Below are 288,358 nucleotides of genomic sequence, written 5' to 3'. Positions count from 1 at the left end.
TACAGTGCCATTTTACTCAAAATATTTCATTCAGGGATTCATATATAATTACCACCTAATAAAAGGAGCTATTAGGCTGTAAAGATCCTATCCCTTCCATGCTCTTTTAAAATTATGACCTACTCAAGCTTGAAATCAAAGGCAGGGCTGAAAGGAATAATTCAGCTGAAACTCTCTTATTGGGTTTTCAAGTTGCCTAACTGATAAATATGCAAACTGGCTCCCTTTTGGCGATTCAGCTGCATAAATGGAGTAACTCCAAATGCAGCTTCAAATTCAAAAACTAAAAGGGTGCACACAAAATCTTTTTAATTTCACCTAGTTGCAAGCTGTAGATAAACACGGCAGTAGGAGTTTAAGATTCTATGTCACAATGAAGATGCAGTTTTAAAGAGTATCCACTGGGTCTAGGACGTGTCACAAGTGTCAAGTGATGGCTTCCCCTCTGCTGCTCTCTGACTCTGGGCAGGCATGGTGCAGAAGGTTTCCTTGACAACAAAGCTTGGTGGTTGTCACCTACCAACACGGCCTGCTGTAAGTCAGTGAGGACTCTGCTGGTGGAAGTGACATCACTCAAGAGGAAGGTACTGTTTGAAACTGCCTTCCATTTTCCTTCCCTCCCTCGTGATGGCTCTGCCATTTCCACAGAGGGTTTCAGAAAGGTGGGTCAGGAGGCCAAGGGATGTGTGGAGACAGCCACCTGGCCAGGGCTGGTTGCCAAGGGGAACTCAGGGAGGGATGGGGTGGAGTCTAGCCAGACTCCTGAGGGAGATGGACTTGGTGAAGCTTTGAAATATCATCACAGTGTGGTATGGCATGAGAGCCACCCAAATTAAAGTTTCCTATTACAAGCTTAAGCACGTAATTATCGTGTGTCTGAAAAGACTGCATATTGTGTCCTCTTTTAGGAAATGGACTGGTTGCTGGCAGGATGCCACTAGTTGCAGATTTCTAAATGTTCCTGTTCTCCAGACATCAATGTTAACCAAGAGTGGATTTACCAACACTTGCTGAAATGGGTGAATTTTACAGCCACTTGCTGAATTCCACCACCTGTGCAAGAACGACTTGAGTTACAAAACGTAAGCATTTGCCGCCTTTTGTTTACTTGTTTACTTTTTTGTGCTGTCAGAAAAACATCCAGTCCTTTGGTGCTATGTGGTGAGAAAATTCCCATGGGTGCTTTGTACCTTAAATTTGAAAATAAAATAGTGAGCTTGCGCTGATTTGCCATGGCAGGGTACAGGCTTCAATAATGCACTTGCATTTTGTAAGACTAGACCTACACATAGAAGAAAATGACAGGCCCTGATGAAGGAAAACGTAAGCGTCATGACACTGTGGTCACTGCAGTGGCAGAGGCCCAGGACTATTCTAGCAGCTTCAGCTCTGACACTGCAGTGAAGATGTATCTTTGCTTTTGTTAAGGGACCCCAGAGTCATCATTTGGAAACTCCTGATGCCTATGAAAGAAGGGATGCTTATTCCTTCTGAACTGCTTCAGGATCTTCCAGAACTCAGTGGTCCTGATGGTTAACCTGTACACTGGATAGAGTTCTTGGACACAGGTGTGCTGTTTGTGGGTAATTGGTAATGCTGCAAAGGTCCCGGAAGATTCACCTCATCAATTCGGCAATGTGTGTTAAAAGGCCGAGCCTGTGATAGCGTTAAGTTGCTTCATTAGCCCTTCCAAACTTGCCATTTGTTCGCTCAAATCGTCCTGTTCGTACACCTACAGAGAGAATGAGAGCAAAGAATGAGTACAGGTGGATATCGGCGCACTCCTGTTGTTAAGGCAGGGCCACGTCTAATGGATTCACCGTATTCTCATGCGTGGCGCGGTGGCCCATAGCCAGGGGCTGTGGACTCAGCGTATCATCATTGAAGGAAGATGCTGGTAATAAAAGAGGCAGTGATGAATGATTGTCTGCTATTTCCCTGTGTTCATCCTTGCGATGAGGCAAAGGCTTTAGTGGCAGAAAAAATCTTGTTTCAAATCAAGTTCTACCAAACTGTGTGATCTTGGACAAGTTAGTAAACCTCTCTGACGTGTAGTTCTCAGATGTAAAATGAAGATGATGGTATCTATTTCATCAGCATCCTGTGACATGTTTAGTGCTTATCAGTGTTCAGCACATGGTACATAGTCAACATGTTCCTTTTCCTTTCCATTAGGATATGAACAGGATTTACATCACCGGGTCTCCTTACTTTGTAACACCACACAGGTACTTTTTTATGTGTAGGAACTTGACCTGACCAGTGAAAAGTCTGAGGATGATGACCTTAGTTTGTGTGTGAAAACAGAATTCTCACCCCAAACCAGAACTGCCTCTGTGCGTGGTTGTAGAGGTGACCTTATGACACGGTTTGATTGGTGGATAAAATGGAAAGCCTGAACTGCAGAATCTTAGTGACCATACTGTCTGTAACTCTCCCTTACTGTGAGCCACTAGAATCGTGTCATTAATAATACCTTGCTATTAGTGAGCACAGACCCCCTGGTCACTAGCCTCGGGGATTTGGATTCAGTAGGTCAAGGAAAGGTTAGAATCTCTTCCTTTTATAAAGCTTCCCAGCTAATTCTGATGGTCAGCCAGTGGGGAAAACAAGGCTGTGGTGTTGATTTGAATCCCAGTTCTTCTATAGACTTGACCTTTTGAGTCTGTCTCCTTATTTGTCAAATGGGAATAGCAAGCTTACCTCACTGGGTGGCTGGGAGGCTTCACCAGGTCAGTTTGGTGAGTGCTAAGTGTTCAATAAATGTTAGTATCTTTTTTCTTTTCCTTTCTCAAAATACCCTTTGTTTTGACGTATACATACCGACTCTACCTGGTTATTCTTGGTTAGCTTCATCATTCATTTGATGAAATTATTGAACCAAATTGAGGCCTGAGGCATGATGTTTTGCTCTGTGGAGGCCAGGAGGCATTACTCAGTACTATGGTCAGAATGTATATAAAGTCCTGCCAAATAAACACCCTGGATGCCATGAGAACACTGGTGGAGAAGAAACAACTTGTGGTATTAAACAGTTTGGAAATGGTACCTTCTTATGGGAATCTCAGCCTGCCAGTGGAATGATTTGGTCATGTAATGTGTAATCTTCAGAGTTTAACAGGGATTGAAAGATGTAGCCAGTTTGGCCCAAAAGACTGACCTATGTATGAGGAGGGATGCTGAAGTGAACTGATTAATTTGATAACTCCTTTCCCAAAATGATGTCATAGTTATCTGTGTTGTTTTCTCAAATTATTTAGATCTTGTCCAATACAGCAACATCAAACCACATGTAGGAGCTACTGGATTTTCAAAATGTGGATAGCCTGAACAGAGATGCATTGTACACATGAAATACACATCATATTATGAGCACTTAGTACAAAAAAAGTAAAATATCTTAATGATAAATTTTTATATTTATTGCATGTTGAAATGATAATATTTTGGAAGTATTGGGTTAGATGAAATATATCATTAAAAGTAATCTCACCTGTTCATTTTTACATCTTTTCATGTGGCTCCTAGAAAGTTTTAAACTACACATGTGACTCACATTATGTTTTTATAGAATAGTGATGATCTAGATTATTTGTCCCATTTCTATATTTCCTTTAACATATTATATAATCTTATTGCTGTTCATATTATACTTTTGGCTGTCACTCCTTAGAGTCACTATATCTTTTTAATCAAACTTTTAAAACAGTTTATTTTTTTATTTTTATTTTTTTGGCTGCATTGGGTCTTATTTGCAGTACGCGGGGTTGCAGTGCATGGGCTTCTCTCTAGTTGTGGAGTCCAGGTTTTCTCTTCTCTAGTTGTGGTGCACAGGTTCCAGAGTGCATGGGCTCTGTAGTTCGCAGCACACAGGCTTTCTAGTAGGCACGTGTGCTCAGTAGTTGTGGTGCACAGGCTTAGTTGCCCCGTGGCATGTAGGATCTTAGTTCCCTGACCAGGGATCAAATCCACATTCCCCGCATTGTAAGGCGGATTCTTTACCACTGCACCACCAGGGAAGTCCCTTACAGTCAATCTTAAGTGCAAAAACTGGGCCACCTGACATGATTCCTTATGAGATGAGATATATAAATTTAGGAATTTGATCTGAATTAAGATATGGCTAACAACTGTGACACTAAACTACTGCAATACGAAACAGCTATATCCTGACAGAGCAGTGCATTAGATTCTTGTAAATTTGAATCTTTTAAGTATGAAAGTATGTTAATTATATAACATACTTCTGCAAACATTCACACACATACACATATCCAGATTGTCTGATCTCCAAGTGTTAAAATATTTTATTATTTGTAGTACTGAAAACAATAAAATCAAGAAAAAATTTATGTTAATTCAAATGAGATGATTCTAATCTGGGTTTTTTTTGCATCTTTTTTTCCCCGTCCAGTCCTCTAATTTTTCAAGGTATCATATGCGTTAGTACCTTAGCCTTCTTTTAAATGTTTTCTCTTGAATTATATTCAGAAACACTCCAGAGTTTTCTAAATTGCTGCCCTCAGGCAACGTCTTTTTAAATCTCCCTCAAAATGCATTGTTGGGGGAATTGTTTGCTTTCTCAAAATTTCGATCTTTTTTGGTCCCCATGGAGTTTTTTCAGAGTTTTCTAATTTGATCACTTTTTAGCTGCCTCCCTTAGTTGGCAAACTTTTCTCTCATTAAATAACTAAACTTTCCCCTCTAAATGTATCAGTTCCTTCTTTTTTTTTTTTTCTTCCTAAATTCCTTCCTTCATTTCTTCATTTTGTGTTTTCCTCTTCTCAATTCTGTATTTCTAGGCTATTTTATGATTTTATAAGTGACACGTATAACTTCAGAAAGCTCCTCAGAGTATAGCTTTATTACTATTTTTCTATTTTAAAGAATAATTATATAGTTATATTTCCAGGTATGCCAAGGTGTTTCATCTCATTGATGAAAATGTGTGTGTGTGTATAATTTTTTTTTTACATCTTTTAATGTGGCTCTTTGAAAATTTTAAATTACACGTGGTTCACATTATAGGATTGTGATGATAGTGTATATCTATGTTTATATACACACACACACACGTGTATATTCATATATATACACGTGTGTATATATACATATATGTATGTAAAGTCACTCATTCTGTTGCTATCTGCTTGTATTTATAAGATTGGCTTTAAGTGCCAACGATTTTTTAATATAACTAAATCCCTGATATAACGTTTTTCCCTAAAGTTTCTTCTCTTCATATGTAAGTGCAGGAAAACAGAGCTAAACAAACAATAAGAACACCAGGGGCTTGGGGTTAATGGAGAGTGCTGGTTGCCTTAGACTGCATTGCACAGCAGTGCTTCCCTTAATGGGGCATGAAGTTCAAGGATGGTCTTACACTGGCTGGATCCTCTGTTGGTTTGTGACTCTCCTCAGACACTTCAGGGGCTGTTGGCACAGATACAGGAAGCAAAGGAGATCTTGCCTTTCCAGCCAACCCAAGAGAGGCTGTTTTGACATGAGTCTTGGGAAGAGTAGGCCCTAAAAGGAAAACACAATGATGAAAGTACACACCCTGGAGCAAACTCTCAAGCATGTAAGCCGAATCCAGTGGGTTGGCATTGATTTTAGGTTATTGTTCATTCTGTAGTCTAGAGATGGATTCTGACACAACGAACAGGCTTATTTTATTTCTACTGAATCGAAAACAATCCCGAGTAGGCCTCTCCAGGTGAAGCTCCACCAGTCATATGTAATTTCAAGTGAATTTCAAATCTCCCTGTGAAAGTTTGCCTGGGAGTTGCAGACTGTTCATCCCACCTTCTAAAGTGTCAGCCCAGCTCATTTTGGGCCAGCCTCAGCTTTGAGCCAGAAAGCCCTGTGCTAAACCACCTATGTAAGCCATAAACTCTGAGTGCCAAGGAATATTTGTGCAGTTAAAAGAGATGGTTGCTCTGATCTGGAAATGAGTGTTAGATGTTACGGTACAAAACAGTCCTTTATGGCTAACCTGATTGAATATCATTATTGATTTTCTTTCGGAAAAGAAAAAAGATGATTCTGTCCTGATGTGTATTAGTTTCTCTCAATGAAATACATTCTAATCCTCATGAAAATCATTTGAGTAACTGCTGAGTTTCTCCCAAAGGATATTTCAGTCTGCTATAAACAATGGCTACCTTTTCTTTTTGGGTCTAAAATTTGCCTTGTAAATTCTGCTTAGATTATAGCAGTAATATAACAACTTTGTCCCTATAGTCTAAAACAAAAATTTCATAAAGGCATATAGAATCAGCTAGTATACCTCACATATCTAAGGACTTGTGTCATTCTTAATACTATAACCAAGACCTCAGCATAGAAGGTACTGAAGTCATCAAAAGAAGTTTGCCTCAGTTATCTTCTATCATCAGTGACATTTAAGTTCTAATGATCCCAATGGCGTACTATATATTTTTGGGGAAAAAAGTTATTTTGACCATACTTTCAAAAACATAATTCTAGTTAATAAAACTCAAAAGTTATTCTACTATCAGAGAAATAAGGGGTATTTTCTTACTGGGAGAGAAAGAATGCAAACCATCTAGGAGGCTAGCAATTTGCTAAATGCTAAATCCCAACAAAAGCACATTTTTTCATACCGTGGCCTAGCATTTAATTCCTTCATATTTATATTCTTTCACTCTTTTTCTTAAACCAAGGCTCAAAGTCTGCAGTTAGAATCATTTATCACTAGAGGGTGATCTGAGGTTTTTGGTAACTTATATGAGAAGAGATATAGAGACAGGAGAAACAAGAATAATTTTCCTAAGGAAGGAATATTTATGGAGTTCCTACTAAGCTCTAGACTTATGCTAAGCATTTTAGTTTATTTTAGGCAAAATAACATAGTGCAGAAGAATTTGCTACTTACCAACGCAATCTGAATTCAGATCCTATAAAGCCTAACTACGTACTACATATGTAATTCCTTGTTCAACTAATTTCTCTTGCCTGTTTCTTCATCTATAAAATAGAAATAATAATTTGTGAGGATTGATAAGATTAAAGTGGCTGCTTTCCTGTAACTTGTTCGAAGAGAGCTAGCTATTATTAATATTTAATTGCCAAAACAAGCCTGCTAAGTATTCTATCTCCAGTTCATGTATGAGGATGCTAAAATGAAGAGAAATGGATTAACTTGCTTAAGTTCATACATTTCAGAAGGGCAGACAGAGCAAGGATTTGCAACTGAGCAAATTAAGGTTTTATCATTGATATTTTGATCTAGTTCATCCAATTTAAATGAGGTTTTCAAAGAAGCAATGTAAAAGAATATGAAATCTAGTTCAAGACTATAAGTAACCTGAGGGTAGAAACTATTTATTGTATTACAGTTTCTTGTAGTTAAATTATGTTTGAATTTAAAGGGGAAACAATGAACTTAGCATTAATTTAAGCTACTTTTATTACAATGTTGTTTAAATCTATACAAGCATAAAACTTGGCATAACCTTTATAAACTTGTAGTTCTAATACTATGCTATAAAACCAAAACATGTTTAAAATTAAATAGCAAAGTCCTATACACACACGTTTGGTACTCACTGCTGTGCCACAAGTGATTTTGGGTTTGTCTCACATGATCAGTTTTCACTCTCAGTTTTTTTCTCTTTGAACAATAGGCAAACCTTCATTCTTCCAGAGAAAGTAATGCCAGCTGGTTTTCGTTAGATCTGAAGAAATCGTTTATATAGTAAGTCTGCCTCTGACTATAAACACAGTGTTCCTAGAGCCAACTTAGTTGTAACCCCAAATACAAAGGCAGGCATTTAAAAACCCTGGCAGAACGATGCTATAAAATGGCCCTCTACATACTCCACCTTGTGTAATTCACATTAATCTTATAGATGATCACCTAAGGGAAAGCACAAAGTTTAACGAGGAATTTTCATACAGTACTGGTGAACGTTGAGAATGTTATCTGTTGAACTCCCACTTTGAATTTCATTTTCTGAATTCTGTTTATAATCCCTTCGAGAATGTTCACAATATTCTGATGAAAGCCGAACGTAGCTTTATTGCCATGGAAAGTTGTTCCTCCTATAGGTCACATTCTGTGAGTCACCTCTTCCTTCCCTACATTTAGTAGAACAGAGTAGCGGCATTTCAACAATTAACACTTTATGTATATATCTTTTATATGTTCTGTTACAATTTTGACTTTGATTTCCTTGATGGTGTATGGTGAAATCTAATTGTTATTGAATTTTAAATTTTAGGTTTTTTTTAAAAATTGAAGCATAGTTGATGTACAATGCTGTGTTAGTTTCAGGTGTACAGCAAAGTGATTCAAATATATATATTCTTTTTCAGATTCTTCTCCACTATAGGTTATTACAAGATACTGAATATAGTTCCATGTGCTGCTATATGGTAGGTGCTTGTTGGTTATTTTATATATAGTAGTTTGTATCTGTTAATCTCAACTCCTAATTTATCCCTCCCCTCCATCCTTTTCCACTCTGGTAACCATAAGCTTGTTTTCTATGTCTGTGTGTCTGTGTCTGGTCTGTAAATATGTTCATGTGTATCATTTTTTAGATTTCACATGTAAGTGATATCATGTGATATTTGTCTTGGTCTGACTTCACTTATTATGATAATCTCTGAGTCCATCCATGTTGCTGCAAATGTCATTATTTCATTCTTTTTTATGGCTGAGTAATATTTTGTGTGTATATATAATATGTGTGTGTGTGTGTATATATATATGTATCTATATATATATATCTCACATCTTCTTTATTCCTCTGTTGATGGACACTTAGGTTGCTTCCACGTCTTGGCTATTGTAAATAGTGAACATTGGGGTGCATGTATCTTTTCAAATTAGAGTTTTCTCCAGATATATGCCCAGGAGTGGGAATCGCTGGATCATATGGTAACTATATTTTTCCTTTTTTTTTTTTTTGCGGTACGCAGGCCTCTCACTGTTGTGGCCTCTCCCGTTGCGGAGCACAGGCTCTGGACGCGCAGGCTCAGTGGCCATGGCTAACGGGCCTAGCCGCTCCGCGGCATGTGGGATCCTCCCGGACCGGGGCACGAACCTGTGTCCCCTGCATCAGCAGGTGGACTCTCAACCACTGCACCACCAGGGAAGCCCTATTTTTACTTCTTTAAGGAATCTCCATACGAATCTCCATACTGTTCTCCATAGTGGCTGTACCAATTTACATTCACACCGACAGTGCAGGAGGGTTCCCTTTTCTCCACACCCTCTCCAGCATTTATTGTTTGTAGATTTTTTTGATGATGGCCATTCTGACTGGTGTGAGGTGCTACCTCACTGTAGTTTTGATTTGCATTTCTCTAATAATTAGCAATGTTGAGCATCTTCTCATGTGCCTATTGGCCATCTGTGTATGTCTTTTGGAGAAAGGTCTATTTAGGTCTCCTGCCCATTTTTTGATCAGGTGGTTTATTTTTTTTGAATATTGAGCTGTATGAGCTGCTTGTATATTTTGGAGATGGATCTCCTCTGCCGCAGCATTTGCAAGTATTTTCTTGTATTCTGTGAGTTGTCTTTTCATTTTGTTTATGATTTTCCTTGTTGTGCAAAAACTTATGTTTGATTAGGTCCCATTTGTTTATATTTGCTTTTATTTCTATTGCCTTGGGAGACTAAGAAAGTACTGACGTAAGAAAGTATTGCTAGGATTTATATAAGAGAATGTTTTGCCTATGTTCTCTTCTAGGAGTTTTAAGGGGTCATGTCTTATATTTAAGTCTTTAAGCCATTTTGAGCTTTTTTGTGTGTATGGTGTGAGGGTTTGTTCTAACTTAATTGATTTACATGCAGCTGTCCAACTCTACCAACACCACTTGCTGAAGAAATTATCTTTTCCCCATTGTATAATCTTGGCTCCTCTGTTAAAGATTAATTGACCATAGGTGTATGGGTTTCTTTATGGGATCTCTGTTCTGTTCCAGTGATCCATATGTCTGTTTTTGTGCCAGTGCCATGCTGTTTTGATTACTGTAGATTTGTAGTACTGTCTGAAGTCTGTGCGGATTTTACCTCCTGCTTTATTCTTTTTCCTTAGGATTGTTTTGGCAATTCTGGGTCTTTTATGGTTCCATATAGGATTATATGTTCTAGTTCTGTGTAAAAAGTCATGGGTAATTTGATAGGGATGACATTAAACCTGTAGATTGCTCTGGTTAGTATGGCCATTTTAATAATATTAATTTTTCCAACCCAAGAGCATGGAATATATTTTAACATTTCTTTAAATAGTCTTCAATTTCCTTTATCAATGTTTTATAGTTCTCAGCATGTAAGTCTTTCACCTCCTTGGTCAGGTTTATTCCTAAGTATTTTATTTTTTTGAGGAAATTTTAAAAGGGATTTTATTTTTAACTTTCCCTTTCTGATATTTCATTGTTAGTGTAAAAAATGCAACTGATTTATGTATGTTAATCTTGTATCCTGCTACCTTGCTATATTTGTTTATCAGTTCTACTAGTTTTTGTGTGGAGGCTTTAGGGTTTTCAACACATAGTGTCTTGTCATCTAAATATAATGACAATTTTAGTTCTTCCCTTCCAATTTGGATACATTTAATTCTTATTCTTATCTGATTTCTGTGGCTAGGACTTCATATACTATGTTGAATAGAAGTGGTGAGAGTACGCGTTCTTGTCTTGTTCCAGATTTTAGCAAGAAGGCTTTCAGCTTTTCACCATTGAGAATTATGTTGACTGTGGGTTTGTCATAAATAGCTTTCATTATGTTGAGATATAGTCCCTCTATTTCCACTTTGGTGAGTGTTTTTAACATGAATGGATGCTGCATTTTATCAAATGTTTTTTTCTGCATCTGTTAAGATGATCATGTGTTTTTTGTCTTTTGTTGATGTGATTGATGTATCACGTTGATTGATTTGCCTATGTTTAACTATGCTTGTGACCCTGGCATGAATCCAGCTTGACCATGGTGTATGATCCACTTCATGTGTTGTTGGATTTGGTTTGCTGATATTTTATTGAGGATTTTTGCATCTATATTCATCAAAGATATTGGCCTGTAATTTTATTTTTTGGTAGTGTCTTTGTCTGGTTTTGGTGTCAGGGTGATGGTGGCTTCATAGAACGATTTTGGGAGTGTTCCCTTTTCTTCAAACTTTTAGAAGAGTTTGAGAAGGATCGGTATAAGTTCTTTAAATTTTTGGTAGAATTCCCTAATGAAGCCATCCAGTCCTGGACTTTTGTTTGCATGAAGTTTTAAAATTATAGGTTCTATTTCACTTCTAGTGATCAGTCTGTTCAAATTATCTACTTCTTCTTAATTCCGTTTTAGTGGGCTGTACGTTTCTAGAAACTGTCTATTTCGTCTAGGTTGTCCAATTTGTTGGCGCATAATTGTTCATAGTAATCTCTAATGATTTTTTTTTTTTGTATTTCTGTGGTATCAGTTGTCATTTCTCCTCTTTCATTTCTTATTTTGTTTATTTATTTTGTTTATTTGGGTCTTCTCTCTTTTCTTCTTGGTGAGCCTGGCCAAAGGTTTGTTTATTCTGTCAACAAAACCAGCTTTTGGTTTTATTAATTTTTTCTGTCTTTATTTTATTTATTTCCTCTCTGATATTTATTATTTCCTTCCTTCTGCCGACTTTAGGTTTTGTTTGTTCTTTTTCTAATTCTTTTAGGTGGTAGGTCAGGTTGTTTTTCTTGTTTTTTGAGGAAGGCCTGTATGCTATAAACTTTCCCCTTAGGACTGCATTTGCTACATTCCATAGATTTTGTATGGTTGTGTTTTTATTGTCATTTGTCTTGAGGGATTTTTAAAATTTCCTCTTTGATTTCATTCTTGACCCATTGGTTTCTTAGTAGCATGTTGTTTAGTCTCCATGTAAATTTCTCTTCCTGTGGCTGATTTCTAATTTCATGCCATTGTGGTCAGGGAAGATGCTTAAAATAATTTCTGTCCTCTTTAATTTGTTGAGACTTGTTCTGTGTCCTAATATGTGGTCTATCCTTGAGAACATTCCATGGGTGCTTGGGAAGAATGTGTATTCTGTTTCTTCCAGATTTAATGTTCTGAAGATATCAATTATGTATAACTGTTCTAGTGTGTCATTTAGGATCTCTGTTGCCCTATTGATTTTCTTTCTGGAATCTGTCCACTGATGTCAGTGGGGTGTTAAAGTCTCCTACTATTATTGTATTCCCATTAGTTTCTCCATTTATGTCTGTTAGTATTTGTTTTATGTATTTAGGTGCTCCTATATATATTGGGTGCATATGTGTTGAGTGTGATATTGTCTTCTTGCGTTGATCCTTTTATCAGTATATAGTGTCCTTTATCTTTTTTTATGGACTTTGTTTTAAAGTCTATTTTGTCTGATATGAGTATTGCTACCCCTGGTTTCTTGTCATTTCTATTTGAATGAAATATCTTTTTTGCTCCCCTCACTTTCAATATAGGTGTGTCCTCCACTCTAAAGTGGGTCTCTTGTAGGCAGCATATTGTAGGTTCTTGTTTTATTGTCCAAATGCCACTCTGTCCTGTGATCAGAGCATTTAGTCTATTGACATTTAAGGTAATTATTTATAGCTATGTATTTATTGCCACTTTAAATCTTGTTTACCAGTTGATTTTGTATTTCTTCTTTGTCCTTTATCTTTTGGTTTTTCCTTTTGTGGTTTGATGGTTTTCTTTTGTATTGTGCTTGAGTTCTTTTCAGTTTTGTGACTCCATTATATGTTTTTGATTTGTGGTTACCCTGGATTGCAAGTATGTTAACCCATTACTGTATCTACTTGCTTGAGACTGGTAGTCATATAAGCTCAAACACAGTCTAAAAAAATTATATTTTCTTACTCCCCTCCCTGACACTTTGATTTCCTATTTTACATCTTCATGTTTATCCTTTTGCTGTTCACTGTGTAGTTAAAATCACTTTCACAAATTTTTTTTTGATTTTTAAAAAATCTATGTACTGGCTTATTTAAGTGATCTACAATGCTTTTATGTATTTGCTTCTCCTATTGTGATTTTTCCCTTTCTCATAGATTCTTGCTTCTTTTCTATTTAGAGAACACATTTCAATATTTCTTTCAGAGTAGGTTCAGTACTGATGTATTCTTTTGGTTTTTGCTTGTCTGAGAAATTCTTTCTCTCTCCTTCCGTTCTAAATGCTAATTTTGCTGGCTAGAGTATCCTAGGTTGCAGGTTTTTCCCATTCAGGACTTTGAATATATCTTGCCACTCCTTTCTGGCCTATAAAGTTTCTGTGGATAAATCAGATGATATCCTTATGGGGGGGGTTCACTTGTAACTATTTGTTTTTCTCTTGCTGCCTTTAGAATACTCATTTAACTTTTGCTATTTCAATTATGTCTTACTGTGGGTCTGGTCAGGTTCATCTTGTTTGGGACCCTCTGTTCTTACTGTACCTGGATATCTTTTTCCTTCTGGGATCCCTATTATGCATAAATTGGCACACTTTATATTACCCCATAGATCTCATGTGTTACTTTGTCTTTATGTCTGGTTGTGTAATTAATTTCTGTTATTCTGTCTTCGAGATCATCATTCTTCTCCATTAGGTTGCTATTTTATTGCCTGTTACTTGGTTTTCATCTTGGCAATTGAGTTGTCTAATTTTGAATCTCTCCTCTATAGTTTCTTGTTACAGTGATCTGCATTTCCATTGATAGTCTTCCTTAACTCCTTCAGTATTTTTATTACCTCCTTTTTGAACTCAGAGTCTGGTAGACTGGAGAGGTATTTCATTGTTTAAAACAAACAGGGGATTTCTCATTTTTTAATTGGGAGTGGTTCCTCTGCTTTTTCATTTTACTTAGAAACAGTTAGTTATCTACTGTGGCTTTGAAGGGCTGTTTTTATGTGGGAGTGACCCTGTGTGAGGCCAATATTTTTGGTGCAAGAGGGCCATTTTTTTGGTATGGATGCTTGCCACCTCTTTCCTCAGGTTGTGCTGGCCCTTGTCCTGAGATAAAGGGTGTGTTTGGTGGTGTTGTGACCAGAGCCTTCAGTGGATGTGGGGTGAGGCCTCCTCTTTGTCCCACAGTTGTCACAGCCCTTTCAGGGGCAGGGTCTGCTCCCCAGTTGTTGGAGTGGAAGCCCCCAGATCCAGTTTTAAGCTGTGGTGTGAGTAGGTGGCACTAGAGTCCTCCCCAGGAGCTGTCCACCAGGACAGGCACTGTGACGTTGCCTGCCACCTATGGTGGGCACCCACAAAGTACACTGTTGTAGGCTCTGCCCTGGGATCAGTCTCTGTTGTGGGAATGCCAGTGTTCAGCTCGAATGTCCCCCAAGCACTGCACTCACAAAGCTGCTGGTGTGAACTTGCTGAAGTCACATACCAGCACCCACTGTGGGACCACAAGGAATTGGCTCACATTTCTGCCCCACATCCATGTGTTGGCAACCCGCCTGTGCGTTCCCAGAGCTCGTAGCAGTGCCCACTGTGAGCACACTGAGATGAGACTGCTATGGTGGGTCCACAACCTCCCTTTGGGCACATGTTGACAGTGGGCCTCCTATGGCAGACCCAGCCTCCATCCTGTGCACATTCCCAGTTGTGGACTCGACCACACTCCAGGGCCTTCAGGCTGTCTCTCTGTAGCTAAACCAAGTCCTCTCTCTAGGTCTGACTGCTCAAGTTTGAGTTTGAGTTTCAGAACCCAGGCACTGCGCACGGCAGCAGACATGCGTCTCAGGCTGGAAAGTGCAGTGCGGTGGCAAGGACTGTCTGTGCTGCCTGCTGCTACCCAGTTGCTGCACTTTCCTCTGAGGTTCCCTATCTGTCCCTGCTGACCTCCCAGGTTCCCCGGGTGAGGGAACATTTCCTGTTTCATAACTCCCTGCCAGACATGCAGGTCCCATCTCAATTCCTTTTTTCCGCCCCTTTCATCCTACCCAGTTATGTGGTGATCTTTCTTGCAGCTTTGGTTGTATGAGATCTTCTGACAGCATTCAGTAAGTATTCTGTGAGAAACGTTCCACATGTAGATGTATTTTTGATGTATTTGTAGGAAGAGGTGAGCTTCCACATCCTTCTAGTCTCCCATCTTGATCTCTGCCTAAATTTTAGTTTTTAATCTATTTCTGAAAAATTTAGATTTTTAACCCTTTACTAAACACAGGCAAATATGTCTAACACATATTCACAAATTAACACAAATCAATTCACTTTAGCATAGATATATATATAGCAATACAAAGAGTAACACGAGAAAAAGTAAATGGTATGGGCTTAGCCTACTATGCAGGAAATTAAAACAGGCCTGTTGTACAACAACAACTTGTAAGAATAAAGATTCTTTTATAACTTATCAGACGTCTAGTTTTGCAGAGAAATTAAAATACACTCTAATGGAATATTTGCTGCCTCAGATCCTAATGACTTGGGCAGATCCACAGTGTATTATACTGCATCTGAAATACTTGTATTATTACAATAAGATGCACATATGCCTGAAGAGTACCATAGCCCAAACCCATTAGAAAGAAGATAACTGATTGTCTGGGCAACAGTTAGAACCTACTGAGTGTTGAATACATGCAAGATGCTGTGCATTTTACAAAAGGCATTAAAGACATTGTCTCAGCTCAAAGACCATGCAGTGTTTGAACCTCATGTTACTGCCTTCTCTCAAGTAAGTAATATTCACAGATTCAAATAAATTTAGAATGCTGGAACCCTGACGGCCCTTGAAGTTCATCTAGTGACCCTCCCTTTATTTTGCTGGAGACAATACTGAGGTCCCTGAAGATCAAGGTTCAATAACATTCCCAGACAGGAGAAGAATTTTGAAGAGTCTCTTAGAGTTCAGTATTAGCAGGGTGTTACATTTTTTTTTCATCTTCCTGAATGGGAAATTTAAGGGAAATTTTCCAGGAGAGATTTATCACAGCCAATAAGACAACTTTGGTCTTGAAACTGGTAAAGTCTGGGATGGTCCTTACAAGGTCACCAGTTTTTTCTTCACTTATGTACTTGCAGTTCACTATGTATTACTGGCTCCTGTTTTGATTTTCTAAGTCTGCATCTTTTATTCTTCTTCTGAACTACGAGACATGCCTTTACTTCATGTCTGAGACCTCACTAGTGGCTCTTCCAAAAGGCTACATTCTGAATCTATTTTCTCTACATCATTCAAACCAAGCAAACATCTTCCTAAAAAATAGCCAGTCTAATGGCATAGACTGTGTTCAAGTGAGAAAGTAGTGTTGGCATCTGGATTAGTAAGTGATGTCTAAGAGCTCAGTCCAATCTGCAGAGGACTCACTCATCTTGCTGCCTCTCACCTGCTGATGGATTGCTACTGTTGGCAGGTGATTTATCCTGAGTCCATTCATCATTGTCTTCTGTATTTTTAAAAATCGAAATATAGTTGATTTACAATGTTATAGCCATTTCAGGTACTCAACATAGTCATTTAAACCTTCCTGGATTTAGTCATTTAAACCTTCCTGGATTGCAGTTGCAAATGGGCTTTGTCACCCTTTCACCCTTCCTTTGTTGCTGTCTGGCTTTTTCTACACTGCCCTGATATGCCAGCTTTAATCCCCCATTCTTGTGTGCTCCTTCTCCATGATGGGTTATTTGAAGGCATGATAGCCTTTGCCTTGCCTGATGGTGTTCTGATAGCCTTTGCCTTGCCTGATGGTGTTCTGACAGCCTGAAAGACAGCCATAATCCTACCCTCCCAAAGAACTAGTGAAATCAGTAGCAATTAGAAAAAGCATTTACTTCAGGGTATTACACTCCTATTCTTCAATGTCAAGAAATGATGGAATTTTTGACAGCTTTTCCTATTTTTATAGATCTAGGGAGCAGCTTCTAGAGAAGACTTTGCTTCATATTTATTTCTTCACCTTGGAGAACTGCACTATGCTAATTGGTTTAACATAAATAATTTTAATAAAACTTCTCTTAATTTCAGTGACATTTCTGAGTTTTATCAGAGTAATACAGCAAAGGAAAAGAAAATGGGAGAGCGGCCAGATGGTGGAGTAGGAAGACCCTGAGCTCACCTCCTCTCATGAGCACACCAAAATCACAATTATCTGCAGAACCATGGATATAAAAGATAAGAACCTACAAGAAAAGATTTTTTTACAACTCTGCATAAAGAAGGGGCCACAACGAGACAGGTAGGAGGGGTAGACTTATGATATTATCAAATCCTATAACCCTCAGGCAGGCAACGCACAAATTGGAGAATTATGTTGCAGAGGTTCTCCCACAGTAGTGAGAATTCTGAGCCCCTTGTTGGGCTCCCCAGCCTGGAAGTCCTGTACAGAGAAGACAAGCCCCCCCAGAGTATTTGACTTTGAAGGCCAGCAAGGCTTCATTTCAGGCGCCCCACAGGACGGAAATACAGACTTCACTCTTAAAGGATACACACAAAATCTGATGCATGCCAGGACCCAGGGCAAAAAGTGATTTGATAGGTGCCTGCGCCAGACCTACCTACTGCTTGGAGAGTCTCCTGGAGACGTGAGGTGTGGCTGTCACTCACCCTCAGTATGTAGATACTGGTGACAGCCATATTTGGGAAAATTCTACCATGTGAACCCTGCTCCTGGCATCTTGGCTCATCAGCCCCACCCTAAAGCCTGTAGATGCCAGTGCTGAGACATCTCAAGCCAAACAAACAACTGACTAACTGGGTGGGAACACAGTCCCACCCATCAGCAGACAGGATGCCTAAAGCCTAAAACCTTCCTGAGCCCACAGACACCTCGTGACACACCCCTGCCCAACCGAGGGCCAAGACCCAGCTCCACCCTCAGTGGGCAGGCACCAGACCTGCCCTCCAAAAAGCCTGCACAAGCTTCTAGACATGCCCCATCCACCAGACAAAGCAAGAAAAGTACCACCCTGCAGCCTGAGAATCCAGCCCACCCACAGCAGGCCAGACCTTATCCTGGGACCAGGTAGGCCCTGTCCGCAAGCAGGCCAATGCTAGCTGAAAAATTCCCTAACTTGAGAAAGGAAGTCACCCAAGTCCAGGAAGCACAGAAAGTCCCATATAGGATTAACTCACTCAAAGAGGAACACACCAAGACAGACACACTACTTAAAATGACAAAAACTAAAGAGAGAATATTAAAAGCAGCAAATGAAAAGCAACAATAAATAGGGAACTCCCATAAGGCTATCAGCTGATTTTTCAGCAGAACTCTGTAGGTGAGAAGGGTATAGCACAATCTAAGAGAAAAACCTACAACCAGGAGTTCAGCACCAGTAAACTAGCTTTATGACAAATTTTAAAGGGACTTCTCTAGGTGAAAAATGAAAAGGCCATCACTAGAAATAAGAACATTATGAAATAAAAAAGCTCACTAGTAAAGGTAGGAAATTATCCACACACAAAGCTACTGGAGAGGTTAAGTAGAAAAATCATCTAGATCCACAACAAGCAGTTAAAACAATTTGATTTAAAATATGATATAAAAAACACTAATCATGAGGGGGGGAGGAGATTACACATAAGCAGGGTTTCTAAAATGCATTTTGAAATTAAGAGATCAATCAACTTAAAACAATTATCTATATAGATATACACTATACAAAAACCTCATGGTATCCCCAAACCAAAGATTTATAATAGATATACATACACACAAAAAAGGAATCCACCAAACACAACACTAAAGATAGTTATCAAATCATAAGAGAAGAAAGGGAATAAAAAAGACCTACAAAAACAAATCCAAAACAACAAAATGGCAATAAGAACATACATATTGATAATTACCTTAAATGTAAATGATCTGAATGGATACGAAAACAAGACCCCATATATATGCTGCTTACAAGACACTCACTTCAGATCTAGGGACATATACACACTGAGGGGATGGAAAAAGGTATTCCACACAAATGGAAATCAAAGAGTAGCAATATTCATATCAGACAAAATAGATTTTAAGATAAAGACTGTTAAAGAGCGAAAAAACACACTACATAATAATCAAGGAATCAATCCAAGATGATGATGTAACAATTGTAAATACATACACACCCAACATAGGAGCATCAAAATACATAAGGCAAATATTAATAGACATAAAAGGATTGTTACAATAATAGTAGGGGACTTTAACATCCCACTTACATCAATGGACAGATCATCCACACAGAAAATCAACAAGGAAACACCGGCCTTAAATAACACATTAGACCCAATGGACTTAATTGATATTTATAGAGTATTCCATCCCCAAACAGTAGAATTACACATTCTTTTCAACTGCAAGTAGAACATCTGCAGGATAGATCACATGCTAGAACACAAAACAAGTCTCAGTAAATTTAAGAAAATGGAAATCACATCAAGCATCTTTTCCAACCACAATGCTATGAGACTAGAAATCAACTTCAAGGAAAAACTGCCAAAAACGCAAACACGTGGAGGCCAAATAATATGTTACTAAACAACCAGTGGATCACTGAAGAAACTGAAGAAATGAAAAATAGCTAGAGACAAATGAAAATGAAAACACAACAATTCAAAACCTATGGAACACAGCAAAAGCAGCAAAAGAGGGAAGTTTATACTGATAAAAGAATACCTCAGGAAACAAGAAAAGTCTCAAATAAACAAGCTAACCTTACACCTAAAGGAAGTAGGGAAAGAAGAACAAACAAAACCCAAAGTTAGCAGAAAAGAAGAAGTCATAAAGATCAGAACAGAAATAAGTGGAGACTTAAAACACAAAGATCAATGAAACTAAAAGTTGGTTCTTTGAAAGAATAAACAAAATCAATAAACCTTTAGCTAGACTCATCAAGAAAAAATGTATGACAACAGTAGCAAAGTGTGGAAGGGAAGAACTGGAAATTTGTTGTAAGATCCTCACACTACACATGAAGTAGTATAATAATAATATTATTATTTTTACATCTTTATTGGAGTATAACTGCTTTACAATGGTGTGTTAGTTTCTGCTTTATAACAAAGTGAATCGGTTATACATATACATATGTTCCCATATCTCCTCCCTCTTGCGTCTCCCTCCCTCGCCCTCCATCCCACCCCTCTAGGTGGTCACAAAGCACCAAGCTGATCTCCCTGTGCTATGTGGCTGCTTCCCACTAGCCTCCATAGTGGCTGTACCAATTCACATCCCCACCAGCAGTGCAACAAGAGTGTTCCCTTTTCTCCACACCCTCTCCAGCATTTATTGTTTCTAGATTTTTTGATCACGGCCATTCTGACTGGTGTGAGATGATATCTCATTGTAGTTTTGATTTGCATTTCTCTAATGATTAATGATGGTGAGCATTCTTTCATGTGTTTGTTGGCAGTCTGTATATCTTCTTTGGAGAAAGTGGTATAATATTATTTGAAGATAGGCTAATTAAAGATGATTTTAAACCCTAGAACAACACTAAAAATTTTTTTAGAGGTATAAGTAATAAATCAATAGTGGAAATAAAATGGAATCATTAAAAAAAAATCCCTATTAATGCAAGAAAAAGAGGAAAAAAGAAAAATTTGGACCAAAAAGAAAAGAGCTGGCAAAGTGGTAGATTTTAATCCAATCAATAATCACATTAAATGTGAATAATCGAAACATACCAATTAAAAAGAGACTGTAAGTTTAGATAAAAAGGCAAAACCCAACTAGATGCTGCCTACAGACAAAGATGACAGTGAAGTTTTAAAGGGGGTGTGCATATCTGGGGTTTTGGGGGTTACTGATTTGGGTGGTAGTTGTACAAAGTACTTCCTTTGTAATTGCTTGCTAAACTCCATTTTATATACTTGATATGTATATTCCCAATAAAGTTAACTGGCAATCAAATGTCAAAATAAAAAAAAGTAAAAAGGGAGATGGCCCAAATCAATAAAATTAGAAATGAAAAAGGAGAAGCTGCAACTGACACCACAGAAATACAAAGGATCTTGAGACTAGTACAAACAACTATACGCCAATAAAATGGACAACCCAGAAGAAATGGACAAATTCTTAGAAAGGTACAATCTCACAAGACTGAACCAGGAAGAAATAGGAAATATGAACAGACCAACTACAAGTACTAAAATTGAATCAGTAATTTAAAAACTCCCAACAAACAACAGTCCAGGACCAGATGGCTTCACAGGTGAATTCTACCAAAAATTTAGAGAAGAGTTGTCACCAATCCTTCTGAAACTATTTCAAAAAATTGCAGAGAGAGCAACACTTCCAAACTTATTCTGTGAAGCCAGCATCACCCTGATACCAAAACTAGGAAATATATCACAGAAAAGGAAGTTACAGGCCAATATCACTGATGAACATAGATGCAAAAATCCTCAACAAAATATTAGCAAGTTGAATCCAACAATATAGTAAAAGGATCATACACCAGGCTCAGGTGGGATTTATCCCAGGAATGCAAGGATTTTTCAGTATCTGTAAATCAGTGTGATACACTGCATTAACAAATTGAAGAATAAAAATCATATGATCATCTCAACAGATGCAGAAAAAGTTTTTGAAAAAGTTCAGCATCCATTTATGATAAACTCTCCAGAAAGAGGGGATAGAGGGAGCATACCTCAACATAATAAAGGTTATATATGGCAAACATACAGCTAAAATCATCTTAATGGTGAAAAGCTGAATGCATTTCCTCTAAGATCAGGAACAAGACAAGGATGTCCACTCTCACCACTCTTACTTAACATAGTTTTGGAAGTCCAAGCACAGCAATCAGAAAATAAAAAGAAGTAAAAGGAATCCAAATTGCAAAGGAAGAAGTAAAACTATCACTGTTTGCAGATGACATGATATTATACATAGAAAATCCTAGACACCAACAGAAAACTACTAGAGCTCATCAATGAATTCAGTAAACTGGCAGGATACAAAATTAGTATACAAAAATCTGTTGCATTTCTATACACTAACAATGAAGTATCAGAAATAGAAATAAAAGAAACAATCCCACTTACCATTGCATCCAAAAGAATAAAATACCTAGGAATAAACCTACCTAAGGAAACAAAAGACCTGTATGCAGAAAACTATAAGACACTGATGAAAGAAATTGAAAACAACATAATCAGATGGGAAGATAAACCATTTTCTTGGATTAGAAGAATCTAGCTTGTTAAAATGACTATACTTCCCAAAGCAGTCTACAGATTCAGTGCAATCCCTGTCAAACTGCCAACTGCATTTTTCACAAAGCCAGAACAAATAATTTTAAAATTTGTATGGAAACACAAAGGACTCCAAATAGCCAAAACAATTTTGAAAAAGAAGAATAGTGCTGGAAGAATCAGACTCCCTGACTTCAGACTATATTAGAAAGCCACAGTCATCAAAACAGTATGGTACTGGCACAAAAACAGACATAGATCGATGGAACAGGACAGAGAGCCCAGAAATAAACCCACTCACTTATGGTCAGTTAAACTACAACAAAATAGGCAATGGAGAAAAGACAGTCTCTTCAATAAGTGGTGCTGGGAAAACAGGACAGCTACACGTAAAAGAATGAAATTAGGACATTCTCTAACACCATATACAAAAATAAACTCAAAATGGATTAAATACGTAAAATGTTAAGAATGCACACCATAAAACTCCTAGAGGAAAACATAGGCAGAACACTCTTTGACATAAATTACAGCAATATGTTTTTGATCTGTCTCCTAAATCAAAGGAAATAAAAGCAAAAATAAACAAATGGGACCTAAATAAACTTAAAAGCTTTTGCACAGTAAAGGAAACCATCCACAAAATGAAAAGTCAGTGTATTGAATGGAAGAAAATATTTGTAAATGATATGACCAGAAAGGGATTAATATCCAACATATATGAACAGCTCATACAACTCAATATCACAAAAACAGCCTGATTAAAAAATGGGCAGAAGAACTGAATAGACATTTTTCCAAAAAGGATATGCAGATGGGCAACAGACACGTGCAAAGATGCTCAATACTGCTAATCATCAGGGAAATGCAAATGCAATAAAAATCAAATAAAAATCAAAATCAAAAATAAAAATCAAATAAAAATAAAAATCAAAACCACAATAAAATATCACCTCAATAAAACCACAATAATAAAATATCACCTCAAACCTGTCAGAATGGCTATCATCAAGAATAATACAAATAACAAATGGTGGCAAGAACATGGAGAAAAGGGAACTCTTGTAAGAACATGGAGAAAAGGGAATTCTTGTACATTGTTGGTGGGTATGTAGGGTGGTGCAGTCACTGTGGAAAACGGTATGAGAGGTTCCTCAAAAAACTAAAAATAGAACCACTATGTGACAGCAATTCCATTCCATTCCTGGGTATATATCAGAGAAAACCAAAAACACTAATTCTGAAAGATACATACACCCCAATGTTCATAGCAGCATTATATACAATTGCCAAGGAATGGAAGCAACCTAAGTGTTCGTCAACAGATGAATGGATGAAGAAGACGTGATATATATCTACAGTGGAATCCTACTCAGCCATAAAAAAGAACGAAAATTTACAGCAACATGGATGGACTTGGAGGGCTAATATTATGCTAAGTGAAATAAGTCAGACAAAGAAAGATAAATACTGTTTGATATCACTTATATGTGGAATATAAAAATTCCACCAAACTAGTGAATACAACAAAAAAGAAGCAGACTCACAGATATAGAGAACAAAGTAGTGGTTACCAGTGGGGAGAGGTGGGGAGGGGCAATATGGGGTAGAGGTATGGGAGATACAATCTACTGGGTATAAGTTAGGTTCAAGGATGTATTCTACAACATGGGGAATATTGCCAATATTCTATTAAAACTGCAAATGGAAAGTAACATTTAAATATTGTATAAAAATGAAAAAAAAATTTTTTTAAAGAGAAAAAGAAAGAAAAATTAAAAGAATCCTTTTCATGGCTCCCAGCTGCTAATTTCTCATCTTAGCCTGGCAGTCATGATCCTCTGTGACCACTCCCCCAAATGAAGAATGATTTTGAGAATGTGATAAAGAAAGCCCACGTCCCTTTCAGAGCTGGAGCAAAGCTGAGTGTGGCAGCAATGAGAGGAAGGCCAACACTAGGATTCTGAGACACTGGAAAGCTTCCCTTTTCTTTGTGGGCAGGCTTGAGTGATGAGGGATTCCCAGTCCTGAAGACCAGAACAGAACAAAAGGTTTCTGATTTCTTGTATTTACTTTTCTTCCCCCCACGGTAGTAAAATGTGTGTTAACTACACAAGGAATTCCAACCGCAGAATGATTGCTCAAGTACATATCCAAATACAAGGAAGAATCCTAACCTGAGACTTAGGAGATCAGTCTTTTCTTCATTTTGTGACTTTGGCCACATAGCCTAATTTCTTTGGTCTTGGGTTTTTTTTTCTATCTATAAAGGTTAAACAATTTTATCTTTAAGCTATTAGCTATAAAAATCATACAAGGAAAAAGAATATAGCTATTCTACCTATACTTAACCTTACTAGGAATTATAAGTATTCTACCTATACTTCATTTTTCTGGATTTGGGGGGCTCTCCTTAAGATTTAGGAAGCATAGTTAATCCACTGGTAAAAATGAATCTAAAGAAATCTCCAGCAAATGAATCTTTAACTCATAAGCTATGATAATTGGATTTTAAATTGGTTCTTCCTATTAAAAAAAAAGTTCTATCATTTTCTCTTAAAATTATTAATGAAAAACCGTAACAATTATGGTTGTTTTGCTTTGTTATTTCACACTAACATCAGACAGTTTGGCCTAAAATAAGCAGTATTAAATTACTGTGAGTTTAAGTGATCCATGATTAACTGAAAATTTTAAACTTACACATGCTCAGCCTGAAATTGCTATAGGTTTCCCCGTACCCAGGGTGCATGTTGGAGAAGTGTTTCAGGCGACCTTTAGGTGAAACACATGATGTTGATATGCTAAATAAATGGGTTTACACCGATATACAACTAATTAAGTGAGCATGGCTTTGGTTTTAATGCTACTCTCCCCAGCAGGACCCACTAAGGGGAGAAAATACAAATGATGCTGGAGCTTTGAGATGGGCCAGCCGTGCACATCAGGTGCAGATGAGCCGCCTCAGCAGGAATTTACTGTTTTAAGTTTTATTTTCACAGTACAGTAATTAAACATTTCATTTGCTCATCAGGTACATAATGTGTGACTGCCAGGTGCAGACTCCTGCTAGCATCTCCCTGCAGAGGGCTCTCCCAAGTAAAATAGTTCTTGGTGAGAGATGTTACATTAAGCTGTAGCAGGAATGAAGTACACAGATTCAGCTGGGTTGAAGCAGAGGCCAATGTGTAGCATGATTTTGATTTCACAATTAATTTTTATATCCTTGTCTACTTTCTTCTCTTTCCTATCTCATTTTCCACTCCTTCACCCTTACGAGTAAAGTTAAAATGGGTACCTTTGAAGAGGCCTGGGTTCTCATCTCCACTTTGACTTATTCTGTGATGCTAGACACACAAAAAAGCCTCTCCTGGTCTAGTTTCCATGTGAACCGTAATATTATTATAACGTGTTTATTAATAAGTAGCTACTCTGTGCTCAGATTGTTTGGGGGACTATAGAAGTGTCATATAGACGAGTACACTTCTCACATGCAAGGAGCTTTTGAGACTTTGGAAGAAATAAGAAATATGTACATGGAAAACTGTGTAATACTCTATCTTTTCATGTTCACAAAATATTGATCAAAAAGAGAGTAGCTGTATTTACATAGATGCAGTAGCATCAGGCATACTTCATAAGTGATAACATTTCAAACGTATAAGTTTTGGCATTAATCTTAAAGCATTTGGTCTACTATGTGTATTACACTCGAAGGGTGATACACATTTAAATGCCACTTCTGGGAATAGAAGCTTTGTGTTCTTCTAACCTTCCTGTTTTTCCTCTAAAATAAAGAACACATTGAGGCTGTGTTAATGAGGGGCTTCTGCCCACCTCTCTACCCTTCTCTACTTCCCATTAAGGTATAAGGAGGAACTGCTCTGAGTGACAAGGGGATTTTCATTGGGCCACAGCTCTGTGAAAGGTGGGAGGGTAGAATTAATGAACTAATGGTCACTATTCAAGTTCTTAAACCTGCCTGTGCTGTGTGACACAGAGGACCCCAAACTCTCTGTCCCTGAATTTTCCAAAGGCTGCATTTGTTAAGCAAACAAGGCACAGTCTGACTCTAGCAGGGCAGGCAGATTTCCATCCGCTCTAGCTCACCACTGGTGATCCCAATAGTCCTATAGTGAAGGAGGAAGAGGCTTCCCAGCTACTCCCACCCAGTTATTCCAGAGGGTCAGGATTCTCCAGTATCCTTGATTCCCATTTGGCTATCAGCGTTTTTTTCTCTATTATTTTTTCCATGAACTGGAACTCAGAGAGAAAAAGGATAAAACTTAGGTATTCTCTCTCTCTCTCTCCCATAAACACACAAATTACAATAAAATATCTTTGCCATCACTGTCTTATATGCTCTTTAAAATAAACCTTTTAAGACATATCTTACTGCTCATGTCTTGAAGATAGAAAATCAAAGTTCAAAGAAGATAAGGGATTTTCTCAAAGCTATTTAGCTGGTAAGTGGGGTCTGACTATTGTTTTTTAAAGTATGTGTTCTATCTTATACAAAAACAAATAAAAATCTGCGAAGTAGGCTTTGATGGAAAACAAGACATTTTTAGCTCTACCAGAGGGACAAGAATGAGCTCTACCCACCAGTGGGCAGGCACAGGCCCCGCCCTTCTAGACCAGCTTCACCCACCAGGGGGCAGACACCAGAAGCAAGAAATCTACAATCTGGAAGCTGATAAAACTGAGTCTGCAAATGAAGGTCAGAACCTACCCTGGGACAAACTGGTCCCTGGCCCTTGGGTGACAAGAGGGGAGTGTACTGCTGGGACACAGGACATCCCCTACAGAGGGCTACTTCTCCAAGGTTGAGAAAGATAACTAACCTCCACATACAAAAAAATACAAGTAGACATTTAGATAAAATGAGATGGCAGAGAAATATGTTCCAGATGAAGGAAGAAGATAAAACTCCAGAAGAAAAACTAAGTGATGTGGAGATAGGCAATCTACCTGAGAAAGAATTCAGAGTAATGATTGTAAAGATAATCCAAAAACTTGGGCAAAGAATGGATGCACAGAATGAGAAGTTACAAAAAGTTAATAAAGAGTTAGAAAATATAAAGAACAACCAACACAGTTAAAGAATACAATAACTGGGGCTTCCCTGGTGGCACAGTGGTTGAGAATCTGCCTGCTAATGCAGGGGACACGGGTTCAAGCCCTGGTCTGGGAGGATCCCACATGCCATGGAGCAACTGGGCCCGTGAGCCACAACTACTGAGCCTGCACGTCTGGAGCCTGTGCTCCGCAACAGGAGAGGCCGCGATAGTGAGAGGTCTGCGCACAGCGATGAAGAGTGGCCCCCGCTTGCCACAACTAGAGAAAGCCCTTGCACAGAAACGAAGACCCAACACAGCAAAAATAAATTAATTAATTAATAAAATCCTACCCCCAACATTAAAAAAATAATAAAAAAGAATACAATAACTGAAATGAAAAAGTGGATCAGTGAGTTGGAGGACAGAGTGGTGGAAATAACTGCCGTGAAACAGAAGAAAAGAATGAAAAGAATGAGGACAGTTTAAGAGACCTCTGGAACAACATCAAAGACAGTAACATTTGTATTATAGGGGTCTCAGAAGGAGAAGAGAGAGAGAAAGGGCCTGAGAAAATATTTGAAGAGATAATAGCTGAAAGCTTCCCTGACATGGAAAAGGAAAGTGTCACGCAAGGAGGAACACGCTGAGAGACCTATTAATCAAATTGACCAAAATTAAAGTTAAAGAGAAAATATTAAAAGCAATAAGGAAAAAGCAACAAATAACATACAGGGGAATCCCATAAAGTAATCAGCTGATTTTTCAGTAGATTCTGTGCAGGCCAGAAGGGATTGGCATCATATATTTTATATGAAGAAAGGGGAAAAAAGTACAACCAAGAATACTTTACTCAGAAAGGGTCTTGTTCAGATTTGACAGAGAAATCAAAAGCTTTACAGTCAAGCTAAAGCTAAAAGAATTCAGCACCACCAAACCAGCTTTACAGCAAGTACTTAAGGAACTTCTCTAGGTGGAAAAGAAAAGGCTACAACTAGAAACAAGAAAATAACGAAATGGGAAAGCTTACTGCTAAAGGGAAACATACAGTAAAAGTAGGAAATCATCCACATACGAATATAATATCTAAACTGGTAGTCGTGAGAGGAGTAAAGTACAAATTCAGGATATTTGAAATGCTTTTGAAATTAAGAGACAGCAACTTAAAACAATAATGTGTGTGTGTGTGTGTGTGTGTGTGTATATATGTGTGTGTATGTGTGTGTGTTTACATATATATATACATACACACACACACACAGACTGCTACATCAAAACCTCATGGTAACCGCAAACCAAAGATTACAGATATACCCACAAAAAAGAAAAAGGAATCCAAACACAACACTAAAGATAGTTATCAAATCATAAGAGAAGAGAACAAAAGAGGAAAGGAAGAAAATGACCTACAAAAACAAACCCAAGGCTTCCCTGGTGGTGCAGTGGTTGAGAGTCTGCCTGCCGATGCAGGGGACACAGGTTCATGCCCTGGTCTGGGAAGATCCCACATGCCGCAGAGCGGCTGGGCCCGTGAGCCATGGCCGCTGAGCCTGAGCGTCCGGAGCCTGTGCTCTGCAATGGGAGAGGCCACAACAGTGATAGGCCCGCGTACCGCAACAAACAAACAAACAAAAAACCAAAACAAGTAACAAAATGGCAGTAAGAATATACATGTTGAAAATTACCTTAAATGTTAATGGATTAAATGCTCCAACCAAAAGACACAGACTGGCTGAATGGATACAAAAACAAGACCTGTATATATGCTGTCTACAAGAGACCCACTTCAGATCTAGAGACACATACAGACTAAAAATGAGGGAATGGAAAAAGGTATTCCATGCAAATGGAAATCAAAAGAAAGCTGGAGTAGCAATACTCATATCAGACAAAATAGACTTTAAAATAAAGACTCCTACAAGAGACAAAGACAGACCCTATCTAATGATCAAGGAATCAATCCAAAAAGAAGATATAACAATTGTTATATATATATAACATATATATATGTTATATATATATGTATATGTATATGTATATATGTATATATATATGTATATATATACATATATATATAACATATATATGCACCCAACAGAGGAGCACCTCACTATATAAGGCAAATGCTAACAGCCATAACAGGAGAAATTGACAGTAACACAATAATAGTGGGGGACTTTAACACTCCACTGACATCAATGGACAGATCATCCAGACAGAAAATCAGTAAGGAAACACAGGCCTTAAATGATACATTAGATCAGATTGACTTTATTGATATTTATAGAGCATTCCATCTGAAAGCAGCAGAATACACATTCTTTTCAAGTGCACATGGAATATTCTCTAGAATAGATCACATGCTGGGACACAAAAGCAAGCCTTGGTAAATTTTAAAATATAGAAATATCAAGCATCTTTTCTGACCACAACACTATGAGATTAGAAATTAACTACAAAAAAAAAAAAACTTCAAAAAACACAAACACGTGGAGGCTAAGCAATATGCTACTAAACGACCAATGGATCACTGAAGGAATCAAAGAGGAAATAAAAAACACCTAGAGACAAATGAAAATGAAAATATGATGAGACAAAACCTATGGGATGCAGCAAAAGCAGTTCTGAGAGGAACATTTATAGTGATACAAGCTTACCTCAGGAAACAAGAAACCTCGAATAAACAACCTAACCTTACACCTAAAGCAACTAGAGAAAGAAGAACAAACAAAACCCAAAGTTAGCAGAAGGAAAAAACCATAAAGATCATAGCTGAAATAATGAAATAGACACTAAGAAAACAATAGAAAAGAAATCGATGACACTAAAATCTGGTTCATGGAAATGATAAAATTGATAAACCTTTAGCCAGACTCATCAAGAAGAAAAGGGAGAGGGCCCAAATCAAGAAAATTAGAAATGAAAAAGGAGAAGTTGCAACCAAAACCACAGAGTAGAATAAATGGACAAATTCTTAGAAAGGTACAATTTCCAAGACTGAAGCAGGAAGAAATAGAAAATATGAACAAGCTGAAGTACTGAAACTGAATCTGTGATTAAAAAACTCCCAGTAAACAAAGTCCAGGACCAGATGGCTTCACAGGCGAATTCTATCAAATGTTTAGACAAGAGTTAACACCTACCATTCTGAAACTGTTCCAAAAAATTGCAGAGGAAGGAACACTCCCCAGCTCATTCTAGGAGGCCACCATCACCCTGATACCAAAACCAGACAAAGATGTCACGCAAAAAGAAAATTATAGCCCAGTATCACTGATGAACACAGACGCAAAAATTCTCAACAAAATATTAGCAAACAGAATCCAACAGCACATTAAAAGGATCACACACTATAATCGTCATTTATCCCAAGGATGCAAGGATTTTTCAATATTGGCAAATCAATCAGTGTGATACACCACATTAACAAACTGAAGAATAAAAACCATATGATCATCTCAATAAATGCAGAAAAAACTTTTAATATTCAACATCTGTTTATGATAAAAAAAACTCTCCAGAAATTGGGCATAGAGGGAAACTAAGTCAACATAATAAAGGCCATATACGACAATCCCACAGCTAACATCATACTCAATGGTGAAAAGCTGAAAGCATTTCCTCTAAGATCAGGAACAAGATTAAGATGCAACTCTTGCCACCTTTATTCTTTTGGAAGTCCTAGACACAGCAATCAGAGAAGAAAAAGAAAATGAATCCATAGTGGAAAAGAAAAAGTAAAACTGTCACTGTTTCACTATTTGCAGATGAGATTACTATACATAAAAAATCCTAAAGCTCGTCAATGAATTCAGTAAACTTGCAGGATATGAAATTAATACACAGAAATCTGTTGCATTTCTAAACACTAAGGACAAGAGATCAGAAAGAGAAATTAAGGAAACAATCCCATTTACCATTGCATTGAAAAGAAAAAAATACCTAGCAATAAACCTACCTGAGGAGGCAAAAGACCTATACTCAGAAAACTATGAGACACTGGTGAAAGAAATTAAAGGTGACACAATCAAATGGAAAGATATACCATATTCTTGGATTGGAAGAATCAATTTTGTTAAAATGACCATACAACCCAAGGCAATCTATAGATTCAATGCAACCCCTATCAAATTATTTATGGCATTTTTCACAGAACTAGAACAAATAATTTTAAAATTTGTATGGAAATACAAAAGACCCTGAATAGCAAAAACAATCTTGAGAAACAAAAATAGTACTGGAGAAATCACACTCCCTGACTTCAGACTATATTAGAAAGCTACAGTCATCAAAGCAGTATGATGCTGACACAGAGGTAAATGGAACAGTTTAGAGAGCCGAGAAATAAATCCACACCCTTACGGTCAATTAATCTACTCAAAGGAGGCAAGATTATAAAACAGAGAAAAGACAGTCTCTTCAATAAGTGGTGCTGGGAAAACAGGACAGCTATATGTAAAAGAATGAAATTAGAACATCCTCTAACAGCGTATACAAAAATAAACTCAAAATGGATTAAATACCTAAATGTAAGACCATATACCATAAAACTCCTAGAGGAAAACATAGGCAGAACACTCTTTGACATAAATCACAGCAATGTCTTTTTGGATCCGTCTCCTAGAGTAATGGAAATAAAAGCAAAAATAAACAAATGGGACCTAATTAAACTTAAAAACTTTGCACAGCAAAGGTAACCATACACCAAACAAAATGACAACCCACAGAATTGGAGAAAATTTTTGCAAACGATGTGACCATCAAGGAATTAATCTCCAAAATATACAAACAGCTTGTACAGCTCAATATCAAAAAAACAAACCAATCCAAAAAAATGGGCAGAAGATTTAAATAGAAATTTCTCTAAAGAAGACATACAGATGGCCATAAGGCACATGAAAAGAAGCTCAACATTGCTAATTATTAGAGAAATGCAAATCAAAACTACAATGAGGTACCACCTCACCCCAGTTAGAATGGTCGTCATCAAAAAGTCTACAAATAATAAATGCTAGAGACAGTATGGAGATAAAGGAACCCTCCTACACTGTTGGCAGGAATGTAAATTGGTACAGCCAGTATGGAGAACAGTATGGAGTTTGCTTAAAAAGCTAAAAATAGAGCTACCATATTATCCAGCAATCCCCCTTCTGGGCATATATCTGGAGAAAACCATAATTCAAAAAGATACATGCACCCCAATATTCATAGCAACACTATTTACAATAGCCAAGACATGGAAGCAACCTAAATGTCCATTGACAGATGAATGGATAAAGATGTGGTACATATATACAATGGAGTATTAGCCATAAAAAAGAATGAAATAATGCCATTTCAGCAACATGGGTGGATCCAGAGATTCTCATACTAAGTGAAGTAAGCCAGACAGAAAAAGACAAATTATCATTTATATGTGGAAACTAAAAAAAAAAAAATGATACAAATGAACTTATATACAAAACAGAAATATACCCAAAGACACAGAAGACAAACTTACTGAAGGGGAAAGGTAGGGCAGAGGGATAAAATAGGAGTTTGGGATTAACATATACACACCACTATATATAAAATGTAAAAGAGATAACCAACAAGGACCTACTGTATAGCACAGAGAGCTATACTCAATATTTTGTAACAACATATAAGGTAAAAGGTCTGAAATAGAATTTTATATTTTATGTATATATTTATATATATATACATATATAATATATATAAATATATAAAATATAATCACTCTATACCTGAAACTAACACAACATTTTAAATCAACTCTATCATTAATAAAATAAAGGAAAAAATATAGTACATGGTTTTGCAGTTTGCCTCTGTTTGAGCAATGCATAGTGTGAAAATTGTCTTCAAATATCTTTCCTCTTTTGTACTCTTACTCTTTGGGATACTTCTCCCCCATACTCTTCTTTCTGTGCACATCCAATATGAGATACCAGGAGCCATCATACAGCCCTACATCCTCCCACATGATAGAAAATGATCCAATAATTTAACTAGTGACAAATGTTAACAGATTATCATCTTTCCCTTGTCTTCGGTTTGTTTACATTTTAAAGATAAATGACAGAAAGGACCATATAAGGGATTCTTTTCTACTAACGAGTCTTCTGTCACCATTGCACCTGAGTAGGGGAGATGTTTGTGCTTCCTGGGACACCTCTCAAAACTGATATTGATATTTTTTCCATCTTCTTTCTCTAGGCTACAAGGCATCCACCTTACTGGCTTGAACAACTAAATAATAATCCAAAATTAATTCAATTCCTCCCTTGAGGAAACACCAAGGTCTAGTTGCTCCAATTACAAAGATATACCCTTTCGTAATTCTATACATTTCTGGTTTGTTGTACCTTCATACCTTTGCAAATTGGAATCTAAGTCCTAAATTCACTGGGCACGTCAGAACCTACCCAACTGTAATTAAAGAAAATAGCAAAGTTCTTAAAATACTGGAGGGAGAAAGTGACCAACTGTGTTAGAAAGACGAGTTAAATATTGTCCCAGATGGCTTTGAATCCATAAAAATTTTTAATACAGGAGAGTGTTTGTTTTTATAATTGATAAGGGAGAGCCTTAACAGAGGATTTAAAAGGAGCTGGAACTGATAATGAGTCATTCTATAAAGTTTGTGTTGAGAAATAAGGACTAAGCAAAGGATGGCTAAGAAGCCCTTAAGGACAAAAAAACTTGTCTAATATGTCTTTTTGTCTTTAGGACTTACATCAGTGCCTAATTCCTACAGAACAGAGCTCACATCATACTTTGTGGAATTCATTCCTGGAAACAAGGCTGAGGTGGACAAAGCAACCATAAGCAGATGAGGATGCAAAGACACTGCACTTATGGTTCTACTTGTTCCTGCTTCTTGATTTAGAAACCCTATAGAGTAAAAAAAGTTCCAGGAAAGTCATCAACGATTGTGAGAAATGAATTTACCAGAATAGTTATATCTCTCCCCTTTTCTCTTGATGCTTCTCTGAGGTTCCTAGGCCATAAATTAGCAAAACACCAAAACAAGATAAAAAACTACACACTTAAAACTGAACCTCTATGTTGTTTGTTGGCAAGCTCCCATAATTCAAGGTAAAAACGTTGATTCTACATGGCTTCCATTACTTTAAGAGGCCTACTTTGACTTCCTGTGTCCTTTTGCATACCATGTCAAATTCAAAAGGCTTCTCAGTGAATTTCATGGATATTCCATATCCTTTCTAGATAGTTTAGAACTTTGTATCTTCTGCCCAAATCTGTACTTTAATTTTCTAACTTTTTCTACCCAATTAGCCACAAGAAGCAACAAGTTTGAGCTCTCTATAATTACTGCAATTCAGCTGTTTTGCACCCCTAGGAAGAAAACTGTCAATTCTATTCTTCATGAAAAACAGACTTAAAAATCCCATTTCTGATGATATCCTAGTGATCAAACTTCTTCACAGAAACCACACTCTCAGTTCATAAGGAAACAAATGACACTGCATAAAGTTTCCATAGTATTTCATGAAAACATCAGAAAAATGTAGAAACGATGCAGAAATCCAGAATCAGTCTTGCACAAATTTTGAAATTATGTACTCTGTGTAGAATGTCATCACAACCCAAATTCATCCACATTAGTATGCCATAGATTACATTTCTGGTAAATATTTCATACGATATATAAGTATAATAATTTTCACCCTTCAAAAATCTATTTATTTTGTAAATATTGAAAATATTTTCCTTTATGAAGACAATTTGATTGCCACAGAGGATTCTGTTTTTAAGAGTAAAAACTTACTACTCCAAACCAGATTTCTTAATATCCTGAAATAATTGATTGTTTCAATCTGGTTTCATCTTTAATAGAAGTCATCAGATTATATGCACGTGTGTGCACGCACACACACACACACACGCGTGCGCACGCACACACACAGGCACACACATACACACAAATGGATATCATAATTATGGCCAGAAATATAACTTCCAGATTACATTCTGGGGTTAGTGCATAACCAGTGTAACCCAATATTTTCCAGCTTTTACATGTGTGCCTCTCCGACTGACCAGAACACAACATGATTAGTATTTTCAAGGCACAGAACATTTTAAAAGCTCAAAGAAAAGTACTTAGTCAATGGAGTATGGCCACATATTTTTAAAATATTTTCAAGTGTAAGAGTTAGACAGCATATCCACCCCAGAGACCATGTCTGCCATTGAGGACAACACCCTAGGTGAATATGGCCATTTTCTCCACAGAACAACTTCTTTCCTGCGTTTTGCTGCCATACTTATAGGGCTGGTCTACACTTGCACATCATCTGTTTATTTATTCCCCACAGCTCTCTGGTCACCTGACTTTTGCCCTCACCAATTTAGAGAAATGTCAGCTATAAAGGTCATAAATACTCTCATAATGTTTCAGCCTAATGAGTATGTGCGCTGTAAACCTTTCCATGGGATTTGTTAGTATTACATTTCCTCAGTTCTAAGATTCACAGCAATTTCCCTGAAATAAGAATGCTTCTTCCAAGTGATTCTGTACAATTATTATAGTTTTTATTTTTCTCCCTAAAATTATACAACTAAATCAGTGGTACACTCCATAGGCAACGGCCTCTTAAATACTTGTTGAAGTGTTGAGGGGTTAAGTGAACTAATGTCTGTGATTTCCTTTGAAATGCAAGAAAAATTAAGGTGGAGGGATAGAGAAATATGTGGCAAAGAAAATACAAAAAAAGTTAACTGTAGAATTTAGGTGGTGGAGAGATGGGAGTTCACAGTTTTCCTGGGCATTTGATACTTCTATAATAAAACATTAGAGGAAAAATAACTCTATGGCAACTTTGAATCAAAGAACTATTGTATTTAAAACTGCATTTTCCTTGAGATACACTCCCTTCCTGGCGTCTGAAAAATTATTCTATCATTGTTTTCCTATCTCTAGGACCTTTCCTTTATTCCCTTATAAAATATAGATTTACCTTAAGGTACAGCTTTCAAATTTTTCTTTCCTTCAAATTCATTCCCTGGGAGTTGTCATCTGAGTCTATCTACTATGTGCTAAAACTCTTACCTCTCAGAGAATGATTACCCAGCCTACTCCTCAATGTGACTTTCCCATTGAATTCTTAGCCCTTTGCCATATCCACCCACTACGTATTTCCACTTGGATGTCCCACTGCCCCTTTATGCTCAACATATTTCACTCTTTTTTAAAAATTGAAATATAGTTGATTTATAATATTGTGTTAGTTTCTACTATACAGCAAAGTAATTTAGTCACACATATGAATATGTTTTTTTATATATTTTTCCATTATGGTTTATCACAGGATATTGAATATAGTTCCCTGTGCTCTACAGTAGGACCTTGTTGTTTATCCATCCTATATATAATAGGTTGCACCTGCTAACCCCAAACTCTGAACATACTTCACTCTTTCCTACTCTTCCACTCCTTTCAAGGAGGAACCGCTCAGCTCACTTTCTTCTGTTTGTTTCTAACCACATTACCAAAGACAAAGAAGTAAAACAACAGAGTCATCTTGGACCTCATCTTTTCCTTCATCAGCTGTTTATTCTTTGGGATGATAACTCTTCCAACTGTTTGTTCCATCTATTCTCACTGCTGTCAGCCTACATCACACGCTTTCTGTCTCCATCTTGGTTTACCATTTGATCCTCCCAAAGCACTGTTCTGTTTTTGCTCACTGTACCTGCCCTTTTCCATGTTATTATCTCGTAACTGCACTAGGAATCATCCTCTAGCAAGATAGCCTTACCTACAGACTCTGAAAATATCTTGTACTTGTCCAACTCTGGGCCTTTCCTTACTCTGGTCTTTCTTCCTAGTACACTTTTGCAATTGGGGAAAGAAAATAAATATTACAGTCACACAGAAACAGACTTATATCCTATCCTTGCCCTGTATTAACTGTGACCTTGGAGATGTTATTCAGTTGTTCTGTACTCTGGGTTCATCCCATATAAATTCACATGGTGTACTTTAGAGAAGTGGTGTGGGATTTAAGGACAAAGCATGTGCAAAATGGCATTCTCCTCAGTCATAAGTTTACAGCTAACATATAATTGGCAACTGATAAACATTTATATGTTATAAAATGATTTCTATTTTACCCTGAGCTATCCAGAAATGCAATTTCCTGAGAACAGTCCATTCCCCAAATATACTAGTTAACTGAGATTTTATTCTTCTTTATTTGCAGTGGAACTAAATGTCAATGAAAAATTCTGACTAGTCCTTGTCATGCTGGGCCAAAAAGAAGTTCTCTTCAAGCCCATATATGGGAAAGTTTTTATGAGGAAAATATGTTTCTATGCAATGTTTCATAAATTATTCAATATTCAACATATTCTGCAGGAAGAAGTTTCTGAATATTTTATATCTATAAAACATCTGGAAGCTACTTCTGAACAATAGGTTGCAGGATATTTTGTACTGGGCTTAAAAATAAGCCCATATTATCTTCGGGTTTTTGACAACTACATAGGTAGCTGTTTTAGTCTTCCAATGAAAAATGAAACTTTTTCCAGTTGGATGTGTTCGGACAGTTCAAGTAGGAAAAAATGTAATCAGTACATATTTGTCAAGAAAACTGAAAAAGTGTGACAAAATAAAAACCTATGGAGGAGAGGAACCAAGATGGCAGAGTAGAAGGACTTGCTCTCACTCCCTCTTGTGAGAACACCAGAATCACAACTAGCTGCTGGACAATCATCTACAGGAAGACACTGGAACTCACCAAAAAAGATACCCTACATCCAAAGACAAAGGAGAAGCCACAATGAGACGGTAGGAGGGGCACAATCACAGTAAAATCAAATCCCATAATTGCTGGGTGGGTGACTCACAGACTGGAGAACACTTATACCACAGAAATCCACCCACTGGAGTGAAGGTTCTGAACCCCCCCCCCCACGTCAGGCTTCCCAACCTGGGGGTCCGGCAACGGGAGGAGGAATTCCTAGAGAATCAGATTTGAAGCCTAGTGGGATTTGATTGCAGGACTTCGACAGGACTGGGGGAAACAGAGACTCCACTCTTGGAGGGCACACACAAAGTAGTGTGCACATCGGGACCCAGGGGAAGGAGCAGTGACCCCAGGGGAGACTGAACCAGACCTACCTGCTAGTGTTAGGGGGTCTCCTGCAGAGGTGGGGGGTGGCTGTGGCTCACAGTGGGGACAAGGACACTGGCAGCAGAAGTTCTGAGAAGTACTCCTCAGCGTGAGTCCTCCCAGAGTCTGTCATTAACCCCACCAAAGAGCCCAGGTAGGCTCCAGTGTTGGGCTGCCTCAGGCCAAACAACCAACAGGGAGGGAACCCAGCCCCACCCATCGATAGTCAAACAGATTAACGTTTAACTGAGCTCTGCCCACCAGAGCAAGAGTCAGCTCTACCCACCACCAGTCCCTCCCATCAGGAAACTTGCACAAGCCTCTTAGATAGCCTCATCCACCAGAGGGCAGACAGCAGAAGCAAGAAGAACTACAATCCTGCAGCCTGTGGAACAAAAACCACATTCACTGAAAGACAAGATGAAAAGGCAGAGGGCTATGTACCAGATGAAGGAACTAGATAAAACCCCAGAAAAACAACTAAATGAAGTGGAGATAGGCAACCTTCCAGAAAAAGAATTCAGAATAATGATAGTGAAGATGATCCAGGACCTCAGAAAAACAATGGAGGCAAAGATCGAGAAGATGCAACAAATGATTAACAAAGACCTAGAAGAATTAAAGAACAAACAAACAGAGATAAACAATACAATAACTGAAATGAGACATACACTGGAAGGAATCAGAAGCAGAATAACTGAAGCAGAAGAATGGATAAGTGACCTGGAAGACAGAATGGTGGAATTCACTGCTGCGGAACAGAATAAAGAAAAAAGAATGAAAATAAATGAAGGCAGCCTAAGAGACCTCTAGGACAACATTAAATGCAACAATATTCTCATTATAGTGGTCCCAGAAGGAGAAGAGAGAGAGAAAGGACCAGAGAAAATATTTGAAGAGATTATAGTCGAAAACTTCCCTAACATGGGAAAGGAAATAGCCACCTTAGTCCAGGAAGCACAGTGAGTCCCATACAGGATAAACCCAAGGAGAAACATGCCGAAAAACATAGTATTCAAGTTGGCAAAAATTAAAGACAAAGAAAAATTATTGAAAGCAGCAAGGGAAAAATGACAAATAACATACAAGGGAACTCCCATAAGGCTAACAGCTGATTTCTCAGCAGAAACTCTACAAGCCAGAAGGGAGTGGCATGATATTCTTAAAGTGATGAAAGGGAAGAACCTACAACCAAGATTACTCTACACGGCAAGGATCTCATTCAGATTCCATGGAGAAATCAAAAGGTTTACAGACAAGCAAAAGCTAAGATAATTCAGCACCACCAAACCAGCTCTACAACAAATGCTAAAGGAACTTCTCTAAGTGGGAAACACAAGAGAAGAAAAGGACCTACAGAAACAAACCCAAAACAATTAAGAAAATGGTCATAGGAACATGCCTATCGATAATTACCTTAAACATGAATGGATTAAATGCTTCAATGAAAAGACACAGGATTGCTGAATGGATACAAAAACAAGACCCATATATATGCTGTCCACAGGAGACACACTTCAGACCTAGGGACACACACAGACTGAAAGCGAGGGGATGGAAAAAGGTATTCCATGCAAATGGAAATCAAAAAAAAGCTGGAGTAGCAATACTCATATCAGATAAAATAGACTTTAAAATAAAGAATGTTACAAGAGACAAGGAAGGACACTACATAATGATCAAGGGATCAATCCAAGAAGAACATATAACAAATATAAATATATATGCACCCAACACAGGAGCACATCAATACGTAAGGCAACTGCTAACAGCTATAAAAGAGGAAATCGACAGTAACACAATAATAGTGGGGGACATTAACACCTCACTTACACCAATGGACAGATTATCCAAAATGAAAATAAATAAGGAAACAGAAGCTTTAAATAACACAATAGACCAGATAGATTTAATTGATATTTATAGGACATTGCATCCAAAAACAGCAGATTACACTTTCTTCTCAAGTGTGCACAGAACATTCTCCAGGATAGATCATATCTTGGGTCACACATCAAGTCTCAGTAAATTTAAGAAAACTGAAATCATATCAAACATCTTTTCTGACTATAACGCTATGAGATTAGAAATGAATTACATGAAAAAAAAAGTAAAAAACACAAACACATGGAGGCTAAACAATACGTCACTAAATAACCAAGAAATCACTGAAGAAATCAAAGAGGAAATCAAAAGTACCTAGAGAAAAATGCCAATGAAAACATGACGATCCAAAACTTATGGGATGCAGTAAAAGCAGTTCTAAGAGGGAAGTTTATAGCTATACAAGCCTACCTCAAGAAACAAGAAAAATCTCAAACAATCTAACCTTACACCTAAAGAAACTAGAGCAAGAAGAACAAACAAAACCCAAAGTTAGCAGAAGGAAAGAAATCATAAAGATCAGGGCAGAAATAAATGAAATAGAAACAAAGAAAACAACAGCAAAGATCAATAAAACTAAAAGCTGGTTCTTTGAGAAGATAAACAAAATTGATAAACCATTAGTCAGACTAATCAAGAAAAAGAGGGAGAGGACTCACATCAATAAAATTAGAAATGAAAAAGGAGAAGTTACAACAGACACAGCAGAAATACAAAGCATCCTAAGAGACTACTACAAGCAACTCTATGCCAATAAAATGGACAACCTGGAAGAAATGGACAAATTCTTAGAAAGGGACAACCTTCCAAGAGTAAACCAGGAAAAAATAGAAAATATGAACAGACCAATCACAAGTAATGAAATTGAAACTGTGATTCAAAATCTGCCAACAAACAAAAGTCCAGGACCAAATGGCTTCACAAGTGAATTCTATTAAACATTTAGAGAAGAGCTAACATCCATCCTTTTCAAACTCTTGCAAAAAAATTCAGAGGAAGGAAAACTCCCAAACTCATTCTATGAGGCCACCATCACCGTGATACCAAAAGCAGACAAAGATACTACAAAAAAAGAAAATTACAGACCAATATCACTGATAAATATAGATGCAAAAATCCTCAACAAAATACTAGCAAACAGAATCCAACAACACAGTAAAAGGATCATGCACCATGATCGAGTGGGATTTATCTCAGGGATGCAAGGATTCTTCAATATACGCAAATCAAACAATGTGATAAACCATATTAAGAAATTGAAGAAAAAAAACCATACGATCATCTCAATAGATGCAGAAAAAGGTTTTCACAAAATTCAACACCCATTTATGATAAACACTCTCCAGAAAGTGGGCATAGAGGGAACCTACCTCAACGTAATAAAGGCCATATATGACAAACCCACAGCAAACATCATTCTCAATGGTGAAAAACTGAAAGCCTTTCCTTGAAGATCAGGAACAAGACAAGGATGTCCACTCTCACCTCTATTATTCAACATAGTTTTGGAAGTCCTAGCCATGGCAATCAGAGAAGAAAAAGAAATAAAAGGAATACAAATTGGAAAAGAAGTAAAACTGTGAGTGTTTGCAGATGACATGATACTATACATAGAGAATCCTAAAAATGCCACCAGAAAACTACTAGAGCTAATCAATGAATTTGGTAAAGTTGCAGGATACAAAATTAATGCACAGAAATCTCTTGCATTCCTATACACTAATGATGAAAAATCTGAAAAAGAAATTAAGGAAACATTCCCATTTACCATTGCAACAAAAAGAAGAAAATGCCTACGAATAAACCTACCTAGGGAGACAAAACAACTGCATGCAGAAAACTATAAGCCACTGATGAAAGAAATTAAAGATGATACCAACAGATGGAGAGATATACCATGTTCTTGGATTGGAAGAATCAATATTGTGAAAATGACTATACTACCCAAAGCAATCTACAGATTCAATGCAATCCCTATCAAATTACCAATGGCATTTTTTACTGAACTAGAAAAAAAAAAATCTTAAAATTTGTATGGAGACACAAAGAGACCCCAAATAGCTAAAGTAGTGTGAGGGGAAAAAAACGGAGCTAGAGGAATCAGACTCCCTGACTTCAGACTATACTACAAGGCTACAGTAATCAAGACAATATAGTACTGGCACAGAAACAGAAACACAGATCAATGGAACAAGATAGAAAGCCCAGAGATAAACCCAAGCACCTATGGTTAACTAATCTATGACAAAGGCGGCAAGGATATAAAATGGAGAAAAGACAGTCTCTTCAATAAGTAGTGCTGGGAAAAATGGAAAGCTACATGTAAAAGAATGAAATTAAAACACTCCCTAACACCATATACAAAAATAAACTCAAAATGGATTAGAGACCTAAACGTAATTCTGGATACTATAAAACCCTTAGAGGAAAACATAGGAAGAACACTCTTTGACATAAATCACAGAAAGATCTTTTCTGATCCACCTCCTAGAGTGATGGAAATAAAAACAAAACTAAACAAATGGGACCTAATGAAACTTCAAAGCTTTTGCACAGCAAAGGAAACCATAAACAAGGCAAAAAGACGACCCTCAGAATGGGAGAAAATATTTGCAAACGAATCGACGGACATAGGATTAATCTCCAAAATTTATAAACAGCTCATGCAGCTGAATATTAAAGAAACAAACAACCCAATCCAAAAATGGGCAGAAGACCTAAATAGACATTTCTGCAAAGAAGACATACAGATGGCCAGGAAGCACATGAAAATCTGCTCAACATCGCTAATTATTAGAGAAATGCAAAACAAAACTACAATGAGGCATCACCTCACACCAGTTAGAATGGGCATCATTAGAAAATCTACAAACAAGAAATGCTAGAGAGGGTGTGGAGAAAAGGGAACCCTCTTGCATTGCTGGTGGGAATGTAAATTGATACAGCCACTATAGAGAACAGTACGGAGGTTCCTTAAAAAACTAGAAATAGAATTACCATATGATCCAGCAATCCCACTACTGGGCATATACCCAGAGAAAACCATAATTCAAAAAGACACATGCACCCTAATGTTCACTGCAGGACTATTTACAATAGCCAGGTCATGGAAGCAACCTAAATGCCCGTCGACAGACGAATGGATAAAAAGATGTGGTACATACATACAATGGAATATTACTCCGCCTTAACAAGGAACAAAACTGAGTCATCTGTTGAGACGTGGATGGATCTAGAAACTGTCTTACAGAGTGAAGTAAGTCAGAAAGAGAAAAACAAATATCGTATATTAACGCATGTATGTGGAACCTAGAAAAATGGTACAGATGAACCGGTTTGCAGGGCAGAAGTTGAGACACAGTTGTAGAGAACAAACGTATGGCCACCAAGGGGGGAAAGCCATGGGGGTGGTGGGCATGGTGGTGTGATGAACTGGGAGATTATGTATACACTGATGTGTATAAAACTGATGACTAATAAAAACCTGCTGTATAAAAAAATAAAGTTCAAAATGAAAACCAGTGGAAATGTAAACAATATATAGAGAACACAGAAATAAAGTCTATGTTTTCTTTTCCTTTGTGAAAGCATAAGCTAGATTATTGTGTCAGGTATAAATATCATAGAAGAATACCAGAACCTCTGGATCGCAGTTTGTAAATTTACAGGTTAAGGGAGATGCCAAAATATAGGTTAAATGTTTATTATTTGTGATATTACTATTCACATAATCATTGCCCCTTTACATATATGCATTATAATACAGTTGTTCAGAAAAGTAGGGTTTGGTTTCAGAAAGTCCTAGGTTCAAACCCTTGTCCTGCCATTTAAATACAATGTGGCATTGAATGAATTATTTTATCCTTTCTGATTCCAAAATTTCTCATGTGTAAACTGGGAGAAATAATACATCACTGTGGGTGTTTTTGTCAAGATTAACTGAGACAGTAAAGTGACAGATAAGTGTTTACTGTTGGTAATTATCATTAATGAAGTTTGCAAACATCATCGTCATGGGTAGATCAGTTCACTTTTTCCTGAGGACCTACTGGGACTCAGCACGCATTCAGCTTTACTGTTACATTAAAGAATATTGAAAATGACAGTCTATCATGGTATTACATGTTGGTGTAAGAAGACAAGTCATGTAAGTGTGAACTATTTAATTAGAGTCATACTACAAACAGAACACATAGAGAAACTTTTTGAGCTTTATGAGCTTTTATGAGCTTTAACCCAGGAAAGAATTAGAGAAAGTACTGATTGTGTGGCATCTGGGAGACAAGGAAGTTGGAGGAAGAGAAGGTGGCGCCTTCGTGGTTGGATGGCCTCCCCCTGGCAGATGGGGGCTCCAGGTCACCTTCCAGGAACCGGATCCTGCACCATCTGTCTAACCCACAAACTCAAGGAAAGAGATCAAGATGAGGCCTCTGAGCTGAAAACTCAAACATTCGAAACATCAAGAGACCCAGGAAAGTTCCTTTTAATACACTTTTCTCCAAGGTATTTTCCAATGTTCTATCATTGTTCCTGTCTCTGGTCTGGGGTTTCTCAAATTCAAGTACTCATGTACTGGTAAGTGCTTACGGAGCACCTGTTTCCATTTAAATTCAGGAGCTCTGACCCAGAAAACAAACAAAAAACAAAAAGAGACAGACACAGTAGGATGGAGGGAGAGAGGGAGAGAGGTTTTAATTTCTCCAATATTGATTGGAGAAACAGGTTCTTTTTCTTTAAAAACCTTCCTCTCTCCTACCCCTTCTTTACCACCGAGCCTCCTCAGACACACATTTACTCCTTTGAATTAGTTTATAGGCAATAAATGATTTATGATGATATCTTTCAGGATATTATATAACTTAACTTCTTCACTCTTCAAATAAACATTCAATTACTTCCCATTAAAAATTATCTCTGTGATTTATACTACTGCTATTTAGAGGTTCGCCTACCCTCATGACCATGAGCAACGTTTTTAAAAATATGTTTTACAGATTTCAGATGTCAGTGTGACACTGGCTGAATCTGAAATTTACATCAAATGATGAGTCACTGTTTGGGGAAATGTGTACATAATCATTCAGTTTCTGCTGGAAGTGCTCTCCACTGTACATCAGAACACAGGTGCCAAGGATAGGTTATGATGACCCCCTTCAAGTGACAACACATCTCCATTTCCTGCAGGAGCTCATCTTCTGGAGAAAATTTATCCTAGAGAGTTGTGGACCTTCTCTATCAGTTTTCGTTTAGGCAACAAAAATAAAAGTTTCTGAAGTGGGACCACTTTTAAGACATTTATAAATACTAATCTAACTGATTCCCTCCTCAAGCATTGAAAAATGTGCACAAAGGCCTTGGTATTTCTACGAGAAAATGAATAAGTTAATTTTTTCACTGAGCGGGACAAGAGTGTTCCGCTCTTGGCCTTAGATTCTGGAAGGTTATCTCTGCAAAAGACATTTTGGAATTGGTCTTGCAAAACAAACAAACAAAACCAAGGCAAAAGAAAAAAAGACTTTGGTGTTTATGTTCCATAGCAGAGCCTAAATGCAGGGTGAATGACAAAAAGGCAGCTTAAGTGGTCCTTAACTTATTTACAAATAATGAACCATTTGAAACTCTAATGAAAGCTATGAACCCACTAAATAGAAAAAACAGACACACACACACACACACACACACACACAAATGTGAATTTAATTTCAAGAGTTCCTAAACCGACAAGTTCTTCCCTGAACTCCAGGTGAGGAACACATGATCTGTTTAAGAATCTCACTACTCAAAATGTGATCTACAGAAGGGCAAAATCAGCATCACCTGGATATCTTCTAGGAAACGCAGAATCTTAGGCCCTCTTTTGGGTCCACTGAATCAGAACCTGCATTTTAGTAAGCTCTGCAGGTGATTCCTAGGCATCTAAGATTTAAGAAGCTCTGCTTCCATAGTCATGTTAATGGAGAGTTTAGAATTAAAAATTTATATCTCAAATCACATTTGGAAATGAGCCATACTATAATATTCTTCATAGAACATATATACTATTTGTAAATGGATAAACAACAAGGTCCTACTGTATAGGATAAATATCCTGAGATAAACCATAATGGAAAAGAATATAACAAAGAATGTATATATATGTGTAACTGAATCACTTTGCTGTGCACTAGAAATAAACACAACATTGTAAATCAACTAGACCTCAATTAAAAATACTTAAAAAAGGACATATATTATTTGTAAATGAGAAGATGAAGGTGTCAGTAATATTTTACATGTGTTTGATGAGACATATCCTTTTTCCCACTTTCAGCAGCTCACTTCTGGGTCCTCACTTCTTACTCTGCTTTGCCCTGCTCTTCCCTCTGCAGGCTAAGCTGGAAGTGAGAGCTGGGACCTTGGAAATTCCAAAGGCTTAAGTCACCGTACATTGGTTCATCATGAGAAGCTATTCAGGAGATGCATCATTTATAAGTGAGAGGAAGTCAAGCACCATACCACCAAATCTATACATCTACTGGACATAAATCCTTAGTGGCTTGAGGAAAAGACATTCATAACAATGGGTGGAGAGACAGATTAAGAAATTGGAGGGGGAATGCTATCTAAAGCAGTTTGGTTATTTAAAGGGGCTGGTGGGAAATAGCCTCCCGGCTGCTGGATGGATTTATGATTTAAGGGCAAGACCTGTTTAAGTGAAAGAGGCTATGCTTCTCTCTAGACTTAAGAAATGATATTCAGACAGCTCTGAGCAGATGTTCTGAAATTCTCTGCTCAAGACCATTCTGTCTTCCAAGCAAGGGCCCGTTTCATTGGCTGCCCCTTCTCTGGTGCACATACTCGTGGTGCAATACAACCTTCAGGAGTTAGATCTTGTTTCACCAGCCATTGAACTATTAAAATGTACTTTTAAACCCCCTTCCACATGATGCCACTGTTTCTTATTATAGGGCACTGGAAACTTCACTGGGCCCAATTTATAAGGCAATGTGGTCTCCAGATTATATCAAATCAGAAGCTCCTGGATTCAGGGCTAACATCTTTAACTAGCATCATTCATGTTTACATGCTTTGATTCCCTTAGGAAAATGAAACTCTTTCCAGGCTAGATTTTATTCTCCCCATTTATAGTTGTGGAAAATGGAAGCACAGAGGTTAAATGACTTATTCAAGGCCAACCTACCCAATGAATAGGGGAGCTGAGTCCTAGTGGAGTTTTATTATTTTCCTCCTGTAAGTCCTCTTTCAGTCACACTTTGCTCCTGCCAAAGAGAACAGGAAGACTGGCCAAATTCTCATTACATGGTGCCTTCCTGCCTTTAGTCCTGCACCATGGCAGGCATCAGCTCAGACCTGTGTGCCCAAAACATTCTGTTTCTATTAACTAACTGTGGTACCACTCCAGGGAGGAGCCAAGAAGAAAACGAATAACTATAATTTTAAATGCAGCACCTACCAAACCTAAAGATTAAACCAATAATCTCAGACTTTAAAGGTACACTAGGTAAACACATTACTGTAGTCTGAAATATGCTGTTTCTACAAAAAATCATGACTCAGGTGACCACAGGAGTAGGAAGATACAAACAACTGGGTAAGAGGATGGGAAATGTGAAAGAAGGATATTTAAGAAGGGCAATTTGGAGTAGATGTGAAAAGGGCAGTTGCTATAAATACCATCAAATCAAATGGGCAAAACAGTGATGGTTGTTTTGCACCAAATTAAAAAACAACTTGTTGGAATCCCTTTTACCACAAAAGATAAAGGCATTCTCCTCTGAGAGCTTTGATATTATGGTAAATAAAGAGATTCTGGCAATAAGAACATCAACCCTCTGCAAGCCTAAGATGAAAGTCTACTCTAGGAAGATGTTTAACATGGCACTTGAATTTCCCATTAAGTCCCTGCCAATAAGATAAAAGTTATAAACATTCAGAAGAAGTAGGATCTTTAAGTGGTTTTTACACATTCTCTTAGATACTGCAGGTCATATCTTCAGAAATAGTTCACTGATGGTTAAATTCTCGCTTTTAATCACAGAGATTGTTTCAGTGTGTTAGATCTTTCACAACGCATTTTCAATAATCCATTAACACAGAGGTTTATGTGAACACTTTTTGTCTGTTTCAAAATTTCCCCCGTTCCCAAAGAAAGCAACTGGAATCTGACACACTGGTGAACCATAAGGAGGTCTGTCAAATGCTGAGAAGACTTGAGATGTACAGCGTGCAACTCAGAATCTGTACTCAAAGGAAAACCTTTCTCTTACTTATACTCTTTCACAAAGCAAAGAAGAAATACAGAGAGAACATCCACCCTTATTCATGCAGTAATTAAGATTGCTAGAATTTCACATTTTATTCCTTTTTGAGGAGGAAAGTTTACCTAATTCCACAGATTAGAATTAGTAGGATTCAGGGCAGCAGAATTCCATAACTGGCATAATGGAGGGAGTAGTCCTCAGGACTCTATTTGCACTGGGCCTCATTCCCTCTTTTTAGGAATAAAGGGGATGCTATTCTCCTCCAATGTACTATGATCCTCAAGATATTTCACAAGTAACAACATCTATATAGAAGTAATGAACCATGTGACCTAGCAGGTTCATAGGATATGTGGAAGGAATAATCACTGCCTTGCAAAAAACCTATTCCTCACCCTTTCATCATTCTCTGTCACCCACAAGGCCACCACTCCCCAGTATAATCCAAGGACATTCTTCTTAGATTATATGTTTCAAGTTATATAGTCTACTAGGTAACAAGGTTCTGAAAAAAGATTTGTTTCCATTCTCTCTATGATTATCTAGATAGCAATGCAATACTTTAACCCTAGAGTGTCTGTTTAAATTTGATAATTAGCCTCAATTTTTACATGATCTAGCAATTCTTGGTACAATATTTTCTCTTGTTTTAATTGCATAAAAATCTGATCAAAAGGACTCAAATTTTGACTCAGTGGTGCTCGTTCACCCCCTCTTCCCAATAGCTTTTTGCAGTTCTAAAAAGTATCAGCCATTCCTTTCTCACTCTTGTTGACCTTCACATGTTCTAAGCCACAATCTGAGTAATATTCTCATGTGTGTTAACTTTTATCTTTGTTTTACACTTCCTTCTGCTCATCTTAATTTTATTATTGGACTCCAAAGCCCTGGCCATCCATGGTGCATGGTGCTGAAAGCAACAGATGTCAGTTCCCTGGCTCCTTGCCCTCCTGTAGAGGGATCCGGCAGGTTGGACAGGTGAGTTTGATAGGAGTTATTCCAGAGCTCCTGTCTAGTTCCTATCTTGCTATAACTCCTTTCCTCTGTCTAGCCTACATAAAGGAATAAAACATTTACTCAGACACTAAGCTAAATAACTCAACCTCTCTGCTAGAAAACAATTCTTTCTGAGTGATATTTAATAACTAGAATCATCCTAGAAGCCTGCTTGTAGGGGAAAAGTCAATCTGAGAATACTCACAGCACAGAAAGCTAACTAAAATCCTTTATTTTTCCTCAGCGTTCTATTTCTCTGAATTCTTTCAACTAGGCCGTTAGCTCAACTGTTGACCTTGGGCAAGCTGCTTAACCTTTTCAGGTTTCAGTTTTGTCATTTATAAGTGAGGTACCAGTCACGTGGCTTACTCATAAAGTGTCCTCTAGAAATGGTTTCCCTCTCTTTGAGGCAGTTAGCAGAGATTTTTTTCTATTTAAATACTGGAACGCCATACTAAAGGAAATAGTATTTTATTAAAACACCAAGTAGGTTCCAGAGTCACAAATATTGGTGATGTATAAAGCAAACTTGACTTAATTACATTTACCAAGTAATCATTTAGAATGACTAGACCAAATCAAATCAAATTTCATCTATTAAAAAAATGATCTGTTGGGGATGAGGACAAGACAATTTCAAGGGGGTACCTACCAAAAAAAACCACAACAAAAAAACCAAAAACACACACAGAGATGAGCCTACACATGAGATCAAATGTGAAGGAGGCGATGTAATTTTCCACTCTGAAATTGATTGGTGGTACTGGCTCCAAAAACATCAAATCAACACATCCTTCTCACTTAACTGTGCCAGTGATTTATTTGATCTGACTGGCCTGAAAAGTGACCTCTGGTTCCACCTGCTAAAGGATGTCTGACCTCTGCCTGTGACTCATTTCAGCAGAATGGAATACTCAGGTGGAATCCTGATGAACACCCCCAACGGTAGACTACAGGTGACTCAGGGAAAGGAATTGTATTAATGTATCATAGTAATTTATTGGCAGTTTTGTGTGATAGTATATTTACTGAATGAGGCCTGCCAAAAAGATCAGGTTATAGCAGGAACACATGATTTTCCAACCAGCCATAAAATATAAATCAAATCCCTTTTCTGTCCACTGTCAGCCACCTCCACCCACTCCTTGTCCTCAGTTCTCAGACAAATTGAAGCACATGCCACAATCTGTAGAAGGAAAATCAAACTCAATTTCGCAGTACAATGAAGTGAGTTTTGGTCTTGTCATGTCCACTGACATATTGATCCCTAGAAGATTGAAAAGATCAGGATGTTCTAGGTTTTCGCTTTTATAAATAAAAACATGTAGAAATGCAATGTGTAAACGGAGGGCAATACAGCACGTATGCAGCTTTACAAAGATGCAAGAACTCCAGGGGGGCTAATGTTGTAAAACAGAGCTACGATAAAAAAGTCACTATTTAAGAGGTCACATTTTCTTTCCCTTTAGAATTACAGCCTCAGAAGACAAATGGTCTCCTAATCCAGGTTCATTTAAAGTGCAGCTGATCAGTTCACAGCTAAAAGGAATTTTAACTGGAGAAGAAAAACAAAAAAACAGCCTATCTTGGCCCTTTGTAGAATTTATGTCAGATCTATAATGCCATAAACCCAACACTCTTATCAAACATTTTCTATTTAATCTGAAAGGGGACTGAGCCAAATCACTTATATGTTCACATCTGTGATTTGCAAAGTGCAGTATGTGTAGCCTCCCTGATATGTGTAAAGACCACACAGAGATGAAGCATTAAGAAATGGAACCACTTTATCACGAGGTGCTGACGAAATTGTAAGAAATACCATAAAACACCCTAGAGTCTAGTAAGCTAAACTTCTAACTGTGGAAGGAAAAAATAAAGGAATGAACCTGTGTTTCCAGGTAGGTACAATGTCACTCGTTATGACAACAAGATGATTTTCTAATTACCATTTACTAGAGAAATACTGCAAAATTCTCTGCAACTCCATGGAAGTCATTACTGCGTATTATGTGGTGCCCTATACCTCACAGAAAACTGCTGCAAACATAGCTTCGCATGCCTTTTCGGAAGGCAAACTGAGGCACAGATCGATAATGTTGCCCAAGAAAAACCACACACAGGAATTTGAGGAGGGAAAGAACTTCTTCACTGATCCTAATTTAAATGGTTTCAAACCAGAAGGAACTTCTCGTTGGGCGTGATCTTTAAAAATTACAGCGATGCCTCACGTCACCATATTCTAAAGTGATTACTTGTGGTAAGTAAAGATAAATTCATTAGTAATTACACAGTCCTTTATTGTGAAACCCAGAGAAAAATTATTTGAGGTATCTTTTTAAGCCAACAAGAGGATGACTTTACTTCTTCTATCAGTTTGACTACAGTAATGATTTTCTTAGAATTAAAATTTGTCGAAAGCTCTAAATATTTCATCTTTTAGACTAAGAAGCAAGTAGTTAATGTCACAGCTAATTACATTTGTCAGTCTGCTAATTTTCTTTTTCTATTAGAATAGGTAAACATCAGCCCTTTCTTAAAAGCATACTATTTACCATGTGTCAGGAGCAATGCAGGGAGAACTTATTTGAAAATCATGAGGTAGGGCATTATGAAATGAACAGGAACCACAGGGAGACAATAAGAGAAACAAAAAAGGGAAAGGCATTTAATAATTCACAAGTGATGGTGGGGTGTGCTTCAGGTGAGTGGGGGAGGATGGTATTTACTATGAAAAAAATAAAATCAACCCCCAAAATGCAAGCCAGAGATATTGGAAAATCTGAAAGAAAAGATAGTTTGTAAGAAATAGTTCCACTACAAACAAAAACAACATTAAAACAAAAGAAGACTTATAAACGTGCAATGGAAATAAAAGAAAATGAGATCTTGTCCACATGACGTTAGAACAGAGAACGGTTCTTCAAATATGCTCGTTATTTGAGAGAATAGGTGTAGAGAGAGAAAAACAAACTCTCCTTTCCATCTTTTAAAGATATAATACACTCATTTATGCTACATTGTGCCAGATTTTGTTTAAGGCAGCTTCGGTTTTACCGTAACTAGAAGAAAACAATAACTAGTAAATAATACAGGTTAAGTGCTTTGTTCTGCCTATTATCAGATGTTCTTTCTAAAATTAGGATCACTGGGTCATTTTGGGGTCATTTTTTGTTATTATAGATCACTTGGAGCATGGGTTGATATCCAAACCTTGTGTTCCAAACCAAATATTACTGCCACAGCAAAATTTTCATTTAAAATGGACTTTTGCATATCATTTCCATCTTTTTTCTCTGTATTACATAGTTCCTCAAAAACAAGACCTTTACTTCCAAATAAAGAGAACAGTCAACAGTATAAAGTACTATAGCACTTTAGTTTCTTGGTTTTATAAAATTGGTATTCTCAGTATAAAATAGTTAAACATCTCTAGAAGAAATGGACAAATTCTCAGAAAGGTACAATCTCCCAAGACTGAACCAGGAAGAAATAGAAAATATGAGCAGACCAATTACAAGTACTGAAGTTGAATCAGTAATTTAAAAACTCTCAACAAGCAAAAGTCCAGGACCAGATGGCTTCACAAGTGAATTCTACCAAACATTTAGAGAAGAGTTAACACTTATCCTTCTGAAACTATTCCAAAAAAATTGCAGAGGAAGGAACACTTCCGAACTCACTCTATGAGGCCAGCATCACCCTGATACCAAAATCAGACAAAGATAACACACAAAAAAGAAAATTACAGGCCAATATCACTGATGAATATAGATGCAAAAATCCTCAACAAAATACTAGCAAATTGAATCTAACATTAAAAGGATCACACACCACGATCAAGTAGGATTTATCCCAGGGATGCAAGGATTTGTCATATCCACAAATCAATCAGTGTGATACACCACAGTAACAAACTGAAGAATAAAAACCATACAATCATCTCAGTAGGTGCAGAAAAAGCTTTTGACAAAATTCTCATCTTTCCTTATTAAAATTGAGGGAAGAAGCCTTGTGAGAAAATGGTATTCCCCAACTCAGAATTATTTCAGATGTTCCACATTTTTTTCTTTTTATCAGTTTTAGAATGAGTTAATTTAATAGGCTTTAAAAGATTATCTTTGTTTTTGTCATTAAATGAGTTAGACATAAACTAAGAGTTACAAATGAGTTCCTAAAAGTTCAGAACCCATGCTTTCTGCAGTTAAAGAAAGGTGGGAAAAGATGCACCACTCCCTAGCTGTGTAGACTTCAATATGCTACTTAGATGCTCTGTGTCACAATTTCCTTATCCATGAAATGGGGTTAAGAAAGTAGCAACCTCACCAAGTTTTGAGGATCATATGCCATACTACAAGTCTTCAGAAGCATGCAGGTCACACAGCACATGTTCAGTAAAGGTTAGTTAGTAGTAGTTGCAATTCACCTGCCATCTATCCTGAATATGTCTCCTCCAAGATCATTTCCTTTGGTTGGTATTTCAGCGGGAAACTGAGCGTAGCCAGAAATCACCAGGCAGCATGCTCTTGACACAGGAATTTCATGAAATAAATTTTCTTGCTTCAAATTGTCCCTGTTTCAACTAGTAAAGACCTCATAGCTTTGGGGCAATACCAAGTAGCAGATTCTCTTCATGATGTGTATGTGGGATATATACGTGGGGAGTGGGAGAAGGTCTTGGACAATATAGACTTGCTTTAAATCCTAGTGTGGGCTTCTTTTGGGCTAGAAGAGCTGTCTCCTGTGAAATGGAGTCATGACCTGCAGTCATGTGTCAGAGAAGCCTATGTGTCAGAGAAGACCCCATCCTGCCCAGGTGCAACATGTAGCGTGCGTCTCAAGGGATGGAGTCCCACATCCCTCCTGCAGCCGAGCATCCGTATGAGACACTACATGAACGGTGAGAACACCAGAGATGATTCACACAAATCGATTAATGTGATGCCAGGAACAAGATATAGTCTTAACGTTAATATAAATTTAAGATTCATAATTGCAGTCTTATTTTTCCTAGTTTAAGCATTCACTGTGAGGTTTACGTACTAATGCAGTGACTAAAATCGCTGTGGGTATGGATCTGAGTAACAGAAACTAACTCAAATGTATTTGTACAGTGGCCGATGGGTCCATCCAGCTGCCTGTGTCTATTAAGGGGGCATCTCTATGTACTTGGAACCATTGAACATTACTAGCTTATTCCTAATTTTGGAAGTGACATACCATCACTTCCATTGCATTCTTTGGTCACCAGACCAACCCTGGTGAAATGTGGCAGAGAACTCCTTATACCATCTACCTGAAGCCCCCATTCCCTTTTGCCTTAGAGGGCCAACATCACCAAAGATTTGCCTTCATGTTTTCCTTGCAACGCTGCACTTTAACCTAAGAATGATGCCAATATTCCAAATAATTTTGAGCACTATGTAGTTATCTATGTATCTACTTAACTAGCTACTGACCTATATTTCATCCTATCTATTTGTTCCTCCTCTCCTCCCCCTCTTCCTCCTCCTTCTCCTCCATCTTCTTCTTCCTTTGTCCCTCTCTGTGCCCCCTTCATCTCCCTAACCCCTAACAGAAACGAAAAGGAGCTCTGGTTCAGCCTCACTGGATACCAGCTAAGGTAATAAAATGAACACTGCACTGGGAATTAGGGACTCTGGTTCTCCTCTCTGCCATTTGACTTTCTTAGAAAGGAAACATAGAGATGTTACTTCCTATCTAAGTTGTGGTTTCTCTATTTCTAAAATTAGGAAGTTAGACGCTACATTGGTCTGATATGCCTTTCTGGCCTTGGAACTCTAAAATAAGAACCCCTGCAAGATGACTAATGAAAAGAACAAAGCAGAATTATGAGATTTACAGGCATTTCTCTAAAAAGTGATTTTGCAGACTTCTATACCTTTTACTCTAGTCTTGGAGTCTAGCTTTAAATCCTACAACTCATGTGTCAGACAGAAGAACTTTTCCAGTATTCTCTAGTGGGCATACCTATAGCACACATTAAAAGTACCAGACTGACATTCAGGATCAATGAACAACTTTCCAAAGGAATGAAAGGCGCCTACAACCAGCCAGTTGCTTATAAGGCAAATACTTAAAAGCTGCACCACAAACATCAGTGAAAGACACGAGCACACTGGGCTCATAATCAATGTCAAAAAGATACATTATGTCCAGGCCTTCTCGGAACCCTCATGTACTTACGGTGCAGCCACCAGGGATAACAAAGCTTTTAAGTGTAAACAAACGGGCACTTACCCGACTGAGACAAAAGCGGTGTATAAGGGATTTTCGGTTCTATTGCACTCATCGGTGGAGGTAGCAAAGGGTTGGCGAAGCTGCGGAGTGGATGAGTTGGTCGAACACAGGCTGTGGGGATGGTTCTGCTGGGTGCCTCCTCACCGCTGGGATGCTCAGGCTGTGCTGGGGGCAACATGGGCGGCTGTTGGGTGGCTGGTCCTTCGCTCACTGCTGCAAGGGAGACAAAAAAAGCCATTCATAATCTGTGACAAAGTGGGCTTTCCCTAAGTCACCCGAAGGGGCCCTGGAGCAGTTCAGAGAGTTATGCCAGGATCTGACTAATCCATTCTTCACGTTGAGAACATTCCATCCCTCTACCCTCATATATTTAAGGGATAGGATAACACTGCCCCTTTAAACAGTAGAAATAGACCCAGTAGGACAGGACTCTATCTTCCGGGGAGAGTAGTAAAATATACACGGCACTGACTGTATTGCCTGAATCGTCTGGGCCTTGCAATCATAAGTGAAAAAGCGAGAAAAAAAGAGTTATTTCTCCTTTCATAAGTAGCGATGTCAGTGACATTCAATGTACCAAACCCGGCCACGGCTGCATTATTATCTACCAGCCGATATGCCAATTTTTTTAAACATGCCATGTCAACTGTCAGACAAATCAGAGTTACCGGGTGCTCAAGGCATTGCTAATAAAATGATACGAATAATAACCATTATCATTATCTTCCATAACAAAATAGAAGCACATCCAGCTAAGAAGTTATAGGAGAGATGAATCTGCTGAAACAAGTTGCCTGAATGCAGAATTGCAATTTTTCCTCTTTGGTAGCAAACATTGTAATTTTCAGTCAGATTACTATGGTTAGAGAGGTTTCACACAGCCGTTTGTGACAAGCCTTTGGCTATCTGGACAGTTTTGCATGTGGAAACACACCTTTTCTCCAGAGAACACAGTTTAGTTTGACCAAAATACTGTTTACCATGCTAAGGATGCTGTGATTTGACTTTATTCATTCATATTCAGAGTCAACAGATCCCAGTTAAATTGAAAATGAACAGAGCTGCATAGCAGGTATAAGTGTGGATGAAAGAAGAGTATTTCTGATGACTTATTTCTTTAAAAAGTGCTACTGGGTAAAGTGGAAAAAATACAGTGATAGAAGATAATCTCTCACTTTTGAAAGAGAATTTCTATGCAGGAAATATTTCAAGATAATTAGTTTGTGAGATAATTTTGAGACACCTCTCTGGGAGGCTCAGTGAGGTCAGCAAAGGGCAGAGGAGATAGAAAATCTGATAATGCTGAAGGGGGTGGAGATTAAAGATACAAAAGATCAAGATACCATATTAAAGATATGCAAAAGTGAAATGCGCCTGCAGAGGGTATTTGATATTAAAACTCATTTGTCTATATTCACAAAGGGTTAGAGGTCCTCTGGGTCACTGAGCGGGCTTCAGGCTTACCCCATTCAAAGATGGAGATGAGGAGATACAGGGTTGGCCCAGGACAGATGCAGTCACTTAGCAAATGGAACTAGAAAATGGGCAAAGACTTGATTAAAGATTTCTTCAAATGTGGAAAGTGTAATCCAGCAAACTGGATAGAACTCTGAGGGCAAGAGCAGTTTGAAGAGAAGTACCTTATCTCTAGGCTAGGAAGTCCTATCAAAAATGGAGAGGAGAAACACATGCAGGTACAATCTCAAGGTTAAAGTATGGGGCTGCAAGGAAAACATTAAGGCGAATCTTTGGTGATGTTGGTTCTCTAAGGCAAAAGGGAATGCGGGCTTCAGGTAGGTGGTATAACGAGCTAAACTGCTTTTAAGAATGTAAAGGGAAAGAGGAACGTGTGTGTTCAATCAAGATGGTGTAATTAGGTGGTTGAGAGTATAGTTTTAGAAGCAAAGAAAATTATGAAGGTTTTACTCTAGACTCATATTTAGTCTAAAGGAACAAATGACCAACGGTCAGTTGTCCAAATAAAAATACAGTATCTCTCAGATCTAGATCAGAGAGAAGCAGCTGCAGGAACCTACAACAAGGTCCTTCTTTATTACCAAAGGGCTGGTTTTTATTAAATGGTCCATATCATCATATTAAAAATGCCTCTCCAAGAAAAGAAAGTTCACAATTTTCCTCAGAAATCTGCTGTAATTCTCTCTATTGAAGATGGACTGCAGTAAATCCAAATCATATTTTGAAAACTGCTTTAGTTATTACAGAAATAATAATGTTTTGTGATGTCTTTCTTTTCTTCATTCCTTCCTTCATATTTTCTTTTTCTATTCTTCTACATTTTTGAAATCAAATAGATCTAAGTTAAAATATTATTGTGATCATAGGTTTAATAAAACTTACATGCACTTTTTTTAGTCTTCTAAAATTTAGTTACTTTAAAACCTCAGGCTTCACATGAATTCTGTTGACTTCAGTGAATTTTAGGGGGGGAACTCCCATTTTTCTTCTCTTCAGCATATTTGAAAATAAAAATGCTGTGCATGCCTAGTCCTCCATTCCCAAGTTTTCAGTTGGCCACCATGATTCCCACTGGGAACATCACAATGTGGTTCTTGACTTTGAGAGAAGTAATGGTGGCTTGATATCAATGGACCAGCTCTTTAGCAAAATCAATACTTAGTACCACAGTGAAAAGGAACGTGCCTAATGCAATGTGCTAGGTGGAATGGGAGGGTCCAGCCTCAACACTGAATGTATCAGTAATGCATAAGGGACTGTTTTTGTTTTGTTCAAAACGTTAATTTTGCTTAATACCTAATACAATGGACAAGGTACAGGTTTTCCATAGACAATTCATAATGCTTATATTTTACATAGAGCAAAAAAAAAAAAAAACGCCTTTTAGAAATGGCTGACATCTAAGGCAGTGAAAAAATTCTCAGACAAACACAATAGCAACTGCTCCACTGGAAAAGCTCTCATTTCAGATGAGCCCGTTTGGCCAGTTCAGGTGCCAGCTTCAGGACACCTATGTGAAACAGATTTGCTCTGTGACATGATATTTAGCTGTACTAAGAGCTCTAAAAGCAAAGAAAACCTCCTTTCGCCCACGAAGTGCAGCTTCCCTGCAATTCAGACACTAAAGTGAGAAGCAAATATGTACTGGCAAGGCACTCCTTTTCCAATGATGAAATAGTAGGAATTCATTGTACAAATAGCATACAATTACACAGCAGAGTCAATTCTCAAGGCACTTTATAATAATTAATGTCAACACATAAATAATTGCTATGGAATAACTGGCAAAACTATTGCAAAAATGGAAATGAGGATTTTTTTTCCATCTAAAATTGCAATATTTGAAAGAAATACAGCACTCAAAACTCTAAGCAAAGACACTTCAAGACTCGAACATTTTTAGGAACCAAATTCACTCATTAATCTCAGAAGAACAAGATCGTGCAATAATCCTATGTAACCCCAATTCCTCACAGTTGGGATTTTTTTTAAAAGACCCGAGAGAAAAATTCATGAACTCTACTGTGCTGATCTTATTTAGGTCAAGTTCCATTTGTTAACTGATTTCCAATTTGGCGGAAAGGCGGGGCAGAAAAATAACATGGATAAAGTTGACCAGCTTTCTCACCAAGACCGTGCCGACACTGAAAATAGTGGAAATCATCTACTCTTCTCTAGTACCTGTTTCAAAAATGAGGAAGTGGGGGCACTGATTTTATACTGATTTGTAGAAATGAGGCCTCAAGATGATTATTTGAAGTTTTCAAAATACAGCACTTTTCCGTGTCCCCAAAGGCCAGTTACTTTGCCTATTGAGGCTAAGAGCAGAACTGCAGTGCATTAGTAGGAAGAGGAAAGATTTGTCCATCCTGACTGTATAAAGCTTTATCCATGGATCACCAAATATGTGTTATGCAAATGTACTTTAACCTAAATCTTTCCTTTCCTTATGGGAGGGGAGAAATTCAGCTTTATTTGTGTCTTCAGAAAGCAGCAGTCTTCGGGGGCAGAGTTTTAGTGATTCATCTCTCAAAGTCAAAGGTCTTTCTGATAACTTTTGAAGGAGAGTTGCCCCATTTCACACAGTCAAATGCTTCGTTTCCTGTGTGTGCCTTTCACTGTTTTTCAAGGTGACTAATAAGACATCTCCAGCCAGAGGCATGAAATGTTTTCTGCTTGAGAGAGAACAGGGATGTTTAGTGTTCTCCAAGGCATTTAGAAACTGATACTGAATGACTGGAAGTTAACTGTTTCTGACAGTGATTTAGAGAATATTTAGTTTCCTAGAAAAGAGGATGCGTTGTTTTTTTTCTTTTCTAAGCAAGCACTTAGAAACACATATTAGTTCCTATACCTTTTGCATTTCACATAGCTTTGGTCAAAAAATACTTGAAGAATGACTGAGTATATATTTTAAAAACATGTGAAATCTTGGCCAGGAGTAGAATGCCTATGCCTTTTAATTTTAGATGAGAGTCAAGAATTATTAAACTAAGAATTCTGTTAAGAATCTTTTATTTGCATAACTTTCTATAATAGTTATATTATCTATTTTATGTTTGTATTATATATTATATAATAGTTACATAATTAAATTTATTTAATAATCCTTACTTTTAAATAAATTAACAAAAAATCTACTAAGGAGACTAAATTTTTCTCCCTTCCTTCTTCCCTCCCTCTCTTCCTTCTCTCTCTCTCTTTTTTTTCTTTCTTTCTTTCTAATAGACCTTAATTTTTAGAGCAGTTTTTAGGTTCCTAGCAAAATTGAGTGGAACATACAGAGATTTACCCTCTGACCCCAGATATGCACAGCCTCCCCACAATCAAAATTTTGCACCAGAGTGGTCCATGAGACTAATCACAGGTATAAACAAATCTGCGGTCCTTAACCACAGATGAAAACAAATTTTATACTAGTTCATTTATTGTTTTTATTTTTTTCACTGAAATTTAACTTTTGGAATCAAAGAGTAAATGGGATGCTGGATTTTCCGAAGGAGATGATGCTTTTAAAAATGGAAAAGAATCTACAGGAACACCCATGAATAAAATAGCTAATTGCTAGTTTTAAACAAAGTAGTGAACTTTGGCTGTCTCAGTCTTGCTGGAATGAACTGATAAAAGCCATTCTCACACTTTCTTTTAAAGTTAGAGAATATAAATGAAATCAAAAGAAAGCAGTAAACAACAAACCAATGAGGAGAAAACCAAACTAAAACTATAAACCTCTCTTTTCTGTTGGGGACAGTTCATTTCAGAAGTTGAAGAAGGGACTTGTGGGTTCTGAATTCTTTGACTAGAATCATCGTCCTAGTTGTCTGGGGATTCGGAAATTTTGGGTTGTTGGACTTCTCACACCTTTCATATTTAAATTCCTTCAGTATGGTTTGGGGGGCTTTGTTCTTCGAGTTTCTGCACACAACTCTATTCTCTAGACATGACGTGCAGTGAGAAAAAGAAAAATAAATATAATTATCTCTTGGTAGATTCCTAATGCCTTTTAATTCTAACCTTGTTACATCTAGACGATTTATGGTTTCTTAGAGCTGTCCCTGTTGAGTTGGAAAAAATATAGCTACCCCACAAATATATTTTATTGCTGTTACCATCTTATCTATTATGAAATATCCTATCTCACAGGAGCTGCTGAGTCACCCGTTCGTAACAAGGAGAAGAATGCCATAAAATAGATTTTAAAATGCTGTGCTTGAAGAAAAAAAAAAAACCAAATGGCACAGGAAAAATCACCAGGGTATATATAATAGCTTGAGATTCTTTCTCCATTCCTACATTCCCTGAAACAAATGAAATACTACTCTCAGGATACAAAATCAATATACAAAAATCAGTTGCATTTTTATATGCTAACAGCAAACTATCAGAGAGAGAAATTAAGAAAACAATCTCATTTACAATAGCATCAAAAAGAACAAAATACTTAGGAATAAATTTAACCAAGGAGGCGAAAGAGCTCTACACTGAACACTACAAGACTTCGATGAAAGAAATTGAATAAGCTGCAAAAGATGTAAAGATAGACTGTGTTTATGGATTGGAAGAATTAATATTTGATGAAAGAAATTGATGAAAGAAGACTCTGATGAAAGACTTTGATGAAAGAAATTGAACAAGCTACAAAAGATGGAAAGATAGACTGTGTTCATGGATTGGAAGAATTAATATTGTTAAAATTACTACCCAAAGCCATCTATATATTCAACGCAATTCCTACTGTAATTCCAATGTCATTTTTACAGAAATAGAGAAAAAAATCCTAAAATTTGTATGAAATTCTGAATAGCTGAAAGCAATCCTAAGGACAAAGCTGGAGGCATCATAGTTCCTGATTTCAAGCTATCCCACAAAACTATAGCAATTAAAACAGTATAGTATTAGCATAAAACAGACACAGACCAATGGAACAGAATTGAGAGCCCAAATAAATCTCCACATATAAAAATCAACTAATATTTAACAAGGAATCCAATAATATATCATGGGGAAAGAAGAGTCTCTTCAATAAATGGTGGTGGGAAAACTGGATAGTCACATGTGAAAGAATAAAACTGAACCCCTATCTGGTACCATCCGCAAAAATAAACTCAAAATGGATTAAAGGCTTGAACATAAGACCTGGAACTGTAAAACTCCTGAAAGAAAACTTAGACATTGGTCTTGGCAATGATTTTTTTGATTGGACACCAAAAGCAAAGCTAACAAGAGCAAAAATAAGCAAGTGGAACTACATCAAATTAAACAGCTTCTACAAAAAAAGAAAATGAAAAGGTAAGGGGAGAAAATTCTTACAAATCAAACATCTGATAAGTGGTTAATATACAAAATATATAAAGAACACATACAACTCAATAGCAAAAAGACAATGTGATTAAAAAATGGGCAGAGGAACTGAATGGATATTATTCCGAAGAGGGAATATAAAAGACCAACAGATAGATGAAAAGGTGCTCAACATCACTGATCATTAGGGAAATGCAAATCAAAACCACAATGAGATACCACCTCACATCTATTAGAATGGCTAAAATAAAAAAAACAAGAGATAACAAGTCTTGGCAAGGATGTGCAGAAAGAGAGACACTTTTGCACTGTTAGTAGGAATATAAATGAGTGCAGCCACTATAGAAAACAGTATGGAAGTTCCTTAGGAAATTAAAAATTGAACAATCATATGATCCAGTCATCCCACTTCTGGGTGTAGCCAAAGGCAATCAGGATATCAAAGAGATATCTGCACTCCTGTGCTTTTTGCAGCATTATTCACAATAGCCAAAACAATGAAAAAGCTAAGTTTTTGTCCAGGATGAATGGGTAAAGAAGATGTGAGATATGTATCTATCTATATTTATATTTATATCTATATCTACATCTACATCTCTATCTATCTATCTATCTATCTATCTATCTTATTCAGCCATGAGAAAGAAGGACATCCAGCCATTTGCAACAACATAGATAGACCTTGAGGACATCATGCTGAATGAGATAAGTCAGAGAAAGACATACATTATATAACATCACTTATATGTGGAATCTAAAAAAGCCAAACTCGTAGAAATAGAAATTAGAATTATGTTCACCAGGGGCTGGGGGTTGAGAGAAGAAGGGAGATATTGGTCAGAGTACAAACTTCCACTTATAAGATGAATAAGTTCTGGGGATCTAATGTACAGCATAGTGATTATAGTTAATGATACTGTATTATACACTTGAAAGTTGCTAAGAGAGTAGCTCTTAAATATTTTTATTACAAAAAAGAAATGCTTATTATGTGACATGATGGGGATGTTGGCTAAGGTTATGGTGGTAATCATTTTGCAATACATAAGTGTATCAAATCAACATTTTGTACACCTTAAATTTATACAATGTTAAATGTCAATTATATCTCATTAAAACTGGAAAAATACATACATAAAAACAGATGAAATACCACTCTGCGAATTTTTCATTTCCAGCAACTATTTCTTAAAGATGAAAATGTATCGCTGAACTGATTTAATAAAGAGAGCTTTCATACAGTTATTGGTTATAAGGAAAATCAATGAGACATCTTTAGTTATAACCAACAGACACTTAAATAAGAATGTTGGAGGACAGTCACTTGCTTATTAACTTCCCAGCTAACAGAACAAATTAATTTCAAGCACCCATCACATCACTGTTTTACTGAAGCAGTTAATCTTTGTTTCCCCATGACTCCCCATACTGTCAGTGCAATGGACTATGGAAAGACTCCTAGAAAATCAGTCCAAAAGCATGTACATAGGGTCCAAAAAAACAGACGATGCTGGAAAAGAAAATTCTAGTACACAGGTCATAAGTATATCAATTTTTCCAAAGGATAAGAACACCAAAATGCTACACGCTTGACAAAACATCCTTGGTATTATTCATTTGTTCTTAGTAAAAAGAAAGGAAAATGCAATACACTAACTTTTTCCGGCTCCGAAACCTCGGTCCACTGACAGTGTAGGGAACGGCACAGGCCGGAGGGTGAACTGCGGGTGGGGGTAAGCACACGTGGGCGATGGAAGGATTCCTGGGTACTGGGCACTTTCTAGGGTTGGCACAGGGATGGCACTCACGACAGCTGCAAAACAAAGATGTTATCGTTAGTATGTATAATTCTATGTATGCACCTAACAAGCAAAAAGGAAATGGCTACATTTTCACATCTTCAAATCCATGCACGTCTTCACAGTACTATGTAGCTTCCTTTACTTACCTCTCTTTCCAGAAAGTCCCTTTCTTAGCTCAGAAGAGATAACTCACTCGTTAAGAATCTTACCAGGGAGCATTACCCTGAGGTTTAAAACTTTTCATGGTTTCAAACAAGGAAATGATTCATCAGCCATCATAAAGCCATCTTAAGGCTTCCTGGCTTTTATTTAGTTTAGTTTAGTTTTTGTTTTAGTCTTTCTCCTAGGCAAGAATGATGACATTAGAAATACTGTGTTGTTCAGAAATGGAATATATTATATAGAGTGGGCTAAGAAAATGGGAATATTCTATTAATTCCGTGAAACAATGTAATGCTTTGGAGATCTATAGTCTGGAGAGAGAATAGCAAGTTATAGTCTAAATAATCACACGAAGGATTTATATTTAAATAGAAAGAAAATACTTTCAAACAGCCAAAATAGTAGTACAACTTAGTGACACATTAATTTAAATGCAACTGAATGTTTTCTGTGAATACCAAACATGTTTTAAGTTATATTGACTTAAACCCACAGATGATATCTTACACAATATTTTCTAGGTTTAGTGAGCATTGTTCCATTCCATTATTCAAATATCTGTTCAATTATATCTTATTATGAAATATTTACTCTAAGTGTAGTCAATCTCCATGTTATAAAATGTTTAGTATTCCCTACCTCTCATTAACTAAAAATAAAAATTAAGCTAGCTACCGGTATGATCAATTTCAACAGTATATTTCTGTGTATAAAATTAATGAAGTTATTTCTGTTATATACTTGATTTTCTATTTAATTATACCCTAATGTCAATTGCTGGAGTTCAGCATGCACAGCAGTGTGCATTTACCAAAGGAAAATCTTTTTTTTTTAATCACATCCCTCTTATGAAAGTAATTTCATCATCAAGATACAGATTATCTTGCGCTATTGTTAGAAACAGATTTTAAAAACATTTTAACTTAAAAATGCAGATTAACTACATTAAATACATAACACTTTAAAATAAAAAGACTGCTTCTAGTAAACTAGCTCTTAAAACTGCATTCGAGAATTTATTTTTCAGTTTATTTATAACACTTCCTAAAGTGCCTATTAACATGTTTAATTGAAAAACGAAGTTGGGTTTTTTTCAGATAAAAAGTTTTGACTGACTGGTTTGACAATGAAGACTAACTCTTTTTTCAGTTGGTTAAGTAATGGTTGTTTTATCTGAATCGAATAAAAATACATATTAATTATTTAACGGGATAAAACATTTTTTCAAAAAATTATGTTAGTAAAGATATAAGTGATATTTCAATGTTTCCAATCCTGTCTTAGTATATTGTATTACACAAAGTACCTCTAAGTGAAAAAAATCTGCATATCTATTTTATAATTACTTTGTAAGTCTTAGTAAAGCTTTTTACTGTTGTATCTCCTAGAAAATTAGAAAGTAAGTAACTTGAATGAGTAATAAATACCTTTGAAATTTAGGTAGTTTCTAAAACTTTTACTTCCAGAAAAATTGAAGGAAGACATTATCTAGTTGTTTACTGAAATACTATTAAAAGTAACTTTGTATGAGAGTTCACAGAATAATTCTGGCATGTAATTTGGAAGGAGTTTGAATCTTTGAATAATTGCTATAAAAATCTCATTGTTATTGCACTTGCTCATACTTAATGCAAACAAGGTTTCTCAATGTTTAGATCAAAAAGAGAAAACATCGGAATAGAATTTATGCAGTAAGTAATGTTCATCCATGAATACATGCATTAGTTGTACAAAAGAAGCATCTTTCATGTCATTAAGTGATAGAATTCTAATACAATCTTATTTTATATACAATTGTGCAGAAATACTAATTGTAATGTTAACACACCGAGAAGAAAAATAATTAGCAGTTAAAAACTTGTGGTCACGTAAGTTTATAATATAAATCTAACATCTCAGTTTATAAAAATATTATGTTTCAAAGAAATAAGATAGATGATCGATCAAAGATAGTCATAAAAACAGATGACAACTGTATATTCTGTGGGGAAAGCGAATTGTAGGTGCTAGTTCAAGAAAAAATGAGTGATACAACTTTTCTCTGTAAAAGGGAGCTTCCTCATGTATTTTGTAAATGGATGATGTGGGTATCATATTGCTATGGTATTTTTATACTTTTGGCTTTATTTGAAAGAGTGGAATACCAGAAAAATTACATATTTCACAGATACTTAACTTATAATATTGTAAATGTTAAGTTAAAACTGTGTGTGGTGATACAAAGCTTTTCTAAATTATTTTTGGGAGGACTCGAATGAAAAACTGAGATTATTAAATGATATATAGCATCATAAATGAAGACGCTTTATAATCTATAAAATATTTTATAAAGAGTAAATTGTGGCTATACAAACATATGAACAGACTTTAGAAAAGGGAAAAGAAATAAAATGACAAGGAAACTTTTAAAAAGAATCAGAAATTCAAATCAGATACTAGCCAAAATAATTATAAATTCTCCAAAGGAAAAGGTTATAATTTTATAGTCTTTGTGTCTGTCAAAGTATGGTGCTGGAGATACTTCATATTTTTCAGGTGAGTTAATAAGAAAGATTATCTAGAAGTAATATTTAGAAATCTGTCATTTTAACCCATTGGAGATTTTTTACATGGTTTGATGTATTATTTAGTATCCTGATGTGTATAGTTACTATGTTACTATAGTAATAATAATGATAATAATAATAGATTTGAATACATTTGTAAATAAGAGTCATATAATAACGTAAAGTCTGTATTCATATAACTCAAAATCTCAGTCTCTGAAGCAGTTAATTTAATGAATTCACACATCTTACTGATCAAAATGAGATCACTGCATAGTCATTAAGGTTGACTGCCAAATTGCAAAGCCTTTCCTGTGTTGACAATTTTTACTCATAAATAAATGTGACAATGATAGTCACCTTTAGATGCGGAAGGCACCCACTTGAAAAATTGCGCACCTTTCTAATCAATACTGTTATGTGAATTTAACCAATCTTTTAGAATACATTTAGAAAAAAAATGTCATAAATATCTCCTGTTTCGAGCTGAATAAATTTGAATAGAGAAACATAAAATAATTTGGCAAGCCACAGATTCTGTATAAGTTAGAAAGCTGAGAGAACCCAAGAGACTAAATTTATATTCCAGCTCCAAGTCTTTCATTACTGAAGAAAAAAAATTTTACTTTTCATGAGTTTTGCATTTTGACTACTGACCTGGGTACAAAAGGTTTGCAAATAATAAAAGTTCTTTAAAAAATAATAAATCGGTTGTATGTCTCTGCACCTCAGAAATTCTCATTCTTCTATACCCTGACATGAAATAGTCAGTATTCCAAAGCTTTGGTTTTGAAGTATTTTGATGCGTGATTCATTTCTAAAACGGCACAGACATCTACCCTTACTTATAAAACTGTTGTTGTGAAACTAATCATTCAGAAATAAGTTGGATCCAACACTGTGTATTGAAGTGCATTTTGGTATTTTCCCTCTACATGTCAGTTTTGAGAGCCAGAAACACACACACGTACACACGCCCTCACACTACAATTCAAGGCATTCACTGCACTGCTCTGTTTATGTAAAACAGCTCAGAGAGCGATATCATCAAGCATTTTCAATAAATCTCTGCTTTGTGGCCGACTATGACTAGAAATCTGTTCTGACACAGCTTGCTGACAATTGAATTTATATGTCATACTGACACACAAAGATTTTTCAAGTGGAAATTCCCTCACCAAATTAGTTAGTGCCCTGAACAGGGCATGTTGATATTTAAAAACTTTTACAACATTTTAAAATGTTAGCACTAAACATGACTGATAGGAAATCTAAAGTAGAGATTTTATTTTTAAAGCTACAATTTTAAGAAATAAAGCTCTCTGTAGAGATTTCTCACCATGATACTTGACAGATTTGAGAGATTTGTTGAGGAGGAGAGGTGGACAAACAGAAGAGTAAAGATAATATTTTGAAGTGCAAAGAGTTTAAGTCAAATGATTTCTCATTCTGCTTCTCTTCAGCATCTCTTTATATTGGCAATGGCCTATATATACTCCGGACTATTTGGAAATGTAGTGTCCATAGCCCTTGATAAATATTCTAATTTCCTTCACATTTTCAGGTGTCCTTTAACAAGCAATTGTCACTGGATGGCTGCCACAAGTATCCACAACCTCCACCTTTAGGAAAATACTGAACATTTTTAAAAAATTTTTTTAACATCTTTATTAGAGTATAATTGCTTTACAATGGTGTGTCAGTATCTGCTCATAGTGGTAAAGAGCCCAAACTGAGGTCAAACTGCCTGGGTTCACTATCCAGTTCTGCCACTTGGTAGTGAATAAATGTCACAGCCAGTATCTAAGATATCTCCCACTGATTCTCTCCTCATGTCTTCACATCCCTATTGGAGTTTCCTGCCACATTTCACCAGGGTTGGTCTGGTGACCAAAGAATGCAACAGAAGTGATGGTATGTCACTTCCAAAATTAGGTTAAATGAGATTTCTCTCTATCTCTTTCTCTTTCTCTCTCTCTCTCTCTCTGATAATTCACTCTGGAGGAAGCCAGGAGTCACGTCTTGAGGCAGAGCTGCCTGGCTAAATCACTCCTGTATTCCTGACCCTCAGAAGCTGTTGAAAAAAATAAATGGCTGTTTTATGTTGTTACATTTTGGGGGTAATTTGTTATGCAGTAGTGGATAACTATACATTCACTTGAGAGGGTATATATGCTCTCTGTTTCTTGGTTTTCTCATCTGTAAAGTGGAGATGATCATGGTACCAACTTTATGGAGTGGTTCTGAAGATTAAAGAGATTATCCACATGGAAGTGCAGCAGGGTGAGGGGTCAGGAGTCAGCACTGTGGAAATATGGGTTATTTATATTAATCTGCTGGGTTCCTATAGATCTGCCCCAAGACTGAGCTGAATACCATTCAATAGGAAGTACTGTTAAAACAACCTTCTTATATGTCTATGACTTTGAGTATGGTGATGGTTTCATGGGTGTATGCATATATCTAAACTTAGTAGATTTGTATAAATTAAATACGTACAGTTTTATATGTATAGTTATATCTCAATAAAACTGTTTAAAAAATATGACCACTTAAAATATAAGCCAAACTTTTCCAAAGATACTGACAATTATTGCCATTATAGTTCTATTAAAATGCTAATTAGTTCTATTAAAAAATACCATCTTACATTTGAAAGAGGAGTACATTAAGTTAGAGGAAACTAAATAGTGTTTTTTTAACTCAAATTTGAACCTGAGGGAAGTATGACACTGTAAGATTTATGAGATTAGAAAGAAAAGTTCTTTCTCCAGAGGAAGAAAATAACTGGAATTATGATTATAAAATCAACCTGGTTCAAATCCTGGTTCTGTCATTTAGGAGCTAAGGGAAGGCTCTTAGTTTATCTAAATCTATCCAGCCAGCCCACTTTTCATGTGGTTTTCACACACTTTACAAGATGAGATACGATGTGGAAGTGACTGGACTAGTGACTGCCACAGGGCACCTATGAAAACGTCCTAAGAGCAAATGTGAGCAGGGAACCTTAAGACCCTTACAGCCTCCTGCAGCCTTCACTCACTTCTCAAATGAGATATGGCTCTGAAGTCCAGAAATGTGAAATAGTTGTGAACATCTGAGAGTACATTTTGACACCAAGGACATCAGACAGATGAGACTGCAGGAAAAGTAGACTCTGATCTGGGGCTAGAGGACTCCTTTGAGATGAGCTTGAGGCATCACACAGCTTCCTTCTCTGCAGACCAGTGACTTTCCCAGGACACTGTGAGCCCATCTGCTTTAATCTTTTATAAGTTACCCCAGACCGCCCAAAAGACTTGACTCAGATGAGAAAGATCCTGGAAGAAAAGATAGTGCATTTTGTTGTAGAAACCTCTAAGATGTTAGGAATTAATGAAGAATTGGGTGACATAAATCTGAAAAAGTGAGGAATCTTCTAGTCCATCCATGTCGCTGCAAATGGCAATATTTCATTTTTTTTATGGCTGACCTAGAGAACATTATACTTAGTGAAGTAAGTCAGACAGAAAAACACAAATACTACAAGATATCACTTATATGTGGAATCTCAAAATAATACAAATGAATCTATATACAGGACAGAAACAGACTCATAGACACAGAAAACAAACTTATAGTTACCGAAGGGGAGAGGGATGGAGGGACAGGTTAGAAGTGTGGGATTAACAGACACAAACTACTATACATAAAGTATGTAAGCAACAAGGATTTACTGTATAACACAGAGAATCATATTCAATATCTTGTAATAACCTATAATGGAAAATAATCTATAAAAAACTGAATCACTTTGCTATACACTTGAAACTAACACACTATTGTAAATCAACTATACTTTAAAAAAAAGCAACGGAGTTTTTATTTTTCATATTGCTCTAGGAAACCTTTCTAAAAGCTAGAGTACCTTTTGTACTCCATCATTCAAAATTCTTCCACCAACTCTTTGTCAGGTCCCTTCTGGATTATTCCTATATCTCTGATAATCAAGCTATTTTTTGCCTTGTAAAATCCTCCCTAAAAACACAATTCTGTATTCCTCATATGTACCATCTTGAACTTAAAGGCCATGTTTTGACCGTGTCTGCACAATCTTACTGACCTGCTGATTTGGATATCCAGTGGAATTAATCCAGTAATCCAGTGTAGTCCAGTGGAATTACTAATCAACAAACTTTACATAAAAATCATTTGCTGGCAGAACTATCAAGAAACAGCCTCTGTGCTTTCAACCCATATTTAGTAACAACTGTTATACAAAGTCATTTACACAGCACTGTGGGAATTATAGGGATACATAAAAAATAGTCCTTCTGCAGAAATTCACAGTAACAGAAGGAATGAAATATAACGTTCAAGACTCAAAGAATAAAAACTGATCTTAATAAAGTTATCAAATATTGGTTGGAAACATATACTAGGTAATGATATCATTTCTAATGGAAATTTAAATGAGCTCTGAACTTTCTGCACCTTGCCACTGCTCCCACAGTTCTGAAGAGCTGAAAATTTGTATGCACTTGTGTTTATGGTACTAAAAGAATTGTTTGCACTTATTACTCTTAAGGAAGCATTCTTCGTCAGATGCGGGAATCCACAAGGTGAAGGAATAAATGTTCCAGAAGCCCATTGAGCTGGGACCAGTCTTACGACACTGGCTTCTCACACCACGTATGTAACGGTCAGACAAAGATTCTGATTTGAAATCAAATATTTCAGAGGTTAGGAAACTGGCCTTTCATAGGCCAGTCTCTCCCAGTGTCCATCTGTGCACAAGAGAACCTCTGGTAATACAGCACCTCAAGCTAAGAGAATTCCAGTTTTTAAAATCTTGCTTTTTCCTCATGCGGCTTTATTTTACTTTTCAATAGCTTCTTTGTTTGAGTTTGAGTTCTGCAGTCAAGTGATTAAAGCAGAGAGTGGGAATGGGGAAAAAAAAGAGTTGACGCTCATAGTGAATGTTCTAGAAAGCCCCCAAACCAGTAGCCATAGCAGCATCCAAGCTATCCCCAAAGCAAAACTGTATGCTTTTCTTTGCCTCAGCCTTTTTAATAGCCTCTAGTTTAACTTTTTGAGATTTCTTTTTTTAAAAGGCGAATTTTACAGTTTTCCCTCAAATATTTACTAGGAAAGAAAAAACTGAAAAAAAAAAAAGGAATTCAAGAGGCTTTTACCCAGCAAAACTCTCATACAGTAAATTATTAAAACTGTACAACTGATGTGATCTTACAGGGTATCCGCTTCCGTCTACATATTTCCTAGTTCTGATTCCTCAGCTCTCCTGTATTTTACAGAAGAAGAAAACACAGGTTGAAAATGGAAAGGGAATCTTTCCAAGGCCAAACAAATAGTTAGGTTCCATCGAGTAATAAAATACTGAAACTGTAAGAAAATCTACATCTCTCCAGAACTGCTCTCAGCAGAGAAGTTGCTCACCCAAGGTTACACCTTACTTCCTAGGAGCAGCCTGCATCAAAGACTACAGAACAGCCCCTCCCCTCCCACCTCATTTGGGACAACACAGAGGACAATTCCAGCACCACAGCAACCTACAGGGTCAGCTGAGGCCTCCACCAAACTGCATCATCAGTTCAATATCTCCCTCCCAGCAATCCTGCATCCTTTACCCTCACAGGTGTTATTCCTGAGGCACTTGCTAATACATCTCCTGTTTTCCAATCTCTATTCAGTCTGATTCCTGGAAACCCAGCATATAACTCTTACTTATCTTTAAAAAATTAAGGAAAGTTATACCTGAAGCTTCTGATTTCTTGTAATTAATTTCATTTTTAGTAAGAAAAACATTTAAAATAATTCTTTGGCCATCGTAACAATACTCACTTTTTGCTACCATTTTGTAGGAAACAACACTCGACTGGGGAAATCAGAATATCCGGGGTCTTTTCCTGCCTATACTATCAGCTGGTATGCTTCTCATGGGCATCAGCTTACTTAGCTGTGAAGTGTGCTCAGGGGTAAGAAGTAGCATATGCCACATAATGTTTTCAACCATGAAGTATATTCTTAGACAAATAAACAGATTTTGTACTTCAATGAAATTAAATACCATTTCCTGTGGGTTTTAAGAACTAAAAAACATTTCAGGTAGTTTATATTTTATCTGGTAATTACCATTTCATAGAACATGGTGCTATAGATATAGCTAGTCGGAAGCAGCTGCATAGCACAGGGAGATCAGCTCGGTGCTTTGTGACCACCTAGAGGGGTGGGATAGGGAGGGTGGGAGGGAGGGAGACGCAAGAGGGAGGAGATATGGGGATATACGTATATGTATAACTGGTTCACTTTGTTATAAAGTAGAAACTAACACACAGTATAATTGTAAAGCAATTATACTCAAATAAAGATGTTAAAAAAATGAATATAAATAATATAAGGCATCTTTATCTTTAGAAAAGCAGTATACCATAGAGGCTCATAGGCTGCCCAGTTGTGTCCTGGAGTAAGTTTCTTAAACTGCTTGAGTCTCTGTTTCCCATCTGTAAAATCAGGATAATCTCACCACGTAAGAATATTGTGAGGATTAAATGAAATGATAATTAGCAAGGTAGTTAGCAAGTGAATAATATTTAGAAGTTCTCAATGCTTGTTAGATTTCATTTCATTCCTCTTTCTTTCTAATCACATTATTTCCTTTCTTGTCTAATGAAAACAATTTTAACTGCCCTTAGTATACCAGAAATTTTATTTTATTCTATCTATTACTGCTAAAAAAAAAAAGAGCCCTAAAACACTGGAGTGTTATAAACACGAGGCATTCTTTTTTTTTCACACACACACACACTGTATTTTATTTTTACAACAGATAAATAGACTGACACCAAGCATTGTAAATGGATGACCACAACAAAAGCAACAAGTATTGCAATTACCAAACACGAAACACCCTGATACTATGTCATAATATTGACATTCAGTCCAGTAATCCTCCACTGTAACAGCTCCTTTACTTTGCGGTGAGAATTGATTTGTATACACAAGGCAGTCTTATAATACATTTATTTATTCATCCAGTCATTCATTTGACAGATATTTATTTATTTAACTTTTTTTTTTTTTTTTTTTTTTTTTTACTATTTATTTATGTATTTGGCTGTGCCAGGTCTTAGCTGCAGCATTCAGGATCTAGTTCCCTGGATCAAACGCGGGCCCCCTGCATTGGGAGCGTGGAGTCTTGGCCAGTGGACCACCAGGGAAGTCCTGACAGATATTTGGCAAGTACCAATTTTGTGCTAGGTATTGAGTTATACAATGTGTGTCTATGAAGATTAATTAGACACATTCCCTCCCTATCACATGATACACGACCTCTTAGAGGAGAGAAAATTTGGACTTGAATACCTAAGCATATGAGGCAGTACCATGTGGAATTAATGCCTCACAAGTGTTAAAAAGAAAGGCCATTCAAACATGAGAAAGGAAGCCCTCATTTCTGGATGGAATAATCAGAGAGGAAAGAATTTATGAAAGCATCAATATCTCTCTGGTCTTTGAAAGATGCATAGAACTTTGTTAGAGATAGCTACCGAGTCATTCCTAAAGGAAAAAAGGTATCCAGAAGGAAAGTCAAATAAAGGGCAATGCATGTTTGTGGACTGGTGGTTAGTCTGGCTTGGCAAGCGTCTAACACAGCAATAGGAAACTAGAAATGTAGACTTAAATCTGGTATGCTGAGGGGTTTGTCGTTTTTTCTTACAAGGCAGTGAGGAGCCATTGGGAAAATTTACGGAGTGAAATACCATATTTAAGTTGTTTTAGGAAGAAATTTGGCAAGCAGGATACAAAGAAGTCTAGAAGACGCAACAGAGAGGAAGATTAATTTTAAAACTGTTTTGACAGTTCAGGTGTGAGGCCATAAAGAGGAGAATAAAAATAGGACTCTTGGGAATGGGAATAGAGCCAGGGATTCAAAAGATGTTGTGGAAGAAAAAAAAAAAAATCAATGGGATGTGGGAACTTATTAGATAAGGAAGTTATATATGGGAGAGAAAGGCCCACAAGGATTCTGAAACACAATGATCTTTAAGAAGAAAGCTACAGAAAATTGGCACAGATAGAACTTAGTTACAAGAGGAAAGTGACTGGAAGGAAAAAAAAAAATAGAAGCAGCTAAGTGTACAGTGTCTCTCTATGTGGTGAAAGGAATGAAAGAAAAAGGACAATAGCTTCACAGAGGACTGCAGCTGGGAGCATAATGATTAAGAGAGCAGAACTCTGAAGCCAGTCCTTCTGAGTCCAAATTCTGGCTCTGCCACTTACTTGCTGTGTGACTGCAAGCTAGGTACTTAAACTCCCAAGCCTCAGTTCTCTTATTAGTAAAACAGGCATAAGAATAGTATCTACCCCATGAGATGAACAGTTGGCATTTATTATAAATTCCATGTAAGGTTTTACATTTATTATAGTAAAATTGAGAGCTATACTGAAACACAGAGGAAACATGACATACAGTAGGTAGAAAGAAACAACCATTAGTTCGTTCATTTGTCTAAATTGTATCGAGTGAGTGCCTACCATGCGCCAACCTTTGTTCTGGGTGTTGAGGATATGAAGTGATGAAAGCAGGCAAAATCCCTGCCCTCATAGAGCTCACTAAAATACAGAGAACAAATAATAAACAAACAAACACAATAAAGCAAGTAGGATAGTGATATACATTAATTAAGAAAACTGAAGCAGAAATAAAAAGGGTTGAGAGCGACCAAGGATGATATTAGGCAATGGTCAGGGAAGGTCTATGTTCTTTCATGGTGGTGGCAGTTGAAAACAGACCTGAATAAAATGAGGGAAAAGCCAAGTAAACATCTACGAAAAGAGATTCCAGGCAAATAGGACAGTAACTGAAAAGTCCCTGAGTTGGAATGTGTGTTCTTGTCCAAGGAACAAAGAGGAGAGCTATGTGGCTGAAACAGATTATAGAGAAGAGTAGCAGGAGACGATGTGAGGGATATGCCAGAGGCTGGATCACTTGGTGCTTTATAGCACATGGTAAAATCACTGGATTTTGCTCTACATGTGATGGGAAGTCAAGAGAAATAAAATGATCTAATTCATATATTGAAAAGCTGCCGTGTAGATAACTTACTGGAGGGTCAAGAGCTAAAGAAAAGAGAACAGTTACAGGTTTACAGCTATAGTCTATAATCTATAAGAGATGGTAGTGGCTTGGATAAGGTCAGAACAGTGGAGATGGAAAGGAGTGGTCAGATTTGGGACAGGTTTTGAAAGCAAGAACTATAGGATTTTGGTGAAAGATTGAATTTGGGATGTGAGGAAATCAGAATAAAGAAGTATGAAACTAGAGTTTTTTAACAAGAGTAAATGGATGAACAGAAAATGGATGTATTGAATGGGAAAAATAATAGGAGGATCAAGTTTGAAGTTGGGGAGAGGGAATTATGGAAGGGCAAGATTTCCATTTGGAGCATACATGGCTTGCCTATTAGAGAGCCATTTGGAGAAGGTGAGTCAATATTTTATATGGATATTGATGTGGATTTCAGGAAGAGAGTAAACTAGGGATAAAATCTGGGATTTGTGAGCATTTAAGTGGCACATTGGTATTAGATGACAACATCTAAGAAGCTAGTGTAGATAGAAGACAGCAGCTTGAAGTCTGAGCCCTAGGGTACTCTCTGACTTTTAGAGATTGGGAAGAAAAGGAGGAATAAGTAAAGGACTTAAAGAGTCCTTAAAAGGAGCAGCCAGGGGAATAGGGAGAAAACCAGGAGCATTTAGAATACTATACCCAAGTGAAGAAAGCATTCCAGGAAAAAATAGTGAGAAGCTACGTCACATTTCGCTGAGCATTGGAGAATTGACCATTTGGTAAGAAAATGTGGAGATTATTGATAATCTTGGCAACCATGGTTTCAGTAGAGAGGGACTGTGGAAATTCATTAAAACTAATAAGGAAAACTAAAAGAGGAAAAAGTAAGTATAGACAACTTCTAAAAGAAATTTTCAGGAAAGGGGAGGAATGGGCTTCAGATGCAAGGGCAAGTGGTTCCAGGGAAGATGCTTTAACACAGGAGTTATGAGATAATGTTTATATGCTTATTGGAGTTATCAGTAGGAAGGAAAACTGATGATGCAAAAAAGGGAAGGGATAATTACAGAAGAGTCCCTAAGTGGGGACGAATGGATGTCCTCAAGGGAAAGAGCTGGCCTTACATAGGAGGAGAAACAGATCAACTCGGTTTGATGGGTAGATAAGGATGCCATTTTGAATCCTTCTCTTTTCTTGGTGATATAAGAAGCATGCTTATTAGCTGGGAGTGGAGAAAGGAGAGAGGTATCGGGAGTCAGAAAAGTAAGAATAGATGTAAGACATTCATCTTTTAAAGTGAGACAATGAATGATTAAGAGAAGTGAGTGGCATTTCCAAATAGATGACAGCTCACCTTGGATTTGTGGTCATAAATACCCAGTAAATAGGTTATGTGTTTTTCTCCAGATCAATTCAGCTGTTAGGGTACATGGTCAATGTTGGCAGAGGAGCTGACTTAATCAGGGTTGAGTTTTTTTAGGTGAGTGTGATAGGGAAGAAGAACCAAGGGAGATGAGGGTGTTTGCAAGGAACTGGAGGTAATAACTGATGATGGATGGGAGTTGAGTTTGGATGGAAGTAAAAACATGAGGAAGATGAGGGACAATGAGAAGGTTGCAGAGTTAATGGATTGGAGGTCCAAGTGGGATTGAAAAATTGTTGGCCAGGGGGCAATAAAATAAGTGGCAGAAAGTAATACAGTGCTAGAGAAAGGGATGATAGAAACTGACATTCTGCAGCGGGTGCAATTATTGGTTCAGTGTGTGACATGGAATTGATGGACTGAGGTGGGAGAGAGCTAATATTGCAGGGAATATAAAGGAACTACTATCACATGGATTATCTGCATGGATATTGTAATTACCAAGATTGATCATAGAGGTAATTGGAAAGGAAGTGATTCCCAGATACTAATATCTTCAGTGAATGTGGGAGTATGACAGAAAACTTTAACAAGAAGGAGGTAGTAAGTGATTATCTCAATATTTGTTTCAAGGGTACTAGGTTATTTAAGTCTGAAAATCCATGAAGGTGGTCATTAGAATAAGATGAATAATGACAAAAATTTCAACTCTTTTTGTATCAATTCATACTTCTTATACTTTCTTAAATATGTATCAAGTGATTGCCAATAGGCAGATCATTTGATTGCATACAACAAATACAACAATAACAGAGTGAAAGTTCTAACTTCCAAATATAAATGATATAATTTTACTACTTCTTCATCATGTCCATTTGCCCAGGAAGTTCAGGGAAAACTTAATTAGGTTTTGATAATTGATAGAGAAAAGATACAAACAGAAAGCACCTGACTGCTCCATTGTGGTACCAATTGTTACTCACCAGGATTGTTGGACTGGGCATCCATAGGAATCATGAGCTTGGCCCGGGTGGCTCGGCGTGCAGCCAATGACCTCTCCAGGGTAGACATGGAGCTCCCTGCTTCTTCTGTGTCTTGACCTAAAAGAACAACAATACTCTTGAGTATTAATGATGCAACACTTCATTTCTAGCCAGGAATGCCAATGCCTTTTTCATTTCATTGATGTTTTAAATAATAATATCTAGTTTTTTTTGTTACCCAATCAATATGTTCTCATTGTACAAACATTAATAAAATTTACCATAACCTCATTACCCAGAAAGAACCATTATTGTTTTATTTATAATTTGTGCATATGTATGTATATGTGAAAGCAAGAGAGTATATATTAATATATTTATTTCAAAAACGACATTATACTATACATACTGTTTTGTAGCCTTCTTTATAAAATAACATAAAAACCTTTCTCTGTCAATAAATAAGTCAGTAATATAATTGTTTTTTTTTTTTTTTCCAGTACGCGGGCCTCTCACTGCTGTGGCCTCTCCTGCTGCGGAGCGCAGGCTCTGGACGCGCAGGCCCAGCGGCCATTGCCCACGGGCCCAGCCGCTCCATGGCATGCGGGATCCTCCCGGCCCGGGGCACGAACCCGTGTCCCCCGCATCGGCAGGCAGACTCTCAACCACTGCGCCACCAGGGAAGGCCCCAGTAATATAATTTTTGTTTTTTCAGTAAGATAATTTTTAACAGCTCCATAATATTCAATTGTATGAATTTACCACAATCTTTGCAACTTGTACTTAAGCTCCAAAGACATTAAATCTTATTATAAAAACACAGGAAATAAACTACATTCTTCAAAAGTACAGCTAGGTGTCTCTATACAAATTTATTATAATTCTATAAAATGTCATATTAAAGAGTCATAAAAAATAATAAGAAAGAGTGATACATGCACTTTTATTTTATTAAAAATAAAAATTTTTAATTTTTATTAAAAATTTAATAAGAATCTGTTGAAAAATAAAACTGAAATTCTGAACACTATATATCACTAAAAAGTATATGATTCATTAACATGAAGTTTGGTCTTTTTTTTCCTTAAATGAAGTATAGTTGATTTACAATATTATATTAGTGTCAGGTGTACAGCATAGTAATTCAGTATTTTTATAGATTATACTACATTAAAAGTTATTCAAAATAATGGCTATAGTACACTGTGCTATACAATTTATCCTTGCTGCTTATCTATTCTATACATAGTAGTTTGTATCTCTTAATCCCATTCCCCTATTTTGCCCCTCCGCCCTTCCCTCTTCCCACTGATAACCACTAGTTTGTTTTCTATATCTGTGAGTCTGTTTCTGTTTTGCTATATACATTCATTTGTTTTATTTTTTTGATTCCACAAATGAGTGATATCATACACTATTTGTCTTTCTCTGTCTGACTCATTTCACTAAGCATAATATTCTCTAGGTCCATCCACATTGCTGCAAATGGCAGAATTCCATTCTTTTTTATGACTGAATAACATTCCATTGTATATGTATACCACATCTGTATCCATTCATCTGCTGATGGACATGTGGGTTGCTTCCATACCTTGGCTATTGTAAATAGTGCTGCTATGAACATTGGGTGCATGTATCTTTACAAATCAGTGTTTTTGTTTTTTCTGAATAAATAGCCAGGAGTAGAACTGCTGGATCACATGGCAGTTCTATTTTTAGTTTTCTGAGGAACCTCCAAGCTGTTTTCCACAGTGGCTGCATCAACTTACATTCCCACCTACAGTGTACAAGAGTTCCCTTTTCTTCACATTCTTTGTCAACATTTGTTATTTGTAAATTTTTGATGATAGCCATTCTGAAAAGTGTGAGGTGACATCTCATTGTGGTTTTGATTTGCATTTCTCTAGTAATTAGAAACGCTGAGCATCTTTTTGTGTGCCTATTGGCTACCTGTATGTCTTCTTTGGAAAAATGTCTATTCAGGTCTTCTGTCCATTTTTTGATTGGGTTGCTTGTTTGTTTGTTTGTCTTTTTGATATTGAACTGTATGAGCTGTTTATATATTTTGGATATTAACCCCTTGTTTGGTAATATTATTTGCAAATATATTCTTTCATTTGGTAGGTTGTCATTTCATTTTGTCAATTTGTTTGTTCATTTTTTTTTCTCTGAAAAAGCTCTTAAATTTATTTAGGTCCCATTTGTTGATTTTTGCTTTTATTTCTTTTGTCTTAGGAGACAGGTCCAAAAAAATACTGCTACCATCTATGTAAAAGAGTGCTCTGCCTATGTTCTCTTCCAGGAGTTTTATGGTTTCAGGTCTTACATTTAGGTCTTTAATCCATTTTGCATTTATTCTTGTACATGGTGTGAGGAAATGTAATTTCATTATTTTACATGTAGCTGTAAAGTTTTCCCAGGACCATTTATTGAAGAGACTGTCCCTTCTCCATTGTATATTCTTGCCTCTTTTGTCATAGATTAATTGACCATAGGTGTGTGGGTTTATTTCTGGGCTCTTTATTCTGGTCTATTGACCTATGTGTCTGTTTTTGTGCCAGTACCATGCTGTTTTGATTGCTGTAGCTTTGTAGTATAGTCTGAAGTCAGGGAGCCTGATACCTTCAGCTTTGTTCCTTTTTCTCAAGATTGTTTTGACAATTCAGGGTCTTTTGTGGTTCCATATAAATTTTAGGATTATTTGTTCTAGTTCTGTGAAAGATGTCATGGATATTTTGACAGGGATTGCATTAAATTTGTAGATTGTGTTAGGTAGTATGGCCATTTTAACAATATTAATTCTTCCAATCAGAGTTTTGTCCTTTTAACCACAATAGCACAGAGAATACTTCATGTATTGTCAAGTTTAACAAACAGGATTTCGAGTGCTACTTTCCCTGTTATTATAGAGTTGGCAAGTATGTTCTCAAATTAAAGACAAATAGGCACAAGTATCCTCTCATTCTGAAGAAAACAGCCATTATCTGGAGTTAAACTTTTCTCAAGACTTAGTAAGAGAGAACAAAACTTGTCTCGCTGACCCCAAATGTCATCTGAGCATATAAATGATAAGGGGAAAAATCAATAAGGAGGAATTCTAGAAATCATTAGCGAAACCTTCTGAGGGCTGAGAGACAATTTTATTTCCTCCAGTGAGAGGCAGAGGTGCTTCTCGCCTCCTGATGTCCAGTATGGAACAAAGCTACAAGAATGAACACCTATAGACTGTTGAGGTTCCTGCAAAAGAAGCTTTCATTCATTCTCTGGGTAGAAGCTTATTCAGGCTTGCTGGTCTACACTGTGTCTATTTAAACAGAGGAAGAGGTAATTGAAGAAAGCAAGGCTGAGAGAGGAACAGTGTGGATTACAAGCTCTCTCATCATTTGACCTGTCAAAGATACAGGAGTTTCCTCTGGGTCAAGTGGGTACTTGGAAAGTTGACCAGGCTTGAGGCCTCTTGTTGGAATTCACGTAAGTGCAGATGATCCACAGGAGGACCAGTGAGGCTGACAGGTAGAGCTGCTCCTGGTGGGAGAGGGTTAAGCCCTGACTTGATATCTCAGGTTATGGAATTGGCCAGAGGAGGCATCCCACAGGGTCTCATAAAGACTTCATACTTGTATTTCATAAGACACTGAGAATTTGGATGCCACATGAGGACAGCCCGTGTGCCCAGAAAGTGAGTGAAGAACTTCAAACTGTGCTTTCTTCCCTTCCACCTTGCCCTTCTACTCGCATCTTTTCTTTACCTTCCCTCTCCGTCCCCACACAAAACCAGAAAGAGCAGATAGGTAGGAAGAATGGGTAAAGGTGTTTCTGAAACAGAATATGCTCCTCCCTCCTGCTGTCCCACCCTACCACTCCATTTTCCTCCAAGGTGCTGGAGGATTTGAAAAAAACAAATTGTGACCCCCAGTGCTCAGAACTAGAAGCCTGACTGGCCATAAGGGGAAAAGAATCTTTAATTTAAATCTCATATTATAATTTTTAACGGAACTGGATTATAGTTTAATAATTGAAAGTGACAAAAGTTAGGGACACTGCTTGAGATATTATTTAAGGTCTAGAAAAGGAATATGCAACTCATGATCGAAAATTGGTAAAGTCCTTGTTTAAACAACTCTGCAAGAAAGTCTAATCAACCAGTTACACATTCAAACAATTAAAATATTTAATTTGGTTTAAAACAGCTACTCATTCTACAAACACACATCATGAGTAGACCAAGAGATTTTTTGATGAGAGTATTGGGTTGATTATTCAAATCCCCATAAGCATTTTGAAACTATAAGGACCCACATAAACCGAAATATCTTACACCCACTTTCTGGATTTCTCAGTTATTCCTAGACATGGATTGTTCTGCACCAAATCATTAAACAGCAGGCTTTTTTTCATCAGATCACTTTGTACACCAACAGAGCCTTCAGAGACTCCATTAGACTAGGCTAGTGATCATATAATGTGATTGCATGGGGATGACAGTTCATCTCCACCGTAATCAGGGCAAAGTAACAGAATAGTTGATATCTTCAGAGTTCAGGTGTCCCTGAAGTGATTTTTTTAAAGCAAGGAATTGACAGCAAATTTAAAATCAACTTTTCACAGACACAGAGAACTAAAATAGCTTCAAATTTTGCCTTGACAAAACTTTTGTTCAAGCTGTAACAAAAAGCAATCAGTTCATTTAGCCTTCACATTTCAGTATGTCCCAACGGCATCACCTCTTACTTCTTAGAAGTTTCAAGAAGCATTACAGTTATAAAAGGCAGTCAACACGATGATGGAATAGAAAGTAAACCTAGTTAATCAACCAAAACTGTTGGTAAATGATGTGCAAATTAGTGGAAAGGGTATATCCACAAAAGAGGGAGTCAAGAGCTCCTTTGTGGGGTTCAGAGTGGGATGTTTTTCCTGATGCCAGAGAGATGAAAGTTACCTGAATGAGATGTGCTTTTGCTCCCCAGTTGGGTCTCTGACTGGCTGTGACTGACTGGCGTGAGGTCTTGGCAACTCTGGATGGGGGAGTCCCTTCCTGCAGGGTCAGTGCCTGATGGCTTCTCAATATTTTTCATCTCCATTTCTTCATGATGGATCCAAAGATCAGGGGGCCGGAGGTCTTTCTGGCTGCCCTTCCTTTTGCCAACACTGTGGGTGGCCCGTTTCCTACGGAACAAAATTAGAAGGCAAATGTGAGTGCCTTTATTCAATGGCCCTTCCTCTTTTTTTCTCAGTCAATTCAAGTTAGAAGCAGGGAAGGAAACAAAAGCGCTCCCAGGAGAAAACTTGTGAAATCCAGGAATTGGCAGACTTGTCTTGGCTGCCTTTCCTCGTCTCCCCTGGAGCTTTACCACGTTACAGGAGATATGGTGCTGGATCCCCAGGGCCCCGGCTGCCTGCCAGAGAGCACCTTACTCCAGCTTCTCCTGCTGCAGATTTGAGCACGAGGTGACAATGGGTTAGATGGAGCCATATGCCAATCTTTGGAGCTAGGCATAAGGTACCCGACTGCAACATCTGTTTAGGAGATAAATGACAGAGTTGCTTCAAAAGGGCAAATAGAAATAAAACGCCCAGAATTTGTGCCAACCGCCAAGATTGGGGCTTAGAAGAGAGTCTACAGCTCAGCTATCCAATTTCATGTGCAATTGGGAAGCTGGCTGTTTGAAGACAAAAAGCTGCATGAGTGCATTCTTAGGAGAATAAAATACTTTCGTCTTGGAGTCACTAAGTGTCTGGATTCAGACACAGTAAGATCCATCCTCTGAAAAGAGAAGTCATGTTGGAAGTGTGCTTCAAATGTCTCTTATTTTCCTCAATAAGAATTTAGTAATCGTTAAGTTATTTTTCAGCAGTGGTATCCTCTTGGGGCTAGTGAGGTTCCAATGTTCCCTGCATGCTGAGTCAAAAGCATGATGCTCCTTTTGGCCGTTCTCTACGGCAGGGGTCAGTTAACTATGGCCTGAAGGCCAAATCCTCCACTGCTTATTTGTGTGTGTGTTTTTTGGTTGTTGTTGCTGTTGTTTTATTTTTTAAGATTTTACTTTTGTTTTAATTGATATTTTGCTCAAAACAGTGAACGTTTCAGTGCCGCAATGCTAGGGTTACAAGCAAAATCCTTAGGTCAAACAGTTACAGTATCCCACATCAGTTATTTCACATTAAGTGTGGGTTGTTAAAAAAAAAATGTATACAGAGGTTTCCCTGGTGACGCAGTGGTTGAGAGTCCGCCTGCCGATGCAGGGGACACGGGTTCATGCCCCGGTCTGGGAAGATCCCACATGCCGCGGAGCGGCTAGGCCCGTGAGCCATGGCCGCTGGGCCTGCGCATCCGGAGCCTGTGCTCCGCAATGGGAGAGGCCACAGCAGTGAGAGGCCCGCGTACCACAAAAAAAAAAAAAAAAAAAAAAAGTATACATATATATATATCAGTGCTTTGCTTGAATGGAGCACAAACGAGACAAGCATTTTAATTTAATAACAAAGTTAAGCCTAGCACCTTTAAAATAAAACAAACACAAAAAGTAAGCACAAAAGTATCCTTTCCATGGGGGGAAAATCCAGTTCACTAACAGTGCAAAGGAAAAGCAGCATTTTCAAAGCTGAAATTAAATGACACACCCACCCGCCACTCGGCCTTGTATGGTGAACATGCAATTCTATTGCACCCTCCCCACCCAGGGCTGAAAAGATTCCAGATGGGAAAAGCTGCCCTGACGTCTAGGCCACGGGCTGGGAAGACTTAAGCGCAGGACAAGGAGATCAACGTGTTTGAGCGGGACGAGTTCTTTTTCAGCCAGGCCAACTGCTAACACTTCCAGTCACCCCCAGAGCCTCCCAGCCCGAGGGTGCCCATGGCCAAAGGCCTACCTGGTGTGACCCCGACTTCGGTGCGGGCATCTGAGCACAGAGCTCTGAGCAGCGCGAGGAATGGCGGCCTACGTCCCCCACAGCTGATGCTGCTTTGCAAATGAAGTATCTAGGCCGACTTGGGATAATTAAAAACATTTGTGATTCTTAACCCATTGTGATCAATTACAAAGTAGCGAATGTCTACATGTTAGGTCTGCCTCGTCTTAATATTTTGAACCATTAATGATTAGTCCTTTCCAGTGTGGTTTTTACACCACTCACCAAGTAATGCTTTCTTTCTCATGAGCACTCCATCTTTACACTGAACCTTGGAGCTTCAGGTCTTACTTTCAACAAGTACAGCCACAAATACAAATATAAAAAGAAACACTGAGAAGCAGACTCCGTGGCCAAATACTTGCATTACAGGGTTAGGATAAGATAATGGCTAGATGTTTTTTCTAAATCATTCAGCATTTACCAACTGTCCAGACCAAAGATGATTTCCAAGCACTAAAGTTCTGATTCCAACTTCTCCACTAACCCATGTGTAACAGAACTTATTCTGTTCCCAAATGCTTGTGGAGGACTTGCTTGCTCTGCTGTCACTGGTGCCGAATGGGCTTGTAGACACAAAATGCCATAAGGGATTGCAATTTGTAAAAGGTGGGATGGAAGGGGTTTTTTGGTATGAACTCTTACCTACTATTTTGTTACACTGTTTTGGATAAAAATTTAGAAAGAATCCAAGTTAATGTAAAGTGCTTCTGAGAAATAGTGATCCATTTGCTCCAAAAAAAAAAAAAAAAAAAAATGCCATAAGGACTACGGTCACCAGCAAGATGATGAAAATGGTTCCCATCAACACCAGGTTCTACCCACACAGCACTGCATACAGCCGCTCTACTCAGGCAGCTCCACGGGGCTGGGGCCTCCAATGCCAATTTCTGTAAAGAACGTTTTACTGGAATCTTGCCAAGCTCATTCGTTTTCACATTGCATTGTTGAGGAGTTGCAACAAGGACCACCTGGCCCACAAAGCCGAAAATATTTACTATTGGGCCCTTTTCAGAAATGGTTTTCAACCTCTGCTCTACAGTTTTATAATTTTTAAAATCTCCACTTGCAGCTTCTGCTTCTTTTAAAACAATAATGTGTCTTCATAAGGCAGAATTTAGACAGTTAAAATTTAACCTTTGGTAGAAGCCCAGAGAAGTACCTCTTTCTCACTTTCCTCACTTGCAATGAATGGTTTATGAGGATAACTGCTTTCATGTTAGCTAAATGGTTCAAATAAACTACTCTCGGTGGAGACTCTGTAACCTGTGCAAGGCCACTGAGAATGGCTTTGGTGTCCCCATTACTGGATAAGATGCTTTGTACATATTAGGCAATTAATAAATGTTCAGTAGTGTGATTTGTTGAATTTTTCTTAACATTCTTTTTTCTTGTCTTTCCTGAAGCATACTGATGAGGAGAGAAACAAAGAACCTCAGACTTCATATCTGTTTAGTAGTTTAGTGGAGAAATAATGCCGGGTTTTCTGCTCTACTATTTCCTCAACAAGTACCTGCACTTCGCTGAATTCCTGGCAGCAGGCTCACACTGACTCTAGACAATGGTAATAACCCCTAGATCATTAACCCCTAGATCAGTTTCTTGTGTTTAAGATAATAACTCTCTTGCTAACCATTTATTCCCTGAATTCATTTCCTTACGCTTCACCTGCCCACAGGAAATGAGTCTGTAGCTCTTTATGTAATCCATCTCTGGTCACTTAGAAGAACTTAATGTCATCTTCAAACTTGGAGATTTCACCCCATTATCTTTCTTTCTAACAGACCAAAATGCTAAATAACTTAAACCCTGGTGCCTATATGACTGCATACAGAGACACAGCAGTTCCCAAATCCAGGACAAGATCGTCAGAACGTCCATGAGAACTCAATATTTAAATAGCTTGTGGTAAAGAAGTTTGTCAAATAATTTTTGAAACTAGAAGGAACAGATGAATTCTGGTTTCCCTTGCTTACATTCATGCCTTATTCATTCATTCATTCACCAGTCCCCATGACCTCAGTAACAAGCATCCCCAGGTGTATTCTATTAAAAAAAAAAATCTAAACCTGATTGAGGCAGAACCTTTTTAGTATGTTATGATTTACAACTTCCATCTGGAAAGAAATTAGTATTCCTGATAAAATTCATAGGCATTTTTCTGATGGATTTTAATCAGATCAAGACCGCTTCTGAGAAGCTGCTTATCTACCTAGCTGACAGTCATCAAGAATCTAAATATCCCCATTTTTTTAGATTCTTTTCCCACATAGGTCATTACAGAGTATTGAGTAGAGTTCTCTGTGCTACACAGTAGGCCCTTATTAGTTGTCTATTTTATATATAGTAGTGTGTACATGTCAATCCCCCCCCTTTGTAACCATAAGTTTGTTTTTTACATCTGTGACACTATTTCTGCTTTGCAAACACTCAATTCAATGACCTATATGGGAAGAGAATCTAAAACAGACTGGATATATGTAGAACTGATTCACCTTGCTGTACAGCAGATACTAACACAACATTGTAAATCAACTACACCCCAATACAAATAAAAAAAAAAGAATCTAAAGATCTCTAGCAGACTTTATTTCCTTTCTGTATATATTCTATGGAAGACCATCTAACCACTTCTGCTTTCTATAATGTCTCTTATCAAGAGAGAAAGTTTTGGCCTTGGAGAGCCCTCCTTCCCCTGCTGGTAGTAGCCCAGTGGTCCATATAGCAGGGCTGTAATAACACTGATATTTGCTCATAACTAAATTGTGTGAAATTTGTCCTAAAACCTGTAGGAATAGCTGTTACCCCAACCTTTTGTCCATCTGCTGGTTCCTTGACAGAATCACTGCTGTCCATTTTGGTCCACAGTTCCTCTATCTCACCATTTGGAATCTTCAAAATTTGTATGTAGGTGAACCCCATGCAATGGTTCCTAAAGTGTGGTCCCTGGACTGGCAGCATCGGCATTACCTGGGAACCTGTTAGAAATGCACATTCTCAGGCCCCACCCCATCAGAAACTGGGGAAGGGGGTCACGAGGCCCAGCAATCTGTGTTTTAACAGCCCTTGAGAGGAATATGATGCACCGAAACTTTGAGAAGCACTGTCTTAAGTGAATTATTTGGTTTTGCTTGTTTGTTTTTATTATAAAGCTGGTTTCTTCTATTCGATGTAGAATATGTCACGTTTATCCCTCACACACACACATCTTTTCTTACAGGTACCAGTAATCTTCTGGCTTCCAAAAATAGCTGCAGGATAGGAGGGTCTCTTCCCACCCATGTATTCTTGAATAAAGGCAAAGCAAGGAATCTTCCACGGCTCTCTTTGCCCTTTCTCATACTATGGCAAAGCTTCCAGAGTATAATCAAATTCTGGTGGGTTTTGTTCGTTAGTTTTATCTATCTATCTATCTCTGTATCCCTGTATCTATCTATCTATCCATCTATCTATCCATCCATCCACCTATCTGATCTTGCTTCTGCCCACAACGCCTTCACAGTACTCTTTACTTACAAACTACTTACCCTTTAAGATTCCCTTCAAGCCTGTTTTCTTTAGGAAACCTTCCTGACCACTTTAGGTCTGTGTAATCTTAGAATAGCTAAACCATTTCCCTGGTCTCCCTCTATACCACTCACCTTGCATTGATCACTGTTTGTCTTATTGGGCTGGCCAGATGCTCCGTGTGTGTGCTGGTTTCCTCCAGCGATACTGGAGCAAACTCTCTTTACTTCCTTTCTGTAACATCACCCATTGTTTTACAACATGTATCCACTTGTTTATTCAGTGAACATTTACGGAAGAGTAAATGTGTCAAGAAGTATGCTAAGGACTAGAAATGCAAAGATCAGTGAGACAGTGGGAGCTTAATAAATGAATGAAAAAAGGTATGGCTTCTGCGTTGTTGGAGCAAGGAGCATGCACTGGGGCATGGCAGGGAGGAAAGCTGAAAAAGTAGAGGGGACCAAATCATAACAGATACATTTAAACTATCAGTAAGTCAGTGGGAAACTGCAGAAAGGTTTTTAGCTCAAGAGTTAACATTCATCAGATTTGTTACTTTGTAGATCACACACCAAGCACATAGAAATCACTTGAATTGAATGATAAAAGCATGCCATTATTTGTTTTTAATTTTCTTCCATCCAAATCTTTCCCAAAGCTTTCCAGCCTCCTAATTATCTATACTGATTATTTTTACTCTACTGACTGCTACTAAAAATGAAACAAAAAACTTGTATTGGAAAGCCAGAGAAAATATGTCCTAGCTACTCAAATAAACCTGCCTTTTCCGAGATGGAACCAAGGTATATTGACGTCTTAAGTGGTTGTCAGTTAAAATCCTTGTGTGGTGAATACTGAAAACCAATGGAATGTTAAAATTTTGAAAATAGTGAAAGTGACCTATAGTAAAGTACAATAGATTTCATTTGAGTTGAAACATTTGATCCTCACTACTGAAGATAATTATTTTTGTTAAGATTTGAATGTGTGTAAGACTTGCTGTGTACACGTCAAATCAAAGAGGAGGCTTAGTTAACTGGTGATTTTACCATGTAAACCCTGAATTTTATTTACACATTTAAATTTAATGTATTCGGACAAGTTGTTGACCATCTACCCATGTGTTCATGTGATAACCATGTGTCCAGAATTTCCAGGATAGTCTCAATGTCAAATATTTTTTTCTTTAGTATCTGTAGATACCTTCTAACTTATCAAAATACACGTTCTACATTTTGCCCAGGAAAATATTATTACTCTGTTAAAAAGCACCAAAATCCCTCATCAATTTAAGCTTTATTAAAACACAAATTTTCAATACTATGATATTCTACTATAATCTCACTAATTCAGAATGTGTAAGGGAAGTCTCTTCAAAATGGTAAAAAATTTTTTAATTAATAGCTAAAAAGAAATGCAGTTATTTTTATTTCATGTGAATTTGAAGCTAAATGCTACCATGTGATTTTGTAATTTAGCAGTAGTCCGTGGAGAATTTTAGTGGTAGAGGGTTGACAGAAAAGCATTTAGTCCCATTTCTTATTTGAGGAAACTGGTATTTAGAGACTAGGTCTTCCCTTAGGTGTAATTAAATACTATTAATTTAATTAAAGAAGTGGTAGAATGAGAACTAGAACTTGGGTTCTAACTTCTGTTAGTTATTTTATAACAAAAAGAAAATCTTACCAACTAGAATGTGAGTCAATCAGATAAGCTAGCTCATTACCTCATTACATAAATCACAGAATAAAATGCGTAGACACTAACTTGAATGAAGTATTACTGATAGTACACAAAAATATGTTTCAAATCCATGGGGATGTAATTCAAGTCCCCCAGTAAAACACATAGACAATTTACACTCTCCAGCAGTCCTAAATAAAAAGAGATATTGAAGAAGCACACGGATATCTCCTACTTCACCTTATTAATTACATTAAACTCCCATTTCTGAGAACCCTGTAATGGACATTATTTCTGTTTCAAATTAGAATTGATTTTGCTTTCATCTGCATTATTTAGTTTGCTCTACAAGTGCAGTGGTGGTGCTATGGGGAGAGAAGGACCTCTCAATGAAATCAAGAAAAGCTAAACTAAAACTCAGAAATATCTTAAAGGAGAGATTTTCTTTTTTCCTTTTTGTCTGTTAACATATACAAACAAAGAGATCAGGATGAATGCCATTGGGCCTGTTACTGAAGAAAAATATATGAAGCTAAACTGTGAAAATATGCCAAGTAAATATTAAGAGACTTTGGGAGTGGGGTGAGGAAAAACCCAAGCGGCAGTAGCACAGGAGCTATAGATTCACTTTCTTTGGGTTTTCAGTCATTCGTGGAGTGATTTATTCTTTCAATCATTCCCTAATTTTATTTTATTTATTTATTTTTTTTGTGGTACGCGGGCCTCTCACTGTTGTGGCCTCTCCCGCTGCGGAGCACAGGCTCCAGAAGCACAGGCTCAGCGGCCATGGCTCACGGGCCCAGCCGCTCCGCGGCATGTGGGATCTTCCCGGACCAGGGCACGAACCCACGTCCCTTGCATCAGCAGGCGGACTCTCAACCACTGCGCCACCAGGGAAGCCCCATTCCCTAATTTTAAAAACAAGTGATACCCAGGGTTTAGCTTCTACTCTTTCTATATAAAACCTTCAAGCTTCTAACAAAGTATTTAGGGTGGAATTTAGGACAATTTGAGAGTTTCCCAAAATAGCACCACATCCCACTTTTGCACATGGAGAAGACTAGCATTTTCTCTGTGGAGAAACAACATAGGTCCAGGAGTTCAGTTCATCAAGTCAATATAACCCTCAAACATTCTTCTAACAATGAGGAAAATGATCAAAACAAAACAAAACACCTCACTACAGATGGTTTAGTTATTTCGATTCTTTTTGTGAACGCATCCATGTTTTTAAAACTGTCATGAAATAAGACCAGAAATTGCTGTCCTCCGTGCTTCCACTTCTGTGAATCTTTCTCAGCTCTGCCTCAGAGACCTGCAGCTTTGATTTTTCACCATTCTTTGTTTACAAGAGCCCCTTCCTGGGATTGCTAGACCAAGAGATTGTCCAACGACTTAATCACAGTGATTTTCCCCCAGAGCCTTACCAAGTGCCCAGCACTCTAGAAGCTCAGTGGGCGATTATGACTTTCCAGATGCTTACACAGGAGACCCACCTTGTTAATCCCATTCTGTCTGGTTCCCTGTTCGGAAACAATGGACCAGCACACCAGCTATCATCAGCTTCAAGACAGTCCAGTCAAATGAATGCAGCTGGATATAAAATTTGACCTGTCATCTAAACAAAGGAAATGCAAAGACTACATCTATACCTATGTTACTTTCTTCAGTATGTACATCTTCCTGTATCCTGTTACTAAATACCTTACTTCAAAATGCTGGAAGATACGCTAGAAATCAACAAATAGGATCACAGCATTTTTAAAAAGAGAGAAAGGCTGAGGTATTACCAGGGGAAGAGGGAAAATTATTTGCTAGAGAATCTTTCTCCAGCAATGTGTATGGTATACAGTTGTCAAACCAGCCACCTGTGGGCCCATGCCTCAGACTTGCAGAACACCATGCCTCAGGCCAAAAACAAACAAAAATTAAGGAAAGAGCCTATTGTAGCCAATCCAGTGAGAATAGCACAGCTGAAAAAGACATATCATGTTGGATTTGAAAAGTGCTAGAGAGGCAGAAAATAACCAGAAGGTTATTGCTGATTCCCACAACTGGCTGATACAAGGTTAATATGCTGTTTATGGGGTATCGTTGGGAGGGGATAAGCTCAGTTAAAACCCCTTTTCCATTCCAAACTTTGTACTTTGATATATCTTTCTCTGCATGTGCTATAACCTAGAGCTGCACGATATGAAAATATTTTTAAACCCCTCAAATTTTTAATTTCTGAAAATCCACCATAGCCAGGAAATATGAACCATTTTGAATTTCTGGAATCTCTCGCCTATCCTAACTACTCCCTCTAAACTAAACATTCCATAGTATTATAATTACGTTGAGTTTGGTAGTCTATACTGTCATTCATGCAACAAGCATTGATTAAATGCCTACAGGACTTCTTGCCAAAAGGGATACGTAAATACTTTTTTTTTTTTTTTTTGTGGTACGCGGGCCTCTCACTGCTATGGCCTCTCCCGTTGCGGAGCACAGGCTCCGGACGCGCAGGCTCAGCGGCCATGGCTCACAGGCCCAGCCGCTCCATGGCACGTGGGATCTTCCCGGACCGGGGCACGAACCCGCGTCCCCTGCATCGGCAGGAGGACTCTCAACCACTGCACCACCAGGGAAGCCCATGATACATAAATACTTTTAGAGGAATACACATCTCCAATGTTTTATACATAATTGCACAGAGGGCCATAAGTAGGGACATGGTGAAGTCCACTCTCTAAGTGTTACTTAAGGAATACCTGCTCTCGTTTGAAAGGAAGAATCTGCTCTCAAGAAGTAACATCAAACAGAAATGCAGAGTGAGTGTTCAGGTGGATTCTACTATTAATTCTGCAAGCCTAGTCCTCACCCTCTTAAGTTATGGGCCTGGAATGGACAAAGGCAAGATTTTGCCCAGCTCTGGAGAGGACATAAGGAACACGTAGTGAATTCTGGAAGCACACAGGAAGAGAGTCGTCAAAAATCTAACTCAAAAAGATGGTCTTCAGGTCAAGCAGTGACTTCTCATCTCTCGGGAACTAGCTGTTACCTACTTTCTCTGCTGGGCTGAAGAACGCCGGGTGCAAATCACGGCCACGATCACCACCACCAGCACTGTGATGACGCCAACGGTGACCACAATAATCACAAGCAGGTTGCTGTTCTTCTGTGGAGTGACGCTGCCATGTGGGGGGTGCATCTGGCCAATGGGTGGCTCTGGGAAAAGACAGGCAAATGAAGATCAGGTTTAGGGAGATGTGACAGCCAGGGCTTATCAAGCTCGGTTAAGAATGCAAAGAGTTCCTATTGTTCTGGGCATTCCTGAAGCTGGGGAAAAAAGCAATGAAAAAGGAGAGGAAAGATCGAATTATCTACCCAAGATAAATGAAACCAATGTTCCCATGGAAACTTACACAGGAATATTCACAGCAACGTTAATTCAGAATCACCAAAAGTGGGAAACCCCCAAAGCCATCAACTGATGAATGGATAAACAAGTGTGATATATACATACAATAGAATACCACCCAGTCATAAAAAGGAATGAAGTATTGATACATGCTACAAAATTCATGTACCTTGAAAATGATATACTAAGTGAAAGGAGCGAGACACAAAAGGCCACGTATTGTACAATTCTACTTCTATGACATATCCAGAATAGGCAAATCTACTGAGACAGAAAGTAGATTAGTGTTTGCCAGTGGATGTGGGGAGAAGTGAATGAGGAAAGACTGCTAATGGGTAGAGGGTTTCCCTTTGGGGTGATGAAAATATTCTAAAGCTAGATAGTGGCGATGGTGGCACAACCTTGTGAATATGCTAAAAACCACTGAATTGTGCACTTTCAAAGGGTAAATTTATGGTATGGGAATTATATCTCAATGGAAAAATATAATTAAGCTATGGTATTGAGTAGAAAGTGGGGAAGGCAGGAAGCATGCCACTTTGAACGATAAGAATTCCAGTATGACAAGAGTCAGAGAAGGCTGAGAAAATACTACTTATTTGATGCTGTGAAAGACAAACTATTTGACACCAATCACTCATACTTTCCGTTCCTTTTAAGAAGCTATCCATAAAGCACATTTAATTTTCAACCTGTCAAGGGTGTATGAATCCCATTTAAAAGCAGCCACAGGGTTGGAAAGAGTGTCATAAAGTCCTAAGATAAATTTTTCCTGTGCTGCAACTCTACCACATGGTAGACAATATTTAGGTGAAAATAGAATGATAATTTGCTTATGTAAGCAAGAATGACTAATGACCCTTTAAATAGCTTTCTTTAAACCCTCAGTGATTAATCAATTAGAAATATTCTGATTTATGTCATATTTACTATCACAAGCTACCAAATTCTAAAAAGTATATATTAGCATATAGTTTTATTTATAAATAATTTAAAAAGTAGCAGAAAGCAATGAATTTGGATGTTTTCCTAGATCTAAATTTGAATGAGTTTCTTCAACAACCCATATTAGCTTTCTATACCCCTTGAGCAAAATCTTTAGGCCTTTTGTACCTCAGTGCCTTTACCTATAAAATGCAAATAATAATATTTATCATATGTAGTTACTGTCAGAATTAGAAAAAATACAGACAAAGCAACCATCTGACACAGTGTAATTGCTTATAATATCATTATCCTACTGAAACATTAAATAAAATGTTGCCTAAATTAATAATCTACCATATCATTTGGGATATTTTTGGTGTGGACTTCCAAACTATTGATACAAACTTTTTAGAAATAATATTCAATGTGAAAGATAAATTAACTTGTTTGCATAAGTGAATATAATAACCCAGCACTTGCCTCAAAATTGAAACACTATCTTTTGACAAGTTATCTAAGAATCATTGGGTTTTTTTTTTTTTTTGAATAGACACCTAAATTTAAACAAATTATTGCTGATTCAATATGGTTGGGGAAAAAAATTAAGTGCTACCGATATAACTTGAATCTCAGGGGCGGTAACTCATCAAGTTTTTACACAGCACTTTCTGTTAAAAGATTCTGATTATAAATGAAAGAAATAAGGTTTCCTTGAAGTAAGTTTTTCATTTATTACAAAGGAATGAGGCAAGTAATGAAAGGTTAGAACTTCCTGTGTCATAGTTTTACTTACAATTTAAAAAGTCATGTTACAGTAGTATCTCAATATGCCCTTTCTGTTCTTAATAAATTAATCGATTGGAATAAATTAACCTTTTATGTGAAAGTGCACAATGGAGGCCGTTGGGGATCTCATGGATTTTATTAGCTTAACTTAAATTTAACAGTTCACCATTTCTGACAAACTTAGTTTGAGTCATACCCAGCAATAACACTGTATGAATATTTTTTAAAACCATGTAAATTGGAATTTTTCAAATTTTTGCTCTTCTTTCTTTCTTTCCACCTAGGAAGATATCATGCTCCAAATTAGAAAATAATGACTCTGGGTTCTGCTGAGCTTTAATTTTTTTTTTTTTTTTTTTTTCCAGCAAGCGGGCCTCTCACTGTTGTGGCCTCTCTGGTTGCGGAGCACAGGCTCCGGACGCACAGGCTCAGCGGCCATGGCTCATGGGCCCAGCTGCTCCGCGGCATGTGGGATCTTCCTGGACTGGGTCACGAACCTGTGTCCCCTGCATCGGCAGGCGGACTCTCAACCACTGCGCCACGAGGGAAGCCCATGAGCTTTAGATTAAGTGAGATATTGATGTCATTTGCCTCATAGAGTTGGGTTCATGAGGGCTCCCATTATAAATCTTTGATTCCAGGCCTTTATGACTTCCTCATAAAAGTTCCATCAGTTTAAAACTTGGTTTTCAACATCTTTCATTAATTTCCCAATCTCCATTCAAAGGCTGACTAATCAGAATATCTGACATTGAACAGGCAGTAAATAAAGTCAAGTGCAATGGTGTCTTTAGATGGAGTCGATCCTGGTTATTTGCAGTAGTTGTGTTCTATAAAGACATCACAAATACTAAATTAGGCAATACAAAGTATTGCTTCTAGAGGAAACACAGTGTCATGTTCCTGGGAGCCTACCTTTTTATCAACCAATCAAAGCACAACCTTGTTTCATGTGGGTTTCTGTTTAAAGGTGCCTTATTTAATATGTAATGTTGATTCATTAACATTGAACTCATAGCCAGCAGCGCTATAAATTCATGCCTGAGTGAAGCTTAATTAACACACATATTTTCTCCATCAGACACATCAGCCTTTAGTGTTTAGGAACACTAGAAAGCACTTCATCACCACATTTAGGGACAGCTTTAAACAGTGAAACCACCAACAAAACCCCACAAAAATGTGAAAAATTGGTACTAAATGTAGTGCCGAAAGGACACATCCATGGTATGAGAGCTGAACCATCAAGGCAGAACGCCACCTTGTTCCAGCTCAGCTGAGTTTGTGAGCACTGGGCTGCTCAAATTTCTGGCTGCTCTGCACATGTCCAAGGATTATCATAAAAGCACCATAATTATTGGTTTTGGGGGTTAGAAATAAAATTTTAGAGAGTAGGTAAATTCATGAATAGAGACCCTGCAAATAATGATGATCAACCATATATCTAAATATATTAAAAGAGTGCTCTAAATTAGGAAAAAATTTAGAACTCACAAATCTAGATTGTGTAGGTAAGAGTTCTGGGAGATAGCCTGACTCCAAAAGGGGCAAGGTGACCTTTGCCCCCTTTCGGAAGCTGAACGGTGTAGTTCAAAGGCTTACAGATCTCCTCCAGGGCACTGTGATTATTTCATGAGATAACGGATGCATCACACTGACCACACACCCTCGCACAGAGTTGGTGCTCAACAGATATGATGCGGCCCAATACATTTCATTCTATGTGATTTTTCCGAATTAAAGAAAAATACAGTATCCTAATTCATCTGTTCCTGGTGTTAGCCTAAGAGTGTGGGTATCCAATGTCTGAGTAATCGAGACCTAGATATGTTTCATTAAAATCAGTGAGAAGGGAGTCACAGTTTTTTAATATCACATGAGCATTCCATCCAACTTAATTTTCATGATATCTGATCACTGCCAATGATTTCATCCTTTTTATATGAAATTTAATAAAAGCAAACATAGATTTCATAATCTGTTGGGTCTAAAGTCTTAGTAATGATTAGAAAATTGGTTTAGTGTAACTACTAATAAGGTCTTTAATTTTTATGATACTTGGTAGGCTTTCAAAAATATTTTATGTGTCTTATCATATTTGCCCTCAAAAATTCTGCAGTAGGCTCATGGATAGACTGGTACTCTGAGTGCTTAACTATCACACAGAACACAAAGCCATGTATCGAATCCAGGAGTCCTGGCTCCCATGTTGAGAACCTGGTCTCATTGCCACAATGGCTGAGCCCTAATAGCTACACAATATCAATAGGCAGGTAAACAATGTGAACATAAGATTGACAAGTTCAGTTCTGGGGAGACAAACAGATCCAATGAAAGCTTCTAGTTGGGAAATTAACTTCCCTCCCATGATTGCAGTGTTCTCGGGTGACAGTTTTGTTATTAGAACACTTCCAGCTCAACATAAGTCTTCATAATTTCACAGGCCTTTGAATTTGAACAGACATTCATATGGTATTGAATATTTCAAAGCATTTCACCCTGAAATAAGGTACTATATAGTCAATCAGCTGGAAGAGATCTCACAGATATCTAGCCCAGTGTTCCCTAAAATGAAATATTAATCACCATTATGGGGGAAAAAGGTTCCTTGGTCAGTTAAGGTGGAAAACATATTTTTTCCCTCAAATATCAGAATTTTGAACATGCTAATGTGAACTATGTATTGCCAGGAGAGGTAGCACAGAAATGGCAGAGAATGTATTCAATTATTCCATAAATAAGATCCAATTGGGTGCTGTGGATATGATGTTGTGATCAAACTATGGGTAAGTGGTAATTATATGATATGATGCAGGTGTTAACTATGGTTGTCACCATTCTGGATTATTTAAGTGGATCAAATCAGCTCATTGTACACCTTAAACTTACACAATGTTATAGTCAATTATTTTCCAATAAAGCTGGAGGCAGGGGGAAAAGCCATGAGAGGATTCAAGTAGGCAAAAAGAGACAATATGAGATAAGACACATACACAGTTGTGAGATAGTCAGAGGCTTGCCCAACTAGTTGGGCCAGAGAAGAAAAACAATTCCTATATATTAAATGTTCTGTCTTCCATTCCTGAAACATGGACCCCATCTGGGTCACTGTGACATGAACAGAATGTCAGGTTACTTCTCACCTGAGATCAAGGCATAGCCAATAGAAGGGAGTTGTGAAAGCTCCATTTCTGAGCTATTTTTCTGGAAGGGTGGAGAAGGAAAATCAGCCAGGCTATGAAACCATTAGAATGTATTTATGGGGCCACATATATATCATTTCCTAATAATGTGTATGTCATGGTCTTCTTGTATATTGTGTAGTCTGAGAATAATTTCCAAATTAGCATATTGATTGCTCCCTACCAAAAAAGAGGGGGGTATAATTGTTGATCTCATGGAGCTTACAATTCACTGGACAAGACTTATATTAAACAAATCATGAAGCAAATAAATATAACATTACCACTATAGTTGGTGTTTTAAAGAAAAGTAGAGTTCATGTAGAAAGATGTAACATGAGGATGTGATACGAGGTCATTGACAGAGGAGGGAGGTCATGAAAGGCCTCATTATAGAAGCGACATTTAAGCTAAATTATGAAGTGTTGCTAGGAGTTAGTTCTTGTTCCTTTACAAGGGAACTGAGAGCAGACTGTGCGTGTGTCTGGAACATTGGGAGCAAAAAGGAAATGGCACAAAATGAGGCTGAAAAGAGAAACAGGAGCTTGTTCACATGAGCCCTGTAGATCACATTCAGTTATCCTCAGTAAAATCACAGATGGTTTAAGAGTTTTCAGCAACGTGACAGGCTTGATTTGTTCCAAGGAGACATCTCTTCCCTCTGCGTGGAGAGGGGTTGGTGGTGGAAAAATAGAGACCAGCTAAGAGGATATGGAATTCTCCAGGTGAGAGTTGATGATAGCTTCAACTGAGATGGTGGCAACTTCAGTCAAGCAAGGAGGACATGTACACAATATAGCTTGAAAGTAAATGAATAAAGCAGATTGCAGTTGGGGCAGGAAAGAAAGGAGGAGTCAGGTTCAGGCCTCAGCAATATCCTTATGTCTAGGATGAGGGAGAGGGTGAAAGGGCAGGTAGGCTCAGTGGGGCAAGAACAAAAGTTCAGTCTTGAATATGTCAGGGTTGAGATCTTATGATGAACTGTAAAGAGGCAGCTAGAAGGTCTGTGTTAGATATATAAATGAGGGAGCTGGCATATAGATGGAATTTGAAGCCTGGCAGTAGATGAGATCGCCAAACTCAAGGGTATAGAGTGAGCAGAGATGCTGTCAAGACTAATCCTCTAGTATTCAGGTAGAAGGCGAGGACCTGGCAAAAGGAAGTGAGTACCAAATGAGTTTCCCAATGATTACTTGACAATGGAACACTTTTTTTTCTCAGAGATTCTCATGGGACCCACGTACCCTGGACCAACTTTTCGGGAATGCTAACCAAGCTTAGTGGTTGTTAACTGGGGAGATTTTGCCCCCCAAGGGGAAATTTGGCAATGTCTAGAGACAGTTTTGGTTGTTACAACATGGTAGAGGGGAAACACTACTGGCATCTAGTGGATGAAGGCCAGGGATGTTGCTAAACATCCTACAGTGCACAGGATGAACCCAACGACAAAAAAATTATCCGGTCCCCCCAAAATTATCCAGTTCCAAATGGCAATAGTTTTTTAGTTAAGAAACCCTGATCTAGCTTAACACTTTCTATGTTCAGATGAAAAACTGAGATCCAGAGAGTTTAAGTGACTTGATTCACACATTTCTAATCCACGGCAAAGTCAGTTCTAGAACCTGGGGTTTGGGATTAGTCTGAGGGCCTTAACATCATTTCAGATAGATAATGTTTAGATAGTAGGTGGGCAGAGCCTCTCGTAGACTAGAGTTTGAGACCCCTGGGACACTCTAATTATCTTTACTTAAGGGAAATCAAAACTAGAGGGAAAATCATGGCTTTTTCTCCTAAACACAGAGTTTAAGTCATGTTTTACAGAACACCTAATACAATTCTAAATATACAAAAATTAATTAATAACATTAATTTTTAAATAATGCTTCACCGAAGTATCAACACCTATCAAACTTAAGTGTTCAAAGGTTGAAGTCAATATAACAACACTTTTGCAGGGTTTGTAGGTCTCTTTACCAAAATTACTAATTTTGAAAATTTTAGGAAAAGCTACCAACAAAAAGAAATTGGTGATTTATCTTCCCCAACGAAAAAAGGATTGAACTGAAGTAAATTTCACTGGTGTTATCCTTCATACAGAAATAAACTACTAAATCACATTTTCAGAAGTTGAAGATTTTCCTGCTTTAAGAATGTGGACCACAAGATTGAATGCATCATACAAGTAAAATACTAGCATATCACCACATATTAGCTTTGATTCTACCTGCCATCGGAAAATAATTTAGGAAGCCTCTTCAGTTTCCCCAATTCAATTAAGGGCTTCCAACTTCAAGAGTAAACATGAACTATAGCTTTGTTTTTCTTTATCTGAATTCCAAGAGTGCTTTTTTAAAACAGTGACACGTTGTAAGAGAAAGTAAATGATTAGCGAGGTCTAAATTTATTTGCAAGTGGCTTGAGTATCCTGACAATAAACCATTATTCTATTACAATTCTTTGAAGGGTGAATCAAGAAGTATAAGGAGAGATAGGAAACCTCTCTAATTCTGTCACTACATGAGGGGATGTATGAAATTTTCACTGTATATGAGGTTCAAAAACTCAAGAAATTTCAAGATTTTTTGCTCTTATTTATGCAGCCTACTTAGCAAAGGTGTGGTGGGGTTAGAGTTTTATCAGTCAATTTTTCACTTACATATATAATTTGAAAATATATCCCCTTCTTAAGGTATAAGACGTTAGTAGAATTTTAATTAGGAAGGTAGAGTTTTCAGATGCCTTTGCTGATTGGCTTGTAAAAGCCCAAGCTAAAGGCAAATTGCATATTTACTATCATTTACTGGATAGCGAAACAGAATAGGAAATAGATTAAGTATGCCCGCTACCATCCGTGCCTCTCTGAGGTTATCAAGTCAGCTCAATTAACCATGTAGCCTGTAATAATTAGTTATTCCAGTAGGGATTCTAGAAATGTTTCAGGTACTTTGTTCACCCCATTCATTTAACAGGAAATGCCTAAACCATCATTAAGTGTTGCAGAAAATTGAGAAGGGGTAATGCCAACAATCTATCTAAACTGGCTCGAAGTCACTGGATGCCATTCATCTATTTTATCTTCATGACTTCCTCCTGTGAGATAATGTAATCAGATCAAATTTAATTACAATTATATTTCTCACTAGGAATCTTAAATAGTATAAAAATAAAAAAGTGACATGCATTTCTCTCAATTACTGTCATTCTCTTCATCTGAAGTTTGACTCCTGTGAAAAGAAAAATCCTTATCTGTTAACTTATCTGTTAACATCAAATTTGGGCTGAGGTTTCTTTTCAATCAGAGAATTCATTTTCTTTTGAAGGGCAAGTTAAAATAGTCCATAGCAAACTTCTAAACTTGATCCAAAACTAGGACTGCCAGATTTAATAATTAAAAATAAAGGAGGTTCAGTTAAATTTGCATTATTTCTAGTTGCCTACGGATATGTACACTGAGATGCCTATGTACGTTGAGATGGTAACCCCTTGCGATATTTTTCTTTATCTCAGATTCATAGGCAATTAGAAAGGATTCAAATTTTACTGGGCCTCCTGTATTTTCAGTTGTTCCATTTGGCAATTCTATCCAAGATTAGTGTTCTTTAGGACACACAGTTTAAGAGAGTATACTGTTCTGTGTCTTTGGCTTACATTTGCTTCACCTGTACATATATAACCACTGCTCAGTAGTGGATGGAAACTGTGAGGAAATAATTATTCTTTCTCAATTGTCCATATTCCGATTGCCTCTTAATCTCCTGGCACTCTGACTCTTGAAAAAGTCCCACTAACTTCAGTTTATGAAAGTGAGTGGGTTTCAGTCACCTCTCTACAATAAAATTGTAGAAATATTTCAAATATATATAGTACTTCAAACCTAGACAGTTAAGGTTTGCATCAGACAGTTAAGCCAAGCATCATTTATAAAATTCTCTATGCTTGGACTTTTCTGACTGTTTTGCGTACTTGTCAACCCTCATCGGCATTGTCTCCTGGTGGAATATGCTCCAGGTTTGTTAATAACTTCACGTTCCTATTATTCCCACTAAAACCCTAAGTCTGGGGTTCTTGGCACTTGCAGTCAATAGAAAATTTGCCTCAGACACTCTAGAATTAACAATTTTAATTAATATAATGAATCCAATAGTACCTAATTTATATACTTACCATTGAGAGTGCTTCTATCAATCAAATTAGTATCAACTGGCCAATAACCTCCATCTCCATGGCGACCTGTTTATCCGGAAAATATACCAGAAAGTTAGTGGACCTGCAACATGAAAGCACAAATGAAACAAAATAGACAAAAACTAACAAATATTTAAAAATACACAAACAACTGAATAAGACTATTTTGTCCACTTCAAAGAAAGCCTGAAAAGAATGATACCATCATACTTTGCCAGAAAACGTTATTTTCTATGTGTGAGAAAAATCTGTCACAAAAATACTCTTTTAAACAAGCTAAGTTCAATTCCTCACTGAAAAGCTGACCCACCCCCCTTTTTTTCTCCAATACTCTTGTTAACGTGTCACCAAAAGGTACAGCACCAGTGTTAGTGTTGCTGTCTTGAACATCTCAGAACAGAAGGAGTGGTGGTGTTGGCTCCTAGCGTGACAGAGCCCACCTCCTTCGTGTTATAAGAGGTCCAGTAAACACTGTTGCCACTGGACATGACTTTGTGGCAAAGTATCATTATTACTGTACCAGGGGACAGTACTTTTTGCCTTATAACTGGGCTTTGAGTAGTCTTTGTATTATGTGCCAAATAGGTACCTGGGAATGAGCTACTGGGTATGGAATAAAGAGTAGGGAGCGTGTCACAGCCCACATGGTCTGAATATTTCTTATAAACACGCCAAGAAGGAAGGTTTCTCTAGTAGCACACGTTTGGAACCACTGCCTTCTATTAGGTGTTCAATAGTTGTAAAAGTAGTCTTTAAGAGAAATGAGCCAGAAATTAACCAGAAATAATTATACTATCATCCATATTTTAATTAATAGTTTTTCACTACAGGTAATCCTCTTTTCTATTGGTACATTTGTAGAACTGTGATTATTTGGTTAGATTTTGAGTTCTAGAATACCTATTCGAAAAAACATTTGGGAGTTGAATCTATATTCAAACACGTACAAGACTACAGCTAATTCTTTATACACTTCAGAGTGTTATTTGTGAAGGCAGTTATAATCACTGGGTGATGTCGAGGAAGCCAGCTGGGGCAGCCAGCTATGAAAACATTGGTTGTTTTTCTCACATGTATAGATTTTCTTTTTCTTTTTTAAGACTTCCAAGTCCTGCTCTTGTGACGTTCCTTTGCATACCAAACACTCTTCTTAATAAAGCTTTTCCAAGAGCTCATCATTTTATTTGCAAAAGAGTTGTGAAGAAACAACTTAAATCTTGTTACCAGACCACGCATTCACAATTTTAAAAAAATTCTTTCAATATTAAGTCAGAGCTGAACTAAGAGGGTTAAGCTTCCAACAAGCAATGATAAGTTAATTCAATCACATCATATTCTGCTTTCAGGGTAAACTGGTACATTTAAAATCTGCTGGCCAATGACTCTGGGTATATAAAGAAGTGGGAATTAGGATGGAGGCTCCAATGTGTGTGTGTGGGGGGGGGGTGATTGGGGAGGGGCAACTGAAATAAGCAGCAGTTGTGAACATTTTGGGGGGTTGACTGATAAGCCTAACCCTTTTCCCAAATACTTTGCTTGTGTGACTCTGACACATCTAGGGTTTCAATAAGTGGAGGATAAGCTTGGGCCACGGGACATTGCCAGATCAACGTTGGAAGAAATGAAGTGAGACAGAAGCTCTGTATGAATATTAAGATTACTTTTCTCACATCTGAAAGCAACTAGATTGCAAAGCCGTCAGCCAAAGAGATGCTAACAGCCCCATCACTTAGGCCACTAAAGCAATAAATATTAGAGGTGTTTAGTTAACTTGGTAAATTTCATAAGCACTGATTAAGGGAAATAGAGAACTAATTAGGCTCTGGAAGACGAAAAGTCAGTTAATGCAAAGATATAAACTACTATTGGATCCCAGAGGTCTTAAATTTTTAATGGAGCATAAAACTGATAGTAATTCATTCAAAATGTATTAAGTGCCTACTATATGCAAGGTACAGTCCTAGATCCTCAGGGAAAGGGTAGTATAAAAAGATTTATCAGATATGGAACCTGCCATGACAGATAGAGTTGGCTCACTGTATCCAAGTCCTATACAGGCCTATTTATGGCTAATATCAGCTAACTGCAGATAATTTTTAACTTATTCTGACTTTAAAGATTTAAGAATAAGTTAATTCTTACTATAAAATCACTATCACTGCATTGATTTACTATTACTATGAAATCACTATTAGATTGAATTGAAAATGTTTTTCATTTATATAGTATTAAAAGAACTACATGGAAATAAAAGATAATGCATTATTTTTAGTCTTACATTACACGTTGCACAATTAAATTTATCTTAAAATCCCTGAATTTCCTTTTTTGCTTATTATATTAAATCTCTAATACGTATATGTATAACTAATTCACTTTGTTATAAAGCAGAAACTAACACACCATTGTAAAGCAATTATACCCCAATAAAGATGTTAAAAAAAAAAACAAAACGTTTTTCAAAATTAAAAATTCCAAATAAGTAAATGAATACATGGATATCTAAATATGACATTTGTGGAAGTAATATAATACATTTCAATGTATATGCATTTTATTTTTAATTATTCAAATAGAGTTCAATGTAGTTCCAAAAACTGGGAATGGGTAGTTTCTTTTTTTTTTTATTATGGCATTAGTAATATGATTTTACATGAACTCAGGAATCAAAATGTACTATACGAATATACTAATATATCCTACAGAATATAAAGAAGAACTCTTTTGTTACTATGTACCCATATTTCCTTAATAATAGAAATGAGGGTGAGGAAAAGAATTAAGATGGTAAAGAGTAATGAATTTATGTATCACTTAACCACCCATGGATTTCATTCAGATAATTTCATCAAAAAATCACTCCTTCCAGAAAGTTTTGATAACTAAAGCAAATGTTTTCTACTTTTCAAAACGTTTTGAAACCAAAGAATGGTGGTTTCAGGAAGAAAAATAAAACAAAGAAAATGATCCCATGTCTGACTTTAAAAAGAGGAAGACTGCATCTTTTTAGAGTTATTCAAAATAGTTTAAATAGTTTTAAATTTATTTTATTTAGGTACCTCTAAGGAAGGTCCAAACCAAAGAATTCATGCTCCTCCCCTTGGTTTGCACTCCTAAAATATTATAAATGAAAGAGTCATTTAAAGAGTTACTTTTTCTATTTTATTTAAGGGATAGATCATCCTATTTTGGCAAGAGACATATACTCCCTTAAGCAAAAGCTAAAGTCTCCATGATTTCCCTGACAGTTACTCTCTGGATTGAGGGGAAAATGGGCAGAGGTAATATGAATTACTTAAGGAAGTGTGATTATTATATTTCTTGCTGCTTACCAAAGTGACATTTACACTCTGTTCTCAATACTTGATAAGTGACTAAACTGAATGAGAATACTTTGTAATGTGTTAATAATGTAAACACATTTGAAGTTACTACTATTATACACATTAATCTTTATGTTCTTGTTCTTACACTATCACCTAAAATATTGCTTCTGTATTTTTTTATTGTGGTGTGTGTGTGTGTGTGTAAAATTAAACAGTATAATGTTTACATTAAACTCCTACTTATAGCACACATAGGCAGATGAAGAATATTCCCCATGATAAAAAATTTTTAGCACCTAGAAAAGATTAATTCAACTGGAATTTCAGTTCTAGAGTGGTTTTTCTGAGTGGATGTTTATAAGTTCAGGGAGGAGTGAATGGAAAATTAATATGCAGAGGACATGGAGAAAGCTGAATGTGGTAGTTCTAATCTATTTTTAATCCATCCTCCCTGAATGGGGCTAACAGGGGGTCCTTCAGAATGGCACCCACACAATCAACCCCAAGATATGGACCATAATCTAAATCAAACGGACAGATTGGCTGTCTAACAAACATTCAATATATATCCTCCCAAGGATGCAGAGCACTGAGATATATTCTTGATCTTAGAATTGGTTCTCTGAAAATAATTCTGGTGATAATGAAGGAAAGTGCATTGATTTTATGTCTTGTATACCAGTGGGTAAAGATAATGCACTCATGCCACATGGATACAGTTTTACTGTCCAATACACAGATCATATTGAGACATATTTAAAGCAGATGACTCTTCAGAGGCTGAAAAATGTGGCTAAGGGAGCGATTTACCATACAGTTAATACTGCTGACTTTGAACAAAGGCATCAGGGCATCTAAAAACCAGAAAGCAAGATCATAACCTATGCCTACGATATTCCAAACATATATTAATAGGAAAAACTCATGAGCTCTTCTCACCCTCTCCTCAGGTTCAACACATTGTTTTCAAGTTAACATGAATGAAAGTTCATTGATTAAAAGAAAGTACAATGTTACTACTTCATATGTAAGGGCAGCTGACATGCCCGCCATATATTGAGGCCTGGTGCTCAACAAATACTGTGTCAAGTCTATGAGCAATAATTTTGGGGAATGCATTTGGTGACCTACTCTGAGTCAGACACAGTGCAAGAGAACCAGATACCCCATTGTCCATCTTCTCCTTGACCATGAGAGGCAGTTCTTTGGGAGTTCCAATTTCTGCCTTTCTGCCATAAAATATAAATAGAGTAGACTATGAGGAGAAGTAAATTCATTTTCTAAGAATCGTCAGAAAGCAATCTAAAATATAAGATTACAATTTCACATACGAATGTTATGAACAGTGACTGTGGAGCTATTATGAAAATCAAGGCACTTTAAGAGTGATAGAAGGTGCTATTATCAATTTTGCCTGGACCCAGGTATCAATTAGGACATTCTTGGACAAAATGGAAATTATATTTATCCTAGACATGAACAATTTAACAAATAAATCCTTAATTCCTGGCTCTTGGTTGACATCACAGTTTGACTCTGAGTCCTGATTTCCTGAGGCATATGTGTAATCTTTTGCAGAATGTGGCAAATGATGGGTAAAGAAAGTTGCCTGAGTGATGTTCTAAAGTAGAAAAAAAGTTTACAAACATTTCCCTCTTCTTCTTTTGCAAGCACCAAAATAAAGGCAGCACTAGGCCAGACCAACTGGTATCTGGATTTCTGAGCATGATGGCAGAGGTCAGCCAAAGAAAAGAGAAGAAAAGAACATATATATATATATATATATATATATATATATATATGAAATACATATATACACGTATACGTATTATGAAATATTTCAGAAGCACATTGGTTACTCTTATGAATGCTACTACCACTCATTTTCAACATCTTACAAGGGACAATGGACTCAAAAGGCAAATACCAGGAGACCAAAGTACCTGTCCAGATCAACAAGATCTGCTCACAGGAAAGAAGTTGGCCTCATTAAAGATTTCAGGTAAGGGGAGCCCATACATTCTTATCTATAGGACTTTAACTACAATTAGCCTGTGTCCATTTATCTGGTTGCAAATGAAAACTTGTCAACTGCTTCTGATCACACATGTCATAAGCTTCCACATATGAAAAGCTAAGTAAGTTTGTTAGTTATTGCTATTACTATTCACATAAGTTTAGAGTGAAACTTCTGTTAAAATTGAATTGTTAAGAGAATAAAAAACAAAGATGACTTAATAATATTACTGATATCTTGAAGCAGGATGGTCTCTGAACTGTCTCCGCTCACAAGAATCTCCTTGAATGCATTCTTTCTTGTAGTGTATCTGGAATAATGGCCAGCATATGGGTCTAAGAAATCACTTTTAGATGTAGCGCAGTCTTTATGAAAATCTAAAAAGCATACTGTTTCTCTAAACGTGGACACTTTCCTGGATGACTAGGTCTTCCCAAGAGCCAGTTCATTTACCAGATGCAACATGGAGGATGAGGCAGTCTTGTGCGCATGACAAAGGAGAACTGTTCTCAAAGGCCACTGATGATCCATGAAAGCCTGCCCCACCTGGATGGTCCACAAGCTTATCCCAAAAGCAGTGTGAGGTATGTTTGTGTTTCAGTGAAGCTGCCAAGTAGTACACGGAGAAGTAACAGAAGAGCATGAATGCTCTTTTCTTCTTCAAGTGACTGCATGTTGGGAAGTTGCAACTATAGTATGAAAACACTAGAATGTGAGCATCCTGATGGCTGCACTGCTAGTATGTGTAAATAATAACACTGTTGGAGCACAACATTTCTTCATTCATATATCTGCCCATGCTCCATCCATCTAGTCAACAAATGTGTTGAGTGGACCACTCGCTGTTCTAAGAATTAGGGATATAAAGTGACTATTGCAGAGGCTCCTAATTTAGTGAGGGGAAGATGTTAAGTGAATAATAATAATAGACTGGAATAGCCAAAAGTTAAAAAATTATAAGTCGGTGACACAATGGAAAAACAGAACGATTGACTATTTCTTCCTAGAAAAATGATGGAAGGTGATATCTGAGTTGAGAATTAAAGGATGAGTGGAAAGGTATCAGGTAGAAAAGAATGAACTGGATAAGTTTAGAAAAATAGGCAGAGATGAAATAATAAAACTGCTTATATGCTCTAACAAAGTGTCTGGAATTTTTCTTATTGGGGACAGAGATCCACTGAAGGTATTTTAAGCAGAAAAGTGACCCAATTAAATATGCATTTAGGAATATTATTCTAGCTGAGTGTGAAGAAAAAATTAATTAGGAGAGACCGTTGTAATAAATAGGGTGAGAATAATATTAATTATGAATCCATGGCATAGACATTATTAGCTCCATTTTATAGAAGAGTAAACTGTGGCTCAGAAAGACTAACTAATATACTCATTTTAAGTGGCTGAATCTGCCTGACTCAGATGATTTTATCCTTAGCGGGCAAATTAATAAATGAAAGACGAATGCGGAGTGAGTTGGACAGAAATTAGAGCACCTCCTAGAGTTTATGGTAGTGTGAGGGTTTAGTGGTGTGGGTGTGACTTGAGGTGGTGGCTCCACTCTCAATAGGGCACACAGAACACAACAGACTTTGGAAAAGAAACAACATAGTTCTGTTTGTCACCATTCAGAGCACTGGGATAAATGAAGGTGACCCTTCAGAAGAGGCATAACAGAAGTCGACAAATAAAGCTAGGAAAACTCTTTGAAGATGATGGATATTGAAGCCCTATTCCTATTCCAGATTTTTCTTTCCTCTCCCTGACCCACACTCGCACGACTCCTCCTCCTTGCAAGCAAGACGTGTTCAGCATTGGCACCCAAAAGTGAATGTGGTTTGCAGGGCTCTGGATCCAGGGGAGCACTGCTGGTCTTCATAGCCAGTGTAACAGTAGGTACTCAATGTACTGAAAAGTAAAAAAGCCTAAGAACTACAGTGTTGGAGCAGAGAGAAAAAGCAAAACCCGGTCACCAATTTATATCTTAACCGTAGTGCACCTCTCTGCACGGTGGCGTCCTAATTATGCCCTGAAGACATCCTGCAATCCTCACTAACTGAGAAGCTTCTTGGCTTCTTGATCTTCCCATTGTAGGATTTTTCTAAATAAAACTTCAAGTAATCTTTCCCTCTGTAGTTATCTGTGCTCACGCAAGTCCTACTCACATATTTAAAGTCCAGTCTTGTGTTTTCAGAAGTCTTTTCTGCTGCTACTCAGTGATTCCCATCTAAAACCCTATAACATTCATACTCAGACGGTACCACCTGCTTTAGCATTTCATACTTTTCATATTGGGCTGGGCGTCTTTATATCCTAACTATACTGCACGTCCTTGAAAATGAACCCATGGAACTGGACTTCTTTCTTATGTTTCACCACACCCAACACAGCGCTAGGTAAATAGTTATAAAGGAGTGGTCAAAAATGAGTCCAACTCTTTTCATACTGCCCATTTGGAATTTCAAAAACTCATCTGCACCCATTAGTTTGGATTCTCTCCTTTACATACTCAGAATTACAAGCAGCTGGTGAAAGGCAAGTGTAAAAATTTCCTGCTAACAAGAAATGACAGGAAGGGTGGTGGTAAAGAAAAGGACACGGAGGGTCAGAATCGTCTGCAAATGTGACCACCATTTCCTGAATCACAGAGAACTTGGTGTCTTTCTGTTTAGCTTTAATTTAATAGATGAATAGTAAAGGTACATTTTCCCTATTGGAAAAAATATTTTTGCATCTTTTTCATCTCTCCCAAGATCAATCACATATACAGTCATCCCTCAGTACCTGCAGGGATTGGGTCCAGGACTTGCCTCGGATGCCAAAGTCTGCAGATGCTCAAATCTCACAGATCACAGACATAGTACAGGATCCAACATTGGTTGAATCTGCAGGTTCGGAACAGGCAGATAGGGAGGACTGACTGTACAGTATCCACAGCCATGAGCACTATTACTTTGGGGCTCTCCAAACTCTACTCTGGATTAGATGGTAAAGTCTGTCTTTCCAGATTACTGTCTGTTTCCCAAAGATTTGTATCATAATTCAATTCAACAAATACTTATCTTGCAACTATAATATGAGAGATTCACAATTAGAGATTGGGGGGTGCTTGGAGGCAGGGATGACAATGTCAATGAGACTGGCCCTTTGCCATCAAAGAATTTACAACCTGGCCAAGAGGTTGGGAATCAAAATGGTAAACTATAAGAAACAGACAACATAGCAAGGACTAAATTGGGTGTTATGGACACACAGAAGAATAAGAGACCAGAAAGGTAAGTAAGGCTTTTTGGACAAAAGACAATTGAGAAGGAGTCTTAAAAGATGAGGGCCTCTCTCAGTAAAGAAAGGGAGAATGTACTGCTAAGACTAAGAGAACAGTACCAGTTAGAGCGTGGAGTTCTAAAAATACACTTTTCCAAGAGTGATTTGTGGATCTTTGCTAATAGACTGTGACATATGTGGAGGGATAAACTGGCCGTGAGGCTAGAAGGGGGAATTTGGGGTCAGACAGCCAGGACCTTGGGGTCAAAGAACTGACTTCATTCCATGAGAAACAGTGAACCACCTATGTTTCAGAAAGAAAACTGAGGAGGCAGAATCCAGGACTGATAGAAGTGGGCAGAAAATAAAGCTAGGAACTTGATATTTGGCTGATGTCTACAGCAAAGAAGGACATTCAGCAACATGGTGGGCCTTACAATAAGAACTTGTCTAAGGAACCATTTGGGACTCCCCTGGTGGTCCAGTGGTTAAGACTCCGCGATTCCAGTGCTGGGGCATGGGTATGATCTTTGGTCGGGGAACTAAGATCCCACATGCTGTGCAGCCAAAAAAAAAAAAAAAAAGAGAGAAAGATATCTTTTTGTATTCATGAAAATGTCTATCTTTCAGGTCTGAGAAGATTAAAATTATACCATGAATCATGTCAACTTCTGCAAGCACTGAGTCCTTTTTTTTTTTTCTTTCAAAGTCACCTATTAAAACATAAAAACTCCTGAGAGGTTGACTAGGCAGTTTCTTGAACTGCTTGCTGGGGCCAGGATAAGCATCTTCACATTTTATCAAAAGCACATTACTTGTTTTTTTTGCCTCTACTTTCTCATCATAGTCCTAATTTCCAGAATTGCAAAATTCTGGAGCTGAGAAAAACATGTGAGAATGTCTTTTTCAAGGGGCTGTAGCAAGCAGCTGAATAATAAAGTGAGTTGAAATTACACACCATAATAGGCTAAAAAGAGGTTTCATTTTCAATTAAATGACTCCCATCAAATGGTGCTACAGGTTTCAATTTTTCAAACAGCAGCCTGCTTGCTGTCATCCAAACCCTGCAAAATCTGGATTGCATGAACTAAATTCCAAGCTTGACTAGACTGCCTTGAAAACCTTATTTCCCTGAAATTGGAAACAATTAACATTCTGTTTATTCACGAGATTGAATCAGCTGAGGTGGAAAATGGCAGGTGCAGTGTTAAGCACTTGGCCTGCGTACCCTATTGAGGGGAGACAAAGACCTTTAAACTGGGTGAATTTATGGGAAGGATGTATAAATTTCATTATCTTGATAACAAAGTAGGAGTCGATTAACTCAGCGCATTTCCAGAAATTATACAATGGTATGAGCAGAGATTCTCAAGTTAGTTAGCCTGGGTATATATCTCAGCCTAACCACTTACACATACTGTGAGCGTTTGGGCAAGATTTAACCTCTTGGCGTTTTATTTTCTGCATCTGTAAGGATGTTGTCAGAACTAAATATGATAGAGCATGCACAGTGCACAGAAGAGTGATGGATGCACAGTGGGAGTGCTGAAATGTGAAGTGCTACCCTACACAAAGATGCTGTGCCGTGCTTAGGTTTTTTTAAATTTTAACACCAATCCTAAAATTTGATCATCTGAAAACTTAAAAGAAATCAAAGGTAATTCGGGCAAAAGTCATCATTTTACAGGTGAGGATGCTGAGAAGAGTTCAGTCCCATGCCCAAAGCCACACAGGTGCTCAGAGTCACAGCATGGTGCTAGAATATTGGGCATCTGATTCCATTCTGGTCCTCTTCCAGCACACACTGAATGATGCTGACGGGAAAGCCCAGAACATTACCAGCCATTACCACGATTCAGAGGAGAGTAATTCTCTCTCCATGGTGGGAGGGCCGTTCTCAGCGGGCTGCCTTCATCTGGATCTAAAAACTGGTCTGTGAATTTATGCCTCTTTTTCAGGCCTCCTGTTTTAGGTCACCCCTCTGCAGCCATGGAGGATTAAAGATACTTGATAGTGCTTGAAGCAAGCATTTTCTTCATGATTCGTATCATCGATGATACAGATCATTTCATGAAGATTCCTGCCCTCTTTATGGTATTATGTCATGGTCACAGCACCTACTCTATTGCCCCATTGGGCAGGCATAGAAACACACATGAAATTGAAAACATTTGTGTTCATGCTAAGAATTACCAGTTTTTACATTATAGACACCTCAAAGTGGAGAACAACATTTTGGGGTTAAATGGAATCTAAGGATGCAAAGACAATCCTTTAAGATTAAAATTTTGATCTAATCATCACTTTCGAGAATTGGTCATAGTTTATAGTTACTGTTAACCTCCACTGCAACCCCAAAACAAGAAGCTTTTATAAATGCTTCTGTGAGAAACTCTAAAAGGTTTAAGCTGATTGTTGAAAAACAAAAAGCCAATTATTTTGTAAGTACAGAAACAGTCTACAAAGGAAAGACTAGAGGTCAGAGATAAAGATGTTTGAATTCCAACTCTGCCTGCCACTATATTTGAGTGACCTTTTGTAAAACATTACCTTCTGCTTCCTCATTTGAAAATCTAGAAAGATAATCTGTAAAAGAGTGAAAGAACAGCTTGAGTCTTGAAAGTGGATGCTGTAAACTGAATTATGTCCTCTCCCACCCCCAAATTCATATGTTGAATTCCTAACACCCAGTGTGACTGTATTTGGAGATATGGGCCTTTATAGAAGTAACTGAGGTTAAATGAGGTCATAAGGGTGGGGCCCTGATCCGATAGGATTAGTGTCCTTATAAGAAGAGACGTGAGTGAGCTCATACTCTCTCCACCATGTGAGGACACAGCAAGAAGGCAGCTGTCTGCAAGCCAGGAAGAGAGCCCTCACCAGAAACCAACCCTGCCAGACTTTGATCTGAGACTTCCAGCCTCCAGAACTATGAGAAAATAAATGTGTTACTTAATGCACCCAATCTATGGTGTTTTGTCTTGGCAGCCCGAGCTGACCAAGACAGTGGAGTTAGCACCATCCCCATGTTTCCTGAGATAAAGAACTGTCAGTATCATATATTCAGTGCTGTGGCTTCCCACTTATAACATGACCCTGGATTGAGAACTGTTTGCTTTGTTCTCTAGAATATTCACAGAGCTGGGGAAAGAAAGGTTGATACTGGGAAAATATACGCCCACTTTAGATACAGAATATAGATATATGTCAAAAGTGTGTGTGTGTGGCCGTGTATGTATATACGTAGCATATAGTGATGGAGACACTTGGTGGTTCAAAACAGGTTTTGCAAGATGCTTGTCTGGGTTTGAATCATGGCCTTGCTACTTCCTAGCTGTGTGTCGACAGGCAAATCACTTAAACTCTCTGAGTTTCAGCTTCTGTATCACTAAAACAGAGACAATAATAGCAACTCTTTCACAGTACTGTTATGAGGATTAAATGAGTTAACACAAGTTAAGTTCTTAGAACAGCGACTGATGGTGAGAGCTCCATAAGGATTAATTTTACCATTACACACGCCCACCCAGACACAGACAAATTGACAGGGTTTTTACCAAAATATGGAAAATAAAAAAGGAGAAGTGTCTAAAGCAGAGGATTTCTCTATCTTTTCCACTCACTTCACATAACCCATACAATTTCCCTACCTTGCCTGAACCTCCAAAAGAGTAAATCTGTGGTTAATCTCTAAAATCCCATGACTACTTTAAAACTTATTGGCCGCTTGTGCCTACAAGAGACTAGAAAAATAATTAAGATGTGGAACAAGAGATAAGCAAATGCTAGATATAATCAATTTACACTTACGTAAAGGGGAAAAGGAGTCCTATATAAATCATCTATTATTTTCATACTAGTACTACTATTACTCAGAAGAAAATATTTTCCCCAAATCACACGTGATTCAAATATAATTGACTTTTTCTTTTCACATTTATGTTCTTCAGGGCAGATATCAGATTCTAACGAAAAGTAATTGTGACAAGAGACCACAGAGATACTTTTTAAAAACAATCAAAACTTTTCTCACTTCCTCTCATATAAGTCAAACTCCATCTCCTGCTTTTCTATTTAGGATTCATCTTTGCAAGGTTAACTCTAACCCAGGGTGCTAAATTTTCTCTCTGAGCAAATTTTCTCTCAACAGAAATTCAGTGCTTGCCATAAATGTAACAGTGGGACCATTCTGCGTGGGAAGGGGGTATATTGGTCTAACAGAGAGCACAATAATGCATATTCCACTGATTTGCTATGTGCTGACAGTAGGAACATTCAGAGCAGCCTTTTCCTACTATTTTCACCATTCTTAGAGAGATCTTTAAACGGTTATTTTTTGTGCACTTGGTCATCAACTCAGGTGAATGATTTTGTTTACAAAGAGTTTTTAACTGCCAACAAATTTTATACGCTTTCTTGTAAAAATGTAAAGATCTTACCTATAATCACTAAATTACATGTTGTCACTCCCTCTTAATTTTACAAGTAATTTGAGTTTGATGTAAAATTTAGAACCTATCAATTTGACCAACTCTATACCAGAGGTGATTGAATATGGGACCAAGTAGTATAACATGTGACAGGATCCTTTTAAGTAATGTTAGATGAAGGAAAAGAACAATTTCCCAAATATATTAACACACTCAGGCACTGGCAATAATTCTTGGGAATTCCTTTTGTTCCCAGTAATTGATCTGATTTCACTGTCAATATGAAAATCTGAGTAAAATCCATGGAGAGTGTGTGACTGGAGAGGCTGTACAAAATATATCTCTTGGTAGCTGAAAATATTATTAAGTAAAACAGTTAACTTAAAAAGTAATAGCAAAAAACAGTTAAAAGGAATCCAGAAACAACTGGAAACCCACTTATTGAGAAGCCTGGGCATGTTGTCACGCAAACGGCTAATAATGTAACTTTTTATCTGGTTCAGTTACTTAAAAAAAATGTTTGTGAGTTTTCTTTCTCTCTATGCATACTTTTTCTAAATACAATTTCAAAAATTGGGAGTTACCTGCCTGTGGAAATTCCAAATTCACTTCAGTTAAGGAAACTATGTGAGGTTGTTTTAATTATTTTTGAACTGAAATAATACATTCTGCTAATTAACTATTCCAGCTTGAATTTGTCTAGCACTAATATTTAATTTACCTAAGTGAATACACACTAACTGCCAATTATTTATCATTAGTCGTTTTACAAATATTACCGTTCAGTAGATATTGGCCTTACGAAAATATTTTAAGTATAAACAAGCAGGAACAGCTAGGTGATTAATGGAAACATGAACCCTGGGTGGACATTTCTGTGTATTGTATCATTTCTATTACTCCCTGTGTGACGCTCTAGCCATGTTCTCTTAAGCAGAGGGATGGTATGTGGACCCAGAAATAAACTTGAACACAGGATCATTAAAGATAATACTACTCATGTAGACAACCTGCTACTGTTAGTGAACCTTAGCATTCAGATGCTTAGTATCTGTCAATAGTTGGAAAGTATTCTTGTTGAAAAGCATGTTTTCCTGAAATCTACAACAGGAGGCCTTATGAGACATGATGCAGACAAGGAGGTTCTGTTGACAGGTGCCCAAAGCAGGAGACAACTATACAAGCTGTGGACTCTGAACCAATACTCATGACACTGACTACAACCAGCATTTCCAAACACTCCCTTCTTTGAAGAATATAACATCCTGAAAAAATAAAACTCATAAACTAGTCTTTTTCTCCTTTAGCATTCTACTAATTAACCTTAGTGGTAAAAGAATGGAATCCTAATAGATCAGTCTACAAATCATGGTAATAAATTCCTATCTACCTGAGAGTTGATGGATAACTCTGATTTACCTCCATTTTCCTTTGTGTAAAACCATCCCTGTTTCTCTACACAAATCGGCTTTTAGCAAATGAATGGAAGGAGGATAAAATACTGCAAGTCAAACTGGTACCTGATTCATGAAATGAAAGCTTTCTGGCTTCAAAATGAACAAAAGTAATGCCCTAAAGAAAAGCTGACCTGACTTTGTTTTTATGTATTAAAAGAAGCTCATTGTAGAGGAAAAGCACACATGATTTATGAGTTTTCTCTGTCGAGCTATAGAACTTTAATCCAGAGTTCATGAAAGGGTGCAAGAGCAGCTTGAAAATTATGCTGAGCTTAATTATACTTAATGTGAATTATTCAGAAGTGCAGACAGAGACTAAAAATTTATTTCATACAAAGAAGCTTGACATTTTAATTGGTCCTTCAGAATGGAGACAAAACAATTTCCTCTCAAGAAAATTTACATCCTCCCTATCAGAGCCGAAACCTCAGCCAAGCAGAACTTCATTAATAAGATTAATTATCACACTGATGTCTGCTTCATCAGGTGTATGGCCCAGGTGAAAAGAGGACTAGAAAATAATGACTGACATTTCTAACAGGTAAGATTGATTCAGGGAGGGAAAAATGACAGGTTAAACCACCATACCTTGGTCATTAGCCATTTTGTCAGGGTGTTCCACTGTGGGGAAAGAGAAATATTATTAGATTTTGGTAGTTTCCATCAAGAAAGCTGACATTTCAAATCAACAGTTTTGTTAGCGAGTTCTCATATCAAGGCCAATGCCCTACTGAAAACAAATTGATAAGGAATTTGGTTACTGTGATTATTTTGATTAAATTAGTCATAGAAAGAAATGGAAAATAATTGTTTTGCTGTATAAATGTGTTCTAAAAGCGTTATTTGTAACATTCCTCTAAACATAAACTCAAAATGATCATCATGCAAGTTTAAGTAATGATACAATTTACAGTAAAATAAACTGCATGTCATTACCAAGTAATTATCACCTGTATATTTTAAACAAGTTAAGGAAGCTATTTTCTTGTATTCATTTTAAATTTTTCAACAAGAAAAGTCTACCAATTCTCACATGAATAGGGTAAAATAATAAAATATCGTAGTTTAATCTAAATTCTTTGATTTTAAACCTTGTGAAGAAAAGTCTTGAATTGTTCACAACTTGTCTATAGATAAAGATGAAGCATTTGTGAAACGTTACCTAGTTACATTTCTTGCTCTCACAAAATGAATAACCAGTTTCCTTTCAATTGCTCATTTGGAATGAAACCTGATTTAGACATGAAGTCCTAAAAACCTGGATAGATGAAGATTGGCTCACTTTTCTCCTGCCTCCCCCCCACCCCCACCCCGCCCGCTTCTACTCTGTCATTAAGGGCTGTCATGCAGGTTGAGGCTGAATGCTTTTTTTTGTGCATTCTTGGCAAACTTTCGGATTAGCTGTTACCAAATCTAGCTTTCGAATAGCTCAGTCACCAGAATTCAAAAGTCTACTATTTATTAGCATACTTTTCCTAGGAGGATTGAGAAATAGACTATCTAGTTATTCTAAGCCTCTTCTTTAGTATGTCCAAGCAAATGGGTAAAAATGTCAATCAGATTCCTGTTTGTAATTTTTCGGCTGTTTGCCATCATGTTTTATTAAGTTTTTGGCCAGATATATGGGCATAATGTGGTAACATATTTAAGAGCCAAGTATCCTTTAAAATAACACACATCAGACGTTAAATATACATCTTTAAATATCAGCTATAGAACATCTGAATTATTTTCAATGGCTAAATAATAGAGGCTCTTGAAATCATTCATCCTCCAGAAAAATAATACTGTGCTGTAAAACGGAAAGGACTTATATGCAGATCATTATGAGGTAGTTACCATTCTTGGGTCTTAGTATTTTTCTGTATAAACATATAATTGTCCTTAAATTGAGCAGTAAGTTTTACACTTGCAAGCATGTAAAGTTTTTCTAGTAATCATACCACAAGATATTTTTTTCATGTTGCTACCCTGTGTCCTTAAAAAAAAAAATTAATTTTGTTTGAGCTTTTCTTTCTTGCCATATCAAAATTTCTTTTAATGTATAAGGACAATAGTTCCTGAAAGGAAATATTTAAAGTTGGCAATAGTATGCTATCCACATAATACAATGTTTTTTAATTTTTATTCCCTTACATAAAAAGGCTAAAGTGTTTCATTATATTTTGAATAGAGCCCATATACATGAAATCCGTACAAAATTCCAAAAGAGTTGTAAATGAAAAAAAGTCAAGTTAAATATGTCCGCTTTGCGCTGATGGCAGAAAATGTAACAATGTATCTTTCTTTGACATGTTGGCTTTCAGCATAAAAAGATAAATTTTAATTAATTAATTTTATCTTTTTTTTCGTTTCCAATTTTTTTCCAATTATTTAAGAAATAATTGACGTACATCACTGTACAAGTTTAAGATACACAACATGATGATTTGATTTACACATATTGGGAAATGATGACCACAACAGCTTTAGTTAACATCTTCATCTCACATAGGTACAGTAAAAAGAAAGGAAAAAATTGTCTTCATCATAACTCTTGGGATCTACCCTCTTATAAATATCTTGAAATATCAAATATCTTGAACGTTTGTATCTTTTGATTACCTTCCTCGAATTCCTCCTCTCATCACCTCCTACCTTTGGTAACCATAAATCTGATCTTTTTCTATAAGTTTGGTGTTTGTTTATCTGTTTGTTTAGGTCCCATATACAAGTGAGATCATATAGTATTTGTCTTTCTCTCTCTGACTTATTTCACTTAGCGTAACACCTTCAAGGTCCATCCATATTGTCACAAACGGTAGGATTTCCCTGTTGTGTTTTTTTTTTTGCGGTACGCGGGCGTCTCACTGTTGTGGCCTCTCCCGTTGCAGAGCACAGGCTCGGGACGCGCAGGGTCAGCGGCCATGGCTCACGGGCCCAGCCGCTCCACGGCATGTGGGACCTTCCCAGACCGGGGCACGAACCCGTGTCCCCTGCATCGGCAGGCGGACTCCCAACCACTGCGCCACCAGGGAAGCCCAGGATTTCCCTGTTTTTTTATGGCTGAATAATATTCCATTATGTACATATAATTATATATAACTTTATTATATATATATAATGGAATATATATACATATATCACAACTTCTTTATCCATCTGTGGACATTTACATTCTTTCCATGTCTTGGCTGTTGCACATAATACTGCTCTGAACATTGGGATGCAGGTATCTTATAGGGTTAGTGTTTTTGTTTCCTTTGGATATATTCCCAGAAGTGGAATTGCTAGATCATATGATATTTCTATTTTTAATTTTTTGAGGAACCTCCATACTGTTTTCCATAGTGGCTGCACCAACTTACATTCCCCAAACGGTGCACGAGGGTTCCCTTTTCTCCACAGCCAAGCCAGCATTTGTTGTCTCTTGTCTTTTGGATGATGTCCATTCTAACAGGCTTGAGGTGATATCTCATTCTGGTTTTAATCTGCATTTTAATTTCTTTTGAATGTCCACTGTAGTCACGTGCCAACAGAGATGGTTTAAGGCAATTCCTAACACAGACTCCAAAACTATTTTATAACAACTCCATAGGAAAAAACCCCGAAATGACAGGAAATGATTCAAACCTTTCAGAGTCCTGAAAAGGATGGCATCAGAGAGGGGCCCCACTCCTTTCACATTCCGTGCTTGAATTCGAAAGTAATACACAGTGTCAAGGTTGAGATCCATGATTTGATGTGTAAGCCGATCACCACTGATTGTTTCCATAACCCAGTCATCAATTGGAATGTTCTTGTCCAAGGTATAAAACAAGATGTAAGCTGCATGAATAAATGAACACAACTTTGATTACTGTACTGACTACATGGTATACTTCTGCTTCCAAACATCCATGTGCCCCAAGTATAATTTTCAAGGATTATCATATATCCACAATCTATAAAGCGCAGTATTCAGTTTGGCAAGTAATGATGTTTTTTTGTATTGCAAAGCTTAGAAAATGAATTGCTTCAATGTACAAAATCTAAAAGTGGAATAAGCCATTAGAAATAAAAATATCTGCCAGATTTAAAAAATGCGAGGTTTCTGCTGCCTATAAATCCTGATTACTGGTTTGTGCTAATATATAGGCATGATGAAAAACATAAAAGACAGATAACAAGTCTGTATCATTTTCACTGTATCCAATAATCAAGATAAGTAATGTTTATTTTGGCTAGTGTTTAAATAATAAAAATAGACTGAAAAGTATAAAATGCCCTATATTTTTTAAGTGTTATAAAAATAAATGATCTTATTTGGTTACTGTAATAACTCTGTAGCGTTGGCAGGGGTGCTGTTGCTGTCTTTTCATAGATGATGAAGTTGAGCATGACCCAAGCTCAGTGATAAAAGGGCTAGGATAACATCCTCTGCTACCATACCAAACATCCAACACCATTTCCCCCCGTCCATCCCACCTAGGCAAAAATAAACAAAGAAAGAAAGAAAAAGTATTTCTGGATAACTGTAGGTTATCTAGTTAGTATCTCACATATTAAAAAATCCATCATTTGATAGTATCATTCATCCTCTGTGTTAGGGGATGAATAATTGTAGTGTTTTCAGTGGTGATAGTCTAATATGCACCCAAACAGAGCCAGGTATCCCCGTAAAATATTCATATTCTAACATTATATTTAGCTAATATTTAAGCTAGCTTTTATCTAAAAGCATTAATTCATCACTTTATATTACACTACATATTATATCAGACGATAGTGTAATATAAACTGTAAAATAACTCATTGCAGGTGTCTTTGCTACATGAATGTGGCGTCAGCCTCTACTTCTATCAAATTTCTGCAATGGTATCCGCATCAGACAGGCCGCAAATGTCCCTAGGTCTATTCTTACGCATTGAATACATTCTTTGTAAATAATACTTTTTAAAAAGAATTGTCTTCCTTTGATTCCCCTAGTCCTTCCTTTTGAGTCCCGCTTGTCCCATCCGGACTGGGGACCTTCACGCATAGATATTTCAGTGGTCATGTCACAGGTTCTTTGACTCAGATTCACTTGCCTTCCAAAATAACCATGCGTATTACCTACATCTCAGCACAACTCTTAATTCCACGAGCACTGATTTCCATACTATCCTTATTCCTACTTCCCTCTTACTCCTCACACCTTTCCTTACTTTCTCCATCCAACTCCTACCTGGCCATCCAGGTCTAGTTTAAGCTACATCTAACATATGAAACGTTCCTCTATAGTGAGCTCTCCTTTCTGTACACTTTGTAACCCACTTCAATAAAGTATAAGAGTACTTATACAATTTTGTATCATTTTCACTTAATCCCATAGTGATTTACAGAATTATGCCTGGGTTTGGAGGATGCATTATACACAGTGAACTGGAGATTTTTTCCTTGTGATTCTGTAGGATTAAGCAATGCCACAAACTCCAACACCCAGAAGTCCATTTGTCTTAAATTCAGATCAATGCTGAAAACTTGCATCGATTTTGCTTTGGCTTTCACCTTTTCCAAACTTCATTGTTTTTCAAATCTGCCTAATCATAAGAATTACCTGGGGACTAGGTATAGGTTACAAAACATAGAGCCCAAGAAAGGACATTTTGATTCAACAGGCATGGCAGACAAGTCTTGGATAGCCCCTCAATTATCCCTGCCTCCTGGCAGTTACAACTTCGTGTAGTCTTTTCTCTCTGAGTGTACATGGGACCTAAGTCTTGCTTTTAACCAACAGAATATGGCAAATGTGATGGACTGTCACCTCCATGATTATGTTACATAAGTTGTAACTTCTCTCTTGCTAGCAGACTCTATAGACTCTCTCCTTTGTTCACTTTGATGAAATAAGTTGCCAGATGGAGAAGACCATGTGGCAAGGAACTAAGGCTGGGCTCTGATCAACAGCCAGTAAGGAACTGAGTCCTGCCAACAACTACGTAAACTTAGAAGCAAATATTTTCCCAGGTGAGATATCAGCCGAAGCTAACACCTTCATTGCCAGCTTGTAAGAGACCCTAAGGCAGATTACCCAGCTAAGTTGTTCTTGGATTCCTGACTGGCAGAAACAGTGAGATAGCAAATGGGTGTTATTTTAAGCTGCTAAATTTGTGGTGATATTGTTACACAGCAGTAGCTAACAGGTTAATGGTAACCCCAGTAAACTGCACCCCAGTTGATTTCTGTGTTCCAGTAAAGTCAGGAATCACTGCTTTAGTTGATGATGTGAATTCTGCATATTTTGTGGTATATTTGTTGAGATGTTGATGCTGCAGATATGAATATGTAAGATGTGGGGAGCTCAGGGGAAAATAAAAGACTAATCAAGATAAAGAAGTCTACAAAATTTATAAAGGCTATATGGCTCCTCCCTCTGGCTGATATTAAAATTGGAAGACTCTAATTCAAAAGGGATTTTAAAATATCATTGGATAAAGGAGTTGTTTCTGACTCATAGATGTCCATTCTTTGATAATTCAGCCCCTGAGATCAACATCAGTACAACCTCCTAATATTCTCTGAGCCAGAAAAGTCTCCATTCTTGTACCCAAAGAACCATATCTACTGAAAAGAAGACCCTGGCACTAGTTATATTGTTCTAGCTTATATTATGTGCATGTCTTATCTCTTCAAAAGAATAAAAATATTCCTTTAGTTCAGGAGCTATATCTTATATTACTTCTTATTCTTCCAAGAAAACTAATAAAACAGTCTTCACACAATAGGTATTGAAACTCACTTATTGAATAAAATCCCCTAGCCTGTAAGTATATAAGTTTTGAATTCATGACATTTAATGAAATTGTTGAAGTTTTCATGGGCTGTTGTAAGTACATGATGAACTTGAAAGTTTGGATAATTGTGCTCCCATCTCAAGTCAGCTACACTTACTCCTGATTTTCTCCATTTACGAAATGAGAATATAGTATTTGCCTTCATGTAATTTTTTTCTATGTGAAGAGTATTCACTGAAGCATTTAAAAGTGACAGTTCTGGCATCAGGTAAGTAAAGGTGAAAGTGCAGGTTCTGACTCCAAATTGTATTTGAGCAATTTCCTGAAATTTATTTTAAAAAGCCTGTCATTGGTTGTAAATTTGAAAACTGAGTTGGAGAATAGAAACAAGAGTACATCACTCAAAACTCTAAAATCTAGCCTTAGAAAAACCATACAACTCCATTTGGATATGTGAGTTTGGCATGTTTTGAGGCTATTAAATCCACTGTTGAAGTCTCACCTTATAGATTTCCATTAAACCACATAGATTGGGACACATTTATAGGTTTCTCACTATCGTTCTGTATCTATATGTTCATTCCTTTGTGTCCAATTCCCTGTCATTCTCCATCCTTTCATCTTACATTTTTTCCACTTTATTCTTATCTCTTACCCACCACCCTGGCCAAATAATAAAGTATCAGTATTATATTCTGTCATAGGTTGTAAGACCTTTTGGGATTATTAATTTACCTGGGCATTCCTACATTGAAATATCATTTGTGTAAATACTTAAAAAATGTAGCATCATACATCTTTCATTTTGACGCTACTTATACAAATAGGTAGTTGTAATTCCAGAAGCAAAGTGTCAGAAAGTAGTCACCTCCACCTCTCTTCTCTCTTCTGTCCTTTTCCATACTTCCTCCCACTCATTGGTGATTCCCTTCCGTGAATCAGGTAGGTGGATAAGTACTGGGAAGACTGAGATACATGATGTGGCCCCTCTCAGCAAGGAGCTCAGCCCAGTGAGGGCTTCTCATCTTTAAAGAACTGATTCTGATAATCATATATATAGGTCGATATATAAAAAAGGAGGACCTGTTTTCTCCTTTTTTTGTGGTCAAAAATTATAGGTTATGGATTCAGGGAGGCCTGACCTCAAATCACAGTGCTATCATTTACTAGCTTTGCAACCCTGAGCGACTTGAATAATCCAAGTATGTCTTAATTTTCTTATCTGAAAACAAGTTGCTGTGAGATAATGCATTTTAAAAACTTAATATATGAGTGTATTTCTATTACATTATCTTTTACGTAGTAACTACCTAGTAAATGCTAAGGCTTTTATTTATATTAATAAAGCTTAAGAAATACCTTGTTTAGAAGCTAGAACTACAGTTTCAAGTCAAACAATATATTTAATATCAATTTAATGATTATTCTGCTCAACAAATGTTTATTAATTATCTATTAAGTGTCGAAGATATTGTTACTGGGGAGAAAGCATTGAACAAAATCTGAACCCTGTTCTCCTGCTGCTTTCAGCCTTGTACTATAAGCATTTAGATTTTCTCTTATGATAATATGGAAAGGGGATGGACAGGAAGAAGTCAAGATGACTAAGTTTCCAACTTTTGCTGCTGGGTGAACTGTGGAGGCTTCTAAAAAGATGAGAGTAAGAATGTTTAGACACATGACTCCAGTGTGAGTGCCCAGCTGGGTTCACAATCCCAATGGGCTAACAACCTATTACAGAATATAAGAGTGCATTGTTTGGCCATTTGTGGTGGGTGACAGAACAAAAAATGGAAGAATGGGAGAGAGGGGGATTGGGGAATAGAACGAGGTGACACTAAGACAGACAAGTGGAAATGTACAATATGAGGGATGTGTGTATTTAGAATTCCTTGGAGGGAGACATAGATTCCAGAGACATGAGATCATGTTCACTGAAGTCCTGGCTATAGTGCAGATACTTTTTCAGAGAAAGTAATGAAGGGAATGAAAAGATCTGCATTCTGGGAAGTAACACTTATGGAACAGGTGGAAGAAAAGTATGCTTAGGAGACTGAGAAGTTATAGCCTGGAAGTGGGAAGAAAAGTGGTTAGGTGATTTTACAAAAGTCAAGGGAGAGGAGAATTTCAAGGAAAAGGAATTGGACTAGAGTATCGAATGACACGGAAAAAGAGGGTACAACCTTAGTCATTAGATGGTATTGATAAGGAAACAATCTTTGAGGCTCTAACTCTTTTATCTGCACAGGTCCTTGATCTCAAATAATGTTAGATGTTGCATTTATTTAGATCAGTGTTTCACAAATCTAACTGTACGTTAAAATCACTTGGGGAGCTTTTACGAAGTACCACTCTCAATCCCTCCTCAGATAAATTAAATCATAAATCAAATGAGCATCATTGATTTGGACCAGTAGAATACTGCTAAGAAGAGAAAAACGCAGTGCAATAGTTAAGACTAGGAGCCTGAGTTTTACATCCCAGCTCTGCTACTTCTTCGTTATTTGACTTTGGGAAAGTTACTTACACTGGAAGGCCCCCAACTCTTTATTTCAAAATGAAATAATAGGAATATATGATCGCTTATAAGACAAAAGTGCCTAGCAGAATGCCAAGCGTGTAGTAAATGCTTAATTCATTTTGAACCATTTTCTTCTGAAAATGTCAGTCTAAATTCCTAAGATGCCAGTATATAATCAAGGAATTTAGGCACTGGAATTACCTGGATCTCCTCTTTCATCCTCTTTTTTGTTTAATTTTTTTGAAAAATATATATATACACACACACATATATATTTATATATATACATTTATAAATATATATATTTATAAATTGATGATCTGGTTCTGTTCAGAGTACAACAGTGAACCCTTGTCCTAGAATGAATTTCAACTGGGAATAATAATCACTAAATTATTTCAGGGCTCACCGGGTATCAGGGACTTTTCTCAGTCCTTTATTATAACAATTCTACAAAAGAAGTTCTAAAGTAAGACTCAGGGAGGTTAAATAACTTGCCCAGGTATCTCCGTCAGAAGCTTGGGTTCATAACCACCCTGTTCTCCTGCTGTGCACATACAGGGATTTAGGAAAACAAAGAAATACAAAAGTAAGATGGGAGTACATCCCTCCACACAGGCACACGTGTGCTCTGACACAATGGAAAACAACTCACATCTTCCGTTGTCCTTTCACAAGAAACTGAGTGTGGAAAATCTGTGCTCTCAGCCTATCGGTCTGATATTTTGAATATTTTATCATCCTACTTTTTGAAGTGATTTGAATGAAAGAATCAAAATATGCATAGAACAGAAGTTGTTTTAAGTGTTCTTTAAAGTTGTTTCAACGGTTTTTAGTGTTTGCTCCCTGTTGAATTGAGTCAAAATATCTCAACTTGATAATCACAACTTGGTTTTAATAAATGAAGCAGTCTTTAAAGGTGAAAAGTATTTCATCCCATACTTTTACTACGCCATTGTACAAGAATGGATTTTTAGTATTGAGAACTATGGAACGTACACCTCTAAATAAAATATGTGGACGCAATTTCTTATACATGCACTGTGACACTGGCAGACAGAATTTTATTGCTCAGATTAATTGGCATTTCCTAATATGGGACAGACTTCCACTTTTTCCAATTGAAAAGGAAAATTAAGCTTTTTTTTCAGAGTTGAAAACACATTCTGGGGCCCTGAACCAAGATGGCGGAGTAGAAGGGCGTGCTCTCGCTCCCTCTTGCGAGAACACCAGAATCACAACTAGCTGCTGGACAATCATCGACAGGAAGACACTGGAACCCACCAAAAAAAGATACCCCACATCCAAAGACAAAGGAGAAGCCACAATGAGACGGTAGGAGGGGTGCAATCACAGTAAAATCAAATCCCATAACTGCTGGGTGGGTGACACACAGCCTGGAGAACACTTATACCACAGAAGTCCACCCACTGGAGTGAAGGTTCTGAGCCCAACGTCACGCTTCCCAACCTGGGGATCCGGTAACAGGAGGAGGAATTCCTAGAGAATCAGACTTGGAAGGTTAGTGGGATTTGACTGCAGGACTTTGACAGGACTGGGGGAAACAGAGACTCCACTCTTGGAACACACAAAGTAGTGTGCACATCGGGACCCAGTGGAAGGAGCAGTGACCCAAGGGGAGACTGAGGCAGATCTGGTTCAGTGTTGCAGGGTCTCCTACAGAGCAGGGGGATGGCTGCGGCTCACTGTGGGGACAAGGACACTGGCAGCAGAAGTTCTGGGAAGTACATTTTAGTGTGAACCCTCCCAGAGTCTGTCATTAGCCCCACCGAAGAGCCCAGGTAGGCTCCAGTGTTGGATTGCCTCAGGCTAAACAACCAACAGGGAGGGAACCCAGCCCCACCCATCAACAGTCAAGCAGATTAAAGTTTTACTGAGCTCTGCCCACCAGAGCAACAGTCAGCTCTACCCACCACCAGTCCCTCTCATCAGGAAACTTGCACAAGCCACTTAGATAGCTCCATCCACCAGAGGGCAGACAGCAGAAGCAAGAAGAGCTACAATCCTGCATCCTGTGGAACAAAAACCACATTCACAGAAAGACAGACAAGATGAAAAGGCAGAGGGCTATGTACAAAATGAAGGAACAAGATAAAACCCCAGAAAAACAACTAAATGAAGTGGAGATAGGTAACCTTCCAGAAAAAGAATTCAGAATAATGATAGTGAAGATGATCCAGGACCTCGGAAAAAGAATGGGGGCAAAGATCGAGGAGATGCAAGAAATGCTTAACAAAGACCTAGAAGAATTAAAGAACAAACAAACAGAGATGAACAATACAATAACTGAAATGAAAACTACACTAGAAGGAATCAATAGCAGAATAACTGAGGCAGAAGAACGGATAAGTGACCTGGAAGACAGAATGGTGGAATTCCTGCTGCGCAACAGAATAAAGAAAAAAGAATGAAAAGAAATGAAGACAGCCTAAGAGACATCTGGGACAACATTAAACACAACAATATTCGTATTATGGGGGTGCCGGAAGGAGAAGAGAGAGAGAAAGGACCAGAGAAAACATTTGAAGACATTACAGTCAAAAACTTCCCTAACATGGGAAAGGAAATAGCCATCCAAGTCCGGGAAGTGCAGCGAGTCCCATACAGGATAAACCCAAGGAGAAACATGCCAAGACACATAGTAATCAAACTGGCAAAAATTAAAGACAAAGAAAAATTATCGAAAGCAGCAAGGGAAAAATGACAAATAATATACAAGGGAACTCCCATAAGGTTAACAGCTGATTTCGCAACAGAAACTCTACAAGCCAGAAGGGAGTGGCATGATATACTTAAAGTGATGAAAGGGAAGAACCTACAACCAAGATTACTCTACCCGGCAAGGATCTCATTCAGATTCAATGGAGAAATCAAAAGATTTACAGACAAGCAAAAGCTAAGAGAATTCAGCATCACCAAACCAGCTCTACAACAAATGCTAAAGGAACTTCTCTAAGTGGGAAACACAAGAGAAGAAAAGAACCTACAAAAACAAACCCAAAACAATTAAGAAAATGGTCATAGGAACATACATATCGATAATTACCTTAAACATGAATGGATTAAATGTTCCGACCAGAAGAAACAGGCTTGCTGAACGGATACAAAAACAAGACCCATATATATACTGTCTATAAGAGACCCACTTCAGACCTAGGGACACATAAAGACCGAAAGTGAGGGGATGGAAAAAGATATTCCATGCAAATGGAAATCAAAAGAAAGCTGGAGTAGCAATACTCATATCAGATAAAATAGACTTTAAAATAAAGAATGTTACAAGAGACAAGGAAGGACACTACATGATGATCAAGGGATCAATCAAAGAAGAAGATATAACAATTATAAATATATATGCAACCAACATAGGAGCACCTCAATACATAAGGCAACTGCTAACAGCTATAAAAGATGAAATCGACAGTAACACAATAATAGTGGAGGACATTAACACCTCACTTACACCAATGGAAAGATCATCCAAAATGAAAATAAATAAGAAAACAGAAGCTTTAAATGACACAATAGACCAGATAGATTTAATTGATATTTATAGGACATTCCATCCAAAAACAGCAGATTACACTTTCTTCTCAAGTGTGCATGGAACATTCTCCAGGATAGATCACATCTTGGGTCACAAATCAAGCCTCAGTAAATTTAAGAAAATTGAAATCATATCAAGCATCTTTTCTGACCACAACGCTATGAGATTAGAAATGAATTACAGGGAAAAAAACGTAAAAAACACAAACACATGGCGGCTAAACAACACGCTCCTAAATAACCAAGAGATCACTGAAGAGATCAGAGAGTAAATCAAAAAATACCTAGAGACAAATGACAATGAAAACACGATGGTCCAAAACCTATGGGATGCAGCAAAAGCAGTTCTAAGAGGGAAGTTTATAGCTATATAAACCTACCTCAAGAAACAAGAAAAGTCTCAAATAAACAATCTAACCTTACACCTAAAGGAACTAGAGAAAGAAGAACGAACAAAACCCAAAGTTAGCAGAAGAAAAGAAATCATAAAGATCAGAGCAGAAATAAATGAAATAGAAACAAAGAAAACAATAGCAAAGGTCAATAAAACTAAAAGTTGGCTCTTTGAGAGGACAAACAAAATTGATAAAACATTAGGCGGACTCATCAAGAAAAAGAGGGAGAGGACTCAAATGAATAAAATTAGAAATGAAAAAGGAGAAGTTACAGCAGACACCGCAGAAATACAAAGCATCCTAAGAGACTACTACAAGCAACTCTATGCCAATAAAATGGACAACCCGGAAGAAATGGACAAATTCTTAGAAAGGTACAACCTTCTAAGACTGAACCAGGAAGAAATGGAAAATATGAACAGAACAATCACAAGGAATGAAATTGAAACTGGGATTAAAAATCTTCCAATAAACAAAAGTCCAGGACCAAATGGCTTCACAGGTGAATTCTATGAAACATTTAGAGAAGAGCTAACACCATTATTCTCAAACTCTTACAAAAAATTGCAGAGGACGGAACACTCCCCAACTCAATATATGAGCCCACCATCACCCTGATACCAAAACCAGACAAAGATACTACAAAAAAGGAAAATTACAGACCAACATCATTGATGGATATAGAAGCAAAAATCCTCAACAAAATACTGGCAAACAGAATCTAACAACTCATTAATAGGATCATACAACATGATCAAGTGGGATTTACCCAGGGATGCACAGATTCTTCAATATACGCAAATCAAACAATGTGATACACCGTATTAACAAACTGAAGGAGAAAAACCATATAGTCATCTCAATAGATGCAGAGAAAGCTTTTGACAAAATTCAACACCAATTTACGATAAAGACTCTCCAGGTAGTGGGCATAGAGGGAACCTACCTCAACATAATAAAGGCCAAATATGACAAACCCACAGCAAACATCATTGTCAATGGTGAAAAACTGAAAGCATTTCCTCTAAGATCAGGAACAAGACAAGGATGTCCACCCTCACCACTCTTATTCAACATAGTTTTGGAAGTCCTAGCCATGGCAGTCAGAGAAGAAAAAGAAATAAAAGGAATACACATTGGAAAAGAAGTAAAACTGTCACTGTTTGCAGATGACATGATACTGTACATAGAGAATCCTAAAGATGCTACCAGAAAACTACTAGAGCTAATCAATGAATTTGGTAAAGTTGCAGGATACAAAATTAATGCACAGAAATCTCTTGCATTCCTATACCCTAATGATGAAAACTCTGAAAGAGAAATTAAGGAAACTCTCCCATTTACCATTGCAACAAAAAGAATAAAATACCTAGGAATAAACCTACCTAGGGAGACAAAAGACCTGTATGAAGAAAACTATAAGACACTGATGAAAGAAATTAAAGATGGTATCAACAGATGGAGAGATTTACCATGTTCTTGGATTGGAAGAATCAATATTGTGAAAATGACTATACTACCCAAAGCAATCTACAGATTCAATGCAATACCTATCAAATTGCTAAAGGCATTTTTTATGGAACTAGAAGAAAAACTCCTAAAATTTGTATGGAGACACAAAAGACCCCGAATAGCCAAAGCAGTCTTGAGGGGAAAAAAAACGGAGCTGGAGCAATCAGACTCCCTGACTTTAGACTATACTACATAGCTACAGTAATCAAGACAGTATGGTACTGGCAGAAAAACAGAAACACAGGTCAATGGAACAACATAGAAAGCCCAGAGATAAACCCATGCACCTATGGTCAACTAATCTATGATAAAGGAGGCAAGGATATACAATGGAGAAAAGACAGTCTCTTCAATAAGTGGTGCTGGGAAAACTGGACAGCTATAAGTAAAAGAATGAAAATAGAACACTACCTAATACCGTACACAAAAATAAACTCAAAATGGATTAGAGACCTAAATGTAAGACTGGACACTATAAAACTCTTAGAGGAAAACACAGGAACAACACTCTTTTTGACATAAATCACAGCAAGATCTTTTTTGATCTACCTCCTAGAGTAATGGAAATAAAAGCAAAAATAAACAAGTGGGACCTAATGAAACTTCAAAGCTTTTGCACAGCAAAGGAAACCATAAACAAGACAAAAAGACAACCCTCAGAATGGGAGAAAATATTTGCAAATGAAGCAACTGACAAAGGATTAATCTCCAAAATTTACAAGCAGCTCATGCAGCTCAATATCAAAAAAACAAACAACCCAATCCGAAAATGGGCAGAAGACTTAAACAGACATTTCTCCAAAGAAGACATACAGATAGATGGCCAAGAAGCACATGAAAAGCTGCTCAACATCACTAATTATTAGAGAAATGCAAATCAAAACTACAATGAGGTATCACCTCATATCAGTTAGAAAGGGCATCATCAGAAAATCTACAAACAACAAATGCTGGAGAGGGTGTGGAGAAAAGGGAACCCTCTTGCACTGTTGGTGGATATGTAAATTGATACAACCGCTATGGAGAACAGTATGGAGGTTCCTTAAAAATCTAGAAATAGAATTACCATATGATGCAGCAATCCCACTACTGGGCATATACCCAGAGAAAACCAAAATTCAAAAAGACACATGCACCCCAATATTCATTGTAGCACTATTTACAATAGCCAGGTCATGGAAGCAACCTAAATTCCCATCAACAGATGAATGGATAAATAAGTGTGGTACATATATACAATGGAATATTACTCAGCCATAAAAAGGAATGAAATTAGGTCATTTGTTGAGACGTGGATGCATCTAGAGACGGTCATACAGAGTGAAGTAAGTCAGAAAGAGAAAAACAAATATTGTATACTAACGCATATATGTGGAAACTGGAAAATAGTACCAATGATCTGGCTGCAGGGCCGAAATTGAGACACAGATGTAGAGAACAAATGTATGGACACCAAGGGGGGTAAATCGTGGGGGGTGGGGGTGGGGGTGTGATGAATTGGGCGAATTGGATTGACATGTATACACTGATGTGTATAAAATTGATGACTTATAAGGACATGCTGTATAAAAGAAAAATTAAAGTAAAAATTTTTAAAAAAACAAAAACATTGTATTGTTCACATAGACCATGTGATGACATTTATTTAAATAAATTGGAAAATTGGGTAGTATATGACTTCTTTTTTTTTTAATATGACTTATTTTATCCTTTACCCCAATATATATATTTTTCTATCAGAACTTGTTTTTATTTAGACAATTTCTATTCTGTTTTTTTCTTCTTAAACTTATTATCTATTGATTTACCATATGCTTATAAATATCTGTTTATAACATAATAAAAGTCATCATGTAAACAAATCAAAATCTACAAAAGTACTGAAAGAGAACCAATGAAAATAGATCATAACAGTAAGGGGAAGAAAAAATTAGAATGAGCCACCCTCAGTTTTAAAAAGCGTGGCAGAGTGACAACTGAGTATATAAGATTTGGGGGAGATTTTATGTCTCTATTCTTTTTCCATATTTGTCAGCTCAAATGGAAATTCTGTTTGTTATTGCAGTAAGAGCAATTTATTAGAGAAAACTAGTCTTCAACTTAAATTTAAACCACATTTGGAATTTTCACATTATCTTTTCATTTTGTAAAATTCAAAAAGTAACTCACATAAAGTGTGCCATCTGAACTGCTATTTCCAAGCTTATCTCTGTATCACAGAATGACTGAATTGCTTTGTTAATTTATAATAATGCTATCCACTGCTGGTATGCAAAAAAAAGAAGAAACAGGAGTGACTCTTACATGCGCCTAACCCAATGGTTCAAGTTAATTGGACTACAATGTGCACATTTTTAGTTATACAATATTCTTCATAATAATTATGTGCTATGGAGACATGTATTAAAAGCCTAAAGTGATCATTTAAATGCAAAATCTGATAGAACTCCATTATATTTTTCATACTAAATTAACATTACAGGCTTCTAATGGATGCTTTAATTAGGCATCGATGTTATCAGAAATATTTGGCAAAATAAAATCTTTCACTGTGAAATATTCATTAAGTTCAATTTCCGTCAGTCAATATCAAATGTTTTCCGAGCCTTACGATTTAAGTAAGAAGCTAAAAGCTAAGTGAGAAACTAAAAATCCTCAGGCAAACCTCCTTCCTATGTTGCCTATAAAAATACACAGTCATTAAGTGTCCTTTGTATTTTATAACTGCCAAACAACTGGCTTCTTTTTAGTCATTTAGGCTCAGAGGCATTCCACTACAAGGTTATCCTAATGCTGCACAGAATCTAAAGCAAAAGGTCTATACTAATGGAATGCACATCTTTCAGGAAGCAACACAAATGAAACGTGTTTGTGTGTAGGCTCCATTAGAAGAATTCCAAGGTCAGAGGGGGCAAGAAGAGACAATCAGAAAGGGTCAGGAGTCAACTGAGATACTGGGACAGAAAACTAATACATAAAAGGCATGAGCAGTGCACAGGAGGTAAGCAACCACAGGACAAGCAGAGCAGCACAGGAAATAAAGCTGAGGTGCCTACCGGTAATTTTTCCATTGGCTTCCAAGGGAGGCTGCCAGCTCACAATGACAGTGCGAGGCTTCCCTTCTCGAGTAATGACTGTCAAATCCTTGGGAGCAGAGGTCGGGGCTGTGAGATGAAACAGAAACATGGCCTTGTCATTGGATGTGAAAGAAAACAGACATTTATGGGACTTCTAATCATGATGTTGACACTCAGAATCTATCACACAATATATCATGCTTATTTTACCACGCACAGTTTATTTTAGGTATTTGAATTAAACAAGCAAACAAAGATACAGAAATTAATGTTTTTCCATGGAAGTTAACTGACTTTCAAAGGTGTGAATATAGAGAGGAGAACAGAATATGTGTGAATGTAGAGAAAAGCATAACTGGTATTTTCAAGTGAGCGATGCACTAAAAATGTAAGAACCATTATAAGAACAAAAAAAAATGGACACATACTTAGTGAGATTGATGGCTACATGTCTCCAAGAGACAAAATTCTGTTACAACTGTAGGATTTATATATAAATGAAAATTTACCTAATTTTATTTTTCCTTAAAAGACAAAAAAAATAAAAAATAAAGAATTTACATGCAGGTCACAATATCTTGCTTAGGTAACATACTAGGTATCTCCCAACAAGAAGGCAAAGAAGTATTTGAAAACAGAGGAAATAGAATCTATGAGGGTCTTAGTATCAACCTGGTAGGAAGTAAAGATGGCAAGAAATGCTGTCTTGCTTAGAGCTACTTTTCCCACATGTTGTTTGATGGAAACAGAATTTGTCACCCCCAAATATGCCTCTTTGGCATAAGAATTAAGCTGATTATTTTTAAGAAACAACAGAGAGAGGAAAAGTTCTGAAAACCGAGTAGAAGTTACTCTTTCGTAAAAGGAAAATTTATACGTTTATAAGGGTATCTCCCTCTTTGTGCCAGGAAGAGGAGGATGACAAGGAGGCAGAGACTTAAATGTACGTAACAACCATGCCCTTGTTTACTGTGATTTGCCAGAAAACTTCCCATTACTGGCTTCCCACCCTCCAACACCTTTTGTCTTTAGCTGGAGATGGTGTTGAAAGTGGTGGCCATTTTAGGGAATTACTGTTTTCCTGGGTATCTCTCATATATACAAGAGGTATACTTATTGTCAATCTTCTGTTTGTTTTTCTCCTGTTAATCTGTTTCTTATTACAGGGCGCCTCAACCAAGGACCTGGAAGGATAAGAGGATTTTTCTTTCCCTAAATTGTGCTCAACAAAAATTTAAATATACTTCAAAGGCGGCAGCAAACTGGCCAAGCTTGTCCAGTATCTTTCAGGCTTCCTTTGACCTGCTTTCTCACTCTTTGAAATGAAATATGCTTTGAAATGCAGTCAGTTTTCCTTCTAGGCAGCTCACAATGCCCAAGTCTACTATCCATAGTCTTTTTCAATTACCCCCAATTTGACATAGGCAATGTCAGAATGTCTCTAAGTTCCAAGCTTGGGTTCTGGAGGGATTTCCTGATCTCTGCACAGGAGTATTTGTATATTACAAATAGGTAAAACTTGGTCCTAATTCTGAATTCCTCTTCACTCTTATAATTTGCTTCGGCTCTTCTGTTGACTGTAACAGTGCAGAATCTGAGTATTATCAACACTCTATTTCCAGCTTCTCTTCCTAAGAGAATTCCAAATAGAGGGGCATCAAACATTCCCATCTATCATACCATTTGATTTCCAATGCCCGGATTCTCCAAGCCACTAGGATACCAGGTTAACCAAAGTTGCACCAAATTGTAATATCCTGACAAAGTACTTAATATACTTAACTTTTTTTTTTAAAGAGGGAGGAGGAGAAGGAAGAAGGAAAAGCAGAAGGAAGAGAAGGAGGAGGAGAAGAAAAGGTCTAGTGTAGTAGATCCTTGAGTAAAGAGACTGTCTATTAAACATACTTTAATATATATTTTAATGAAAAGAAAGAAAGGACATTATGCAAAAAAGATTTGTAATAGCAAAATACCAGAGAGGCTGCTACTTTAAAGAAGGGTTAGTTTTATAAAGAGCTCATTCAAGATATTTTCTAAGCCACAGATAGGAAGGTAATATATAGCCACAAATTAGAATATTATACCAAACATAATAAGAAATTTTCCAATTTTGGAAGTAATTAAAGATCTGTCTTTCTAACTAGTCAGAATAGTCTGTTTTTTCTTAACTGTGTTAAAATTAAAATTGATGCTTATTTAGCAAACAAATGATGATTAGATTTCTTCACTGACTCTATGTTGATATTCAAAAGATATATAATGACTCCAGCTTTAGCAAAATAATACATTGAAGAGCTGGTTACTTTTCAAAAACAAAAAAACAAAACAAAACAAAAAAACCCGAAAACAGCCTAATGACTAATCTATTTCAGGTGCTGAGCAAATTTTTCTTTTTCCTCAAGCCATGTGACTGTTGGTAAATAGAGATTCTGGTATTGGAATCAATGTCTTAGTTGTTTAGGATTATCATATGAAATGTATACTATTCCCTCATATTTATTTATTTTTTTATTTAAAAAAAAGTGTTGGATATTTATAGTGGCCCTAACAGGTTCAGTGATCCCTAAGTCAAGCAGAAGGAGGTCTTCGGTCTGCTCTGCTTCAATCTCGTGGGTTCTCCTGAAATAATCTTTTATAACTTCTTACCTGTCTTCATTGAATTAAATGATATTAATAACAATAAATACCAGGCCCTGCAGGATTGATGCTTTATTTTCTTATACACTCTCGTGTCCCCATGCTGTCCATGAAAACTATGCTCCCGTCGCTCTGATCCATTTGTAAGCGTCTCTTTAAGACATCTTTCTGATACTTGCTTGTGTATTTTTGTGCATGCTGCTTCCTTCCTTTGGAAGGCCCTGGAATGGATACCTGGCAATCCACCCAGGCCACAGCTCCGTAATTATTTCATTTGTGAAATCTTCTCTGACTTCTCCAGACAGAATTTATACTTGGATCTATGTGCTCTGATTCCAACTTGGCCAAAATTCTATGGTTGTATTTTCCATGTTACTTCAAGGTTGTATTTTCAAAATATTTTTCTTATGTATTAGATTATAATTCTCTCCAAGATAAAGGCTGTATTCTCTTTACCTTTTATACCAAGTACCTGTCTCAGGACCTGACAATTAAAATGAACCTTATTGGAAACCCATAATCAATATCTCTGACAACTGGACACGCACTGCCCTCTGGTTTGTCTGTTTCTCAAAGGACTTTTCCCATGCTTAAATTTCTTCGTTAAGTGTATGAGTGGATGGTAACATTCAAGATTTAGAAGATTTCCAGCCCTGGAAATCGTATTGGGCATTTGTTTTTAGACTGCTCAACACTCCATTCCCTCCTTCATTTAGAGAGAACACTTGGATTTTTCCTTTGGGAACAAGTTCTCCTCTGTGTCACATGAGCTGGGTAGCAACATCAAATAGAAATTTCATGGCCTCCATCTCACTCTCTTTAGCTGTGTGATTCTCTCTTCTGGGAAACTGAATGTTGATACAAGAAAGGAAAACACATTGGGGTCAAACCACTGTGACTGTAACACCTTGAAGGGAGAGTTCTATAGTTCCTCATCTCTAAAGCCTGGGAATACTGCTGCTTCTTGTCCCCTCTCCAAGACTTCATTATTTCAGCTGTCCTTCCAATTATTTTTATTTTATTTAAATTAACTAGAGTAAAATTGGGGATTCATCACCTGGACAGAATGAAGTGTTTCATTTCAAGAATCTGTCAGCTGCCATTACCTTTATTATTAGTAATTTCAGCACAAGTGCATAACAACACAGCCCCATATAGTCTTTGTGTTATGGAATTAGAAGCAAACGCTAGAGTTATTTCACTTCATTTCCTTCTCCCAGTTATAAAACCTGCAGACACTTGTGAATTACTTCTTGCTTCTCATTGTCACCCAGGGATCTTATCCACATGCTATTTACACCTCTGTCCAGGTCATTATCTGTTTTGACAGTCACCCTTCCTCCTAGCCACATTTCTAAAAGTTAATATCTTTTTGTCAGCAATGGGTCTCACCCCTAACATCCGTACAAGGCTAGGCAGTTGAGGAGAAATCAATAGGGTGCATTTATCAAGTCAGATGTTGGTGTGCATTTATGGTTATGACAGGGAAAAATGAATGAGGATATTATTACTCCTTCTATTTCACTCAGGGAAGACCAAATGCCTTACTGGTTTTCATTTAACTCTTTTCATCTCCTTTTAAGTTAAAAAGAAAGAGCAGAGCCTTTATTCTCCCCATAGTTCATAACTCATTCAGCTTGTCTTATTCTTCCTAAGAAGCTAAGAACATTGACATCCAGGGCAGAATTCTAGGAGAATGATTTAATATATATAAACATGTAAAATAGAAGAAGAAGGTATTGAAATTAAACAACTAGAAAAAAAACTTCTTATAGAAAGAAGTACCCTCAAGTTGTAAAAATATTCACAAAATGAACTTAGAGTTAAGGTAAGTAGCCTGAAATAAAAATTAGAACTGCCATGCCATTGGGCAAATTCTAATGGAAAAAGAAATTCAACTTACCCAGATAAAAGTTTTACTGGCATATTTTTTTAAATTTGGAAATGTGTGGTACAGTTTATCCCCACATATGATGTAATGCCATGAAAGCAATCAAAAAGTATGTTAAACCCTTTTCTCTTCAGATGTTGTATTTCTGTGAACTATAAATGTCAAGTGCACTGCATGTCTGCTAAGGTTATAAACTCAACATTTATAACCCATAGTAAATGTGACTGGTAAAATTTACAGTGAATTGCATTTACTCTCGACTTGAACAATTGCAAAATGCATGAAAGTTTTCCATTGTGTTGTCTTATTTCCAAACGGTGAACATGACCCCCCAGAAACTTCTTCCCACAGTCAGCTGAAGTTATTTAGGGTAAGCATCCATGAGACTACAGTTGTAATGCAACGTTTCATTTTGTATCTAATTTCTTTCCAAAAAAGTAAATACCTACTATGTCTGTTGATCAAAGACACGCATGCTTTGGACAGGGTAAAATGCCTTTGCTTAAACATACTGAAAAGAAGATTTATATTCAGGTCTCCTAAATTAACGTACAGATTAAAACCAGATCACTTAATACACTGGGGACTCATTTTCTTCTTGTCTAGAGTGGGGAGGATAATATTAGATATAAAAATGCTATGAATGATTTTATATAAAATAAGGTATAATTTAGACATCATGGTAGACACAGGTTCCAACTTCCTTGGTACCTGGAAAACAACACTACCAAATATCAAGAGTAGAAATTTCAAAGCCAGCCTTTCTTCACATACCTGCTTCATATGTGGTGGCATGTGCAGTCATGCTCCATGTGCTGGACCTTCTGTTTTTTGTTACCATGACCGAGAACTCATACATTGTGTTTGGTTTGAGGCCTGTTGCTGTGTAACTCAGAGATGTTGTGTCTTCTGACTAAACAAGTGGGAAATAAGAAAAGAGAAAAAGAAATGAACTCTATCAACTTGGTAAATCAAGACACATAAGAAGACTATCAAAGGGCAACAGAAAAGGAATTTATTTCCAAACAACGGAAGACCTAGGACACAGCACTGACTTTATTTCCTTTCTGTACCAGTTTACACTGGCTGATTGTACATCTAAAACCTAATCAATAAAATCAGATGTTATGTTGTTAAAGGGGCAGATAGATGATAAATTTTCCCAAGTGAGGCAATAACCACAGAGACAGGACCAATTCCACTTCCTCTGTCAGTTCCGTTTTTAAGGTTATCTGCACTGACTTTAACTTCAATTTATTTCTAATAATTGAAGTCTTTTTTTCAGAGCCTTTAATGTTTTATATATTTTACGTAGATTGTTATGATTATTTGCCCACTGGTAATAAAATGAATTTTTAGAGCTCTACTGCTTATGATTTTTTAAAAAACTCTTTATGATACAAACTTTTAGTGATTCCAGAATCTATATAGCTGTTATAAAGAAAATGGACAAAAGCAATATTGTGTCGTGTGATTTTCTTTCTTTGTGCACAGGTCACGTTAAATATACATTGAACTATGGTCATTGGAGCAGTTGATCAGGAAGAGAATAAATTGGATAAATATTAAATGATTACATTAGTGTTAATATTTTTGGTCTTCTGAATACATTCTTTGTCTTTTAAACAACAGGTTAAGGATATTTTAGTAGAAAGTAAATTGTCTGTCTTTATTGCTTACTCAAAAGATCAAAACTGTAATGAAGAAAAAGGTTAATCTCCCAGGTTAATGTGTATTTTCCATATCATCAGGCAAATTTAAAACTATTTATGCCTATTATAAATATCAATTTATGCTTGTTATTTAGATCTTGATCATCTTCCAAGGTTAAATATTTACTTTTACTTTAAAATTGATTACCTTTGTTATATATCCATGTCTAGGAAAATCAAGGAAAACTTTTTGTCTCCACCTATGTCATACCTATCTCCTCCCTTAGCTATTCTAGTGTGGTATATCTTTTTTATTCTACTATGAATCCTTCTTAGATTATAGCTATTGAAATCCTACATTTCATTATAAAATCAAGTAAATATTTAACTGTTCTAATAACATTTCGATGATGTGCCCATCCATCCTGTTTAAGTGATGACCTCATAAACATTTATCAGTAGCTCTTAAAAATGGCTGTAAAAATGTATGCCCTAAATAAATGTAAAAATATTTTGTAGGCTAAGATGGAACCCCATCAAATAAAACATGAAACGGGCAGCTCGTATCTGATAGGCTGATATAACTTCCAATCTTTCCCTCCTTCCCTGTCATGAATACCTCTAAGTCTTAGAAATGGAAATAAGGGGAGAAATTGGGCAATGAGGAATATTTCAGCTAGGAGGGAAGACCACACTTTGATAAAACTAGTCTCTTTGAGCATAGACACAACTGGCATTTGGGAGGCAACTAAGCAATACTGTCCTTTGTATTTCTTAAATTCTTATATGCCTTGTTTGTATTCTTGAATGATACACTTGCATTCTATAAATGCCATTAATTCACTGAGTTTTCTCAGGAACTTTATGAAAAGTTACTATTCAACATAAATCATTAGCCTGGAAGTATTGATACTTTGGAAAATCATGGCTGTATGTGTGTGTGAGGTGGGGGGCAGAATACCTAGGTACTACCTCTCTGAGCCTCAGCTTCCTCATCTATAAAACGGAAATAATTGTAGCACTGACCTTACAGTGCTATTTAAAGTGTGAAATAAGTCAAGTAAAGCAATAGTATGTGGCCCAGAGTAAGTACTAAATAAATGTTAGCTATAATATTTTATTCATTGTCTAGTGTGAGATATGGGCACTCTCTGTGTGTGGTGTACACACACACACACACACACACACATATTTACAGCATTTTGATAAATTCTCCATTAAATTGTAAACATCTTGAGGGCTGAGACTGAGTCTTGCACAACTTTCTATCTCCTGTAATATCCATGCTAGTATCTGCTAAGCACTAGTCAATAGTCAATGAACGCATTTTGAATGGGAAGTCATATAAAACATCAAATGATGAATCACTTTAGTAGAAAATAGATTACAGAAAATTCTCCATTTGATAAGGAAGGTCAATATACAGTTTTGGACAATCAAAATATGAATGTCTGGATTATGGCTTGACGTGGGACTGAAGTAGAAGGGTACTCCTAGGGGGAGAGGCCTGGATAAAGCCATCAGCTTATCTGAGTTCCAGCTCTAGTTTCATGGGGGATTTTGTCAAGTTATACAACCTACCCAAGTCTTCATAAAGATCTCTACATGCCTACTTAGCTGTGCAGAATCTTACTTATTCTTTTTATATTGATAGTATATCAATATCCCAATCACATAGATGAAAAAAAAAGGAGATTAAACAAGTTAAGTCACATGACAGGACACAGGAAAGCCAACTCTAGAGCCCATTTATTTGACTCATGTATGTATTTTTCCCCCATTACCTTGTGTTGCTCTGCCTAGCTTATATAAAGCTTAGTGGGGAATGAGATGAAGTAATAGATATGACAGTGGTTTGAAAAGTTCAAAATGCAAAACCAAAGTAGTCTATTACTATTATTTGTAAAATTTAAATTTAATGTATGTCTTTCTAGTAGACCAGATATGCTCTACATTTTTCCTTGCTATCCAGCTTACCTAACTCTTTCCTCTAACCCTGCTTCTCAGGGTGTGGGTGTAGAGTGTGTATGTGTGAGAGAGGGATCGAACGTTAGTAATGGAAAGCCTTATTAGGTCAGGGAAGATGATGGGGAGAGAAACAGTTAACATATTTCTTTCAATTCTCATACTTCAATCCAGAAGAGAAAACAGCCTCTCCTTACAGAGGATAGCTTTTGGTTGGGTCTCACACTGTAGGCATTCTTTATGAGACTCAATAATCCTGTGTCTGTTCTATTGACTCTTCAACTGAAAAAAAAATGCCTCCAGAAATTCTGAAACTCAAATCATTCTGCAGAGAACAATCACTGTCCTTCAGAACATTTTACGTACTGGCAACGTACCCACAGCCACTCTGTGAAATGAATGTATCCACAAAGTACAGCAACCATGAGCATAACACTTTTAAAGTAGTCTTTTTAAAGTAAACTTAGCATTGGGTAATCTGTATATAAAGAGAGTTTTTAAAAAATGCTCTCATGTGTTTCATCAGTTGTCTTACCTGATAATGTTACCCTTATTTATAGTTCTGCTGAGTCTTAAATCTGATACTGTAAGGAGATAGAGCATATTTTATATCAATGATACTATTTGGACATGCCTGGAGAGTTTCTCCTAGTACCTGACCTAGCAGAGAGGCAGAACCAAAGAAAACTGTTTTTTAAATGGTTTCAACTAAAAACTGATTTACTATGAAACGTGAATTTTACGCCACTTAAAGGTTGAATGAAACTAGAAGCAGATCCAGCATGGCTACGGGAGAAAAGAGGCAGACTTACAAAATTATTGGTGGGATTTTCCTTTAATCTGGGGTTTTGAGAGTTAGAAATTTCCAAAGGATATTTTCATACCCCCAAATCACCACTGGCTTGAGTCTGGATTAAGCAAGACAGCAGTTTAGTGGAAAGAACATTGGATAGAGTATTGGGAGATCCAGATTCTCCCTGAAAGCCACCCCAGTAGAGTGGTAAAGAGAAGGGATATAAGGGGAGTATGAAGACTGTGGAGTGCCCGGGTTGAACTACTGGTTCCTTTGTTGTTGGGTAACATTTATGCTCTTTTTCTTCTTCCAGTTTTATTGAGATATAATCGACATACAGAACTGTATAAGTTTAAGGTGCACAACATCATGATTTGACTTACATACATCATAAAATGATGACCACTAAACTATAAGTTTAGTGAATGCCCATCATTTCATATAGATACAAAATTAAATTAACAGAAAAAATATTTTTTTCCTTGTGATTAGAACTCTTAGGATTTATCCTCTTAACAACTTTCATATGTAACGTACATCAGTGTTAATTATATTTATCATGTTGTACATTACATCCCTAGTACTTACTTATTCTTATAACCGGAAGTTTGTACCTTTCGACTGCCTTCATCCAATTCGCCCTCTCCCCGCCCCCGCTTTAGGCTCTTATTTCCAAAGCTACATTCTCCACCCCAAATAATCATCCTGTGAATATTTTAAATGTGTTTTATTATAGTACCTCACTTGAATAACTTACGAATTCTTTGAAGTAAACCTCTGGAGCTGAATGTATTATGCATTCCAAAATTATAAGTAATGATTTTAAGTATGTGAAATAACAGCTAAAGCATGTTAAACTGCCTCTATGGTCTGGCATAGTTCTAAGTAAATGGTAGGTGGTTAATAATTACTTGTTGATCTCATTTTATTCTACATCTGTGTACTGTTTATATACACTACTAGCATGTGGTAGGCTTAGGAGGTAACAAAATCGTTCCAGTATACAAATAACCGTTTGCTGGAGTTGCTGAGGCTGGCTGATAGAGATTTGAAGGTAGACATGACAGTGCCTCAAATATGTATCTCTAAGGAGCTCTTAGGGGGGTTGTGAGATGACTCAGTGATAGGACAACAATAAGGGACGTGGTCTAATTCATATTAATTAAAGGGGAGTGTGCATTGTGGATTTTCTTTACCACCTGAGGGTGTTTCAAGGCTAAATGAGGAAGTAGATGTTAATGGCTTAGAGTCTGTTCACCATCTAAGGATGGTATAAAATAATCATCATGTATTCCTTTTCATATTCACTATAAGATGGGTCTCTGTAACATTAATAGGGGTGCCTCTGGCGTAAATCTAGATTCCAAATGAAAAGAAACACACCAAAATCTGTCCAAAAAATGAATGTAGAGCTCTGCTATTTTTAAAAGAAAATGGCGCTCCCTTGTACCAAATCACATTATTTATACAAACCCAACATCTGGTGGAATTCAAATAACATTTTGCAGCTCTTGACATTTTTCTTCCTTGCCTTAGAATTGTTTCCTAAGACACAATAATTCCCAAGCCAATTTTAGATACTGAGTTCTTAAAAGGCTTTGTTTTCCATTTCATGTCACTGCAGCAAAATGACTCATGCCAGTTCAGGATGCATTTAAAACAATGTATTAAACAAATGACAGTTCACGTGAAATTTCATACTATCAATTCGAACTTCACCTTGTATTTCGCATTCGCAGAAAAGCTGGTCCTCCACCGGACAGTGTAAAGTCGCACTTCGGACGATTTTTGGTTCTTAGGGACAGAGTTGTCTGCCCAGCTGACCCTCACAGCATCGTGGGTAAGAGCCACAGCCTGTACACCTACTGGTGGGAGCATGGGGGTGGAGACATCTGGGACCGAGGTGGGGAAATCATCAAGCAAAGGATAATAATCAACTGGGTCAGTGGGATCTGGGTTTAAAAACCCGCCAAATGAAACAAACAAATACATAAATAAAAGAGTTAAAAAAATAAACATCAGTGGCAACACATCACAATGAGTTAAATGCATGGCAGTAATGATGAAAGGGAACATGAGAAGAACAGAAAAAAATACAATTAATTCAATCGGAAAACTCATTAGACACAGTATTGCTAGATTACAGAAGTAACTGACTGTTTTCCATAATTCACTCATTTCCTTAGAGTGGTTTTATCAATTTGGCTGTCACGTCTAGTTATATATTTTAAAAGTCCATTTTTTCTTGGAATGTTGTACACTGCTTCTTAAAAGATGCAGCATAGAATTCATCAGTTTTACAACTATGCACATAACTTAAAATAACAAAATACTAAGGAGGGTCTGGTTTATTTCCTCCTGCAAAGGAAATAAATGCCTACCTAATATCTGCTTTGTTATTTCTTTGTTTTTCTCCTTCTCTAACTTGATTTGCTTTCTCTAATGCATTTATCATTGCTTAGATCCTACCTGCATAAATATTGTTTAGGTAAGAAACAAACAAAGGATAAAAGACCAAAGGGCCCTGAGGTCTACAGCAATCTGTCTATGGCTATGACTGCACAAAGCCAGACCAAGTCTGTGGTCCTCATGGTTCAATGATGTGATAATTGGGTTTATATAGCACATGGTTTGGTTAGATTGAAATTCTTAGAGAAAGTGTAGAAGTGTCCATTTTATCCACATTCTCACAGAGTAATTAAGTTTTTATGGCATTTCTATATCTACATGCCTTGTTTGAAAATTTTAAGTTCCATGGAAAGACTTCATATTATTGGGTGGGGAGACAGAATGAACTACCTACAACCTGATGAGATTTGTGCTGAGATACACACATGCTGAGATACACACATCCATAACACAAACAGAATCTGCATAATGATGTGTGTGGTTTCGTAAGATTCTCTAGAAAAATCTTATATTTGTTTTTATGCTGGGGATGTCAGAGTCAGGCGAGCCTATTTTGTGGCTGTAGTTAGAGTCCAATTTTGAGCCTTTTATTTATTACCTAAGACATTTAAATCTGTTAAAAATTTCCTTGAAATCATATAACATGTATCCTCACTAACAAAAAACAAGATGAGCTCTTAGGCTGGGCATTTGATGGCATTTGGGGAGATGAAACGTACTAAAATGTAGAGTATCTGAAGCAGTAAACATACAGAGCTTATATTTTTAAATACAGTATAGAGACTAAGGGCTGATTCTCATGATACATTTTGTCCACTGGATTTTAAATGTCTACCCCCTACTCATCACTGTTTTCCAATGAATTATTCAGTCGTTTACTGGGCTGTGGGCTTTGGAGCAAAATATAAAATCTGAAAACAAAAACAGAACAAAAGGAAGACCAAGAAAAAAAAAAAACAATAGAAAGAGAGAGAAAGAAAAGTATGTGTTTAAAATTTAATGACAGAGCCCAGGCTTTTTGTATGTTCTTTGACGTGTCTTTTTATTAAGGGCTCCTTTAAACCCAAATGGATTTATGAAATGATGAAGGGGCAGCTGAAGACACTGCAGCCTCTAGGAGGATCGCAATCTGTCATCAGGCTGGCACATCGGTGGAACCTTTTGGCGAAACTAGAGCAGGTGCTGCCTCACCTGACTCGTTTCTATTCACAGCTGACTTACCAAGAAGAATGTTATACACAAGGGAGGACTACTCTCAATCACAAACTCCTTTTAGATCAACTCATATTCATGTTACCCTATCTGATGTTTCTTTGCTTAATCTAGTTTTGTTGATACACCTATACTAACTTTACAGTCTTTCACAGGTACCCTATATAAGATTTTGAAAAGTCGTGATTCTACTTTAAGAAACGGTAATACTCAATCCTGTTATTTCTGGATTTTAGAAAAGTATGTTTTTCATGACTTCCTGTTGAGTTTCTTGGAGTCTCAGTTCCAGAATGCATCCCTAAATTTCAAGTAATGCTGTTTGTTGGTATATATCTACGAACTAATGTAATTCAAAAATTTCTAACCTGGCCAAGTTTTTCTTGCTTATTTTAGAGGAGTTTTTTTTTTTTTTTTTCCCCCACTCATGGCTTGTCATTCTATTTGCCACTTCCTCCAGAGCTGGGCTAATACAATAGCCATTAGTTAAATGGACAGTTTAACTTTAAATTAATTAAAATTAAATAAAATTTAAAATTCATTTATTGTGCTGCACTAGTCAATTTCAGATGTTTGACAGCCAAATGAGCCTCGTGCCTGCTGTACTGGATAGTACAGACACTACGGTATTTCCAACAAAGCAGAACTAAGTAGCAGGTGGCAAGCACTGCTCTAAATATACGCCACATGTACTGCTAATTATCTTCCCCTCTCAGGTCAGAAACTGGGTAGTTGAATTAAAAACTACCTAAACCAAGTACCTAAACATTTTTTAAAATTATTTAATTAATTAATTTATTTTGGCTGCGTTGGGTCTTTGTTACTGCACACAGGCTTTCTACAGTTGTGGCGAGCGGGGTCTACTCTTCGTTGCAGTACACAGGCTTCTCATTGTGGTGACTTCTATTGTTGTGGAGAACGGGCTCTAGGCACTCAGGCTTCAGTAGTTGTGGCACGCGGGCTCAGCAGCTGTGACTCATGGGCTCTAGAGCACAGGCTCAGTAGTTATGGCGCACGGGCTTAGCTGCTCCGCAGCATGTGGGATCTTCCCGGATCAGGGCTCGAACCCATGTTCTCTGCATTGGCAGGTGGATTCTTAACCACTGTGCCACCAGGTAGTTTAGGTAGTTTCTTAGGTACCACCAGGTACCTAAACAGTTAGTGCTAAAACTTAACTGTTTAGCAGTTATTTTGCTGATAAACAACTTTTTTTTTTTTTCAATTATTTTTCCCTCGTATTCCTGGGTGCCTTATATACCACTGATTTTCAGTGGTAATATACAAAAGAGTGAAAAAAAAAGACAAAAACACAAAACATAGCTTTAAATCTTTTGCTAAAAAGAGAAACCTACTCAATTCCTAATAGTTGTTTTGGTAAGAACATATAAGCGTACGGTCAACATACTGAAGTTCAAAACAAGCTTTTACAAAACATGACACAATTGTACTTCATAGAGACATTTATAAAACAAATGAGAATAAACAAATTCAAACAACACACCTCATTATTACCCTGCTCTCTTCCCTTCTCCAGGCTCAAAATGTCTTATTTTTACAACAATATGGAATAAAATTGCAAAAAATGTGCAAAAAACTGAAACAACCTGCCCATTTGACCTAGTGAAACTTTCCTTGGCTCTAGCACTGATATGTTCCGAATGAGATGAGGTCCAGAGTAGACCAGCATCTATGAGCACATCCATCTGGAAAGCACCATAGCCTGATACTTACTCCAGCCTGATGCATTTACTGCCTTTGATTTTTTTTTTTATTACTTTATGTTGGACTCTTCCAAGACTGCTCATGGGAATACTTTGCAGAAGCTCAGAGACCGAAAATACCTTCTATGTAGCCCTTGGACACATTTATTGAAAGAGTTTCTCACCGAATCTAAACCTCTGATTCTGTTTATTTGTCCTTTGTTCTCCATGACGTGTGAAAACAGAGTAAAATAAGTCTGCCACATCTAGGCAGGGATGTGGAAAGGGCTGGTTTTATTCATCCTCTCCAACCCCTTATTGACTTTTCTTCAGTAAGAAAATTCCTCACACGTTTTCCAACTTTCAGTATTATTTTATTTCTCAGATCCATTTGGATTAGTCATAGCAGGAAAAAATTGTCCTATGGATCACTGGTATTTTAGAAACCACTCTGGGAATGCCACATGCTAAGAATTAAAGAATGACAACAAATGCTCAGGGAAAAAAGTTAATAACACCTCAAATAGTTCTTTCTGAGCAACCTATCTTCAGCTTATCTGAACTCTACTATCGCTATTACTATTAGTTTCTGCTCAAAAATCGACTTTTGGCAGGTCATCTTAGTGTTTCTTCTTTGTGGGCTTTAGTTTTGGTAAGAAAATAAGAGTTCTAAAAGACTGACCATGGTACAATTTTGTGTGGTCTGATCACAAGCCACATCCGTGACTCTTTACCATCTTTTAACCTAGGCAAGAAAGAGCTGGCTTACTGAATAAACATTATGGGAAGGACGGGCACAGCCAAAGTGGCTGCTATCTCTCAAAGAAACTTTGGCAGAGTAAGAGAATAAGGGGAAGAGGAAATCCCAGCCACCCTCCACCATGTTATCTTGTAGTTTCCATCCTGGCCCTCTAATTGCCTCATCTCTCTATATTTAGAAATAACACGCTTGACAGTAAATATTCTCTGGGGTAATATTTCTTATTTACCCTTTTTGGGGAGCCATGGGCCCTTTGATAACACAATGTAAGATATATACTGTCTCCACAGATAAATTAATATACTGACATGCACCCAAGCTTTTGCATACCACTCCAGACAGACCATAGACATTGAAACCAGCAGCCAAAGAGTCAAGGAGACTCTGGAATAATATCCTTGCCCTACAAGGAAATCTGGTTGAAAGCAATAAAGTGATGATGCGCTCCGAAAACCATCACATAACAACTGTGAATTTTGTTTACAACTGTAATTCTCAAGATAAGTTTATGAACGAAGCTTCTGGATTTGGAAAACAAACTGTACAAAGTTCACATAAATTTAGCTGGTAGCAGAAGACACAGGACTCCATTATTTGTTTTATGTTCATTTATTCCTACCTTCCAGGACTCATACTCAGGCACCCCAGTAATTTTGCATGTTCTCTGGGGCTCACTATGAAATCCTGCTCTCAGATCCTTTGTTCTCATTCAGGTGAAAATAGCTGATAAATTGAATGAGGTCTGAGGGTTGTGGGTTTTGAAAGGGGGCAGTACCAAAGTATTCATTAAAAGGATGCAACTCTTGGGTTTTACTTTCTCATTAAAGAAATAAGGCTATTGGGGGTGGTCATGTGACTTTGGGTCATGTGATGGGTCATGAACAAGACTCACAGAGGTGGTACTTACTCTACTTCTGAGTAGGTCCAGCCTTGTTCACAAATAGGCTCCATAAATAGCTTGGGTCTCACTTTCTTACCCATCCCTTTCTCATTTCCTTGAGCCCTGTTTCTCTCCTGTGCTACCTTTCAAGTCCACCTCACGTAGCAATTCCTAGAGGTGAGAAGTCCTTGAAGCAGGCAATCCTTTTAATGTGCAGAGGCCCTGGACACTGTTGGGGTGACCTATTGGCCCAGCTCAGAAAGAACTCACTGGGTGACACAGCCAAATCCAAGCCAGCCCCATGAGGTCAGTTCATCCTTGTCATATCAGCTTGAAGGACCCTCTGCAAAGAAGCAAGTGTCCATTCAGGCACTTGGTGGCCTTTTTTGCAGGGACCCTCTTGTCTACATTGCATTGATTTGAAACAAGCTGCCCAGAGGAATGAAGAGTGGTATCAGGACGCCAAAACGTGAAGCTACTGGGAGAAGACAGAATAAGAGATCCATGTTCTCTTATTCCATGTACTAATTTATAGACTGAATCCCTCTCAATTTTGATAACCAAAAAAGTAATAAATCGTGTGTATACATATAAGGCTTAGGACATGATTACATACATTTTTTCTTTGTATTTTGTTTTGTTTCACTTTAGTTTGTTTTCTTCACCATAATCCAAATACCTTGTCACAAGAGGATTAACTACTTTAGCTTACCGGTTATAGATCTGGTGGTAGCACTTTCATAAAGCGGAACTCCTTCTCCTGCATTGTTAAAAGCTTTTAGGGAGATTACATAATGGGAACTTGACTCTGGAGAAAAACAGAAAAAATATGAACGTGTTGATTTATTTAATGTACTGAAATACTCAGGATAAACATTTTCCTGAAATCAAATTGAATATAATCAATTAAGCAAACAGTTGTTAAAAAATGAGTGAGTTTGATTCTGGGAAGAAGGTGGCAGTGGTGGCAATATAGTTTTTTGATCTTCCTGAATCTTCATATAAAAAGAGACAGAAGAACTAGATAGAAAACCAAAGGCATTTAGACATTTATGACAAAACGAGGTGATGAGGTCTATATGCTCACACCCTAAGATACAAGTGGATGTGGACAAACCACCAATATGTTATCATGAACCTGCATGTTATCAGTATCTGTGTAAGAGAAATCAGAGGGAAGCAACAAACCTGAAAACAGAGTAATTCTAAAATAACTATCAAGTAATGCTAGAAAGTGCAATGGACCAGTTTAAGATCAGTAAATGTAAATACTTGAAACTAACCTACAAAGTCTCCTTTACAGGACAGTGTTCACACTGGGGACAAACTATAAAGAATATATTTAAAATTTATGAGTAGGACAGAAGCAATAGACATGAAAGGAAGAGAAAGTCCAGATCAAAGTAGGAGAGAGGAATAGTCATGAAAACTTGGGAAGCAAATTGCCATTGTTTTTACTGTGTAACAGGGTTCAGCCAACTTTTCTGTAAAAGGCCAAGATAGTCAATATAGCTGTGCAGACCGCTTTGTCTCTGCCCAACATTCGTCTGTTTGTTTTGTTTGTTTGTTTACAACTCTTCAAAAATATAAAAGCCATTCTTAGCTCAGTGGGGCCCAAACAAAAATAGGACCCAGGCCAGATTTGACCCACAGGCTATAGTTTGCTGAGCCCTGAGCGCAGGTCTAAGGAAAACAACAGGATAGGGAACTCTGTGTATTTAGAAGAGCTATTTGAACTTCTGGGAATGCAGGGAAACAAATCACATAAAAGCGAGCAATGAAAATCCGTTGAGGTTAAATTCCTTACAAAACAAAATGAGGAGAACATCATTCTTATAGACAAGTACACAAGGAAAGGATCAAAAATACACGAGAAAAACAGATCAAACCTGCAATTTACTGTTTCAAAGTGAGCTAAACAACATTAAGTAAATAAAATGCCAGATATGCAAGAGTTACATAAATCAGAATTGGAAGAATTCAGAAATGAGGCAGCCTGGCTCAAGAAAGAATTCTATGTAAGTGACAAAGAAATCTGAATGGGGCAGCCCAGCTCAAGAAAGAATTCCACTAAGTGAAAAAGAAATTTGAGAAATAAAGTGTAATGAGATGAACAAATAAATGCAACAAGGAGAAAACGAAAACAAAAACAAAAGTAAATGAAGAAAGAGTAGAAAAGAATGCAGGAAAAAGTGACAAATATTCTAGAAGGAAGCTAACGTTGGAGTAATAGTTGTCCTTGAGGAAAAAAACCAAAGAAAGGGAACAGAACAAATATAGATGAAAAAATGTTATTCAAGAAATTTTTGCTGACTTAAAAAAATCTTTTAGGCACACAAAAGAATACATGACTTATAAGAGGGAAAATTAGTTTATCATCAGACTTTTTGACAGCACCATACTGTGCCCAAAGAAATTTATGTGATTTTTTTGAGACACTCAAGGTAAGAAAATGTGATTCAAGGATTTTCCAGGCAACAAGAGTTAGCTTTAAATATAAAGGGCTCACCCAAACTGTTATCAACTTGCAATTAATCAGGGAATATTGTTCCCCTGATCCTGAGATCCACTAGAAAATGAGCTTTAGACATTCTAAATGACCAGGGGAGATACTGGCCTAATAACTGGTGAACAATAAATTTAATGAACTAAGACTAACTGAGGGTTAAAAGGAAGAGGTTTTATTTTGCAAGGCTACAAAATTGTACCTATATTATAATATATTATAATATAGGTACCTATATTATAATCATAAGATAAACTTAAGGGAGAATATGAATAGTATATGCAAAAATGTTTCAATAATTATTATTGATGGTGATACTATTATTATTGTTATTCTGAAACCAATGTAATATGAGATAGAGCAAATGAGTTATCAGGAGAAATTCTAATTCTATCATACCCTGTGTCCTTGAGAACTGGATTCCTGGTGTGAACAAAAGATTCAGTATTGTGTTCCTACAATTTAATTGAAAAATCAGTTTAAACTCAAAAGGTATTTTATCTCTCATTCTGTCCACTGAAAATGTCTAGAAACACTGACTTAATAACAACGGGTATCCCTAGCACCCAAACTGAGATTTTGAAAAAAATATTTTGCACTTCAAGAAACAAAGGCTTCTTGGAGAACTGGTTGATTCCTAGTCTGAGGCGGGAAACACAGCAACTGAGCCTGAGGCATCCTCACATATCAAATAGAAAGGAAATATTCAAAGACTAACAGGATTGTGTCAAATGGATTCGGAAATCAACTTGGAAGAGTTTTCCACTGACCAAAGGTGAGGACAGTCTGAGCATCAATAAAGATGAAAGTTGCAATGAAATGAAACTTAACAAATACATATGAATGTGTGAATTCATAAAGATTTTTTAAAGAATAATAAGAGTTGGTCACTTCTGAGATTGACAGGGAACCAAATTACTATCTTCAAGTCTGGGTAAAGAGTCAAATATTTATCATGTCTTTCTTGAATAAACTCTACCACTGTGTAACCAAAGAGCATGTGAGGGGAGTATCCTTTTACTGTATTATTCCTACTAATAAGAAACAAATGATAAAATTCAAATACTGCTATTTTTCAGCCCCAGTGAACAAATGAAACTATGCATTAAGCATTCATGATTGCTAAGATAAAACAGAGAATCCAGACATTACATACCTCCTAATGAAAGAACACACTACCCTCTAGAGTCTTGCCAAAAGGATCGAACCTACTTAGTCTAATCAAGCTTCTTGATCCAAATGCCAGTTTGCAGGAAACAGAGCAAAGAAACAGGTTGAACTCTAACTTAAAATAACTCATGAAGTGATACATTTGTCACATGTGGTTTTCTGTGTCTGTGTTTTATTTTACAAAAAGGAAAAAGCTTTTAAAATGAATGAATTTATCTTTGACAATATTCTTTGAAAATTGATTAGATGGATTTTCCTTTGTGAAATTTTTATGTGCCCTAAATATTAGCGTTAAAGATTTGACATTCCAAACCACAGTGACACAAGAACCACAATACAACAAGAAGAATAAAATAAGATTACATTCAATGCAGTCGAAGGGCTTCTATTCAGTGAATTGCTTCGCCTGCAAGAGGGGATATTTACTTTTTCAGATTTATGTTGTCAACTTAGTTTACCGAAAAGAAAGTAATCAGTCAACAAGTATTAAATGCTGTTGGAGATCCAAGAATATTTGGAAAAGATGGACCTCTGTTGTCAGGTTACAATCATAATTCCGGGCAGAGAAAACAACGAAAGACTACATAAAATTAAGCAGTGAAGTATGTGATACAACTTATGAATGCTATATGAGATTAGAGGCCTAAAAAACTAGGGATTGGGTCATCAAAGACTTCTTGGACTTGGAACTAGGACTGAAGGGCATGGGTAGGATTCAGAGGTAGAAGGATGGTAGAAGAAAAAAACATCTCAGGAAAAAGATGGAACAGATTGAAAATACAGTGAGGAAGATCACCAAACTACTTTTCTACTAGGAAGAATATACTTTATAGTTATTGGAGTGAAGTCAAAGTCTGATTTCAAACATATATACAACTACAATGTAAACATTTATATTAGGTTCGAACCATAAAAAATTACTTCTTTTGGGTGAAACTGCATTTGGTTTCACCTAATATACATATATACTATATATTTTCATCTGTCTATGTATTTCTTTATTAAGGGAGTGAGAGAGAGATCAGGAATGCCAAACTCACATGCTTAGAAGTTAGAATATGATTTTTGTTTTTGTCTTTGTTTTTAAACCTGAGAGAGGGAGGGAGAGGCAGACAGATAAAGATATTTGGCTACAGTGTATGAGAGACAATAGGGGAGAGAGGATGCTGGACAGGAATTCATCTAAGTAATTCATGTAAGGAGCGGGGTCACCACTCAGCTTCCAGGTGTTATTAGCATATGGAGAGCAGTCCTGGTGTCAAATTTTCTGGAAATCCAGATTTTTATGGGAAATCATCACTTTTTCAAACGTTGGCAAATAATTCAAATAAAAAAATAAACCTGTGCTGGCAAAACAAAATATATCTCTGAACTGAATCCAGGTCCATGGCCACTAGTCTATAACCTCAGATTCCTACATATACAACTATATGTAGGAACATATATGTATTACGCAAATATATATGTATTCACAGAAGAAGGTCATAAAGTCTGGGCTTCCTCAGTCAAGATGTCAACCATAAGATCAACAGCAACCATGAAGAAACTATATGTGGTAAAGAGGGTAAATATAAAATAAGAAAGCAGGTCTCCTTTATGCAAGGTTATTGAGTATGCTTGTTTTATGTGGACCTCTCCAATTTAGACTGGAATTCAGAGGGAAGAATGTCTGACTTGAGTTCTGAACTTCCTGCTCAGGGTTGATGCTGAAACTCCCAGCCTGGTCCACGTTACATTGAATTCATCCCTTCATCACTCTGTCCCCACCTCCCAGCTGCCCAATTTCTACCTCCTCAGACAACTGGCTCTGTAAAAGCCTCTGCAGCATTACTGCACTATTGGTTTTCAGTGTTGGAGTATGCATTTATTCTCATTTAAAAAAAATTAAAAGTAACTCAACTGGTTCATTCTCATTTTACTGGTTTGAATTTTTGTCTCAATCTGAATTACCTCACCTAGCTGCTATCTGGATCCTAAGCAGTAGTCACCATTTCTTAATCTCCCCCCACAGTAAAGGCGAAGTCATTTCAATACTGACTCTTGCTAATATCAATACCCATCAAGTCTCTACTCATCTGAGTAATGGCAGCTTCTTCCATTCGATGTCTAGCCATGGTATAAGGTATGCTAGCAAAGAGTATGGAGTTTTATAATTTACCAGCTGTTGGATTAATGAATTACACTAACTGCTAAATTCCACAAATCCTAACTACCCTGGGTACACCTGGACAGTGGCCAAGCTTCAATTTAAATAGAAAGTGGTAATGGCTTATTCTCAGGAAAGGTAAACAGATTTGCCTTTGGAGTTGCCATAACAACAACGGAGTTGTTACTGATACAAGAATATTGCTAGACCCAGGGGTCTTCAAGACTTTTTGATCTGGTATTCTGCTTTTGTCAGTAATTTGAGGATCAGGTAAGTCCACTGACATTTGTAAAGTAACACAGAGCTACCTAGGAAATAAAAGACTTAAGACAACTTCACATCCCCTTCTGTCTACCTTTTTCAAGAAGCTTCTTTATGCTCTTCATACTCTACCTGCTACTCAACATCTTTTGGGTTTTCTCTGGCCTCCATATAGTGCTTTTGTCAAATTGCATCTGGATCTACTAAGGAAACAACAGAATCTTTTTATACCCCCATCAAACTTGATCCAATAGTGAATCAGCCTGAACAACAACAATAAAAATATTATTTGGTTATTGGTTAATAGTCGACATAGGACTCTATTGCTTTAATCTCCTTTTATATTGTGATGGAGGCATCTCGTTTAAGTGTGTACTGAGGTGAAAAGATGGCTGTGAGAGTGTATGGGAGCAAAGGAGAACAAGGGTTTGTGTTTTCTCCCCGTACAAAAGAATAGTGTCATTTACTAGCTCACCACTAGAGGGCAATGTGGAGCTATTTTCCTGCACATGCTCAGAGCTCTTAAACTTTAAAACCAGTAAATCACAAAAGAATTGCCTAGAATTGTTCCCTCTTTAGAAGCAGCAAATGAGTTAAACACATTTAATATTATCATAATGAATTCAAAATGAATTAATCATTAATTATGGTCAGACCCCATTGTTCAGGAATACATTTAATGACAATTATGATAGTAAATTTATTTTTTCGATTTGCTGAAATGATACAGATATATAGGCTTGAAAAATGTATCAACTGCCTCTGAAAAATAACATAGAGAGGTATTTTCTCATTTGAATTCACTGTGATTGAATCCTACTGAGATAACTTGAGTTTTGGTTGATGTTCACATGGGGATTATTTTTAATTATGGATATTCGGAGTGATTCCAAAGATTTCAAACTCTTGATCAGATTTTCATCATTGTTTGGCCAACCTTTCCTATAGAATACATCACGATGGGACAAAGAAGGAAAGAGAAATACTTAATAACTCTTTGAGCATCCAAAACAGATAGCTTCTGGCCAGTATCTTCTTTGTGGCTAGGAAAAAGGGGAAATAAATGCACATTTATTGATTATAGGGGTTATAAAGACAAGGAATGGGCAGTGGGGAGAATTTCTGGTTCTCCTTCCACAGAGACTTGGTAGGTGAGAGACCCATTATTGTAAGAGCTTTTGTTGAGGCTTGCCTGAAGGTAGTGAGATGCATGTGGCTCTCTGGGGCTAAGGGAATGAATCAAACCACCTGCAGACAGATCCTCAGGGGCTGGACCAAGATGCTGTACTTGGTAACAAAAGCCAGTAAGAAGAACATCATCGTTTTTAATTAGTATTTCGTGTGAATTAAATGCCACTGGAATGTGCTAGGTTGACAGCCCATAGTCCTTTATTCATTACAGATTAGTTACTTCGCACAGTGGCCCCATCAATGCCAAGCGCTTGCCTGGGGCCCAGTCTTCGTGTCTCTACATCTTTTGCCCTCTGTTAGCGCTGCCAACAAGTCAATTAGAGAAAATTAGAGTGGTAGCTGTTTTCCTAATGCAGATGCCTGCTCACTGCAGAGAAGCAAGGCTACCCCAGGCACAGAGTACAGACCACTGGATCCCTGTCAGATGGTAAATGTTACTGGATACCTCTGACCCCACTGGACCTGAACCGTTTAATTAAGTGTAATGGGTGGATAGCAAACACAGACAATTGCATTGATCTCTTAAAAGCATGAGCAATTCATATTCAAGAAAGATGCAGTTTATACAGTACTTTCAATATTCAATTCTACTTCATTACATATACTTGTTTGCAAATTGAATTAATAGCTAATCTAATTAGCACCCTTTGAAGGTTTCCTTCCTTCCTTCCATCCCTCCCTCCCTCCCTCCTTCTTTCCTTCCTTCCCTCCCTCCCTCCCCCTTTTCTTCCTCTCTCCCTTCCTTCTTTCCTTCCTTCTTATTCTATGAACACTATTCAAAGAACGGTCAGATTATAACATAACTTGTTCATTAACCAGTCTTGCAGGTACCAGATACTCAGCTAGTCTGTGTAAGGAAGTATTTGAGTCTAAAGGAGAATCAACATAAATTTTCTTTAATCTCCCCAGGTTTATCACCAGGAGGGAAATCAGATAAAAATAAACTTTATAGGGAAAGTTTCACTGCTTGGCATATAGGAAGTATTTAACAAATATTTGTTGAATTGATGAACATGTGAGACACAGAAGGGCTATATTATTTAGTGAAGGTGAAATGGCAGCCCCCAATCAATCTGAACAAAGAACTCAAATTTCTTGATCTCAAACTACACATTCTGATACCTGTAGGTTTATGAATCCAAAGAGACTGTGCAACGAAACCTCTCACTTGCATATTCACATTCAGTTATTCTTCCTCTATTCATTTGTTCATTTGCTCATCAATTCTCATTGAGCACCTTCTGTGTGTAAGACATGGTTATAAGTTTTCTAGGGTATGTAAGGATTTAAACAAACAAGCCCTTATTCACCTTGATGAATCTTCTAATAGAGAAGCCATGTTGGAAGTTTTAAAAAAAAATCAGAGCAAAGTGTTCTGGAATCAGAGAGGCTTTGTCGAGAAGGTGGCAGTTTTGCTGAATCTTCTGATGAAGAAAGGTTGAGGAGAGAGAGTGGAATAAGCAAATACAAGTAAACACCACATGGTGGTTGTACAATCATGCACATTAGGATCAAAACTTGAAGACTGACAATTTCTCCTCCCTCTTCCTTTTCTCCCTCCTCCATCCCCCTCCAAGTAGTAACATTTGTTGGGTGTCTAATTAGGCCCTTTGTTAACTATCTCACGTCCTTTATTTTATTTAATCCTTCCCTTAATCCAGTCTCTGGCATGCAGTAAGTACTTAACAAATATCTGTTGAATGGATAAACGATTACCCCCTTTTTGTAGGTAAGTGGGAGAATTTCCAATTCCAAAGCTCAGCCCCTTATCCTTGCCTTTCACTGAATAATTGATGGTGAGTTGAATAACATTTTGAATAAGTTTCAAACTGTGCTTTTAGTTTTTTTAAATTAATTAATTAATTTATTTTTGGCTGTGTTGGTTCTTCGCCTCTGTGCGAGGGCTTTCTCCAGTTGTGGTGAGCGGGGGCCACTCTTCATCGCGGCGCGCGGGCCCCTCACTGTTGCGGCCTCTCTTGTTGCGGAGCACAGGCTCCAGACGCGCAGGCTCAGTAGTTGTGGCTCACGGGCTTTGTTGCTCCGCGGCATGTGGGATCCTCCCGGACCGGGGCTCAAACCCGTGTCCCCTGCATTGGCAGGCAGACTCTCAATCACTGCGCCACCAGGGAAGCCCTCAAACTGTGCTTTTAGAGATACTGATTCCCCAGAACTATGTAGTCCAGGAAAAGATGTTTAAAGCAGGTCTACGTCAGACACTGTTGTAATTATCCAGGCAAAGATCACAAAGGCCTGCCTTGAGGTGGTAGAACACAAATGAAGAGCAAAAGATGCATGTGAGTGACACAGTTTGTAGGTATATTTGGAGGAACAATGAGGAGGCGAAAAATCTAGAATGAGTTCTACGTTCTGAGTCTCATAGTGAGCTGAAAGTATTGTTGGGACTAGGAAATCAAGAAGGGAGAGAAAGATTCCTGCTTCTGTCACGTTTGGTATAGAGAGGAAGGGGCATCACAGATAAAACAGACGGGCTGCTCTGGGCTCTGGTCATGGTGTAAGAATTGTACATAAATAATCTGTAGTATGGAGGATACTTTCTTTAAGCCTCGAGGAAGCAGTGCATCCCTCCAGATACTCTTCCAAGTAGTTGTATTCCTAATTTTTTTTTTCCCCACTGAATTAACTAGCTGTCTTGGGGTTATTTAGAGATAATCTGCTTAGAGTTGTCGGCTCTTTCTTGATGAGTGCTACCAAATGTATGTGGTATTTTCCATCACATTTAAGAAAAGCAGACTTTCATGTGTACTGTGCTCTGGCTTTAAAAACAATTTTTCATCAGTTATCTCAATGATGTCACAAAGAAGTCAGGGCAGGGATGGCCATTCCCATTTCAGTAATGGAGAGACTGAGGTCCAGTTGTAATCATCTCAGCCAGAGAAGACACAGGAAGTACTGACTGTCTTCCATGTGCCCAGACTTGCTTCTCTATAGCAACAGGATGAGAAGGTCTGGGGTTTTCTCTGGACCATAATGCAGAGCAGACTTTAGTTACCAATTAGAGCAGAATAAACATTCGTCACCTGCTTTGGTTGGTGAGGTGTGCTTTTTGGCAGCCTGCCCTCAGAGTCAGAGAAACAATTAAATCCTTAGATTATAAAGCACCACAAACAGCTTACAAATGGGGCACTTCATGACATGATTTCTCAGCAAAGCTTTACATGAGGAAATTACCAGAGACAATATAACCAAACATAGAGGTTTTCCTCTTTTCGTTCATATTTCTCAAGGAAATATTGAATTAAATAAAAGACAAGGTGAATATATTGTAGGACCATCTAAGGACTCAACTAATAAAAAAACACAAATACTGTCCACTTAGTTAATTCCAGCAAACAGATCATTACTTTGGCTTAAAAGCCACTCAGACTGACCTCCTAGCATAAAGGAAAAATAGAAGAAGAAAATAATAAAATAAAATGTGTTTGGGTTAGGAACTGAAAGAGGAAGCATATCTTCCCTTTTACAAACATTTGCTATCCTTTCTTCTCTCATTAATTTTTGTCTCCTTTTTCTATGCTTCTGGGGTTCTTCTCTTCGTTACTCTCCTAATTCTTCTAGGTTTCTGGGAGACAGGATGGGAACTAGGCAGTAGAATAGAAATACAAAGAGAAAAAATAATAAGCATATGAATACAGAGGTGCTGAGGAAAAAGGGCAGACGTCAGTATAATGAGGAGAGCTTTTATTAGCACTCGCTGTACCAGATGCCAACGTGGCCAGGCTTTATCAGGCTTATCTAACCCAAAGGTGGGTACAATGATTGTCCCCACTCCAAAGATGAGAGAATGGAGTCTTAGGGATGGTCAAAGAGCTTGTTAATTAGCAGCGCTCAGATTCAAAGCCAGGTCTGTCCTACTTTTGCATCTACCCACTTTCCTATCGCTGCGGGATAAAGATTAAGCGAGACATCAGAGGCAAGAGGCCCCAAATGGTTTACATTCTTTTTTGAAGCAGAAAAGTAGAAAGAAAGACACAAGACAGAAATAATTTGGGGACTTTACCATGGCTCAGGTTAAGCAGAGCCCAAGTGGAATTTTTTACCTTTAAGCGTCTGAGATGTGTGTGTGTGTGTGCGTGTGAACGCACACATGCAAGTATCAAAGTAGCCTGCTCAATCTGTCAGCTTCTATATTCACTCAGGTTCCTGCCTTCATTTGGGTAATGTGTCTTGTTATTTTATTGCTAACCTTTCATTACCCAGGATGCCAAATAGATAATACTCAAACACTTAAGTGGCATTCAGCCTGCACACATTTATGTGTATATTTATTTATAATTACACTGGTTATTTCTCTATGTACTCTTGCTTCTGCTTTCTTCATTATCTTCAGATTAAGCTCCATTTACAGTAACCCACTAAGTATTGTAAAAACAGCGTTGTCCGACGGCACTTTCTGTGATGATGTAAATGTTGAATAACTACACTATATGGTATGGTAGTCACTAGCCACATTTGACCGTTGAGCATTTAAAATGTAAGTAGCATGACTAGGAACTAATTTCTTTTCATTTTATTAAACTTTAATTAGTTTAAGCTTAAAGAGCCACATGTGGCTAGTGGCCTCCATGGTGGACAGCACACCTACACAGAAGCTCTGTTTATCGTTCTCTCCCATGGTATTGCCATAGTTACTAGGGTCTTGTGGACAATGCCAAGGGCAATTGGAGAAGATTCGGGGTGAGGGTTCTTGCTGCTACTTTTCTGTTCAAATGTGGAATAACTCACTAAGTGTACATACTATGATTTTATAGTCTGGGTTAAAGTTTAATTTTAGAGGCTGCATACATATATCACACCTGAAGGTAAAAAATTTAAGCATTTGCCTTGTATCTGATTCAATTTCTTGTATATATCTTAAATGATTTCTATCCTCATGGCAAGTAAGCTGCCTCAACTGATGAAACTTTTGAGTACTGAAATTTTTCAATTCTGTACTCTAAAATTTGGATGTGTTGCTCATCTGAATATGTACTCGATTCAGGAAAATATGTCCAGATGGAAAATAACTTTGTTAATAATGGAAAGGGACATTAAATTAATGACAAGTCTAAGGTGGCTGTAAACTTGAACTCATTTTTAACCTCATGCTTTAATAAACCATGAAGAAATGAAGTCAAAATAGTTAGGTTAGAATAAAGACCTGGTAAAAATAATAACTACCAATGAAAAATGGCAAGGAATATAGCATTAGGCCATTGATCATAAACAAATATAGTTTCGGACCTAAGTTCTCAAGCAAATCAACTGGTATTTTAATTACCCACTCAGATTGCCTTGGGCTCAGGGGGTAGAAGAGGAAGAGAAAAAAACAAATAGACAAAACCAAATGGACTTACAATGACCTGAGCCAAGGTCAAGCAAAAGTCTGCATTAATAGTAACAGTAGATGTATGGGAAAAGTAAAACACGCTGTCATTATCAGGAAGCCAGTGAAAGAAGAAGCAAATTACAGTTGTTGATCTCAGCAAGATATGCTGAATTATAGCATTACTGGTATAGATTTGGATTTTAACAATTTTGTACATGATTGCTTTACACTGAGCTAGATTGTAATACAGTTGCATGTCTGGAAAATTCTGCTGAAAGACTGTGAACAAAGGGAAATGATAAATAGCAACCCATCCAGTTGTGGGGAGATACATGTGGTGAGGCTGGGCCTTCTTCAGCACCTTGTTTAGTAAGAACTGGGACGAAGGTAAGTAGCTAGAGGAGAACATTTAGAGATGTAAACTGAAAGGGGTATAAACCTGAACCCTGAGGTAGGGTGACCTTAGTGAATTCCCAGGGGCCTCGCTTTCAGGGAGAATCGCTGAGCATTTAGGGTCAAGGCTCAGAAGGCAAGGGTTCTTCCTTCCAGACAGATGTCACCCCAAAAGGTAAAAATTCAGAGAGAGCAGAAAGGCTGTGGCACTGGGATTAAACAGACCTGAGTTAGAAATGAATTTGACTACTTAAAAGATATATATATTCTTAAGCAATTTTCTTGACTTCTCTCAGTTCTATCTTTGTCTTTTTTAAATCTGGAAATGTGAATGGTATTACCTTCATTTAAGATATATGCTGAAATTGGTGCAGCCACTATGGAGAATAATATGAAGGTTCCTTACAAAACTAAAAACAGAGCTACCATATGATCCAGCAATCCCACTCCTGGGCATATATCCAGAAAAGACGAAAACTCTAATTTGAAAAGATACATGCACCCCAGTGTTCATAGCAGCATTATTTACAGTAGCCAAGACATGGAAACAACCTAAGTTGTCCATGAACAGATGAATGGATAAAGAAGATGTTCTATGTATATATATATATGTATATACACACACACACACACACACACACACACAAATACAATGGAATATTACTCAGCTATAAAAAAGAATGAAATAAGGCCATTTGCAGCAACATGAAAGGACCTAGAGATGATCATACTAAGTAAGTCAGAGGAATATCATATGCTATCATTTAGATGTGGAATCTAAAAAAAAAACTGATACAAGTGAACTTATTTACAAAACAGAAATAGACTCACAGACTGAGAAAACAAACTTATGGTTACCAAAGGGGAAACGAAGAGAAGAGAGCGTTAAATTAGGAGGTTAGGATTAACATATACACATATATAAAATAAATAAACTACAAGGACCTACTGTATAGCACGGGAACTATATTCAATATCTTGTAATAACCTATAATGGAAAAGAATCTGGAAAAGAATATATATATATATTTATATCGAATAACTTTGCTATACACTTGAAATGAACACAACATTGTAAATCAACTTTACTTTTAAAAAAAAAGGTGTAAATAAGGCTTGAATGGACGCTTCACAAAAGAAGATATAGAAATGGCTAACAAGCACATGAAAAGGGAAATGTAAATTAAAACCACAACACAATGAGATGCCACTTCACTTACAGCACCAAATGTGACGGTTTGGAGCAACTAGAAGAACGCAGTGTTTCTAGTTGAAAGGTAAAATGCTACAGCCACCTTGGAAAACTATTTAGCCATTTCCTTTAAAGTTAAACATATTCTTACCATACAATCTAGCAACTCCCTCCCGGATATTTACCCAAGGGAAATAAAAACATATATCCACAAAAAGTCCTTTACAGAATGTTTAGAGTAACATTATTAATGATAGCCAAAACAGAAACTAACTCAAATGTTCAAAAACAAAACCCATAAATAATGACATTCTCACAATGGAATACCATCTGAGTAATGAAAAAACATGGGCTATTGATACATAAAAATATACTGATGAATCTTGAGAACATTACACTAAGTGAAAGCAAAAGATACCAGACTCAAAAGAATACAGATTATAAGGGCACATCTTTAGGAAGTTCTACGACAGGCCAATCTAATCTATGTTACTCAAAATCAGGACAGTGGTTGCCTGTGAGGGATTGGAGGTTTACTGGACGGAGGTGTGCGGAAACTTTGTGTGGTGATGGAAATGATGTGTACCCTGATTAGGTCCTTGTTTATATAGGTGAATACATTTGTCAATATACATGCAATTGTATCTTTAATATCTGGGCATTTTACTATGTGTCAATCTTGCCTTAGGTTAAAAGAAAAACTATACCTGTCTTGTGGTCAGAAAAAATACGTTGATATGATATTTTAAAATAATTAGATACTGGGTCAACATTCAATAATGGTATTTGTTTTATTAGTATGACCGGTTTTGAATGCCACCTTTTATAACTATTCATTATAAATTTAAAGTTTTGTTTACTTTCTTTTTTTTAGGGTCCTAACTTTACCTTCAATGCCTACTTTGTCTCTCAGAAGGCTGTAAGAACCATCACCTTGGTGTAACCAAAAGCTACAATTTTACTTCACCACCCCTGTGCCCTTGCAATAACACTAACAATGGTCATTCTTTGTAGATTACAAAAGGAAATACAATCGTCTTTCCAATTAGTCACTCCTTTTCCTTCTGACACTCACCGGCCCCACTCCCTTTGAAAACTATGAACGGGGATTGAGATTCTTCCGAGATGACCTGGCCCTGGAATAATTTATAAGGTAAGAGATGTCTCTGATAATTACTCCTAGTTATTGTGAATGTATCATTTAAGGGAGAAACAAAACTTTAAACAAGCTGCAAAGAGAAAGATAATCTTGCCATTTTAAGACGTTTTTGAAAATCTGAAATGTTGGTTTATAATTTGTTGTTCATCTTATTTATAATATTTGTCCTTTAATCATTGTTGGTTGTAATATTACATCAAACCCGTCAATAAAAAAATTCTTGTCAATGAAGGAATTCAAAAGAGTATGTGGTACTTTCTAAAAGTCTTTCTCAACAAAGATTTCCAAAAGGCACTGTAAACAGAAATATCACTGGAATAGGTGATTAACATCTTAAGGAAACAACTAGGATGCAGCAGAACTCACTTGTTTCTATACATTTTGTTCTATTACCTAAGCATTGTATTATGCTCTACATATACTCCTATATACATACACTGCTGAAAGACATTCTCTTTTGTATGAGTTATATTTACTTCAACCCATTATTTTTAGAAATTCCTTATGTGTTGCAGAAAAGGCAAAGATTAAGTCTGAAAAATAAATTCAGAAATATAAGTAGGACTTATCCAAATACCATTTCTAGACTTGGTCAAGTATCAAAACTACCTGGGTGCTTTGAAGATTAAAGGGATTTTTAAAATATTGTAAAACATAATAAAGGTGTAAATCCAAATCCCAAAGAGAGTGCTCTAATTCTTTTGTTGTTTAAGAATTTTATTTTTATTGGACATTACTTGAAATAGGGTTATCAAAAAAAACTAAGATTTTTTCCTTTGTGAGTGTAAGTAATTGTTCTTGCACTGTAATTATTATAATTCAACTCAAACTCAAAATAATAAAGTAGGGAAGTACAATTAGAGAGATACTTAAATAATACTGTAGTAGTTTCAAAGATAAATAAAAAAATATTTTTCAGTTATGAATGTTAACAAGTGATGTCCTTTCTAGGATTCAACACAATGAATATGGTATGAACTCTATTTGTCATATATATCATATTAGTTAAGGTACAGACCAAGCTGCTATAATAAAGAAACACAAAATACAGCAGCTTAAAGTAGAAGTGACAGTTTAAAAGTGAACAGTCCAGTGTGGCTCACGTGGCTTTGCCATCCTCTGTGACTTCTACCTCTTGAGTCTAATTCCTTGTCATCTCCTAGCCAGGGAGAAGGAGAAAAGATCTGAGTGTCACATATGCTCATGCATTCTGTGAGGGGGCAAGGCCTGTGGATGGAAATGTCACACTTACTTATCTGCATTGGCCAGAACTTAGTCACTGCCATCCACAACTGTAAAGAAGGCCATGCACAAAAACTGTCTTTAGCTGGGGGGCCCTGTATCTTCCTAAAATCAGGTAGGTGGGTCTATTATTAAAAGTCACTGCCTGAGGAAATCAGAAGAGATAATCCATGGAAAGTTCTTTGCAAAAGAAAATGAGATAATTATCAGGCTGTTTCAGAACAGTGGTGATTATTTATACATGCTCTCTCTCCTTTAATTTACACACCACCTGTGAGAGAGGAATCTCCTTATTCACTCTGAAGGCAGGAACCATTTTTCTATATTTTTTATACCCCCAATGCCTACCATAGTTCCTGATAGACAGTAAGCACTTAAAAACTATTTGTTGAATGACAAAAATGACTGGTTAAATGAAGGAATTAAAAGGTAAACAAAATTGATATTCAAAAAAATTATCTTTGCCGAGGTCAAACAGCTTCTAGCTGGTAGAGACAGGATTCTACCCAGATCTATTTGAAGTTTTTTTCCTAAGTGATTCTCCTGCAAGAAAATTCCTGTGATAAAACAAGCCATCTGCCTGAGAGAAGCTCTTCCTCCGTAAACTGGAATATAAAATCTGTAATGACTACAGCTTTGTCAGCAAAGGATTTGTTGTATTTCTTGTGTGGAATGTGAAAGATACTTATGTTGGTCTCATAAATTTCCTGAGCAATCACCCACTGTTTTCTCAGCCTTTTTGATGTCAGAGAAGAATGTGGCTGACTGATTCTCAAATGAATAATTCTAACAAGAAGGCTCATTTCCAATGAGCTGCATTGTGGCTTATGATTATAAATAGGAAAGTTAACCCCTGATTAATGGATGTTTTAACAAATACTCAATGCTAGAACAGTCACATATTCCTGTCTCATCCTTTCCCCATAAGCTATAACGATTTCTGAACAGATCCCTTCAAAAACAATTAAACCTGGTAATGGACTAACTGGGCTCCCATCCATACCATAGGTTTAACTATTAATGCTCACTCAGGAAAGGAAAAGTCTGCTGATTTTTTTTTTTTTTTTATCCTTGAAAGTAGAATTCAGAGACAGTCTGCTGAATATTTAACACAGGATGAAATTTCCATCAACGTGAGAAATATCACAATGAGGATGTGTGTGCGTGCATGTATGGGATCGTGAGGGGGGAGCTGCTTAAGAGTTCAAAGACTATATATCTAACATTTGTAAATTTTAAAGTTATGAAATAATGTGTGTGGGAAACCAACCTGGTAAACAACATACCTGGGAAAATATAGAAGTTATGACATTATTTACACATATGTGAAAAAGAGTGAGCAGGAGACAATTGAAACACATATCAAATTACCTACCCCAAAATCACCACCTCCATTTATTTGTACCTTATTTATATGGAAATATTCAGTGAAGGTTGGGATTTTTGAATTCTCTAGGTCACTTTGCCTTTGGTAATATGGTGAATGATTTAGAAGAAACCCTAAGTGTTTGTGATGCTTAATGCTACATGTCAACTTCACTGGCTAGAGGGAACCCATTAAACATAGCTTCTGTGTTTCCATACAAATTGTGGAATTTTTTATTCTAGTTCTGTGAAAAATGCCATTGGTAGTTTGATAGGGATTACACTGAATCTGTAGATTGCTTTGGGTAGTACAGTCATTTTCACAATGTTGATTCTTCCAATCCAAGAACATGTTATATCTCTCCATCTGTTTGTATCACCTTTAATTTCTTTCATCAGTGTCTTATGGTTTTCTATATACAGGTCTTCAGACTATACTACAAAGCTACAGTAATCAAGACAGTATGGTACTGGCACAAAAACAGAAACATAGATAGATTGAACAGGATAGAAAGCCTGGAGATAAACCAATGTACATATGGTCACCTTTTGATAAAGGAGGCAAGAATATACAAGGGAGAAAAAACAGCCTCTTCAATAAGTGGTGCTGGGAAAACTGGACAGCTACATGTAAAAGAATGAAATTAGAACACTCCCTAACACCATACACAAAAGTAAACTCAAAATGGATTAAAGACCTAAATGTAAGGCCAGACACTATAAAACTCTTAGAGGAAAACATAGGCAGAACACTCTATGACATAAATCACAGCAATATCCTTTTTGACCCACCTCCTAGAGAAATGAAAATAAAAATAAACAAATAGGACCTAATGAAATGTAAAAGCTTTTGCACAGCAAAGGAAACCATAAACAAGATGAAAAGACAGCCCTCAGAATGGGAGAAAATATTTGCAAGTGAAGCAACTGACAAAGGATTCATCTCCAAAATATACAAGCAGCTCATGCAGCTCAATATCAAAAAACAACAACCCAATCCACAAATGGACAGAAGACCTAAATAAACATTTCTCCAAAGAAGATACATAGATTGCCAACAAACACATGAAAGAATGCTCAACATCACTAATCATTAGAGAAATGCAAATCAAAACTACAATGAGGTATCATCTCACACTGGTCAGAATGGCCACAGTCAAAAAATCTACAAACAATAAATGCTGGAGAGGGTGTGGAGAAAAGGGAACCCTTTTGCACTGTTGGTGGGAATGTAAATTGATACAGCCACTATGGAGAACAGTATGGAGGTTCCTTAGACTAAAAATAGAACTACCATATGACCCAGCAATCCCACTACTGGGCATATGCCCTGAGAAAACCATAATTCAAAAAGAGTCATGCACCACAATGCTCATTGCAGCTCTATTTACAATAGCCAGGACATGGAAGCAACCTAAGTGTCCAATGACAGATGAATGGATAAAGAAGATGTGGTACATATATACAATGGAATATTACTCAGCCATAAAAAGAAACGAAACAGTTATTTGTAGTGGGGTGGATGGACCTAAAGACTGTCATACAGAGTGAAGTAAGTCAGAAACAGAAAAACAAATACCGTATGCTAACACATATATATGGAATCTAAAAAAAAAGAAAAAAAAATGGCCCTGAAGAACCTAGGGGCAGGACAGGAATGAAGACGCAGATATAGAGAATGGACTTGAGGACATGGGGAGGGGGAAGTGTAAGCTGGGATGAAGTGAGAGAGCGGCATGGACATATATACACTACCAAATGCAAAACAGATAGCTAGTGGGAAGCAGCCGCATAGCACAGGGAGATCAGCTTGGTGCTTTGTGTCCACCTAGAGGGGTGCGATAGGGAGGGTGAGAGGGAGACGCAAGAGGGAGGAGATATGGGGATATATGTATACGTATAGCTGATTCACTGTGTTACATAGCAGCAAATAACACAACACTGTAAAGCAATTATACTCCAATAAAGATGTTAAAAAAAAAACATAGCTTGTGGGTGTATCTCTGAGGGTGATTCTGGATGAGATTAGCATTTGAATCCATGGGCTGAGTAAAACAGATTACCCTCTCCAGGATTGGTCATCAACCAATCCACTGAAGGCCTCAATAAAACAAAAGGTGAAAGGAAGAGGGATTCACCCATTTTTTCCCCCACCTTGACGCTTGAGCTGGGATATTTCATCTCATCTTCTCCTACCCTCAGACTGGGATTTATACCATCAGTTCCATGGATTCTCAGTCCCTTGGACTGGGGCTGAATTATACCAGCAGCTTTCCTGGATCTCCAGCTTGCAGAAATACATATCTCTATATCTATCTATCTATCTATCTATCTATCTATCTATCTATCTATCTATCAATCTATCTATCTATCCATCCATCTATCATCTATCCATCCATCCATCTTATAGGTTCTGTTTCTCTGCAAAATCCTTACTAATACAGTGTTCTCCCTCTGCCAACTGTCCACTTCTTCTCCAATAAGAAAATTAAAGAACATTTGCTCGGTCAATGTCTTGGCAAAATAAATATTATACATTTCCCAGCCAATCTTGCAGCTATATTTTTGTGAGAAAACAGAGATGATTTATCCTCATTTATGACAGAAGGAAAAACCTTTATAAAAATATGTTAAGTGGTTTTATATACTTCATCTCTTTACTCTTTCTAATAACCTCAAGAAACCTGTATTTTTATCTTTAATTTGAAAATGTCAAAATTGATACTTAGCGGAACTATTATTTGACAATGGTCTCCCAGATAATAAAAAGAAGGGCCAGATTCTAAGTGAAGTCTTTGATTCTAAGTCTAGTGTTCATTCTACTCAGCCATAACTTGCAATATTGTTTCTCTCTGGCACTTGATAATGTTGATTTACAGCATTCAATTCCAAGCACATTTATGCTCCAGTAACTCTATCTAATTAGCTGAACAGACTTATCCAAGTAATTCTATTATTCTTTTATTATAATATTAATGATCTTGAACAATTTATTATGATTTTTGAACCTCTAAAAAGTATCTCATTGATAATAATAATGAAACCTAGTCTGCTCACTGACTTTCTAGGAAACCAGGCAAATCACTGGAGGCCTGAACTTAGATATGAAGCAACTCATTTTTAGAAAAAGAAAATTGTTCTGCTTACAAATTATTGTACAAGTCATTATTATTGAATTCAATATATTTCTTAAATTGAATAAAAAGCATATATACTCTTTCTATATTATGGGCAAATCTGGATGGCTCAGGTGGGGGTCCTGAGTTGAAAAAAAGGAAAAACACACAGAGACAAGGAAACATAAAGAGACAATGTGTGTGTAAATGTGTGTGAGAGACAGAGAGAGACAGGAACATAGCTAGAAAAAAGTACTTTCAAACCTATACATTTTTAGTGAAAAAAAAATCCCTGAAGAATTTTTCAGGTATTAAATGCCTGTGAAGAAATGACTGAGACCGCAGAAAATTATTGTAGAGTTTCAGAGGGACTGGCTCCATTTGCTAGATATTTTTCAAAGATGTATTTGACTTCCACAAGTACATCTTGTGGAAGATGCTTAGCCTGATGTTGTGCTTAAGAAATACATTTTTTTTAACTTTTTATTTTATATTGGATTACAGTTGGTTGACAATGTTTTGTTAGTTTCAGGTGTACAGCAAAGTGATTCAGTTATACAGATACATGTATCTATTCTTTTTCAAATTCTTTTCCCATTTAGGTTGTTACATAATATTGAGCAGAGTTCCCTGTGCTACACAGTTAGGTGCCTGTTGGTTATCCACTAAAACATTTTTTTTTTTATAATTTATTTCGGCTGCATTGGGTCTCCGTTGCTGTATGTGGGCTTTCTCTAGCTGCTGTGAGCAGGGGCTACTCTTTGTTGCTGTGCACAGGCCTCTCATTGCAGTGGCTTCTCTTGCTGTGGATCATGGACTCTAGGCATGCGGGCTTCAGTAGTTGCAGCACATGGGCTCAGTAGTTGCGGCCCACTGGTCCTAGAGTGTGCGGGCTTCAGTAGTTGTGACTCACAAGCTCTAGAGCACAGGCTTAGTAAATGCGGTGCATGGACTTAGTTGCTCCATGGCATGTGGGATCCTTCTGGACCAGGGATCAAACTCGTGTCCCCTGCATTGGCAGGTGGATACTTAACCACTGCACCACCAGGGAAGTCCCCAGTTTTAAATATAGAAGTGTGTACATGTCAATCCCAAACTCCCTAACTATCCCTTCCCCTGACCCTTCCCCCTGGTAAACATAAGTTCATTCTCTAAGTCTGTGGGTCTATTTCTGTTTTATAAATAAGTTCATTTGTATCATATTTTTTTGGATTCTGCATATAAGTGGTATCATACGATATTTCACTTTCTATGTCTGACTTACTTCACTCAGTTTGACAATCTCCATCCATGTTGCTGCAAATGACATTATTTCATATTTTTAATGGCTGAGTAATATTCCATTGTACATATGGACATTTAGCTTGCTTCCATGCCTTGGCTATTGTAAACAATACTGCAATGAACACTGGGGTGCATGTATCCTTTTGGACCATGTTCTTCTCTGGATATATGCCCAGGAGTGGGATGGCAGAATCATACAGTAGCTCTATTTTTAGTTTTTCAAGGAACCTCCATACTGTTCTCCATAGTAGCTGTATCAATTTATATTCCCACCAACAGCATAGGAAGGTTCCCTTCTCTCTACACCCTCTCCAGCATTTATTGTTTGTGGAATTTTTGACTGTGGCCATTCTGACTGGTATGAGGAGATATCTCAATGTAGTTTTGATTTGCATTTCTCTAATAATTAGCAAAGTTGAACATTCTTTCATGTGTCTGTTGGCAATCTGTATATCTTCTTTGGAGAAATGTCTATTTAGGTCTTCTGGCCATTTTTGGATTGGGTTGTTTGTTTCTTTGATATTGAGCTGCATGAGCTGCTTGTAAATTTTGGAGATTAATCCTTTGTCAGTTGCTTCATTTGCAAATATTTTCTCCCATTCTGAGGGTTGTCTTTTGGTCTTGTTTATGGTTTACTTTGCTGTGCAAAAGCTTTGAAGTTTCATTAGATCCCATTTGTTTATTTTTGTTTTTATTTCCATTTCTCTAGGAGGTGGGTCAAAAAGGATTTTGCTGTGATTTATGTCATAGAGTGTTCTACCTATGTTTTCCTCTAAGAGTTTGATGGTGTCTGGCCTTACATTTAGGTCTTTAATCCATTTTGAGTTTCTTTTTGTGTATGGTGTTAGGGAGTGTTCTAATTTCATTCTTTTACATGTAGCTGTCCAGTTTTCCCAGCACCACTTATTGAAGAGGATGTTTTTTCTCCATTGTATATTCTTGCCTCCTTTATCAAAGATAAGGTGACCATATGTGTGTGGGTTTATGTCTGGGCTTTCTATCCTGTTCCATTGATCTATATTTCTGTTTTTGTGCCAGTACCATACTGTCTTGATTACTGTAGCTTTGTAGTGTAGTCTGAAGTCAGGGAGCCTGATTCCTCCAGCTCTGTTTTTCTTTCTCAAGATTGCTTTGGCTATTCAGGGTCTTATGTGTTTCCATACAAATTGTGAAACTTTTTGCTCTAGTTCTGTGAAAAATGCCATTGGTAGTTTGATAGGGACTGCACTGAATCAGTAGATTGCTTTGGGCAGTATAGTCATTTTCACAATGTTGATTCTTCTAATCCAAGAACATGGTATATCTCTCCACCTGTTTGTATCATCTTTAATTTCTTTCATCAGTGTCTTATAATTTTCTGCATACAGGTCTTTTATCTCCTTAGGTAGGTTTATTCCTAGGTATTTTATTCCTTTTGTTGTAGTGGAAAGTGGGAGTGTTTCCTTAATTTCTCTTTCAGACTATTCATCATTAGTGTACAGGAATGCAAGAGATTTCTATGCATTAGTTTTGTATCCTGCTACTTTACCAAATTCATTGATTGGCTCTAGTAGTTTTCTGGTAGCGTCTTTAGGATTCTCTATGTATAGTATCATGTCATCTGCAAACAGTGACAGCTTTACTTCTTCTTTTCTGATTTGGATTCCTTTTATTTGTTTTTCTTCTCTGATTGCTGTGGCTAGGACTTCCAAAACTGTGCTGAATAAAATTGGTGAGAGTGGACAGCCTTGTCTCATTTCTGATCTTAGAGGGAATACTTCCAGCTTTTCACCGTTGAGAATGATGTTGGCTGTGGGTTTGTCATATATGGCCTTTATTATGTTGAGGTAAGTTCCCTCTATGCCTACTTTCTGGAGGGTTTTTATCATAACTGGGTGTTGAATTTTGTTGAAAGTTTTTCTGCATCTATTGAGATGATCATATGGTTTTTCTCCTTCAGTTTGTTAAGATGGTTTATCACATTGTTTGATTTGCCTATATTGAAGAATCCTTGCATTCCTGGGATAAACCCCACTTGATCATAGTGTATGATCCTTTTAATGTGCTGTTGGATTCTGTTTGCTAGTATTTTGTTGAGGATTTTTGCATCTATGTTCATCAGTGATATTGGCCTGTAGTTTTCTTTTTTTGTGACATCCTTGTCTGGTTTTGGTATCAGGCTGATGCCTCAATTTAACTTTATCTAACTGGTGTTAACCCACCTGTAAGTTGGCATCAATCAGAGCACCTCTCTCTTAGGATTACTGTGAGAATCAAGGGAGACAGTGACTATAAAACACATAGAGCTCGGTACATAGTAAGTGCTTCAGTAAATGGTATTTTTTGCTGTTATGGGCTATGCAAGCTTTCTACTATTTGTAGTGCCCTACTATTTGAATATAGTAGTATATTCAGTGAGTTCCCTAGATGTTTATTATACTGCAGTGTAAGCAATATTATCTGCTTGTTTTGTTGAACACTATTAGTACAGGTTTTCCCCTTGTTTCCTCCTCAAGTTCTAATAATAAAATATACTTCTCATAAAATAAAAGTATATATAATCCTCACATTAAAAATAGTTTCCTATGTTTATAGTAATAGCCTATTCAGAAAAGAGGAAAAATAATCTTAAACCAGATTTTGTTTCCTGAAGATACATAATACTTGTTTCAAAAATAACTTCATCCTCCATCAAACTGGCAGGATCTGTCTTCTCCTGCCACACTTGTTCTTGTGAAGGCCAGGAGTGCTTGTTATGCTCATTTGACAGATTGGGGGAACCAGGACACCTAGCCTAAGTATCTTGACCAACAACAGAAAAATCACTTGCAAGGCATGCTGAGCATTTTGAAACTTCAAATTGATTCTCCCTGCCATTCAGACAAGTAAAGTAGCAAGAAAGAAAATAGATGCTTTCACCCTGTCATTGTCAAGAGATGGAAGCTCTTAATCTTTCTTATAAAAAATTCTTTACATATATTCCATTGGAAAATATTTGTGTCCACGCTTTTGCTTTCTGTATATCATCCAACATACACCCCACAGTTAAAGTCAAAACAACAGCCTCTAAAGTTTTACTGCAGGTTCTAATCATAAAAGATGTTGTGGAAATAATACAAGAGAGCTGGGGGAAAAAATAACAATTGAGCATTGAATTTTTACTCATGATCGTGAGATGACATACTAATAAAGGACATTGATGGGAATAGGGTCAAGTATAAAAAGAAAATCATCACCTTTCTTCTCCAATCCTGCAACAACTCCCTAAGTACAGTTTTGTCCAGTAATTTTATACTACTCCCTGATTTCTGCTCAGAAATTACTAATTGATGTATAAACCTTATGAATTAGATTACCATAAAGATACATCATTCATGTTTATTTTTGTGGGTATAATTTCTGAGTCTGCTTTCTTTTTTAAGAAACATTTTGATTTTTTTTGCTGTTAATGTGCTTTGCTCTTAGCCAGAAAAAAAAAAAAGGCCTCTGTGCAGTATTCATTTTACTTCATCCAAATTTATTCTCTGTCTCTTGCTGAAAAGCAAAGGCCCTGCCACATTAGAGAAAAGGTAGAGAGGAACGAAGGCAAGACTGGTACTCAGTTTCTAATTTGCTTCTGAATATTAACATAAGAGGTGTGGTTGATGAGCCAGAACAACACAGTTCCTTTGGATAATTGAGGTATAATAATCCCTTTGACTACAAAGTCAGAACCATCTTATTCATCTAATTTCACTACCAAGAATCTTCTCACATGGTCATTCCAAATCACTCTAAGAATTTCTTTGGCCAAGAACACTGCTTTTTGTGTTAAGTTCTTTCTTTTCATTTTTTATTATTTTAATATTGGTCATGCTGCTTTAGAAAGTAGATGGTACCTGGTTCAGAAAAATTTTTTTAAAAATTTAGAAGGAGACTGAGGAAAAGCAATTAAGATTGAGATTACCTTTTTTATTGCTTTCCTAGGTCTGTTGCAGCAATTTACAGGCATGGTTTGGAAATAGTACGAGTTGGGTTCCAGGCCTCCGCAGTAAAGTGAATATTGCAATAAAGCAAGTCACACAAGGTTTTGGTTTCCCAGTGCACATAAAAGTTATATTTCCACTCTATCGAAGTGTGCAATAGCATTATGTCTATAGAAACAACATACATAACAATTAAAAATACCTCAATGCTATAAAATACTAACCATCCTCTGAGCAGTCAGTGAGCTGCAATCTTTTTGCTGGTAGAGGGCCTTGCCTTGGTGTTGGTGGATGCTGACTGATCAGTGTGGTGGCTGCTGAAGGCTGGGGCAGCTGTGGCAATTTCTTAGGATAAGACAACAACGGAATTTGCCACATCGATTGACTCTTCCGTTCATGAACAATTTCTCTGTAGCATGTAATGCTGTTTGATAGCATTTTACCCACAGTAGAACTTATTTCAAAATTGGAGTCAGTTTTCTCAAAACCTGCCGCTGTTTTGTCAACTAAGTTTATGCGATATTCTAAATCTTTTGTTGTCATTTCAACAACCTGCACAGCATCTTCATCAGGAGTAGATGCTATCTCAAGAAACCACTTTCTTCGCTCATCCATAAAGAACAACTCCTCATCTGTTAAAGTTTTATCATGAGGTTGCAGCAATGCGGTCACTAACTTCAGGCTCCACTTTTAATTCTAGTTATCTTGCTATTTCCACCACATCTGCAGTTACTTCCTCCACTAAAATCTTGAACCCCTCAAAGTCATCCATGAGGGTTCGAATCAACTTCTTCCAAAATCCTGTTAGTGTTGATATTTTGACCTCTTCCCATGAATCACAAATGTTCTTAATGGCATCAAGAATGCTGAATCCTGGGACTTCCCTGGTGGTGCAGCGGTTAAGAATCCGCCTGCCAATACAGGGGACATGGGTTCAATCCCTGGTCCAGGAAGATCCCACATGCCGCAGAGCAACTAAGCCCATGCGCCACACCCACTGAGCCTGCGCTCTAGAGCCCATGAGCCACAACTACTGAGCCCATGTGCTACAACTACTGAAGGGTGCATGCCTGGAGCCTGTGCTCCGCAACAAGAGAAGCCACCACAATGAGAAGCCCGTGCACCACAATGAGGGGTAGCCCTTGCTCAATGCAACTAGAGAAAGCCCGTGCACAGCAATGAAGACCCAATGCAGACAAAAATAAATTAAAAAAAAAAAAAAGAAAAGAATGGTGAATACTTTCGAGAAGGTTTTCAATTTACTTTGCCCAAATCCATCAGAGGAATCACCATTTATGGCAGCTATAGCTTTATGAAATATATTTCTTAAATAATAAGACTTGAAAGTTGAAATTACTCTTTGATCCATGGGATGCAGAATGGATATTGTGTTAGCAGGCATGAAAACAACATTAATCTCATTGTACATCTCCATCAGAGCTCTTGAGTGACCAGGTGCATTGACAATGAGCAGTAATATTTTGAAAGAAATCCTTTTTTTTTTTCTGTGAGCAGCAGGTCTCAAAAGTAGCGTTAAAATATTCAGTAAAGGGCTCCCCTGGTGGCGCAGTGGTTGAGATTCCACCTGCCAATGCAGGGGACACGGGTTCGTGCCCCGGTCTGGGAAGATCCCACATGCTGCGGAGCGGCTGGGCCTGTGAGCCATGGCCGCTGAGCCTGCGCGTCCGGAGCCTGTGCTCCGCAACGGGAGAGGCCACAACAGTGAGAGGCCCGCGTACCGCAAAAAAAAAAAAAAAAAAAAAAAATTCAGTAAAGCATATTGTACATAGATTTGCTGTCATCCAGGTTTTGTTGTTTCATTTACATAGCACAAGTAGAAGAGATTTAGTATAATTCTTAAGTCTCTAGGATTTTCAGAATGGTAAATAAACATCGGCTTCAACTTCAAGTCACCACTGCATTAGCCCCTAACAAGACAATCAGCCTGTCCTCAAACCTTTGAAGCCAGGCATTAACTTCTCCTCTGTAGCTATGAAAATTCTAGATGGCATCTCATCGAAAATCTGTTGTTTAGTGTAACCGCCCTCATTAATGATCTCAGCTAGATCTCCTGGATAACTTGCTGCAGCTTCTACATCAGCACTTGCTGCTTCACCTTGCACTTTGATGTTACAGAGATGGCTTCTTTCCTTAAACCTCATGGACCAATCTCTGCTAGCCTCTAACTTTTCTTCTGTAGCTTCCTCTCCTCTCTCAGCCTTCATAGAATTGAAGATCTCTGAATCAGGCTTTGGCTTAAGGGAATGTTGTGGCTGGTTCATCTTCTATCTAGGCCACTAAAACTTTCTCCCTATCGGCAATAAGGCTATCTTACTTCCTTATCTATGATTTGATCACTGGAGAGGCAATTTAAATTTTCTTCAAGAACTTTTCCTTTGGACTCACAACCTGGCTAACTGTTCAGCTCAAGAGGCCTAGCTTTTAGCCCATCTGGACTTTTGACATTGCCTTCCTCACTAAGCTTCATTATTTCTAGCTTTTGATTTAAAATAAGAGACGTGTGACTCTTCCTTTCACTTGAACACTTAGAGGCCATTGGAGGGTTATTAACTGGCCTAATTTCAACGCTGTTGTGTTGTGGGGAACAGGGAGGCCCAAGGAGAGGGAAACAGGGAACAGCCAGTCAGCAGAGCAGTCAGAACACACAAAATATTCATTCATTAAGTTTGCTGTCTTATACAAGCACAGTTTGTGGCCCCCCAAAACAATGACACTAGTAACATCAAAGATCACTGATCACCAAAACACATATAATAATCATGAAAGGGCTTCCCTGGTGGCGCAGTGGTTGAGAGTCCACCTGCCGATGCAGGGGACACGGGTTCGTGCCCCAGTCCGGGAAGATCCCACATGCCGTGGAGCGACTGGGCCCGTGAGCCATGGCCGCTGAGCCTGCGCATCCGGAGCCTGTGCTCCACAACGGGAGAGGCCACAACAGTGAGAGGTCCGCGTACCGCAAAAAAAAAAAAAAAAAAAATCATGAAAAATTTTGAAATGTTGTGAGCATTACCAAAACCTGACACAGAGACACAAAGTGAATAAATCCTGTTGGAAAAATGGCAACGATAGTCCTGCTCGATGCAGGGTTGCCGCAAAACTTCAACTTGTAAAAAGTGCAATGTCTACGAAGCACAAAAAATGAAGCACAATGAAACAAGGTATGCCTGTATACAAATTTGGTGTCTGAAGTTTAAGAAATCTATTCTCTCACAATTCTGAAGGCTAGACGTCTGAAAACACGGTGTCAGCTGGGCCACACTCCCCCGAGGCTCTAAGGGAGAATCTTTCCTTGCCTTTTGTAGCTCCTGGTGGCTGCCAGCATTCCTCCTGACTGCATCACTCTAATCTCTGCCTCTGTCTTCCATGACCTTCGACTCCTCTCTGTTTTTCCTCTGTGTGTCTTTTATAAGGACAACTCCTTGGATTTAGAGCCCATCTAACAATCTGGGAAAATATCTAGAGATTCTTAATTATATCCGCAAAACCCCTTTCCCCAAATTAGTCACATTCACAGGTTCTGGAGATTAGGAGGTGAACACATCTTTTGGGTGTCCCCATTCTAACTACTACACCTTAGAAAGTGGCATATGGAAGAAATCAGTAATTTCTAAAATGTCACTTCTCTGCTAATTGTTAAGAAGGCTATGTTGACAGACACTTAGGTGCTTGTAGAAAAAAATGATCCCTTGGCTCATAACACTATGGCTTCTCAGAAATACTATAGGCTACCAACACAGATATTTAATTTGTACTAATGAGAGAAATGGCTCACAGATGACGTGTAAGGGGGTGAAAGTCTACCTTACTGTAGGTCTGCTATAATTCGTATTTATACCAATTAACATACAATGGAGCAGTATAGAAATGCAACCCAACTCGCTGTATTTTCTTTTAATGATTTACAACACAATCTGTTATTTCTGAACTACATGGACATTTTTTTCTATTCTAATGAGACAGTAAAATGCTTAGTTTAGAGAAAAGCCATTCCTATTGAGTGAGTAGAAACTGTGATAACATGATATTTCCAAGCATGGTTAAAACGTTTTTCTAATTGAGACACAGATGTAGAGAACAAATGCATGGACACCAAGGGGGAAAAGCGGCGGGGGGTGGGGGGGTGGCGTGCTGAATTGGGAGATTGGGACTGACATATATACACTAATATGTATAAAATGGATAACTAATAAGAACCTGCTGTATAAAAAAATAAATAAAATTAAGTTAAAAAAAATTAATTCACGGAAAAAAACGTTTTTCTAAGATTTGGGCTGTGTATAACCAATGGTCCCTCCCAAATGACTGTGTTAATTAAATAAAATATGTAAGTAATTTACATATTGGATATTCTACCTGATTACTTGATTAACTGATACGCTTCAGGGTAGACAGTGCTAGACATAATAAACTGTAATCGACTACTGTCTTTAATTTGCTAATTTATCCGTACTTGCCTCATGACTAGTATAGGTCTTATTCTCCACATTTGTGCAATGGAATAGTGATCATTAAAACATACACCCACCCCGCCCCCACCCACACGTGGAGAACACCTGAAAAACAGAAATGTGCTGAGATGTACCATCTAATGAAATGATTTGCCACATTTTAAAGGTGAATTTTTAAAAATTCTTGACTAATAAATTTTATCTGACTCTTATCTGTCCCACACACATCTCTCTCCCCTACCACCACTCTCAGAACAATTAAATGCCCAGGCACAGTCCAAAGAAAGAGCAAGATTTATATCATCACCAGCCACTTGGATACAGGGAGGAAGACAGGATACAAAGTCTAGATGTCAGGATGGGTCAGGAGTCACTCAAATATGTATTGAGTCAGGACTCTTCAAAGTAACTAAGGGTATCAGAAGTTAGGCTCTGACTGTCTTTATCAGAATATCAGGAGCTTCACCTTGAGAAATTCTAGATATTGAACAAAGTATTTAAAGAGAACAAGCAAGGTGTAGGGCACAACTGCCCAGTGCTGGCTAGAATTAATTAAATAATAACGGTTAATCGCTTTTCTTTTTCACGGCTCAGGTTTTAGAAAAGATGTGACAGGGAGGAAAAGAACACTTACCAATAATTATGTTACACAGATAGTGAAATAGTGACTGTCTCCCATGACTAAACTGCATAATAAAAAGGCCAAGTCTGGGATTCAAAGACCACCACAATGTAGTTTCAGCTACTTTTTTAACCCTGTATCTCAATTCTCCCAGGATTTTTTTGAATACAGAATATTATTTTCTCATGATAATGGACATGTGACAGTGAAAAGAAAGGCCTGGTGGTGGTTAAGGCGTGTTGACGAGATAAATGATTTGCACACAAGTTCTAAGCATCTGAGATTCACTTAGTACCTCAACAAAATGACCGTTAAATATACAGCATAAACCCTTAGAAATATTTGGGAATAGGTGAATCCAAGAATGTTAAGAGTTTCAATTTTATTCCACTTCAAATTTATACTCAAGTTATCTCTATTCATTACTCCTGCTACTGCCTTAGAAGAACTTGCATTCATGGTTAAATTGCCCTATTCACTGGACCTTACACCTCCCTTGCTCTCCCTTGACTTTGAGTCTTGTACTTACTGTATCTTGTCTCCTCCCAGGAGAATGAATCCTATCTATCCTTATATCAAAATTCTCAAACAAAAATTTCTACCAAAATTCTTTTAACAACCTCATGTCTAAGTAACCTTCCAATCTACCAATGCAATTACTGTTCTTGTAGAAACCTTTGACCTCATTTATTCTTTTCAAGAAATATTTTTATATTTATCAAATAAGATTCTGGGAGCCTAGAATATGTCTGAGAACGTGCCTTATATTTCCTTTTTTTTTTTGAGGTATGTGGGCCTCTCACTGCTGTGGCCCCTCCCGCTGCGGGGCACAGGCTCCGGACACGCAGGCTCAACGGCCATGGCTCACAGGCCTAGCCGCTCCGCGGCATGTGGGATCTTCCCGGACTGGGGCACGAACCCGTGTCCCCTGCATCGGCAGGCGGACTCCCAACCACCGCGCCACCAGGGACGCCCATGCCTTATATTCCATATTATCTTCCACTATTTTCAACATGGTGTCTCACGCTTAACAGTCACCCAATAATTATACATAGTAACTTTCGCAAGAAATGATAAACAATTTAGTCTTTTAACACACCATCTACCATAAGAACTTTTTTTTTTAATTTAGCTTGCACTACCGTAAGGTCATCCATTTAGTATTTTGACTAATATTAACTAAATGATAAGAACAATTGAAAATACAACTATTACTCAGATAATAATTCATTATGTTATATTGAATTCATCTACTAAATGAATCTGTAAAGTAAAGCATCGAAACCTACTAAAGTGAATGTCAAAGAGATTATGAAGTACTAAGAAAACAAGAAGATACATTGTTCTTTGAACTCATTAGAGTTCATATTCCATCCACAAAATTTAGAGTATAGATACTAGGCAAATAGTATTGACAGGGAGAAATAATTCACAGCAAAGATAAGAGGTATATACAATCAAATCTGAGATAAACAATAGACATTCACATTTCCTAGAAACTCCTACTTAGAGCCCACTCATTACAACAGTCAGAATAAAATTATATTATAAAATTGCTGATATTAACTTGAGAATAAACATGAATTCCCTGTGTAAATAACAAAATTACAAAATAATAATAACAAGGTAAGTTGACTTTCTCCTAGAATGGCTTATACAGCATACAATATATAAATTTTCAATGATCTGTTCTGATCCTCCAGTCTGAAACACAGCTGGAGTTTATGTTCCCTATTGCTTCTTTGTACAGAAGACAGTTGTGGATAAAGAAGGGGTAAATCTACCTTTCCTTTGTTTTTCTTTACCATTAAATGACTTATTTCAATGGGATTTTGTGATCGGGCTTTTCAAACTTCACGTCCAAAATCATTCTCCATAATTCTTCTTACACTTTGCTTCAAAAAACACAAAGCAGAATTTTGTGAACCAACACCTATAATGTACTTCATTTCAAAATAATTAAATGTTTTCTCCATGGTGCTTATTCATTTTTTATTCGTGTATGTCAACTCTTCTAAAGGTGGCTAAAGTGCATTGATTTTTCTGATTTAAAATGTTTGCATGTCATAAACTCAAAGCTTCTATATTCCATGCATGAAGGTATTATTTTTGATTGGGGGGGGTGATGCTGAGGTTAACATTATAATTTACATTGTATTCACTGAACTCAGAGTGCACTCTGGGAGTCATAAATGTTAATTTCTCCACAGGCTAAGACCTATTTCTAATAGCACTCAAGTTAAATTTATTCTCCAAAGATACAATATGAAGGTTAGGAATCATTTTTAATGAGATCTGTGAAAGACATAAGAAAACAGATACAATGCAGTTTGGCATCCTTGGTACTCTTGAAAAGATAAAAATTTTGGCATACTGAAATAATAAAATAATTGTTTAATTGTTTACTAAAGGACTTCCAATTCTGATCAAGATGGATTAATAGAGACTAGATTTCCCCTTTTGCCTGGATCAACTTAAAAAAAAACAGATAAAATATATGAGACAACAGTTTTCATATTTTAGATATCAGGAAGATCAGGTCAGTGCTCTCTGCGAGAAGAGACACAAAGTGAGCCCATTGATTAGCCCAGCTTACTGCCTGGAGAAAGTTTCAAGGCTGCAGATGTGAAAGGGGAAACTCAAAGGAAGCCCAGTGGTCTCCCTGCATTGAAGACATAGATTTGGAAGTCTGAGATGACCAAAGCAACTGGAGTTTGTGGGGAAGAGTACCAGAGAAGAGAGAAATTCACAGAAGGAGAATTCTGGACATCTACAGAGGGTCTCTCTTAAATCTCCATCTGAGTACTTAGTGCATGCATATGAGGAAATTTCCCAAGCCTGGGGAGAGAACCACCCAATAGTAGAAAAGAAAAAAAAAAATCTTTGGTGCTCACCCAGGGCTAAGAAAAACTGGATTTCCACAAGCCAGATGGACAATCACGTAATTCATAGTATTTTGAGTAGAGTATTCAGAAGGTATCGCCTCAGTCGTAGGGTAAATTGGCCCTTTGCTATTATGTGGTACTAGTGTTCTTGTACCATGTAATGGTTTAAAAGCAGGCCTCAAAAGAATCAAAGTTGTTCCAAGTAACTTAATTGCATCCTAGAACAAAACTTAAGAATTTTTTTTTTTTTTTTTTTGCGGTTATGCGGGCCTCTCACTGTTGTGACCTCTCCCATTGCAGAGCACAGGCTCTGGACCCGCAGGCTCAGCGGCCGTGGCTCACGGGCCCAGCCGCTCCGCGGCATGTGGGATCTTCCCGGACTGGGGCACGAACCCACATCCCCTGCATTGGCAGGCGGACTCTCAACCACTGCGCCACCAGGGAAGCCCAAGAACATTTTAAAAAATATAAAAATCTCCAGCTTCCCACAAGATAAATGCAATGTGCAAAAAGCACACAAAAATTACCAAACATGCAGAAACTGGGAAAATACATTCCATATTGAGGAGGAAAATTAGTGAATAGAAACAGACTGAAGTAGTAGATGAAAACATGATTAAAGAGTTATTATTCCTATACTCTCTATGTTGAAGAAGGTAAAGACTGAGCGCATTAACTAAAATATGGAATATTTAAAAGACTCAAACCATCCTCTAGAGATGAACACTGCCATGAGTAATAAAAATATACTGGATGGGATAAGATTAAGATCAGATCAGCCATTTCAGGAAAACAACATAGTGGCTTTAAGGATATAGTTATAGAAACTATCCAAAATGAAACATACAGGGTAAAAAGAATGAAAAAAAAATGAACAAAGAATCAATGAGCTGTGATACAACCTAAAACACCATAACATATGTGTAATTGGAATCACCAATTGAGACTGGGAGAAAAAAATAAACTATTTGAAGAAATAGTGGCCAAAATATTTTTCAAATTCAATGAACCCGATAAACCCACTGATGCAAGAATCTCAACAGTCTCCAAGCAGAAGAAAGATAAATAAAACTACACAAAGACATAATATTAAAACTGTGTAAAATTGGTGGCCAAGAAAAAAATCTTCAAAGCAGCCATAAAAAAGACAAATCATGTACAGAGGTACAAAGGTATGGATGACTGCAGTAGTCTTATTGGAAACAAGGCAATGCAGGGAATAGTGAAGTAACATCATTAAAAATGCTGAAAGAAAAACATTGTTTACCTAGTATTCCATTTCCAGTGCAATGTATTTAAAAAGCAAAGGCAAACTGAAAACTTTCTTAGATGTACAAAAATAAAACATATAATCACCAGCATAATTCCATTACGAGAAATATTATGGAAGTGCTTCAGGAAGAAAACTACCAGTTGAAAATCCGGATTAACACAATTAAGATATAAAACACATCTTTTTCTTATTTTTTTAACCACTAAGGGATACCTCACTGTTTAAAGAAAAAGTAATAGCAATGTACTGTGAAGTGGTATAATATTTCTATAAGGTCAATAGAGATAAGTTAAAGATCCATACTATAAACTCTAAAGCAATCACTAAAAAAGCGAAAGAGCTAAAGCTAATGAGTCCATAAAGGATATATGATAAATGATTAAAAATACTTAATTCCAAAAAATGGCAAGAAAAAGAAGACAAAAGACAACAAATGCAACAAATAAAACACAAATAGCAAAATAGTAGATATAAACCCAACCATATCAATATGGTTAAATGTAAATGGCCCAAACACCTCAATTAAATGTCAGAGATTGTCATACTGGATAAGCAAACCAACAAAACAAGACCCAGCTATTGGGTTGGCCAAAAAGTTCGTTTGGACTTTTCTGTGAGATGTTATGGAAAACCCCAAACGAACTTTTTGGCCAACCCAATGTTGCTGCCAACAAGAAACCCACTTTGAAGACACAAATAGTTTGACAGTAAAATAGTAATGGAAAAATATATACCTTGCTAACACACAAACAAAAAATAGGCTGGAGTTGTTATATTAATAGACACAAAGTATATTTCAGAGCAAAGAATATTACCACTGATAAAGAGGTATAGCTCATAAATGATAAAGTGGTTAATTTATCAAAAGTATATAACAATCCTAAGTAACTGTGTGCCTGATAACAGAGCTTCAAATTACATGGGGCAGAAAATGACTTAACTAAAGGAAGAAATACTAATCCACAAGTATAAATGCTTCATCATACAATATATCCAGACATCTGTTTCTCTAGCTTTTCTCCCCAAGTCAGCCCTGAATCTGGCTCACAAGGTAACAGCTCTCAGACCTCCATGATTAAACTCTGGGACTCATGCCTGAATCTATAACTTGTGTTTGATCAGAAATTTTAGGACTGTGTCCTATCTCACTAGATCATATTATTCTGCTGTTGAATTGAAGAGATTTAACTTTGCCAGAATACCTTGTTTTTCCCTAGAGGAACTGGAACTTCCCCGAAGTAATGTCTCCTAGTGCAAGTCCTGATCAGGCTCAAAACTGATGCCAGTCTCCTTTCTCCAAGCTAAAGCAATCGATTTTTGCTGTTTATCACAATATTTGTCTGAGTGTGTTAACGTAACTCAACTTCATAAAAAAATTATCTTAAACTTTTCCTGTTTACTTTAGTTCTTTTGCTGTTTTTCCTCATTTAAAAAATTGGGATGATACTTGACACTAAAGTAATGGAGAAGATGAAGGAATAGACTGGTACTTGTAAAGTCCTTGGAAGAAATGCAGAGTAGTTGTCTGTAAACACTAGATGACATTATATACAATATATATAATATGTAATTTTATATATATATATATATATATATAATTTTTACTCCATTGAGAAGATATTTCCTTCTCTTGTTCCATAATACTATTCATCTATTGTAATAGATTCCAAATAGTCTTAGAAAACGCACTGGGTATAAGACAATGTATCTGCTTTGGATTTCAGGGAGTAAAAAGTGAGAAAAGAGTTACAAATAGAATGGTACGTATTATTAATGAATCACCCTGAGGCCGGCCTTAAACACTGCTGAAGAATGCCTGTAGGTTAAGAAGATGCTAACCTCAAAAAAAAAATCATAAAAAAATCAAATCCATTCTTCCTGATACATTCAGAGTAATGATCTCATAAAATGACCTTTTCTCTTCTGTCCTCACCCCTCTCTGGGCAACCAGTGCTCATGCTGAATGAATCAAACTCTCCCACTCAGGATCTTCTAATCAGCATTCTATTATAGCTGAAACCAGGAGTTTACGTTTTTTTGTCTTTCACACTGAATTGAATGTCACTGTGTCATTCACATTTTTGTTTCACATTAATTTTAGTAAATGAGTATGTTTTATAAAATTTCATGCATTTGATGAGTTATCTGAGTTTAAAATCCTGGAATCTTCAACTATTTAAAAAATTGTGTATGATATAATAGTCTATTTTTAGGTATAGAACACTATAACTTTCAAGGTTATAAAAACACACAATTCAAAGCCTGTGGAACTACATTATTTATATTTGCTAAACTACTGATGTACAAAACTATAATAAGAACAATGCCTTATTTATGTGTGCATAAAAGTTTTTAACTTTTAAAAACTTGCAAATGGCTATACTTTTATTACCTCAATTGAATCTCATAAAAAGCTTGTAAGGTAGCATACTTTACTACTATACAGATGAGAAAACTGAGGTTTACAGGGTCCCACAGTATGAGAATAAAAAGGTTACTGTGCCACGTATAACCAATAATTCATTGTTAGAGATCGAACTTAAACCTTCATTTGATATCACTGGATTATAAACAAATTTAATCACAAATGGAACCCATTTTCTTAATTAAAAAAAATTACTAAACAGTCCCAAGCAAAATATTTCCAGTTAGTGTTATAAAAAAGTATTTTTGATAATATTTAGACAATGAATTTACCTAAAAAAACCTAAATCTTTTAATTAAGGCAAAATTTTAATATTTTTGCAATGATCATGATGCAAAATTTAGTATTTATATCTCTTACGAAGACCAACTTCTCTACCTGTGTTAACTCTTTTCAATGTCTGTTAACTCTTTATACCACATAATAGGGAATAAAAGGTACTCTTATTCTGCATTTCCACTGAAATACTACAAGGCTGGAGTTCAAATGACTTTTCCAAGATTAAACATTATGGCAGAGACAAAAGTATGCATCTGAACCCATATTCAGAATTATATTCAATTCCATCTTTATTTACTTTTTAGCATTCTTAGACTATATTTATTAACACAAATAAGTGAAGTAGTGCCAAATATAATTCAGATGATAAATACACTTCCTAGAAACCGAGTTTATTTTTATCAAGAGTGTTCACCATAGCACCTGTCCAAAAATATTTAAAAAGGGACTATGAGTTTCCAGTTCTGCTATGATGGTATGAGCAGCCTTTAGCTCAACCATGCCACTGCTAACAACTATAAACTCTAAACAAAATACCAAAAAAAAAAAAAGAAAGGGAAAAACCTAAAAACCCAAACAGCATAATATCTGAGGGTGATATAAAAGTAAGCAGACTGTAAAATTAAGTAAGAACTTGGACAAGTCATGAAAGAGAAAACAGGCAAATAAAACAAAAACATAAAAAAAAGAGACAGAACAAACAGAAAATACAAATAAAATGATCAACCTAAATTCAACCATTCATATAATTACATTAAATTTTAATGGTCTAAAAGCTCCAGTTAAAAGGCAGAAATTTTCAGAGTTCATAAAATACCAACACCCAACTATATACTACCTACAAGAGAAAGACAAACGTTAAATACAAGACGCAAATTGAAAGTAATGGATTGAAAAAGATATACCATGTGAATTGTAAGTAAAGGAAGACTAGAGTTGCTATATTAATAACAGATAAAATCATCTTGAAGACAAAGAATGTTATCAGAAATAAAGAGAGACATTTATAATGCTAAATGAGGTGATTTACCAAGAAGACATAACAATTATAAATCTATACTGGCTTAACAATAGACTCTCAAAATAAATGAAGCAAAAAATTTGACGGAATTAAAGGGAGACATAGATGATTCTATGTTTATAAAAGGTGACTTTGATACTCAATCTTAGCAATTCACAAACTATTGATCAAAAATTTTAGTAAAGGCATGGATGATCTGAAAACACTATCAAAGACTTGATCTAACTGACATTTACAGAGCTCTATATCTAATAACTGCAGAATATTCATGATTTTCAAGTTCACATAGCACATTCAACAAAATTAACAGTATGTTGGTCCCTAAAACAAATCTCAAACATTTAAAAATAGTAAATTGGTGCAGCCACTATGGAGAACAGTATGGAGGTTCCTTAAAAAAACTAAAAATAGAATAACCATGTGATCCTGCAATCCCACTCCTGGGCATATATCCAGAAAAGACAAAAACTCTAATTTGGAAAGACACATGCACTGCAATGTTCATAGCAGCTCTTTTTACAATAGCCAAGACATGGAAGCAACCTAAGTGCCCATTGACAGATGAATGGATAAAGAAGAGGTGGTATATATACACAATGGAATATTACTCAGCCATAAACAAGAATGAAATAATGCCATTTGCAGCAACATGGATGGAACTAGCGATTAACATATAACTGAAGTAAGTTAGACAAAGACAAATATCATAACACTTATATGTGAAATCTAAAAAATGATATAAATGAACTTATTTACAAAGCAGAAATAGACTCACAGACATAGAAAACAAATTTACAGTTACCAAAGGAAATAGCAGGGCGGGGGGAGATAAATTAGGAGTTTGGGATTAACATATACACATTACTATATATAAAGTAAATAAACAACAAGGTCCTACTGTATAGCACAGGGATATTCAATATCTAGTAATAACCTATAATGGAAAAGAATCTGAAAAAGAATCTCTCTCTCTCTCTATATATATATGGATAACTGAATCACTTTGCTCTACACCTGAAACTAACACATTTTAAATTGCCTATACTTCAATAAAAAATGGTTAAAAAATAAAAAATTTTAAATGTAAAAAATAGTGATATCAGAGTATATTTTCTATCATGATAAAAATATTAAAAATCAATAATAATAAGATAACTAGGCAAACCCAAAATTGTAAAATTAAGCAACACAATAAGTCATAGGGCAAAAAGAAATCAAGGAAAAATTAGAAAATATTTTAAACTAAATGATAATGAATATCCAACATATAAAAGTTTGTGGAGGGCTTCCCTGGTGGCGCAGTGGTTGAGAGTCCGCCTGACAATGCAGGGGACACGGGTTCGTGCCCCGGTCCGGGAAGATCCCACATGCCGCGGCGCGGCTGGGCCCGTGAGCCATGGCCGCTGAGCCTGCGCGTCCGGAGCCTGTGCTCCGCAACGGGAGAGGCCACAACAGTGAGAGGCCCGCGTACCGCAAAAAAAAAAAAAAAAAAAAAAAAAGTTGTGGAATGCAAGTAAAGTGGTGCTTAGGGAAACACCGATAGCTTAAAATGCCTACATTACGAGGTTCTACCTTAAGAAATTACAAATAGAAGTGCAAATTATGACTTAAGTATAAGAAAGAAAATAGTCAAGAGCAAATATAAAAGAAAAAAGATAGATGGTAGAAACAATCATTAATGTTAAAAGCTCTTTCTTTGACAAGATCAACAAAATTGATAAACCCCTACCTAGACTGATTACAAAAAAGAAAGAGAACATAAATCATTAATATCAGAAATGTAAAAGCAGTTATCACCACAGATTACCACAAACAGTAAGAGAATATCATGAACGAATAACTCTATGCCAACAAATGTGACAAAATAAAATAGATTTCATGAAAAAATTAACTTGCCAAAATCAATACAAGAAAAAATTAAAAATATGAAAATACCTGTATATGTTAAAGAAATTTAATTCATTTCAAAAGCCTTCCCGAATGGAAATCTCAGATACACATGGTTTTGTTAGTGAATTCTATCAAATACTCAAGAAATAAAAAATATCAATTTTACACTAACTTTTTCAGTTATAGAAAAAGCAAATTGTTCAAATAATTTTATGAGGCTGGTATAAGCTTAGTTTTAAAAAAGAACTGGAAAAAGTCGCTAAATGAATAGAAATTCATCGACAAATGTACTTATGAATATAGGCAAAAAAATCCTTAATAACTGTTAACCAATTAAATCCTGCAATATAAGAATGGATATTTACCCTTCAAAAATCAATCAATATAATTAATGATATTAAAAAAAAATGAAAGGAGGGCAAATATATGACCATTTCATGAGACAGAAAATTATTTCACAAAAATTCAACAAATAAGCATGATAACATTCCCATAAAACTAGGAATAGTAGAAAACTACCTCAATGTGATAACAGACACCTATGAACAACCTACAACTAACACTAACGTCCTTGCTGGGCTGTACCCCCAGGCCTACAAGCCCTGCATCTGCATAGTGTCAAGACCGAAGAAAGAGCCCAGAGTCAGCAGCAGAGACACCAATGAACAAGGGAGCTTACACTTCTGAAGCAAGGTCCTGGAGTGACAACCACCCATGTTTGGGCAGATGGCAGGCAGGACATGGCGGCAGTCTTCGCTCCCGGGAGTGAAGTGGAGATTACCAGTTATAGGGGAATTGACCTCAGGTGAGCTCATTAGCTACCAGGGAAACCAGTAGAGGGGCACGCCTCTCACGGCCCCTTTGATAAGAACAATCACCAGCTGGGGCCTGGGGCAAGTGCATAGGAAGGTCAGTCTTGGGTTTCGGGTTTAGGTGAAACAGGCACTGGTGGGGCTGGGGATGGACAGAGAGCAAGAGAACAGCCATCTTGAGTGGCCTGACCATACGTCCTATTTTATGTTTCCCCTAAGATTAGGAACAAAGTAAAGATGCCTGCTTTCACTATTTCTATTCAACATTTTACTGAAGATCTTCATCTTTGCAAGAAAGAAAGAGAAAGAAATAAAAGGCAGGAAGATCAGAAAATAAGTATAAAACTGTTCCCATTTTCATATGATATGCTCATTTAAATGGAAAATCTCAGAGCATCTATAAAAATACTAGTAGAACAAATAGTTGAATTTAACAGGTCTTAGGATACCAAGGTTAACCAAGGTTTGTTTGCAGCAAACAGCTGGAAAATAAATTTAAAGAATAATTCATATATATATGTTTTAGGACTTAATCTAACAAAAATATTCAAAAACTCAAGACCTTTACATTGAAAACTATAAAATATTGCTGAGAGAAATTAAACAAGAAATTCAAAAATACACAGTATATTGTTTGAGAACTAACTCAATAAAGCTCTTTTCAAAACTCAACAAATTGTACACTTTATATATGCACAGTTCGTTATCTATAAAAATACCTCCACAAAGATAAAAAGATAAAGTGATTGATGGATAGATTGATCAATAGACTGGTAGACAGTAAATATTAAGTTTTTTTAAAAAAGGAACCTGATTTCAAATTAATTTTGCTAAACATTGCTAGAATTCAGATATTGTGCATCTATACCATGTGTATACACCAAACTTGGCATTAGGACTTTTGAATAAAAAGGAGGAAGATTTCAAAAGATTAATTATAAACATCTAATAGTACAAACATTGGTTAATGAAACTCTATGCTGCACTAGGTAAGCTTTGTTTTGTTTTGTTTTAAATCAGGCAATATTTGATACTGTTCAAAATGGTGGTGTATTTCTAGTCCTGATGCAGGTCACAGTACCTGGTGTCTAAATAGTGAGTTACTATGCTGACAAACAAAATGCTATTTGGAACTTCTCATCTCTCACCAAAGAAAAGAGGAGGTTTATTGGTCAGTTACAAACCACATAGCTTTTTATAGTCTAAAATACAATCGTGATACTTGCAGTTATGGCTGACCCTATGCTTAAAAGTATTACAACTTTACTTAATTCATTTTTAATTCTATAACTGTCATACTGTTCTTAAATCATATCATCCCCTTTTGTCTATTATATATAAAACGTCTAGATTAATAGCTTTAAAATTGTACTTGAAATACCTTTTCAAAAAGATACTATAAAAACTGATACACCTATTTTAATGTTCAGCAGAACAAATGAAATATTGATGTTTTCTTTGTAGAGTTCAAATGTGAACTTGATTGAATCCTTTATCTTTATAAAAATTAGAACTTAAGATATGTTTAACATGCATTTGGCCAATCAGTGGAAATTCATGTTGAAAAAATACCGGTTTATTTGCATAACCATGAGGATACTGGAACAATAATAAAACACTATTTTTTTTTCTTTTTTTTTGCGGTACGCAGGCCTCTCACTGTTGTGGCCTCTCCCATTGCGAGCACAGGCTCCGGACGCGCGGGCCCAGCGGCCATGGCTCACGGGCCCAGCCGCTCCATGGCATGTGGGATCTTCCTGGACTGGGGCACGAACCCGTGTCCCCTGCATTGGCAGGCAGACTCTCAACCACTGCACCACCAGGGAAGCCCAATAAAACACTATTTTATATTTTATGTTAAGACATGGTACTATGTTAAAAGAGTTTCAGTAGAATTTAAATACTTATGTACATATACATGTGTGCATTTAGTGGGAGAGTGGGTGGGTGTCTTTCCAGATAAAGTGCATACTCATGATTATCTATCATTGAGACAGGGTCCTAGCTCATTTTACCTTTATCAGCGTTCCCAGCTCTTTAAAACATACCTTACGATGGGAAATTTATTTTTTAAGCATTTGGAAAGATTTGCCAAATGCCTCAACTTTACTAGACTTGGAAACTCATGGTAGCGTGTCTTTGTAATAAAGAGCATCATTATCAAAAGCACATGGTGAAACAATGCAGTTTTCCTTCATGACTTCATTCTGAGTTTGCATCACAACCTCATTGCCGGAGAGCCTGTGTACTGCCACGGGAATCTCTCTCTTTGGTGTGTGGCATCAAGATGAACTGTCAGAGATGGTGTAGTATACTGAATAATGGATAAATGAGAGTCCCCTGACATAAGTTTGATAGCCATAAAATATGAATTTTGTGATTGCCTCTGCATTCAAACTCAGGGACTGACTGAGAGAATATTATTTCCAAATGCCAAGCTAACTAAAATTGTGGAGATTTGCAGAAGGTGCTTCTCTTATTAGTGTTTGAAGAAATTATAGAGAGAATGGGTCAGTGCAATTTTCCTCTTGGAGTGATAAAACCTTTTCTTGCTACTGCATTTTAGCTATTCAAATTCAAATCAGGCTTTTCATCACAAATGCTCAGTTTCTGAGAGATACTGCAAATAAGCAGCAATTCAATCAGGTTGCCTTTTCACTGAGAAGGTCACTGTACTTCATTGCAAATAATATCGTGTTAAATCAACAGGTACAATCAACTTGCTTTTTGCATTATGATAATTGTTTAACTTATTGGCACGCTATATATGACATATATCCATTTTATTTCCCTCTGCTAATGATATAATCTCTTATTGCACTATGGAAAATCCAATGTAAAATGAATATGAAAATTTTGCACATGTTAACCCTCTCTGAATAAACAAAGTTTCAATGAATTCAGAAACATCACAATAGAAATATTGTATTCAGTAAAAGGAGGTTAAATACTGTAAGAGAAGTTGGATTGGGAGGCATCAGGAATATACGTAGAGAGGAGTTTGACTGCTCCAAGTTACTGTCTTGGTTGAAAATTCCTTTTTTAAAATCTTGTTGTTCTACAGTCATAATGAGATATCCATCAAGCTTTATCTATAAATACTAAGGGGGGAAAAAAGGTAATGTGACTAGATAATTCAAGGTTAAAGAAAAATTGACAGAATATCTTTCTAGGGAAAGAAAAAATTTGCTGACTTTCTTTCTGTAAGAATTATTAAGATTAGAAGTTTCCATTGACAGAGGAAAAAGCAAAATGTTCCAATGCACTTTTTCTATCTTTATGACACGCAGGCAGGGTACATACCAGGGCACACACTATTGTGTATCTGTCTAGATAAAATTCCCCAATTCAAAATCCAGACAGGGAAAATGTATGTGTGTATATAGGAGGGTGGGTGAGAGAGTTATGAATTAATATATGTTACAAATTGAAATCAACTTCCAAAGAACAATTTTCCAAGAAAGAAAATAATTTAAAATAAGTCATTTATTTTCCTTAAGAGAAGAAAAATCACAGCTACTCACCTAACCTCTCAATGGAATAATATCGCTGTTTACTGTCCACACGTACTGTCTCGGCATAAGGGCTCCCAACGCCATAACCGATGATGTAACCTCGCACCACAATATTTGGGTTCAAGGGAGGAGTCCAACTCATGATGATGCAGTTGGTCTGGGGCCTCACATGAAGAGAGCTTGGCTGGTCAGGGACTTGAGACTCTAGAATTCAAAAGGAGGACAACACCATGTTTCATAATACAACACAGAGCATGGTAAAAGGTCCCATTTAAACAAGACTTAATATCATGTTCCACAGACCCTCAAATGACGCACCACTTATTGCCCGAGTTCCTCCTTGTATTAGTTTATGATATGATTTCTATGTTTGATTTGACTTTCTCAGGATTTCTTAAACGCAAGAGGATACTGAATTCCCTCCAGAGGCACTGTAGCATCATATATCTTTTCTTCTAACACACTTTCTTCCTTGGGATTCTTTTTTTCTCATATATTTCTTCTTAGGTATCATTAATAAGGGGTGAAATCAACACAGATTTAAGAATAATAGAAAGGGAAATGAAATATCAAAAACTGTCTTGCCCAAGGATTATTTACTCTGATTTAACTAGAGAAGAAAATGAATGTAGCAGTCCTTTCTTAAGAAATTGTCAGGATAAAAAATTTAGGGCCATGATTTGCTCAGCATGAATAGGATGGTACTTGACCCATGGTTTATTGCATGTGCGAAAAGTGTATTTATTATTAAAGGAAAGGAGAGAGTGGCCCGGATTAAAGCCACACAGACTTTGGAGTGTGAAAATTGGCTTTAATACCAGGCTCTGTCATTTACTGGTTGTGTGTCCTCATCAAATTATTTATCTTCTCTGAGTTTACCTATTAATTAAACTGGCATTCCAAATACCGATTGACACAAAGCTTGAGCTCTGGAAGTAATCAAGAGAAGCATTCAAATTTTTACTGGATTCTCGCTAGATGTGAAACTTTAAAACCTTATTTATCCTCCCTAAGCCTCAGTTTCCTCATGTGCAGAATGAGGATAAGGATAGTAATGGCCTCATTTCGTGGTGTGGAGATTTAATAAAATTATGCACCAAAACACTCCAATTATGAGTAGCACCAACGGGCAGCAGCTACCAGAAAGAAAATGCACTCGCTACCCTGATATAATTTTTTTTAAAGAGACTGTGTTGAAAATTAATAAATTGGCCTTCTGATTTTTACATCACCATTCTTCCCTATGACCCTATCCCTAAAGAAATGAGGTATTTTCTGGACACTGATCATAATTCTATTAATAAATATTAGTAGAGTGCCTACTAGGTTTGAGGTATAAGGCTAGGTACCCATGACAATCACGTTATAGGAGAGAGTAAATATGGCAGACCTAAAACCCGTACTCTTGTTGTTTATAGTTTAATGGAAAAGACAGAAAAGTAAAAAGGCAGTTACAATATACTATGATATATATTTTTTTTTGTTTGTTTGTTTGTTTGTTTGCGGTATGCAGGCCTCTCACTGTTGTGGCCTCTCCTGTAGCGGAGCACTGGCTCCGGACGCGCAGGCTCAGCGGCCATGGCTCACGGGCCCAGTCGCTCCGCGGCATGTGGGATCTTCCCAGACGGGGGCACGAGCCCGTGTCCCCTGCATTGGCAGGCGGACTCTCAACCACTGTGCCACCAGGGAAGCCCTATGATATATATATTTTGATAGGTTTCATACAGGCACATGTAGCCTATTCTTTGAAAATCAAAGAAGTATTCTAGGAAGAAATTTAAGAAAGAATATACCCATGTAAACTTTAATAGTCCGTTAAGTGCTTTGCACAGTTCTTGGCAATTGATAAGTACTCAAAAATATTAGTGATTTAAACTGTATTCAAACTATTTGTGTTCATTATCTCTTTAATACTGAAAATCTCTGAAGGTAATACATGTCAAATTATGTAGGAGAGTTTGATGACTAAAGGTAATATTAAATTTTATTTTTCTCCTTCATGTAATGGCAAAAGATGATGCAATCTTCACCACCTTTATCCATCTTCAACACGCACACTTCTAGCTTAAGTGGTATATAGAAGCATGTTTTTTCTTGAAGCTTTTAAACTAGGTACGATACTAACAGCTTTTCAAAAGATGCTACATTCTAAAGGTGCTACGTCAACAACATTTTCTAAAGATGCTCTTTTTTTTTTCCTTGAAGATACCCATTTGTGAACAAAAGGGACAAGCTATTGTTTGCCCTGAAGATGCCTGAGATATAATACGCAAAGGTGTAAAAAAATCATCTCAAAATGTATATATAAATCTTAACAACAGAACACAATGTTTGTAAAGAACTTCCTACTATAAACCCTATGTAAAAGTAATAAAAAGATGAAAGGGATGGATTAATACTTTTCAACCCTATTGCCATGGAGGCTCTCCAGTGTCCTTGTAATGCAATGGGCTCTCCAATGAATTCTATTTGGCATATTTGAAGTTTTTGAAATAATTATTGAAATAGGATAATCTGCCTAATCTTATTTTTAGAAAAGGAACTAAATGTGATTCAGATTTTCTGCATTTATGACTTTTTCAAAATAATATGAAAGCCTAATGATTTGAATGACAATATTCAACATCTTTTAGAATAAAAAGAAAAAAGATTTTCAGAATAACTATTTCTCCATTTTTCTGCAAACCACAGAATATCTCCCCTGCAAGTTAGTTAAATTAATAACCATAAAATTACATCTATCAGAGCTTTAAGGGTACCACGGTAATGAATGCACGAACTGATTCTTGAAGAAGAGGGGCTGTCAGTACACAAGACTCATCTTTATTCTTCACTACATAAAAGGAGTTTCAATCCTAGATGCAAACCTCAAACTACTTTTTAACATGATAAAAAAATAAGGGTGTTGATACATAAGAGTATATGCTGCCTCCCATCTAAACATTTAATGCGTTCTTACAACCCAGTTAAGATAATTGGGCCAGGGACTTCCGTGGTGGTGTAGTGGTTAAGAATCCACCTGCTAATGCGGGCGACATGGGTTCTAGCCCTGATCCGGGAAGATCCCACATGCTGCGGAGCAAGTAAGCCCATGTGCCACAACTACTGAGCCTGTGCTCTAGAGCCTGTGCACCACAACTCCTGAGTCTGCACTCTAGAGCCTGTGCAAGCCACAACTACTGAGCCTGCATGACACAACTACTGAAGCCTGTGTGCCTAGAGCCCTTGCTCCGCAACAAGAGAAGCCTGTGCACCGCAATGAAAAGTAGCCCCTGCTCGCTGCAACTAGAGAAAGCCTGCGCCCAGCAATGAAGACCCAACGCAGACAAAAAAAAAAAAAAAAAAAAAAATCATTGGGCCAGACGGAATGGTGCCTGTTGACTATCAGACTTAAGTCATTCAAAATATATGGCCTCATCATAAAGATAACTGTGTTAGGAGATTGTTCATAATCTGGAATAGCCCATTTGTACCCACCTACTCACTTCTCAATATAAAGACAGAAACGACAATTTTCCTTTTATGCTACCTGCGTGAGTTTTGTCTAATGCAGCTGACCTTACAGATTGTGAAAGTGGTTACTACTGGAATGAACTATAAAACATTTAGAAAATCCGCTACTCAAGGTAAATAATGTAAGTACCCTTTGTTTGAAGGCCAAAACAAATTTGCTATTTAGAAGTACATGACAGATTTTATAAGTACCTCTAGGATAATGACTGCATATATAAAGCATAGAGAAGTAGTAAGGTAATTATTGAAATAACTTGAAAATAAAGAACATATCTTGCCTGAAATATCCAAATTAACAAGGCCGCAAATTTCTACCAGAGTCAAGATAACTAGGTTAACTGGCATTCCTGATTAGATTATGGAATTATGAATCCTGTCTTAGTTTGTTTCTAAAGAATATTTATTATTCTCTGAGTGATGATACGGAGTTTCGCTAATGAGTAATATTCACATATAGCACACTGGGAGTGTTACCAGACTAACCTCAGTGACATTTCAACAATTCCTGTGCATCTCCCATGCATCAGTCATAGTTCTAGGTACTGGGAATAGAGTTTTGAGGGAGATAAGACCAAAAAAATTAAGAATAAACAAACAAGGAAATCATGAGATCTTGGTAAGCTAGGACATAGGATATAACTGAATCACATACGTGACACATCAAGGAAGGTATCCCTGGAAGAGTCTAAGGTGAATGATCAGAGAGCCAGTCAAGTAGCCCTCAGGGTGGAAAGCTTTATAGACAGAAGGAATAACTATAGCAAAACCTCTAGAGCAAGAAGGAACTTAGTACTTGAAGAAACCAAAGAAGGTCACTGTGCTTGACCATAGACGGAAAATGAAGAGGATAAAAAGGGAGTCACCCAGTGGGAATGTAAAATGGTGCAGCTGCTATGGAAAATAATATGGTGGTTCCTCAAAAAATTAAAAATAGAATTACCAGGGCTTCCCTGGTGGTACAGTGGTTGAGAGTCCGCCTGCCGATACAGGGGGCACGGGTTCGTGCCCCGGTCCGGGAAGATCCCACACGCCGCAGAGCGGCTGGGCGCGTGAGCCATGGCTGCTGAGCCTGCGCATCCGGAGCCTGTGCTCCGCAACGGGAGAGGCCACAACGGTGAGAGGCCCGCGTATCGCAAAAAAAAAAATAGAATTACCATATGCTCTAGCAATTCAACTTGTGGGTATATTCTTGAAACAATTGAAAGCAGGTATTCAAACAGATATTTATATACCTGTGTTCATAGCAGCATTCAAGATACTCAAAAGGTAGCATTCACGATACTCAAAAGATAGAAGCAACTCAAGTGTCCATCATGATAAACAAACTGTGTTCTATACATATAATGGAATAATTTTCATCTTTCAAAAGGAAGGAAATTCTGACATGCTACAAGAACCTTTAGGACATTATGCAAAGTGAAATAAGTTAGTCACAGTAGGACAAAATTATATGATTCCATATATATGAGATACTTAAAGCAGTCAAGTTAATAAAGACAAAGTTGAATGATGACTGCTGGCAGCTGGGAGGAGGGAAGAGGGAGGAGTAAGGAGTTACCATTTAATGGGTATAGCATTTCAGTTTTGCAAAATTAAAAGAGTTTTGGAGAAGGGTAGTAGTGATGGTTACTAAACAGTGTGACTGTACTTAATGCTACTGGACCGTACACTTAAAAATGGTTAAAATGGTAAATTTTGCGTAATGTGTATTTTAAAACAATTCTTTAAAAAGTTAAAAAAACTTGGAGACCATAAAAACATGTTTGCACTTGTCTGTGTGGCCACTGTGGAGATGCAGTGTGCGTATTTGGGACTTTTGAGAGGTAGAGTCAACAGAGCTGTGTAACTGGCATGGTAAAGAGGAGAATCAATGATAACTCACAGACCTTTGGCTTTTGGGCAACTGGTGGATGAGGTACTGACCAAATTTTTTGGTCATGGTCAATTTGAGATGCCTGTTACTCACATGTATAGATATTAGGGAACTAGGAAGGGATAGGGGTTTTGGAGAAAGACCATGGACAGATTTATAGATGTGGAAGCCACCAGCATATAGAAGGTATTTAAAATAAATTTATATGGATACAGACACAGTGTGAGCGTGTGTGAAAACAAATAAAATACAAATAAGATGCTGTCAAGCAAATAAGATCACCCAAAACTCCCTAAAGTCTTCCATTATCACATTGGAAGGCCAGGTTCTTCATTTTTTTTTTTTGCGGTACGCGGGCCTCTCACTACTGTGGCCTCTCCCATTGCGGAGCACAGGCTCTGGACGCGCAGGCTCAGCGGCCGTGGCTCACGGGCCCAGCTGCTCCGCGGCATGTGGGATCTTCCCGGACCGGGGCACGAACCCGCGTCCCCTGCATCGGCAGGCGGACTCTCAACCACTGCGCCACCAGGGAAGCTCTGTCCTCATTTCTTACCACCTCCCCCCTTGCTCACCTCATCCCAGCCATCCACAGTGGACACTTACTTTTCCTCAAACATGACAGGCATGCTCTGGCCTCAGGGTATTTGCACTCGCTGTAGCCTCTGCCTGGGAAGCTCTGCCTCAGAGATACCTTCCTCCCTGACCTTCTTCAGGTTTAGTTATTTAATTTCCAATTTCAGACTTCTCTGCCTACCATATTTAAAATTGCAATCTTTCCCTAATCTCTAATCTCTTACTACTCTCCTAATAATCTCCTCTCATGTTTTTCCCCATAGGATTTATGGTCACTTATTGTGCTACCTACTTCATGTGATTATTTCATTATTCTTTGTCTCATCTCTCTCCATAAATTCTCTATAACTCCAGTAATTAGAATAGTTCCTGGCACAAAGCGCTCAAGAATACAGGAACAAAGTCTATATTTCCTATAAGGTTCAATACATTATGCATGACTCATTAAATATAAAATTACCACAATTTTATATAACTCTCTCCGTAACATTTTTAAGAAAAAAAATGGAATAACATTTTTTAACTTTGGTGCTGAAACGAGATGAAAATATAGTTATTAATGTCATTTTCTCCTAGTCACCAGCAAGATTGGTCTCCTCTGGCTCCTGCTAACGAAAATGATTGCGGCTGTGTACCGTCTGCTGTGGATATGGCACTGCCAAGTAGTGTCAGGCAGTTGGTACTTTTGACAAATACATGTTTATTCTTTATTTAGTATGCTGCATTTTATGGTTCCTTTTGTTAGAGTTTTGCTCCAGTCCTTAACAGCTTATATTTCTTTACAGAGAATTACAGAAGGCAATTGACATACCCACACTCTGTCTTTCTAGACAGGTCTGGTACATACTAATGTGTTCATTTCTATTGGCAGGGCCTGTTCTCAACAAAGGACATCATCTTCCTTAAGCCACGACACCTCTGTAAACTTTGAATGTTGTTTGTTTATTGCAGGGGACAATCACTTCTATTCATCATTTAATTCGACTGTGTTATTCTATTTTATTTTTTGCAGTTCTACTCCCACCATTTTCTCAGACTTAACTTTTTAATATAGTTTTAAACTTTACACACAGCAAATTCACTCAGTGGTACTCAGTTCATGTATCCAGCATTCCCGCCATGGTCCAGGAAAGTACCACCCCCACCTCAAAATTTCCTCATGCTGCTTCCCTTTGCAATCATTCCCTCCCCCAATCTCTCAGGAAGCCTGCTGGCTTCGATGACTGGTGGATGCCGGTACTGTCCCAATGTGAATAACACATTGAATTATAACAGAAATGATGCCTTGAAAGATCAGCTCACAACCTCCAGTTGTTTAAAAGGATGTGTTTTTGAGCTCTCCATCTTTGTTATACTTGAAAATACCAAAAGAAAAAAAACAACAAAATCTTTAAAACCACCCATGGCCAATCTGTCTTTGAATTATATATAAGTGATAACTTCACCCTCTTTTGCTTCAATTCCATCATTAGAATCACTGTCAACTAGTTTGATGTAAGAGAAGGAAAACTTTATGTTCTACCAAACGTACTGGCAATAGTCTCAACACTATTTATTGAATAATCTGCTGATGGAAATATCAACTTTATTATTTTATTTATTTCTCAAATAATAGCAAATGTTTCTGCTCTCTATGTTCTGTTACACTGATCTACATACTTGTCTATTTCTATGCCAGACAGTACTATATTGGTTTTAAATCAGGTTTTATACTAAAAATGTTTGTTCTACTTTTTCAAAATGTTTTCGAATTCTTTTATATTTATTCTTCCATATAAAGTTTACTCTGATTGGAATAATATTAAATTAACCATTAATTTGGGAAGAACTAACAGTTATGTAATGGCAAGGTTTGCATCAAAGAATATACATATCTTTCTATTTACTTATGTTTTATTTTTTATATTTTAATAAAATGCTATTGTTTTCTTCATATACATTTGTTTACATCTTGTTAAATTTAGTCCAAATTTACTTTAGGTTGCTGTATGAGTGCATTTCTTTTCTTTTTAATATTTAAACTAATTATTGATAGTGTAATAAAAAGCTACTTTTGTGTATGTATGTTTGTGTGTGTGTGTGTGTGTGTGTGTGTGTGTACATACATATCGAAACCTACTACATTACATTTTCTTATTGGTTCTAATAGGTTTTCAGTGTAGTTTCTTAAAATTTCCAAATATGCAGTCACACCATTTATAAAAATCAATTGTTTCCTTCTGTAATAAAATGTTACAGCTTTTTAAGTTTTTTTGTTTTTGTTTTTACCAAAACCTCTACACTCTGTTGAATAACAGAAATAGTAGAAATAGGAAGCTTCCTTAGCTTGTTTGGATCTTAAAGCCAAAGGAGTTAGTATTTTACCATGTAGCATAATGCTTACATTTTTACAAGAATGTTTTTGTTTTTTTTTTTTTGCGGGACGTGGGCCTTTCACTGTTGTGGCCTCTCCCATTGCGGAGCACAGGCTCCGGACGCGCAGGCTCAGTGGCCATGGCTCATGGGCCCAGATGCTCCGTGGCATGTGGAATCTTCCCGGACCGGTGCATGAACCCGTGTCCCCTGCATCGGCAGGCGGACTCTCAACCACTGCGCCACCAGGGAAGCTCCAATAATGCTTTTTACAATAATATTTTGAAAGTTTCTTTATATTCCTATGTTAACATGAGTTTTTAAAAGATTGGTAATAACCATCTAAATTTACAAAACGCCCTCCTGCATCTATTGATAAAATTATATGACAACACCCCTTTAAATTATTCCTTAATTAGATGGTGGCTTTTAAGATGTGCTGAATGTATGTCCTGCTTTTGTATCAGAAGGGAACACATCTAATCTCTTAATGCAGACAAGGCTTTATGATCATGAACAAGAAGAAGCTTCATAAGACAATGATATTAGTATTTCATATTGCTGTCAAGGTTTGAGATCTAATTTATCAAAACAAACAATACCAATAAGCATTTTTTGAGTGTTTGATATATATCAGACATGCTGCTGAATATTTTACTACCATTATCATAGTTAATTTTCACAAAAATGTGTTGATATTGATACTGTTGTTACTCTATTTGTAGGTGAGAAAACTCAGGGAAGTTTAGTTACTTGCCCAAGATTGTATAGTGAGTGGAGCAGGATTCAAACCTAGTTACTAAGACTTCAGAGTCCACAATTTTATCCATTACATTACACTTAGAAAAAGTCAATCAAGTCATAGGGAATCAAACATTTCATGAGAGCATTGAAAAGTTTGCTACAGCCAAGGCAAGGATTTGGAATTTCCTTGAACATTTATTGAAGTCTAAATAATCTGTACCATCCTTTGTATAGTGGAGCTCTGAGATTTTGAACAACCACTCGCTGAAGAACTAAAGCAGATTTTAAATTCCTTTCAAAAACCAGTTTTGGCTTTGCTGGCAACATTTCTTATATGTAAGGTGAATTCCACGTGAATGAGAATAAGGGGCTGGATTCTTCAACTTCATGATGACTTGGCTGCTGTACCACTGGCTTAACCTTATCCCATGAGCCTATTTGTCAATCAGCAATGCAAAATATCATGGATTTCCTATCAAAAGCCCATGTGAAAGAAATCCTTTTTCACAACATGCCACCTACATTCCACTGTGCATAAAATCTCATACTAACATCTTTATATCTCCAGATGATCACATTTGCAAGCTCAATGGTATAACCCCCCCCCACTCTTTACCCTCAAATTGGTACATCTACTTAGATGCATTTTAAAAGCATGTTTTTATCAAAAGAAATAGTCAAATGAAAATAATTTCTGTATTTGTTAAAATTTAAAAATCAATTTTATAAAACTGTACCTAATATTTTTAATCTAAAGGGTATACAAGTAAACCATGTTGCCTAGATTTTAGGTGTTAAAAGTTACATTCGAGATGTAACATAATTTCTTTTGGACCAAAGAATTATTTAGAAGTATGTTTTATATTTGCAAATATATATTGGGTATTATATTATTATTAACTATTAGTTTAATTACATGGTGATCAATGAATGTGTTTAGTATGATCCAAGAACTTTAATATCCATTTCTTTATAGGCAAACACTAAATTTTCTTTGGATGCTTAAGGAAAAAAATATGATTTTCTTATTGTGTGAATATTTCAGTTTTGTCCAAGTAAATCTTCTATATTCCTTCCTTTTTCCTTTTTTTTTTAACTGGTTATGATGGGAGTAGGGCAGTTCTTTTTTTTTAATTTTTATTTTTTTTATACAGCAGGTTCTTATCAGTCATCAGTTTTATGCACATCAGTGTATACATGTGAATCCCAATCGCCCAAATCATCAACCACCATTCCCACCCCCCCACGGCTTTTTGCCCTTGGGGTCCATATGTTTCTTCTCTACATCTGTGTCTCAACTTCTGCCTGCAAACCGGTTCATCTGTAATTTTTTTAGGTTCCACATACATGCTTTAATATATATTTGTTTTTCTCTTTCTGACTTACTTCACTCTGTATGACAGTCTCTAGATCCATCCACGTCTCAACAAATGACCCAATTTCGTTCCTTTTTATGGCTGAGTAATATTCCATTGTATGTATGTGCCACATCTTCTTTATCCATTTGTGTGTTGATGGGAATTTAGGTTGCTTCCATGACCTGGCTATTGTAAATAGTGCTGCAATGAACATTGGGGTGCATATGTCTTTTTTTTTTTTTTGGCGGTACACGGGCCTCTCACTGTTGTGGCCTCTCCCGTTGCGGAGCACAGGCTCTGGAGGTGCTCTGGACATGCAGGCTCAGCAGCCATGGCTCACGGGCCCAGCCGCTCTGCGGCATGTGGGATCTTCCCGGACAGGGGCACAAACCCGCGTCCCCTGCATCGGCAAGCGGACCCTCAACCATTGCGCCACCAGGGAAGCCTGCATGTGTCTTTTTGAATCATGGTTTTCTCTGGGTATATGTCCAATAGTGAGATTGTTGGACCACATGATAATTCTATTTTTAGTTTTTTAAGGAACCTCCACACTGTTCTCCATAGTGGGTGTTTCAATTTACATTCCCCCCAATAAAAATAATATTATTTTTCCCTTTTCTTGTCCTACTTTCTATTTCAAGTTTACTGCTCATTTTTTTCATCCTTTTGGCCTCAAATGATGTTAACATGAAACCAAAAGAAAACACAAACTGGTTTATCTTATTTTATACAAATTTTATTTTGGTATAATTATACTTAATCTTTGTCAATGATTGAAATGACACAAACAAAAAGATTTTTTTTTCTTCTGGCAGTTGTATTAGTTTCCTATTGCTACTATACTTGGTGTATTAAATTACCACAAGCTTAGTGGCTTAAAACAGCATAAATTTATTATGTTACATTTCTGGAGGTCAGAACTCCAATATCTGTTTCAGTGAGCTAAAATCAAGGTATCAGCAGGGCCTAATAACTCTTTCTTGAGGCTCTAAGGGACCATGTGTTTTCTTGCTTTTTTCGAACTTCCTTGGCTCATGCCCCACGTCACTCCAACCTGATTCTGCTGTCACACCTCCTGTCTTTCTGAGCTTCCTACCTCCCTCTTCTAAGAACACTTTTGAATACGTTGGGTCCACCTAGATAATCCAGGATAATCGCCTATCTCACAAACCTTAATTTAATCACATCTGCAAAGCCTCTCACTCACAGACCCCAGGAATTAGGATGTGGACATTTTGGGGGGCCATTATTCAGCCTACCACAATTCTTCCGTGTATTATTTTCTCCTTCCTTCCTTCCTTCCTTCTTTCTCTCCTTCTTCCTTTCCTTTTCTATTCTTCAATTTATTTCAGTTAGTCAAAAACTTATTTTTCTCATTTCTCCTTCTTCTGCCTAGAGATTTCCCACTTGTCAGTCTATTTTTTGAATGAATATGACATTTTTAATATGCAATGTTTCTTCTTTCTGGGTGGAGTCATCATCTTAGATTTTACCATTATTCTTAAAATAAACTTTAATGTGTTCCTTCTCAAAGCCATATGCCCAGGGAGTATCACATATCATGCAGATTCCAAAAGGCAGAAGATTTTTCATGGTTCACTTCTCAAATGAAATGAATTTGCAGTAATTCTACTTTACCATTACCGAACAGGTTAATAGGGTTAATTATCTATTTCCTGGGGTCAGGAAATTAGAACCTCTTCTTAGATTCACAGTTTTTGCTTACATCACTCTTGTATTTTCAGGAGTCTCTGCATTGCTGATTTTTGCTAGCCAAGCTCCTCCATTTTAGGGTAGAGGTTTAATTTTAAATTATATCATTATTGATTTGTATAACAATTTCTACCTGTTCACTTTAATTTTTTTTTTTTTAAAGCAGCACAAATGGATGTCCAACCTCAATTTCCTGGAGGATGCCTTGCCGAACTTCATCATAAATTCCTTCATATCCTTATGCAAGACATTTACATAAGAACTTTGGGGAATTCTAATGATTTTGTTTTTTTAAGCTGAAATTTTGAGGCACAAAATAAATATTTTAAAACTTCCCAGCTGTTAGTAATAGCAAACATGCTTTCAGGGAACCCTGAACAAACAGTGAGGTTTGGCTCTGTAATTACTTTAACAAAACATCCTAATTAAAAGGGTAATCCATAAGGAATTGGAGTATTTCTCCAAGTTACTGTAGATATTCACACTGCTTAAATCAAACAGAGAAGGCAAGAGAAACTACAGAAGTCACAGAAGGAGAGGGAATTACTTTCATTGCTTTCAGCTATCTGTACAAACTGCAGCTGACTTGCAAGGCTCAAAGTTACCACCCTAATGAGTAGATCACACCTTCTGAGTGCACAAGGTGACTTAAAGGCAAAGGGAGAAAGTTATGCAACACTATGCACCTAGAAGGGCCAACACTGGGTTTCCCATCCAATGTAGATTTCTCTGGCTACAGCAAAGAATGCCTCCCATTTCAAGTGGTTTTCAAAAGGATTGCTTCCTCCTTATCCAAAAACTTAAAGGAAATCAAAGCCATTCTATATGGAAATCTGACTTTGGAATGCTTAGCTATGAAAGCTCTGGTAGAAGTCATCTAAGTCTCATTTTATAATTTAAACATTTACTTGAATAAGTTAAAATGAGATGAATATTTAAAGAAAACTTCCATAGCTTAAATATATGTATATATTTATCCTATAGAGTCTATATTCTATATTATTTCTATATTTCCATATAGAAAGAGAGCAAGCCATTAGGCTGAGTATTCTCTTGGCGCTACTAGTGACCACTTCTGAGCTTGTCCATTCATCTGAATATTAATTCGTATCAAGGGTTATACTTTCTACTATTTGAATGATGTAGTCAAAAGAAAAAAAAACAGGAGCAAGGAAGAGGAATTGAAATCAGTTTCAGGGAGTTGCTCAGTGAAAAGAGATCACGGGTCCAGAAATTGAGAAAGCCTTAGGACCAAATATGTCTGGTCCTATTAATTTAGTACAGTGAGTAAAATCAATGCTTTACAAAGCAAGTGAAACACATCTGTCCCACACTCCTATAGTTAAATACCCTGAAATGGCTATTAGTTTCCATTATGTTTTAAATGTATACTATCTTAAATCATAAACTATAACAGCATTATGTGCAAGATGCATGAATTGTACTAGGTTTCTTCTATTAATTTTTCATTTACCTTTTGTCAGATTTCTAATGTGCATCTTATGATCAAGGACAAGAACTGTGTAAACAATTATAATCCAAATGAAGAAGTGGAAGAATGAGAGAAGAGGCAGTATTTGAAATGTACTGAAATGTGTTAACCAGCTGCTAAAGGAGTACCATTTGGATGAGGGAGGATGAATTCTGAACAAATAGTGGTAGAAATGATTTTTCTTAAGGTATTCACTTTGAAAAATGTCTACTATGCTGTCCTACACACCCTTCCCTGTAATCCTAGCCATCAGTCCCCTTTCCCTGAAGTTTCTAGTTTAAGTACTATTTGTTTTCATGATGCCTGTTCAATCATTGCAGCCATTATCTGTTAGTGCCTCAAGAGAGCTGTTCATTTTTCACATTTGTACTCCCTGTTTACTTGGCACATCATAACTGCTTAATCAATACTCAAATAAGGAAAAAAGTCAGGAGGGATGCTGCATGCAGAAGAGAGATATTATTAAGCTAAAAACATGGTATAGTTCAAACATCCAGTGAAACAACATTTATTAAGACACTATTCATGAGCTTGGCATAGAGGTTCTTGATTAGAATAGATGTATGAAACGGATTCTACTTAGATCACATAGATATGAAAAGAATGCAGTTAAGTGGAAGCTTTGTGCCATCCCAGGAGCTGTGATTTTACATTTTGGTTCTACTTACAATGTGAGTCTTTCAGAGTGAGGAGAAAGAACACATAAGTCAAGTGGAGCATCCCATTCATCCTGGATATTTTATAGGAACTTCAGCACCTCCACTCCATTTATTTTCACTCCTTCCGGTAAGAGATAGAGTCCCTTAAGTTTGGGTAAATGATATGACCTCATTTCTTAGAATCTTTTGCCTTGAATCACTGTGTTTTTATTGTCATTGGGTCAGTTCTAAAGGATTCATGGGGACTTTGCTTTGATAACCTGTACTGGGCATTGACTCACCCAACCCGGTCTTAAGTGTCAGCTCCACAGTTACCAGCAGAGTGACTGAATCAAGTTGGTTTAATTTTCTTAGCTTAAGTTACTGTTCTTTAAAGGAAGGATAACAATATATACCCCACATGTATAGATGAGAGTATAAAACACAAGTATATAAACTTTAAAAGTTATTTCTCAAGTAAAATAGAAAAATGAAGTATTCCTACAGCATATCCTAACCATCCTTTTATTGTTTAAATAAGACAGATCATGTCCTCATGACTTTAGGCCCAGCTATCCTGGCCTCCTTGTCATACTTCAACCACCAACTGGGCTTCAATTTCTGGATGGTCTCTTCTTGCTATTCCTTCTGAACCAAGGGCTCTTGTCTGACCTATTTGCATGGCTGTCTCCCTCACTTTCTCAAAGTGTGTGCTATATTTTCCTAATATGAGAAATCTTCTCAATCCCCTATATAAAAGAGTACTCCCGAATCATTTGTTATTCCTTCTACCACACTTTATTTTCTTCTGATAATTTATCACTATCTATCTCTACCTCAATAAAATTTATACTCTTTGAGAGTAGGGACTTTGTTTATTGCTTTGCCCCTAGTACCTAAAATAATGCCTGGTATATAAAATTTTTCAAGAAAAATTACATGTTGAATAAATGATTACATGAATTCAAGTTCCCTATTAATGAAGGGCGTATGTTTTGCAAAGTGTGAATTTTTGTAGCTCCACTTCTTGATTTACCTTATCTAAGACAAGTTAAATAACATTTTCTAAGCCCCAAGTTACTTTAATTTAGGGTTTACTTTAGGGTTGTCCTAACTGAGTTGGCCCATGTCTGTCTACTTCTAAAACATTTTTTGTGCTTTAGCCAGACTAGTCTCTTCAAAATGCAAACATAATTGTCAGTATTTAAAAAAATTATTTCATGACTTGCTTAGGATAAAGCGGGTTATGGCTTTAATGAGATTCTTAGGACAAAGTTCAAAATCCTTAATTTGGTCTTGCCAGATTTAGAACATGCCTGTCTTGCAAAAGTAACTGCATGCCATCTCTGTGTTTCAGCCTTGATGGTCTTTATTTTGGGTCCCTAGCAGCACCATGATCTATCTTGACTTCAAACATGCATTTACCTTGCCCTCTACTTCTCCTCCTCAATTTCTAATATATGTTTTTGCATAGCTAATTCTTGTTCATCCTTCAGGTTTCACTTAGATGTAAATCTTCTCTACGTCTGTCTCTTTGCCTATCTATCTTCCTATCTTTCTATTTAGCCATCCATCCTATGTTGAACAATAGGATATGGCCAATATTCAACCAGGTTTGTATTATAACAATGGTAATTTCCTATGACTTCACTTAGAATGTTTGTCTTTCAAAGCTCCACAAGGAAAAAAAATCATGTCTTCCTTATTTATTATTATATCCTCAGAGCTAAGCACAATGCCTGATGTTTAGCAAATTTTCTATAACTTTTCTTTCAATTAATGTGCTATCACATGGCAGTGATTATCATTACTGTGGAAATAGTGTATGTTGATTGTTTTACTGCCACCATAATCATGTTGTAAACCCAAATCTGTGACTATATTAAAATCATGTATGGCAGTGAGTTCTTTAGAAAGGGAAGAAGGGAAAGATCAAAAAGGAAGAAAATTAAAAGAAGGAGTTTAAGGAAGAGAAAGGGAGGGCGGATTTGAGGAATGGTGATGGAGAGAAGAGAGGGAGAGAGAAAAAGGAGAGGAAAAGAAAGAGATACAGAATTTTCACCTTCCAGTAACTTGAATATTTTCGGGTCTATTAGTGAAGAAGAAGTGAATTCCATTGCCGGTTATATAGGCAGCCATCTTGAGTCACCACATTTTCAATACACATGTGTTTATTCTTTCAGCTGCTTTTTTCTTTGCCCCAGTTTGAATCACCTAGCTTTAAGTTTGCTGATCATAACTTACCTCTTTTCAAGTATCTTTCATTTTTATTAATTTCTACTTTGCTCATTTGTAACTCTAATTCTCTAGAGTATATTTTTGCTTTGTTATTTATATTTCTGTTTATTTTTATTATTCACTTTTTTTTGTGGCTTCCATTAACCCTTTCTCTTGAATTGTATTTTTGTATTTAGTCATGGTGCTTTTTATTTCAAGAAGTATTTCTCAACTGGTGATTCTGAAGATGTTGTTATATTTAATGTAGTGATATGTGACTTTTATATGAATCTCAATATCTCATCCACAAGTATTTTAGACAACTATCAATTAAGCAAATAAGGCAGATTGTCCTTTATACAAAAAAATAAGTGTCAGATATTAATGACCATATCATAAGCGTGTCAAAAATACATATTTGCTGTTTTGCAGAAGCACCATAAAAGAGCCAGAGAAGCTATGTAAAGTAATTATGTTTTATGATTATTATCAGAAATTGCAGCCATTCCTGTGAAGAAAATGGTTAGAAGGTCAATTATTCAAAGTAAAATAAAGAGTAAAAAGATCATTTCAAATTATTTTGAAAAAAAAAAGTAATTTGTTATGAAGACTATTATTGATTTATATTTATATGGCATTGCTGAAGACTCTGTATTCATTAAGCATTTTCGCTTTGTTTTGTTTTTGTTTTGCATCTAAAAATTTAAGAAGAATACATATCCCCAATGTTGAAGTTTATCAATTTTTTTAAGGTATCCTTTGAAGCTGAAGTAACGAAGAAGACAGAAATCAGAGTGACAGTGATTGGGGAAAGGTCTTACCATCGAGATCATTCTCCGGAGTCTCTGCTGTGTACCAGTTGGAAGGTGGTCCAGTGCCATTGACTGTCATGGCTGACACTTGAAAACTGTACTGACTTCCTTTCTCCAGTCCTGTGAAAGAATTTTCCCCAGAAGAAAAAACTTACTGAAAACAAGTATTTCTGGTGGGTTTTAAACGTTTTAGCAAAATTTTAACAATAGTAGACATGCTTTACATTGTTTGTGATTGTTGTGGTAATTATTATTTTAGCCAAAAGGGTTGGAAGATTACAGCAAGAAATCAAATTATTTTTCATATATCCTCATTTATTTTTTCCAGTTTACAAAAATGTAACCCTGAAAATAGCCTCAGGGCAGAGGCAGAATATAAAATATGAACGATGAAGAAATAATCAAAAATAGCAAGGATCATTTTTCCTCACAGTTCAGAAGAGGCCTGCCTATAAGTCAAGAAGAGTCAATCTAAAAACTTATGCTCCATCATTCATTCAAGGTCAGTGATTATGTTCCCTTTGGGCCAAGAAAGAAAACTCCAAAGCCACTGTACTTCAGCAGAAAAACTAGGTCTTTGTCTCTCGAAAACATCGCAAGACATAGTTCATTTTGCATTAGCTTCCATACTAGAGCATGAAGAAAGTCTAACTCTATGATAATTTGGACATACATTATAGGACACAGTGATGACCTTAGAGCTGATTTTCCAGTACACAGAGAGTATAGGTAGACAAGAGAGGCCCTGTGTATCATGAGTGTGATACGTGTAAATTTTTAATGTAAACACTTTTCCTTTTAACTGAATCTCAATGTTGCTCATTAACATGAAAAGTTATTGTAAAACACATGATGCTTGTCAAAAGACCATATGACGTTTTTGAGACATTGAGGACTCAGTTTAAACTGACAAGTTCTTAAACCTCAATGAGTTGAACAACACTGATAAAAAATAACACCTCTCTGTTTTTTCCATTAATTTGAAATGCCATGAACATTTGGAGCCAAGGAAAAGTCATAAATAAAGCTATTAGAGAAATGATGCTTCTATCAAGTACTAAGTTATGTACTTGTATATTTTTGCATAGGAAGATGAGTAAATCTTGGTACTGAGAAGAATTCTAACTTACTATTAATAGGAGATGGTGTTTTACATGATGGTTAGAATGGACTTGTTAATGTCGAAGGGCAGTTGTCTTCAATAACTAGTTGTTGGGGAAGCTAGTAAAATAGTCTTGTTCAGGCTTCAGAGACAGAAGTTGGCCTCTGACCAACCTGTGACCCTACCTGGACTGCGCGCCTGCCTACTTACCTAACAATTGCTGCTAGCAAATCAAACGGCGTTTACGATAAGAGAGGGAGTGGGTCTTGGAGTTTCTTGAGCCCTGGGGACCTGGCCAGTCCCCCGGGGTCTGAAAAATCCTGTGACCCCCACCATGGTGAAAACAACAGCACTGTTAAAGTGAATCCAGAGCTGCATTTTTGCATGCAAACTGATGATATGAGTTTGTGACCTGGGATTATAAGCGGGAGCCCCCAGAACTGCAACTTGAAGTCTCACCCATGCGGTGGCCGCACTGCCTGGGACCCTTCCCCAACTGGGGCTCCAGATTGCTGTTACTCAGGACTTCCCAGCTGCTGCTGCTTGGATCTGGAAGTAGGTGTCGGCCCAATTCGGTGAGGTATGCTCTATTATATACTTTGTTAATATTCTTATTCCTTTCCTTCCAATAATTGTAGATTGAAATTGATATAATTCCTTCTAATGATTGTATATTGAAATTAAATTAAATCACCTTCTATTAAAGATTTGATTGAAGCTGTTTATTTGTGTGAGATGAGTGGTTATTTTGCCAGGGAATCCAACGAACCTTAAAACCGAAAGTAGGCTTTTGGCGAAACACTAGTACTGTTAGAGAAGACAGTTTGATAAACTCACCCACACAAAATGCTGTCCTCTTAAGAGGCTTCTAATTTTCTAAAATAGACCGGAAGGCATGGACTGAGAATAGTTTTGGTGCTGTTGTCTTGTTATCATCAGTGTTTTAATTGTATATCCATAGAGCCACTACAGTGCCTGACACAGGGAAGGCACAAACACAAAACAACTGTTGAAAGATCCACTAAAGCAAGTCTTAGCACAAAGGAAATATTAGACTACAATACAATATCCAACACCATCAGCAAGGTGGTAAACGGATGCTTTTGAACATAAAGGCTTTGTGGTGCCTTAAGTAGGCTTGTGCTCACTTTGACTTGTCCCTTAGTTAACATGGCATTGATCTGATACTTGTTAACATTTTTCACCCTTCATAGGTGCTGTTGTTGATTCCTGAGGCAGAGGGATTACAGAGGCTCTTCCGGGAAATTAAAAACTCACAGGGAGGGACTTCCCTGGTGGCACAGTGGTTAAGAATCCGCCTGCCAATACAGCGGACACAGGTTTGAGCCCTGGTCCGGGAAGATCCCACATGCCACGGAGCAGCTAAGCCTGTGCGCCACAGCTACTGAGCCTGCGCTCTAGAGCCCGCGAGAGACAACTACTGGGCCCATGTGCCACAACTACTGAAGCCTGTCTGCCTAGAGCCCATGCTCTGCAACAAGAGAAGCCACCTCAAGAAGAAGCCTGCACAATGCAACGAAGAGCAGCCCCCGCTCGCCACAGCTAGAGAAAGCCCGTGTGCAGCAATGAAGACCCAACACAGCCAAAAATAAATAAAATTAAATCTTTAAAGAAAACCAAAAAACAAAATCTCACAGGGAGAGAACTCTAGGAAGAAATGTTTACCAAATTATTGCAATCATTACAGCTCATGACTTTCATACTGGTCTCACCTCAAATAGTTTAAGTCCATCAAGAATATACTCTTTTACAGTAAGGGGAAATTTAACTTCATTTTTCTTTGAAATGGATGGACAATTATTCAGTACCACCTCCAGTGACTGATTTGAAATACTTTGTGTGATGGTCAGTTTTATGTGTCAACCTAGCTAAGGTAAAGTCCCCAGTTATTCAATCAAACACTCAGTGTTGCTGGGAAGGTATTTTGTAGATACGACTAAAGTCCATATTCAGTTGCTTTTACATAAGGGATATTATCCTAGATAATCTGGGTGGGCCGGATTCAGTCAGGTGAAGGGACTGGAGCGCAGACTGAGGCTTCCCTGAAGAAGAAATTTCACCTGCAGACTGCAGCCTCAGCGTTCCAGCTATCTTTCCTGATGGCCTGCCCTGTGGATTTTGGAATTGCCCAGCCAGCCATCATAGTCAATTAAGTCAATTGCTTGCAATAAATCTCTTAGTATATATCTCCACTGATTCTGTTTCTCTGGTCAAACCTTGATTGACATACCATTCTCTTACATGCAATATTTTGACTATAAATGGAAATCTTTCTGAATGCTGTATATTCTGTTCCATTCATTTGACTTTAAATCGAGTGGTGTTTCTCATGCAGAATCTATCAATTTTTAACATAAGTTAATTAAAATATCTCACTATAAAGTAGATATGCAAATTTCTTCTTATAATTTTGCCAAATTTCAATTTACATATTTTGAGTTTAGGCTCTGTCAGTATCATTAATTCAGTTTTGAGTAAAACAAAAGCCTACTAATAGCTTGAATAATAACTTGAAGTAACAATTAGAAGGCAGTTAAAAGACCAACCATTACGTGTTTCCCCTATGAGGCCTCACCTGGCACCCCCCAAGCTACTTATCAGAATATCCCTTCTAACCATATACAGTAGCGTAGCTTTTCATATCTTTCTCTCTATGATATCAGTAGTGAAGCTTTAATACTCTATATAGAGTAGTACCTAGGTCAACCTGAAAATCCTGTTAACTTTTGAAATATTATATTTTAGCTTAAATTTTAAAACTTTTGGAATTTATTCTAGAGTGTTGCTGTGGAATCTCACTAACAACACCCAGAAATTCTAGATTAAGTGTAAGAAAATATTTAAAGATATATATAACATCCCAATATTAAAAGAGATCATAATGTCTAGTCAAATGGCCCATCTAACACTGTACATCCAACTAAGTGGTCCTGTAAATAAAGCAGGGATACTTTTGGAATAAGAAATTCACCAAGGGATGGAATCCACTCCAACTGTTTTGCTTGTTAATAAAAGTTCTTCTTTAGATTGCATTGAATCTGCTTTACTATAGTGTTACCTACAGATAAATCTGAGTTTTACACAGTGGGATTAAAAAAATAATAAATTCCACTTTCAAGATATCTTTACCCAAGCCTTCTGATTCTAAATTCAGTGCTTTCTGTACCAGACCTTTAGCAACAGAATTAAACCTGTGACCCTCTTCTAGTCTAGATAAGTGGAGGATGCAGTGATGAGCAAAACCAGAAATTTTGGCTTTTCAGAGTCAGGCAGTACATTACCCTGAATTCTAGCTTTCAAATGTTCCTGCTTTTTTGCTGTGAGGGGTAGTTGGCCAGACAAGTTTTAGATGTTCTGAGAGCTCTTTTAATCTCAGTTTCTCATATACATTTATTAGGTAATAATACCTGCATTTCTACCTTAGAGTATTCTTTTGAGAATCAAATGACAAACTGCTTTCAAAAATAATTTATTAAATTAGGCATTTAATAGACATAAAGATAACTAACATTTGCAGATTATTTTCTCACTTGAAACACTCCACTGATGGATGGATGGATGCATGCATGCATTCATTCATTCATTCATTCATGGGAGATGGGATAGAAGGAAACCAGCGTGTAATCAAAAGCTGTTTTGTGTATGTATTTCTCAAAGCTGTTATCTGAGATGTGTTTCCTGAGTTGAGCTAATGGAAATATTAAACAGTATTTCAAAAATAAATTGGTAGGAAAGTTTTGACTTAGTCTCTTCTAAAGTTACTCAGTTCCTCTAGTTGCAAAATTAACCCTCAATTTTTATTATTCAATAGATATCTCTTTCCATCCCTGCATTATTTCACTATCCCTTTACATACTCACACAACCACATAGTCATTGCTTATGGTCAACATCATATTACCTATAGTTTAAGAGTTAAGAGTATAGGTTTTCAATTCAGGCAGAATTAGACTTAAGTTTTTGCTGCACCACTTATTAGCTGCATGACCTTGAAAAACTTACTAGCCCTCTTTCTTTGCCTAAGATTTCTCAACAATAAAATGTGTATATGAATAAAAAATTATTATAAAGATTAAATTTTAAAATAGATACAGCTCTATTTTCTTATCATGGATATTTTTTCAGCTATATCAAGGTATACTTAATATGCCCAAAATTGCACATTTTTAATGTATATATTTTAATGAGTTTGGACATATGTATACATTATGATACCATCACCACAATCAAGGTAATAAACCTATCTATCACCTTCAAAAGACTCTTTTGTCCTCTTGCTTTTATCATTTTTTTTTAATGGTAAGAATTCTTGGCATGAGATGACTTCTAAACAAATTTTTAGGTGCACGATACAGTACTGTTAATTATAGGTACTTGTTGTACAGCAGATCTCTAGAACTTATTCATCTTGTATAACTGTCATTTTATACCCGTTGAACAACTGCCCATTTCCCCCTCTCCTTCTCCCCTGGCAACCACCATTCTATTCTCGGTTTCCAAAAGTTTGACTATTTTAGATACCTCATATATGTGGAATCATGTATCTGCCCTTCTGGGACTGACATTTCACTTAGCATAATATCTCCCAGTCCACCCGTGTTGCTGCAAATGGCAAGATTTTGTTTTCTATTTTAAAGCTGAATAATATTCCGTTGTATGTATATACCACAGTTTCTTCATCCATTTGTCTGTCGATGGAAATTTGGGTTGTTTCTCTACCTTGGCTATTGCGAACAACGTTGCAATGAATGTGGGAATGCAGCTATCTCTTTGAGGCCTTGATTTCAATTCTTTTGGATATGCATCCAGAAGTGGGATTGGTGGTTCACTGGCAGTTCTATTTTTAACTTTTTGAGGAACCTCCACACCGTTTCCAGCATAGAGCTGTTGTCAAAGTTGCTATTGCTGTTATTATTGTTATAAATGTTAAAATTGTTTATATCAATGCTCTTTTACAGATTGATACAACAGCTGGAGTCACTCACAATAAAGTGAGCTAAAGATGACAACACTGTATAGTACAAGGAGCACATAACTAGGAATCAGAACGTCTGTGATCTAGTTGGAATCTATACCATTAACTAATGGTACATCCTAGAAATGTCATTCTTCTGACTTCAGTTACCTCTTCTATAAAAAAAAAAAAGGGGCTTTGGATGAGATGAATTGTGTGTTTCCTGTTCTGTTTGTCAGGGACGTATAGTTCAATCTCAATGTGCGTGTGTGTGTGTGTGTGTGTGCGTGCGTGTGTGTGTCTGCCTAGCTGCTTCTAAGTACAACTTTATTCTAAAAGAAGTATGGTATAGGTAGCAATGCTTTTCTTAGCTGTAAAAAAATTCTATTGTTAAAAGCAGATTGTCTTCTGCCTGTTTCTATCCCCAATGATAAGTGCCTTCAAACTCTGTAATTCTTCAGTTCTTTTCTAGTTTCTTAAAACTTATGGCCAACAGATGATGTATTATTCAAACAATATAACTTCCCTTTATTCCCCTAATGCTAACCTTGTTATAAAACTGCTGTGCCATTATTTCAATTTTTCAGTCCATAAAACACCAATGCATGTTTACCACTATATTTATTTTTATATTGGTCATGAAGCATGAGAAAACTCTTAAATTCAGTTCCAAACAACCTTCTCTGAAGAGCACTCAAAAATTAAAAACAGCACTTTAAAATTTAGTTGACTTGGGTTCCCACAATAAAATTGATAGCAGTGATTTAAACTCCTTGTTGTAACTCTGAATTACTTTGTTATTGCAGATGTCTCATTATCCTAGTAAAAAAAACACACACAACAAAACACAACTGCTTAACAAATAGAAGACTGTAAAAAACAATATTTGAGTCTCTACATCTGAATATTTATACCATCCAAAGGAAACATTCTGGCATTTTCAATTTTCTAACAGCCAAATCAACATATCCATGTACTTTACAGGTATTGAAAACATGGGGGCAAATCCTGTACATTTTAAAGTGCTGAAGATTCAAATAGAAAATCAATTACTTCCGCTTACTACAAAGTGGGTAAGTTACTAAATATATCCTGGGGACAAGTCAAAACCACAGCCAATCAACCAGTGTGTAGTACTTCCTGATTCCTCAATGCTTTGTAGCCTGAAAGACATTCCCACTACATCTAGGAATGCAACGTGCATTACTAAAGCCAGGACACAGAACTGGGGAGAGGAAGGCAGAGGCTTTGCAAAGCTTGTTTTTAATGTTTTAAGAGTATGAGGCTATCCTCTGGGTTTTTGTAATTCTCTATTTCAAATTAAAAATGAGGCTGTGTGACTTTTTTGCAATACATATCAAGTACAGTTACAAGTATAACTGCTCAGATTATGTTTGCACTCTAAAATTCATTTTACAACAATTGAAATGAAGAAGGAACATTCTGAATAAAGGTTTCAAGTTTGGAGTCCAGACTCCTACAAATCTATTAAGATGGGAAGGGGCATTTGTGCATCATTTCAATAACAAGCTAATTAATTCATCCTTTCTTTGCTTTTGACTGGAATGATATTAAACCAGAGTGAAGATGGGTTATCCTATGCTGATTAGAAGGGTTAATTGCCACATATATTTCAGAGGAATAAAGATATAGGGCTGAATTGTTTATTTTTGGATAACTAAAGTTTCATTAGAGGGTATAATTCAAAATGATTGTCCTTGAGAGGAAAAGTAATGAAAGGTATCTAGTGAGTAGAATACAGTATACTTGGAACATCCAAATATAGCCTTTCCTGGAAATATGGTCTTAACAGATATAATTACTTTAGGACCTTGAGATGGAATCATCCTGGATTACTAGAGTCTATACCCAACGAATGGTGTCTTTATAAGAAGAGAGACGTAGAGACACACAGAGGAAGTGATGCAGGGATGGAGGCAGAGATCTGAGAGATGCATCTATAAGCTAAGGAATGTCAAGGACTGCCAGCAGCCATCAGAGGTTAGAAGACAAACAGGATATTTTCTCTCAGAGTCTCCAGAAGAAACCAATCCTGCAGACACCTTAATTTCAGATTTCTGGTTTCTCCTGAACTGAAAAAAAAAATCTGTTCTTTTAAGCCACCACATTTGTGGTAATTTGTTACGACCCCCCTAGGACTAATATAGCATCTTTGATAGTAAAAAGGCTAAAACTTGCTGCTCTATATAGTTATCTTTTTAAACAATTTTGCTTTTCGTCGAAAGAAAATCCTAAAATTTTTATATTTAGAGAGTCAAAATTTTGGCTTGATTATATTAAGCTGAATGTATTAAATTCCATTTGGCAAAAAACCCATAAATACTAAACAATTCATATCAGTAAGGTCATTCTTCATTTATTCTCTTGTCCAGTCCCTTCTTAGTTCAATGGGCATACAGTTAAAGTCAGTGGTAGGAAATCTTCAATTTTGGTAATCAAAAGTTATAACATCAGAGTCTTGACATTTTATTTGTTTTTCACTGTACATATGCAGTTAAAATGCATATTTTATTGTTACAAAAGTAAGCAATAATCACCATTAATATTTTGATATTTAGAACATATTATTCTAAATATTTTCTTACGGAGTTTTTGGTTTATAAATATGGACTCATGCTTAATACTGATTTAAAACTGAGTTATTCACTTAACATGCTTTAAATATTTAACATGTAATTTAACATGTTTACATTACAGTATTTTCAATAGATATACAGTATTCCTTGATATGATTGTGTCTGAATTTTCTAGTTAACTGCCTACAGTTAGATACTTAGGGTCTTTTTTTTTCTTGTTATTTGCTATTAAAGTAACAGTGCAATGAACATGTTTTTAGTTCAAAACTTTGCAAAAAAATATGTCTGCCGAATTGGAACAAACTCCTAGAAGTTGGAAACTTGACTCATACATTTATGAATACACACACATACACACACATACATCTGTATATAACAGAAATCTCCACATTGTTTTCCAGAAAGATTCTAGAAGCCTTCTGTCCCACAAGTAGTATATGAGAGTTCATGTTTCTTTTGTACACTTTCCAAAACAGTGTATCATCATTCATTTTTATCTTTATTACTTTAATCAAAGGAAAATGCTAACTCATTTTTGTTTTAATTTGCATTTCTCTGCTAATGAGATTGAACATTTTATTACACTTGTTGGCTATTTATAGTTCTGTAAATTGAATATCTAGTCCTTAGTTTTTCTATTGGAATGCTCATATTTTAATTATTTTATAAAAAAGAAGTTTATTTTATATTTTTAATATTTTTCATTTGAGAAGGAAAAGCAATGATTAAAAAAGTTTCAGGACTTCAAATGCCAATATCTACTAAAATACAAGGTTTGGATTAAATTATTCTTAGAGCCTCTTCTTCTATTCAAATATTAACTCTTAGGAATTATACTAAAATTTTTAAAGCAAGATTTTTCAATTTTGGTGATTTATTTTAAAGTAAACTATGTACATGTTGTACCAAATATTCCAGTGAACAAACATGCCTCACTTGAATATTTTTACCTTCTTCCCATCATTTTATCCAGGAAAAAGACAGGATCTTGGCTTTCCTTAAGCTTTTTAAATGGAATGGTAGAGTGCCGTAAGTTCCGCTTAGATTTAATAATACCTTCCTAGGAGATTTTGTCCTGATATAAAACAAGTAATGTAATTTTTTGGTAATCTATTTTGGAAGCACTCTCACAATCACATTAACATTTTATAGGCATAAGAGGCAAAACCTAAAGGGAAAAACCAGCTTTCTATCAAGTCTCATATTGTAGGCTGAGCAAGTAGCTTAAATTGTGTGTGTTTTATGATTTCAGATGGAAATTTACTGAGTACCTCATACAGAGAAAGGAATAAATAAGGAGTTACTTTCCTTTATTCTCATCTGCGATGATAGTTATCCATTTTCTGTAAGTTATGATTTTTAATTTGCATGTTGTCATGAAGCCAGTTTATGTGCCGTGACACATATGCTCAACTTGACCCGCCAGTTTTTGCCATGATCCACTGCTATATGCTTTGCATTCCAAACCCTTAGTTCATGCTCTCTTTGGTGCTATACAGCCCCAAGTGCTGCTGCCACCCTAGACCAAGCCATCACCACATAAAGTGCTGAGGAAAAGGAGAGAATTCCATGTTTGTACATTTACCAGAAGTGCTGGCTTCCCAGGGGGCCGGCAGGAGGTACAAAACAGTTAACAACCTGTTGGTGGGTTAACTTTGACCAATGATAGACAAGAGAGAAACTGCTCATGCTTCCTATCCAGCCATCCTCTGTGGGCCACAGCAGTTAAATTAGCTTCTCTAGTGATATCCTACCAAGGCCAAGCAAGCTCTGGGTTTGTTCTAAACTTGGGGCCAGCTCAATAATATGTCATCATTATTTGATTTATTTTCCTCCCTGGCTCATTTTCCTTGTTCCCTCACTCTTGCTTTCCTGGGCTTGCACCCCAAATGCATTAACTTGAAAGCCTGACTCAGTCTCTGTTTTCCAGGAACTGGACTGATATGTATTAATGGTTCCAAAAGTTAAAGGAATTATATGATTATTAATCTTATAAAATAAAAAAAAATTATCTAAGTACTACATGGAAACTGGGTCCAGTTTTCAGAGAGAATTTTGACCCACTATGAGTTCCACCAACATTGCTATGTAAGTGAATTTACTTTTTTATTTATGGAAAGTAGAATTGTTCTCTTTATTCCCCAAACTACCCCTCTCTCCATTTTCTAACTTCATTCTCACTCCTGGAGTTTGAGGGAACAGGGCTCAAAATGACTTAAACTTGGAACCATTTGATTACACGACTTTTAAATGTTATTAAACAGGGCTTCCCTGGTGGCGCAGCGGTTGAGAGTCTGCCTGCCGATGCAGGGGACACGGGTTCGTGCCCCGGTCCGGGAAGATCCCACATGCCGCGGAGCGGCTGGGCCCGTGAGCCATGGCCGCTGAGCCTGCGCGTGCGGAGCCTATGCTCCGCAACGGGAGAGGCCACAACAGTGAGAGGCCCGTGTACCGCAAAAAAAAAAAAAAAAAAAAAAAAAAAAAAGTTATTAAACAGTTAAAAAATATTTGACAACAGAAGTTGTTGAACCAATAATACTAAGAAAATAATATGGATAAAAATTCAATGATATGTTTATTAAGATGATGATCCAGAAGCAAAATATGTAGTGAAAGCATTACAGGGAATATCAAGTTAAAAATGTAAAGGTTATTCTCGTTCAGACCAGTACATGCCATTTAACAGGAAAAAAATGGTTAAGTTGTTTACCAGCAAAAAATATTTTGATGCTGAGGCATTTAATTCATCAAAACCTTCCAAGACCCCACCACGTGAACACTGACCTGTGAACAGGTACCAGAGGTTGTTTGGCTCCAGTGTTTCCACCTCACCCCTGCGGGTTGTCTTTCTGTGTCGAATTTTATAGCCGGTAATAAATCCATTTTGTGTTCCTGGTGGAGGAGGCAGCCAGCTTACTTTGATACTCTGTAAAATAATAGATGTAAATTAAAAGATTGGAGAAAGGAAGGACAACAGGATAGGGTCAAAGAATTGTGACCACCTACAGGGGTGGGAGGGAGGGAGACGCAAGAGGGAAGAGATATGGGAACATATTTATATGTATAACTGATTCACTTTTTTATAAAGCAGGAACTAACACACCACTGTAAAGCATTTATACTCCAATAAAGATGTAAAAAAAAAAAAAAGAATTGACACAAACATAAGTGCAAATAAGGCAGAGATGCAAGAAGTGTTAGGGATTACCCCCTTAGAACCAAATTAAATCCATTCTTACAACTATATGTCTGATTTTGACAAATTTACACAATTCATTTGGTTGATTACATGCATTATCATCTCTCCTTCATAAATGTCACGAAAATGACAGTAAAATATTCTAAATGGTATAAACCTATAAGGAATAGATTAATAGGACTCTAGTGAATGAGAGAGGTTAACAAATTTTTTGAAGGTGCAAATGAGGAAAAGTGTGACTGAGCCAAAGGAGAGAGATGAAACCTAAGTACCTCCTTAAGAGATATTAATGAAAACAAGGTGATTGGCAGGACCAAATTCAGGGAAGACTAGAAACTGTTACTTCCTAAATACCTTAGAAAGCAGGACAGTTATGTTTCTGAGACAGAAGATGGATTGAAAGTCCTATCACATTCTGCAAAACCAGTCTGCTAACACTCCGTGATCTTGGAGTAGCTGGAAGCTTCATTCTCCAGGGATATTGAAACAGAAGCCACAGATTCAGGGACACCAGGCACAGGAGAGAACAGAGATGAGGGCAAGGGTTGTTAAGTCAATGACATAAGACACTCAAGTCTTCTTCCTTCATCTGATACCCAGAGCAATGGCAACCAGGTGTACACTTCCCAGCCAGAATATCAGATAATTGTTCTCTAGACAAAATTTAAAAGAATAAGAGAAAAGAACAGATAGGTTCCTGATCAATCCCCCAACCGTGAGGAGACCACTTTATAACCTCCACTCATGCACTAGAGTTTGCACTTCATAATCACCTTTTTAGTACTGCATTTTTATGTAAACTGGTAATTTAAGACTATCAGACATTGAAAACAAAGCCTTCGCCATAACATACAGAGAGAAAAACACATAAGAGCATAATGGCACTTGAAGGAAACAGCATTAGTGTAAGGATAAAGGATCCAAAGAACTGTCATTAATACCCTAATAATCAAAGAGAAGCTACTGCATCCATAAAGAGGATAAAATACAAGAAAAATAAAAGATTTTGAAAAAGCTTATGACATGTATAATTTGGTTGCACAAATTAAATATTCAATAGATAGATTAGAAGATAAATTAATAGACACCTTCCAAAATTCATTGGGGGAAAAAAGGTAATCAAAGGAAATTGGAGAGAAAAGATAAGAAATCAGAGGTTTAGTCCATAACTTTTGACACCCAAATAGTAAGATGAGAGAATGAAGGAACAGGAAAAATAAAACACAGTAAATTAGAAAAAACAAAACAAACCAAAACAAAAAACAAAAAAAATCCTCCTCCCCAATAAAAACTCTGCAGAACTGGAAGACTTGAGAGCCCATTCTGAAAGGGATTATGGAATATCTAACATAATAAATGAAAAGAACCACATTAAAGCATATTATGTGAAACACTAGAGCCTCGTGGGGGAGGGACGATCCAAAAGCTTCCAGAATGAAGAAAAAAAACAAAAAAAGAAAAGGGGTACATAAAACATAATCAGGAATAAGAATAACATCAGATTTCTCAAAAACATTTAATGTTTGAAAACATTTAAACCTAGAATTCCATGTCTAGCCAAATACATTATGATGTATGAGGAAACTATAACACAAGCATAAGAACATACACTTGCATAAGTATAAGTATAGGGGTATTTCAGATATGAGTGGCCTCAAAGATATCCATCTGTGTACACTTTATCAGGAGGTTAATGACGGTATGCGCAAGAAAAATGAGAGTGCAAACTAAGGAAGAAAAAGATTTGAAATCCAACAGAGATCCAAATCAGAAAGAGAAATATGGAATTCTCGGAAGATAGTGAGGAAAATAGCAATAAGATATAAGATTGGATTTGACAAGACACCAGACTCAAAAAAGTACATACTGCATAATTCCACTGATATGAGAAATTCAAGAATAGGTAAAACTAATCTACTGTAATACAAATCAGAAAAGTAGTTGCCTATGGCAACTTCACTGGAGGATTGATTGGATATGGGTACAAAGAGACTTTTTGGGGTAATAAAACTGCATCTTAGTTCATGTCTGTCACATGGGTGGATACAATTGTCAAAACACATTGCTATGGGCTGAATTTTGCCCCCTGCCCTCCAAAACTCCAAATTTATATATTGATATCCTAATCCCCAGTACTTCAGAATGTGATTGAGGGCTTTAAAATAGGCAATGAGGGCTTCCCTGGTGGCGCAGTGGTTGAGGGTCCGCCTGCTGATGCAGGGGACACGGGTTCGTGCCCCGGTCCGGGAGGATCCCGAATGCCGCGGTGCGGCTGGGCCCGTGAGCCATGGCCGCTGAGCCTGCGCGTCCGGAGCCTGTGCTCTGCAACGGGAGAGGCCACAGCAGTGAGAGGCCCGCGTACCGCAAAAAAAAAAAAAAAAAAAAAAAATATATATATATATATATATGAATAATAATACTTTGATGAAATTTTACATTCATTTTTAAAAAATAAACACACAGAGTTGTTCTTTTGAGAACAGCTGAGAAATAAATGACTGTCAGAAAGAGGCTGAACACAATGTCAAGGAATGGACTTCTGAGCTCTTAGCCCACAACCCAAGGCCACTTTGACATTGTTTCAATTATGTGGGTATAGCAGAGGCAGAGCAGTGTTCTCCGGGGAGACCGGGTTTTGAGACCCTTCTTCCAGATCTGCTACAAATTAGCTAGCTCTCTACAAATGATTAAATTTCTGTAAAAGGATTTAAGAAATCATCTAAAGGCACAGTTATTTGCTCAGCATTTTAAAACATTTCAAAGAACATGCCAACTCTAGTCAATTCTCATCATTTGCGTAGTTATTTTCTGTAAAGGCACTGCAAACACTGAATTTGGGAGTATTATAATATTGTTCCCGGGGAAAATACAGGTTTAGGTTCTTGTGAGACTTTGGTCACAACATTTTTGTAAACTCATCAATACATCACCTTGTTTTATACATGTTCCTGTTTAAAGGCACCTTACTTAATATCACTGTTGATTCATTAGCATTGAACTCATGGCCAACCGTACTATAATGCATGTCTGAATGGACTTTATTTAATATATGTATTTCTCCTTAAGGTACATCACAGTTTTTTTGCACTTAGGAACACGAGACAACACTTGAGCTCTACACTTGGGAACCATTTTAAACAGCAAAATCGCCAACAGAAAGCAAAAAAAAAAGGGGGGGAGGGCAAAAAATGTGGTATTTTATTTGGGTATTTATTTGACCACAAAAGGGACACTTAGTTACAATATGAGAACTGAAACAAGAAAACAGAGCATCTCCTTGTTCAGCCTCAGCTGCAAACATGTGCTCCTGGAGACTCAAAGTTTTCACTGTTCCACACGTGCACAAGTCTGCAAATGACTGTAAAGATACTGTGGGTATTGATTTTGGGACACAAATAAATTTTAGCAGGTAGGTGAATTTGCACATACAGACTCTACAAATAATAGGGACCAAATATAATTATATAATAAACATAGTTTAATAATTTTAGAGGAACTTAGCTAAATAAAATTAATCTGATTATTTAAGTTGTTAGAATATACTCGAAAGAGTATGGCACTACTGGGATCATTTACTTCACCCCCATTGCCCTTTAAATGTGAGGAGCTAAGTACCACTCTTATTAATACTTGTTAACGCTTTTTTTTTGCATTTACTCTACACCTGGAAATGGTCTAGGCACCACACATATCTATGTGAGCTATGATTTTACCCTCACAGTGACACAGTGAGTTAAGTCTGTCTTTATGCCCTTTGTACAATCATGTCAATGGGGACATAGAATGGTTAAGTAACTTGAAACCATGTGGCAGTAAGTGATAGGGGCAGGACATGAACTGAGATCAATTCCAGTTTGAAGCTGGCATTCTTTCCTATTTAATGTTGCTTCTCATGGGAGTTCCAAAGGCTGAGAGTCTAATTCATTCAGTTATTATTCATTCAAAATATATTAACTATATCTCTGCTGTGTTGCAAGCGCTGTCTTTGGGACTACGGAAACACTCAAATGAATCATGGTAGTACATTCATTGTGGCTGAGGAAACAGAGATGTAAACTCATAATGAAAACAAACTGCTAAATGCTAGAATAGATAATCCCAGAAGATACAGTGGAAATATAATAGAGGGAGAGATTAATTCTGTGTCATGTGGTCAAAAAAGATTTGACAAGGAGCCCATCCTTCAAGTGTGACTAGGACTTCAAGGAGGGGATAAATAAGATATTTAAGACAGAGTAAATATCAAGAGCAAGTTCAAGGTGTCATGACAGTGTGGAGCCTCTTTGAGTAAAGGTCAAGTAATTGCACAGTGGCTACAGTAAATGGGACACGTAGGACAACGTAATGAAAAGGCAGATGGAAAAAAAAATCAGTATTTTTAGGCCATGCTAAGGAAACACATGGTTAGATCAAAGTGCTCATTTAAGAGAGACAAACTAATGAATAAAATAACAATACACTGTACTTGACACCCAAAGAATGCACAGCCTTAAATATGCATGCACCCACATGCACGCACACATACATACACCTCATCTCCCCCCTCCACATGTGCACATACATGCACATGCGTGGATGTGTTCTTTGCTCTTAAGTGTTTAGACACTAGTAAAGAAAACCAGATTGAATGACTACCTTATATTTATACTCCCCTACACATCTTATTTTTAGTTTTCAATGCTTCAAGATAGTCATGGCTGATATTTTCACCATTTTACAATTTTATAAAGGAGGTAATTGAGGCACAGAGTTAAATGAATAGGCAGAAGTCACCTTGTATCATCACAGGGCGATTAGCAGACTACTGAGTCTAATGTCCTTTTTATTATTTCATACTGAAATAAATAATCATAGAGCAACTACTTGGAAATTCTGTTCACCTAAATTCTCCTATCAAAATATTCTTTAAACTGAATTTAAGTAATTGGTTGGGTTTTTTTTGCGCTACACGGGCCTCTCACTGTTGTGGCCTCTCCCGTTGCAGAGCACAGGCTCCGGGTGCGCAGGCTCAGCGGCCATGGCTCACGGGCCCAGCCGCTCCGCGGCATGTGGGATCTTCCCCGAACTCGTGTCCCCTGCATCGGCAGGCGGACTCTCAACCACTGCGCCACCAGGGAAGCCCAAGTAATTAGTTTTTAATACATCCAATAGGCCGTCCCACTAGTAGCCCTTGACAAATCAAGAAGGGTCATTTTCTAAGGACTACAATCTTGTTTTTTTGAAGACAAATTTGAATTTAAACAGAAAATTTTAAGAAAAATGAAGGTCTTAGACCAAGAGGCAAAACCTTATGAGTTAGTGCTTTGCTGTAACTTTGCTGAGTGACCTCTCATGTCTTATAAATGGCCTCAATCTCAATGCACATATTGAAAATGGGAGAATAATTGTGCTTAGTATTTCTACCAAATGATTGTAAATCACTTGATAAGCCTGGAGATTTTAAATGTATTAATGATTACATGAATACTTAGTTTTTGACAGATAATAATTTTTCTTTATCATATATGAGGACTTCCAGTGATTGCATCAATTATTCCCACATGACCAATACCTTAATATCAATGCCTGGCAGCAATAAATGAATAGAATCAGGTATATGCTCTGCATGCCTGGAGGTAAACCCCTCAATGGTTATTATTCATCTTTGGAAGTAATCTCATCATTTTTATTCATCTTCGTATGTGGGTAGCAGCTAAATTTATTAGCATCTTTTATGCTTGCTCATTGATTTCAAGCAATCAGAAGCAGATTGCAAAGATCAAATAGATTCTGTGCTGGTTCTTCTGCAGATAATATGGCGGGATGTCCCAAATTATATTGTACTTTGAAATTAAATGAAAGTGCTCAGTAGCTTTTTCTTATTCAGTGGTATAATGTATCTTATTTTCTCTATGAGACTTATACTGTCAGTGCTCAGTGGCTCAGATTCTATTGCCCATCCCCTCACCAAGCCACCTAAAGCTGTCACAACCTAGTCTTCATGGGCAAGCCTGGTAATGATTTTTATTAAAAGTACTTAACACGTGTCCTTGACTTTTGAAAAATCAATTCTAGTAGCTGTGACTTGACTTTTGGCCCTTTCATTACTTGAGAGCAAGAAGGTAATCCTTTTCCAGTGTTGCAGTGTTTTATCTCGAATCAAGGATTAATTTCATTTTTTTTTTTCAGATTTGGCAGAAAACAAGAACTGCAAAACTTAACTTCTCCAAATCCCTCCATCCCCTCTTTGGTTACCACAAAAATGAGTTTGTTTAAAAATAAGCATGGTGGAGAGCAGTTAGGTTTATTGAGAAAGGATCTCGTTGGCCATTATTTCCTAACTGTCTGAGATAACCCTATCCAATTTGGTGATGTGGTATCATCCTTCTCATGGGCTACATTAATCCACTCCTTAATTCTTCCTTCACTCTAGATGTGCATAAATAGTAACTAAGAAAACCGAAGAAAACATTAATAAGCTCACTACCCCACCCTCACTTTTATTTTCAGAAGTCACGTTTCATAAACTTCTGTTTTCAGTTCCACATATCACATTACACACTTACATCTTGCCTTATTCTCTCTAGGGTGAATTGCAGGGGAAGACCAGCCCCTCTTAAAACATTCAGTTACCATAGTAGAGAGTCTTTTTAAAAATTTTTTTCCCCCAATTGAATAATTATTTATTGAGGATCTGCTTAGTAGGTGAACAACAAAAAGATACATTGTAAACCAAAGTTAATACAAGATTTCAGTCATCAAATGCCTATTTCATGAAGGACACTGTACAAGGGTGGGTATACAGTGATGGGCAAGACAAATTGACAGTTCTTGAGAAGCCCAGTCTGATGAAGGTTGGACAAGGAGTCTGGCCTCAAGGTGGGCCTGGCTAAGAGCAGAGACGGATCAAGAGCTCTATTTCTTGGAAATGCGTGTGATCCACCAAGGATGATAAAAAGGCCACAAAGCAAGAATTTCTGCTGAGGCTTTGAAAGGTCTAAGTGACAAATTTGGAATAAGGCCTTATCACCAGGATACAGTCTAGATTTGAGCTGATAATGAATATCTTTTAGAGTTTTGAGAAGAGGAGTCATATTGATTGAGGACATATATTTTGACACCATACGATCACTAAGCAGCTAATAACGCACTATAATTTTTGACAGTAAAGTACCATTACTCTTGTTTTACATAGGAGATTAAGAAGCCTGCCTAAGGTCTTATAACTAAAGCGTGACAAAGCCAGGATTTGAACTCCGTTCTATATTAAATCCAAACCCAGAGCTTTTGAGCATTATATTGGAGTGCCTTCAGCAAAGCTGTGGTCTCAGAATCTCCTGGCAGTCTACCATCTACCTTTTTAATAGATTTAATGCCCTGGGAGAGCCTTTTTTTCCCCAGCGGTTTTATCTAGATAGCATTCCCATAGAAGGGAATTGGAAGGCACCATTTGAAAGAATATCCTTGCAGCAAATAAGAACACCTTGGTTGAAACACAGCAGAAATCTAAGGATCCTGACACTTAACTGAAAGTCAGTTTTAGACTCTGCCCCTTATTTCTCTTCTGTATTTATGGGAACTTGTTGAATCTCATGTGAACTTCCTTGAAGAATGAAATATGCTTTCAGTACTCATGAGGCTCTACAGATTTTATTAAAAAGAGCCCATCAGGGGCTTCCCTGGTGGCACAGTGGTTGAGAGTCCGCCTGCCGATGCAGGGGACACGGGTTCGTGCCCCGGTCTGGGAGGATCCCACATGCCGCTGAGCGGCTGGGCCCGTGAGCCATGGCCGCTGAGCCTGCGCGTCCGGAGCCCGTGCTCTGCAACGGGAGAGGCCACAACAGTGAGAGGCCCGCGTACCACAAAAAATAAATAAATAAAAAGAGCCCATCAGCACTTCCAAAAAATCTGTTTTCATTGTGTCCCCCACGCATCCCCTTATTTACATTCCCTCTGCCACTGCCCTAATTCAGAACATAATTTACCATCGCCCAGAATACAGCCATAGCTAAGTAATTGATCCTCATGCCTCCAGCGTCACACTGCTCACACCCATGTCAGTCATCTTCCTTATCAGTGAATGAGCCACTAAAGCTCTCTGAGCCCAAGTTTTCTCATATGCATTATGAACTAATAACAGGGCCAACCTCAAAGGCTCGTGGTACAGATTATGAAAGTCAGTGTGAACACGTTTAGAAGTTCCATCAGAGTGCTGGTGCACAATAAACATGCAGTAAATTGTAAATATCAATACTTTAAGGGAGGAAAGAGGAAAAGAAAAAGAGAGGGCAAGAGAGCAAGAGATTTAGAGATAAAGAAGCAGGAAATAGAGAAAGGCAAAAGGAAACAAGGGTAGGAAGGAGAATCAAGAAATACCATGTACAGTAACAATGTTTAGAATGTGGACTACTTATTTGTGTGCTGACTCAACAATTTTTCTTCTGGAAATCAAAAGGGGCACTGAGAGTGATAAATTTACCTAGCAACACTTTTTAAACTCCTTTTCTTCCATGAATATTTATTGAGAAATTTACTCTGTAAAATATTAGTCAAATTTCTTTTTGTAGCCAATAGAACCTTTAGGTGTGGGTGGTAGAGACCTTGGAAAAGGGTGGAGACTAAAGGAAGGCAGAAAAGTAAAGAGAAGCAATATCTATTTTTGGAGGTAGACTTGACAGCACTTGGTGATTTATTGACTGTCAAGTGTAAAGGAGGAAAAGTCATCAAGAATGACTCCTAGGTTTCTGGCATAAGCAACTTGGTAGATGATAATGCATTTACTGTGATAAAGTTGTCTGAAAAATAATCTACTTTCAAAAAGAGTTCACTGGACCTGCTGGCACCATCAATAATGACAATTCACAGAGGATGTAGAAACAAAGGCTATCCATATTGATAATATTCTAGATAATATTGTGAAAGGCATTTTTCTAATTTTATTGTTTAGAGTAAATCATACCTTAATAATATCAAAATTATATAATAACATTTAATATTTAACCTTTGATATGTACCCAAATACTTGGTGAATATTTCAATCAATGCTGAAAATGTCTAACTGAGTTTCAAACTAGAATAGAAATTAATTAATAAAACAGTATTTTAAGCTCTATTATGTACATAATTGTGTAAACAATTTCCACAAAAAGTTTTGCTTTCTTTTTGTAAACCTATATACTTGATGGCTCTAACCAAGTATGGATTTGATAAAATGTCAATAAGGTATTACAAAGGTGTATAAATTCTTTTTTCCTGCAGTTATATACTATTCTTGCAGATCTGACATGTTTTTACTTTACTATCATAAAAACTCCGTCTCTTGTGATACGCAAAGTTAGAAATTTGGGTAGCATACTATAATTGACATTCTTGAGTTCATGTAGGCAACTGTTATCCAAAATGACCTAAAGCCATTAAGAAAATACTTTGTGTGACACATTTCCAGAGTGAAGTCTGCCAGTACCACATAAAGTTTAAGTTTAATATCTGTGCAATAATAAAAGCATGGTTATATATGAATTGAGTACTACTTGATTTTAAGTAAAATTTTATGAACATGTCTTAAATTCAGGCAAGAACATTGCTTTGTTTTATTGAAAAAGGAAAGCTAACCTGTTGTGATCTTATATAATGATGCTGAAATAATACAAACATTTTTTCATCAAAAGGTTTATTTAGTTATAAAGTAGTCTACCCTTTATCTCTGCCCTGGTGGCTTCTACTCCTCACAGCTAGTGCCAGTGGGACTGCTATCTTGAAATTAAGCTCTACTTGCACTACTTTGGAAAGTTCCTGTCCCTGATTATGTAATATGCTAATCCACACTGGGACAAATTTCTCAGGTTGCTCAACTTCAAATAAAATACTGCAAATTCACTTTGACTTGGGTCCCAGTTTTAGTAACCAGGTTTCTCTGGTGGGGATGTTGCCATGCTTTTTTGTGAATGTTCCTTTGCCTTGTTAATCTGCTTGGTTCATCCAAGACCTCCAAGGCATCCTAGGCTGAGTCCTCCAGTGGATAGTGTCTCCTTTGTGAATCTGTCAGAGGTTGGCAGACTTTCCCGACAATATTTACTTGCCTCTCTGAATGTAGGCATGTTGTCTGCTTTCATACTCTCAACTGCCCAAACCCACTGGCCTTGTGATTCACCACCTGAAGTGCGTCATCAGCCATTTCTGACACCACCCATCAGGGACAACTGTCATCTACCTTTCTGTTTCTCTGGATACTGTGACCAGTCTTCCTGAAGGAACATCCCTAATCACCCTACTTACTCCTGTTTAGGGACACAACCCTCCTGACACTGGCCCTTAATGCCATACCCATTCATCCCACAGACCTGTCTTCTTCAGGGGTATATAATGGGCACATTCACAAACTATGAGAAAGGTCATCTGGAAAATGCTCCATTTCGTATAAGTTCCATTTTTATATTTCCTAGCCAAGGTAAACTGGGCTATATTTAAATTGACGCTGGGAAACTGACATGCCACCACTTTACTCCTTTCATCAAATTCTGAGAGCTCAACTTTCACAAGCCCAAGGAAAAAAGGGGAAGCTTATGACTTACTTAACCTACTTCATTTTAGAAGCACAGGGGCCTTGAACCAGTAAATTAAGGTCAAATATGTTTCCAAATCTTCACTGTGAGATCCCCAATCCATCACTCTCTAAGAAGACAGAGGGTAGCCCATGTATACTGACAATGTAGCAGTCTGGTAGGCTAGTATTTTTCATACTTGCAAAGTAGCTTTTAAAAAATATTTCTTCAGTTATTTAGATAGGAGGCTTAGAGTTCTATTAGAAGAGTGGACAATAGCTTACAGTGGCCTGGAGAGTTTTTTTGAGAGGTGTGGCTAGTTCAACACTGGTCCCAAACTTGCATGCCCATTCTGTACAATAAACACTGGTCCTCTCTTTAAGACTTGGCTCCAAATGTTAAATAAAGCTCAAATATCAGGCACAGGTACATGGAACTATACTGGGATCTCCTTAACTCTTATAGCTAGTGCTTAGAAAATCTTATTTGATGTTCTGTCTAGCATGTAGTTTTGAATTGCTGTTTAGAGAAAGAGAGAATAGTGTTCTGCAAAAAAAAGATATTCAAGAAATACAACAAGATGGATGACAGGAAGTATCCTGTTCCACCCTCAGCTTTTCACTAATTTGCTAAGTGACATTAGGAGTTGTTACCTCACTGCACCAATTGACATCAGAGGACCTTCCCTATCTACCACCTAGTTGTTGAGAGGTGATCAATGAGAAAGGGCTTAGAAACTTGAAAACACTGCAAAATTCAAAGTTTTACTCTTATTTAAAATTTTTAAGTTTATAATTATACTTATTACTAGCAATAGTAGTGGTAGAATGTACACCTGTTTTGGATTACACAAAAGGGCATTGAAAACTGAGCAATTTTTTTAAAGAATTGACTCATCAGGTCACTTCGGACAAACATGATTAGGTATTGAAGACATAAAAACAAATAAATGAATGAATGGTTCTCAATGAGTCTGAGTTATCTCCAAAAGCACTTCAACTGATCACAGCAACTAGATTACATTTCCCCGGGAAACAACTTTCTTTGCCACTCAAAAACCATTCAGTGGTGAAAAGGTGATTGCTTTATGTTGATTTTACCATATTCTGATGAGTGGCCCAGAGAAAAAGTGCTTTCTCCATTGATTACCAAACCCTTGTTGGAGTTGATTCTCAGGTATGTAACTATGTATGGTCTCAATTTCTGAAAGCAAAATGAAGAAAAATCAATCGTTCCTGTAGGTCAAGGCTTTCCTGGCCAACTGAATAAAATTAACCAAACACTCCTAAACCAACCAACAAATCACCCACAAATGTAAAATAGAGTCCAGCCTAAAGAAAAAGAAGAGAAAAAAAAAAGAGGTAGAATTGCTGTGTATCTAGCATCTTCTTTTTGTGAACTCCTGAATTTAAAATAGCATTTTTTTCATGTGATAATTTGCTATGTATACCCTAGTAGCCAGGCCTATTCTCTTAGGTCCTAGAAACTGGGAATGTAATTTCTAGGCAGTATTCACATTTCAACAAAATTCCATTACAAAAAAGCAATTTGATTGTTCCCTAGAGTTCATGATAAAGCGATCTTACAAGTAATACATTTCAAAATTTGTCAGTATCAATAGTCTTTATTCTCCAGTCCTAAGTCATTCCCTGGAAGTGAGCTGGATGTTTAGGGAGGCTCATTAACTCTTTCATATCGCTAAATCCTTTCTCACACTATTCATGTCTACTCAATAAAGCTACTAAAAGCAATAAAATAGCCTTGATGCAGGAACTAGAGTTCTGAAAGCCAGAACACAAATACATCAGGGGAGTTATCTGTAAAAGTGTACCCTTGAAAGGCACAAGAAAATAGACCAATATATAACTTAAGGCAGAAAATACAGTGCTCACTTATTTCCCATTCCTTTTTTGTTTTAGAATATAGAAACCAGGATACTATTTGAGCAGTAAGTTGAATGGGGTAACTTCAGGATAATTGATTTCACCAGATATTTAAGCACCCTGAGGCAGAGATAAGAATTTAAGTACTGATTTGAGCCTTATGAAAATTCTTTCACGTATGAGATAAAGTGCATTTATCAAGAATCACCAGTAGGAATTCAGGGTATTGCAATAATGCACTCATGCTAAAATGATCAGGATATACTAACTTGGTCTGGAAATAATGAAACTTAGTTTAAATGTTGTACATTGCTCAATAAAAGAATAAAAACCATAATTTTTAGAGTAATAAAACCAGAACCTTTAAAATTCTTGTCACAAAAACAATTTCCATCTAATGTATGATGGAAGAAATATGATTGCAAATCAGTCTCACCCTGTATAGAACAAGCCTTTTTTGCTTTTACACATATCAAAGTTTAGACATGTCCAATATTTAGGGATAAACAGTTGAGTCTATATTAAATAAGGGAATAAAACCTTAGTATGAAACATTTTTTTAAAATGCAGATGCAGCTGTTTAACAGAGGCATATCTTCAAGCACACTGTCAAATTAGGCCCTAAGTAATTAATCTCTGAAACCAGCAGGCTTTCAATCTCAGAGCAGTCATCTCAAAGACATGACTTACCATGTAATTACATGGGACATTACAATGTACTTATGAGGTCATTTGTTACAATGTACAGTAATTACAGAGTACTTACATAGCTATTTATGTCTCATAAAATGAAGTGAGACTAAATATTTTAATTGTGTTGGAGAAATAAGGGAAAATATTTGAGTTCCACATGTCAGGTGAGATTATAGGTCAGATTCACGTAACTCATATTAACCGCTGCTTGTCTCCAGAATCCCAGGTGCTCTGTGGTGCTTTCTTATTGGAAATGAAGGTTTGAGAAATATTCTTTCCAAGGATGGAGTAAGTGGAACTGTTCTCTATTGCAGTCTTCAGGTAATACCAGAAGACAGGTCAATAATATAATTGGCTATTTACAGTTCACACCCAAACCATTAAGGTCCAGGTGTCAATAGAGTTGCCAGGCTAAAAACAATGAAATACACAATGTTTTCATAAACGACACACCACACCACTAGATAGAATAATAGCAGTCCTTATGTTTTTCACTTCTGTTACTTTCCATAAATAATAGCATTTGCTTGGATTTTCAGATCCCTTCTTCTCAAATACATAGCCTACACCATTCTCACTTTTTAAAAAAGAGAACTCTTTAAGTTAAAATTTCCAAGTTGTGTTTTTTCCAAGTTTCTTTTCCTTATCTCATTCTGTACTTGAAAATTCTTAGGTAGCCTAACGGGTGAATTATGGCAGCAGAAAAAAGAGGCTTCTGTGCTTGTTACATCTGAAACATCACTGATATATGAATAATGAGGAGAGCTGATTTAAAAAATTAAAAATATTTTTGGATTGTTAATGATCTATTCTCTTTGGATTAATGCCTAAAGTAAATCTTACTATTATTTACATACATTATTATATCAATTTATTCATTAAACATCCTGATTGGCTGCTGTGTTCCAGGCCTGGTGCACAAGGGCATATGCGCCTAAAACATTTTCCTTGAAGAGCATGGTCCTTTCCAGAGATAGATTCTACGATGATGTTGATAGACTGGCCTTACTTACTAAATCTACTAAGCTAAACAGACATACCATACTATGGTCTCTTTTTCAGAAAATAAATTCTGGCTTTATATTTAGAGTTTATGCCTTAAAATTAGAATGGTCATTATTTGATGGATCATGACATCATCTTACCCAGACTTCACTTACTCTGGCTAAGCTGCCTCCCATTCACGCGATTCAATGATTGGAAACTACGAGATAATGTTTTGTTATGATGGTACAGACAGAATTCTCCTTTCTATGCTTTAGACTGTTTTGAGAATTTCAACAATCATTTTTCCAAAAGAATAAATGTCAACTCTTTTTTGTCATGTAGATATTCTAACCACCAAACTGCTATAATACGTGAGCTAATTAATTACTGTGAAGGCTGATCAGCAGGTTGACAGTGCTGTCGACCACAGCCTCCTGACAAAACAGGGATTCTATCAGTGTTTAATGACTGCTACATTCCTATATAAGGGTCCCCAAATTTGCCAAATTCGGATACTCAGGACCCACAGAACCATCTGCAGAATGTTTCCTGTTAATATGCAAATAAACCAATTAAAATGCACTGACTCATTCTACAGCCAGTCAGGTCTATTCTGATCTGCTGCACCAATTTTATTCATACATGCAGAAAGAGCAGGTCCATTTTCCACTAAAGTTCAGAGAAGCTACTCAGAGAGTTGTTGAGAACATAGTCTCAGTAACTCATTCCAATTTAAGACCAGTAAGAGGTAGTTTACTTTTGAAAAAAATTATGGGTAACTGTCAATACTTCAATCAGTATTTCAATTAGATATGCAATCATTATGTGTATAATTGATTAACAATTAACAGCACCTGTAGCTGGCTATAATTTTAATTACTCATTACATTATGGCTGATTAGTTAAAATGATGTCTGCATGGGTACCACCGGATTATAAAGAAAATGATAAAACAATTCCAGAATAATTAGTCTATTAGAATTGGGATTAAGACAAATTCAATAAAATATTTCTAAAAATTTTTTACTTTGAACAATGTTAATGGATTTTCCTTAAGCTATACAACATGGAGAGAAGCTGACCAATGATCATTTCAATGTAATTAATCTACCATCTTCCTGGAAGATGAGGAAGTAGTTCAGAATAAGTCATTGTCCATCAGAACCATAGGCATGAGAAAGGAGATCCTAGGTAACAATACAGCCCCATTTCTAATCTGCTTCATAAATATGCATGTTTTAGAAATGGAAAGGTTTTTTGATCTTTTATCACAAATATGTCAGTCTGGTAAATAGACATTTTCATAAGAGATATTAAGTTCTCTTTTTTAGGCACAATGTGAAGCTGAAAAATGGTTTCACACACAGTTTTGTAAAAGAGAGAAAATTAGTCTTTAACTACAGTACCTTAAAACCAGGCCATGGTAGCAAAACATTCCGGTGTGCAAACTACTATGGGTTTTAATTTTGGTATTCTGAGAAGTTTGTAGTAAATTAGGTACTTGTGTTAGAACCAATAATTCTTCCAAATTAAAAAATATATATTCTGCACAGTTTCATATATTACAACACATTTTTTTGAGGATTTAGGACCTCACACAATTGATTGAGGCATGAGATAAAGTAACTTTTTTACAATGATTTTTGGTATAAATGAAATATTATACAAATGACTGATATTTACTTCTGTTTGAAACTCTTCATTATAAAAATATTCAAACAAATACATATATAGAATAGTATAAGACACCACTTCACAATCACCAGGATAGCTATGATCAAAAGACAATAACAACAGGGCTTCCCTGGTGGCGCAGTTGGTTGAGAGTCCGCCTGCCAATGCAGGGGACACGGGTTTGTGCCCCGGTCCGGGAAGATCCCACATGCCATGGAGCGGCTAGGCCCGTGAGCCATGGCCGCTGAGCCTGCGCGTCCGGAGCCTGGGCTCCGCAACAGGAGAGGCCACAACAGTGAGAGGCCCGCATACCGCAAAAAAACCCACAAAAGAACAAAACAAAAAAAAGACAATAACAACACTGTAAGGATGTGGAGGAATTAGAACCTTCATACACTGCTGGGAAGAACGTAAACTGGTGCAGCTGCTTTGAAAAATAGTCTATCAATGCCTCAAAAGACTAAAAATAGAATTAACTATGACCCAGCAATTTCTTCCTAGGTATTCTCAAAGAGAACCGAACACACACATTCACACAAAAACTTATATACAAATGTTCATAACAGCATTATTCATAATAGTGAAAGACAGTGGAAACAACTCAAATGCCCACCATCTGATGAACGCATAAATAAAATGTGGCATGTCCATACAATGGAATATTATTTGACCATGAAAAGAAATGAAGTACTGATACATGCTATACCATGGATGAATATTGAAAATATTATGCTAACTGAAAGAAGTCACACTTGAAAGATGACACAGTGTATCGTTCCATTTATGCAAAATATGCAGAACAGGGAAATTGTAGAGACAGAAAGCAGACTAGAGGTTCTTTTTGGCTGATGGAGGGACAGTGTAAGAGGAAAATGAGGGGTAATGGCTAAAGTATACAGATTTTTTTTAGGGGAGATAAAATAATACAATTAATTGTGGTGATGGCTTCAACTTTATTTTATTTTTTTAATTTTATTAATTTTTTTATACAGCACGTTCTTATTAGTCATCAATTTTATACACAACAGTGTATACCTGTCAATCCCAATCGCCCAATTCATCACACCACCCTCCCCACCCCACCGCGGCTTTCCCCTTTGGTGTCCATATGTTTGTTCTCTACAGCTGTGTCTCAACTTCTGCCCTGCAAACTGGTTCATCTGAACCATTTTTTTAGGTTCCACATACATGCGTTAATATACAATATTTGTTTTTCTCTTTCTGACTTACTTCACTCTGTATGACAGTCTCTAGATCCATCCACATCTCAACAAATGACCCAATTTCGTTCCTTTTTATGGCTGAGTAATATTCCATTGTATATATGTACCACATCTTCTTTATCCATTTGTCTGTCGATGGGCATTTAGGTGGCTTCCATGACCTGGCTATTGTAAATAGTGTTGCAATGAACACTGGGGTGCATGTGTCTTTTTGAACTAAGGTTTTCTCTAGGTATATGCCCAGAAGTGGGATTGCTGGATCAAATGGTAACTCTATTTTTAGTGTTTTAAGGAACCTCCATACTGTTCTCCATAGTGACTGTATCAATTTACATACCCACCAACAGTGCAAGAGGGTTCCGTTTCATCCACACCCTCTCCAGCATTTGCTGCTTGTACATTTTCTGAAGATGCCCATTCTAACTGGTGTGAGTTGATACCTCATTGTAGTTTTGATTTGCATTTCTCTAATAATTAGTGATGTTGAGCAGCTTTTCATGTGCTTCTTGGCCACCTGTATGTCTTCTTTGCATAAATGTCTATTTATGTCTTCTGCCCATTTTTGGATTGGGTTGTTTGTTTCTTTAATATTGAACTGCATGAGCTGTTTATATATTTTGGAGATTAATCCTTTGTCTGTTGATTCATTTGCAAATATTTTCTCCCATTCTGAGGGTTGTCTTTTCATCTTGTTTATGGTTTACTTCGCTGTGCAAAAGTTTTGAAGTTTCATTAGGTCCCATTAGTTTATTTTTATTTCCATTACTCTAGGAGGTGGATCAAAAAAGATCTTGCTGTGATTTGTGTCATAGAGTGTTCTGCCTATGTTTTCCTCTAAGAGTTTTACAGTGTCCGGTCTTACATTTAGGTGTCGAATCCATTTTGAGTTTATTTTTGTGTATGGTGCTAAGGAGTGTTCTAATTTCATTCTTTTACATCTAGCTGTCCAGTTTTCCCAGCACCACTTATTGAAGAGACTGTCTTTTCTACATTGTATATCCTTGCCTCCTTTGTCATAGATTAGTTGACCATAGGTGTGTGGGTTTATCTCTGGGCTTTCTATCTTGTTCCATTGATCTATGCTTCTGTTTTTGTGCCAGTACCATATTGTCTTGATTACTGCAGCTTTGTAGTATAGTCTGAAGTCAGGGAGTCTGATTCCTCCAGCTCCGTTTTTTTTCCTCAAGACTGCTTTGGCTATTCGGGGTCTTTTGTGTCTCCATACACATTTGAAGAGTTTTTGTTCTAGTTCCATAAAAAAAGCCATTCGTAATTTGATAGGGATTGCACTGAATCTGTAGATTGCTTTGGGTAGTATAGTCATTTTCACAATGTTGATTCCTTTTTTTTTTTTTTTTTTTTTTGCGATACATGGGCCTCTCACTGTTGTGGCCTCTCCCACTGTGGAGCACAGGCTCCAGACGTGCAGGCTCAGCGGCCATGGCTCACGGGCCCAGCCGCTCCGCGGCATGTGGGATCTTCCCAGACCAGGGCACGAACCCATGTCCCCTGCATCGGCAGGCGGACTCTCAACCACTGCACCACCAGGGAAGCCAAACTTTACCAAACTTTACCAAACGTTACCAAATTCATTGATTAGCTCTAGTAGTTTTCTGGTGGCATTTTTAGGATTCTCTTTGTATAGTATCATGTCATCTGCAAAGAGTGACAGTTTTACTTCTTCTTTTCCAATTTTTACTCCTTTTATTTCTTTTTCTTCTCTGATTGCTGTGGCTAGGACTTCCAAAACTATGTTGAATAATAGTGGTGAGAGTGGACTTCCTTGTCTTGTTCCTGATCTTAGAGGAAATGGTTTCAGTTTTCCACCATTGAGAATGATGTTTGCCGTGGGTGTGTCATATATGGCCTTTATTATGTTGAGGTAGGTCCCTCTATTTCCACTTTCTGGAGAGTTTTTATCATAAATCGGTGTTGAATTTTGTCAAAACCTTTTTCTGCATCTATTGAGATGATCATATGGTTTTCATCCTTCAATTTGTTAATACGGTGTATCACACTGATTGATTTGCATATATTGAAGAAGCCTTGCATCCCTGGGATAAATCCCACTCGATCATGGTGTATGATCCTTTTAATGTGCTCTTGGATTCTGTTTGCTAGTATTTTGTTGAGGATTTTTGCATCTATATTCATCAGTGATATTGGTCTGTAATTTTCTTTTTTTGTAGTATCTTTGTCTGGTTTTGGTATCAGGGTGATGGTGGCCTCATAGAATGAGTTTGGGAGTGTTCCTTCCTCTGTAATTTTTTGGAAGAGTTTGAGAAGGATGGGTGTTAGCTCTTCTCTAAATGTTCGAAAGAATTCACCTGTGAAGCCATCTGGTACTGGACTCTTGTTTGTTGGAAGATTTTTAATCACAGTTTCAATTTCATTACTTGTGATTGGTCTGTTCATATTTTCTGTTTCTTCCTGGTTCAGACTTGGAAGGTTATACCTTTCTAAAGAATTTGTCCATTTCTTCCAGGTTGACCATTTTATTGGCATAGAGTTGCTTCTAGCAGTCTCTTAGGATGCACTGTATTTCTGTGGTGTCTGTTGTAACTTCTTTTTCATTTCTAATTTTATTGATTTGAGTCCTCTCCCTCTTTTTCTTGATGAGTCTGGCTAATGGTTTATCAATTTTGATTATCTTCTCAAAGAACCAGCTTTTAGTTTTATTGATCTTTGCTATTGTTTTCTTTGTTTCTATTCATTTATTTCTGCTCTGATTTTTATGATTTCTTTCCTTCTGCTAACTTGGGGTTTTGTTTGTTCTTTTTTCTCTAGTTCCTTTAGGTGTAAGGTTAGATCGTTTATTTGAGATATTTCTTGTTTCTTGAGGTAGGCATGTATAGCTATAAACTTCCCTCTTAGAACTGTTTAGTTGCATTCCATAGGTTTTTGGATTGTCGTGTTTTCATTCTCATTTGTCTCTAGGTATTTTCTGATTTCCTCTTTGATTTCTTTAGTGGTCTCTTGGTTATTTAGGAACGTATTGTTTAGCCTCCACGTGTTTGTGTTTTTTACGTTTTCTTCCCTGTAATTCATTTCTAATCTCATAGCGTTGTCGTCAGAAAAGATGCTTGATATGATTTCAATTTCTTAAATTTACTGAGGCTTGTTTTGTGACCCAAGATGTGATCTATCCTGGAGAATGTTCCCTGTGCATGTGAGAAGAAAGTGTAATCTGCTGATTTTGGATGGAATGTCCTATAAATATCAATTAAGTCTATCTGGTCTATTGTGTCATTTGAAGCTTCTGTTTCTTTATTTATTTTCATTTTGGATGATCTGTCCATATGTTCAAGTGAGGTGTTAAAGTCCCCCAGAATTTTGTGTTACTGTTGATTTCCTCTTTTATAGCTGTTAGCAGTTGCCTTATTTATTGAGGGGCTCCTATGTTGGGTGCATATATATATTATTGTTATATCTTCTTCTTAGATTGACCCTTGATTATTATGTAGTGTCCTTCCTTGTCCCTTTTAACATTCTTTATTTTAAAGTCTAGTTTATCTGATATGAGTATTGCTACTCCAGCTTTCTTTTGATTTCTATTTTCATGGAATATCTTTTTCCATCCCCTCACTTTCAGTCTGTATGTGTCCCTAGGTCTGAAGTGGGTCTCTTGTAGACAGCATATATATGGGTCTTGTTTTTGTATCCATTAAGCAAGCCTGTGTCTTTTGGTAGGAGCATTTAATCCATTCATGTTTAAGGTAATTTTTTTTTGCAGTATGCGGGCATCTCACTGTTGTGGCCTCTCCCAATGCGAAGCACAGGCTCCGGACGCGCAGGCTCAGCAGCCATGGCTCACGCTCCCAGCCGCTCCGCGGCATGTGGTATCTTCCCGGACCGGGGCACGAACCCGTGTCCCCTGCATTGGCAGGCAGACTCTCATCCACTGCGCCACCAGGGAAGCCCTAAGGTAATTATTGATATGTATGTTACTAGGACCATTTTCTTAACTGTTTTGGGTTTGTTTCTGTAGGTCCTTTTCTTCTCTTGTGTTTCCCACTTAGAGAAGTTCCTTTAGCATTTGTTGTAGAGCTGCTTTGGTGGTGCTCAATTCTCTTAGCTTTTGCTTGTCTGTAAAGCTTTTGATTTCTCCATCGAATCTGAATGAGATCCTTGCCAGGTAGAGTATTCTTGGTTGTAGGTTCTTCCCTTTCATCACCTTATGTATATCATGCCACTCCCTTCTGGCTTTGAGAGTTTCTGCTGAGAAATAAGCTGTTAACCTTATGCAAGTTTCCTTGTATGTTATTTGTCATTTTTCCCTTGCTGCTTTCAATATTTTTTCTTTGTCTTTAATTTTTGCCATTGTGATTACTATGTGTCTCAGCGTGTTTCTCCTTGGGTTTATCCTGTATGGGAATTGCTGCACTTTCTGGACTTGGGTGGATATGTCCTTTCCCATGTTAGGTAAGGTTTCTACTATAATCTCTTCAAATATTTTCTCTGGTCCTTTCTCTCTCTCTTCTCCTTCTGGGACCCTTATAATGCGAATGCTGTTGCGTTTAATGTTGTCCCTGAGGTCTGTTAGGGTGTCTTCATTTCTTTTCATTCTTTTTTCTTTATTCTGTTCTTCAGCAGTGAATTCCACTGTTCTGTCTTCCAGGGCACTTATCCGTTCTTCTGCCTCAGTTATTCTGCTATTGATTCCTTCTAGTGTAGTTTTCATTTCAGTTATTGTATTGTTCATCTCTGTTTGGTCTTTAATTCTTCTAGGTCTTTGTTAAACATTTCTTGCATCTTCTCCATTTTTGCCTCCATTCTTTTACCGAGGTCCTGGATCATCTTCACTATCATTATTCTGAATTATTTTTCTGGAAGGTTGCCTATCTCCACTTCATTTAGATGTTTTCCTGGGGTTTTATCTTGTTCCTTCATCTGGTACATAGCCCTCTGCCTTTTCATCTTGTCTATCTTTCTGTGAATGTGTTTTTTGTTCCACAGGCTGCAGGATTGTAGTTCTTGCTTCTGCTGTCTGCCCTCTGGTGGATGAGGCTATCTAAGAGGCTTGTGCAAGTTTCCCGATGGGAGGGAGGGGTGGTGGGTAGAGCTGACTGTTGCTCTGGTGGGCTGAGCTCAGTAAAACTTTAATCTGCTTGACTGATGTTGGGTGGGGCTGGGTTCCCTCCCTGTTGGTTGTTTGGCCTGAGGCAACCCAACACTGGGGCATACCTGGGCTCTTTTGTGGGGCTAATGACAGACTCTGGGAGGTCTCACACCAAGGAGTACTTCCCAGAACTTCTGCTGCCAGTGCCCTCATCCCCATTGTGAGCCACAGCCACCCCCCGCCTCTGCAGGACACCCTCCAACACTAGCAGGTAGGTCTGGTTCATTCTCCCCTGGGGTCAGTGCTCCTTCCCTTGGGTTCCGATGTGCACACTACTTTGTGTGTGCCCTCCAAGAGTGGAGTCTCTGTTTCCCCCAGTCCTGTCGAAGTCCTGCAATCAAATCCCACTAGGCTTCAAAGTCTGATGCTCTAGGAATTCCTCTTCTCGTTGCTGGACCCCAAGATTGAGAAGTGTGATGTGGGGCTCAGAACCTTCACTCCAGTGGGTGGACTTCTGTGGTATAAGTGTTCTCCAGGCTGTGAGTCACCCACCCAGCCGTTATGGGATTTGATTTTACTGTGACTGTGCCCCCCCTACCATCTCATTGTGGCTTCTCCTTTGTCTTTGGATGTGGGGTATCTTTTTTGGTGAGTTCCAGGGTCTTCCTGTTGATGACTGTCCAGCAGCTAGTTGTGATTCTGGTGGCTGGCTTCAACTTTAAATGGGTGAGTTGTGTGGTATGTGAATTATATCTCAATAAAGATATTACAAAAAGAACAATTGCACCACACAAAAAAATAGAATAGGGTAATGAACCCCCACGTGCCCATTGCCTGACTTCAAATTTTCAGTTCATTTCATCTCATTTTATATATATATATATATATATATATATATATATATACACACACACACTAAACCCTCTGGGATTTTATTTAAAGAAATTCTATATATGTCTGTGAAGTGGAGAAATACACCTGCATATGTGGCTCTTGCTATAAGTGGGAAGTACATTCTGCAGGGCCCTGAATACAATCTATTTTTATCCTCCATCGCCGGCACAGTGTCCTGTCCATATGGTACTCGAGAATGTTTGCAGATCACAGAAGGAAAGGAAACAGTGGAGCAGTTCAGTGCCACTCCACTGCTTCAGGTTCTTCCTGTGACGATATTTAGAAGGTAAGGTAAAATTAGGGGCCAAAGCATCTGCAAAGAGCTCAGTTACAAACGGGAGCTCTAATCAAGTCTGTGAGAAAATTCGGGGATGCTCCATTCTAACTCCTTTTTAAAATTTTTGTATAACAGAACTAGAAGGTGAAATGTGGTTCCAGGCTACATAGAATGTTTTGGGGGAAGGGGTGGGGGTCATGAAAGAGGGATATAGAGCAAAGGTTAGTGAACTACTATGTACAAGTGAATCGTGTGAAGTTTACAAAAGGTTTCAGAAAAATATCTTCTATGCTTATTTATTTGCTTAAGCCCAAGAAAATAAAATGAGAATATATGTAAGGTTTTCATGGGTTATATTCTTTTTCTAATCGTGTTTACCATAGTTCTAAGTTTCCATTCATTTTTCTGATTATTTGATTAATGTCTTTTGAGCTCCTAAGAACTTAAGCTAATAAACTCTCCCGCTGTTTCTTACCACAGGGTCCCCAGTGCCAACAACGTCTAAAACTTATAATACATTCAATAAATAGTTGTTGACATGAAATAGAAACTAAAAACAAAACAGTAGATCAATAAAACTAAGAGCTGGTTCTTTAAAAAACTAAACAAAATTGATAGACCTTGAGCCAGACTCATCAAGGAAAAAGAGAGTGGGCCCTAATAAATAAATCAGAAATGAAAGAGGAAAAGAAGAAAAGTTTATCTGATACCCAGAGAAGTACAAAAGATCATAAGAGATTATTATGAACAATTATACACCAATAAATTGGTCAACCTAGAAGAAAGAGATTAATTCCTAGAAATGTACAATCTCCCAAGACTAAATCAGGAAGAAATAAAAAAAATATGAACAGACCAATGACCAGTAATGAAACTGAATCAGTAATTTTAAAAACTCTCAACAAACAAAAATCTAAGACTAGATGGCTTTACCAGTTAATTCTACCAAACATTTAGAGAAAAGGCAACATCTGTCCTTCTTGAGCCAATCAAAAAAAATGTAAGGGAAGGAATGCTTCTCAACTCCTTCTATGAGTCCAGCATCACCCTGATACCAAAACCAAAGATACCATACACAAAAAAGAAAATTACAGGCCAATATCACTGATGAATATAGATGCAAAAATCTTCAACAAAGTATTACCAAGCCAAATTCAACAATACATTAACAAGATTATATACTATGATCAAGTGGGGTTTATCACAGGGATGTAAGGATGGTTCAACATCTGAAAAGTCAATCAATGTGATATACCACATTAACAAATTGAAGAATAAAACTCATATGGTCATCTCAATAGATGCAGAAAAAACTTCTGACAAAATTCAATACCCATTTATGATAAAAACTCTCTACAGAGTGGGTTTAGGGAGAATATGCCTCAACACAATAGAGGCCATACATGTCAAACTCACAGCCAACATCACAATTAATGATGAAAAGTTGAAAGCATTTCCTCAAATATCAGGAACAAAAGAAGGATGCCCACTCTCACCACTTTTATTAAACATAGTACTGGAAGTCTTAACCACAGAAACTGGATAAGGAAAAGAAAAAAAGGAATCCAAACTGGTAAAGGAAGAAGTAAAACTGTCACTGTTTGCAGGTAATATGATACTATATTATAGGAAACCCTAAAGACACCACCAAAAAACTAATGAATTCAGTCAAGCAGGATACAAAGTAAATACTAAGAAATATGTTGCATTTCTATATATTAACAACAGAAAGAGAAATGAAGAAATCAGTCCCATTTGCAATTACATTAAAAAGAATATCTAACAATAAATCTAACCAAGGAGGTAAAAGATTTGCAATCATAAAACTATAGGACACTGATAAAAGAAATTGAAAATGATGCGAATAAATAGAAAAATATACTGTACTCATGGACTGAAAGAATTAATATTGTTAAAATAATCATACTACTCAAGACAATCTACAGATTCAATGAAATCCCTGTCAAAATACCAAGGGCATTTTTCATAGAACTAGAATAATTCTAAAATGTGTATGGAAACACGAAGGATCCCAAATAGCCAAAACAATCTTGAGAAAGAAAAAAAAAAGCTGTGGGTATCACCCTCTCTTACTGCATTCTATACTACAAAGCTACAGTAATTAAAACAATATGGTATTGGCACAAAAACAGACAAATAGACCAATGGAACAGAATAGAGAACCCCCAAATAAACCGATGCTTATATGAACAATTAATCTACAACAAAGGAGGCAAGAATATACAATGGGTAAAAGTCAATCTCTTAAATAAATAGTGTTGGGAAAACTGGACAGCTACATGTGTAAGAATGAAACTGGACTACTGTCTCACATCATATACAAAAATAAACTAAAAATGAATTAAAGACTTAAATGTAAATGCTGAAACCATAAAACTCTGAGAAGAAAAGTTAGGCAGTATGCTCTTTGACATTGGTCTTAGCAATTTTTTTTTTTTTTTTGATCTGTCACCTCAGGCAAGGGAAACAAAAGCAAAAATAAACAAATGGGACTACCTCAAGCTAAAAAGCTTTTGTAGAGTGAAGGAAACCATCATCAAAATGAAAAGGCAGACTACTGAATGGGAGAAGATATTTGCAAACAGTACACCTGACAAGTGGTTAAAATCAAAACTATAGAAAGAACTCATATAATTCAACATCAAAAAATACAAACAACATGATTAAAAAATGGACAGAAGACCTGAATACACATTTTTCCAAAGAAGACATTCAGATGGCCAACGGACACAGGAAAAGATGCTCAACAACACCTACCATCGGGAAATGCAAATTGAAACCACAATGAGATACCACCTCACACCTTTTAGAATGGCTATCATCAAAAAGATAACAAATAACAAGTGCTGGCAAGGATGTGGAGGAAAGGGAAACTTTGTGCACTGTTGGTGGGATTGTGAATTGGTGCAACCACTACGGAAAATATACGGAGGTTTCTCAAAAAATTAAAAATAGAACTACCATGTGATCCAGCAATTTTATTTCTGGGTATTTACCAGAATAAAACAAAAACATTAATTCGAAAAGATACATGCACTCTAGTGTTCATCACAGCATTATTTACAACAGCCAAGATATGGAAGCAACCTAAGTGTCCATCAATAGATGAATAGATAAAGATGATGTCGTATAGATAGATAATGAAATTACTCAGTAATAAAAATTGAAATCTTTCCATTAACAGCAACACGGACGGATCTAGAACATATCATGCTAAGTAAAATTAAGTTAAATAAAGACAGAACATCTTATGATATCACTTATGTGTGGAATTTAAAAAACCAACCAACCAATCAAAATAAAAACAGACTTACAGATGCAGAGAACAGATGGGTGGTTGCCAGAGGGGAGGGGGTGTCAGTTTGGGAAAACTACGTGAAAGAGATTAAAAGGTACAAACCTCCAGTTATATAATAAATAAGTCACAGGGATGTAATATATAGAATATGGAATATGGTCAATAATGTTATAATAACTTTGTATAGAGACACATAGTTACTAGATTTTGTGGGTGATCATTTCAAGATGAATGTAAATGTTAAATCACTATATAGGACATCTGAAACTAACATAATCTTGTACGTCAACTATATAAATAAGTAGTTGTTGAACAAATTAATAAGCATTTTAATGAAATTGGTTCTTTATTTAATCAAATCCATCTTCAAATCATAGTACTTTCCTTTTCTTTGTTACGAAAATACCAAGAGCATTGCCATTGCACTTAGAAAACATATTATGGGCCTGATTTTGGCTCGCACATGCAATGAATAAAGAAACAAAAGAATGACAGAAGAGGTGATAGCTCTTGAGGATTTTGACAGAAGTCTGAAGAAAAAATGGAAGAGGCTAAAAAGTATACTTGTGAGAAAGAGAATGATTACTTAAACTCAAATGAAATAAATTTTATTGGGAGAAGAACAATTTTAATTATGGTTCTCTATAACTTCCATCAGGTGATGCCCTCAGCTCCCTGGAGTAAGAATGGGGACATGTTGGGAGGAAGAGTGTTGAAGGGATGAAGGGAAGTGTGGAGTCCATGGTACTCAGGAGGAGGGTGGGGCATGGTGGGCAGGTCATATGGTTGCACGTTGTCAAGATGGATGCTTATGACACAAGGTGGGCCTATAGTACTGGCAAATTTATGCTATAGTTAATGAAAAATGAATTTAAGTAAATACCAAGCAAGTAATAATCATGGCACACATATATATTTTGGAGTAGAATTATAGATTGGACATATATATATATACACACATACATACATACATATATATATAAACATAATGTAAATATATAAGTAGTACAAGTTTATATGAATGTAATTAATATAAATATATAAGTAGTATATATCTATATGAATATAATTAATAAATTATATATATATTCTTATAGATCTTGATTATATACAATTATAATACTAGCCCATGCTTTAATTTTCCTTCTCAGTTTCTTTTTGGTACGAAGGAAGTAGTCTAGGAGAACTATGGAGGAAGCATAACCGAAAGGCTATCTTTTGATATTATACTTTAAATTTACTATCTGCCCTTATTATCTATTGTCTTTGCTTTCAAAATTAGATTGAAATATTATGAAAACATCTTTAAAATAATATGGGTCAAATCAGTAAACACTTCCTTCCTAAAGCAATGCCTAATTTTTTTTTTTAGTTGTTTTTAGTTTTTATTTTATTTCCCTAAAGCAATGTCTTAATTGAAGACACTGAGTCTGAAGTTTGAAAGAATAAAACAAAGAGAAATTAGTTCTTCTTTCTTCCGTGGAATAAATCAGAATGCACTTGTCAGTAGCCAAGCAGATGGCAACCTTTGTCTTGTCTATCCAAGTTTATCATGTTATAGCCACCCTATTGGTAAACATTTCTACTCTTTAAACTCAACATTTATCTTATTCATGAATTCTGGCTGAACTCTTTTCTTTTTGCTTTAAGGTTTATGATTCATATGAAATATTGAAATGCTTGAATAAAAATACTTCCTCACTACCGAGTTGCCTGCAGGTCAGTTGTAAAAACATTCACTTTGCAATAATTAGATCAGTGCTGACTTACTGATTCCTTCTTTTACATCTCCTTTTATTTTTTTGTTCATTAGCGAGTTTGGTAAGGATCAGGTGATACAGCCACTGAATATTACTGGGAAAGGCAAATGATCAGAAGTCACCAGACAACATTCGACATACATTGATTTTCTTTTTTTTAGGATTAATGAATAGTGTCATTCAGTGCAGTCATTTAAATTTTGTACCCAGTGGCATTTATTTAATTAGAAGTCTTTCTTGCTATTTGCACATATTTGATAACATGAGGCTAAGTACTATTGCCTGTGCGTCTTATATCTTAGAGAGGAAAACAGAATCCTTATTTCACTTTGTTGTTTCTCACCTCAAAGCACACAAATATTTTAAACATGGGTCTGAAAGTAGGGGATAGTAGGAAGGGTATGGAGACATGCTAACGTGCAGAAATGATTGAATTCTAATGTTCCACACTTATATAACTCTTTAGTATAATAAACTCCAAAGATATTAAATAACTTTTCTATTTGATTTCCGTATCCTGCAAATGAGGACACAGAGGCAAAGTTACTCTTGGTTTTTGGGTATGGATTATACAAGTTGTTAATTTTCTAAATCTCTATTTCAGAAACATTCTACAAGAATGTGTTAGCTTATCTGGGGGAAGATGTGTTAAGGGGTAAGAGAGGAGATGACACTCAAGCTACTGGTCCTATTCATCAGATGTTCCTGTCTAGGGAGAAGACAGCCTTGAAGTGGGCAGGCCTGGGTTTAAATCTCAGTTACTGCCACTTAGCCATGTGACACACCATGCTTTTAACTGCTTTATAAGTGGGAATTTTAGAACAAATAAACACACATAAGATAAAACTACCAGAAAATAGTAACCTCACAGGAAGCTCGAGAGAATTAACAAAGGTTACTATTTATCAAAGTGAGGCATGCTGTAAGTGGCAAAAAAAGCCGTTTCTTCCCCCTGCACAGTTATCAATGTTCCTGTAAAGGCTGAGGAGAAACTGAAATAATTCTCTAAAATGAGTGTGTGTGTTTCCACTTTGAAAGTATTTTACCCAAGTTATAGTTCTCCCACTTCTCTTTATTCTACCCCAGCTGGATGTGTAGAAGATTTCAGAGTCCTATTTGGGGCTTTTTAAATTAACTCTCTATGTGTAATAATCTGAAGTAAAGTTTCCTGAGAATTCTACTGTAATGGCCAGTCTTGTGAATTCTGGTGGCATACTGGTAAATTGGACCTCTGACAGAAAAAACCCCACAGGTAGTATTCGCCAATTTTGGTGAGTCAATACTTCCGCCATGGTCAATTTCAAGCCACCGATGATTTAATAACCACACTGCAAAATTCCTGAATATTTAACAATTGGCTCTAGTGAGTCTGTCCCAACCATCTCCAACACATATCAAAAAGGAATATGAAGCCAGTTTGCCAACAAAAAGCCTCAAGTCCAGAAGGTAGAATGGAACAAATTTGCATGGAGTATATTAAAATTGACTGCAAAATCCTTGGGGGAAGGCCTTTGTCTGATTCAAAGTTTTAATCTCCTGCACTACTTAGGAATCAAGAAATATTTATAGATGGAAAGGCCGAAACTCAGATGGCCACACAATAGATTTTTGTCTGTGTTGGTCTGATAGAGTTAATCTGAATTTCTATTAAATATCAGAAAAAATGACATGACATTAAATTTAGAATGAAATCATTAAATTATAACTTAAGCCTAGCCCTAGCTCACTGGTAACTGCAAAACTACTAAGATCTTGAAAATATATCAAAAAATTGAAAGTCTATGGCAAACAGTATATGCTTTGTAGCTATATTTAAGAATTTCTATATTGCTTTTAATTACACAGTGATGGCCACATACTGCATCATGGTGCAAACGTTTAAAAAGCTGGTTTCTGGGCTTCCCTGGTGGCGCAGTGGTTGAGAGTCCGCCTGCCGATGCAGGGGACACGGGTTCGTGCCTCGGTCCGGGAAGATCCCACATGCCGCGGAGCGGCTGGGCCCGTGAGCCATGGCCGCTGAGCCTGCGCGTCCGAAGCCTGTGCTCCGCCGCGGGAGAGGCCACGACAGTGAGAGGCCCGCGGACCGAAAAAAAAAAAAAAAAAAAAAAAAGCTGCTTTCTTATGAAATTGCAGAAGTTCAAGATTCTGAGGATCCCCCAAGCAACCCAACTTATTCCAAGAGAACATTTGGCTATGTCTCAGGCTTTTTTGAGGAGAAGTCCTGAAAAAAGAAAGGACTGCACCGTTGCTACTTTTTCTCTCTATAGATGCATATAAATATGGAATATCAAATGATAAGTAGTTGACCTTTTAGGTTAAGCTGTATGAAATGGCCAATCATCAATTGTTTTTGACCTCCAAAAATGGTAATTTCATACAGTTCAGATGAATAAAATGGTTTTTACTCCTTACCTAGTCCAACCTTTTCAGGCTTTAAGGAGATAGAAGCCTCAAGGACATTTTGGATGTTTTAACTGAGATGTGTCAGAAATTTTTCATAGTGGCAGTATTATGAACCAAAAATAAGGTTTGCTCAATTTTTCAAACATGTTAAATAACATTAGCTTTGAGACAGAAAAACATGTTTCATACCAGAGGACAATTGTCAAAGAGGAACATGCCAGTGCTAGAAACTTGGCAGCTGTATAAATAAAACAAAGGAAGTCCATAGGAAAAAGCAGAATTCCCCATAAGTTCAGAGTGTGCTCTTTCATCCCATGCAAAAATCTTCACAAAGGAATTTAAGTCAGATGGACATTTAAAGGGTTGAAAATAGAAACCAGATTTGGTATTATAATGTGGGATAACCCTCTTCAGCAACTTCCTGAACACTTTGTGTTCCCAATATACTGTTCCAAACAACAACAACGATGAAACCCAGAAAAATCTCTAAAATGTAAACAGTAATGAGAGTCTAGGCTCTGAATAAATCCAATATTGGGAAAGAAAATAAATATTGAATCTACATGCCTGTAAAATATAAAAATAGTAGTTTGCGTATGATAAGATGGTATCTCCTGCGATCCAACTTTTATGCTTTATAGTCATTTGTTCAATAAGCAAGAGGCAGTGTCATGAAAAGATGAATCCACAGGCTTCTAAAACAGCCTAGGTTTGAATATCAGTTTTAACACTTACCAGCTCTGAGTTCTTGGGTACAAGTCACTTACCTCCTCTGTCCCTCACTTCCCCCCATCTACACAATGGGAATAACACCACCAAACGAGGCAACAGATGTAAAGCCCTGATGAGGGCACTATTCCAGATGGCTGGGCCAGGCTAAATGCCGAGTCAAAAAGTGAGTTCTCAACAGAAAGGGATTGATATTAATTATGTTAAGGAGAAATGATAGAGTCACGTCACTGGGGAATTTTTTCCTTTACTTTAGAAGGGCTTTTGAAAACTACCAGCAGAAGAGGAGAGGGGGCAGAAGGAGAAAAGGAAGCACAAGAAAAAGAAGCTGCTTTAGCTCTACGACATTAATGCAGAAACAGTAAATATTACTCGTGGGTCAACTAAAAGTGTCAACGTAACACTTTATAATAAGGCTCGTTATCGCACAGAATAGATGTAGATGGTATGGTGCATTAAATTCACATTGCACCCATCTAAGAATTATGTAGAACACCTTGCTATGGCAATATTACTCCGCAAAGTAAATATTAGTTCCAATCTGAAAGAACATTTTTCTCTCCATGTAAAGGAGAATCTAGTCTTTTCTTGAAAATGAGATCAACACATGCTCCCACATCCTAGTCCCATATAATTCCCAAGTATGTGAATGAAAAAGCCATGAGGTTAACTATTCAGATGTTTTATTATACATAATGCCAAATATCTGAATGCCTGTATTTGTATCCAGATGGTGTCATATATACACTATTTGTCTAGTCATATGACTGTGAATATTTTTAGATTGTTGTTATTTACTAAAAAATATCCATTAATACTTAAGAGAAAGCCATACTTGTCTCTGTTCTTCTTTCAAAGGAAAAGAAAAACAAAATACCTGTTGCAATTCCAATTATTTATGTAAGTACAGAATATCTAACTATGAAACAAAACCCATAGTCATTATTATTTCTCAAAAAAGCAGAAATATTACAGGCAAGATCCTGGAACATGCCATTCTCTTTCTCTCTGAATGCTTGTGTGGGAAATTTTCAGCAGCAGGAAATTGCTGTCACATGGACCATCACCATAGTTGGTGGCTTTACAAATGTGTCGAGCAGCCCAGAGCCCCACTGGCTATAAATACGCCAGTTCTCTGAGCTGAGCCCTGTGGAGCTGAGGTTTTCTGTAGAGTAAGGGCTTTATTTCTCCAAATGATCAAAGAAGCACTTGGGCAGAGTCCACTGAAAAATGGAAGATTTCACTGGGAGACGAGCTCACCAATTTGCTGCTCAACTGTATTACAAAGGTGGCAACGAGAGGAGAGCGCAGGGCAGGGGAACAATTCTTTAACATCTCTGTCAGAAATGGAATGAGGCAAACCCATTCTACAGGATTTTCTAATTTTGTCAAAATTACATCTGCTGTCAAGTCAACTATTAGAATGTTGAAGCAGTAGTAAAACTGACGGTGCTGGATGAAAACTCAGGTTGTGATTGCATTTGGCAAGCAAATGTGGTGAGTGAACAGAATAATAAGCAACACGGGATCATCCTCATTCAACCCGGAGACAAAGTAAATGAGACTCTATGAGACTGCTGAGGGAGGTGACCGGCTGGGAGTCCCACTCTGTAGAAGATGCAGGCTGAGCTGAATCCAGTGGTCCAATGGCAAAGTAGGCTTACAATTCTATCCCTGGCTCATGTTTACTGCAGACATTTAAGGTGCACGGTGAGTCTTTCAGTGGCTTGGGCTGTTGTCTGTAATGAAATGTACCTGGTAAAATAATGATCCATCCAGAGTTTCCACGTCTCCCAATAGCCAATTCGAAGAACATACACAGTTTAACCAAATCTACTCTAAGTGCATGCAATACAGAGTCAGCCCAAATCTCCAAAAAGACTGGTGTTTGACTCTTTGGCCACCTGTATCCCTCAAATTCCATTTTTTGATTTTGTTTCCTAAATCCCTCAGACAGATAAGTCTCGATTGGCTCTTGTTTTAAAGGAAAAGCACGGATCTGTCTACCTCATTTCTACTCTAACGGTGATCTCATAGACCTACAAGAGATGATAAAAGTACCTTAAAAAATGTATTGTTTGTAGTAATTTAGAAAGAAGCATGAAATATTAATATCTGGGAAGTTAAAATTAATTTCTAGATGTGTGCTGAAGGTACTTTATTACTTTGTTTATATTTTCAAAGTAGTTTGCGTGCATTTAGATGGCCACATTCTAATTCTCTTATTATCTGACTGCCCTTTTCTTCATTGCCTCTTCTTTTTCTAGCACCTAGTACTGATTATGTTAGGCTTGATCTTAGGTCCTTTATTTCTATCATTCCACATCCTCTGTAGGTGACTGTTTTTAAATCAGCTTCCATGGCTTCAACTATCACCATCAACAGGTGATTCCAATACTGACCCAAGTCCCAGAATAAAATTTCTAACTGCTTTATCAACATCTCAACCTCAAGGTTTCATAGTGCATTAAACACAGATGTCAAAGATCGTATTCATTCCTAGTGTAATCCCACCATCATTTCTGGCTCTTTCCTCTCCCAAACTTCTTTATACCCAAGCAGGCATGAAGTCCTATTGGTTTTATTTTTTGGGTATATCTCAGGCTCATCCTTCCTTTCCATTTGCATGATCATCACCCTGGTTTAGCTCTAATCATCTCTCATTTGAGCCACATCAATAAACTCCAGCTGGTCCATAACTTTATGGGATCACATGGCCATTAGGCATGTCCTAGCGTAGAAAGGTCACTGAGGGAGGGAGGACATTTAGAGTAATTTGGTATTGTTCTTACTTTCCAAGGAATTCAGAAGAACTGAATTATTATTTATTGACTCCAATCAAAACAAAATAAGGGGAATGGAAGGTAAACTGGAATTCATTTCTGATCTGTCTAAAGACAGATTGTGATATTAGAAAATATTTAAAACTTGGAAATAAGAAAAAAAAAGACAGGTGACTTTTTTCATGGGGATTTAACAGGTCAATACAAAGATCATTATCCAGGGGAACACACTTCATTAAACTTACTATTTACTATTGATCAAAGGACCCTGGCTTAGTGAAGTTATAGGTTAACTTGTAGATTCTCTGTCCAGTAGAAATACATATAATTTCTGTCCAGAAGGGAAGAAAATGTCAAAATTTATAGTTTATTACCCCAGTGGACATTAACCAATTTCATAACTCTCCTAGCAATTTTATTCTAACATTCCTTTATTAAAGTGCCCATAAATACCAGCCTTGCGATCTTCCTAGTTCTGTCATTAATTAATGAGATGAATAAAATGTTTGATAAGTTCATTTTATATTTATATGGGACTCATATTTTTAATTTTTTGAAAGCTATGCTTTACCAGTGGCTTAAAATAACCGATTCTTAAGAAAACTTGCCTTAACTCATGAAGAGGGTCTTTATTTGCATTGCTGATATAATAGAAAGGGAGAAAAACTATTATAGTTTGATTTTTAAAAATTAAAGTCAATAAAATCTGGTCACACACATTACTAGTGATTTGTATCTACCATCACACTTTCTCTAGAGACACCAGACCTACCTGAAAAGCAAAACCGACAGGAAATTAAACAGAAGAGCCCTTCACTAGTGCCGCTTGATTTTTTAGTGCGTTGCTGTTCACTGCACTGTCATGACCGATTTTTCAAAATAGCAGTTTTTTACTTGACTAAAATGGCGAAGTCTTTGGCAAAAGCTTTTTGCTCCAGCTTTTCTGTGCTACACTGCAATACAATGAACTTAAAGGAAGCCCACAAAAGGGTTGAATGGAAGGACTACCAATTGAAAACCAATTAAAGAGAACACTTTTTCTCTGTGACATGTTTAGTCACACTGTAGAATTTAGGGCCAGGGGAGATCATACAGTTGAGTGAATCTTCCAAAGGTCAGTATAATTTTGTAGTAATTGTAGTGATGACTGAGAGGGAAAAAAAACCATGAACACTTCTCTGCTCTACTGTACAATAATCTTTACTTTCTTATGACTTGCATAGCAGTGATAGCCTTAAGTTCAGACTCCCACCATTGACTAAATAATTGTGCTCTATGAGTTTTTGGAATGTATGTTTTATCTCCTACAATGAGAAGGCAATCACAGTCTCAACTAATTTCACAGTTCTGCAAAGTTGAGATCTTTCTTGTACTTTCTATGCATCCCTCACTGTCTTGAGAATGCACTAGAGGCATCAAACACTAATTATCTTTATTTGCTTTGATTAGCAATTTGAAATTTTTAGTGCAGTTGGGTTTTCCAGCTAGAGAACAAGATTTGGGAGTTGCAGCCTTGCGGCAGAAAGAGTTCTCTTCTGCCTTTTAGAATATACCGTACCCAAGATGCAATTGCCTGGGACTCAATGCTTTGCACACTGTAACATGCAAAACAATCACCAGGAGAATCTTGGTAAATGCAGATTTGGATTCAGGTGGACGAATCTGAAGTTTGAGACTATCTTTCTAACAAGATCTAACAAGGTGTTGCCGACGTTCACGCTGCTGCCAAGAGACCACACTTTGACCAACAAAGGCTTAGAGAGTTTGTTGTAAAAGCAAATGACAATCCATTTTAGGCTTCCAGTTCCTGAATAAAATCAGGAAGCATAGCCATCTGTAATGGGTAGGAGTTCAACTGAGCGTTTGAAACTAAACCTTCCTTATTTCACTGAAAATAATATGATTTTGAAAATCCAAACTAACATTACGAGAAGATCTGTCTAATCTCCTTTACAACTTGTACTGACATCTTTGCCCATAAAGAAAACACATCTTCTTAGCTTGGCATCCAAGGCTCTTTATAAACGTTACTTAAACTACTATCCAATCATATCTCTCCCTTCTCCACTCATCAGATGCCCTTATACACCTGCTACACATATTTATTTGCTGTTCCTTATTCTTGTACGGTTTTAGTGAACAAATCCCCCCCTACCTGGAAAGTATTTCTTCTACTTCTCCACCACGCCTTTTCCTTCTTTAATATTGGTTCAAATGTTACATCCTCCTTAAAGTTTCCCTTAATCTTCTTCTTCCCCTAAATTTCCGCTTAGAGGTAATTACTCCTCCTCCTGTGCTCCTACAGAATTTGGGCTATATACATAATTATACTGAAGCAAATAATACTGTCGTTAAAACCATAGTCTCTGGAGACAGATAGGCATGAATTTATTCAATTGGTTCAATTCTGACATCTGTGCACCGTAGAGGTTACCAAAGACAGCATCCTTGCCTCAAGGAACTTACATTCTGCTATGAGGAAACAAACGTATAGATACAAAAGACAATTTAAATTATATATATGTTCTGTGAAGAAGAAAGATTAGGGTAAAAAGACTGAGAGCAATGGTGGGAGAGGGGGGATGTTGTTTTAGCTTGGAGGTTGGCTTATGTCTTTCTGAGGAAGCGATATTCATGTTTTCTGAGACCTGAATGAGATGCAGGTGCAAGTCTGAAGACTTGGAGGAAAGCTGTCCCGTGCTGGAGGAGCAGCAAGTGCAAAGATTCTCAGGACTAAAGAAGGCATATTTGATTACTGACATGTCAGATGGTGAAGGAAATATAGGAGGCAGATGAGGGGCAAACAGAAAGGGAGAAACAGAGCAAAACCAGAAAGAAGTGATGCTATCACTGCTAGCAACAAGAGTCCAAGACCAAACAGAAAGTATTAGAAAAAAGAAGAGTCATAATTGCTCCCAAAAATGGCCTGAGAATTGCTCAGCCATAAAAAAATGAAATAATGCCATTTGCAGCAACATGGATGGACCTAGAGATTATCATACTAAGTGAAGTAAGTCAGAGAAAGACAAATATCATGATATCACTTATATGTGATATCTAAAAAAATGATACAAATGAACTTATTTACAAAACAGAAACAGACTCACAGACTTAGAAAAACACTTAGGTTACCAAATGGGAAAGGTGGGGGGAGGGATAAATTAGGAGGTTGGGATTAACATACACACACTACTATATATAAACTAGATAATCAATAAGGACCTACTGTATAGCACAGGGAACTCTACTCAGTATTCTGTAATAACTTATATGGGAAAAGAATCTGAAAAAGAATAGGTATATGTATATGTATAACTAAATCACTTTGCTGTACACCTGAAATTAACACAACATTGTAAATTAACTATACTCCAATATAAAATAAAAATGAAAAAAAAAGCCTCAGATTCTTTCCACCTGCCCCTCTCCACCACTAAAGAGAATCTGTGACAAAGAAGGTCAAATACTTAAGTACACTTTGGGTTTCCCACCCAAGATCTTTAATGGGTCTGGTCTGGAATGCAAAAAATAAAAATAAAATATAGTCTACACTGACAACTCACTGATACGCACTCAGTGTTGAAGACAGCATTCCATGGGATATATTTTCCTCTACTACAGATCCAGCTCAGTGTTTCAGTCTCCTGCAGTCAGAGATTCCAGGTATGTCAACATCAGCAGCACCTTTTGAAGGCTACAGTTTCTGCTGGTACCAAATGTAATCCCGAGTCCCAATGGGATCATGACACATGGTTCAAAACAGAGATGTAAACTGTGTGACATCCTCAGTGCCCCATACACTCACTTGAAGGGATATTTAAACTTGCAACTGTGGTTCAACAACATTGAGGGTCACTGTGAACCATTACAAAGAATGTGGCCATTTGCTTGTGCCTGAAAGGAGGAATCAGAACTAGAATGTGTGACCATGTGGGGAACTGCATACATTTGTGAATTGACCTACAGCTAACCCTTAATGTGTCTGTGTGTCTGTTCATTGCTTTCAGCATTTCAAGACATCCAAACACTACTCCCAACTTTTTCCTGTGCATGTGAAACGTGAAAATTACTCAACTTTGTAAACAGGTGAATTTTTTTTTTTTTTTAATTTACGTGGACTCATATTTGGTCTTTTTACTGCTCTTCTCAGCGTTATTCAATAAACTTGCATTTTGAAAAAAAAGTCACATGTAATGACAGCATATGGCAATCTATGCCATTGACAACCTTTACAAAAACAGCATTGCCTAATACAGCAAGTTTGCTCCAAACAGGATGAAAAGTGAACTTGAGGAGGTAGAACTGTAGTTTGATTATGGGATTCTGGATGATTCAGAACATTGAGATGCCTTTAATTTAGCCTCTACACACCCATGATTGACGTAACATGTTATTATTCTTCCACAGAAGTGATGGGACTTCCCTGGTGGCGCAGTGGTTAAGAATCTGCCTGCCAATGCAGGCGACATGGGTTCGATCCCTGGCCCGGGAAGATCCCACATTCAGTGGAGCATGCCATGTGCCACAATTACCGAGCCTGTGTTCTAGAGCCCGCAAGCCACAACTACTGAGCCCGTGTGCCACAACTACTGAAGCCAGTGTGCCTAGAGCCCGTGCTCCGCAACAAGAGAAGCCACCGCAATGAGAAGCCCGCACACCACAACGAAGAGTAGCCCCCGCTCGCCGCAACTAGAGAAAGCCTATGCACAGCAACAAAGACCCAACGCAGCCAAAAATAAATAAAATAAATTTATTTAAAAAAAGGAGGGGGCTAAATGGCCCTCTCATCATGCTCACTGAATTATGTGGGGATTTTTAATTAACTAATATAAATTTATATAGCTATGATTTATTTAAAATTTAAGGAAATACATGATGGTGTCTTTGAAAAGTTAGAGCATATTTTTCTCCTGTTTTGCCCCATCCTCCACCTCCTTTTTCATTTTAAATACACTTGGAAAAATTCCTTTTAAATTTATCTTGCAGCTTGTCAATGGTGCCTCTCTTTTCCACATCCCTTAATTAACTCTTTTCCTCAGGGTTGCCTGGGGCCCTATTGATTTCTCTCTCCTGCACAGTACTATCAGTGGCAAGGATCTGCTTCCCTATGGCTGTGGAGCATATGTGCTGGTGCCTCACAGAGGTGCCAGGGCCACATGTGGGATGTGTGGACTCAATTGCAATAACTCACTAGGACAAGAGGAGTGAGCCCCTAAAGTATTGCTGAGTTGAAAAGAACTTTCTTATTGAAGTAATTGAGGTAAAAAAAAAAAAATAGCAGAGATACGATACGAAGAGATAAATTATGTGGAAAAAAAGATGCAATGTGTAGAACAATATTTTCAATGGCAAGGTAACCCAGTAAAACAAACCCAGAATTTATTTGCAAATAGACAGCTCTCAGGCAACACGTATGAAATTTAATATTTAATTTTTTAAAGTGGAAATCAGTACCACATGATTTTTCTTGACACAACTATTCATTGAATAATTTGAGGGGTTTTTTTTAAAGGATTTTAATGACATTTGCTCTTTCAAACCTAACCAGGTCATAATTTGCTAATCCTACCCATCATGTTTCATTTGACTGAAATCATTGAATGCAGTCATTTAATCACTATTAATATATGGTGAATCAGGTCAGATATCGAGTACCCTGGTTTAGGAAACTGCATCAACCACCGATGGTAAGAGCACAAAAAGGACAATTCTCACCAACCTAACAAGAATTCAGAGGCTCTTGTGTAATTTCTTATTACAAAAAAAAAAAAAAAAAATCGTAAGGTGAATTACTATTCATAAGAGCTCATGCTTTCAGCTCTATGGGACTAAGTGCGATTACGATATCTTAAATATAATCGCAGCATCTCTATATTTAATTTACATCTCAGTACCACTTGTCTGCATGTGGCTGCTCTTGCTGCTCTTGAAAATGCAGGAATAATCAAGCTAAATTATTTCCATTTAGTAATGGATCATTATCCCTCTTTCACTATTTGCTACTGACTCATAATCAAGGTTTGGATCCAATCAATAATTGTGTTCTTTCCTCTCCAGGTTAATTTATATTTCTATATCCGTGTTAAGCCTTTTATTTATCTCCATATGAATCATCATTCCTAGAAAACCATATATACATTTTTGGTGACATTTAAATACTCTTTAAGAGAACAGCTTTGCTGAAACAATCAAAAGATGGCATAATTATTTGAATCTTGTTCTCTAATGAAAATATTAAGAAGTAAATATTGCTACCTCAATCCAGCACGAGGCACTAAATACTCTTACACTGACAAAGATATTTTGAAAATTATGCAAAGGTAGAGTTACACTGCAGTGTTTAGAATTGTGTTTGGCCCAGAGCAAACACCCTATAAACAACTGCTGAATGGAATAAATGACCGAACAACTAAATTAATAAATTAATTCTATGAGGAAATAAAAATGATCTGATATATGAACAAATGTGACCTAGGCTGATCCGTTACCAATGTATCCTACATGTCAGGATCGTTTTGTAATGATAACTAGGAGAAAAAAAAGCATATATCTTTGAAAGGACGTTTTGGCAAAGAATTACAATGGATATTTCCTTCAGAAAGGATGTGTTTCAAAACTCAAACCTGATATCACTCTCTGATGGGAATAATCATTCATCAAACATAATTTTACATGGAAGAATACAGTTTATGATTTGCTGTAGTCTTGAAAAATTTCATTAATGAATCCTATATTTTCCCTTATTGTGGATCTGAAAAATAGGCTAGGGAAAACCCACTCTACTTCCTGGACTTTTTCGACCTAAAGCTAAATGAACACAGTATCTGATTAACTCAGCTAAACAGGCATGTACTAAATGGATTCAGGTTGGTCAAATTGGTTGCTTACCTGAATTAACTACTTGTTTATAGAAATTAACCAGTCAATTCTGCCAAAATACTAAGTCTGCTATTCCTGTAATGAAGGACCAGTCTGTCTGAAGCAGGGAAGATATAATTAAAACATTTTATCACAACACAGCAAACTGGGCAAGACTGGTGTGAAGTTAATGGAGGGTACACAAATGGTCTTTTCCTAAAAAGAAGTTATAAATGAAAATAAGTTGCCATGTCCATTAACTATAAAGACAGGCAAGAAGACAAAAGAGTCACTGATCTTTTATTATTCCACAGCGATTCTAACTTAACTTAGGCAGACAAGGGGAGACACTTTGGCAGGCAACCTAAAAAATGGAGCCGGATGACTCCTACTTCTTGATATTTATGCCCTGTGTAAGCCCCTCCCAGAGGGTCTGGGCTGGACCTACTGACTTGCTTCCAACAAATGGAATATAGTCAAAGGGATGCTTATAAAAATACTCTGGCTTCTGTCTTGAGTTGCCTTCTCTCGTTGGCTTGCTCTATGGGAAGTCAGCTGCCATGCTGTGACCTGCTCTATGGAGAGGTCCATGGGGCAAGGACCTGATGTCTCTGGCCAACACCAGCAGTACCTGGGCACTGCCAATTGCCATGCATATGAGGTTTGAAGCAGATCCTCCCTAGTCAGGCTTGGAGATGAGACCACAGCTCGAGTCATACTTGATGACAGCCTTGTGAGAGACCTTGCGTTAGAGACATTCAGCTGAGCTGCGCCTAGATTCCTGACTCACAGAAACTGGGAAATAATACATGCTTGCTGCTTTAAGCCACTAAGTTTTGGGATAATTTGTTATGCACTGATAGACAACTATTACACATTGCTCCCTTCACTCCTTAAGTAGTGATATAATTAAAATCATCTGTGTCTATGGCAGTAGGCTGCTTAGAAAATCTGCATTCAACAGTGCCATTCTAGACTACAGAAAAGCAAGTACTTATAAGTACTAAACAAATTACTTTGGTATTATATACGGCTGACATGCAGGTTTAATCTGATCCTTAGACGATAACAGAGTGGTGAGCAGCAAAATCCCCAAGGCCAAATTGCCTGGATTCAACACTGAGCTCTGATACATCATAGCTACACTCCACTGTACTAGTTATTAAATTTTTTTACCTCTGCTCTCCCATAAGAAAAATGGGTAATAGTACCCAGCTCACAGGGTACTGTGAAATTTAAATAAGTTAATCAAATTTAATGTACTTGTAATAGTGCCTGGTATGTAGTAAGCACTTGTAGGTGTTACTCGCTTATATTGGAAAAGAAATCCTGAAGACTTTTAATTTTCAATGGATACGGTAAGAGTAAAACCTTAGAAACATGCTCATAATGAGAGGCAGAGCTTCTCTGGATAAATCTCTGGAGTTCAAATCTGCAGGGGTTAGGGTAATAAAACATAATTCTTTTAAGACTAACAATTGGTACCAATGTGCCATATGGTATTTTGGAGTTAATTTTCTGCCCCATGAGGTAGAAGGTAAAATTGTAAGACATAGTCTTTTATTTCAAAATGCTCTGTTCTGAATGTTTTAGGGTAAAGTTTCCCAGTATATGAATGCCAGGAAGCAGGCTGACATTTATCTCTTTAAACAAGCCTTCAAAACAGCATTTTAATTATACAGTCCGTCTAAATTTAAGGATTGAGACCATATAACTAATCACATATAATTAGGATTTTAAGGTGATTGTGAACCTCCTGCTTTTCTTATATAAAAATCATCAGCACTTGGCCTGCTTCCCAAATAAAAAAGCAAAAAGAGGGCTTCCCTGGTGGCGCAGTGGTTGAGAGTCCGCCTGCCGATGCAGGGGACACGGGTTTGTGCCCCGGTCCGGGAAGATCCCACATGCCGCGGAGCGGCTGGGCCCGTGAGCCATGGCCACTGAGCCTGCGCGTCCGGAGCCTGTGCTCCGCAACGGGAGAGGCCACAACAGTGAGAGGCCCGCGTACCGCAAAAAAAAAGAAAAAAAGAAAAGAAAAAAAAATCACAAAAATATCCCACTGGGCAGCCTTTATTATAGTTGAAATATTCAGACCAACATTTTCAAAGCAACTTGCAATAGCTTAAAAAGATTTCTCAAATCCCCCACTACGTTTAAACAAATGCATCCTTAGAGCCAAGAGTTTATTTATGTTCAGTACTCTTTTGAGGCAAGTGGGTAAACGATAGACATTTTGTGTCTGTCTTAAGAAACAGGAGGACAAATAAGAAGTAGAGGGATTTTGTTCCCATCTCTCTTGCCCTTCTACCTGGCTGCAATGAGGTCATCTATTCCAAATTGCACTGCTACTTGTCCCTACCCAGCATGAATAGCCTGCTTGATAAGCTGGATTCTCCATTATCTCATGAACGCAACACACTTATCCCTATCCCCTCCTTTAAAGAACGTTATTCTTGTTATATGTCAATTATACCTCAATAAAGCTGGGGGGGGAACAATACTATTCTTCTCTTCTAGAAGCTTCCTTCCCCTTCAACATTATAAGCCTCAATCTATCCTAAGGCCAACCATTCTCCAGGCCAAACTCAAGGATGTTCCTCTCTAGAAAACACTCATCTCATAGTAAAGATGTGCGCTAGAGTCAGGTTATCCGTGTATGATTTCTAGATTGGCAGAATCCAGATGGGCACCTTGGGACTGTTTCTTAACATTTCTTTGCCTTGACTTCCTCACCTGTAAAATGGGGTTAATAATAGTACCCACCAGGTGGAGCTATTATGAGACCAAAAATATAATATGCATATACCACTCAGCATTGTTCCTGACACAAAGCAGGTATTCCAAAAATATTAGCTACTAATATTATGACCATTAGTATCACCACTGCTACTATTGTTAACATGCTATGTCTTTCTCTTCTCCTATTTCCTGCGTGCAGGAGAATAATTTTCTCCCCTGCTTTTTCTCCTAGGATGTGGGTTGGTAATGGGGGGAGGGGACAGCACTATTTCAACCACCACCTTGGATGGAACTTTGTGCCTAAAGATGATGACTAGGTTTTGATGAAAAACAGAACACTGCCGGTAAATGCCAGACATCAGTATGAAACCTCTTTTGATTTGGCAAATGCAGGAATGATGAATGTATGTGTATTGTGAAAGTGCAATAGAGAAATTATAAACTTACATTTTCATTAAAATCCTATTTTGTCATTTGAAACGAATACATGAAAAACACACTCATGATCTCATCAAACTGGTCAAACAAGTTAACACATTAACCCCACATGCCTGTTCACAAGTGCACATATATACACATGCACACATATGTATACATACACAGACCTCCATTACCATAATAAGAAATGGGATATTTTTGGTGTGAACTCTATACGTGAGTACAACTTGCTCCTGTGAAGCCTTTCCTACTGAAACCCACTGTTCACTAGTGGACAAATATTCTTTCCTCTAAAAGCACATTTCTAGTGTAAATGACCTGGAGACTACGGTCTATAAAGAACAATTGCCCTCTCTTCCAAGGTGGTCTTTGTAGTGTTACTTCTCCCTCCACTCCTCCATCCTCATGCCCTACAGCTCCTCTCCTCGGACCAAGCCCAGTCCTCTGTCTTCCGGCTGACACACAGTGGCAGATTCTGTGGCCAGACATCCGTTCAAGCTGTCATCTTAACGATAGAGGAAACAGAATGGAAACAAGGCTTCCTGAAATCAATGTGACAGCGTCACAATTCCCCTATAAAAACAATGCCGTTTTAAACTTGTGAGAGTTCAGCAGTTGGACAGAGATACGGATCTTGTCTTTTTTTTTGTTTTTAAGCCAAATAACAAAGGGAAGAAGAAAGGAAGGATGAGAATGGCATTGCAAATGAGCAAATTGAAGGCTGAGAAATCCTGATTAGACACATTCTTGAGAAGAGCTTATTGGATATGAAAGGCGGCATTTTATATCTTAACATTTTCCCGGGTGAAAGAAAAAGCTATTTCTTCAATTTAATCCAATGTGCCTCATAAAGTAATAATTCTTTTGATTTTAAATTGTATTCATTTGGAAGGACATGTTTTCCTTCCTCCCCAAATCTATGTGAGACTACTTTAAACTCAACATATTTACCACATGTTCAATTTACATACATATGTGTAAATCTTATTAATTCTAATTTGAATTGCTAATTTTTTTTATAAATCTGTAAAAAATCAAGATGCTTCAGGGTACAGAAGAAATGACCCCCCCTACCACTGAGAAAAAGATCCTTTGAAAGAAAGCCAGAGGCCACACTTAATACTAATCTTGTTTCTGACTAAATTTACCTCAGAGACCTGCTATAAACTCATTTTTGCTGCCTGTGTTCAAGTGGAAATCAAATATTATAGATACAATGAAAGCTCTCGGCTACCCCTAAAGTAATAAGTCTGCAATATGGTGCTCTCACAGGGGAACCTTTGAATGCTTTGAAGTGTTTCCTTTTTATGTGCCTGCAAAATAACTATATCTGCGGTTATAATATAAATGAATCTTCTTCAGGTGTAACCAATCTGTGCCAGGGTGGGATTTTATTAAGTATTTTACTTCGGAAATCTGCTATTCATGGAACTAAATGTGTCTGAGTTATGTCCACTCAATGTGACAAATTCAAAACATGAAGTGTCACCCATTCCTCATTAACAATATTGCAGGTGTACTTGGAAATAAGCATTTGAAAATACAAGAGCCCAACACTCACTCATAGCTGTGAATAAAGTAAATGACAAATTTCAGGCAAGTGTCAGATGTAAAATAAGAAAAAATGACCAGGAAATTTATCTAGTCTAAACCCAGTGTATGAGGAAACTATGTAGTCATATTTGACAATAATATAGATGAGTTTGGGTGCTTTGCAGTTTGGGTGGTGAGTTTTGGACAATTTTTTTTTTTTTTAATCCTGGTTAAGGTTTTTACTCTAGCCAAAGTAATCAGTTATACTCTCTTACTGATCAGTATAGCAATAAAGGTAAATAAAGGAAGTTGTTTTATAATATTCCTTTCCAAAGGAGTCCAAGATACACATGTGGCTCTCCTTGGGGATATACTCATTTTAGGATATTAAAAAGAAAATACACAATCAGTCAAGTAAGGGAAAAGCTAGTTTGAAAAGAAAGGGCACAAAAGGTACTCATCATTTGATTTTGAAATGCAAATCAAAGCCACAGTGAGACAGATGCTACTTCACATCCACTGGGATGGGTGTAATCAAAAAGGCAGATAATAAGTGTTGGCAAGGATGTAGAGAAATTGGAACTCTCTTACATTACTGGTGGAGTTTAAATGGTGCAGCAGCTTTGGAAAACACTCTGCCAGTTCCTCAGAAGGTTAAGTACAGAATTACAATATGACCCTTATGACTCTTGGGTATGTACCCAGGAGAAACAAAACATAGGTTCACACAAAAAATCATGTATGGATATTCATAATAGCATTATTCATTATAGTCCCAAAGTGAAAACAACCCAAATGTCCATCATCTGAAGATTGAATAAATAAAATGTGGTATATCCATATAATAGAATATTATTCAGAAGCCAAAAGGAATGAAGAACTGACACATGCTATAAATGGATGAACCCTGAAAACATTTTAGTAAGTAAAATAAGTCAATCACAACAGACAAAAAAATTGTTTGATTCTACTTATATGAAATGTTCAGATTAGGCAAATCCACAGACAGAAAGTAGATTTGTGGTCGCCTGGGGCTGGGGGTAGAGAGGATGGTGACTGATTGCTAATGGGTACATGATAAAAATCTTCTAAAATCAGACTGTGGTGATGGTTACATAACTCTGCAAGCATACTAAAAACCACTGAATTGAGCACTTTGAAAGGGTAAATTTTATCTTGTATGAATTATATCTCAATAAAACTATTTTAAAAAGAAGAAAAAGAAAGAGCACAGGAAAGGGATCAGGAACTTTGGGTTGGGTCTCAGCTTTGCATGTTCTGAAATAAGTCTCTTAGCCTCTGAGTCTCATCTTATCCTTGACATTGAAAAAAACTAAAACCAAAATCAAACAAACAAACAATGAAAAAAAGAAGTACTGGATGAGATGATCTCCTCTAGCTGCTCCAAGTTCTACCTTTCTAAATATTCACAGAGTACCTATTATATGGCCCATGCAATAGGTGAGGAATGCAATAAAAATGTCTCCAAGATAGGACACCAAGATTAACAAAGATGCTTTGTAGAGGCACACAGAAGAGAAAGAAGATAATGTGAGATCAGGTACTAAAATGTATGGTGACGATTATAAAAGAAGTAGAACTTCACGGAAATTGATTGATGTGGATCTGAGGTCACTGATCTGGTGCTTGGTTAGGATTTCAATGAGGGGAAGGAAGTGGGGAAGATGTTCCAGATTAGAAAAAAATCAGAAGCAAGCCCACAGGCAGAAACTTGCATTGTATATCCATGAGGCAGGGGCTAAAGTAGCACTCCAGTGAGAGAATCGTGGGGAATAACAGGAACAGAAAGGTGGGATGAACCACAGAAGGTTTTGAAAGTCGAGTCCAGTATATTTAACAGAGGAACCTGGAAGGACAGAGGTATCACCATCAGAAAATGGATTTTTGGGAATAGGAGCCAATTTTGTTGGGGGAGATCATGAGTTCTGAGTTTGCTGTGATGGCATGGAGACCTGTAAGCCTCTGAAAGTACCACGTAAGAGGTTAGAGCTGAGGATGTCTATTAAGAGTCATCAGCCTATGAAACCTTGGCCATTTTTTAGTGATAAATTTATTTCTGGAATTGTATAACATGTAAGTATGTTTTCTTTCTCACTTCCCATTAATATTGGAAGGTCAAGGAAGTATAAAAATGATCCTTGAATAGATTAAGATTCAGAAAAATAAGAGGCTGTGGTCATTTAGGGAGAGGGAAAAGGAAAATGATGTCCGAATTCCTGACACATTCTTCTCTCCAGCAGGAGAAACTTCTTTTGCTGTCAATCACCACATCTATTTAGAACCTGATAATAATCAGTCAACCATTTTCTAGGTTTCCCTAATACCCAGAGTATTTCTTCAATGCACAGCGCACTTTTAGGACTGAAATCCATCACCCAGAAATTATTTATGACATGTAAAAATTCACCTTTCCTCCTCTAATTTCTCATAGGCTGTCACTTCCATTAGTAATGTTGAGCCAGCTTGTAGCTCAGAAAACTTAGTATTAATGAGGCTAAGGACCTAGGTTCTCATTAGTTAGCATTTGGGAAGAAAAGAAAAACACACTGTTTTCCATAGACTGAATCCCTAATGCCATTCAGTTGCTTCTGACATGGCATGTGTTCAGCTTAGGACAGATCTGCCTTCCTACTAGCAAAAGTATAGGCTTGCTTTCAAGGTTCACTTCTGGGCACATACTAGACATTATGTGAATAGAAAACACTCAACAACCTGTGCTGAATGAAGATATCCTGTTTAAATAAAAAAAATCCTGAAGCAAAAGTTGTAAGTAAGATTCTTTTTTGCTCTAAATATTACACAATAGTCCTCAAGAATCTTCTCTGAGAGTAGCTATCATTTCTTTTTCAGGATATGAAAGATGGTCCTATCACATTACTTGACTTTATGGCATATTGCTCTGTCCGTGCTGATTTTTTCAGCCTTATTCTGTTCAGTGAAAAATGATGAGAATCACTGAGCTAAAGGGAGAGCTATCAGACAACTACTTTATAATGAGCTAAGTGCTGAGTAGCAGGTCTTACTTCTGCTGAACTTGAAAGACTGATATCAGCCTTTCCAAATTTAGAAGAGAATCAGATGTGCCATTGACTCCATTTATGAGATAATGGAAGAGGACCATTAATTATAGCTAAACTCTAAGTCAAGGGCACTCGATGGGGATTGCCTAATAGATGCTACTGAGAAGTGTTTTTCTTAATACCACCTCCCAACATTCTATGTAAAAGGGTTTCACGGTAAAGGGCTTTATGAAATATTTGGACAAAGTTAAAGAGACTCCTATGAATATTCCCTATGTTGACGGGATCTGTGAATTTTAAGCGCAACATATAGGCAATGGGGTTTCCCAAATACATTTAGCCCTTATATGAGAATACACTTTATGAAGCATTATATTTCACTAAAAATCAGAGAATGTGCCTTATAAGAAAGCTTAACCTAGAGACTATCATACAGATTGAATTAAGTCAGAAAGAGAAAAACAAATATCGTATATTAGGCATATATATGGAATCTAGAAAAATGGTATAGATGATCTTATTTGCAAAGCACAAATAGAGACACAGACGTAGAGAACAAACCTATGGATACCAAGGGTGAAAGAGGGAGGTGGGATGAATTGGAAGACTGGGATTGACATATATACACTACTATGTATAAAATAGATAACTAATGAGAACCTACTGTATAGCACAGGGAGCTCTACTTGGTGCTCTGTGTGACCTAAATGGGTCAAAAAAGAAGGGATATATATATACATATGGCTGATGCACTTTTTTGTACCGCACAAACTGACACAGCAGTGTAAAGCAACTATACCTCAATTAAAAAAAAAAAAAGCTTAAATCATTGTCAACTCTTGAGTACCTTTTTTTTTTTTTAAATGAATACTTCAAAAGTTCCTAAAAGGAACAGTTGCAAATTAAGAAGGATAAAGTATCAGCAGGGCCAGAGCTTATTATGAAATTATTAAGATATTATAAATATCATAAAATTATAAAGAAGTATTAAAAGTAACATTTAAAGCTACTAACAGGGTATCTAATCCAGTAAATACTTGATTGGCCTGTATTTTAAAGGTTATAAAACCAAATCAAAACTATATTACTCAGCTATTATTCAGCCATTTGCAGCAACATGGACGGACCTAGAGACTCATACTAAGTAGAGTAAGCCAGACAGAGAAAGATAAATGTATGATATCTCTTAGATGTGGAGTCTTAAAAAAAAAAGATACAAACGAACTTATTTACAAAACAGAAAAAGACCCACAGACATAGAAGACGAACTTATGGTTACCAAGTGGGAAAAGTGGGGGAGGGATAAATTAGGTGTTTGGGATTAACATACCTACATCACTATATATAAAATAAATAACCAACAAGGACCTACTATATAACACAGGGAACTATACTCAATATTTTGTAATAACTATAAGGGAAAAGAATCTGAAAAATAGCATGTATATAATATATATATGTAACTGAATCACTTTGCTGTATACCTAAAACTAACACAACATTGTAAAGCAACTATAGTTCAATAAGAATGAAAGAAAATAAATTTTAAAAATACCTATATAGCACATCTATAGTACATAAGTTCTTTGTCCTTTATGCATAAAAATGTTTAGAGTATACACTGGGTGCTCCATCATTATTATTTAAAACTCATTGCTAACAGTGGTCATAATCTTTTCCATCCTGTTAGCTACTTCCGTTCCTAAAGCAAATGTAATTCAAGTCTTTTATTAAACATGACTTAATCTTTCAATTTTCCAAAAATCATGTACAAAAGGTTAAACTATTGACATAGAAATACATTTTAAAATTGTGTATTCTTTATAATACTGAACTCATTCAAAGAGATGAATTTTCTTTAATGTTCAGATATATATTCATGTTAATTTTGTCAAAATGGCTGTAAACTGATTTCCTCACACATCTGCCCAGTTCTCGATGGAAATTTTCATTACCAACACTTATCAAAAAAACAAACAAACAAAGAAAAACAAAGCAAAAAACAGGAAATTCACAGATATGCACACTGTATTCTTAAAAACTTTAAAAAAATCACCATCTAATATTTGTAATCTTTTGTTACAAATGAACAACTCTCCTCATTTTATGGAAATAGCATGAAATTTATTCTGGGCAGAAGTGGAGTTCAATATTTCAGAGATATGAATATATTGATTTTTGAAGATATTTGTGAGTTTTGGGTATTCTGAACCCTTCTTCAAAATTCAGAACAACCAGTAAACTTCTGATCGAGGACTAAGGAAGAATGTCTATGCAGCAAAGTGTTTTTATTTATCTTTTAGAACTTATCAGTGTTTTTCATTATAGAAAGAGAATATCTATTAAATTATGTAACCCCGTGAATTGTGGTATCTCCCTGGGGAACCATGCTCAATAGACATTTAAATGTGTGCGTGAAAATTGATCACAAATCATCTCTTCTCAAAGTATTATAAGATGTTTAGAATCAGATGGGATATTAGCTTTAAATGTCTAGCCCGGGACAGATGAATTATATGAAACTCACTGTGTCTACATATAATGTTGAAAGATAGAAATTATGTCAGGGTGTCACACGCCACCACAGGATGGGCTGTTGAATATCAGAATTTGCAGAGAAGAGGGTCTGGTCTGTAGGTCTAGATACACAGTTGTTTGCTTTATTTAATTTTAAGTTCTTGATGAGTATAAGATAGGTTCCTGCATTGGAACAAAAGTGGGTGTGGTGGGCTGGGCATGTGTAGTTTTCAAGAGCATCACACCACTGATTAAGAGCCTCTTGAGGAGACAGAAGGAGCACAGGCATAGGCAGAAATGCAGACCACATGTTTCCATTTGGAAAGAGTGATTCACTTGGACTGCGGTAGGCACTGAATTTACATGTTAATGGATGATCTGGAGGCTGGTGGCTCCTGAATCTCTCTCAGGGATGCGAGCTGAGGAAGTCCAGTACAACTGGGGACAATGCCATCGCAGACACAGACCTCATTAGCTTAGCTTGGGCTGCTATAAACAAGTACCATAGACTGGGGGGCTTAAACAATAAACGTTTATTTCTCACAGTTCTGAAGCCTGAAGAAGTGAAATCGGGGTGCCAGTATGGTTGGGTTCTGGTGAGAGCCCTCTTCTGGGTTGCAGACTGCTAACTTCTTGTATCGGGCAGAAAGCAGAGAGGAGAGACAAGCTCTCTCATGACTTTTATAAGGGCAGTAATCCCATTCATGAGGGCTCCACTCTCATGGAATCCTATTACCTTGCTCCCTAAGTCCCCATGCTCAAATACTATCACATCTAAAGATAGGATTTCGACATATGAATTTTTTGGGGGGGTGGGGGGGCACACAAACATTCGGTCTCTCCCACTCAGACCCAGGCGTTCATTACCACATTCATGACCTGAACCCATTTTCCTCTCTCAAGTTTGCTGACATGGTTCTCTACCTCCAAAAGGAAATGTTATTTCAGAGCAAACACCCACACCAGCCTTGGCTAAACCCTTTTGCTCATAATTCACTGATTGTTTTTTTATGTTCAGGGTGAGGATATTTGCTTGATAAAAGAAATAAATCTGATTGTTCACCCCAGACTAAGTAATCATTCATGCTTATAATGAAGGGACCCTGGAAAAATCCTGTCACTCATTAGCTCTTATAACTGCCCAGATGTTTTAGACTTCTGAGGCTATATGACACTTTATGCTAATACATTTGAAGGAAAACACATTTCATCTAATCAGGCATTGTTTAGACACCTGCCACCTAACTGACTCCTATATATCCTTCATCACCTTGTCTCAGATGAAGCATTGGTTCTTAAATTAATTCATTAGTTGTGTAGAATAGCATTGGGTTGGGGAGGAAGGAAATGGATGATTTCTTATGCCATGGTAAATAAAATGTCATGGATTTATAATTAGCTTCAATCGAAGTCCTTAAATCTGTATGAGAGGTTTCTTAGTCTGAGAAATTTAATCCACATTTTCTTTCTGACACTCCCACTAAGCCGGCTTTGAGCAAGCTCATGATCCCTTCCCATTAAAAGACCAGTAATACAATATAAATGACATGATGGTTAATTAGCTAATTTCTTCAGAGCACTTGTCAGCTCCTTAGGGAAGGGTAACATTAATACAGAGAATTGTTAGAATGGCACCAAACTGGTCTAAACCTTATTTGAGGCAATATGGCACCAGGTCTGGAATCTGACATCCCCAACTGAAGGTGACATTCAGAATCACTTTTAATTTAAACCCTGATTCTGATATCTAAGTAGCCTTGGACAAGTTTTTTTTACTCTTGCTGTTTCCTTGTCTGCAAAATGAAGATAATAACAATTGCTAACTCACAGGCTTTTTGAGAATGAAAATATGAAATAATACATATAAAGTGCTTGCAGTCATGCTTGAAATAAAATAAGCTTTCAATAAATATTGGCCATTAGCTTAGGAAGAGGGGATGGATGGGAACCTTAACAACTTCAAAAGATACAAGTAAGAAACAGCTAGGCACAGGGAGATCAGCTAGGTGCTTTGTGACCACCTAGAGGGGTCGGAGGGAGGGAGACGCAAGAGGGAAGAGATATGGGGATATATATATATATATATATATATATATATGTATAGCTGATTCACTTTGTTATAAAGCAGAAACTAACACACCATTGTAAAGCAATTATACTCCAATAAAGATGTAAATAAATAAATAAATAAGATAAAGTTAATGTATACATTCCCCCCCCTCCCAAAAAAGAAACAGCTGTGGTAGATTATCGAAACATTTACCTGACTGTCTGGGTTCTGGTCATTTTAGCTGTGGTTGAATTAAACTTACTTTGTTGCATCTATTTACCTCTCTATATATTATTCGGGCATACAGTAATATTTCAATTAACTAACAGAGAAAAATTAAACCTGAATAAAATCAATGGTGGACCATGCAATTGATTAGTGATTAGGAAACACGAGCGTTAATCTTTTATTATCATTAGCTATGTGACTCTATTCCTTAGTTCCCTCACCTCATTTTATGAAAGCGAAATGAGAGCTCTGGATGGAGCAAAAAATATTCTACAAATGTAAACTATCACCATAAACTGAGGTTTTAGCATATAAGATTAAACTGCTCATCTAAACCAATTTAAGGTTTTAGTCTGTTCTGTCCTGGTCAAAAATCAAGACTTCTGTGTGCCTCTTTCCCCAAATAAATGGATAAGTCACCCTGCTGAATTCAGTGTCCATGCTTTCCACTTCTTCCACTCCAAACTTGCACACCCCTTCCCCTAGTTCTGGATACAGAGAAGGTACCCGGAGACACATCTGGTGATGGATCATACCTCACCATTACTGGATCTAGCAATATTTTATTCTTTCTCATAGAATTTTTGAATCCTTTGAGACTGCACTGATTTGTTGACTTTTAAATTGCCTCCTTGGGGTCTGAAAAATATGTACTGTTTTGGAAATGAATTTCACATTTAATATATTTTTGGGGAATCTGGTTTTACAGCAATTGTTTTTCTATCTGTAAACACACTAGCACACCAACCATCTGAAACCCCTAGAATAAATAAGTCTCAGTCTTTCCTTGGTGTCATTCTTTCTCTTGTATTAACTCTTTACTTTCATAATGTCATAATATTTTCTTTTTCTTTTTCTTTTTTGTCTACTGTAGGCCATCTCAAATCCTATGCAGCATATAAGCGCCTGCAAAAATATACAAATACACAAGTCATGTAGCATCTAAAGAGATTTGTTGCAACAAGCATAGGTCAAATATAGTGAAGAAGGGTCTGAAGCAGCATGTTTTTTATTAGGTGAAATCATTTGGTTTAAATCTGACAAATATTTCGTGGCTCCTATTTTGAGTGCTTTTGTTGGAAAATATATTCTTAAATAGAACATTGGAATTCTATAAAGATAATTACATATACTTTATCTTCTATAAAGATAATTAATATACACACACTCTGCAACTATGACCATCAGCTCCTAGTATGGGGCTCATTTTCCTATAGGATTCTACCTTCTTTGTGTGCTCAATTTTTTTAACAAGATGAAAGATTTTTAAAAGAAATTTTATTGTTTTCTTTGTTTCACCTGTGGTATTAGAATAGAGAGCTGCATTCCCTCTTTGGCGGGACAAGCACACGTTTCTTACAGAGAACGTGGCTACGCCAGATAACATCTTCCAGGAACTGTTCTAAATTCAGCCCAGTGGGCTGAGATAAAGAAACTTCAGCAGGAAGAGGTAGAGACAGACAGTATTGTGGGATACCCAGGGGTGGAGGGAGGATATGGAAGTAATAGCTGGGAAAGATGCATTTATCACCCACTTTAATATACTGGAGGCGATAAATCATGGATGATGGTGGGATGTGGTGCTTCATCAATGCACCCATTTCCCCAGAGACGGATGATGTTAAGCATCCCTTCTTGTCATTGCCATTCCTATATCTACTTGGTGAAGTGTCTATTTGTACACACACATATGCACAAGTGGATACTACTGTATGTAACCTTCAGAACTTTTTAAAAGAAAACAATGCATTGGTTTCAGAGAGAATCCGTGTTTATTCTAGATGAGAAGATTAGGATTAAGTAAAGTGTAGGAAGATTCCATTTGAGCTGGACTTTGACTTATAGGTATGATTATAGGAAAAGTTCTTGATTATTTAGTACATGAATTCAGGAATCATATTTGTGTTATTGTTAGTTATATCTACAGGACATAGCACAATGCTCATTTCCATTTAAATGAATCATTCCTAGTTCAAAGATACTGAAATGCAAAAATGAGGGAAATTCAATGTGAGATAGGAAAGAAGGCATCCTAAAAATAAAAGACAGAGGTTTTATTTGGTGGAATAAAAGCTGATTGTGGCAAGTCTTACTTTGTCATCTAAGGCTGTTTTACATAACAGGGAAAATCCACGAAGAATTTTCGAACAGTAAACTAATATAATCATAGAGGAGGAGGAGGGACAGAGCCTAATAAAAAGATCAGCGGACGGGACCAAAGATGACTATACAAGAGACCAAGATGTCCCCACTTAATGGACAGATAAAGAAAAGGGAGGCCATAGAGAAGATGCAAGAGGATAGACAGAACAAGAAACAGAAGAAAGAGATGCAAAAAAGGGAATGATAAACCAAATACAATGAGGCTCATTAATTAAGAAAGAACAACAGAAGGGTCTTGGATGACCTCGATGAGAACAGGTTTAGGAGAATAATGTAGCAGAAGCCAGACGACAGGATTTGAGGAGTCAGGAGAGGTAAGAGAATTAGAGACATCGAGCCTCTAACACTTTAAAAGGCATTGCTATGAAGGAAAGGGCAGAGAGCAAGAGGTTAGACACCTTTTTTGTTAATATGGTAGAGAGATGATTATAGTTAAAGGCAGATGAGGAGGTCATTGAGGGGGAGGCTGAAAATATATAATAGAGAGGATCATCAGGGTGAGACCCTGGAGGAATCTGGAGGACATGGGACCCAGGGAGAAGGATGGACACTAGAAAGGATGGATCTTCCAGAAATTTGAGGAAGAAACGAGAGAATGGAGATGATGTTACCCAACCAGTAGGTATGCGAGCTGGGCAGACACCAGGCTGGGTCAGAGTGAAATAATACAGAGGGATCTGAAGGATAGTAGGGATCTGAAGGCGAGTAAGAAGAGTTGGATCAGTTAGTAATGGCCAACTGGCAAGTCATTTGTCCCAAAGCGTAACTACTAAACAGTGGAGGTGCAACTCCAACCACCGACTCTCCGGATGGAGTCATTTATCTCACAGCATTCTGGAATCATTATTTACTCTTAATTTGTTTATTTAATAATTCATGTTTAATCCAAAATGGAAGTTTTTACAGTAAAACCTTATTATTTGCTTTGTGAAATGCAGAATGCAAATATTCTATATGGTGAATTTTTAACCACTGATAGCAGCACTTAATCTGGTAATCAATATGTATCAAAAACTACTTCCTGAGGGAAGTTCGACTCTACCCCAATTTTTTTCATACATGGAATGATCCTCTCTTAAAGAGAGAATTCCATCATGGGTATGATATTTAAGATATTTTAATGGCTTTTCAACACCACAGAATATGCATACTTCAGATCCCTGTGAAGGGTTTATTTTCAAATTATCTGTCTCTAGCTCCTATCAAAAACCCAATTAAACTTTGAATACAGTATTGTATGATGGAAAATGTAACTTGATTTAGTGCCTATAAAAATCTGATCATAGACAGAAACATATCTAGAAGGTATTATTTTAGCTCCCTTATCAATGTCATCCGAGATTTATAATTAATCATGATGCTCTTAACTTTTATTGAAGATTGATATAAGTGCTGACATAACCACATGGCTGTATTTTTGGTAAAATCTACCCAGAAAGAATCTATTCGTATAATCAATTCTTTTTAAAATTTGGTACCTAGGAAAAACTTTTCTTTCAACCATCATGTTTCCTATGACAGTATACATAAGGAAAATATATAATTCATTCTGTTCACTTTTTGCCCTGGAAAGCAAGAAGCTCAGAGTCAAATTTGGTAAAATAAGTGAGTCATTTACCCTACATTTCCAGGATAAGTATCTACTCTTTATCTTCATTAATCTGTACATATATTTTTATCCTTATTTGCTTCATGAAGTAGACTCCAAATATCCCAAACTTATATACATAGCCCTTGATTTGTCATAAGAAAGCTAATCATGAAAATGTCAAAAACAAGTGACTTGATGGAATCTCCTATTAACATTTAGTATGAGACGTCTCTCAGAATGATAGAAACTTTCAGGCAAAGTATTATTTGTTCTGAACTGCCAAAAAGTACCTTCCCCTAAAGCACATGCTTAGTTGTCAATTTTATCAAATTATTCAGATATTTGTATTTTTTTGTATCATAGTTATACATAGATAAGGATAATCACAATTTTTACAGCATGGCGAAGAGGGTGAGCTTTGTCTTCTTCTTACGGTCAGCATCTAATTTTTCCAACTGGCTAGGGATTTTGTATCAGGATGGTGCTTTTGATACTGAGTATCAGCGACCTTACTCAAACTGGTATGAACAGTAAGGGGTTTAACTGGCTCACAGAACTCGAAGTGCCACAGTAGGATGGGGGAACTTCACACATAATGGTAGCCCAGCTCTGGCTTTGTTTCTTGGCTATATTCCAGGGTTGACTGTCTTCCATGGATAGATTGTCCTCAATCTGGCTTCCTTCATGGTCATGAATTAGCTGTCACCAGCCAGCAACTAGGACAATATGTGTTCTTAATCACTTCCAGTGGGAAAGCGTGAAAGTGGTTTCTCATCACTTTCTTCTAAGAACAAGGAAAAACTATCTTAAGACCCCCTAGGAATGCTTCTCTCAAATCTCATTGGCCAGAATTTGTTCACAGGACCATTCTGGAGGTAATCATTGACAAGGGTATAGGACTACCAAAACTGTCATAGACTCATCTGGACCCATCTTTGAAACCTCTGTTGGGGTCAGCATCTCCTAAACTACATGGAAATTGTTGGAGAGGGATGGATATGCAATCAAAATCCAAGTGCTATTAGGAAGACAAAAAGTGGAATAGATACTGGCCACTAAACAACAATTCATATGTATTAATGTTGTATTTATGGAACACCTGACACTAATTCATTTTTTTCACCCAGTTAATTGAGCATGTACTGTGTTCCTGGCACTCTGCTAAGTCAAGGGGTACAAAGAGATCAGCAGAATAACAGTTAATGGGGTGACGTATGTGGCTGAAAGGCCACCAGATTTGAGAAAGTTCAGAAATTATGAAACTAGAGTATAGAGTAGGATGTCCTCATGGGTATTAAAGCATTCAGGTTTAGGGCTAAAAGGTAGAAAAATAACTCTGTGATTGTGTTAAAAATAAAAGAAGTACTTTTTGAAGTTCAATAGACTTTAAGGAAGCCCTGTGAAGCATAACCAAACCAAATACGACTAATTCCTAAGTAAGAGCAGTCTCAAGGGCGAGTCCCCATTAAATGGGCAAATAGCTTCAAACAACATGAGTTTTTAAAAAATTAACAGCTTATAAAATGATTTAACTTAAGGGCTACATCAAATCAACATTAATCTCCATGTCTTTTACGTACCCACCCCCACCCAGACTCAAAGCAAACAACCAAAAAAAGTGCTGGTGTCCACGTTATTACGTTTTCCCTTTAATTATGTGTCTATATTGTGTAAGACAGCCTCCCATGCTCTCTCACATTTGTGAGACCAAAGTATGTAAGTAGATGAATTTAATGTCAGTTTGTATAATTAATCTTCACTATTGATAAACACATATAATTTTTCTGGAAGTAGACACATTTGCACCAAAAAGTACTTTTCTTTGAAATATCTCCTTGTTCTCTTCTCACGGAACATCATTTGAGACATAACAAGTTCATGGGAAGTCCAAACTAGATTACCTATCACACTGTCTTTTTCCTGGGCATCCAGAAAGATCGCACTTCCCATCTTCCCTTGCAGTTAGATTGAGGGCCATTTGACTGTATTTTAGTCTATGGGATGTGGGAGGAAGAGACAGTTACATCCAGGTTTGGTTCCTAAAAATAGCCTGTGCCACAATATGATTTTCAAGGAATCTAATGTTTTCCAGATCCAGGCCCAATCTAACTTTACAGCTTCATGTTCCATAAAGCTCCATCAAGCCGTCTTTATTCTGGTAAAAGTGGAACACTCTCTATTCTATGAGCCTTAGCAAACTGGTGTCATTTCTGTGCTTCTATCCCTGATGTTTCTTTACTTAGAACATGTAAGTTCCCTGGCTCAGTCACCTTATAAAAGTCACTCATCTTTCATAGGCTATATTTAATCTCATCCTCTTTTTTAACGATCTACAGAATCCCAGCTTTGATCTCCATGAATTTGCAACTCCAGGCAACTGTTCAATTTGTTACCATCCAAACATACTTACAATATCCAGGCTTTATGCAATTACTGTTGTTATTCCTCTGCTGAAAATATACCATGAGATCATCCATTCCCATTCAACTCCTATTCATCAATTTTGACCCAGGTTTAAAAAAAAAAAACACTCTTTCCGTATAGCTTTCCTTGACCAACTCAGCCCTGAAGTAAATTCTGACTTCTTGGAGCAATTGTCTGCACGCCTCCGAGTTCATCATAACTGGCTTTGAGGTTCCTTCTATTTTGTTGTCCTGATCTATTTAACTCTTATTTTTAGTTTACTTATTTTCTTTTCTACTACAAATGACTGCATTAGTTAGTCCAGATAAAATTAGAAAATATTAGCTGAGATATTTATCATTGCATTTCCTCATTCCCTGACCCCTGACCACATCCAAATAACCATATTCTCACTCCCCATCCCCATATACACAGACAGAAAGTGAGTGTTTTGATATGCAAAAGACAAAGTCCTAAAGGAAACCAGTTCATGGCTAGGGCTGTAAAAATTAAATTGCAAAGAAATTAAATGAATACTCAGACCACTTTTGCCAGACAATAACGATTTGCCTAGGCTGAGGAAGAATGAGGGTAGATTTGGATGACTCCCAGAGAAGGGGCCTGGGGCCTGGGCCCGGAGCTGCGTCTGAGGGCACTGGTGGCAAATAACCAAAATCAGAGAGGTTCAGGGGAACTCTGAGAGATGAGGGGACTTACGCTTTTACCCCTTGGTGAAGGCCATGGTGATAGCAAGCCTCATGGAGAACTCCTCAACCACCCTCACTACGCTATTTGTGTAACAGAAGTGGTGGTTGGTAAGGACCTGAGAAAGCCTGGCAGAGTCCACACCTAGATGGACCTCTGAGGGAATCCTAAATCTCGCACAGCTCCTGGAGTTGCTGTGAGAGGCTTGAGGACCTGAAGGAGCTGGGAAATTGGAATGGAGTGGATATCAAGTGACTTATGGAAGCCTGACAATTGGAAGTCAAGGCATGACTATGACTTCGGGGCTTGCACAGGGACTGCAGACAAGGCATCCCTTATTGTTTGAGGCGACTGAGGAGAGCTTTCATTTACTTACAGTCTAAGGTATCGTAACTGATGTCCAAGGCTTGCTGTGAAATATTTTACTATTAATGCTAATCGCTAAGATTAGCCTTGCTTAAGGAGACTGGCTTCATGCCTTCACCCACAGTACCATCAGGTCTGATGTTCCTCTGCATTTCCCTTTTACATAATGCTATTCATATGTCAGGTGCAACTGCAAACATTTTACCAATATGAACTCGTATAATCCCCATAAAAACTCCGTAAGTCAGGTACTGTTATTTTCTTCACATAATAAATGTAGAAACTGAGGCACAGAGAGTTTATATCATAGTCCAAGGTAGCCTGGCTCCAGAGCCTGTGCTCTTAACCATTAGCTAGGATGCCTCTTTCTCAAACTTTAATTTATTGGAATTGGATTCCAAATAAAATGATACCTGAGCCACACTCCGTAAAGTGAATGACAGAGAAGTAACCCTGACTGAAGTAGGGGAGGTGAATTAGATGAGTTCTAAGATTCCTTGTAGCATAGACTACAGTTAGATGGTATTTTCTAACATCCCAAGACACAACTCTAGTTACATTTTCTCAGGATAATGAGGTTCAGGCACAAGTGAGAAAACTATTAAATATTATAAGTAAGTAAATCACCATTGATGTTCATTCACATTTTTAGAATGAGAATGTTAAAATGTTCAATGAATCATTTAAAGTAATAGGATATCTTGCTTTTAGTCCCCAAAGGCAAGGTGATTTACTTGATACAGTGTGGGTAGTCTCAATTTTATTATCCTGTGGACATTATTACCTACTGTGATTCTGGGAGGCATATGAGTTGGGTGTATGTATTAAGCCAGACCCAATGGCTTACGCTTGCTAGTCTCTAAAAATGGACCCCAATGAGCCATATGAACCACAGCCTTCCACTTGGTGCACTTCTTCTTGAAATCCAGCTGCCATGTTGTGCAAAGTCCAATCTACACAGACAGCTGCCATGTAAAAGAACAGAGTCACGCCGTCAACCATCCCAGCTGAATTCTCAGCAAGGCCAACATCAATAGCCGACAAGGCAAGTAAGCCCCTTTGGATGTCCCTGTCAAGCCAAGCCCCCAGATGCAAACTCTGCTCACGTCACATGGAGCAGAGGAACTTCATAACTGAACCCAGTAAACCCACAGAATCACAAGAGATAATGAAATAGTTATTATTTTAAGCCACTAAGTTTTGGGGTGGCTTGTTACACAATGCGTAACGCAAACATACCTGTGCTAGAACATTTGCTTCAAGTCCTGTAACATTTTTCTGAGGGCCACGTGGGGATAATTGGTCATAGGCACCTCACCACAGGTTTTAGGTCTAAATCCGTGTAATAGCAGAACTAGGATTGGAATATCAACTTTTCTGTAGGTGGTTCATTTTTTTTTAAGGCAAATATTTTTCAAGTGCACAAAATGAAACTGAAGTAATAAAGTATCAAACTCTCCATGAAGAATCTTCAGTTTCCTGCGGTAGAAAGAATAATGCTCAGTGTGATAGCACAAAGTGGACTGCAAGAAGCTTACATCTGGTTACATCTGCAGCAGCAAAATAACCTGACTTCCTTGAAACAAAACTGTGTATAACATGCAGAAGCCCACTCACATTTTTCATAATCATTGGGAGACTACCTTGTGCCTTGTGAAGCTTTGCTGAGAATGTTAGGGCATTGCTCTTGACAA

The 288,358-nt window shown here is 37.0% G+C and overlaps 1 protein-coding gene across 1 annotated transcript; it reads right to left on the bottom strand.

Annotated features, from left to right (window-relative positions):
• Positions 1 to 54,237: 54,237 nt before the first annotated feature.
• DCC (DCC netrin 1 receptor) lies at positions 54,238 to 235,981 on the bottom strand. The gene is made up of 20 exons (XM_089894262.1): positions 235,922 to 235,981; positions 233,837 to 234,019; positions 225,414 to 225,555; positions 213,966 to 214,076; positions 196,681 to 196,875; positions 151,898 to 151,993; positions 145,947 to 146,179; positions 140,592 to 140,730; positions 135,269 to 135,376; positions 121,096 to 121,290; positions 102,972 to 103,037; positions 93,557 to 93,719; positions 86,228 to 86,420; positions 85,281 to 85,389; positions 83,762 to 83,927; positions 83,350 to 83,576; positions 78,411 to 78,527; positions 64,142 to 64,297; positions 55,708 to 55,920; positions 54,238 to 54,335 (listed from the first exon to the last, which is right to left on the bottom strand). Exons 1-20 carry the CDS (start codon positions 235,979 to 235,981, stop codon positions 54,238 to 54,240), a joined length of 2,970 nt encoding a protein of 989 aa, XP_089750388.1.
• Positions 235,982 to 288,358: the final 52,377 nt, after the last annotated feature.

This window comes from Delphinapterus leucas, chromosome 14 (genome assembly GCF_059928025.1).
Source record: "Delphinapterus leucas isolate spDelLeu-1000000601 "Yukka" chromosome 14, BTC_Dleu_Yukka2, whole genome shotgun sequence".
NCBI classification, from domain to species: domain Eukaryota; kingdom Metazoa; phylum Chordata; class Mammalia; order Artiodactyla; family Monodontidae; genus Delphinapterus; species Delphinapterus leucas.
Note: the sequence above shows the minus strand (reverse complement) of the source record. Positions and strands in the feature narration are given on the sequence as shown.

Bases quoted from the DNA above. Each gene is read 5' to 3' on its own strand.
- DCC (XM_089894262.1), bottom strand. From the start codon at position 235,981: ATGGCTGATGACGCACTTCAGGTGGTGAATCACAAGGCCAGTGGGTTT. The intron at 121,291-135,268 runs GTAGGCACCTCA...TTATTCATGCAG, and splicing joins AGCCAATGGAAAAATTACCG to CTTACATCTTGTTTTATACC. The intron at 78,528-83,349 runs GTAACTTTCATC...TTGTTCTTTTAG, and splicing joins CAAAAGCACATCTCATTCAG to GTCAAGACACAGAAGAAGCA.